Genomic DNA, 245,480 nt, shown 5'->3' with positions numbered 1-245,480 from the left:
AAATTGTACAAAGATGCTGCCAGCCAGTGTGGGAAACACTGAAGCAGTTGGTCCAAAGGTCTGGCTTGGGATAAGGCAGGTTCCTATGTTTCTATTCAGATCAGATCTTTATTCAGATCTGAGAATGAGACTCTGAATCTCAGGGCTGTGGGTTCAAGTCCCGTTTTGGATGAAAGATTCCCGCATTCCCGGGACTTGATGATCCTTGTGGTCCCTTCCAACTATTTGGTTGTTGTTGTTGTTTAGTCGTTTAGTCGTGTCCGACTCTTCGTGACCCCATGGGCCAGAGCACGCCAGGCACTCCTGTCTTCCACTGCCTCCCGCAGTTTGGTCAAACTCATACTGGTAGCTTCGAGAACACTGTCCAACCATCTCGTCCTCTGCCGTCCCCTTCTCCTTGTGCCCTCCATCTTTCTCAACATCAGGGTCTTTTCCAGGGAGTCTTCTCTTCTCATGAGGTGGCCAAAGTATTGGAGCCTCAGCTTCAGGATCTGTCCTTCCAGTGAGCACTCAGGGCTAATTTCCTTCAGAATGGCTACAATTCTATAATTCTATGACCTTATTTTTAGAAGGAAGCAGTATCTCCGCAGCATTTCCAGGAATTTCTGCAAATGTCCCCTGCCTGGGGAGCTGCTGCCAGCCTGTGTAGACAGTATTAGGTTAAATGGACCCTGTCTCAGTACAGGGCATGCTTCTGTGTTCCTATAGTGAAAGGAAAATCTTTCTCGAAGGGCTCAGTCCTGGACATCAGCTTCTGAAGATGTGAACTGTCCAGGAAAAGTTTGCCTCTGAATATAATAAGAGTGCCTTGCCTTTGCCTCTAGGCACAAGAAGACCCGTAAAGGCACCCTGAGGCATTTCCTCTCAGCGGGTTTAATCAGAGACACCTTGGGTTTTAGAAATGAAACCCCAGCAGTCTGATTTTCATGGCCATTAATGGTAATGTGCAGTGCTGCGATGCTGCTTTTTTTAAACTCGCCAGCTGAAGCATGAAGGGGGGGGGGAGGAGAAACTTCCCGGCTTTTGCAGAGATCACTAGTGAAATAGGCAACAGCTGTGAATTAAAATGGCATTTGTGAACCACAGGCTCCTCTTTGGTCTGGACTCTAGGTTATATATGAGCCGCCCCAATCGCCAAGCAGTCTCCAGGAGCTTTCCCAGAGTACAGTTTCCTTGGAATGAAGGTTGGCAGAGATGATGGTGTCTTTAGGATACAGTGGTACCTTGGTTCTCAAACTTAATCCGTTCCGGAAGTCCGCTCCAAAACCAAAGCGTTCAAAAACCAAAGCGTGCTTTCCCATAGAAAGGAATGCAAAACAGATTAATCCATTCCAGACTTTTAAAAACAACCCCCAAAGCAGCCATTTAACATGATTTTTACTATCTAACATAAAATGAAAGCAATCTTCCATAAAAATGAAAGCAATAATCAATGTATTGTACTATAAAATAAATAAGACAGTATTGTAGATGGTAAAAATGAAAAAAAAAAAAATCCTTACCTGCGCTGATGATAGTCATTGTTTGGATGAGGGGCTTTTATCCATTTCCACAGTCACACAATCAATCAATCAATCCATAGCTGAACTGCATTCCACACAGCCACAAAAACAAATGAACCAAAAAAGCCTCAAAAACAAACAAACGCAAAATAAACAGCAAAAACAAAAGCGCCAAACTTAATCTGTTCCGGAAGTCGGTTTGACTTCCGAAATGTTCAAAAACCAAGGTGCAGCTTCTGATTGGTACAGGCGTCCCGGAAACAATAGCCGACAGCCACATCAGACATTCAGCTTCCAAAAAACGTTCAGAAACCGGAACACTTACTTCCGGGTTTTCGGCGTTTGGGAACCAAGGTACCACTGTATCCGGTTTGACTCACACATATGCACAACCTGAGCATGAGATGGAGGGCTCACGATATTGACAGCCCAACACATCTTGCATCTTCATTCATCACTGCTTTGGCTCCAGCACAGAGGAGGCAGGTATCTGGGTCTCTATCTTCCATCCTCAGCTCTCTGGCTCTTGTTCTCCTACCTAGCAGCTAGGAGAGTGGAGTCCATGGGCCTGGAGGGAACAATCCCTCGTAGCCTGGCTCATTCTTTGGGGATGTTGATGAGGACACTTAAGTGGCCAACTAAGGCCATCATCTTACAAATAAACTTGTCGGACCAGTTCAGTGATAGAATCCTCTCTTAGATTCTAACCCTTGCTTTCTCGAAAGATTGGAAAAGACTCAGGGCATCATCCATACTGATATTGTCAGGCTGAATCTCTGATCAATTTTTGGGAGGCAGAGTGGTAATGGAGGACGTTTGGGGCAGTAAGGGTAAGTGAGGGTCTAATTCAGGGTTGGGGAATATCTGTGGCCCTGCAGATGGTTTTTGGACTGGCGTATAAATCCCTGACATAAATAAAGGTGCTCCGATTCCAGCTCCCATCAGCCCTGGCAATTGTGGTCCGACAGTGTCTGCAAGGTCACAGGACCCCTGTCCCTGAACTTGACCGTCACTTGCCGTTAGTGCCCCAGTTTTAGGAGTCAATAAAGATGTCGATGGCGGAGAAGGAACATTTCCCCTTCAACAGGACAGAGGTGAGAGATCAGTAGTCATAGCTGTGCCTTGGAAACCACAATTATTATTATTATTATTATTATTATTATTATTATTATTATTTTATTTATACCCTGCCCATCTGGCTGGGTCTCCCCAGCCACTATGGGTGGCTCCCAAAAGAGCACTAAAAACAGAATAAAACTTCAAACATTAAAAACTTCCCTAATCAGGGCTGCCTTCAGATGTCTTCTAAAAGTCAGATTGTTGTTTATCTCTTTGACATCTGATGGGAGGGTGCTCCACAGGGCAGGTGCCACTACCGAGAAGGCCCTCTGTCTGGTTCCCTGTAACCTCACTTCTTGCAATGAGGGAACCGCCAGAAGGCCCTTGGCGCTGGACCTCAGCATCCGGGCAGAACAATGGGGGTGGAGACGCTCCTTCAGGTATACTGGGCTGAGACTGTTTAGGGCTTTAAAGGTCAGCACCAACACTTTGAATTGTGCTCAGAAACGTACTGGTAGCCAATGTAGATCTTTCAGGACGGGTGTTATACGGTCTCGGCGGCTGCTCCCAGTCACCAGTGTAGCTGCTGCATTCTGGGTTAATTGCAGTTTCTGGGTCCCCTTCAAAGGTAGCCCCACATACAGCGCATTGCAGTAGTCCAAGCGGGAGATAACTAGAGCATGCACCACTCTGGCGAGACAGTCCGCGGACAGGGAGGTTCTCAGCCTGCGTACCAGATGGAGCTGGTAGACAGCTGCCCTGGATACAGAATTGACCTGCGCCTCCATGGACAGCTGTGAGTCCAGAATGACTCCCAGGCTGCGCATCTGGTCCTTCAGGGGCACAGTTACCCCATTCAGGACCAGGGAATCCCCCACACCCGCCCGCCCCCTGTCCCCCCAAAACAGTACTTCCTGTCTTTTCCAGGACTAAAAACATTCTTCCTGTCTCTCCCCCCTCTTCGCCTCCCCTCTTCTAAACCTGCATGGCCTGGGACCCATAGCAGGTGTCAAGGCCACTGGGATGGCAGATCATTAACCAGCAGCCGATCTGGGAAGGTTACGCTGTAGCCAGCTGGGCAAGCAAAGGGGGGACGTGGGGTGGAGAACCATCTCTGTGAAATAGCAGTGGGCTCCCTGAACCCGAGGTGAAGTCAAATGAGGACGCCGGGTATTAGGCGGGGGGGGGGGCAGCTGTGGAGGGGGCAGGCAGCAGCTCCCTCATCATTCCCTTTAAACTAGCCTGCTCTGCGTCTCCAAAGCTACAGACTGGCAAACATCAATTCTTTGCCCTCTGATGCAGCTGCCGCACAAATGTCGCCCGCCTGAAATCCTAGGACTCTGCTGCCGGCCAGTGTAGAAAATACTGAGCTATGTGGAGCAAGGGTCTGACTCAGCCTTCCAGCCCCACATCTGGGGTGATGGGGGCAGCGACTTTGGGTTCCACAAGGTGGAATAGGCTGCAATCTGTGAGCTCTTCTGGCCTGAACCCAGGATGAGTGATTATGTCAATTTCAGTTTCTCCTTTCCCCAATCTTGAATTCAGTTCTCCACATCAGCCTATGTATCATATATCATTGTTACTGTTTTCAATGTGCATGCTTTTATGCCATATTTTTTTTCTGACAGAAACATGTTTTGCAAAACAATTTTCCTTAATCCAGTGGACACTCGGGTTGTGAATGTGATCCATGTGGGAGGCGACCCGCAGCATTCGCAATCCGCAGCACCGCATCTGCACACGCGTGGGAGTTGTGATTCAGCGCTTCTGCACATGCAGAAAGCACAATTTAGTTTTTCTGCACATGCGCGAGCACCGAAACCTGGAAGTAACCCGTTCCAGTACTTCCAGGTTTCGGTGCATCCGTAACCCGAAAATGCGCAACCTGAAGTGTCTGTAACCCAAGGTATGACTGTACAATGCATCTACAGATTCAGTATGCATTTTTATGGACACTTCACCCCAGGTCGCGCTGTGGGTTAAACCACAGAGCCTAGGACTTGCCGATCAGAAGGTTGGCAGTTTGAATTCTTGCGACTGGGTGAGCTCCCGTTGCTCGGTCCCTGCCCACCTAGCAGTTCAAAAGCACGCAGTGCAAGTAGATAAATATGTACCACTCCGGCGGGAAGGTAAACGGCATTTCTGTGCGCTGCTCTGATTCGCCAGAAGCGGCTTAGTCATGCTGGCCACATGACCCGGAAGCTGTACACCGGCTCCCTCAGCCAGTAAAGCGAGATGAGCGCCACAACCCCAGAGTCGGTCACGACTGGACCTAACGGTCAGGGGTCCCTTTACCTTTACCCCAGTGCTTTTTCCCAAAGAAAATGTTTAGGGGGGCTCTCTACTCATATTGAAATACTGCCCCTAAATGAGGCCAAACTTAGATTCACAAAATGTTTAGAGGTATGCGCACCCTTGTGTCACCCCAGAAAAAAAGGACCGCTTTACCCTAGTTATATGTATTTATATATATATATATAAAAGATACACAAATACTTGGCCGTAGAACTGCATTGCAAATTCTGGAGAAGTGCATATTTTTGAAGGATTGCCCTGTTTTGGCTCTCATACTATTTCAGAAAGTGCTAACCAGGTAAATGAGAAGTGAAGTGAATTTCTCCTGAAAGCTTTGGCTGTCTCTCTCTCTCTCTCCCCTAAACCTTCACTCTATTTTCCTTCTTCCACCAGAGGGAGCAGAGTCGTCCCTCTCCCTCTCCTCCAACCTTTTTGTCGCTCCACAAACCCTTGCCCCCCTTCTCTAGGGAGAGGTCTTGAACTCTGCAGACCATCCCTCCAGTTACCTTTGACCCTCCATTTAATCTCCCTGGGAAGGAAGGAACTGGGGGGGGGGGGGACAGTGGCCCAGCTAAGCAGAAAAAAAAAATGTTTTGCAACAAGGCAAAGTGAATTTCTCCTGAAAGCTTTGGCTGTCTCTCCCCCCCCCCCCAAACCTTCACTCTATTTTCCTCCTTCCGCCAGAGGGAAGGACCCGTGGAATCCCTTTCCGACCCAGGCAACCCTCGCCAAAGGTGGCAGTCGGCTCTCCTAGCAACTCTTGTCTATTGAGCATCTTTCCTTTGGACAGTGGCTACAGACAAACCATATATTTAGAGCACATGAATTCCCCCAGAGAGAATCCTGGGAAGTGTAGTTTGTTATGGGTGATGAGAATTGTAGGTCTGCGTGGGCTGAGCTACAGTAAGTCTCTGCGGTCTGCGGGAGAGTTTCTGCTGCAAGTCCCATAGATCTCAGAAGCCGGCTCCACAGTGGCTCGGAGCAGGGCCTTTGGTGTGGCTGCCCCTGTTCTGCGGTGAAATATACTAGGAGTCGAGAGTGGATTTCATGCTCTTTATTCAGCTCATAGTGGTGAGGAGGAATGGAAGTTCCCCCAGAATGTCTGCTTTATATACATTATTTACACAATAGGCCCCACGTGATTGGCTAATTCTGGGATTCTCCTGTAGGCCAATCAGGTTGCGGATTCACTTCCACCTGGAGCTGGATTGGGTGGCTCCTGTGGACCAATCAGACTGCTGCATTCTGAATCCTATTGCTCTAGGACCAATCAGACTGCTGCCTTTTGGATCCTGTTCAACTCAGTACATAACATGCGGAACAAGATATGGCTTCACTTTACAAAGATGTATTTGTTCCAACAGGCTTTCCGGGCTGCATCAGTGGGTCTTTGCCACAAGGGTCTCTCAAATGTATTTGTTGTTTTTTAATGGGCTTTTATGTAAATCACCTTGAGACAGGTGATTTTAGGAGGCTATTAAGAACCTATGAAGAACCTGCTGGTTCAGGTCAATGGCCCATCTAGTCCAACCTCCTGTTCTCACAGGGGCCAACCAGATGTCTATGGCAAGCCTGCAAGCAGGATTCGAACACAAGAGCGTTCTCTCCTCCCCTGAATAGCAACTGCTATTCAGGAGCATTGCTGCCCCCAACCATTACAGCTAATAGCCACATGAATTTGTCTATTCCTCTTTCAAAGCCATCTAGGTGACCATTGCTGCTTCCTGCGGAAGTGAGTTCCATAGTTGAACTATGCATCGTGCGAAGAAGTAAAATAAGTCAGTGCTTAACAATAACTGAGAATAATAATAATAATAATAATAATAATAATAATAATAATAATATATTATTTATACCCCGCACATCTGGCTGGGTTTCCCCAGCCACTCTGGGCGGCTTCCAACAAAGTATTAAAATACAGTGGTCTGTTAAACAGGGCTGCCTCCAGATGTCTTCTACACGTCAGGTAGTTGTTTATTTCCTTGACATCTGGTGGGAGGGCGTTCCACAGGACGGGAGCCACTACCGAGAAGGCCCTCTGCCTGGTTCCTTGTAACTTGGCTTCTCACAGGGAGGGAACCGCCAGAAGGCCCTCGGCGCTGGACCTCAGTGTCCGGGCTGAACGATGGGGGTGGAGACGCTCCTTCAATACCAACGTGACACGTCAGAAAACCACAGCCACCTCTCCAAAGTGAATAGTTTTGTTTTGAATCAGCCAGTTTTCATGACAGATAAATGAATACAGTGGTACCTCGGGTTACATACGCTTCAGGTTACAGACTCCGCTAACCCAGAAATATTGCTTCAGGTTAAGAACTTTGCTTCAGGTTGAGAACAGAAATTGTGCTCTGGCGGCGCAGCGGCAGCAGGAGGCCCCATTAGCTGTATGCAACAATAGCAGCAAGAATACTCATTGTGAAGTACTGGAAGACACAAGATTTATCTATCCGGGAAGAATGGCAGATGAAGTTGATGGACTATATGGAATTGGCGGAAACGACTGGCAGAAATCCGAGACCAGGGAGAAGAGTCGGTGGAAGAAAACTGGAAAAAGTTTAAGACTATGTATAGAAATATTGTAAAAATAATGAATGTTAGAAAAATGTTGGAATGAAGTTATATGGCTTTAGTAGAAATGTTATAAGGAATTAAGTATAAATAGAAATAGAGTATTAAAGGGAAAAATAAGATTAGAATATGTTAAGATAATTATAGGATAGAAAACAGAGGAAGATGGAAAGGAATTGCTGAAACAATTAATAGAAGTGGAATACAGAAAGGGAGGCGTGAGGAGGTCGTGGAAATAAGGGAATGAAAGCTAAGATATTGAAATTGTTTTGTGTTTTAAATGGTTTGCGTCTTGTTTTGTTAATCTTATGTTTTTTCTCTTTTTTTCTTTGCTTTTTCTTTTCTTTTTGGTTTTTTCTGTTTCTGTGTTCAAATGGTTGGAAAATCAATAAATATTATTATTATTATTATTTTAAAAAGGAGGCCCCATTAGCTAAAGTGGTACCTCAGGTTAAGAACAGTTTCAGGTTAAGAACAGACCTCCAGAACGAATTAAGTACTTAACCCGAGGTACCACTGTAATAGAATGGGGTTGTATGGTGTGTACACAGCTCTGGTTATTAAAACTGCCATGCCAGACAGCCTGGATAGCTTGGTTGGTTAGAGCATGCTGCTGATAACGCTACGGTTGGAGGTTCGATCCCTGCGTGGGACAGTTGCATATTCCTGCATTGCAGGGGGTTGGACTGGATGATCCGCAGGGTCCCTTCCAACGCTACAATTCTATGTTACACAAAGGGAGGGCTAATGGGAACTGAGGTGGGGTGCATTACAATATATCACCCCCTCCCCGCAAGAAACATATCAACATGACACGTCAGAAAACCACAGCCACCCCTCCAAAGTGAATAGTTTTGTTTTGAATCAGCCAATTTTCATGACTGATCAGATTTTCCCCAGTTAGGGAAAAGTCACATAAACCAGCAAGGAGTGGGAGGTGGAATTGGGACGTGTTCAACGTTAGCACGGCAGTCAGTGCCTGGAAATGTCACTGTCCTAAAAAATTACCCCCTGGGCTGGAAGGAGGTAGGGTAAGTGAGGGCTGAGTTGCCTCCATTGCCTCTTTTTTTCAGACTGCTGCCTTGGAAAGAGAGTCGATTCTGAGAGAAAGAAGGAGCATGTCCCTTGTCTGCCAGGAGAGGGCAGCCGCGAGAGATCTTTCCTGCAAGCCTGTATTGCACTTTTTAAAAAAAATCCCAGGAAAACATCAGAAAGAGCCAGGGCGAGTGGATCAGACTAAAAGGCCATCCTGTTGTGCCCCATCCTGTTTCACACAGCAGCCAAGCAAGGGAAAGGCCTTAGCTCAGTGGCACTGTGGGTTAAACCACAGAGCCTAGGACTTGCCGATCAGAAGGTCGGCGGTTCAAATCCCCGTGACAGGGTGAGCTCCCGTTGCTCGGTCCCTGCTCCTGCCCACCTAGCAATTCAAAAGCACGTCAAAGTGCAAGTAGATAAATAGGTACCGCTCTAGCGGGAAGGTAAACGGCGTTTCCGTGTGCTGCTCTGGTTCGCGGCTTAGTCATGCTGGCCACATGACCCGGAAGCTGTACGCCGGCTCCCTCGGCCAATAAAACAAGATGAGCGCCACAACCCCAGAGTCGGTCACAACAGGACCTAATGGTCAGGGGTCCCTTTACCTTTCTCTTACATCCCCACCCAGGGATGGATCCTTCCTGCCTGAAACCTTGGAGAGCCATTGCTGCTGCCAGTCAGTGTGCACAATATTGAGGTATATTGTCCAAGGGTCTCATTCTTTGTAGGGCAGATTCCTATGAAGAAAGGTTGTGGTGTTTGGGACTTTTTAATTTAGAGGGGGAAATGAGGCAGAGGCGACGGGTTGGAAGTTTATAAAATTAGGCCTGGCCTGGAGAAAGTGGACGGAGAAAAGGTGTTTTTCCTTTACCACAACACCAGAACTTGTGGACATCCAATGAAGTTGATTCAGGATGGATAAAATGAAGTCTTTCTTCACAGAGCATGTATTTAACCGCCTGCAGGAGGCAAGAGATGGCCACCAGTTTGGATAACTTTAAAATCATAGAACTGTAGAGTTTTATGGGGTTCCAAGGGTTATCTAGTCCCTAACAGCCCAGTTTAGGGAAGTTTTTAATGTTTGATGTTTTATTGCTTTGTAATAAAGGGGACGCGGGTGGCGCTGTGGGTTAAACCATTGAGCCTAGGACTTGCCGATCAGAAGGTCGGCGGTTTGAATCCCCACGACGAGGTGAGCTTCCGTTGCTCGGTCCCTGCTCCTGCCAACCTAGCAGTTCAGAAGCACATCAAAGTGCAAGTAGATAAATAGGTACCGCTCTGGCAGGAAGGTAAATGGCGTTTCCGTGCGCTGCTCTGGTTCGCCAGAAGCGGCTTCGTTATGCTGGCCACATGACCCGGAAGCTGCACGCCGGCTCCCTCGGCCTATAAAGCGAGATGAGCGCGCAACCCCAGAGTCAGTCACGACTGGACATAATGGTCAGGGGTCCCTTTACCTTTTAATAAATGAAAACCTGCCCTTATTCCCTTATGGGGGCACAAGAGCCCTTATAGAGTCCTTTGTAGGTTCTCCATCGGTCGGAGAAAATATCAGAGGCCAACCAGAGAATATTGGGAAGCAAAGCAGCTAGTAAGCCTGATCTTTATTGAACTGTTGCAACAGGGTGCCCCCTTCACAGGCAGGAGAAGGAGGAGGACCCAGAACAAAGCTGTGCCGGCTCTTATATAGACATTTTAAATTGCCCACCCTGGAGTCCAAGCCCACCCCCAGAAACATACCTACATCACAGAAAGGGCGGTCTACAGCAGAAACCTGAGTGTGTTGTTTACCTATTGTCTGGCAGGTTATCTGTTAATGCTTACTTGATTGGATACCCTGGGGAGCCTGGCCAGTCTTTTGTAATGATAAATACAGTGGTGCCTCGCAAGACGAAATTAATCCGTTCCGGCTTAGCGGCTATTAACGGCTTAGCGGCTTAGCGGCTATTAACGGCTTAGCGGCTTAGCGGCTTTAAGAAAAAGGAAACAAACTCGCAAGAACTCACAATACATTTCGTCTTGCGAAGCAAGCCCATAGGGAAATTCGTCTTGCGGAACGACTCAAAAAACGGAAAACTCTTTCGTCTAGCGAGTTTTTCGTCTTGCGAGGTATTCGTCTTGCAGGGCACCACTGTACTGAGTTCCTGAGCCAGGTCACAGGCTCACCCTGTTCATACACAGACATACCCTTAAGACAGTTTGGGAATCAAAATGGTTTTCCTGTGCTGTTTCAGACATGTGGTTTATATATTTATGTATGTGTTTGCTTGGTACATTCATGAACATTTATTTTATATAAATATAAAATACCAGGAAAAAGGGGTTGCATGTGTTTCTCAGCAGAGAGGGGGGACAGGGACCAGGGCAACAGTAACCAGGGAGGAAGAGAGTCTGCAGAAGCTGCGCCCACATCAGGGCAGAAGGCAGAAACAGCACACTGGGGCTACCTGGATAATCTTGGGGTCAACCTTCCACCTGGCTTACCTGCTCGCACAAACAGACAGCTTCTCCCTCACTCAAACAAGATATGGGGAGTGAATCATTAACGGCACTCAGATTGCTGAGGGCTGGGGGCTGATCCGTAGACCCCTAGGGGTGGGGTGGGGAGAATGGGACCAAGCAGAAGGAGATACCTAACAATGTAAGAAGCGTCCCCTGGGTCAGGCCAATGGTCTGCCTGGTCCTGCCCCCTGGAGAATCCCCTCCCCCAGATGTGGGGCACTGAGGAAACAGCTCTGTTTGCTCCCCCAGTCATGATGGAGAGCCATTGGTGGGGCCTGGGTCCTCCCAGGAAGAAGAGAAGTGAAGGAGTACAAACTGGCAGGATATATGTGTGAAATATACTCGGAGTCGAGATTGGATTTCATGCTCTTTATTCAGCTCATAGTGGTGAGGAGGAATGGAAGTTCCCCCAGAATGTCTGCTTTATATACATTATTTACGCAATGGGCCCCACGTGATTGGCTAATTGGTTTTCCTGTAGGCCAATCAGACTGCTGCATTCTGGATCCTATTGTTCTAGGACCAATCAGACTGCTGTATTCTGAATCCTATTGTTCTAGGACCAATCAGACTGCTGCATTCTGGATCCTATTCAACTCAGTACATAACACCATGGTTCCTTCCTTCCTTCCTTCCCAACTGCTTCTGACGGGTGGGAGAAAACGCAGGATCGATTGGATGGGCTCTACTTTCCTGTGCATACGCAAACACACAGGGAAAGGTTGCAGCCCAGCAGGAGAGCACCTGCTTTGCATGCAGAAGGCCCCAGGTTCAGTCCCTGCTGGCAGCATCTCCAGGCAAGGCAGGGAGAAAATCCCTGTCTGAAACCACAGAGAGCCATTCTGCCAGTTAGTGTAGGCAGCATTGAACTAGATGGACTCAGCAACAGGCAGACTCCTATGCTTCCAATTAAACCAGCCCTTTCTTTGTAACTATGAGGACTAGGAACGTGCTTTGTTTTTAATTTTAAAAAGACCACAGCTCAGCCGTGGGTGGGCATCTGCTTTGCATGCAGAAGGTCCAGGGTTCAGTCCCAAAGAAGGCCTAATCCAGTCCAGCCTCCTGTTCTGACAGTGGACACAGTGGTATCACCACCTTAGAGGCAGAGCCGAGCTAGTAGGCATCGGGAATAGTGGATGGAGGCCTGCCCCTTCCCAATGGGTGGGGAAAAGAGGGCTTTACTCCCCAGGCCAGGTCTTTGGGGACGAGGGGAAACGCCCCCTTCCCCTCCCCATCTCATCCCCGTCCCGTCCCGGGAAACTCCAGGCCAGCTTTGCCGGGAGGCTGGTGGAGCTATAGAGATTTGGGGCGGTGCTGCTTGGCAAGGGAGGGGAGGAGGAGGAGGAGAGGCGGCCGGGAAGGAGGGGTCGAGGTGGGGGGAAAGAAAAAGTTTTGCTGGGACCGCCGCGGGCTCGCCCTTTCGCCCGGCGAGCGCTCTTGCAGGAGGAGAGCGCGCGAGAGGAGGCCGATGCGCGGACGGGGCATCTTTGGCGACATCACCCCCCAGCTGCAGCAGCAGCGACCGCGCCGTCGAAGAAGCGAGGAAGGAGGAGAAGGAAGGCTCGGTGCGCGCTCCCGGGCGCAGGAGGACGAGGAGGAGGAGGAGAACGACCCGAATCTCTCGCTGCTCCGCGCGCTGCAAATGGGAGCCGGGAAGAGGGAGCGGAGGAGGTCGCTGGGCTCCCCTTCGAAGGCGCGCCCCTCCGGCGGCTGCTTCTGCTGGGCGCTGCTCCTGGCCGCCGCGCTCCTGGGCGTAAGTGGCGCTGGGTGGTGGTGGTGGGGCGCTTGGCCAAAGCGGATCGGTGCTGGGCGTCGGGGAGATCGGAGGTTGGAGCGGGAGCGGGGGCCGTCCAGAGATGCCTTCTCCTTTCTTCCTGCCCCCTTCCTTGCGCCTGGGTGGCTCCTGCCCCTCCCCGGCCGGCCCTGGGTGGGGTGCCCGCCTGCCTGCTCGCCTCCCGGGCGTCTAATTTTAAACGTGGGGCTGGGGAGGCTATTCATGGCGCGGCTGGCGTCGGCGGGCTGGCCCAGGCCCGGCTCGGCCGGCCACCGGGCTCCGCCACGTCCCCGGTGGAGTTTGGACCATGCCCGGCTGGAGGGCGCACGGCGGCGGCTGCCAGGTGGAGAAAATGCCGGCGTACACGGGGCGCTCTCCATCCTTCTCTTCTCCTGGCCCGGCTCTAAATTTAAATGCTGACGGGCTCCAGAGAGAGAGACAGGGAGACCCGTAAAAATAGCAGTCTTAAAATAAAATGGAAAAGTGTTCGGAGCTGCAGAAACTTGGCCGCGCTCTGCGAGGGGCGAAAATTTCGCCCGGATGGAGAGAGAGGGTGAAATTTGGAGATGTGGGGAAGACCTGCCCACCTGTGGTGCCCCATTAGGGGGGATTTGCCCCCTAATGTGGGGTTCTGAGTGTTTCCACACCACTGGTACCCCCTCCCCAGACCACATTCCTTTAAGGGAGCCACGTCCAGCAAAATGGCGAGATCGCTGGGATCCAGTTTCTGCGCGCCGTGGGCGACTGGGTTTTGCTTCCTGGCGAGCGGAGAGACGAAAGGTGGCAGCCCGCTACGTGGTCTGTGGGCTTTTGAGCTGGGGCAGGGGTTTGAGGGGTCCGGCATTGGCGCCCCCTAGGCAGGTGTCTGATTGGAGGGGGAGTCCTTCAGCGGCAACAGACGGCTCCTGAATTCAGCGCGTGGTTGTGGGAAGATTTGCTTTCTATTACTGAGTCAACGCCTTGATCCAACGCCTGTGTTGTCTGCACAGACTGGCAGAAACGGCTCTGTCCGGGTTTCAAATGTGGGGCATTACCAGCCCTACCTGGAGGATGCTGTGTGGGGATTGAACCTGGAGCCTTATGGTGCTTATGGTGGCATTTAGACACTGACCGGCAGCATTGATCTGTTTAGACACTGACCGGCAGCTGCAGCAGTGGCTCTCCCCAGGGTTTCAGGCAGGGGGAATAGCCCTGCCAGGAGATGGATGAAATGTGCAGCCCAGGGAGATGGTCCGACACTGAGTTGCCTCCCTTCCTCATTTGGGGTTTCCACGTCAGGCACCAAAATATTAATTTGGCTTTCCCAGCCAACCACACACCCCTCTCCTGACTCTGCCCTCTCCACTCGCTGTGCCAGATTCCGCACTGATGCTGCTTTTAGAAGATGCTCCATTCCGAAGCCATGAGCTTTTGCCTCCCATGTTAACCACCCGCCCGTTGGCAGCCAGGCTGCACTGTCCCAGCAGCCTCCATTCCCCCTTACTTCAGCCTCCCAGCAAAAGCCCAGTACATTTCCGAGCACAATTCAAAGTGTTGGTGCTGACCTTTAAATGCGTCGGCCCAGTACACCTGAAGGAGCATCTCCACCCCCATTGTTCAGCCCGGACACTCAGGTCCAGCGCTGAGGGCCTTCTGGTGGTTCCCTCCCTGAGAGAAGCGAGGTTACAGGGAACCAGGCAGAGGGCCTTCTCGGTGGTGGCCCCCACCCTGTGGAACGCCCTCCCGTCAGATGTCAAGGAAATAAACAACTACTTGACATTTAGAAGACATCTGAGGGCAGCCCTGATTAGGAAGTTTTTAATGTTTGAAGTTTTATTCTGTTTTTAGTGTTATGTTGGGAGCTGCCCAGAGTGGCTGGGGAAACCCAGCCAGATGTGCGGTGTACAAATAATAAAATTATTATTATTATTATTATTATTATTATTATTACCTACCCTCTTGACCTGCTGCCTTCACCATCAGGGGAGGGGGTGACTGGCAGGCCAGCCTGATCTCCCCACGCTAGCCAGCCTGCCTTTCCACCCACACAGCCAGACCTCCGCACTATGCGCCGCTAACAATGGCCTGCTTTGTGCATGGCTCTCCGAGGGTTATGAGAAGAAAGAAGGGGGGAGGTCCACCACCAGCCACTCCTCGCCCTGGCTGGGCCCTTTTCCTGGAGGGCACATTCCTTGAGGCCTCCCCGTGGTATGGCCACACCCTTGGCAGAAGGTGCTGCCGCGCCACTATGTGCTATGCACACAGCCTGCTGGTGTGCAAAGGAGGGGGGCCAGCTGGGGACAGAGGTTGGGGTGGGGGAGAATGTGCCATGGGGTTTGGGCCAAGTCAAGGGAAATGGGGGCAGCTTGGCGTGCCGGGCAGGGCCGTGGCATTCGGAAAGCCCCTCGTTGGTTGCTCTGGAGTGATGGAAGGAGGAAGCCGCCTTGCACTGAGACAAGACAGCCGCTCCACCTGGTTCAGTAGTGCCTGCACTGGTTGGCAGCAGCTCTCCTTGGTTTGGGGCTCTCCTGTCTGGAGACACCGGGGACCTTGCACATGTGAAGCAGGTCCTCTGCTGCTGTAAAACGAAACCCAAGTTGCTAGTTCTCATGGTGGGATTTAACAAGAGGCTCAGGAAGCTGCCCTGTAGTGAGCCAAAATGCTCCATCGCTGGCTGGCAGCAGCTCTCCAGGATTTCAGACAAGGGGGCCGTGGAGAGATGCTGCCGGGGATTGAATTTGGGACCTTCTGCATGCCAAGCAGGTGCTCTCATGCTGAGCTGCAGCCCTTTTCTCAAACACAGGAACGGACAAAGCTGCCTTATGCTGAGCCAGACTTTTCATCCTTCAGTATTGCCCACACTCGCCAGGGTTGCAGCGAGATTCCAGCCCACTGTGAAAATTTGAGATTCTAGTCCTCATGGTTCTGCAAAAGGGCTGATTTAAATAAAAGCTGCCTTATTCGGAGCCAGACCATCGGCCCATCCCACTCAGTATTGTCTGCACTGACTGTTTGTGGGGTTTCTCCTCCCAGCACTACATGGACGTGTTGCCAGGGATTGAACCTGGGGCCTTCTGCATGCCAAGCAGTTGTCCTACCACTGAGCTACGTCTGTTCCCCAAAGGCCTGTCTTCTGTCTCCTCTTCTCCCCCCCCCCCCAGTTTTTAGGGGTGCCCGTCTGGGCTGGGGACTCTGGAGAGAAACAGCAGATTGGGGGACACATGTCCTTTCCTTGGGGGGCAGTTTCCTCCTCCTTCCCCCAACCCCACCAGCCTGACCTCTTCCTGCACCCCACCCAACACACACACACATGCCCTGGCTTGCTTTTGGTGGGGAAGCTGGCTGGTTTGATTGTGGAATTTGCATGTGGGATGGGGTGGGGGAGATAGGAATCCCTTATCCCAGGGTGGGATCCTGTTTGCGCTTCTGTGTGAAGTGGGGAAATGAAATATGAGGCATGGCGGAACTGTAAACAAGGCTCTAAATATAACCCATTTTTTGCGCCTGGGTTGGCGAAGCTGGGAACGCCCTCTTTCCCCCCCTCACCCCCCCCGGACTTTATTTGGGCCTTGTCTCACCGGTAGGCAATCTGTCAGAAGTGCTGGGGGAACCCAGAATTTGCAAAGGCGGTGATGGTGTGGTTTGTGGCTGCAGAGGTGGCTGCTTCGGAGGCATGCGCAAAGTGCCTTCTACCCCATAAACGCCAGGAACAACTCTTGTTCTTGAATCTTGCTTGCTGGTTTCCCACAGGCATTTGGTTGTCTGCTGTGAGAACAGGAGGCTGGACTAGGTGGGCCATTTAGAGCCAGGGATCGAAATCAGCTAGGTGCATTTTGCACCTGGCTGTCGGCCACTTGCAACCAGGTGAAGATGCCAGGGCTCCAGGATCGTGCCTGACATCTCTTGTGATCTGCAGCTGTGTGCCTGGGGATCTGTAGATCATGCCTGCTTTTCACATGCTAGCAACACACCCTGTATAATTCTGTCTGTAATTTTCTTTTATCTGCACATCAGAACGAAATTCAGGGACCAAAAATGTATTGGAAAATACAACTGGCCATCCAAAATAGCAAACTAGGCAATTCGTTTTGGCGACTGTAACCCTGGTTTAGGAAGCCATTTGACACCTAGCTTATATATCGTGAGTTTCTAACACTGGGTAGAATGTGAGGGTAGCATAGATTTCAGACTTGATGTATAATAATAATAATAATAATTTATTATTTATACCCCGCCCATCTGGCTGGGTTTCCCCAGCCACTCTGGGCGGCTTCCAAAAGAATATTAAAATACAATGATACATCAAACATTAAAAGCTTCCCTAAACAGGGCTGCCTTCAGATGTCTTCTAAAAGTCTGGTAGTTGTTGTTCTCTTTGACATCTGGTGGGAGGGCGTTCCACAGGGAGGGCGCCACTACCGAGAAGGCCCTCTGCCTGGTTCCCTGTAATTTTTTCGTAGTGAGGGAACTGCCAGAAGGCCCTCGGTGCTGGACCTCAGTGTCCGGGTATCTTTGTGCCAGAGGGGTGACTCCCCAAAGAATGGGGGAGCTAGATTGTTAGTACACTTATTTTTTGGCCGGGTGGGGGAGTTTGGGGTGGGTTAAAGGTAGTCCTGGAAGAAATGTTCCCAGGGCTGGGAAAAAGCTGTTCTCCAGAGAACACAGGAAACCTCTTTATACTGAGTCAGACCTTTGGTCCATCAATCTCAGCATCTCCTACTCTGACTGGCAGCAGCGCCACAACATTTCAGGCAGAGTTCCTCCCACCTTTGCCCAGAGAGATCGCTGGGGATTTATTATTATTATTATTATTATTATTATTATTATTATTTATTTTATATTCTGCTCTCCCCAGCCGAAGCCGGGCTCAGAGCGGCTAGCAACAATAAAAGTAACACAACATTCTAAAATCAATTCATTTTAAAATCAATTCAAAATCAAATTAATGGCAACCATTGGGCTAGAGTTCTGTGAGGATTACCGAAGGAGGGGGTCAAGCTGTGCCTTGGCCAAAGGCCTGGTGGAACAGCTCTGTCTTGCAGGCCCTGCGGAAAGATGTCAAGTCCTGCAGGGCCCTAGTCTCTTGTGACAGAGCGTTCCACCAGATCGGGGCCACAGCCGAAAAAGCCCGGGGCCTTCTGCATGCCCAGCAGGTGCTCTATCCCCAAGCTGTGGCCATTCTTAATAAAGCACACAGGCCAGTGTGAACAGACACTCTTTTCTCATTCTATGACACTTCCTTTCCCGGTTGTTGATTTTATTCATTTTATAAAATGTATACACTGCTTTTACAAAATCGTTTTGCAGAAAATTGAGTCCCTGTGGGCTGGTGAGGCTTCAGTGATGGGGCAATGGCCTCTCTGGAAGCCAGTTCAGCTGAGCTGGTCAGTGGAGAATGGAATGCACTCTGCACAGGTTTTGGTGTGCTGGATTATTTCATATACTGTATCCAGGGAGCGGATTTGGAAACTGCCCCCTCCCTTGCTTTAAAGGAGACTTGTGTATGTCCCACCTTGGTGCAATGTAGCCTGAGCTGCGCCATCCCGCTTTGCTCTGACTTGGCGCGTGTCCCTTGGCAGCCGGCTGCCCTGTTTCCAACCTGCTAGTCCCTGTGTCCTGATGCCGTTCCGTGTCTCAGAGAGATCCGAATGAGATGCCTTGTGGCTGGTTTATTACGGAGGTTGTATGTACATATTTGAATCCTCCCTCGGGCATTTGAAGTTGTGGAAGTTGTGCCTTGAGGAAAAGCAGCTTGTAAAATCACCCAATGTTAGCTAGACTGGTAACTGGGAGTAGCCGCCGGGCCACATAACACCGGTCCTGAGAGATCTACATTGGCTCCCAGTGCATTTCCGAGCACAATTCAAAGTGCTGGTGCTGACCTTTAAAGCCCTAAATGGCCTCGGTCCTGTATACCTGAAGGAGCGTCTCCACCCCCATCGTTCAGCCCGGACACTGAGATCCAGTGCCGAGGGCCTTCTGGCGGTTCCCTCACTGCGAGAAGTGAGGTTACAGGGAACAGGCAGAGGGCCTTCTCGGTAGTGGCGCCCGCCCTGTGGAACGCCCTCCCTTCAGATGTGAAGGAAATAAGCTGCTATCCTATATTTAAAAGACATCTGAAGGCAGCCCTGTTTAGGGAAGTTTTTAATATTTAATGCTGCATTGTTTTTAACACTCGATTGGAAGCCGCCCAGAGTGGCTGGGGAAACTCAGCCAGATGGGTGGGATATAAATAATAAATTATTATTATTGGTTGTATTCATAGCCCTTCCTTCCCTAGGAGCCCAAGGTGGCACACGAATCAAACAGATTACAGTGGTTCCTCAGGTTACAGACCCTTCAGGTTACAGACTCCGCTAATCCAGAAATAGTACCTCGGGTTAAGAATTTTGCTTCAGGATGAGAACAGAAATCATGTGGTGGCGGCGTGGTGGCAGCAGGAGGCCCCATTAGCTAAAGTGGTGCTTCAGGTTAAGAACAGTTTCAGGTTAAGTATGGACCTCCGGAACGAATTAAGTTCTTAACCTGAGGTACCACTGTATAGCATTCAAGAAACTATCACAACTGAAACTTCCAAAAGCAGTTAACAGTTTTTCAAATCCCGAAAGCAATTAAGCTTTTAAGAAGCACCCTTCCATCCAATGATCTCGAGGTTGCCAGGAGACGGATTCTTCAACCGCTGCATGCCTGGATAAGCAGTAGTGTTTTCAGATTCCTCTGGGAAGTGAGCAGTGATGGAGGCAAGTGGGCCATTGGCCAACTTCTGGTGGACCTCTTAGTTCAGGGCTGGGGGAGATCTGAGCCCTTTCGATTCCCTTATACTATGAACTCGCATTGTCCCCGCCCAATGGCTGTGCTGGCTGCTGGGGGTTAGAATCTAGCAACACCTGGAGGCCCGCAAACTTACCATCCCTGAACTAGACCACCCCTTGCCTTCACTGCCCACTAGCTACCACCATCACATCTCTGCCTTCTTTAAATGGTAAAAGGTAAAGGAACCCCTGACCATTAGGTCCAGTCGTGGCCGACTCTGGGATTGTGGTGCTCATCTCGCTTTACTGGCCGAGGGAGCCGGCGTACAGCTTCCGGGTCATGTGGCCAGCATGACTAAGCTGCCTCTGGCGAACCAGAACAACGCACGGAAACGCCATTTACCTTCCCGCCAGAGCGGTACCTATTTATCTGCTTGCACTTTTGACATGCTTTTGAACTGCTAGGTTGGCAGGAGCAGGGACTGAGCAATGGGAGCTCACCCCGTCGTGGGGATTCGAACTGCCGACCTTCTGATTGACAAGTCCTAGGCTCTGTGGTTTAACCCACAGCACCACCCGTGTCCCTTCTTTTAATCGAAGGGCAGGTAAATTCTGGTCATCAGCTGCACCCCATCCTTCCCTTAGAGGTCAAGGTTCCTGCTTCAGTCCCTCTGTCACTGGACCAGTCAGGCCTTGCGTTCTTGAGCAAGAGGGTCAGTTTAGGATTGCTGACCGCTTATGTCTTAATTCTCGAGGGATCCTGGCTTTGCACTCTCGTGTGGCAGATTTAAAGCACATTGTGGACTGTAAGGATTCTTGATTTTAAAAAGAAACCAGCCCTCTCCTTTGTTAGGAGTGACAAACTTTTATCGCGCTAGCCAAAGGCATCCTCCTCCTTTGTTAGAAAGCACTTGTCTCCTTGCTTTCAGACATTCATTTGGTGCCAGCCTTCATGGAATAAAGCCTGATCTGTCACCAGGTCAATTGGGGAGGTCTACGCGGGTGGCGCTGTGGGTTAAACCACTGAGCCTCGGGCTTGCCCATCGGAAGGTCAGCGGTTCGAATCCCCATGACGGGGTGAGCTCCCGTTGCTCGGTCCCTGCTCCTGCCAACCTAGCAGTTCGAAAGCACATCAAAGTGCAAGTAGATAAATAGGTACCACTCCGGTGGGAAGGTAAACGGCGTTTCCGTGCGCTGCTCTGGTTCGCCAGAAGCGGCTTAGTCATGCTGGCCACATGACCCAGAAGCTGTATGCCGGCTCCCTCGGCCAATAAAGCGAGATGAGCGCCGCAACCCCAGAGTCGTCCAAGACTGGACCTAATGGTCAGGGTTCCCTTTACCTTTACCTTACTGCCCATCTAGGATATTTAAGCACTTGTCTGATTGTTTAGCTTTCTTACTTTTCTTTTTTTTAAAAAAGAGAGAGATCTCAACCCATTTTCTTTACGCGTGGAAATACAAAGGGGGGTGGAATATTGAGGTTGTATTGTACACAATTAATTTTAATAGACTATCTGTCCTGGCTGTTGTATTACTATTCCCCCACTCCTTTTGGCCCCCTCCCCTATTTCCAGCTCTAAGCCAACATCTCTCCCCTTCCCTAGGTGAAGCTGATCCACCTGAGTTTCCCTGCAGGGATCCCCAAAGGATCCCCTGGAGAAGGAGGTTCTTGCTTGCTAGATTACTGTTAAAACATGTGTGGTTTTTTAGTCGAGAGAGCAGGATGGAGGCGCAGAAAATGATGGAGAAAGCGGGCGAGGAAAAATGTCTTCTCCCTCTCTCGTAACACACAATAACTCTGGGCTGCCCCACAAAGCTGAATGTTGGGAGATTCAGGACAAAGAAACGCCCTCTTCATGCAGCATATAGGTGGACTATGGAACTCCCTCCCACAGGAGGCAGTGACAGGAACCAACTTGGATGGCTTTAAAAGAGGTTTGGGCAAAGTCACAGAGGAGGAAGGCTCTCCAGGACTACTACCCAGAATGCCTACGATTTGCCTATGCTGCTGCTAATAATAATAATAATAATAATAATAATAATAATAATATATTTATACCCCGCCCATGTGGTTGGGTTTCCCAGCTGCTGTATTGTTTTCAACAGAGCCACTCTGAGCAGGATTTGGAAACCAAATAATAATAATAATAATAATAATAATAATAATTTTATTATTTATATCCCGCCCATCTGGCTGGGTCTCCCCAGCCACTCTGGGTGGCTTCCAATAGAATATTAAAAACAGAATCAAACATTAAAAATTTCCCTGATCAGGGCTGCCTTCAGATGTCTTCTAAAAGTCGGATAGTTGTTTATTTCCTTGACATCTGATGGGAGGGCGTTCCACAGGGAGGCACCACCACCGAGAAGGCCCTCTGCCTGGTTCCCTGTAACCTCACTTCTCGCAGGGAGGGAACCGCCAGAAGGCCCTTGGCGCTGGACCTCAGTGTCTGGGCTGAACGATGGGGGTGGAGATGTTCCTGAATATCAATTGCTGGCAAAGTACAGGAGAGGAGAGGTCTCTTGTGCTCAGGTCCTCCTTGCAGTTTTCCCAGGGGCCTCGGGTTGGGATTCCAGGCTAGCTGGGCCCAGCATTCCCCTGATCCAGCGGCCAGGCTCTTCCAAGGGTGCTGCTTGCGAAGGGAATGGGATGGGCTCACAGTTTAGAGGCAGGATCTTTCAATGTCTGGTATGGCCTCCTTAGCGCATTCTTCAGAGAGGCTCTTTGTGTGTGTGTGTGTGTGTGTGTGTGTCTTCTCTGCCCTCTGCCTTTCCTGGGTGTGTGCCACCCCTTGAAGGGGTTAAACCACACCGCCCTTTCCTTCCCCCCACCCCCCACCGCTGCGGAAGAGGGCAAAGGGCACCAGCAGGAATGTCTGATAAGCCAGGTGGGGGCTGCAGGCAGCAGAACCCATCAAAGGCTCCCAGGCTCCAGTGGGAGGGAAGTGGCAGAGAGCAGATCAGGCTGGGGAGGGCCAGAGGAATGAGAGGCGGGTCTTCCGTCTGCTGGCATGCAGGCAGCTGGCAGGGCTGGCTAGCCAGCATCCACGGCCTTGGAGGTATCAGGGCAATTTGTCCCCTTGACATCAGAAGATTGCTGCTGGGTCACACCAGTGACCTACCTTGTCGGGCAACCCGTTCTCACACTGCCTAACCAGATGCCCATTCAATGGGAAGCCCTTGGAGCGGGACCTAAGCGCTGCAGCCGCTCTCCTCTCCAGCGGTTTCCAAAAACTGGTGTACGGAAGCATCTCATGGGCAGTAGCCACTGACAGCGTTATTGCGGCCTAATCCTTGTGAGGAGAGCAATGACAAACCTAGACAGCATCTTAAAAAGCAGAGACATCACCTTGCCAACAAAGGTCCGTATAGTTAAAGCTATGGTTTTCCCAGTAGTGATGTATGGAAGTGAGAGCTGGACCATCAAGAAGGCTGATCACTGAAGAATTGACGCTTTTGAATTATGGTGCTGGAGGAGACTCTTGAGAGTCCCATGGACTGGAAGAAGATCAAACCTATCCATTCTGAAGGAAATCAGCCCTGAGTGCTCACTGGAAGGACAGATCCTGAAGCTGAGGCTCCAATACTTTGGGCACCTCATGAGAAGAGAAGACTCCCTGATGTTGGGAAAGATGGAGGGCACAAGGAGAAGGGGACGACAGAGGGACGAGGTGGTTGGACAGTGTTCTCGAAGCTACCAGCCTGAGTTTGACCAAACTGTGGGAGGCAGTGGAAGACAGGAGTGCCTGGCGTGCTCTGGTCCATGGGGTCACGAAGAGTCGGACATGACTAAACGACTAAACAACAACAACAACAACAGTCCTCTTTTAAAGCCAGCTTGGTGGGCATCGCTTCCTCCAGTGGGAGGGAGTTCCGTAAGCACACAAGGAGAACCTGCTGGATCAGGCCCACCTAGTCCGGGAGGTGCCCCCTGAGCCTTCTCTGCTCAGGCAATCTCTCTTTTTCCCTCCCTTCCTCCATTCCCGGGGCCCCACCCTGCCACGACTTGCTGGGAGAATCCCTCAATCGTCCACAAGAGTCTGGTCCGAAAGTGGTTGAGGGTATCCTAGCAGCGCCAAGCGTAGGATCTCTCACCCGAACCCTTGTGGCGCAGGCAACATCTCTTGATGTCGACGGTCATGCTTGTGGGCCTTTGTGTCTCCCCCCCATCCCCTCCACCCCCAATCCTCTCCCTGCAGCAGCTGCTATTTTTGAGCCGCCGTGAAGGATAAATTAGGCACTGTTGCTCGGGAGAGGAATGTGCCCATTGCTGGTCCAAGGCCCAAGCAGGGAATAGCCATGGGTATTTAAAAGCTATTCAAAGACGGGCCGAGGGGGTGGGGGGAAAGGAGGTGAAGGCCGGCGGCGGCCTGAGGGAAGTCGGCGAGCCTCTGAGCATGTGCAGAGGGTGCACCGCCTCCTGGGATGAGCTGCCTCTGCACGCTGACCTGATGTTCCTGCGTTTGTGCAGAGTGCAGACCCCGGTGGTTTGCCTTGGACACACCTGCCCCCTGATGCCCCAGAGGAGCCAGCTGCCCCCTGCACGAGTTCATGTGCTCAAGGCGAATCACACATGTGAGGGGAGAATTGCTGTTGCGCTGGGTTCTGCTTTGTTGTTGTTTAGTCGTTTAGTCGTGTCTGACTCTTCGTGACCCCATGGACCAGAGCACGCCAGGCACTCCTGTCTTCCACTGCCTCCCGCAGTTTGGCCAAACTTATGCTGGTAGCTTCGAGAACACTGTCCAACCATCTCGTCCTCTGTCGTCCCCTTCTCCTTGTGCCCTCCATCTTTCCCAACATCAGGGTCTTTTCCAGGGAGTCTTCTCTTTTCATGTGGTGGCCAAAGTATTGGAGCCTCAGCTTCAGGATCTGTCCTTCCAGTGAGCACTCAGGGCTGATTTCCTTCAGAATGGAGCAGTTTGATATTCTTGCAGTCCATGGGACTCTCAAGAGTCTCCTCCAACACCATAATTCAAAAGCATCAATTCTTTGGCGATCAGCCTTCTTTATGGTCCAGCTCTCACTTCCATACATCACTACTGGGAAAACCATAGCTTTAACTATACGGACCTTTGTTGGCAAGGTGAAGTTCTTCAATAATAATAATAATAATAATAATAATAATAATAATAATATATTATTTATACCCCACCCATCTGGCTGGGCTTCCCCAGCCACTCTGGGCGGCTTCCAACAAAATACAATAATGCATCAAACATTCAAAGCTTCCCTAAACAGGGCTGCCTTCAGATGTCTTCTAAAAGTCTGGTAGTTGTTTTCCTCTTTGACATCTGGTGGGAGGGTGTTCCACTGGGCAGGTGCCACTACCGAGAAGGCCCTCTGCCTGGTTCCCTGTAGCTTCTCGCAGTGAGGGAACCGCCATCAGGCCCTCTGCACTGGACCTCAGTGCCCAGGCTGGACAATGGGGGTGGAGATGCTCCCTTCAGATATACTGGACCGAGGCTGAGCTTGTGGGGCTTTCCAAATGGGAGAACGGGATGTTGGACTCAATGGGCCCCCTTTGGCCTCATGCAACTGTAGGGTTCTTAGGATCGAGGTTCTTAGACAGGTCCGCTGGCAGTAAATATGAGCTTCGCGAAAAGGTGGAGCTTCCGTGTCCACAGGCAGTCTACCTCCAAATGCTGGTTGCTCTGCATGTACAGTATGCCTGGGATGTGGGTGGCGCTGTGGGTTAAACCACAGAGCCTGGGACTTGCCGATCAGAAGGTCAGCGGTTCGAATCCCTGCGATGGGGTGAGCTCCTGTTGCTCGGTCCCTGCTCCTGCCAACCTAGCAGTTCGAAAGCACGTCAAAGTGCAAGTAGATAAATAGGTACTGCTCTGGCAGGAAAGTAAACTGCGTTTCCATGCGCTGCTCTGGTTCGCCAGAAGCGGCTTAGTCATGCTGGCCACATGACCCGGAAGCTGTACGCCAGCTCCCTCGGCCAATAAAGCAAGATGAGCGCCGCAACCTCAGAGTCGGCCGTGACTGGACCTAATGGTCAGGGGACCCTTTACCTTTACCACTGTATGCCAAATGCTTAGGTGCTTGGATGGTTGGATAAAACCTCCCTGTCCTGTTGCAGTCTACCTCCAAATGCCAGATACTCAGGTCCTGTTTGCAAGCTAGGGCACCTGGTTGGCCACTGTGGGAAGAGGATGCTGGGCTGGACAGGCCCGGTTTGGCCTGATCCAGCGCCTGAGCTCTCCTTAGGTCTTTGTCCTGGCACTTGTAAGGTTTTGCACTCTCTTTCGCTGGAGGGTTTTATGCAGAGTCTGGATGGCCATCTGTCATGGATGCTTTAGTCGAGATTCCTGCATTATAGGGGGTTGGACTAGATGACTCTTGGGGTCCCTTTCAATTCTGTGAGCTAGGGTGCTTTTCATCCTGGGACAACCCGGCTTCCCTGCCCTAAGCTTTGTGAACATAAGAAGAGCCTGCTGGATCAGACCGACCAGATGTGGGAAACTTGCAAGCAGAATTTGAGCACAAGAGCCCTTTTCCTCTCCTGTGGTCTCCAGCAAGTGACATTCGGAAGCCTCCAACTGTAGAGGCAAACAGAGCATAGTCACCATAGCTAGTAGCCATTGATAGTCCTAACTGTGAATTCGTCTAATCCTCTTTTAAAGCTGTCCCTGTTGGTGACCATCGCTGCCTCCTGTGGCAGGGAGTTCCACAGTTTAACTGCACCACCTGAAGAAGTCCTTCCTTTTATCTGTTCCGAATCTTCAAACATTCAGCTTCGTTGGATGTCCGCCAGTTCTAGTGTTAAGAATTATAACTTTTCTCTATCCACTTTCTCAATGCCATACATAATTTTATAAACTACTTCGTCTCCTTGCCTTTTCTCTGAACTTTCTTTGTCTTCCCTGCCTTTTCTCTGAACTTTCTTTGCCTTCACTGCCTTTTCTCTGAACTTAAAAGTCCCAAACGCCGAAACCGTTTCTCATAGGGGAGTCACCGCTTTCACTGAGATTCCTGCATTGCAGGGGGCTGGACTGGATGACCCTTAGGGGTCCCATTCTGCCATTCTATGATTCCCCACCCCTGATCACTTGGGCTGCCCTTTTCTGAACTTCCTCCAACTCTGCAACACCCTTTGAGAGGAGAGGCGACCAACACAGTCCACAGCATTATAACAAATCCCCATAAACTTGTAGGACAACGTCCTGCTATCGGGAGGTTTGTTCTCAATTCCTTCCCCGTGAACATTCTGGTTGCCCTTCTGCCAACCTGTGGCCCAGCCTGGGTGCTGCTTCCCACCTGCCCCTCTGTCCATCTGTCCCCCCCCCTCCGCCGCCGCTGTGCTCATCTCTCCCTTTTCCCGTTCTGAGCAAACAAGGCAGATTAGGGCTTGTTTTGACTGGGGTCAGTGGGCACGATGCCCGCACGTTGGCATCTGGGTGCCAAGTTATGCACGCTCTGGGCTGGGCTGGCCCTTTGCCCAAGGGAGAGGAGGAGGACACGGCTGGGTTGGCATGGATGGGCCTGATCGCAAACAGAGACACAATCGCCTCTTGGCAGCCGCGGAGCCAAGCGTGTGGCCCCGGTTCTGGGCTGAGGGCATCTCTCTGCCTCACCCCTCTTGAACCTGGGTCGGCAGAGGGATTTGGGGGCCATTCGGGACAGGAAAAGGAAAAGCTCTGAAGGCCCCACTGACGTGGGTCAGCCTCGGTGTGCAGGAAGCAAGGGGGGGTGGGACTCACTATAAATAACCTCCCCTCCCTTTCTCTGAGAGCTGGCAGTTGCTCTGCTCAGATCTCCTGGGCTGTCTGGGCCGTTCCCCAGCCTGGTGCCCACAAAGATGCTTTGGACTTCAACTCCCATCAGCCCCAGCTCTTTTGGACCACAACCCCCAGCCCTCAGGCCCATGGACTGAGTCAGGTGTTGCAGCCCCTGCTCCCTGGATGCTGGGCTCTGGCCCAAGAACATAGGGTGCTGGTCCCGCTAGCTCGCCTACACTGGCTGGCAGCAGCAGCAGCTCTCCAGGGTTCCAGGCAGAGTTTCTTTACCCATCCTTCCCTGGAGGTGCTGCTGAGGATCAAACCTGGGACCTTCTGCGTGCCAAGCAGGTGCTTTACTGCCGATCTGTGTGTTCCTCTAACAGCAAAGAAACATTCTAGTCCTCGTGGTTCTCAAAAAAGGGCTGATCGATTTGGAAGCAACCTTAGGCAGAGGCAGAGCGCTGGACTGATCCTGGCACCTTCTGCATGCCAAGCAAGTGCTTTACTGCTGCATACCCGCCAACATTTCTCTGATGAAAATAGGGATGTTCTGTTCCATAACAACAACAACAACTTTATTGGTTGCCCCAGCCACTCAGAGCGGCTTCCAACATATAAAAATAATAACAAAACATTAAACATGAAAAAAAAACCTTCCATATAGAGGGCTGCCTTCAGATATCTTCTTAAGGAAGTGGTCAGCAAACTTTTTCAGCAGGGGGCCAATCCACTGTCCCTCAGACCTTGTGGGGGGGCCAGACTATATGGGGGGGGGGGAATGAATGAATTCCTATGCCCCACAAATAACGCAGAGGTGCATTTTAAATAAAAGCACACATTCTACTCATGTAAAAACACACTGATTCCCGGATCATCTGTGGGTCAGATTTAGAAGGTGATTGGGCCAGATCCAGCCCCTGGGCCTTAGTTTGCCTACTCATGTTCTAAAGGTTATATAGTTATTTATCTCCTTGGCTCAGTTGTCGTATAGCTCCATACCCTCCAACTTTTCTTTGAAAATAGAGACACCCCCCCCCCAACATTTATCTGATGAAAATCGAGACATCACCCCAACTATTCTCCGATGAAAATAGGGGTGTCCTAAGGAAAAGTGGGGCATTCTGGGATCAATTTGGAAACTGGGATGGCTTCTTTAAATCCAGGACTGTTTCTGGAAAATAGGGACACTTAGAGGGTCTGTTACTGCTGATCTGTTTTGTTCTAACAACAATGAAACATTCTAGTCCTCACGACGGTTCTCTTTTTTATATATAAATTTTTATTAGTTTTTTATCATATCATTTTCAACAATACTTAAACACACTTTAACATCTTATACAGTTTTTTGACTTCCGTCAATAACATCTGAAAATTTTCCAATCTGTTCACTTAATATACATTTCTTACTTTCACTATTACACTTAAATCTCATAACTGACATCTCTATTCTTTTTCTACTTTGCAATATTCCATGTATTTCTCCTTACAAAACTTCTTGTAGTCCCACTAACGTAATTTGTTGATTACAGTTGCTCTTCAAATAGTTTTTATTTTTCTTCCGATCTTCTGTGAATCTCTGGTCCCACAGGTTTCGAATCCTTCCTGTCATTTTATCTAATTCGGCGTAGTCCATTAATTTTGTCTGCCATTCTTCTTTAGTTCTCACGGTTCTCAACAAAAGGCAGATATATTTGGAAGCTACCTTAGGCAGAGCAATGACAAACCTAGACAGCATCTTAAAAAGCAGAGACATCACCTTGCCAACAAAGGTCCGTATAGTTAAAGCTATGGTTTTCCCAGTAGTGATGTATGGAAGTGAGAGCTGGACCATCAAGAAGGCTGATCGCCGAAGAATTGATGCTTTTGAATTCTGGTGCTGGAGGAGACTCTTGAGAGTCCCATGGATTGCAAGAAGATCAAACCGATCCATTCTTAAGGAAATCAGTCCTGAGTGCTTGCTGAAAGGACAGATCGTGAAGCTGAGGCTCCAATACTTTGGCCACCTCATGAGAAGAGAAGACTTCCTGGAAAAGACCCTGATGCTGGAAAAGATGGAGGGCACAAGGAGAAGGGGAGGATAGAGGACGAGATGGTTGGACAGTGTTCTCGAAGCTACCAGCATGAGTTTGACCAAACTGCGGGAGGCAGTGGAAGACAGGAGTGCCTGGCGTGCTCTGGTCCATGGGGTCACGAAGAGTCGGACACGACTAAACGACTAAACAACAAAACAACAACAACCTTATGCAGAGACAGAACGCTGGATTGAAGAGGGCATCTTTTGCACTCAGGGCTCTACCCCCAAATTGTGGCTCGTGCCTGTTTTGCCGAAGCCATTCTGGGACCTTCTGTGAGTATTGTTTGTTCCTCCCAGGCAAGCCCTGGGCTGCCTCCCCCTCCTCATTCACTCTGCCTGATCTGCTACTCCAAGGTTGACATGTAACATTAGCCATGCCTGTCCTAGAGGAAGCAGCGAGGCTGAAGTTACATTCCCACCCCCTTCTTCATAGGAAGCTTTTGCCAAAGCCTCAACTTTCAATAACCTGCAGTTGCAGGTTGACTTTGGTGCTCGTGGAAAACAGAAAATCTTTTGCAAAACAAAAAGAAAAAGTTTTTGTTTTATTAATAAGCAAGAGAAGCCAGAGCTAAATAGCATAAAGAAACTGTGTTGCAGGAGATTGTAAGCAGCATAAAGTTGGACATAATAATTGATCCCGGTGTTGCAAAATGTTATAGCAAAATGCCCATTTTCTCATAAACCTGCAAATTCCTCCCCACTTCCTTCTGGGCAGGTGTTTGTGTGTGTGGACTGAAATCGTCCTATCCGAAATCGAAATGGCAAATATACTCAGCCCAGGTTGAGACAGTGGTGCGTATGTCTACAGTGGTACCTCGGGTTAAGTACTTAATTCGTTCCGGTGGTCCGTTCTTAACCTGAAACTGTTCTTAACCTGAAGCACCACTTTAGCTAATGGGGCCTCCCGCTGCCGCCGCGCTGCCGGAGTAAGATTTCTGTTCTCATCCTGAAGCAAAGTTCTTAACCTGAAGCACTATTTCTGGTTAATGGAGTCTGTAACCTGAAGCGTATGTAACCTGAAGCGTATGTAACCCGAGGTACCACTGTATTTATCTCTTTCCCACTCATGCAGCTCCTGCGAATTAAAATGACCCTGATAAAATAATAAATTGCTAAAAATATTTTGTTGATTCGGAAGAATCTTGCTTGGTTTTAAAATTCAAATGTGAGATTTATTTTGTAAAACCAATAAAAATCATTTATCATTTTTAAAAAACAATATATATATTTACGAACAAATAGATTGAAATGCAGATGGTAAAAACAGCACAACACTATTTAAAAGTTGTTTCCTGAAAAGCAGAGTCAGCCCCCAAAAGCCTGTTGGAGTAGAACAGTCTTGTTGGAAAGGCAGCAAGGAGGGAGCCAATCTGGCTCCTCCAGAGAGTGAGTCCTGAAGCCTGGGAGCAGCCACCACCGAAAAGGACCTGCCTCTACAGTATCTTGAGTGGGGGGCAGAGTTGCCAGGGGCTCAAACCTAGGGAGTGGGTGTGTGGAGAGTCAGGAGCGTGGCCTGGAGAGTTGCCAGGGCCACAGGGAGAGAGAAATGTCCCTGTGGAACATTTTTGACAAAGCAAAGGTCCAGGAAAGACAGAAAAAAACACAACCATGATGAATCTGGCCCTCATCAGGAAGCTACCCCCTTGTAAAATTTCACACTCTTGTGAGGTAGGTTAGTCTGCGGGTAAGTGGTAGATTCAAGGACACCTAGTGAGCTTCAAGGCTGAGGGGGGCAAGAATTGAACCCCCGCCTCTCCCAGGGTTTACCAAACTTGGATCTTCAGCTGTTTCCAGACTGCAACTCTCATCATTTGATTCCCTCCCCCTTTTTCTTTTTCTTTTTCCTTTCTCCTCCTGTGATGAGGCTGCATTTTCATGTTTTAACGTTGTATTTTAATCTTGTTTTTTAAGTTGCATTACAATCAACTTGTTTTTTATTCGTTGTTAGCCGCCCTGAGCCCGGTCTTAGCTGGGGAGGGCAGGGTATAAATAAAATGTATTATTATATTATTATTATTAGTAGTAGTAGTAGTAGTAGTAGTATTAACCCTAGCTAGCAAGACCAATGGTCAGGGATGATGGAAATTGTAGTCCAAAAGCAGCTGGAGACTCAAGTTTGGAAAACACGGGCCTAGTCTAACCACCAGGCCATGCGGACCCCTCTTTCCAGCTCCTGGGTCATCGCTTCTGGGGAATCTGCAAAACTCCCAAGAGGGTCTGCTGCGTTGCCTGCAGCCTTTCTTTGTGGCAGAGCAAACAGCCCCTGTGTTTGTGAGCAGCTCCTCAGAGGAAGTCCAGCAGCAACAACTGCCTCTCCGCTTACGCAGAAAACTCTCCAGCCAGTCTCATCTGGCCTGTGTTATCCATGTGTCTTATGCAATGTGGGAAAACTGTCTGGGAGGGAGGGAGAGTCATAGAGGCTTTTTGGCTTTTTGGACAGCTAGGTGCTGCCTTTGCACATAAGGGAAGTTGGCTGTGAGCCCGTTCCTTCCAAGGAGAGTCTGGGCTTTGTGACGTGCCTCCCGCCATGCCGCTAGTCCTCATTGTCGAAACCCAGTGCATGTGTGTTTGTGCGCAAGCTCGTGCATTGAACCTTGCATTGTCTGTCCGCTGTCCTGGTTTTGGAAATGCCCATTGGGCTCCCCCCCCTACTGCCCCCCCCCACAACTGCTCTGCCTTGAGTGGATAATAACATCCCTTACGTAAAGCTGCTCTGTGGCCACATCTGGAATAGCAAACGCCTTTTGGTCAAAAGAAAATGATATCATTGAGATGGAAAAGGGCAACCCGGATGGTTTGGAGCATGAGCGCAGGGGATGCCTGCCTCCCTGCAGATGTTGTGGGCCCTACCGGCCAGCATGCCAGTAGTCAGAGCTAGCCATCACTCCTAATTTCAGGGTTGTGGGTTCGAGCACTGACTCTGGGCAAAGGATTTCTGCATTGCTCTTCCTCCTGATAAATGAAGGAAAACCAGGGAAGATCAAGTATTTTTAAAAGGCTGAAGTAAATTTTTAAATTTATTTAAAAGACCACTGTAAATGGTTAAAATCATTGGCAGGGATGTAATGACACAAAGCAATGACAAACCTAGACAGCATCTTAAAAAGCAGAGACATCACCTTGCCAACAAAGGTCCGTATAGTTAAAGCTATGGTTTTCCCAGTAGTGATGTATGGAAGTGAGAGCTGGACCATCAAGAAGACTGGTGGCCGAAGAATTGATGCTTTTGAATTATGGTGCTGGAGGAGACTCTTGAGAGTCCCATGGACAGCAAGAAGATCAAACCTCTCCATTCTGAAGGAAATCAGCCCTGAGTGCTCACTGGAAGGACAGATCCTGAAGCTGAGGCTCCAATACTTTGGCCACCTCGTGACAAGAGAAGACTCCCTGGAAAAGACCCTGATGTTGGGAAAGATGGAGGGCACAAGGAGAAGGGACGACAGAGGACGAGATGGTTGGACAGTGTTCTCGAAGCTACCAGCATGAGTTTGACCAAACTGCAGGAGGCAGTGGAAGACAGGAGTGCCTGGCGTTCTCTGGTCCATGGGGTCACGAAGACTCGGACACGACTAAACGACTAAACAACAACAATGTGGAATTAACTACGGTAACTGTGGATAATACAACAGATGGACAATGGTAAAAACTGCAGTAAATTTAATCTTAAGCATGGAACCCAGGGAGGGAAGGAGGCCCGAAGGTTCAAAAGAGCCTTTTATTTTAATGTTTGAAATGGTTAAAGTTAAAATGTATAAAATGATGAAAAACCAATAAAAATAAAGATTCCTGCTTTTGCAGGGGTCAGACTAGATGACCGAGGGGTCCCTGCCAAACTCGATACGATTCCACCCTGAGTCGAGTTGAAATCTGTGGGCCAGTGCAGCTGCCTTGCCGGGCTAAGATCCATCGCTGGCATAGCCTGGTGTTTTGCAAAACTCTTCCCAGATTATCAGCCGCTGGTCCTCGGAGGGATTTGCTGGGCTTTTGCGGACAGGATGTTCTCCGTAAGATTCCAGGGCAGGAGGTGACAGTAAGCAGGCAAAGAAATGTGCAGCTTCCGGTAACCGGAGCCCAGCGGCAGCAGGGGCTCTCTCAACCCCTTCCTCCACACACCCCTCCCAGCCAGCCAGCCGTGGCGGCCAACAGGTGCTGTGCGACTTTTTATACTCCATCCAAAACTTCAGAGCTGCAGCCCTGGAGATGTGTACATGTGCAACTCTCCCGTTGTTCTACTGAGAGCTGCATCCTTTGGCTGGGGCAGTGTTCATGGCGGAGGGGATCTGTGCTCTGCCCCAGGCAGGATACGGCCCCAACAGAAGCCTGCTGCATTGATTTGTTCTTTGTGTTTACAGTCATGCCTCGGGTTACAGATGCTTCAGGTTGCGTTTTTTGGGATTGCGGACCGCCGAAACCCAGAAGTACTGGAACAGGTTACTTCCGGGTTTTGGGGGTCGTGCATGCGCAGAAGTGCTAAATCGCGCTTTGTGCATGAGCAGAGGGCCTTTTCAGTAGTGGCACCTGCCCTGTGGAACTCCCTCCCACCAGATGTCAAAGAGAACAACAACTACCAGACTTAGAAGACATCTGAAGGCAACCCTGTTTAGGGAAGCTTTTAATGTTTGATGTATTATGGTATTTTAATATTTTGTTGGAAGCAACCCAGAGTGGCTGGGGAAGCCCAACCAGATGGTCGGGGTATAAATAATAAATTATTATTATTGTTGTTGTTGTTGTTGTTAGGGCTAGCTGGGACTTGTGCATGGCAGCGGGTTGGGCTAGATGACCCTCGGGAATCCCTTCTGGCCCTACGCTTTTAGGAGGGTGAAAGGAAGGGGTGGGGATCTGCCCCTCCTGGAGAATGGTGGTTGGGGCTCCTATGGTTACCCCTGCCTGTGTTGGAAGTGGCTCTTGAGGCTCCATGAAGAGAAGGCGACCCGGGAGGGGGCTCCTCCTTGCCCTTTCCCAGAAAGGGGACGTTCCTGCGGGCTCCCCTGCGTCGCCACCCTGACTGCCGCCTTGGTGGGCTATTTTCGGGAGACTTCTCTGCTTTCACCCTTGGCCACCGCTGGCTCCTCTCTTCCGTCAGGTCCCGTTTTTGTTTTAAATGTCTGTGGCTCGACTCGACCGAATTCCGTTTATCACCGGGCGACGGCTCCTAAAATTAACGCACTGGGCAACAAACTGGAGAAAGTAAGAGATTGATACAGGGGCCGATTTATGGAAGAGTGGAAGCCTTTTCTGGCCTATTTGGGGGAAGAAAAATAACCAAATGGAATCATGGGCAGAGCTTGACATTTGAGCCACGGGAAGAAAACGATCGGATATGAAATGGAGGAATATGTATTAGATGAAATGTGGGATATGATGCGGTTTGCATAAAAACAGCATGGAAGGGGAGGTGGGAAGTCAAATTAGAAGGAAAACGTATAGCAGATTTGAAATTCGTCAACGTTATGAAAATCTTAATGAAAATCTTAAGTAAAGAAAAAGTTTATCACTGTGAGGACTGCAGATCGGTGGCGGATCCCTTGCTTCGCATGCGAAAGGTCCTTGGTTCAGTTCCCCCATGGCTTCTGCAGGTAGGGCTGGGACCCCCCACAGAGCTGCTGCCAGTCAGTGTTGGTGGGTCAAAGCACTGAGTGCCCAGCAGGCCTGTGTTTTTATCGGCCTTTCTGTTCAGAACCCGCATAGCCTAGAGTCGTATGATCAGTGGTAGAGCGGCTGCTTGGCATGCAGAAGGGCCCGGGTTCACCCCCCATTTCCAGGTGCGGCTGGGAGAGACCTCCTGCCAGGTACCCTGCAGTCAGTGGGGACAATACTGAGTTAGATGAATCAGCAGAAGGTTAACCTATTTAGATCAGAACAATGAGGTCTAGAATCTTGGCTTTGTTTTAAAGGAAAGAGCCATAAATCTGAGCACAGCCCTTGCTTTGCACTCTGAATGTCCTGGGTTCAATCCCCACGGGTGTAATCTCTTGGAGGGGGGGCCCTGCCTGACACTCAGGGAGACGTTGCTCCCAGTCAGTGTCGACAGCCCTGAACTAGATGGGACCCCATGGTCTGACTCTGCATAAGGCAATTTCAAGCCCACACCACTGATTTGCAGAGCGCCTTTAACCGTTATTTGCAGTTTTGTTTTCCGCCTCTTTCCAAACGCTCCACAATATCCTTAAAAAAAGAGGACTGTGCCCAGTCTTCCAGATGTCCTTAAATCTGAGGCTGAGAAGACCTGAGAGGGTCCCTGAGGAAGCAGAGAGCTGGTTGCTTCCCATACAAAGGAAATCTCTTTAAAAGAAAAATCCCCGCAGAACTGGTGATTTTGTCCAGTCCTTAAAAAAGAAAAATACAGCCGAGAGGAAGAAGCCGAACGGATAACAGTATTTCCGAGAGCAGCTGATTCCTGGCTGGGGGATAAGCGGAGGGGGTGCGTGTGTGTGTTTTTTTTTGGGGGGGAAGGCCTCTGTAGTGGGGCAGGACGGGGGTTCCCAGAGGATGGGCGGCTGCCAATCTGTGCGTGCACAAAGGGCTGGAGGTGTCAGGATGTTGCAAGTTCCTCAGCGGAAAGTTCCCTTTGTCCTGATTCTGTTTTTGCAAGCAGAAATGGAAATGGAAAGGGTCGATTTTGGAGGCCAAGGATAATGTTTGCCCTGCGAGGGGGTTGGAAATCTGACTTCCAGGAGGCAGATAATTAGAGAGGAGCCTCTTCTGAGGCGGCAATTGCGGGGGGGGGGGGGGCTTTTTCTCGGTTTGATTTTCGTCTCCCTGCCCAAGGCTTGAGGTGGTGGCGTCTGGCTGGCAGTATGGCCCCGTGTAAAAAAATGCTGGGTGCCTATATAGATTGGGTGGCTGGAAGCAGAAAAGCCCAGTTTGAAACCTCCACCTCTTATCCCATAATTTGCAAGAACAGCTGCAATGTCTTTGCGCAAAAAGGCCTTGATCTGCAGGCCCTTTGGTGACTGAGTGGCGTCATCTGGATTCTCCTTCTCCTTCTTTATCCAATTTTTTTTTGCTTTCTGTGGAGAGACAAGGCATTTGGGAGATTCCTAGGCAAGACCAGAATATTGGAGGCCACGATGGGTGGGAGACTTTAAAGCCCTTGGCCCATTGGACCAAACTCAGGAGTGTCTTGTTTTTTGATTTCACTTTAATTCTTTCTGGGAGCCTTTTTTGGCTGAAAAGCAGGGTGCAAATGCTCAAAATAAATAAATAGAACAAATCATGGAGGAGAGAGCCGTCAAAGGCTGCTAGCCATGATGTCTTTGCTCTGTCTCCTCCTTCTTTGGCGATCCTTCGTAGCCGAGTAAGATTGTCTTCCATAAACACGGTTTTAACAATGAGTCCGTAAGTGACTGTGGAGGCCAATTCTGGATCCACTTGTCCTTCCACAGTGGGGACATTGGTTTCCAGGCGGGAGTTGATCACGGTGTGGATTTGCCAAGTGTGCCTTCCTCTTAGCACTTTTCTCCCTTGTGTCCTGAGTTCGAGTGTCTTCAAAGCCCATGACATCTTTGGTAAAGGCTGTTCTCCAACTGGAGCGCTCGCAGGCCATTGTTTCCCAGTTGTCACTGTTTATACTACATTTTTAAAGATTTGCCTTGAGAGAGTCTTTAAACCTCTTTTGTTGACCACCAGCATTACGCTTTCCATTTTTAAGTTCGGAATAGAGTAGTTGCTTTGGTAGATGATCGTTTCGTCTGGTGGTTGTAAGTTGCCCATGACTCACCTCCATAAAGCAGTGTAAGCCTTGTAGACCTTCATCTTGGTATTGGATGTCAGCATCACATTCTCCCATACCCTTTTGGAGAGGTGGGCCGTTGCCAATACAGTGGTTCCTCAGGTTACATACGTTTCAGGTTACAGATGCTGCAGGTTACAGACTCCGCTAACCCAGAAATAGTACCTCGGGTTAAGAACTTTGCTTCAGGATGAGAACAGAAATCGCGCTGCTGCGGTGCGGTGGCAGCAGGAGGCCCCATTAGCTAAAGTGGTGCTTCAGGTTAAGAACAGTTTCAGGTTAAGAACGGACCTCCAGAACGAATTAAGTTCTTAACCCAAGGTACCACTGTACGCTTGTCCAGCTCAGCATTGATGGAGAAATTGCTGGTTATGGTGGAACTTAGGTAGTCAAAATGGTCTACCACATGTGTGGGTACCAGCGTTGATGTATGGAGTGCTGGCAACATTCCCACCCAGAATGTTGGTCTTCCAGCAGACTCTTCTTATCTTTTTTTGTTTCTGAGACTTAATGTCCAGGAAGCTGTTTTCCAGCGAGCTCTGTCCTGGCTCTGGGAATTGCATTTTGATGTCCTCCTGCAATGCCTGGCTGTATCCAGAGTTCCCCTTCCGGAGACCTGCTTCCTTGTGATGGGCCATCCTTCCTTCCTTTTTCTTTTTTTTTGGTATAATTTTTTAATTTGATTTTAAAAAGCATAAACATACAACCAAAAATAGTTCCGAATCTGAATATCAAGATTGCTCTGAATCTCCTGACTTCCCCCATCCCTTCCTAATGATATTTTTTACATCTGCATCTCAATACTTATACAAAATTTTAATCCTTCTATAGTATCCATACATTCAATTACTTTACAAGTGTGGTTAAAATCCTGCCAATGTTTTAACCTGCTTACAGTGGTCTCGTGAATAAATTATAAACTTCCCCATTCCTTGTTAAAGGTCTTGTCTTCTTGATTTCTGAGCTTCCCAGTTAATGTTGCCATTTCGGCATAGTCCATCAACTTGGTTTGCCATTCTTCTCCGGTCGGGGTCGTTTCTTCCTTTCATCTCTGAGCATCCTTGCGGCTGTTGTCGCAGGTGAGCCATCCTTCCTTGCCAAGGCTCCAGAATCCCCCTTCCTCCTTTAGCTGTGATCCCTTCATTGCAGGGGGCTGGACCACCCTACAATTCTGTGATTCCCCCTTCCTTCTCCTCTGTTTGTCCGTGTTTTATTCCGCCGCCAGAACAAAGCTCAGTGTTTACTCTGGGTCAAGAGGAAGATGGATGGAGTCCCCGAGCCAGTCATTTCCTCGCCTTCCTGTGTGGGGCCTGTGTTAAGTGTCAAAGGAGGAAGCACGTGGTTGTCACCAGCGGCAACCTGGAGTGGTTGTCCTGATGTTTTCTGGAGCGGAGTCAAGTAGCGGAAGAGCTCTGTCTGCCTGTCTCCATCCCTCGCTCTCCGAGGTGGTGCTGAAAGCCTGCAAATGAGTCAACAGGGCTTGGGCATCTTGAGAAGGCAAGGCTGGGCTTCTCTCTTGCAAGGGCAACAGAGAGGTTCTTTGGGTTAATGGGGCTGTGGCTCAGTAGCAGAGCCCCTGCGTGGCATGCAGAAGGCTCCAGGCTCAATCCCTGCTGGCAACCACCTCCAGATCTGCGTTCGAAATTCGCTAGGCATCAGGCACATTTTGCACCTGGCTATTGGAGACTTGCGACCAAGCGAAGGTGCCAGTGTGTCAGGATGGCGCCTGACGTCTCCACCATCTGGAGGTGCGTGCCTGGGGTTGCTTGGATCGGGGCTCTTTTCACAAATTAGCAACGCATCCTGTCGAATTTTGTTAGATTTTTATCTGCACAATCAGAATGAATTTCAGGAACCAAAAGTTAATATTGAAAAATAGGGCTTCCTAGCTGTCTGGCCCCAAAATGGCAACTGGACATTCCCTTTTGGCAACTGTAACCCTGGTTTAAGGAGCCATTTGGCCCCTAGCTGATATATCTGATTTTCTAACACTGACTGGTTCTGGTCCTGCCATCTGGAACATCATTTATTATTTATACCCCGCCCACCCAGCTGGGTTTCCGCAGCCACTCTGGGTGGCTTCCAACAGATTAAAAACAGAATAAAACTTCAAACATTAAAAACTTCCCTAAACAGGGCTGCCTTCAGATGTCTTCTAAATGTCAGGTAGTTGTTTATTTCCTTGACATCTGACGGGAGGGTGTTCCACAGGGCGGGCGCCACCACCGAGAAGGCCCTCTGCCTGGTTCCCTGTAACCTCACTTCTCGCAGGGAGGGAACCACCAGAAGGCCCTTGGCGCTGGACCTCAGTGTCCGGGCTGAACGATGAGGGTGGAGACGCTCCTTCGGGTATACTGAGCCGAGGCCATTTAGGGCTTTAAAGGTCAGTACTGACACTCTGAATTGTGCTTGGAAACGTACTGGGAGCCAATGAAGGTCTTTCAGGACCAGTGTTATATGGTCTTGGCGGCCGCTCCCAGTCACCTGTCTGGCTGCCACATTCTGGATTATTTGGGTTAGCCTGGCTCCCTCAACTCTTCCAACTACGGCTATAACCGTTTCCAGCATTAGTCCTACTCTGAGTAGACCCGTTGAAACTGAACGGGGGGCTGGGCTGGACTTACCCAAAGCTGGGGGGGGGGGAGAGAAGGGAGACAGGAAGGGCGTTGGAGTGCTAAGGGACCCTCGTCTTCGCGAGGGATTTCCCGTGGCTACTGTTTGCCAGTTCAGCAACTTCCGCAAGACAATTTCCGGAAGAGAGTCAAGGCCACCAGACGGCGATTCTCCGGCCTTTAAGTAGCCTGGCAGTTTGGTTCTGGAAATAGCTGCCATTGTTCTGATGGGTGGCTGGACCAGAGAGCAGGATGGAAAGTCGCTTTTCCCAGGCGGCAGGAAAGGAGACAGTGCGGGGAGCGGGGAGGGCAGAGAACATCAGGTTTCCAGAGAAGGACAGAAGCAGAGCAGTTGACTCGTTTCTTTACGTGGTTTGTTAAATTTGTGTCCCCAAAGGAGCCCAGGGTGGCAGGTAGTCTGTAGTCCATGCATTGGTAACGTTGCAGCTAGATTACTGCATTGCACTGTTTGTGGGCCTGGTTGGGAAGCTCCAGCTTGTGAAGAATGCTGAGGCCAAATTGCTGAGGGGAGCTTTTAGTCGAGAACATGGGGCCCGTTGTTAGAACATCTGCCCTGGCTGCCCCTCTACTGCCGAACCATGTTCAAGATCCTTGTGTTTATTTATGGAGTCCTGAACAATTTAGGGTGCCTCGGGGACTGCCTGAACCCGTATACAGTGGTACCTCAGGTTACAGACGCTTCAGGTTACAGATGCTTCAAGTTACAGACTCTGCTAACCCAGAAATAGTACCTCGGGTTAAGAACTTTGCTTCAGGATGAGAACAGAAATCGTGCGGCGGCAGCGGGAGGCTCCATTAGTTAAAATGGTACCTCAGGTTAAGAACAGTTTCAGGTTAAGAACGGACCTCCAGAACGAATTAAGTTATTAACCCAAGGTACCACTGTACCTTGGTTCTCAACCGCCTTGGTACTCAAGCAACTTGGAACCCAAAAACTGCAAACCCGGAAGTAAGTGTTCCGGTTTGCAAACTTTTTTTGGAAGATGAATGCGTTCCGTTTTGAGTGCCACGCTTCCGTTTTGAGTGTTACGCTGAGGTTGGTCTGTTTTTGATATTTATTTTGCGTTTTTGTTTCGGCGGCTCTTTTTCGTTTTGTTTTTGTGACTGTGTGGAACCCAGTTCAGCTCCTGATTGACTGTGTGACATTGTTTTTGCTTTCATTTTATGGATCAGGGGTCAGCAAACTTTTTCAGCCGTGGGCCGGTCCACTGTCCCTCAGACCTTGTCAGGGGGCCGGACTATATTTTGAAAGAAAAAAATATATGAACGAATTCCTATGCCCCACAAAAACCCAGAGATGCATTTTAAATAAAAGCACACATTCTACTCATGTAAAAACATGCTGATTCCCGGACCATCCACCAGCCAGATTTAGAAGGCAATTGAGCCGGATACAGCCCCCGGGCCTTAGTTTGCCTACCCATGTTATGGATCAATGGTCTTGTTAGATAGTAAAATTCATGTTCAATGGCTGTTTTAGGGGTTGCTTTTAAAAGCCTGGAACGGATTAATCCATTTTGCATTACTTTCTATGGGAAAGCGTGCCTTGGTTTTGGAATGCTTTGGTTTTGGAATGGATTAAGTTTGAGAACCAAGGTACCCCTGTAATATCGCAGCTTGACTACAGAAATAATCTGCAGGAGCATATCTGGTCGTTTCCCAAGTTGGCGAGGGCCCTTTGACAATGAGAAACTTTAGTGTCGCTGGCCCAGTCCTGTGGAACTCTCTGCCACTGGAGGTTGAGCAGGCTCCATCTGTGCCAACATTTCAACACCTGCTGAAATCTTTTCTGTTCCACCAGGCTTTTTCAGGCAGTTAGGAGAACATCCCTCGCAACCGCCTGTTGATGTTTGTTTTCAATTCTTTCGCTTGCAACTTGTTTTTAACTTTATGATTTCGCTGTGTGGTTTTATAGTGCAGTAAACCACTGTGATATATTTCTCTGATACTTTGGTATATGATTTTTTAATGAATAAATAAAGAGCAAGTGAGGAAGCAGTAAAAACAAATCTTAAAAACGATCCCGGTGCAGATGGGGACTGGCAGGAAGTTCTCCACTTGCACAAGGCTTGTTGGGTAGGGAAGTAGGATCTCAAAAGATGCCAGAGCCTAATATTTTAAGGGGAGTGCATTCCAAGGGGCAGGTACCCCGACACTAAAAGCCCAATTCCTAACCTGCCTTGCAGGGATGTTGAGAGGATAAAAAAGAACCATGTGCAACAGCTTGAGCCCCATGGAGAGAAAGGTGTGCTATAAATGTGACAGATTAATAACTACGGGGAAAATAATGCTGAGGGGGGGAAATACAGAGAGAAACAACTTTGCAAAACTGAGCCAGCAATTAAACAGCAATGATACCAGTAGAATGCCATCAGAAGATCAAAGCTACTACTTCAAATGCCTGAGGATTTTTTCTTTTATTACTGTAATAATAAAGTTTGCCTGGCACAGAAGTCTTCTTACATCGGAAGGACTCTTTTGCTCAGCTTCTTATCACACTGATAGCCAACTACAAACACAGCAGTGCGGATGTTGGGAGACTGCTGTCGTACCTCTCTTTAATCTTCCCTTTCTGTGTATGCATAAGGAAATCCAGAGTTGATTAACTGGGCGTCAGCCCTGATGAAGGGTTGATTAAGTGCCCAGATACTGGGCTGAGCTGGATAAAAAGAATCTGTCTTCATGTAACCAATTTGGGTGGGTATGGAGGACTCCCTGGTCCTGAATGGGGTAACTGTGCCCCTGAAGAACCAGGGGCGCAGCCTGGGAGTCATTTTGGACTCACAACTGTCCATGGAGGTGCAAGTCAATTCTGTGTCCAGGGCAGCTGTTTACCAGCTCCATCTGGTACGCATGCTGAGACCCTCCCTGTCCGCAGACTGTCTCGCCAGAGTAGTGCATGCTCTGGTTATCTCCCGCTTGGACCATAGCTGTCAACTTTTCCCTTTTCTTGCGAGGAATCCTGTTCGGAATAAGGGAATTTCCCTTAAAAAAAGGGAAATGTTGACAGCTATGCCTTGGACTACTGCAATGTTCTCTACTTGGGGCTACCTTTGAAGGTGATCCGAGAACTACAACTAATCCAGAATGCGGCAGCCAGACAGGTGACTGTGAGTTACTGCCAAGACCATATAACACTGGTCCTGAAAGACCTATATCGGCTCCCAGTACATTTCCGACCACAATTTAAAGTGTTGCTGCTGACCTTTAAAGCCCTAAACAGCCTCGGCCCAGTATACCTGAAGGAGCGTCTCCACCCCCATCGTTCTACCCGGACACTGAGATCCAGCTCCGAGGGCCTTCTGGCAGTTCCATCCCTGTGAGAAGTGAGGTTACAGGGAACTTCTCGGTGGTGGCACCCACCCTGCGGAACGCCCTCCCATCAGATGTCAAGGAAATAAACAATTACCTGACTTTTAGAAGACCTCTGAAGGCAGCCCTGTTTAGAGAGGTTTTTAATGTTTGATGTTTTATTGTACTTGCAATTCTGTTGGGAGCCGCCCAGAGTGGCTGGGGAGACCCAGCCAGATGGGTGGGGTAAAAATAATAATAACAATGATGATGATGATAACTTGGAAAAAGTAAGGTAAAGGGACCCCTGACGTTTAGGTCCAGTCGTGGCCGACTTTGGGGTTGTGGCGCTCATCTCGCTTTATTGGCCGAGGGAGCCGGCGTACAGCTTCCGGGTCATGTGGCCAGCATGACTAAGCCGCTTCTGGTGAACCAGAGCAGCGCATGGAAACGCCGTTTACCTTCCCGCTGGAGTGGTACCTATTTATCTACTTGCACTTTGAGGTTCTTTCAAACTGCTAGGTTGGCAGGAGCTGGGACCAAGCAACGGGAGCTCACTCCGTTGTGGGGATTTGAACTGGCGACCTTCTGATCGGCAAGTCCTAGGCTCTGTGGTTTAACCCACAGCGCTACCCGCGTCCCAACAACTTGGAAAAGAGGAGCAGACAAATTCATGGAGGAGAAGGCTATATGTGGCTACCAGCCACAGTGGCTATGCTCTGCCTCCACAGCTTCTGAATATCAGTTGCCAGAAATGGCGCTCAGGTTGTGCTTGCTAGTTTCCCACAGGCATCATGGTTGGTCAGTGTGAGAACAGGATGCTGGACTCGTTGGGCCACTGCCCAGCAGCCAGACTACTTACGTTCTTATGGAACCTCCAGTTCCAGAGGCAGTCTATCTGTGTTCCTCGGTTCTTAGAAGGTATTTGGCTAGTGTGGTAACAGATGAGATGGGCTACTGTCCTCAATTGGCAGAGCTTGTTCTGATGCTCTTATGTCCCCACCCCCCTGCTCCCCATGGTGTAAATTCTGATTTGAGGTTCCCAGCTCTTTCCAAGTGAGTTGCAGGGTGACCTGTGGCTTCTGTTGATGCAGCGGCTTCTGAATTGGAACACAGATCTCCTGTTTTTGCTCCAGGCTGCTACTCTGAGGCGATTTCCTTCCAAGATTCATGAAGAGACCAGGAATCAGCAGTGAAGTCAGTGTTTCCAGGCTGCAGAGACGACTTGAGCAGGGACGCTTTTGCAGAGCGAGAGAGAGAGAGGGAGGGAGAGAGAGAGAGGACTGTGAGTGCATGCTTCTGGCTTGGCACCCACGCTGTCGACTACGTGAGAATCTGCCCATCAGAGGGGCAGGATCTCCCCATAACCTCTCCCACCACCCTCCACTCCCCGGCAAACCACTCTCTCTCTCTCTCTGCCGGTACCAGACGCCGCCTCTCCCCTCCTCCTCATTCCTTCCTTTGTAGCCAATGCCAAAGAAGTCTTTTCTTCCTGGTTCCCAGCTGGCACCAGTCCCTCCACACCGCAGGGCAGGAATTTCCAACCGTTAGTCAGCAACTTACCTGCCTCCCTCGTGGCTCCAGACCGCAAGCCCGCCCTCAGCAGAGTTGACACACACAAAGAGTGCTGCCTTTCAGGTTATTTACTTTGTGTGCCCGCTGGGAGCTTTGCCACGTGCCAACCAGGGCTGGGAGCCACCCTAGACACAGCTGGAGCATCTTCCCTCACCCCCCCCGCAAAGAAACAGCTTATGAAACAAAAATGAGATTTTGGGAGGTGTTGAAAGAGGAGGGGCATGGCAGAGAGAGGAATCGGGCTCAATGCCCAATTTATGCCTTGGGCAGATCCACAATGAAATGAATGAAACTTGAGTTTCAGGGCAATGAATCCACATTGCTTAAAAAAAAAATCAATGCAATAGTCGACCCGATTTGAATCACATGGCTTAAACAGATTAATTTCTAGTTGCATATATTTCCACAATCCCAATGTTGTACAGGTGCTGCCAAGGCAGCAGTAAGTTGGCCGTTCTGCTGAAGAGCGCTGAAATTCTTTCTGCATCTCGTATCTCGAAAATGAGCTTGCAAGGAAGCTCTCTGGTCTTGAATATGTTGCTCAAAAAACCAGGAAAAGAGTATTTTGCAAAATCCGCTTCGCGTAGTATGTATTCTTACCGGTGTCTAAGACGAAAGATTATATCCTGTGGTCTCTTTTAGGCTTTATTTGAGCTTTTTCAACAGAGGTTGAATGGCCATCTGTCAGAGATTCTTGAGCTGCAATTCCTGCGTTGTAGCGGGTTGGACTAGATGACCCTCGGGGTCCCATCCAACTCGGCCATTATATGATTCTGTGACCTCAGATGGTGGTGGGCTCATCTTCCTTGGAGGTTTTAAAGCAGAGGTTGGGTTTCTTCCTTCTAGTTCTGCGCGTGTAGGATTCTGGCAGCTGTTGCATACACAATTTTTAAAATCGTATTCTTTGGGACACTTGCCCCCAACAACCCTAGAAAGAAAGGTTCAGTTTTCTTGGGAATTGCCAGTTTTATCTTCTTCCAGAATCTTCCAATGTTCAGCTTGCGATCTTGGGAGAGCCAGTGTGGTGTAGTGGTTAAGAGCAGTAGATTCGTAATCTGGGGAACCAGGTTCGCGTCTCCGCTTCTCCACATGCAGCTACTGGGTGACCTTGGGCTAGTCACACTTCTCTGAAGTCTCTCAGCCCCACTCACCTCACAGAGTGTTTGTTGTGAGGGAGGAAGGGAAAGGAGAATGTGAGCGGCTTTGAGACTGCTTCGGGTAGTGATAAAGCGGGATATCAAATCCAAACTCTTGGGAGAGGGGGGAAAACTTTTCTCTGTCCACTCTTTCAACGTTATCAACTTCTATCACATCGCTTCTGACTAGATTGCAATGTTAAAAACCAGCTGTTGCCCAGCCCTGCCAGCGACTTGGAGATGTCATTGCAGATTGCCCATGGGGCCTTCTGCATGCCAAGCAGCTGTTCTGCCACTGAGCTGTGGCCTAGCCAAAAGTATCTGTTCGCATTCTGCCTGCTGTTCCGAATGCATTCCTGGGTTCTGGGCTGAAGCCGTGAGAATTCCTTTGACCACCTCCTTTGCACCCTCTTGGAGTGAACCTCTTGCAGCTAAAGAGAGACTTTGATCAGCTTCTTTTTTTAAAAAAAAAGTTTTTTAAATTCAAAATTAAAACAAAACATATTATCCAAAAACATATCATCCTTGTTTCCCCCACCCCCATTTTTCCTCCCTCCCCCACTCTCCCACACAAACCCGCCCCCACCCCCCCGACTTCCCTCAGTTCCAGTCTTTGGTTTCTCTGAGACCGCTGTTTTCTGCATGTTACAAAGTTATATAGAACCTCAAACTGTTTAGCTGATTATTATCAATAAAAAGTTTGTGAATGTTTATTCAAAATCTGCCAAGGAATCCAGTTCGCTTTGTTGCGTCTTCAAATACTTTGTAAAGGGTTCCCATTCATCTTTAAAGTCACAGTTATCCTTGTCCCGTAGCTTATATGTCAGTTTTGCCAGTCCTGAATAGTCTGTCAATTTTTCTTGCCATGATTCTTTAGTTGGGTTTCTTCAGTCTTCCATCCTTGTGCTACCAGAACTCTCGCAGCCGTTGTCGCATACATGAAGATGTTTTTCAGCTTTTTTGGCGGGTCTTTCCCTACAATCCCCAACAAAAATGCCTCAGGTTTTTAAACAAATGTTAAATGGAACATTTTCTTCAATTCATTGTCTATCATTTCCCAAAATTAATTACATTACAATCCCACCACATATGATAAAATGTCCCTTCCTTTTCCTTACACTTCCAACATATATTTGAACTAGTTTTGTACATTTTCTCTAACTGCACTGGTGTTGTGTACCATCTGTACACCATCTGATCAGCTTCTTCTTAATTCATCTTCAACTGCTGTGCCCAGTGCTTTTCATAGAATCACGGGATGGTTGAGTTGGAGGGGACCCCAAGAGTCATCTAGTCTAACCCCGCTCAGTGCTAAAGACTCCCAGCTAAAGTATCCCAAACAGAGGGCTACTCTGCTTAAAAGCCTCTTGAGTTTGCCCCCCTGAGAAAGTTCTTTCTCCTGGTTAGACAAACTTTTCTTTTTTGCTCCCCGGTTGGCATGCCTTGCCTGTGCCACTAGGACGGATGGGTGGCACCCCTTTGTGACAAGAGCCCTCTGATCGGCGCGGAGGCCACTTTCTGGCCAGCCTTAGCCTGGCACAGGCCACACCAAGCCCACGGAAGAAGCAGGTCTTGCTGCAGAGAGCCCTCTCTGCCTGGCTCATCTCCCGCCGCTGGCATGGTGCCCTGCTGGCATTTGCTGCCGGCACGGCCTGCCAGCTCCTGTTTCCCCTCTTGCCTTTTCACGCCCTTTCAGGCTGCCTGGCCCGGCTAAACCCCCTTTTATGTCTCCGGCCGTAGCCATTGTCCCGGGACCGCCCAGCCTTCAATAATGCGCCCTGCCGTGTTTGTACAGGGGGCAAAATTGCTGCCGTGTTGAATTCCTGGCGCGGTCTGCTGCCCTCGGACGCCTCCGCTGCCAAGGACGGGGCCCAGGCAGGCTTTTTCCCACCTGAGCAGGGAGGGCACTGTTTGCAGGGGGCTGGCGGAAGGGCGAAGGAGAGGTGGGGGGACGACCCCCCACCCCAAGATCATTGCAGAGGATCTTGGGAAACAGAGTGAGATGTTCAGATATCCCCTGCGGTGGAAGCGCTGAGTCAAGATTATTATTGTTAATATTTCAGTATATTAGTAGTTCAACACATAAGGAACCTTCAGGGACCTTCCATTGTGCTCATCATTTATTTATTTTCAATATCTTAGTCATTGGTCCTATAAGGATCTTCTGGCACTTCAGTTTAACGGAAAGTTGAGTCAGAGACGACATGATAGACAGACCCTCCCAAGTGTCACGATTTTCCCAGGACAGCCCCAGATTTACAGAAGCCATCCCAGTTTCTGATTTGACACCAGAATGTCCCACTTTTCCTCAGGATGTCCCTATATTAAAGGAGATAAGTAACTATGCAACCTTTAGAAGACATCTGAAGGCAATCCTGTATAGGGAAGTTTAAAAAATAAATAAATTAATGTTTTATTATGCTTTTATATACAGTGGTACCTTGGGTTACAGATGCTTCAGGTTACAGACGCTTCAGGTTACAGACTCCACCAACCCAGAAATAGTACCTCAGGTTAAAAACTTTACCTCAGGATGAGAACAGAAATCACACGGTGGCAGTGGGAGGCCCTATTAGCTAACGTGGTGCCTCAGGTGGAGGAGAGTTCCACAGTTTAACACTGCGCTGCGTGATGGAGGACTTCCTTTGAACTTCCCTGAACCTCCCTGAGTTCTAGCATGATGAAAGAGGGAGGGAAAAGCTCTTCCCTCGCCACTCTCTCTATGCCTTCATGTTGTTGTTGTTGTTGTTGTTGTTTAGTCGTGTCCGACTCTTCATGACCCCATGGACCAGAACACGCCAGGCACTCCCATCTCCTTCATGGATCACTGCCTTGTCGTGGCAAAGGGGCTTGAATAACTCAGAGAAGCTATAAGTTATGCCGTGCAGGGCCACACAAGACAGACGGGTCATACTGGAGAGTTTTGACTAAACGTGATCTACCTGGAGCAGGAACCGGCAAGCCGCTCCAGTATCCCTGCCAAGGAAACTCCATGGACAAAAACAACAGGCATGCCTTCATACCCGTCAACATTTCTCTGGTGAAAATACAGACACCCTATTCCAGAATAAGAGTAATAGGGGCGCTGTGGGTTAAACCACAGAGCCTATGACTTGCCGATCAGAAGGTCGGCGGTTCGAATCACCGTGACCTCCCGTTGCTCGGTCCCTGCTCCTGCCAACCTAGCCGTTCGAAAGCACCTAAAAGTGCAAGTAGATAAATAGGTACCGCTCCGGCGGGAAGGTAAACGGTGTTTCCATGCGCTGCTCTGGTTCGCCAGAAGCGGCTTAGTCATGCTGGCCACATGACCCGGAAGCTGTACGCCGGCTCCCTCAGCCAATAAAGCGAGATGAGCGCCGCAACCCCAGAGTTGGCCACGACTGGACCTAATGGTCGGGGGTCCCTTTACCTTTATGTGATGCCAATAAAAGGTTTGATGATGATGATTAGATGATGCAGATTTTAATGTTGATATCAAGACCCAGGGACTGGGTGGGGCGAAGTCTTGAGATGCAGAGTCATCTCCATTTACGAATATGTATTTGGATTGTATTTGTAAAATCAATAAAAAGTAAAAGCGGAGGAAATTGGCGCACCAACATCCCTGAGCCTCGGTCCCTAGTCTGCCACATTGCACGAGCTGCTCCGTGTCCCTGCAGGGGTCAGAGGTAGCAGCGGTGGTCAGCTTGCAGCTTCTGGCCCCAGAGGAGGGGGGTGGGAAGAGCAAGCCCCTTCCTTCCTTCCTGGCCTGGAGGTTAGCAAGCCCTCGGACTGCCGTGGGAGGCAAGTGATGGGGAGATGAGCTCACCGCCTCTCCGTCTTCTCCCCCTTCCTCGGAGATGACTCTGCTGCTCAGCAATGTCGGGGAGGTTCTTGCCAGGAGGTTGTTGCAGCTGCAAGGCAGGAGCAACGGGGCTGGGGGGGCTGGCCGGAGGTGGAGGGGGCTCTCCTGTGTGCGCAGTGGACAGGGGCCAGTTGGCCCTCCAGCCGTGTGGCTGCTGCGACGCCGCTTTTGGCCCGCGGTGGACGTGAACTCTCGCCACCTCCCTGAGCTGCTCTGCAGATGCACGGCGTTGCATAACAGACCCAACATGCGTGCGCACATAACAGGGCCGCATGACTACCGCCACAGGGCTGACTCTCTGGGTTTCTGAGATCCAGCAGGGTCAGAACTGGGATGCGAGCGAGCGATGGATGTGGCCCCCGTGGTGCTTTTTTTTGTTTTTCCCCCCAATTTTTTTTATTGGTTTCCAAATTTATAACAAAGAAACAAACAAACAGACAGACATTTATCCTAACTATAATAGTTCCACTTTTGTTAACATTGTTGGGTGACTTCCTCTAATCCCCCCTGGCTGAGTTTCCATATAAATCATTGCAGCAGTTTTCCAAAACTATTTTCACAAAAAAATTACTTAGTCAATTAGCATCTTTCTTTCTTTTCATTTTAACTTTTAACATCGTATTCTACAACACCACATATTTAAATCCTAGGCCTATCTGATACTCGCAAGTAATTCTATTTAAGTTATCTTAACATATTTAGCTAAGTAATCTTTGAATTTCTTCCAATCCTCTTGGTACTCCTCCTCATTCTGGTCGCGGACTCTTCCGGTCAGGTCGACTAGCTTCCAAAAGTCCATCATCTTCATCTGCCATTCCTCCACTGTTGGTGCTTCTTGTAATTTTCAATTTTTGGCCAACAAAATTCTAGCTGCAGTTGTGGCATACAAAAACAATCTGACATCTTTCTTGGGCAATTCCAAACCTAGTACTTTTTTTGGGGGGGGGGTGGAACCATAACAACTCCCGTTTTGTGCCAGACGTGTTCTCAACCGCAGCGCCTTTATTCCCCAAAGGTATCTTTTGTTTTCCGCCCAAAACAAAACACCTCTGGTCCTCAAGTGAAATGCAGCAGTGGCTTTCTTGAATGGTGCAAATTTGCACCTCCCTGTTCTGCATGCTTTTGGCCGTGCTTCTAGTTCTTATGAGGGCGGCGTGGCAGAGCTACGCAGAACTTCTGCCAGAAAGAGCTGGACTCCTTCAGAAGGCAAAAGACTCCCCTTCATTGTAGGTTTTTTAAACAGATTGGCTGGAATTCTTTAGCTGTGACTCCTGCTTTGCAGGGGGTTGGACTAAATGAACCTCAGGAATCCCTTCCAATTCTATGATCTTGTGGTTCCATGACCTGGCTGCTCTGGGTTCCATCGCAGGCCAAAAGTGGCGTCGCAGCAGCCACATGGCTGGAGGGCCAATGCGGCAGCTAGACTGGTGACTGGGAGCGGCCGCCGAGACCACATAACACCAGTCTTGAAAGACCTACACTGGCTCCCAGCACGTTTCCAAGCACAATTCAAAGTGTTGGTGCTGACCTTTAAAGCCCTAAACCGCCTCGATCCAGTATACCTGAAGGAACGTCTCCACCTCCATCGTTCTGCCCGGACACTGAGGTCCAGCTCCGAGGGCCTTCTGGCGGTTCCCTCCCGGCGAGAAGTGAGGTTACAGGGAACCAGGCAGAGGGCCTTCTCGGTAGTGGCACCCGCCTTGTGGAACACCCTCCCACCAGAGTCAAAGAAAACAGCAACTACCAGACTTTTAGAAGACATCTGAAGGCAGCCCTGTTTAGGGAAGCTTTTAATGTTTAATAGCTTATTGTACTTTAATATTCTGTTGGAAGCTGCCCAGAGTGGCTAGGGAGGCCCAGCCAGATGGGCGGGGTATAAAATTTATTATTATTATTATTATTATTACTATTACTATTATTATCATCATTATCATTATCATTACCATCATCATCCAGCCCTTCGGTGGCTCCTGATATTTGATCAGGCAACACTGTGATGCCTTCAAGGTTTATCCCGGTCATAAGGACTAGAAACTTGAGTAGTTCATGAAAACAGAGTCAGAGGGAATCCCCACTTGCACCGTTTGGCTAGCGATATTTCCATCTATTCTGTCCACTTCAGCAGAAAGGTGATGGGAAAACCAGCTTTCAGGAATGTGCCATTTGTAATCCAATAAACAGACTCGTGCTTTTGCTCGGGAGAGGCTTCCCCCTCTTATCTGTGTTTGCTCAACCTGAACAGCCCTCCTTGGAGCAATCTGCTTCCTGGCCTCCCCGGTGACTCAGAAAACTGCCAAGAGAGGCAGCTATGCTAAGCCTGGAGCAGCAAAAACCTAAACCGGGCGCCTTGCAGCGACCTTCGATACAGAGCAGATTTGTTACAGGAAAAGCTTTTGTGCAACGAGAACCACTTCGAGAGATGCATGGAAGGCTATCCTCAGTTGGCCGATATATAAATATATTTAGAGAGAGGGAGAAATGGTAAACAGTGGAGTCAGAAGTCCAGGAAAAGGAGAGCAGCGCAGCCTCTCACATTCCCCTGCGAAGATCCGATGTGTACAGAATAAGCCCTGAGGCGGCACGGAACAGCAGGAAACTAGAAATGCTGTCGTTTCCCTAGCAAAATCTTACACTCGTAGTTGTGGGAGAGGAAGCCCTGGTCTCTGCTGAGCCCTGAACAGGTAGCGTCAAACTTGGGGGCAAATTCTAGTTTCTCCTGGGGCAAATTCTAGTTTCTCCTTGGAGACTTTTTTAGTCAGATCTTTTTTATTAGGCTTTACGTTACGAATTGACATTCAAACATTAAGCACCAACATCATCATTTAGGATTCCCTGAATCCATCAACTCCCCTCTGACCTTCTATCTATCTTTTTTCAACTGCTTCTCTTATTTTCTCTATTTTTCTTAACTAACCCATTTTTACCATGATTTTTGTACACTACAAGCATTACTCAAAACCTGCCAAAGTTTTTTAGCTGTTTACAGTGTTCTCCTAAAAACATTATAAATTTCCCCCACTCCTTCTTAAAATTCTTCTCTTCCTGGTTTCTGATTTTCCCGGTCAGTTTTGCCATTTTGGCATAGTCCATCCTCTTCATCAGCCGTTTGTCTCTGGTCGGGACTTCATCTTCTTTCCATCTCTGGGCCAGTAGTATCCGCGCTAGGAATGGGAAGGCCTGGGGAAAAAGCGGGAAAATTGGGGGGAGGACCTCAGATTTCCCCTCGTTTTCCCCCCCAAAGCCGTTTTTTTCCAGAAATATTGGGGCGAAAGTGTGTGGAATATTCAAACTATATTAAACTGTTGTTTTCCAATTTTTTCAGAAAAAAACAGCATTGGGAAAATCCTGGTTCTCCCCCTCCCCCAATTCCCCCCCCCCCCCCGGTTTTAATCCACGCTGGAGACTTTTGCTGGGAAATGGTGATAAGAACCTAAGAACAGGCTGCTGAATGAGGCCAAAGGAGGCCCATCCAGTCCCTGCATCTTGTTCTCACAGTGGCCAACCTGTAGAAAACCCACAAGCGGGATTAATAACAGTTAATTACAATGCTTTATCCATGGCCTTCTATGTTTACAGGTACAGCTGCTGCCTCTTACCACTCTGATTCCAGCAACGGGTTAAGACTTCCTTTATCTGTCTTGGCACGTTGCAAACCACCCTGTGGTCATGGGATGAAGGGTGTTATATAAATTTATTCATAATACTAATTTGAAGGGCTTTTTGCCAGCTCGATCATTGCATTTTAAGCTACTCCCCCTTCCGGAGTCCAAGCTGCCTTTTCTTTGCCTCATGTCACGTTCCAGCGGGCGCCGAGAGTTTATATTAACGGTTCAACCGGCTGCTTTTATTCTTACGCCCCATAACCGGCCCGCTGCAAATCTTGTACTGGCAAAGAGTGAGGGCGATCAGTCTTTTTAATCAATGAATCCACAAGGAGGAGGATTTGGGAAACGCAGAGTTGTTCTGGGACAACAGCAAACTTCCTGCTCTGGGTCCTTAAGATTACAGTGGTATCTCGGTTTTTGAACGTCTCGGAAGTCGAACGTTTCGGCTTTCGAATGCCGTAAACCCGGAAGGAAATGCTTCGGTTTTCAAACACGCCTTGGAAGGCGAACATGAGACACGCCTTCTGCTGAGTGCAAGATCTGGAGGCCTAGCTGTCAGCTATTGAGTTTTCGGTTTTCAAAAGTTTTGGAACTTGAACAGTCTTCCGGAACGGATTATCTTCCAAAACCGAGGTGCCACTGTATACATATCTTTTTAATTTTTTGCATTCACATTCCACCTTCTTTCCTCTAAGGAGCTCAGGTGCGTGCTTCTTCCCGCTCCTCATTCTATCCCCACAACAACCCTGTGAGGTAGGTTAGGCTGAGAGGCAGCGACTTGCCCAAGGCCACGCCCAACGAGTGTCGTGACCCAAGTGGGTGGGCAATTCGAACCCGGGACTCTCCCAGGTCCTGGTCCGAAAATCTAACCGCTACACCACTCTGCTGTCGTTCAGCGTGAGCTCGCTGTGCATGGGATGTAGCGCACAAACACACCACACACACACACACACACACACACACACACACAAATTGGGCCCTGCATTCCACCTTCCTGCTTGTAGTAGCTCCTTTCTTCTCTTCTCCTTATCAAAGCCTCTCCCAAGTGACTTGGCTGTTTCCCAGTTTGTTCTTCCAGGCGACTCGAGCACCCTCAGCTCAGCTCCTTGACTTCAAGCATCGCCCAAGGAGGATCTTGGCATCCTGGCGTCGCCCGTTTTGTCTCAGTCCCCTTGGTGCTGCGGCCCGGAGATCCTTTTCTCCCCAGACGGGCACCAAAGGGGGTGGGTCTCTTCTGTAGCTTCATTCCCCGCAGCCTGGATCAGAATGGGCCTTTGGCTTGATTTGTCTACGGGGCTCTTCTCATATTCTCATGTCGTACCTCCACTATCCATGGCAGTATACCCTTTAATGTCCATTTTGGGGATTCCCAAGTTGCTGCTCTGCTCAGAGGGTTCCTTTTGAGGTTCCTGGTTGGCTGTTGTGAGACGAGGAGTCTGGACTAGATGGTGCCCCTGGGCCTGATCCAGCAAGCTCATATTATATATATATAATTTTTTTTACCAACCACCAAAACACAAACAGTGAAACCCCCCAGGCGGCTGATACATTGGGTATGCAATATTCAATAATATACATATTCAATAATATTCAATAATAACATATTCAAAGTAACCATATGTACACTTCTATATACCTTAACACTCCTCCTTCCACAAGGTTTATTTAACTTTTAACATTTTAATTGCCCCAAATTGTTCAAACCTACTTAAATAATTCAATATCTTCTCAGACCAATCCTCCTCTTTCTCACTGACCTTAAACCCTTTCATTCTATGTATCTTCACAGTTAGGTATTCTAAAATGATAATATTATTCAGTTTTTCCCTCCATTGGTTCACCCCTAGCTCTTCTGCATTTTTCCAGTTACTCCCAGCAAGCTCTTATTATATCGAACCACTATCAAAAGCAGTATACCTCTAAACACCAGTTGCTGTGATGCATGATAAGAAGCTATATAATTTGATATACCTAAACGTTATCCCATCGCGTCTGCTCTGATTAATTTGAAGTATTATTACTGTATATATACAATTGGCAGATATTGGATGGGAAGCCCACTTTTTTATTGTTTTGTTGTTTTGGGGTTTTCCTGTTTTGTCCTTAACTTAGCTCTTTTTGTTTTTAATTTTTTTCTGAAGTCCTCTACCCTGGACTGATGAGGACATACACAGAGAGGGGACAGGTGGGTGACGAGGGGCTCTGTGTGGGAGACCGGGGAAAGAAACAGGAATTCCCAGGTGAGAGCTGGGAAAGTCAGTTTTTCTGTACAGTGGTACCTCAGTTTTCGAACGTCTCCGTTGACGGAACGTTTCGGAACTCAAACGCCGTAAACCCGGAAGTAAATGCTTCCATTTTCGAAAGTCAAACTGCTTCCGCTGTGTGTATATGTTATTTTTCCTCAATTTTCTCTATTAAATTTGCCGAGTGCCCTTTGCGCCTCGGTTTTTGGAACTCGAACAGTCTTCCAGAACGGATTATGTTCGAAAACTGAGGTACCACTGTATGTGGATAAAGAATATGGCACAATTGTGATGAGAGGATTTTTATATCTTTTTTTCCATTCTCTCTCTTGCCTTTTGGTTTTTTCTCTTACTTTGGGCTTTTCTGTATCTTTCTCTCTCTCTAGATTAGATTGGCTTTTATTGTATCGCATATTGAAACGCCAGTGGCTGGGGATTCACAAGTTCGGAGATATGCTCAGTCCTTGCTTGGGGCATCTTTGAGAACAGGACATTGGGCTATATGGATCACTGGCCGCATCCTGCAGGATCTTCTGAGGTTCTTCGATGTCTCTCGTCTCCCCATTGAGGCATCGAAAGAGAAGGACTCATCCTATCCAGGGGCAGTCTACCTCCCAAGTCCCAGTCCCTGGAAAGTGCAGGAGGGGAGACTTTGCTCTTGTGTTCGAATCCTGCTTGTGGGTTTCCCATTGTGGGCAGAATAATAATAATAATAATAATAATAATAATAATAATTTATTATTTGTACCCTGCCCATCTGGCTGGGTTTCCCCAGCCACTCTGGGCGGCTTCCACAGAGACCAAAAATACACTGAAATGTCACACATTAAAAACTTCCCTGAACAGGGCTGCCTTAAGATGTCTTCTGAATGTCAGGTAGTTGTTTGTCGCTTTGACATCTGATGGGAGGGCATTCCACAGGGCGGGCGCCACTACCGAGAAGGCCCTCTGCCTGGTTCCCTGTAGCTTTGCTTCTCGCAATGAGGGAACCACCAGAAGGCCCTCGGCACTGGACCTCAGCGTCCGGGCAGAACGATGGGGGTGGAGACGCTCCTTCAGGTATACAGGACCAAGGCCATTTAGGGCTTTAAAGGTCAACACCAACACTTTGAATTGTGCTTGGAAACGTACTGGGAGCCAATGTAGGTCTTTCAAGACCGGTGTTATGTGGTCTCGGCGGCCGCCCCCAGTCACCAGTCTAGCTGCCGCATTCTGGATTAGTTGTAGTTTCCGGGTCACCTTCAAAGGTAGCCCCACATAGAGCATGTTGCAGTAGTCCAAGCGGGAGATAACTAGAGCATGCACCACTCTGGCGAGACAGTCTGCAGGCAGGTAGGGTCTCAGCCTGTGGAAAGCTTCCTGAAGCCTGGAGAGCGAGAGGGGTCGGTGCGCACCGATCCCCCTCGCTTTCCAGGCTTCAGCGAAAGCCTGCATTCGCCCCATAGGACGCACACGCATTTCCCCTTCATTTTTGAAGGGGGAAAAGTGCGTCCTATAGGGCGAAAAATACAGTACTTCTTCTTAATTGTATTTCACTATTGATATACTTCTTAATTGTATTTCAGTTCAACAATTACTTTGATAAAATACATATTTTGTTATGTGCAAATGGCTTTAGATATCTATTACGTCCATAAATTACCGTATAGCATATATTCAACACACAAAAAACAGCGTTAATTTATTGTTGACAAAGGACAGCTGGACATACAGTGGTACCTCGGGTTAAGAACTTAATTCGTTCCTGAGGTCCGTTCTTAACCTGAAACTATTCTTAACCTGAGGTACCACTTTAGCTAATGGGGCCTCCCACTGCCACTGTGCCGCCGGAGCACGATTTCTGTTCTCATCCTGAAGCAAATTTCTTAACCCGAGGTACTATTTCTGGGTTAGCGGAGTCTGTAACCGGAAGCGTCTGTAACCTGAAGTACCACTGTATAAAGGGCCCCATTACCTTCAGTAGCTTAGGGCCTCATCAAACCTAAATCCTGCCCTGTTGGGGTGGCAGAGGAGGCCAAGTTGTAGAGGATCTGCAACTTGGCTAGAATGGCAGGTGGCAGCAAACTTTCCTGGGACGGATCCTGGTAGGGGAGAGAGAAGGTGGGTGCTCCATGCTCAAGACGAGAGCAGCATCCTTCTTCCACCTAACCGCTCTGCTTTCCCTGCTCTCAGGTGGCTCACGCGTCCAAGCGGTCGGATGAGTCCTCCTTCCCTGAAGACACAGAATCGGAGGCCGTGCGCCAGCGCTGGAGGAAATACGCGGAGCTTTCTGACGACGAGGATCTGCTAGCGGACGAGGCGTCCGGAGGTGAGGGTTGGGCTGGGGAACTTTCCGCCTCTTCCAAAGCACCACGTTTGGCTATGTGAAGGACGTACGGCAGAGCTTGCCGCAATGTCCGAATCTTGTTTTTGCAAAAGCTGCGTGTCTGAAGATTCAAGCCAGACAAAATAAAGTCCTTCACAGAGTGCAGAGTTCACCTGTGGAACTCCCTCCCACAAGAGGCAATGATAGCCGACACCGTAAACGGCTTTAAAAGAGGATTGGACAAATTCGTGGATTAGGAGAAGGCTCTTTGTGTATTTATATTTCATTTTCAGTGGAGAAATAAATTGAAGGAGATAAAAAACAGAAAAACTGCATTCCAAATATGATTATATATATATCCATTCACAACATGTGTCTAAAAGCAATCTGTTCGTATGTCACAAGAAATATGTTCTATCATATGTTCTATCTATTGATCAAGGGGGGGGGGCATAGTATTATCTTTCCAATGGATCAATATCAGTCTTTTGGCAAAAGTAAGGGTACGAAGAGTCCATCTCTGTTGACCCACTGTCAAACCGCACATCGTTAGAGTGTGGTTTAGGATAATATTATCATCTGACAATTTTAACTCACTCCCACATTGGTATTTATACATCCGAATACTTTTCTCCTTGTTTAATTGCGTTTTTAATAATGATAATCTTGGAGTTGAAGAACCCCATAGGCATTTCTTTAATAATGAGCTTATTTTCTGGGAATATGGACTGTGATTCCTTTTAGAATTAAATATGGGAGTAATATTCGTTTACTCTTCCCCAAAGGGTAAGATTTAATGACTCCCACCTGTCAATGTCTAAGGAAACCTCTTTGATTATTTTGTTCCTATTACCTGGTAGTAACTGGATTATATCTCTTGGAATTAAAATACCTAAGTACTGAACAAATAGTAATAGTAATAATAATAATAATAATAATAATAATAATAATAATATATTTATACCCTGCCCATAATAATATATTTATACCCTGCCACTCTGGATGGCTCCCAACAGAATAATGCAGAACTGATATTTCTTGAATGTGTTAGCACCTTTTCGCCCATTGGCACCAGTTCTGATTTAACCCAGTTTATAATAGAGTAGTCAGAAATTTGACCAAAAGTATTTATTGTTTGCAACAGCCTTTGGATACCAGTGTGACGTTTTGTATCATCTGCAAATGAAACCCACTGATATTCAACTGAGTTGTGAACTGCTCTGTAGATCTCACTATGTTGTCTAATAGCAAAGGCCAAGGGTTCGAAGCAGAACTTAGAGTATTTCCTCGGAAGTGGGTGGACTCTCCATCTCTGAAGACGGTTCAGAGACTTCAGCTAGTGCAGAATTCAGCGGCCAAGTTGCTCACCGGAGCAAGACGGTTTGAGCACATTACACCGATCCTGGCCCGACTGCACTGGCTACCAAATTGCTCCCAGGCCCAATTCAAAGTGCTGGTTTTGACCCACAAAGCCTTAAACAGCTCAGGACCGCAATACTTCAAGGACCGCCTCTTCCCATATAAACCTACCTGGACCCTGAGATCATCCTCTTAGGCCCTCCTTTGTGCGCCTCCTCCTTGACAGGTCCATAGGGTGGCAACATGAGAACGGGGCCTTCTCTGCAGTGGCTCCCTGTCTGTGGAATGCTGTCCCCAGGGAAGTTCACCTGGTGCCTTCATTACACACTTTTAGGCGCCAGGCAAAAATGTACCTTTTTAACCAGGCCTTTGGTTCATCTGTTTGACATCCTATATCGTTTGTTTTTTTTTAAATAATGTTTATTACTTTTATAGATTACAAAAAGAGGGGGGGGGGGGAAGAAAGAAAAAGAACAGAAAAAAATAAAGGAGAAAAGCAAAAAGAAAAAAACAATACAATACAATATATAGACAATACGAAACGCAACCTAAACTCAAAACTAAACACATTAAACTAAACTAAACAGACCCCACTCCCTAACCTTAACCCTAAATGAAATGAAACAAAAACAATTTAAAAACATACATCATCTCTTTTCCATACTCTATCTTTCATTCCCTTGTTTCCTCGACCTCCTCCCGCCTCCCTTTTTGTGTTCCACTTCTATTAATTGTTTCAGCAAATCCTTTCCATCTTTCTCCATTTTCTGTGATATTGTAAATAACGTATTTTTTAACCTTATTTTCCATTAAAACTAAAATACTTATATATGCATAACTCCTTATAACATTTCTGCTAAGCCCATAAAAAAAAAAATCATTCCACCATTTTTCTATCACTCATTAGTTTTACCATAAGTCTATATATAAACTTTAAATTTTCCAATCTTCTTCCACCATCTCCTCTCCCAGGTTTCGGATTCTGCCAGTCCTTTCCGTCAACTCCATAAAGTCCATCAACCTGGTGATCTTACGTCCGAGGCTCTTAACTCTTTTCCAAGTCCCTTCTGCAGGACTTCTTCATTTTCTTTAATGCTAAAGAGCAAATCTCGGGGAAACTCCAACCTGCCAATACTTTTCCTCCTTCTGAACAGATCAGCTAAATTTCCATAGTTAAAGCTACAGTCCATAAAGTATTTCAGGGCATAATTCAAGATTCCTCCAAGTCCAAAGGCCCCCAAAACTTCAATCTCCTCCAGGCCCGAATCCATGTCCCATAAGTCAGTTAATCCCTGCATAAAGGGCTCTTTCCAACTTTCCTTCTTTAATCCAAGCCGGGATCCATTCCTCAGAGTCTGACTTTTCCTAGATTCAATGATAAAAGGCCTCAACTTATAGTCCTCAATTTGCTTCTGTAAAGCCACAGATCTCACTTGTATTATTTTATGTTCAACAACAGCAGCATTCTCCTTCTCCTCCTTCTTCTCCACCATTTGTCCTGCCAAAATGGGTTCCTGTACCAAGTCCTGAATTATTTCTGTGTTGGTGTTCACTTTTTGACTCAAATTGGTCACTTTCTGTTCCATATTATCAACTTTGAAAGTCATGTCATCCATCTTCTTGTGAAGCTGTCCCAGCGAACAGCTTATCTTACATAAAACAGTCACAATGGCCTCTCCTGTCAACATTTTTAAATGGTCCAAGGACACTCTCTGGTTCTCAGAATCCTTATCTGCAGCTGGAAATCCCCCAGTTACACTCCTGTTACAGTTTCAAAAGCTCCCTCTAGAGGGAAACAGTCTCCACTTGTATCAGTTCTTTCAGGCACAACTCAAGCATTAAAGATAAATTTTCAGTTACTTTCCCTCTTTTTTAAACGCAGAAAAGGACAATGGAAACAGTATCTTACTCTTATTTAGCTAGCTGTCAAATCCGTTCTGTCAAATGTACTCTCTCCAAACGTCATCTGGCAGCCCGTTCCCAGGTTCAGAGCAGTGGTAATTTGATTTTTCACTCTCTCCTGCAGGCTCACTAGATCCAAAATTTCCCCCCTCTTCTCCTGCTTCCAAGGGGGGTTTTGTATTTTAAACCGGTGGAAATTTAATCCTTTGCCAAGAGCTTTCAAAGGCTTTAACTTGTAACGTCTTTGCTTCAGTCTATTTACAAAAACGGGAGGCGGACTTCCTGTTTATAACCTTCCCGTTTCAGTGCCGAATTAAAGTATTTAAGAATCCAATTTTCCGTTTTACTCGCGAGTAGTTGTTCAAAATCCAATTGTCCACAGGAAAAAGTCAGCGCTCTCCGGCAACAGCAATGCGGCTTCACTCCGTGAAAAAAGCAGTCGATTCAAAGCACCGCGCCACTCACCCCATGTCGCTCCGGATCCACAAAACAGGGTTTCCCCGCGAGTAGGGGAGGCGCAAAAGGTGCCAGCCGAATCCCAGGTTCACAAGCTTCTCCCGCTTGTAATTTCAGTGGGTCTCCACCTTCGCCGTGGCGGTCAGACCCTGTTTTTCACGGAGCAAGTTCCTCCCGAACGGAGGAGCTCCGCCATTGCCGGAGGCGCCAACCCGGAAGTCCCCGACATCCTATATCGTTTTAAATGGTGGCTCTTTTCTGGGGAAGGTGTTATTGGGTGGTTGTTTTTATTATAGTAGTAGTAGTAGTAGTAGTAATAATAATAATAATAATAATAATAATAATAATAATAATAATAATATATTATTACCATTATTATTTATACCCCGCACTCTGGGCGGCTTTCAAAAGAATATTTAAATACAGTAATCTATTAAACATTAAAAGCTTCCCTAAACAGGGCTGCCTTCAGATGTCTTCTAAAAGTCAGATGGTTGTTTATTTCCTTGACATCTGGTGGGAGGGTGTTCCACAGGGCAGGTGCCACTACCGAGAAGGCCCTCTGCCTGGTTCCCTGTAACTTAGCTTCTCGCAGGGAGGGAACTTCTAGAAGGCCCTCGGAGCTGGACCTCAGCGTCCGGGTAGAATGATGGGGGTGGAGACGCTCCTTCAGGTATACTGAGCTGAGGCCGTTTAGGGCTTTAAAGGTCAGCACCAACACTTTTATTCTGATATATCTTGTGATCTTTTCCGTGAACCGCCCTGAGATCTCCAGGTATAGGATGGTATATAAACTCTAATTATTATTATTATTATTATTATTATTATTATGCGATTCCTGCATTGCCGAGGGTTCGGCTAGATGAACCTCAGGGGTCCCTTCCAATTATACAGTGCTATGACTCTATGCTGGCTCAGATGACACTCACGTCGTGATTCTTGCCTTCCCTTGCAGATGGGTATGGAAGTGGCGAGAACGGCAGTGGAACAGTCTCCCCGGACAAGCTTCTCTCCACCATCGAGCCTCTCTTCCCCACAGGTAAGAGGCCAGCTGGGTCTTGGTCTAGTGGTGGGGTACAAGATGTCTCCAGATTCAATCCCCACAGTCCCCCGTCCCGAGGAAACTCCGGCTGTAGAGCTGGCCTCACCCTGGGGTGCAGCTGCTTGCAGGAAGTCCTGAGCTGGGTGTAACAGGGCTCCCAACACCTTCATACATGGGTGGGCAGGACGGGGGAGAAATTTGCAATGGTCCCTCAACCAAATTGGCTGGTCCTGGACATATCTGTGAGTCAGAGCGCAGATATCAGTTGGATTGCAAATGTCAGAATGCAGGTAAAGGTAAAGGGACCCCTGACCATTAGGTCCAGTCGTGGCCGACTCTGGGGTTGCGGCGCTCATCTCGCTTTATTGGCCAAGGGAGCCGGCGTACAGCTTCCAGGTCATCTGGCCAGCATGACTAAGCTGCTTCTGGCGAACCAGAGCAGCGCACGGAAACCCCGTTTACCTTCCCGCCGGAGCGGTACCTATTTATCTACTTGCACTTTGGCGTGCTTTCGAACTGCTAGGTTGGCAGAAGCAGGGAGCGAGCAACGGGAGCTCACCCCATCATGGGGATTCGAACCGCCGACCTTCTGATCGGCAAGTCCTAGACTCTGTGGTTTAACCCACAGCACCACCCACGTCCCTTTTTAACCAGAATGCGGGTATCAGTCATAAAAAAAAAACCTGGACGGTTAAGCCCAGTCAAAGGCCACTATGGGGTTGCGGCGCTTATATCGCTTTCAGGCCGAGAGAGCCGGCGTTTGGCCACAGACAGCTTTCCGGGTCATGTGACCAGCATGAGTAAACTGCTTCTGGCGCAATGGAACACCGTGACAAGTGCCAGAGCGCACAGAAACACCGTTTACTTTCCCACCACAGTGGTACCTATTTATCTACTTGCACTTTGCTTTCGAACTGCTAGGTTGGCAGGAGCTGGGGCAGAGCAATGGGAGCTCACCCTGTTGTGTGGATTCGAACTGCCGACCTTCTGATCGGCAAGCCCAAGCGGCTCAGTGGTTTAGACCACAGGCCAACCTCAGAAGGTGGTGGACTTGGAGATTTTTAAACGGAGGTTGGGTGACTGTCTATCAGAAATTCTTCCGCTGTGATTCCTGCTGAGCTAGAGGACCCTGTAGTTCTCTGATGGAGATTTTAGCTCCTAAATAATACAAACAAAAGCTCCCATTTTATGGGGGAAATGTAGAATAAAAAGGTTGCGTCTAACGAAGCTCTTAAGTTACCATCGCCTACTGGGGTGTTGCGGCATGGGAGAATGAATATTGCAGGTTGCGGGTGACTTTGTTCAGATTGCACAATCTGTCACGCGCTGAGGTTCTACCGGTGCAACTTGCCTTTGGATTTGGGGCAGTGTTCAAATCCACAGTGAAATTGTGCTCGAATTGTGCTTGCTCGTTTCCCATGGGGGAAATACAAAACATTAAACAAAGCCACAAAAGCTTGCGAACTACCCAGCCTAAAATGAACTTATAATGTCTGGTTTCAATAGATTTTTCAAATGCTTAACTCAGTCTATTAAATAAGTTCATGAAGATACCAACAAAAGGTAAGTTCGATGATATTCACAATACTGAGAGATGCTAGTAGAGTTGTAAGGTAAAGGTAAAGGGACCCCTGACCATTAGGTCCAGTCGTGGCCGACTCTGGGGTTGCAGCGCTCATCTCGCTTTATTGGCCAAGGGAGCCGGTGCACAGCTTCCGGGTCATGTGGCCAGCAGGACTAAGCCGCTTCTGGCGCAACCAGAAGTGCTTTTGAACTGCTAGGTTGGCAGGAGCAGGGACCGAGCAACGGGAGCTCACCCCGTGGTGGGGATTCGAACCGCTGACCTTCTGATCGGCAAGTCCTAGGCTCTGTGGTTTAACCCACAGTGCCACCCACGTCCCATTGTGAATATTGTGAATATTCACAATATTGTATTGTGAATATCATCGAACTTACCTTTTGTTGGTATCTTCATGAACTGACTGAGTTAAGCATTTGAAAAATCTATTGAAACCAGACATTGTAAGATCATTTTAGGCTGGTTCATTCGCAAGTCTTTGTGGTTTGTTTGATGTTTTGTATTTTTCTCGGAAGGTTGCTAATGTATGTATAATTATTGTTCTGAGTACATTAATCGCCAGCGTGTTGCATGAGTCGCACTACTTCTTTCAGTAGCGCAGGTTGCATTTTTCTAGCAGGTTTCCTATAAGGGGCAACTGGGAGCCACTGGGAGAAAGGGATGCTGAACTGGACAGGCCACTGGTCTGATCCACCAGGACTCTTCTTCCTCTGTTCTTCGTCTCCCGATGCCTCTCGCCCACCAGACCTTGCTCCTGAGCTCCCATTTGGGGCATCTGGTCTGTGCTGGCAACCGGCAAGAGCCTGCGGCATGCCTGGTCGTGCCACGGAGGGTGTCTGGTTCCGGATTCCTGCCTGAGCCGTGGGCAGGAGAGGCCTGGGGTGGTTTCCAGAGCCGCTGGCGAGATGAATCCCTGACGGCCCCATCCCATTCCCGACCCAAGAGGCCCATCCAACTGTGGGGGAGGCTTTTTGGAAAGGCAGAGGCCTGTCTTGCCTGGAGCTTACACGGCAGGAGAAGTCGCCTCTGGCCCCTTCGACTATCCAGAGCATCTGTGCTCATTTCCAGCTTCCTGGTTCCTTTATTTATTGCCATTCTATCCTACCTTTTCCTCCAACATGGCCTTTCGCCCCATTCCATCCCCACAACAACCCTGTGAGGTAGGTTAGACTGAGAGGCAGGGATTGGTCGTCAAGGTCATCCAGTGAGCTTCTTGTCTGAGTTGGGGGGGATTTGAACCGTGGTCTCCCAGGTCCCGGTCCGAGACTCTAACCACTATGCCATACTGCCTCTCAGTGCGGGAGTTGGAAACTTGGGAGAGAAGGAACAGAATCCACCTTTATCTGTCCCTGAACCATCTTTTTTTTAAAGGACAACCAACCAGGAATAGACCAGATTCTGCCTTCTAGCTTAGGTCTGCGCAGGGTGTGTGTCAGCTCCTCTACTTAGGAGCAAGGCTGAGAGTGCTGAGATTATTTGCCAAAATACTGCAAGGCCCTGGGTTCAATTTCTGGCAGCATCTGCCCGTAAGGATGCAAATACCTGAAACCCCAGTGTTGCTGCCAGCCAGTGTTGATGTTATTGAGCTCAATGCGGTGTATGTTTGATTTGGCATAAGGCAGCTAAGGTGTGGGGGGGCATGACCTTCCCCTCTTTATTCCCCCTGCAGAGATGTTGGGGTGCAGGGGCCCCCAACACAAATGGTCATGTCCTAATTGATATAGAGGTGTGCATTTGGAGTGACTTTCAGAGGGGAAAACAAACATTGGCTGCATACGCATCATGGATTTAAAGCACACACACACATACCCAAAGAAGAAATCTGGGAACTGTAGTTTCTTGTGGGTGCTGGGAATTGTAGTTTCTTGTGGGTGCTGGGAACTGTAGCTCTCTTGGTGGGCGCCAAACTACATTTCCATGGGGGGAATGTGCTTTAAATTTGTTGAGGCGCATCGAGTCACGTTCTCCTCGAAGCGGACCCACTGAAACGAATGAACCCAAGTCATGCATGCTCATGAGCTTCAGTGGGTCTACTCTGAGTAGGGCTGGCACTGGCGACAACCCTCCCGGGTACACCAGCTACACCACTTGCTGCCAGAGATGTTTTGCGTGCAAGTCGATGGGGCCCTCTTGCAAACAAGGCAGCAGCTGTTGCGTGCATGTTTGTGTTTTTCATCCCGTAAGCAAAGCTTTTAGAAGGGAAAACAAATTACTTTTAAAAAGCCGGGGGGGGGGGGGGAGAGAGGTCTAGATCCCTGCTTGCAAAAGCAGGGAGGGTGTGTAAAGTTTATGTTGGGTGCAGTCCTTCCTCTGCTGCCTGGGCCTGCCGCAGAATTTGGGTCTATGCACATGCATGTATTTTTATTTTAAGCGACTCCACTCCTTTTGACATCTTGGTTGGGGGAAAACCCCAGACCATCTCTGCTCCCCTTGAGGCATTCCAAGGGGAGGTGGGATCTGGTGGGGCGAGTCCCTTGGAAGTTTGGGGCTACGGCCCTCTATCTGGGAGCCAAGGGGGTTGCCAAGATTGGGGGGGAGTTGAAGGTGGGGGGGATACCGTATTTTTTGCTCTATAAGACCCACTTTTTCCTTCCTAAAAAGTAAGGGGAAATGTGTGTGCGTCTTATGGAGCGAATGCAGGCTGCGCAGCTATCCCAGAAGCCAGAATAGCAAGAGGGATTGCTGCTTTCACTGCGCAGCGATCCCTCTTGCTGTTCTGGCTTCTGAGATTCAGAATATTTTTTTTCTTGTTTTCCTCCTCCAAAAACTAGGTGCGTCTTGTGGTCTGGTGCATCTTATAGAGCAAAAAATACGATACATCCAGTGGGTGGGTGGGTGGGGGGCGTTGGAAGCACAGACCTCTGCACACACGCCCATGCTGTTTCATGTTCCCTTCCCCACACAGCCGTCAGACACACCCCACAGACCTGCAAGCCTGCGTCAGAATTCAGAGGAAATTCAAAACAATGCACAGAGCTCATTTCCCCCCCAGATGTACTATGCTGAACCATGCTTATTCTTCGCCTTCAGTTATAAACTCCTCTGGTCTGGTTGGCTTTGGGGAGGTGGGGGCGCAACTGTTTCTGATGTCATCACCCATTTTGGAAGAGCGTCACTCCGGGTGTGGAGGACCACAGCTCTCCTAGCTCTTGGGTAGGCAAACTAAGGCCCGGGGGGCTGGATCCGGCCCAATCACCTTCTAAATCCTGCCCACGGACGGTCCAGGAATCAGCTTGCTTTTACATGAGTAGAATGTGTCCTTTTATTTAAAATGCATCTCTGTGTTATTTGTGGGGCCTGCCTGGTGTTTTTACATGAGTAGAATGTGTGTCCTTTTCTTTAAAATACTGTATTTTTCACCCTATAGGGTGCACTGGCCCACAGGGCGCACCTAGTTTTCAGGGGGGGGGGAATCATGGAAAAAAATATGATTCCCCCCCCCCCACAGCCCTGCAGCCTGTGCGCTACTCCAAGACCTTTTCCCTGCTTTTGCGGGAGGTGGCGGAATTCCCCCACCTCCCGCAAAAGCCCGCAGGAGTCGCGCGCGGCTTTTCGACCAGGAGGGAGAAGGGACTGAAACGGCCAGTCAGTCCCTTCTCCCTCCTCGGGGAAAAGCCAGCAGAAGCCGCGCACCCTTTAAAGAGCGTGCGGCTTCTGCGTGCCTTTGCGGGAGGTGGGGGAATTCCCCCATCTCCCGCAAAAGCCCACAGGAGGGAGAAAGGACTGACTCGGCCAGTCAGTCCCTTCTCCCTCCTTGGGGAAAAGCCCCCAAGAGCGGCACGCTCTTTAAAGGCTGCGCGGCTCCTGCGGGCTTTTCTACGAGGTGGGGGAATTCCCTTTAAAGAGCGCGTGGCTCCTGCGGGCTTTTCGACCCAGCTTGTGGGGCTGGCGGTGGGGGGAAGCGCTGCTTTCCCCCACCACCAGCCTCAAAGAGCAGACTCTCCTGTCTTCAGCGAAAGCAATGCGAAGCCTCCGGAGCGCAGGCTTCACGTTGCTATCGCTGAAGCCAAGGAGCCTGCATACGCACCACAGGACGCACACACATTTCCCCTTCATTTTTGGAGGGGAAAAAGTGCGTCCTATAGGGCGAAAAATACGGTACATCTCTGGGTTATTTGTGGGGCCTGCCTGGTGTTTTGACATGAGTAGAACGTGTGCTTTTATTTAAAAGGTATCTCTGGGTTATTTGTGGGGCATAGGAATTTGTTCATTATTTCCCTCAAAAAAATATAGTCCGGCCCCCCACAAGATCTGAGGGACAGTAGACCAGCCCCCTGCTGAAAAAGTTTGCTGACCCCTGTCCTGGCTGAACAGATGGGGCAATGGAGGCGTTTCAGATGGGTGGGGGGGAGGCAGGTGGGCTGCAGAGAGGGGGTTATGAGGCGTGTGACTGGAAGGACATTGAGGTGAGGGTTGTTGTTGGGGAGCATAGCAGTCTGCGTGCCCATGCTTCGTCCTTTCGTCTTGGCCCCCCTTCCTGCCTCATATGTCTACTTCCTTCCCTCCTATTGATGGTTGACCATTCAGCGCTCAATAGCCAAATTTTCCTGCCCTACTTGCCTTCCTCAGTTGGTTAGAGCAGGGGTCAGCAAACTTTTTCAGCAGGGGACTGGTCCCCGGTCCCTCAGACCATGTGGGGGGCCGGACTATATTTTTGGGGGGAAATGAATGAATTCCTATGCCCCACAAATAACCCAGAGATGCATTTTAAATAAAAGGACACATTCTACTCATGTAAAACCACGCTGATTCCCGGACCATCCGTGGGCCGGATTTAGGAGGCGTTTGGGCCTGATCCGATCCCTGGGCCTTAGTTTGCCTACCCATGGTGCTGATGATGCCAAGGTTGCAGGATCAGTCCCCATCTGGGACAGCTGCATATTTCAGCATTTCAAGGGGTTGGACTAGATGACATTGTTATAAGGGGGGAAACCTGCTCCTTTTCCCTTTTGGGGTATCTAAGAGCCCGTATAGAGTCCTTAAGTGGGTTCCCTAACAGTAGGAGAAAATAACAGAGGCCAACCAGAGAATATTGAGAAGCAAAGCAGCTAGTAAGCCTGATCTTTATTGATCTGTTGCAACAGGGTCCCCACTCACCACATGCAGGAGGGAAGAAGAACCCAGAACAATGGTGCATAAACCCTTATATAGACTTTTGAAATTGCCCACCCTGGAGCCCAAGGTAAAGGTAAAGGGACCCCTGACCATTAGGTCCAGTTGTGACCGACTCTGGGATTGCAGTGCTCATCTCGCTTTATTGGCCGAGGGAGCCGGCGTACAGCTTCCGGGTCATGTGGCCAGCATGACTAAGCTGCTTCTGGCAAACCAGAGCAGCGCACGGGAACGCCGTTTACCTTCCCGTCACAGCGGTACCTATTTATCTACTTGCACTTTGAGGTGCTTTTGAACTGCCAGGTTGGCAGGAGCAGGGACCGAGCAATGGGAGCTCACCCCGTCGCATGGATTCAAACTGCCGACCTTCTGATCGGCAAGCCCTAGGCTCTGTGGTTTAACCCACAGCGCCACCCACGTCTCATTAAACCCTTATATAGACTTTTGAAATTGCCCACCCTGGAGCCCAAGACCACTCCCCCAAAACATCATATATGCATCACAGAAGGGGGTGGTCTACAGCAGAAATACATCACAAGAGGCTGTCTCCAGCAGAAAACCTGTTTGCCAGGATATCTGTTAATGGTCACTGATTGCTTTACCTGAGCAGCCTGGCCTTTCCTTTGCGAAGGTAAATACTTTAAATTCCTGAATCCTGGTCACAGGCTCACCCTATTCACACACAAATACGCCCTTAAGACAGGTAAGCAAAAGACAACAGAGAGGCTTTCCCATTTCCTTCCTCTCTATAGAGAAATATTTGAGGACAATTTGGGAGAGTCAAAATGACTTCAGGATGGGTCTCCTGTACTATTTCAGGCACGTTGTTTATATCCTTATGTGTGTGTTTGCCCTGTAAATCTATGAACATATGATTTATATATTTGAGATTTATAAATTCTTACAACAACCCTCAGGGTCCCTTCCAACTTTACAATTCTATGATTCTATTATTCCTTCGTCAGCTGCCTCAATAATCAAACCTCTCCATCCTTCCTTCCAAATTTCTGTGTCCTTCCTTTTCTGTTACTCTTAGTTGGGCACTAGAATTTTCAATAACAAAACTGGTTTTTCCTCTCCTCTCCTCTCCTCTCCTCTCCTCTTCTCTTCTCTTCAGACCTTCCATCTCCTCCTCCTGTCGGGCTCCCTCCCCCTGCAAGTATGACGGGTGCAGAGACCCCTGAGGACGACTCTCTGCTCAGTAAGTGGCTAGTCCCTAACCCACTGTTATAGAAAAAACTCCTCCTTTTCCCTTATGGGGTATCCAAGAGCCCATATAGAGTCCTTAAGTGGGTTCCCCATCGGTAGGAGAAAATAACAGAGGCCAGCCAGAGAATATTGAGAAACAAAGCGGCTAGTAAGCCTGATCTTTATCCAACTGTTGCAACAGGGTCCCCACTCACCACACGCAGGAGGGAGGAGGAACCCAGAACAATGCTGTGCAAGCCCTTATATAGACTTTTGAAGTTGCCCACCTTGTAGCCAGAGACCACCCCCCAAAACATCATACATACATCACAGAAGGGGGTGGTCTACAGCAGAAATACATCACAAGAGGCAGTCTCCAGCAGAAATCCTGTTTGCTAGGATACTTGATAATGGTCACTGATTGCTTTACCTGGGCAGCCTGGCCATTCGTTTGTGATGGTAAATACCTGAAATCCTGAATTCAGGTCACAGGCTCACCCTCTTCATACACAAATACGCCCTTAAGACAGGTAAGCAAAAGTCAATGCCATTTCCTTCATCCTTTCAGAGAAATATTTGAGGACAATTTGGGAGAGTCAAAATGGTTTGGGAGAGTCAAAATGGCTTTAGGATTGTTCTCCTGTATACTATTTCAGACACATGGTTTATATTCTTATGCATGTGTTTGCCTTGTACATTTATTAAGGTTTATTTAATATTCTTATAACACCACCCAGCATGGGTCATTGCAGTCTGCATGTGAAGAAAGCCAGAGGCTATGCTGCCAGGAGGGGGCTGAGTTGGGGTGCCCCGCTGTGCCCCCCCAAAGCCATTGTTATGGTCAGAAGAAAGCTGTTTTTTTGGTGGTGGGGGCAATGGAATAATTAGCTGTCTGCTGGAAGTTGTCTGGCAGGGAGAGGGGTGTCGTGGAGCGAGGGCAATGGTGCTCAGTGGTTAGAGCGCCTGCTTTGCAGGTTCAGCTCAGGGTGGCGTCACCAGGTAGTGCTGGAAATCTCCCTGCAGAGCTGCTGCCAGTCAGAGTCAACATTATTGAGCTAGGTGGACCGATGGTCCGACTCGGTTGACGAAGACAGCTTCCCGTGATTCTATCCGAGAACAAGTTGGGTGCCTGGGAATTTTTGGGTGGGCGTTTAAGGAGTGCTTTGTGATGATCTCATGGGCGATCTCTCTACCCCTGGACTTTTGCAATGAGGGAAGGGGAGGTTTGGCCAGCCAAACTGACTCAGCCAACAGGAAGAAGCCCGCAGACCTCTCTCTCTCTCTCTCTCTTTTATTGTTCTCCTTTTGCGACTCAAAGCGATTTTCCAGCTCACCCGCCCCAGGGAGCGAGAGGCGAGGCACTGAGCGCAGGGCTCCTTAAAAGGAATCAAAGACTTGGGGCTGATTTTTACACGACTGGAGCAACTGCAGCGCGGGGGGGGGGGGGTGACAGTTGCCAAGGCTGGCCAGGCCTCTACAGGGTGCAGGCGGATAAATCTGCCTGGATATTTGCCTGGGATTCTCTGGTGCTCTGCTCCGCCACCCCCACCCTGCCTCCTTTGCCAGGCCTCTTCCCTCTCTTTAAGAGCCTGGTGACCGGATCAGGCCAAAAAACCTCATCTGGCCTAAGCGTCCGGTTCGCACCGTGGCCAAACAGATACTCCAATGGGCAGCAGCCCCAGGGTGCAGAAGCAGCACCCTCCTCGCTTGTGAGTCACAAGGATTTGGAGGTAGACTGTGCCTGCATCTGGAGGCTCCATCGGTTGAGCGTAGCTGGTCGCTACTGCCAGTGAAGCTAAGGAGGGCCTGTTGGATCAGGCCAGTGTGCCCCATCTAGTCCACAGAGTCATGCTGTCACAGCGGCCAACCAGATGCCTGTTGTGGGAAGCCCGCAAGCAGGACCCGGGTGCGAAAGAAGCTGGAATCCCCGTGATTCCCAGAAACAGGAATTCTGAAGTATTACTGCTTCTGATTGTGGAGCCTTTCCCCTTAAAATCCTTCCTTTGTTTAGAAGGGGCCTGCCACCCCAACCCACCTTCTATGGGTCTGTTTGTAACTCCTTTTGTAATGCCTTTCCTGGAGCTGGGGCCAAGATGGCTTCTCCTCGCAAGCCCACATCTGGCTCCCCAGATGTGCCCCAGGCCATCTCCCAGGCCTTGTCCCAAACGAGTGGGGCTGTGGCAGGAGATTCAGCCTTGACATTGCTCCTGGGGCAGCAGGCTTGCCCCAGGCCGCTGCCTCATCCCTTGCCCTGTTCAGAGGGGGCCACAACCCCCAAAATGCTTTTTGTCTCTGAGAGCCAGTATTTCATAGTGGTTTCAGCTTCGGACTTGGGTTCAAATCCCTCCACTCGGCCACGAAGTTCACTGGGTGTGAACTTGGGGATCAGCCTCCCTGCCTCTCAGCCTGACATACCTCACAGGGCTGTTGTGAAGATTAAATGTAGAAGGGGGAGAATAGCGGGATATGAATGCCATGAAACCAAAAGAGATAAAAGCTGCCTGCCTATTCCCTGACAATGGCTGTGCCCCAGCAGAGAGGGAGCTGCACTCTGCATGCGCTCAGAGGAAGCACCTTTCTCTGCTGTTTTGCTCCCACCTTCCAGAGCTGAGTTTCCAGCACTTAAAATAATAATAACAACAACAACAACAACAACAACAACAATACTACAGTGGTACCTCGGGTTACATATGCTTCAGGTTACAGACTCCACTAACCCGGAAATAGTACCTCGGGTTAAGAACTTTGCTTCAGGATGAGAACAGAAATTGTGCTCCAGCGGCGCGGCGGCAGCGGGAGGCCCCATTAGCTAAAGTGGTGCTTCAGGTTAAGAACAGTTTCAGGTTAAGAACAGACCTCTGGAACGAATTAAGTACGTAACCAGAGGTACCACTATAATAATAATAATAAATTTTATTTATACCCCACCCTCCCCAGCCGAAGCCAGGCTCAGAGCAGCTAACAACAATAAAAGTAACACAGCATTCTAAAATCAATTTATTCTAAAATCAATTCAAAATCGAATTAATGGCAACTGTTGGGCTAGAATTCTGTGAGGATTACCGAAGGAGGGGGTCAGACTGTGCCCTGGCCAAAGGCCAGGCGGAACAGCTCTGTCTTGCAGACCCTGCGGAAAGATGTCAAGTCCCGCAGGGCCCTAGTCTCTTGTGACAGAGCGTTCCACCAGATCAAGGCCACAGCCCCAAAAGCCCTGAGCTTCAAGGGGCTGAATTGATCCTAGGGGTGATACTAACCCCAGAGGCAACAATTTGGGTCACCCCCCCAAAAAGAGTTGCAGAGCCTGGCATGAAAGATTTGCATGTGGCTGTGGCAAGGAAGAGAGTAAGGCAAGGGTTTTCTTTGGGGGGGGGGTGAGAAAACCGCTCCTTACCATTTCCTTCACCCAAACATTCATCCCCCTTAGGAAAAAAAATACTGTTAGGGCATTAGAAAGGGCTGTTTGAATCCATGGGCATGGCACATTCTTTGGGGGTGACTCTGCAAGGCAGGGAGGAGCGGGCAGCTCTTGCCAGGTCATGGGGGCACAGTGGCACATGGGGCATCTGAATGGGGCCTTTGTATGGGTCGGACAACGGGTACCCCTGTTTGCCCGGGCTGCATTGGAGTGGGATACAGGCACCCTGGCATCCCTGCCTTGGGTTGCTGTCCTGGGAGTTGGAGAAGGAGGGCTAATTCAATTCTGGGCTTCATCCACAGAAGTCTAGTGTCCAGACCAAGGGAAGTAATACCGTATTGGCCCGGATATAAGCCGCACCCACAAATAAGCCGAATAAATTCAAAGGGGGGGGGGGAGAGGAAAAAAAAGACAATACAGTGGTACCTCGGGTTAATAACTTAATTCGTTCTGGAGGTCCGTTCTTAACCTGAAGCTGTTCTTAACCTGAGGTACCACTTTAGCTAATGGGGCCTGCCGCTGCCGCCGTGCCACTGCCACACGATTTCTGTTCTCATCCTGAAGCAGAAAGGCAGCATGGCATAAGACCTTGGAGAGACCAGGGTTCAAATCCCCCAACTCAGCCATGAAGCTCCCTGGGTAATGTTGGGCCAGCATCACTTCTCTCTCAGCCTAACCTACCTCACAAGGCTGTTGAGAGAAAAAAAACAGGGAGGGAGAATCATGTAGGCCGCCTTGAGCTCACTGGAGGAAAAAAGAGGGACAGAAATATAATCAATAAATAAACAGTCCTGCTCAGAGTGGATCTGTTGAAAACAATACAGCAGCTAGGAAACCCAGCCAGATGGACGGGGTATAAATATATTATTATTATTATTAGTAGTAGTAGTAGTAGTAGTAGTCTCAGGGTTCCTGTTTTGACTCAGTGCCTAGCCTTGGTCACATCACCTGCCTCTTCCTAGATGGCCACCTGTCATGAATTCTTTAGTAGTGATTCCTGCATTGCAGGGCTTTGGAGTAGATCACCCTTGGTGTCCTCTTGATTCTACAATTCCCTGCTCTTTGTCCTACCCCAGGGCTGCTGTGCAGCCAGACGCAAGACCAGCCGAGCAGTGTAGGGCCCCAGTTAACTGGAGTTAAGATTATCATGTCTCAAGAGCGGGGCCTTTTCTGCAGTGGCTCCATGGCAATGAAACGCACTCTGCTAAGAAACAGGCCTCTGATCTCCCCAGATCTCCTGCTGCAGGCAGTGAAAATGTGTGTTTGGGGACAAGCAGACAACTTTGCCTAGCTTTCAATGCACCGTTTAACACAATTGTAATTTAATTTGCTCTGTGTGTGTGTTTTAAAGGTGGCTTGGAAATATTGCAGATAAGTAAATGATTACATTTTAAAACCAGCCAAAGAGCCTTGTGATGATGAGCTAGCAGGTCTGGGGACCCCTCTCAGTACCAGAAGCAGCAGAATCAACCCTCTTTCTTCTTCCCCCACAAAGTCAGAGCAGCAAACACCTTGAATTCTACAGAGGCTGGAAGCCAAGAGGCCAGTCACTACCCTGGCAGTGATTCCTGCCTTGCAGCGGGTTGGACTAGATGACCCTTGGGTCCCTCTTCTAAATCTGTGAATCTACGATTCCCTGCTCTTTGCTCTTTTTTGCCGTATAACTGTGTCCTGCCTCAGGGCTGCTGTGCAGCCAGACAACAAGACCAGCCGGGCCGTGTCCTAGCTCCCCATTCAAAAAGTGCAGTTAAGGGCCCCAGTTAACTGCCTCGGATGAAAGGTAGCAGCCAAGCAGAGCTGCCTCTTGCCCCCGTTCCGTTTCCCTGCAGGGAAAGCGCCTGATGCAGACGCGGCTCTCGCTGCAGAGGCACCCGGAGCCCTGAAAACGTTGCTGTCGCACACCCTTCCGTCGCTTGGCTCGCCTCGCAGCTGCGCCTGGGAGCTGCCGCTGGCCAGTGCTCTTGGCCGGCAGCCTGTGTGAAATCTGGGGGTGGCGAGGCTGATATCCAGGGCCTTTTTGTCTCTCTTTCCCTCCCCTTCACGCACTTCCACCTCACCTCCCCATCTTGGAAGGAGGGGTCTACTGAGGCCTTGCATGCCTGTGTGGGAGCAGGGAGGCATGTCTCATGAAAGCTATCGCCTGGGTGGGGTGGCATATTTGGTGCCTTTCATTTGAGACACACACATTCTCTGGCAAGAGTTCCCTTGCGCTACAGTTAGGGCTTTGAAATCCTTCGCACTCGCATCTCAGGCAGCTTCCATTTTGCAGGAAGTCGGCGATGTGTTCTTTCCGCGGTTCCGGCAACTAGGCCCTCACTTGCCTTCGTTGCACCTTGCTTGCCTCCATTACCCCACTGCCTTCCTCTGATCCTGAGCAGGGAACAATGTGGCCCTTCAGATGTTCTTGGACTCGAATTGTCTCTTACTGTTGGCCATGCTGGCTAATGGGAGCTGGCGTCCCAACAGTGCCAGAGGTTCCCCCTCTGTGAACTACTTCTTCTTCTTCTTCTTCTTCTTCTTCTTCTTCTTCTTCTTCTCCTCCTCCTCCTCCTCCTCCTCCTCCTTCTTCGGCAATCCCTCGTAGCCAAGTAAGATTGTCTTCCATAAACACGGTTTTAGCAGTGAGTCTGTAAGTGACTGTGGAGGCCAATTCTGGATCCACACATCCTTCCATAGTGGGGACAGAGGTTTCCAGGCTGGAGTTGATCACGGTGAAGGTTTTCCAAGTGTGCCTTCCCCTTCCTCACATTTCTCCCTTGCGTCCTGAGCATAGCTGTCAACCTTCCCTTTTTTGGCGGGAAATTCTCTTATTTCAGCGCCGTTTCCCGCTGCTATCCCGGATTGTTAGATATCCCATAGACTGTCCCCGGGACAGGTGAGGCTGCTGATCCCTTATTTTCAAGGCTGCTGATCCCTTATTTTCAAATCTGAAAGTTGACAGCTATGGTCCTGAGTTCGAGCATCTTCAAAGCCCATGACACTTTTGGTAAACACTGTTCTCCAATTGGAGCGCTCGCAGGCCGGTGTTTCCCAGTTGTCGGCGTTTATACTACATTTTTAAAGATTTGCCTTGAGAGAATCTCTGTGAACTAGGCCATCATTTGCCTTCACTGCCCCTCTCTACCTCCATCATTGGGCTTCACTGTCTCCGATGCTACCTTGCGGATAGGAAACTTTCGACACACACAAGAATTCTCATTAGTATCTGTCGTCATGAGTGTTTAGGCAAGAGAAGGCTATCTTCTGTATTAAGTCACTAACGGGACCAACAATCTCCTAAATATCTCCTTTCCATCATCTCTCCCCTCTAGTCTATTTCCGGGCCCTGGTGAATTTCACAAAGTCCATCGACTACAGCTCCCGCCTGGATGATGTCAACTCAGAGGAGTTCCAGGATGTCTCCAAAGCGGTGGTGGACACGGTAAGGCCTGATTCTGTCCCATTTCCACAAAGGAGCCGTCCCAAGGGGACAGAGATCATGACCCTTTGGACAGTCTTACCCTCCTCTGATTTTTATACCCCTGTGTGTTTGGATCAAAATAAGCACCTACTCCCATAAGATTCCCTTGAACTCAATGTTTTAACATCTGCTAGGGTATCCCTGTTCCACGTTCCACCCTCCCTGGAGTTAAGATGATAATGTATCAGGAGCAGGGCCTTTTCTGCAGTGGCTCCATGGTGATGAAACGCACACGCCTCTGATCTCCCCAGATCTCCTGTTGCAGGCAGTGAAAATGTGTGTTTGGGGACAAGCAGACAGCTTTGCATAGCTTTCAGTGCATCGTTTAACACAGGCTTCCTCAACCTCCTCCCTCCAGATGTTTTGAGACTACAATTCCCATCATCCCACTGGTCCTGCTAGCTAGGGATCTTGGGAGTTGTAGGCTTAAAACAGCGGTTCTTAACCTGTGGGTCCCCAGATGCTGTTGGACTACAACTCCCATCATCCCTGAGCTCTGGCCTTGCTAGCTAGGGGTGATGGGAGTTGTAGTTCAACAACATCTGGGGACCCACAGGTTGAGAAAGGCTGGCTTAAAACATCTGGAGGGCCGAGGTTGAGGAAGCCTGGTTTAACACAATTGTAATTTAATTTGCTTTGTATTTTGTGTGTGTGTGTGTTTTAAAGGTGGCTTAGAAATATTGCAGATAAGTAAATGAGTAGATTTTAAAATTAGCCACAACAGTCTTGCGATGAGCTAGCGGGACTGGGGGGCCCTCTCAGTACCAGATGCAGCAGAATCGGCCCTCTTCCTTATCCCCCGAAAGGTCAGAGCAGCAAACACCTTGAATGCTGCAAAATGGTTCTACCCTGGCAGTGATTCCTGCATTTCAGGGGATTGGACTAAGTGACGATTTGGGCCCCTTCCAACTCTGCAATTCTACGAGGCTGATGCAATTTTCTCTCCGCAGCTGGAGTCTGAATACTACAAGATCCCCGGAGAGCAGGTGGTTAGCGTGGTCTTCATCAAGTGAGTCCAGGGGCTGGTTTCCATGTCCAGGGTGCCACGGAGGCAGGATTTAACCCCCGCTTTTGCTGTTTTCTTTTAAGGAGCTTACATTGCAGGCAGAAACTCTTAACCGGGTGATGTGAGATTGTGGGAGCAAGCAGAGTGTAGGCGAAAGACCAAGAAGCCCGCCAAGAATGGCCTTAGAAAAAGGGGGACACCTGGGCTGGTCCAGAACTACAACTCCCATCTCTACAATGGGCAATGCTAGTGGCCAGGGCTGGATGGAGCTGGAGTCTAGCAACACCCAAAAGGCTGCCATCCCGGAACTAGACTGTCACTTGCCTTCACTGCCCCTAGCTGCCTCCATCACAATCTTGCTTTGTTTTAGAAGAGGGAAAGGGAATGTGTGGCCCTCAAGACGTTGCTGGGCTCCAGATGACGTTGGATTCGAACTCACATCCTTCCTGACCGTTGACCATGCTGGCTAGTGATTGCTGAAGTGCCAACAACAACAACAACAATTTATTATTTGTACCCCGCCCATCTGGCTGGGCTTCCCCAGCCACTCTGGGCGGCTTCCAACAAAGATTAAAAATACATTAAAATGTCACACATTAAAAACTTCCCTGAACAGGGCTGCCTTCAGATGTCTTTTAAAGAGAAGATAGCTGCTTATTTCCTTCACATCTGAAGGGAGGGCGTTCCACAGGGCGGGCGCCTCTACCGAAAAGGCCCTCTACCTGGTTCCCTGTAGCTTTGCTTCCCGCAGTGAGGGAACCGCCAGAAGACCCTCAGAGCTGGACCTCAGCGTTCGGGCAGAACGATGGGGGGTGGAGACGCTCCCTCAGATATACTGGACCGAGGCCGTTTAGGGCTTTAGCACCAACACTTTGAATTGTGCTCGGAAACTGGGAGCCAATGTAGGTCTCTCAGGACCTGTGCTATATGATCTCGGCAGCTGCCCCCGTCACCAGTCTAATTGCCGCATTCTGGATTAGTTGTAGTTTCTGGGTCACCTTCAAAGGTAGCCCCACGCAGAGTGCATTGCAGTAGTCCAAGCGGATAACATTTGAAGGCTACAGGTTTCCCATCACTGAAGTAGACCATAACTTGCATTCAGTGCCTCTGGCTACCTCCAATCAACCTCCTTTAAATGCAGGGACAGGGACCCTGTAGCTGTCCTTGGACTCAGCCTCCCACCCTCAGCCCTGACCACTAGGCATGCTGGCCGGGGCTGGTGAAAGGCAAAGTTTTTCCAGCATCTGAAGGATCACCCCTTTCCCAGCCTTGCTTTAGAGAAGACCTTGTCCCAATGTTGAAGAGATGACGAGATCCAGAAACTTGTTTCCCCTCTCCTGTTTGTTTCTTTTAATCAACAGCTGCAAATTGAGATATTTTAGGAGATGCAAAGAGGTTGAGGGAAGTTCTTTCACATGTGGTGGACTTGTAAAAGGGTAAAAGAGTATTGGGAAATGATCCGTAATGAATTGGAAAAAAATGTTTTAAAAGTACTTTTCCAAAAAAACAAAACAAAAACAAAACAGAGTCCATTTTCTTGGGGATACATTCAGACTGAAATTCCCAGGTGTCAAAAAAGGTTATTTATGTATGCCACTACTGCAGCCCGTGTTTTGTTAGCCCAAAAATGGAAAACGAGCGAGGTCCCAACCGAAGAAGAATGGCAACTTAAGCTGCCGGAATATGTGCAGCTTGCAGACTTAACATATAGAATAAGAGAACAAGAAGAACATATGTTTAGATAAGATTGAAAAAGGTGTATTGAATATATGGGAAATAATTCTGTACAGCTGAAAACGTTGGCAGCATTAAGATTAATTCAGTGTAAATAAGTTTTGGTGGATGTAATAATGGTTTAGTTTTTGTAAAACATGCAGGGATTTATGATATGCAAAATGAACCATGGAAAGAGACGAAGGGAAGTCATTAATATTTTAAGGATGCTTAAATGAGTATTCTAAATTGTAAAATAGAAAATTTAATGAAAAATTATACAAAAAAGAAAGAGAGATATTTTAGGACAGTGGTTCCCAAACTTGGGTCTCCAGCTGGCTTTGGACTACAACTCCCATCATCCCTAAATCAGTCCCCAAAGCAGCTCGAGAGCCAGGTTTGGGAAACACTGTTTTAGGATCTGAACAGCACAATCCCTGGAAAGGAAGAGTCAGGTGGGAGGTGGGAATTGGACCCTGTCTCCAGACTCAGGTTTTACCCCCTTCAGCACATGCTGGGTCCGTGAATCGTGCCCACACACCTCCTTCCCCCCCCCAGAGAGATTGACGGCTACATCTTCGTGGAGCTGGACGTGGGCTCCGAAAGGAACGTGGACGAGGACCAGATCCGCCAGGTGCTTTTCTCGGTCATTGAGAGCGGCTCCATCGCCTCCTACGTCACCTCCACGTGGGGATTCCAGTTCCGCCGCTTGGGAGCAGGTGAACCAGACTGGAACCTATATGTGGGTTAGGATGGGGTGGAGTTTATTGTGGAAATGGACGCCCCCCCCATCCCATTCACCATTAACTGTCCATTTGCTTTCAGCCCAAACCCCGCCTCCCCCCATTACAATGGAGCCCCCAGGTGAGTGTGGCGTTAGAAGGGTGCAATGGGACCTGGAGGCTTCTGTCCCGGGGGCAGAATAGGGTCGGGGAGCCCCTTTCTCGCCAGGCACCTCCCCTCTCGGTTCGAGGGAAGGTGGGTCAACCTGGGGCCCCCAGATGTTGTTGGACTACAATTCCCAGCATCCTCAGCCAGCGTAGACGATTGTCAGGGCTGATGGCTGTCCAAGAACAAATGGGGACCCCTAGTTGAAGTGCACTGGTCTGTGTGGTTGGGGGAGAAATTCGCACTCAGTTCACTTTAGAAGGGAGATCCCTTCAAATTCACACTTCATGAAACACAAACTGAAACATAGCCATCCTTGCAAGCTGGCACTTGTGCAAATTTCAGGACACCGTTTTCCAAACAAGCGATGTGTGCAAAAAAGCATATGTTGTGCGGGGGGGCGATAGCGTGAAATAAGAGCAAAATAACATGTCCCAAATGCATTATACTAGAGAAAATCCCTTGCGGAACGGTGTCAGAAACACTATTCAAAAAATGAGTTTGCCGAGAGAAGTTTGCACTAAAGTGCTGATCGGTTTTCATGAGTGTTGTTTCTCCCTTGCTGCCCCCCCAAATTACAAATTGCTGTGGAAATGTGGAGAAACTGATTAAAAAAATAATAATCTTCAATTAAAGAGAACCATAAAACAAATATAAAACAGATCAGAAACAAAAGCAGCTATCATATCAACAGTCAAAATACAAAAAAGCAGTAGATCTAAAACTTTAAATCCTGAAACTGAATTTAAGATAGGAAAGAAGAGAAACTGGGTTGAAATGGATGAATTTACCCACCCCTAATGATCACCCCCCTCCCGGGAACCGTCACCCCCCCCCTTTGGCTCCTCTCTGCAGCACCTCCTTGGAATCCCGTATGGAAGAAAACATCCGAGATTGTTCTTGCAGCTGCAAGGTTCACATTTCACCATCTGTGAGGTCTGGCCAGAGTGATCTTTGCAGATTGTAAGAGAGCACACACTTCTCTTGCTCTGCTGTATATCAGGAGAGGCCGCCTCGGTAGTGACACATTTCCACCACGGCTGTGCTAGCGGTGCTTCCGAGTGCCGGTCGCTCGAAACTGCCGGAGGGAGGAGCTGCTATTGCACTCTCAAGTCCTGTTTTGCCGTTTCTCATAATCTCATTTCATCCCACTTTTAATTTGCACACCGCCTTTCTATATTACCATTTGCAAGGCGGTTTGCAAGCTTGAGGAATCATCAAAGATTGCACACCTTCTGACAAGCTGCTCCAATACCAAAAACATTTCATAATAAAAACATAACTTTAAAACAAACGATTTGTATCAAATAAAGTGATATTCAACAATCCATTAGAATGTACAGCGGTACCTCAGTTCTCGAACGTTGACCCATTTCGGAACCTGAACGCCGAAAACCCGCAAGTAAATGCTTCTGTTTTCGAACGCGCCTCAGAAGTCAAACGGCTTCCACAGCATGTTGTTCCATTTTCTCAACTGAATTTGCAGATAGCTTTGTTTGCGCCTCGGTTTTCAAACTTTTCGGAACTCAGAATGGTTTTCCGGAATGGATTATGTTCGAGAACCGAGGTACCACTGTAATAGCACACTGTAAAATTAAATATCAGCAAATAAGAATGAAGCAGGCCTCCAGGTCCCTTTGCGCTCACCTGCTTGTGTTGTGCCGTGTGTTTCTCTGCCAGTGTGAGTGATGGACATCCCTGGTCCCTCCCTCGGGATCTGTGAATCATGCCCGAAGGAACACAAGCCTCTCCCTCCAGCTGGGCTGTGGCACGCAAGGGCAGGGACTGGCATGTTGCTTCCTGATGCCTGCCCCGCCGGGCAGAGTGCAGTGCCCAGTTTGCAGCAGCGTGGCGTGGCTGGGAAAGGTGTAGTGGTTAAGAGCTGTAGACTCGTAATCTGGGGAACCGGGTTCGCGTCTCCGCTCCTCCACATGCAGCTGCTGGGTGACCTTGGGCTAGTCACACTTCTCTGAAGTCTCCCAGCCCCACTCACCTCACAGAGTGTTTGCTGTGGGGGAAGAAGGGAAAGGAGATTGTTAGCCGCTTTGAGACTCCTTCAGGTAGTGATAAAGCGGGATATCAAATCCAAACTCTGTATTTTTCTACTCTGTGACTGGCAGCAATGGCTCTGTTGGGGACTGAGCCTGGAGCCTCCATTGCCTCCTTCCTTGACCTCCTGTGCTGGGACGATGGAGAGTCTGTTTGTATTGATGCCGATCTGTGAAGTAACTATCAAAAAAGCAGGAAGGAAGCTTGGACGACTGGGGCGTTTGTGTGGCTGGCTCTTGGTTTGCTTGGCTTGTGCTAGTAGCCCCCTAACTGTGTGCTGTGGGTTTTGGTGTGTGCGAAAGGTGGGGTTCTGCTTTCTGGGTGGGTGGGAGTGGATCCCAGCTTTGAATAGGACAGGTTTGCTTGCCTGGGGGCGGTGCTGGGGTTCATTCCCAGCATGATGAATTGCCCCCACCACCAAGGCTGGGTGAAGCCTTCCCCAGGATGGCCCCAAGAATAGTAGTCTAGCCCCCTGCAATGGAGGAGTCACAGCTAATAGAATCACAGAATTGCAAGGGACCCTGCAGGGTCATCCAGCCCAACCCGCTACAATTCAGGAATTACAGGGGGCAACTCAATTAATTCCAAAGCCAAGCTAGATTCTGTTAGGTTATGTAGGGTATCCTCGGAGACCATGGGAAGGTTCGAATTCATCGGCGCGAACCCTCACTCAACTGCTGTGGGGATAAAGAAGGCAGCCAGGAGGGATAGGATGGGATGAGGGGGTAGAATTCAGCTGGTGCAGAATTCAGCGGTCAGGTTGCTCACTGGAGCAAGACGGTTTGAGCATATTACACCGATCCTGGCCTGAGTGCACTGGCTACTGATTAATTTCTGGGCCCAACTCAAAGTGCTGGTTTCCACCTATAAAGCCTTAAATGGCTCAGGACCACAATACCTTAAGGACCGCCTCTTTCCATATGAACCTACCCAGACCCTGAGATCATCTTCTGAGGCCCTCCTTCATGTACCTCCTTGAGAGGTTCAGAGGGTGGCAACACGAGAACGGGGCCTTCTCTGCAGTGGCTCCCTGTCTGTGGAATGCTCTCCCCAGGGAAGTTCGCCTTGCGCCTTCATTACACACCTTTAGGTGCCAGGCAAAAATGTTCCTTTTTAACCAGGCCCTTGGTTGATCTATTTGACATCCTATACCCTTTTAAAATGTGGCTCTTTTCTGGGAGGTGTGTGTGTTATTAGGTTGTTGTTTTTATTCTGATTATATATGTTGCGATTTGTTCTGTGAACCGCCCTCAGACCTCCGGGTATAGAGCGGTATATAAACTCAATAAATAATAATAATAGAGAAAAAAGGAGTCACTCTTGTCACCATTGTCAGCCCTTAAAGTGAGCGAGAGAGGGGAAGATTGTGCCCGTAGCTGCTAGAGACCTGTGGAAGGCGGCGGGTGACGACAGACTAGTGCAATTTGAAGTGTGGCAAATTTGCACTGTGAGCTGGATTGAGGTTTTGGTGGAGTCGCTCCTTTCCTTGAAGGAGGGCTCCAGAGTGCAGCCAGCTTCTCCCTGCTACACCCCCTAACCTCTCTCTGCAAGAGTGGCCCTGATGCCCCCCATCTGCTTTCAGTGACGCCTGTGGTTCGCGCATGCACGGCCGATGAGTTCAGGTGCCGGAGCGGCGAGTGCATCTCCAAAGAGTTCCTCTGCGACAGCCGATCGGACTGCAGGGACATGTCGGACGAGCTGGACTGCGGTGAGCATGGCTGTGGGCTGGGGGTGATGGTGCGACGGCGCAACAACACTTCCCCCCCCCCCGGTGCCGTTGCGCCTGCCCTCACCTAAATCTAGCGCACCCACCTCACAGAACACCAATTCCACCAATTCCTACAAACTATCCCAGATTAGGGACACGGGTGGCGCTGTGGGTTAAACCACAGAGCCTAGGACTTGCCGATCAGAAGGTCGGCGGTTCGAATCCCCGCGACAGGGTGAGCTCCCATTGCTCGGTCCCTGCTCCTGCCCACCTAGCAGTTTGAAATCACGCCAAAGTGCAAGTAGATAAATAGGTACCGTTCCAGCGGAAAGGTAAACGGCATTTCCGTGCGCTGCTCTGGTTCGCCATAAGTGGCTTAGTCATGCTGGCCACATGACCCGGAAGCTGTACATCGGCTCCCTCGGCCAGTAAAGCGAGATGAGCGCCGCAACCCCAGAGTCATCTGCGACTGGACCTAATGGTCAGGGGTCCCTTTACCTTTACCTATCCCAGATTATCTTGTGGGGGACTTGTGTGAGGGAAAACTTAACAATTTGGAGTCTCAGGCAGGATTTGATCCAACAAACAAGCAATTTTTTTAACAAAATAAGTTTATGACACAAAGTGGGTAAAACATAGGCTACTTCAGATTATAACGCTATTTCACTTCAGTTCTTTCTCAGCTGTTGCACAGCTGTTGCCGCTTAATACTTTGGTTCTTAAAGAAGATGGTATTTTCTGTCAGTTACACACCCTTTTGACAACCCTACTCCTGAGGTACTCCAAGTAACAGACCCAAGGGGTCTCCACACCCCTCTTAACTGGTTTGGGAGTCTTCTCTTTTTGTAGAAGAATCTCTCCCCTCCTGACTGGAATGAGACCTAAGTAGACTGTATCCTCACAGCGTCTGCTTCTCCTGGCTCAGCCTCAGCCTCCCAGTTAATTCTGGCTTATTACTCTTACAGGACACCATACACTGTCCTTCACACTAAGTGCAGAGACTCCTTTCTCTAGCTTGTGATATATTCCTCAGAGTGGATGCTTCTACCCAGAACCAACTCTCTCTCCTCTCACTCCCTAGCTCCCTACCTCAATCCCAACTTACAAACTGTCTTTCAAAATCATGGGTAGTCAAACTAAGGCCTGGGGGCCGGATCCGGCCCAATTGCCTTCTCAATCCGGCCCGTGGACGGTCCAGGAATCAGCGTGTTTTTACATGAGTCAAATGTGTGCTTTTATTTAAAATGCACCTCTGGGTTATTTGTGGGGCCTGCCTGGTGTTTTTACATGGGTCGAACGTGTGCTTTTATTTAAAATGCATCTTTGGGTTATTTGTGGGGCATAGGACTTCGTTCATTTCCTCCCCCAAACATAGTCCGGCCCCCTGCAAGATCTGAGGGACAGTGGATCGGCCCCCTGCTGAAAAAGTTTGCTGACCCCTGCTCAAAATCCTCTCCTTTCCAACTCCCCCTCCTGGAACCCCGGCCAATCAGAGGCTGCCATTCGTTAACTGTTTGCTGGCAGGAAAAAAGAAAAAGAAAACACTCTGGAACCCAACCTGCCCAGCAAAACAAACTTTTCTATCACAGTTGGCAGTGGGTGGGGGGCACAGAGAATTCACGGCCGGCATCCCTTTCACCCCCACGAATCCGTAATGCCTGCATTGCTGGGGGTTGGACTAGATGACTCTTAGTATCCCTTCCAACTCTATAGCTCCCGAGTGCGGCAGCGATGAGTTCGGCTGCGACAACGGCGAATGTGTCCTCCTGGAGGATCGCTGCGATGGCCACGCCGACTGTGACGACGCCTCGGACGAGGACGGCTGCGGTGAGGAACGAGAGGCAGGGGGCGGCCTAGGCAGAAGCTGTTGCTGCCCCCTGCCCCATTTGGAAAAAAGAAAAGCATTTAGCACTTCTTTTATTCTTAATATTTTTTATTCAATTTCACACTGTACATTTTGTATTCAAACAATAATCACAATCATCAACATTTAGGATTCCCTGAATCCTTTGATTCACCCCTCTATGGTTTCCATTATCAAACTTTTTCTACTGCGTGACATACATTTTCTCTATTTTTCTTAAAATAATCCCTTTTTTACCTTAATTTTCAAAACATTACAAGCGTTGCTCAGATCCTGCCAAAGTTTTTAGTTGTTTACAGTGTTCTTTTAGGTAAATTGTAAATGTTTTCCATTCTTATTAAAGTTTCTATCTTCCTGGTTTCTGATGTTTAAATGAGTATTTTAAATTGTAAAACAGAAAATTTAATAAAAATTTTATATACACAGAGTGAGAGAGTGTCAAACCTCGGTTCCCAAATGCCTCCATTATCGTATGTTTCGGCTCCCAAATGCCCCAAACCCGGAAGTAAATGTTCCGGTTTTCGAACGATTTTCAGAAGCTGAAAGTGCTACTGTTTTGAGTTTCCCTATTGTGTTGAGGCTTCCGCTTTCAGTTTTCGGTTGTCGAACGTTTTGGAAGTCGAACGGTCTTCTGGAATGGATTACGTTCGACAACCGAGGTTTGACTGTATATAAAATAAAGATGAGGAGAATTTGAATTCTCCTTATCCTTTTGACTTACCTGCATCCCCCTCTCTATCAAGCCACAGCGAGTATTAAGCGATTCATCCTAGTCTCCCTTGCGTCATCCGGGAGAGGCAAGTGCTGAGTTTGAGACCAGAACGCTGGAAGTCTCGGGACGAGGCACTGATTTCCTCCTTTCTCCTCTCTCTGCAGGCATTACCACCCCTCGGCCGCCGGTCACCTCCGCCCGGCCCGGTACCACTCGGGTGCCCGCTACCACGGCCTCAGTGACCACCCGCCGAGCCCCAGTCACCGCTCCGCCTGGGTTCTTCCCCGCCAAGCCCTCCCTGCCCCCCTTCCCGCGACCTTGCCGGAAGGACGAGGCCGTCTGCTCCAACAAGCAGTGCATCCCCCGGGACTACCTCTGCGACGGGGAGAGGGATTGCAGCGACGGAAGCGATGAGAGCAGATGCGGTGAGCCCCTGTCGGCTAGTCGCTTGAGGAGCTGGACCACGGATCCACCTAGCTCTGTGTTGGCTGCACTGGCTGGCAGCAGCTTTCCAGAGTTTCGGGCAGGGGGACGTTCCCAGCCCTACCTGGAGAATGGAAGCTGGGGCCTTCTGCATGCAAGGCAGATGTCCCATCGTGTGGCTTGAAAGCAAATTTTCTAGTCTTTGTGGTGCTGAAAAATGCGTTGATTGATATAGGGAGCAGTCTTGTACAGAGTCAGACCATTTCGCTCTGGCTACACGGACTGGCGGGACGCGGGTGGCGCTGTGGGTTAAACTACAGAACCTAGGGCTTGCCGATCAGAAGGCCGGCGGTTCGAATCTCCGCGACGGGGTGAGCTCCCGTTGCTCGGTCCCTGCTCCTGCCAACTTAGCAGTTCGAAAGCACGTCAAAGTGCAAGTAGATAAATAGGTACGGCTCCGGCGGGAAGGTAAATGGCGTTTCAGTGCGCTGCTCTAGTTCGCCAGAAGCGGCTTAGTCATGCTGGCCACATGACCCAGAAGCTGTACGCCGGCTTCCTCGGCCAGTAAAGCGAGATGAGCGCTGCAACCCCAGAGTCGGCCATGACTGGACCTAATGGTCAAGGGTCCCTTTACCTTTACCTTTTTACACGGACTGGCAGCAGTGGCCCATCAGGCAGGGGGTATTCCCCACCTGGAGATGCTGCCAGAGATCTAACCTGGGGCCTTCTGCATGCCAAGCAGATGTTCTGCCACTGAGCTACAGCTTACCAGGGCCACAGAGGAATCTAGCATCAGCTTCTGTTTTGTGGGGGAAAGTAGGGCCTTGATTGATCATCGAGTCCTAGAATTGTGATTATAAACTATTTGCTACAATTTTAGCTAACAGATTAAAAAAGACGCTAACTGAGTCAGTCCACAGAGACCAAGCCAAGTTCTTACGAGGCCTACAAATGAAGGACAATAGAAGAAGTGTAATTACTGTATTTTTCGCTCTACAAGATGCACCAGACCACAAGACGCACCTAGTTTTTGGAGGAGGAAAACAAACAAAAAAATATTCTGAATCTCAGAAGCCAGAACAGCAAGAGGGATCACTGCGCAGTGAAAGCAACAATCCCTCTTCCTGTTCTGGCTTCTGGGATAGCTGCGCAGCCTGCATTCGCTCCATAAGACGCAGACACATTTCCCCTTACTTTTTAGGAGGGAAAAAGTGAGTCTTATAGAGCAAAAAATATTGTAACTATTTGGAAGTGAGAAATGAAAAACAGGCCATATTAATATTTTTAGATGCGGAGAAAGCTTTTGATAATATTTCTTGGTCATTTTTGATTAAGGTATTAGAGAAAATGAAAATAGGAAATTCTTTCCTGGCTGGAATTAAAGTGATCTATACTGATCAATCCGCAAAGATTTTAATAAATAATATTCTTTCAGACAAATGCCCAATAGAAAAAGGAACAAGACAAGCTGGTCTCCTATCTCCATTGCTGTTTATTATGACATTAGAAATGATAAGTTGGAAAATATATCAGAAAAAATGTCTGGTTTGAAAATATGTAAAAAAAGTTAGATATTTGGGAATCTGGCTCACAGTAAGAAATCTCAACTTATTTTAACATCGAGTCCTAGATCTTTAGAGTTAGAAGTGACCCCTGAGGTCCATCACTCTGCAGCTCAAAGAACCCCTGAGAGATGGGGAGGGTTTTGTGGGTGATGGCTGGGGACCAGCTCCTGAATTTTCTCTGTCTCCTGGACAGGCACTCCCAGCCCCTGCGAGCCCAACGAGTTCAAGTGCCGGAACGGGCACTGCGCCCTCAAGCTCTGGCGATGCGATGGGGACAACGACTGCACAGATGGCTCGGATGAGCTCAATTGCCGTAAGCGTTTTGGGAGCGCCAGGGGTTTGCTGATTTGCATCCGGGTTTCCGTGTCCCAGGGCTTAACACAAACACTCCGGGGGACTCACCACAGCTGAGGCCCTTTGAATTGAATTTAGCTAAGTTCCCCCTGGAGCAGGCCCCTTGGAATTAATGGGGCCTGAAGGGACGCGGGTGGCGCTGTGGGTTAAACCGCAGAGCCTAGGGTTTGCCGATCAGAAGGTCGGCGGTTCGAATCCCCACCACGGGATGAGCTCCCGTTGCTCGGTCCCTGCTCCTGCCAACCTAGCAGTTCAAAAGCACGTCAAAGTGAAAGTAGATCAATAGGTACCGCTCCGGCGGGAAGGTAAACGGCGTTTCCGTGCGCTGCTCTGGTTTGCCAGAAGCGGCTTAGTCATGCTGGTCACATGATCCGGAAGCTGTATGCCGCCTCCCTCGGCCAGTAAAGCGAGATGAGCGCTGCAACCCCAGAGTCGGTCACGACTGGACCTAATGGTCAGGGGTCCCTTTATCTTTTAAGTTAGTCATGCCTAATGAACATAAGTGGGTCTACTCTGAGTAGGACTAGCACCAGAGGGGGCCCACTGGAATTAATGGGGTGAAGTTAGGCACTTCTGGTAACTTCAACGGGTATATCCCCAGTATTCATAGAATCATAGAATTGTAGGGTTGGGAGGGACCCCTAGTGGTCATTTAGCCCAACCCGCTGCAATGCAAGAATCACTGGCAGGTGGCCATTTGGGCTAGCATTGGATAGAACCATTTCTTTGTTTATTTGTTTATGTATTACCAACTTTACTGAAAATTCTTAAAACAGTTGCCAGGCATATACATGAAGCTTTGTATGCAGTCATCCACATGGCATCAAAACTTTAAACTACAGGTGCCATTCCAATCATTCTAACAATTTTAACTGTTTACAGTGGTCTTTAAGATAAGTTATAAATTCTCCCCATTACTTATTAAATTTTTGGCCTTCCTGGTTTCTGATTCTTCTGGTCACTTTTGCCGTTTCGGCCTAATCCATCAAGTTGATCTGCCATTCTTCTCTGGTCAGGACTTTATATTCTTTGCATCCCTGGGTCAATAACATCTGAACAGCCATGGTCTCGTACATAAATAGTCTTTTCTGCTCCATTGGGAAATGGTTTCAGTAGGTGCTGAGAAGCATACAGTGGTACCTTGGTTCTCAAAATTAATCCGTTCAGGAAATCCTTTCCAAAACCAAAGCATTCCAAAACCAAAGCGTGCTTCTCCATAGAAAGTAATGCAAAACTGATTAATCCGTTCCAGACTTTTAAAAACAACCCCTGAAACAGTCATTTAAAATGAATTTTACTATCTAACAAGATCATTGATCCATAAAATGAATGCAATGAACAATGTACTGCAGTCACACAATAAATCAGTAGCTGAACTGGGTTCCACACAGTAACAAAAACAAAACCAAAACAAAAAGAGCTACAAAAACACAAACACAAAATAAATAGCAAAAACAGACAGACCTCAGCGTAACACTCAAAATGGAAGTGTGGCACTCAAAACGGAGTATGTTCAGCTTCCGAAAAAAGTTCGCAAACCGGAACACACACTTCTGGGTTTTCAGAGTTTGGGTTCCAAGTTGTTTGAGGACCAAGGCGTTTGAGAACCAAGGTACCACTGTACAGTGAAGGCACCTGTCTGACGGTCAATAGGCGGGGAGTTCCGCAGTGTAGGTGCTGCCACACTAAAGCAATATCAAGCTGGTGAGCCTGTTTCTTCACCCCAGGCTGCTCTGCTAATGCTCTTGTCCTCTCCGCAGCTACCAAGGGCCCTGGGGACACCTGCGCTCCAGACCAGTTTGTCTGTGTGTCCACACGCACCTGCATCCCGGCCAGCTACCAGTGCGACGACGAGACGGACTGCGCAGATCGCTCTGACGAGATCGGCTGCAGTGAGTTTGGGGTGGGGGAGTGGAGAAGGCAAGATGGAGTGGGAAACGTTAAGCCCCCTCTCCAAAAGTCAACTTTTAATAAATCACCCTGACACAAAATATTTGGTTTATAGGTTCAAATAGGCCACAACTTCCGTTCCGGAAGTCCGTTCCAAAACCAAAGCATTCCAAAACCAAGGTGCACTTTCCCATAGAAAGTAATGCAAAATGGATTAATCAGTTCCAGACTTTTAAAAACAACCCCTAAAAACAGCAATTGAACATGAATTTTACTATCTAACGAGACCATGGATCCATAAAATGAAAGCAATCAATGTACTGTACTATAAAATAAATAAGACAGTATTGTAGATGATATAAATGAAAATTAATTTTTTTTCTTACCTGCGCTGATGATAGTCATTGTCTGGATGGGGGGCTTTTATCCATTTCCGCAGTCACTCCATCAATCAATCAATCAATCAATCAGTAACTGAACTGGGTTCCACACAGTCACAAAACAAATGAACCTCAAAAACCTCAAAAACAAAAGCACAAAAGAAATAGCAAAAACAAAAGCACCAAACTTAATCCGTCCCAGAAGTCCGTTTGACTTCTGAAATGTTTGAAAACCAAGGCGCAGCTTCTGATTGGTGCTGGCGCCCCAGAAACAATAGCCGACAGCTGCAGCAGACATTCGGCTTCTAAAAAATGTCCCAAAGTAAGTGGGTATGAGCCAGGGACCAAGGGGTGGAGGTTTGCTTATCCGTCAGGGAATCAGTCCAGGATTCTGCTCAGCAACAGTGCTGAATTCTGTGAGCAAAGTGGCTGGGCAAGGATACATGGGAACCCTGACATCCTGTCAGAGAGTCTGCTAGACTCTGCAGATGAAGGAGAGGAAGAGGTTGAACCTGCTACTGACGCTCAGAGTCCAGACCCAGTGCAGGCAGAGGGGAGAACTTCTCCCAAGGCTGTGAAGATTGAGCAACGCAGTGCTCCATCTTCCCCCACAAGTTCGGCTGAGAAGTCCAGAAGGCGCAGTAAGTCAGAGGGGGAGCTCTCTGATGCCAAGGACGTTCTGGCTGGCCCTAGTGGGTCAGAGGTGGTTCCTGAAGTAGTGCTGCGCCATTCACAACACGGGCGACCAAGGGGAAACCTCCTGAAAGGTTTGCCGTCACTAGCGTGTGGGTCGGAATGGCACAGTGTGAACCCGAGAGATTTGAGGATGTCCAGAAACTGCCTCAGGAAGAAGCCAGGAAATGGCATGAGGCGATGCAGAAGGAGATGAACTCAATGGAGTCTCTAGGTGTGTTCTCCCTCCCGAAGTTGCCGGTGGGTGAACAGACAGTGGGTAGCCGCTGGGTTTACCGTCTTAAGCCCACAGCGACAGGAGAACCACAGTATAAGGCCAGATTAGTGGCGAGAGGATTCACGCAGCGCAGGGGGTTGCATTATACGGAAAGTTATGCTCCCACGTGTAGGAGTGAATCTCTACGCTTGGTCTTGGCCATCGCTGCACAAAGAGGTTTACTGGTGCATCACTTTGATGTGGATGTTGCTTACTTGAACTCAGACCTCCAGGAGGATCTGTACATGCTTCCTCCTCCAGGGTTTGAGGGCAATGAGCAAGGTACTGTGTGGATACACTTACTTCCAGGTTTTCGGCGTTTGAGAATCAAGGCGTTTGAGAACCAAGGTACCACTGTATGTGCAAAGTAGCGCTGGGTGAAATCTGGTTCTTAACATCACGATATATTTCCAGCTAAAGTTGTCGCGCCACTCCTTGGTGTGTGGAGTGCCGCAGGGCGCAATCCTCTCCCCAATGCTTTTAAACATCTTTATGCGCCCCCTTGCCCAGATTGTCTGGAGCTTTGGGCTGGGCTGTCACCAATATGCTGATGACACTCAGCTCTATCTGCTGATGGATGGCCACACCGACTCGGCCCCGAACACACTGACCAGATGCTTGGAAGTTGTGGCTGGATGGTTTCCTGGGAGCCGATTGAAACGAAATCCTTCGAAGACAGAGGTCCTACGGCTGGGTCAGGATGGCATGGGGATGAGGGACCAACTCCCTTCTCTTGCGGGGGCCCAAGTAGTGCCATTGCCTTCCGTTAAGAGTTTGGGTGTAATCCTTGACGCCTCCCTTTCCGTGGAGGCGCAGGTTACAGCAACAGCCAAGGCAACATTTTTCCACCTTTGCCGCATCAAGCAGTTGGTCCCTTACCTTTCCTGACCTGGCCACAGTGATCCATGTGACGGTCACCTCCAGGCTTGACTACTGTAATTCGCTCTACGTGGGGCTGTCCTTGAAGCTGACCCAGAAACTCCAGCGGTGCAGAATGCTGCAGCGAGGCTCCTCACGGGGTCTCTGCCATGGGAGCATATTCACCCAGTGCTTTTCCAGCTGCACTGGCTTCCGGGGGAGTACAGGGTCAGATTTAAGGTGTTGGTTTTGACCTTTAAAGCCCTTCACGGCCTAGGACCCTCATACCTACGGGACTGCCTCTCCCGGTATGCCCCACAGAGAGCCTCAAGGTCCATAAATAGCAACACCCTAGAGGTCCCGGGGCCCAAGGAAGTTAGATTAGCCTCAACCAGAGCCAGGGCCTTTTCAACACTGGCTCCGGCCTGGTGGAACGCTCTGCCTCATGAGACCAGGGCCCTGCAGGATCTGATTTCCTTCCGCAGGGCCTTTAAGACAGAGTTGTTCCGCCTGGCCTTTGGCTTGGAGCCAATTTGATTCCGTCCCCCTCTTTCTTTTTTCTTTTTCCTTTCTCCTCCTGTGATGAGGCTGCATTTTAATATTTTAATGTTTCAATATTTTAATGTTGTATTTTAATCTTGTTTTTAAGTTGTATTCATTCAACTTGTTTTTATTATTGCTTGTTAGCCGCCCTGAGCCCGGCCTTGGCTGGGGAGGATGGGGTATAAGTAAAAATTATTTTTATTATTATTAAACATTGTGATATATTGATATCACAATGTCTGAAATAAGGATGGAACTGCATAGAGGCAGACTCCAGAGTGGCTCACAGCCGAATTGCAAAATTGCAGCTCAGTACAGCAATCAAATACTAGAATCCTTTCAGAGCTTAATGCTACAATCCCAGCCAATATTTTATCGCGTTTATATCCCCCCTCCAAGGAGCTCAAGGTGGTGTTGGTGTGCATAATTCTCATTTAATCCACATTACAACACTGTGGGGTAAGATAGAGTTAAGAGGCAGTGACTGTCCCCCTAGGGCACCCAGTGAGCTTTGTGTTCAAGTGGGGATTCGAACCCTGGTCTCCCAGACCCTAGTCCATCATGCTGACCATTAGGCCACTGCTGGGTAGGCATTTCCACTTGCAGATTTCATGGTCGAGGTGGAAGGAGAGCACGAGAGAGATGCTCCCCCCTTTCTTTTGAGATTCCTGCCTTGCAAGAAGCTGGACTAGATGATACTTTGGTCTCCTTCTAACTCTATGATTCTTCTCCCTGTCTAGCCCCTCCCCAGGTGATCACGCCCCCCGAGGAATCCATCCAGGCCGCCCCCGGAGAGACGGTCCGCTTCACCTGTGTGGCCGTGGGTGTCCCCACCCCCATCATCACCTGGAGGCTAAACTGGGGCCACATCCCCAGCAGCCGCAGGTAAGCTGCGGGTGGCTCAGGTGTGTCTGGTCTTCACCCCCCCCCCACCTTTTTCTTCCACCACCTGGGCTTGGGGATGCTGACTCTACCCCTTACGGCCGCAGGGTATCCATCACGAGCAAGAACGGGCGGGGGACACTGGTCATCGAAGACGTCAAGGAGGCCGACCAGGGAGCTTACACCTGCGAGGCCATCAACGCCCGCGGGATGGTTTTTGGCATCCCTGATGGAGTGTTGAGCCTCACACCTGGACGAGGTAAGCCAGAGGGGCGGGAAAGGCGGGGTGGGGACCGTTTGGGCAGGCGCTGATCTGTCCCTCTAATTAGCATATCTGTTGAAGTATTTCTTTAAACAGCGCGTAGTTCTTTTTGTGTGTGTGTGTTTTTAAAAATATTTATTTGGTTTTTCAGATTAAAATTTTACAATCACGTATCCAAAAAACAACATAAAAACAAGATTCCAAGGAATTCAAAGGTTCCAGTGTGGTGTAGGGGTTAAGAGCGGTGGCCTCGTAATCTGGTGAACGAGGTTCGATTCCCCGCTCCTCCACATGCAGCTGCTGGGTGACCTTGGGCCAGTCACACTTCTCTGAAGTCTCTCAGCCCCATTCACCTCACAGAGTGTTTGTTGTGGGGGAGGAAGGGAAAGGAGAATGTTAGCCGCTTTGAGACTCCTGCGGGTAGTGATAAAGCAGGATATCAAATCCAAACTCCTCCTCCTCCTCTTCCTCCTCTTCTTCTTCTTCTTCTTCCTGGACTTCTTTCCTCCCCTGTGTGGGTCCTATTGTTAATCATTTCCTCCTTCATCTTTTATGATAATCCAAATCTTTTACATCTCCATTGTGTCCAAAATTCACCATTAAACTACAAGTGTTGTTCCAATCCTACTAACGATTTTAGCTATTTACAATGGTTTTTAAGATAGATTATAAAATTTCCCGTTCCTTATTACAATTTTGGTCTTCCTGATTTCTGATTCTTCCGGTCATTTTGGCTATTTCGGCATAATCCATCAACTTAATCTGCCATTCTTCTCTGGTCGGGACTTATACACAGCGCGTAGTTAACCTGTGGCTTTAAAAGAGGACTGGAGAAATTCACAGAGGAGAGGGCTCTGTTTACAGATTTGGGCGCAGCACTGCTTCTGAATCTCAGGTGCCGGAAACCGCAGGCATTGCTCTCGCACTCGGGTCCTGTGTGAACAGGAGACTGGGTCATTGGCCTGATCCAGCAAGCTCTTAATGTTCTTGTGAAAGGCTTACACTCTCAGAGGCTCTTGACAGAGATGCTGCTGGCTGCCAGAACCTCAGTCATGAAACTTAATCTCAGGGTTGTGGGTTTGACCCCCACGAATGTTTCCTGCATTGCAGGGGATTAGATTAGATTACCTTTGTGGCCCCTTCCAAGCCTACAGATCTATGAAATACCATAAAATTATATAGCGGTGGGAATGATAATTTAATGATCGGCTCTCTAAACACTCCTTTTTCTGGTTATTTGGTTATAGCTTTTGATAGAATATAGATAATTGAACAAACCTTGTTGCATTACATTCTTCATTAAATTATCTTTCCATTGATGTATAATTTTATGGTATTACTCCAAAAGAAAGTGGTGTTATGAGCCATCAAATCTCGGAAATACACTTTTCCCAAAAGGTTTCCGCAATTTTGGCCAATAGTGTACATGCAATAAACAGATGCACATGACTCTCTCTTGACAGGACATTTTCCTACTGGCCTTCAGTACTGTCCCAACCTAATTTTATGTCTCTCCTGCATATACTGTGCTGCTGTATTGATTTGTTTGATTTACATCAGTGAAATCTTTTTTAAAAACCTGCTGGCATGTCCATCCATCACCTTGGATCCCTGACAGCCTCCTCTTTTGCTCCCCCACCCCAGGACCTTGCCCAGAAGGACACTTCCACAACGAGGAGACCTCCCAGTGTTTCCCCTGCTTTTGTTTTGGCATCACCAAGTCTTGCCGTGGCACTAGCCGGCACCGCAACCAGATCCGCCTTCGCTTTGACACACCCGACAACTTCAAAGGTAAATGGGTTGGGGGTGTTATAAGAAAAAACTTCTCCTTTTCCCTTATGGGGTATCCAAGAGCCCAGATAGATTCCTTAAGTGGGTTCCCTATCGGTAGGAGAAAATAACAGAGGCCAACCAGAGAATATTGAGAAGCAAAGCAGCTAGTAAGCCTGATCTTTATTGATCTGTTGCAACAGGGTCCTCCCCTCACACAGAAGGGGTGTAGCTCCAGACCACTACCCTAGATACGTCATACCTACATCACAGAAAGGACGGTCTACAGCAGAAATCTGAGTGCTTTGTTTACCTCCTGTCTGCCAGGTTACCTGTTTAATGGTCACTTGATTGGATACCCTGGGGAGCCTGGCCAGTCTTTTGTTATGATAAATACTTAGTTCCTGAGCAAGGTCACAGGCTCACACCCTATTCATATCTTAAGTGTGCCCTTAAGACAGGGTTTGTGAAGGAAAAGGCAATGGGGAGGCTTTTCCATTTTCCTTTGACCTTGCAGAGAAAAGGTTTGGTCAGTTTGGGAATCAAAATGGTTTCAGGTCAGTCTTCCTGTGCTGATCTGTTATGAACATTTATGAACATTTAATATATATCTAAGACCTTAAAATTTTTCTCACACCATTCCTGTGTCACTTTCCCCAGGGGTGAATGTGACGACCCCCTCTCAGCCCGGAACGCCGCCCCTCTCCTCGACCCAGCTGCAGATTGACCCCGGATTGCAGGAGTTCCAGCTGGTCGATCTCTCCCGCCGTTTCCTGATACACGACTCTTTCTGGATGCTCCCTGGGCAGTTCCTGGGGAACAAGGTGAGGGAAGCGAGTTCGAGTCCTCATGGCGCTGAATGATAGGCCAGTTTTAAAAACAGGATTAGCTGCCTTTTCTTATCTTTTTTGTATTTGTTTTTTTGTTGTTGTTTTATTTTGACAAAGTAATAATCATACATAAATAAGAATAAAAATGTGCACCTCACCCCCAAGACCATTCCATTGTAACTATCTAACCATGTAACTAAGCCAAACCACAGGGTGGGGGAGAGGGGCTCAGAGCTTATGTCTTATTCCTTTTTCTAGGGATTCTGTCCTTTTTTAATATTTATTTATGTATTTATATGTATGTATATTTATTTATGTATTTATATATGACTAAACGACTAAACAACAACAACAATGTATTCATTTATTCATTTGACAAGGTAATAATCGTAAATAAATAAGAATAAAAATTTGCACCCCACCACCGAGACCATGCCATTGTAACTATCCAACCTCCCAAAATTTCAGCACCTCTTGCAATGGTTTGATCCCTTTCCGTTTTAACAGTACAGTGGTACCTCGGGTTACATACGCTTCAGGTTACATACGCTTCAGGTTACAGACTCCGCTAATCCAGAAGTATTACCTCGGGTTAAGAATTTTGCTTCAGGATGAGAACAGAAATCATGCGGCGGTGGCGCAGTGGCAGTGAGAGGCCCCATTAGCTAAAGTGGTGCTTCAGGTAAAGAACAGTTTCAGGCTAAGAACGGACCTCCGGAATGAATTAAGTATTTAACCCGAGGTACCACTGTACAGTTATACCTTGTGATAAATACACTTCAGGTTGAGTGCTTTCGGGTTGTGCTCCGTGGCGACCTGGAAGTAACGGAGTGTGTTACTTCCGCGTTTCGCCGCTTGCACATGCACAGACGGTCAAAATGACGTCACGTGCATGCGTGGAAGCGGCGAAACGCGACCTGCGCACACGCAGATGCACTGTCGCGTCTTACATTCTGTTTGGGATGCGAACGGGGCTCTGGAACAGATCCCGTTTGCATCCCGAGGTACCACTGTACAGATTCTACAAACACCCTCTATATCTCCTCAAAATCATTTCTCCTGCCTATTCCCCGTCTTACCTTAATGGCACTTGTCAATTTATCATTAATAGCTACATCCCACACCTCTTTATACCGTTCTTCCACTTTATATTCCACCAGATGTCAAAGAGAAAAACAGCTACCAGACTTTTAGAAGACATTTGAAGGCAGCCCTGTTTAGGGAAGCTTTTAATGTTTGACGGACTATTGCATTTTAATATTTTGTTGGAAGCCACCCAGAGTGGCTGGGGAAGCCCAGCCAAATGGCCGGGGTGTAAATAACAACAACAACAACAACAACAACAACAACAACAATATTCTGCTTGCTCCTTCCACTTCCTAGCTATCATAATTTGTGCAGCTGCCATTTGTGCGCAAGTCCTTCATAGCCTATGAACCTTCCACCCCGTCATAAATTGATAATAATCCTCCTTCTGGACTTTCGGCTAGCCTTAAGCTTAGCTGCCTTTTCTCAAGTCGGAAAAATGACCCTTCTCACACTGACTGTCAGCAGTGGCCCTTCAGGGTTTCAGAAAAGGGAGCATTCCCAACCCCTAGCTGAAGATGCTTCCAGGCATTGAACCTGGAACCTTCTGCATGCCAAGCAGGTGTCCTTCTGCTGAACTGGGGCGGGTTGGGGTGGGAGGCTGGGAAGGTACGATGGGTGTCTGCAGAGAGTGGGAATAATAATAATCAAATAATAAAATTTGGTTTATATTCCGCCCTCCCCAGCCGAAGCCGGGCTCAGAGCGGCTAACAACAGTAAAAGTAAAAGGGAGGTGTGATGAACCATAATCTGCAGATTAGGAATGTAAGGAGAGCGTGCTGGATCCGACCACTGGCCCATCCAATCCGTCCTCCTTTTCTCACGGTGGCCAAACAATTGCCTGTGGGAAACCAGCAAGTAGCTTCATGGGATGTCCTCTTACGAGGGAGAGAATCGTTTCTCTAGCCTCGCTCTTTCTTTCTTTTTACAATTTTCATTAAATTTTCTTTTACAATTGAAAATACTTGTTTAAACATTCCTAAAATATCAATGACTACCTTTCTTCTCTTTTCATGGTTCATTTTGCCTTTTCATAAATCCCTTACTCCATAAGTTTTTGTAATTTTTTTAATAATTTTTTTTATTAGGAATTACAACAGAACATTTTATCAATAAAACATATCATTCTCATTCCTCTCCTCCATTTTCCCCTCCCCCACCCCAAAATAGAAAACCCCCCCTCCCAATCCCCCTCCCAGACTTCTCTCAGCTCCTCCCTTTGGTTTTTCCATACTTATAATTCTCTGCATATTATAAAATTGTAAAAATCCTTAACCTATCTGTCTATATGTTATTAATAATAAATTTCTGAATGTTTATTCGAAACCTGCCAAGGAGTCCAGTTCATTTTGTTGTTTCTTTAAATACTTTGCAAAAGGTTCCCATTCTTCTTTGAAGTCACAGTTGTCCTTATCACGTAGTTTATATGTCAATTTTGCCAATTCCGCATAGTTCATCAGTTTCTCTTGCCATAGTTCTTTAGTCAGGGTTTCTTCATTCTTCCAACCTTGTGCTTTTAAGACTCTTGCCGTCGTCGTCGCATACATGAAGATATTCTTAAATTTCCTTGGCACGTCTTTCCCTAAAATCCCTAACAAAAATCCTTTAGGTTTTTAAACAAATGTTAATTGGAACATTTTCTTCAGATAAGTTTTTGTATCCATTCTTCCTTTGCTGGGACTTCTATTCTTTCCCATTTTGGCGCGAGTAACATTCTTGCTGCTGTGTAAGCATACATGAATCAATTTCTATACGATTTAGGTAGTTCTGTCCCTATAATTAGGGCTCCCTCCTTTCAGGGTTTAACTTTCTCTCGCTCCCCAGCCCTCCAAGACATCCCTGCAGTCATCCAAGGAAGGTTCCCAGCTCACATTTCTGCTGAATGGGCACATGGATTAATGGGGGTGGGTTGGAGGGCCAGGGTCTACATTTGGGGTGTCCCCTGCTGACCTCCCTCCCTCTCGGCTCTGCCTGCAGGTGGACTCCTATGGAGGTTTCCTGCGCTTCAAGGTGCGCTACGGCCTGGCCAGGGGCCAATCGGAGCCTGTGCAGAAACCCAACGTCGTGATTGTGGGGAATGGGCAGAAGCTGATCTACCGCGTGCAGGTGCCCACCCAGCCCTCGGTGGTGAACCAGCGACAGGTCCAGTTCACCGAGGTGAGTGCGGCTGGAACTGGGAGGGCTTGTTGTGCTAAGGCTGAACGCTCCTCTCAACACCTCTGCGAAGTAGGCTGGGTTGGGGTGGGGTGGAGAGCGGGCTTTGCCCAGCCCAAGATTCATCCCTGAGCAAGGATTTGAATCCAGATCTCTCCCTGCCCCTCAGAGGCAAATACTCATAACTGCCACGTCACACTGAACTTTAAGGTGACTCAAACAAGTGAGCCAAGCTGGGTTGGGTGGGTAGAAGCAACATTACCCTTATTTACTTTATACTTTTATTGTTTTTTTCCTTTCGTATAGACATATTTTTTTATTGATTTTCACAGGTTTTGCAAGTTTGCTTCTTTGCTTTTCTTTGAATTTTGAGTTCCCACCTTGACTTCCATGACGTTTTTATTCCCACCTTATACCTACCGCGTTACATGATGGTACTTCATTCCGCTGCTCGTAATTCATAATTCAGTTTTCATTTGACCATAGCCGTTCTTCAGATACAGTAGACCCTCAGGTTACATTACTCTTGAGTAATCGGGTTGCGAAAGCAGCAAACCCAGAAGTATCCAGAAGCGGTACCTCTGGATGTGGATTTTTCAGGGTGCACACGGACCCCCGGAATGAATTAAATTTGTCTCCAGATGGTCCACTGTAGTCTAAAAAGGGTCTCTCCCCTCTTGTTTTCCATATAGATTTTTATGATGTGAAGTGGTATGTGTTGAGTTTTTTTAGTAAACCATTTCTTTAAAACATTAACAGTCATACGATTTGTGGCCTTCTTCGCAAGCGCTCTCGGGGCAGCCCATGCAATAAGTGGATTTCTCCTGCAGCTTTTGCTTAGCCATTTCTTCACCTGCCGGGTGTTCCCCTCTGTAGGAACACTGGGAGAAGGAGTCGGGAGCCTCTGTCAGCCGTGAGGAACTGCTGCTCACCCTCCAGAACCTGGAGGCGGTTATGATCCAGACCGTCTATGATAACCGGATGGCCAGTGTGGGGCTGAGCGACATCGTCATGGACACAACCACCACGGAGGTCACCGGATTGGGCCTGGCACATGGCGTGGAGGAATGCAGGTGTGCCAGCGATGGGGGCACCTGCTGACATCCAGGGTGGTTCTGGGCAGGGAAGTTGGGGGGCTCGAGCCAGCTTGCTGCGACCCTGCGCCTGTGGATTGTGTCCAAATTAGTCCTGCTCAGAGGAGGCTAATAATAATAATAACAATTTATTTATACCCCGCCCATCTGGCTGGGTTTCCCCAACCACTCTGGGCTGCTCCCAACAGAATACAGTAGTACCTCAGGTTACATATGCTTCAGATTACATACGCTTCAGGTTACATACTCCGCTAACTCAGAACTATTACCTCGGGTTAAGAACGTTGCTTCAGGATAAGAACAGAAATCGGGCTCCGGCGGTGCGGCGGCAGTGGGAGGCAGTGGCGTAGCGTGGGGGGTGCAGGGGGGGCCGGCCGCACCGGGAGCAACATCTGGGGGGTGCGCGCTCGCACTCGCAGCTCTCTGCCCCTACCTGGCTCACTCACTCTCTCTCACTGCAGTGCTGGCTGTGCAAATCCGATCCGAGCCGCTGGGTCGCCGCCCACTGTGGAGAGGGTGGGTGCCAGGCGTGCGGTGCCGAGAGAGAGCGAGGGACTATCTGGGGGAGGGACAGTGCAGCGGCCACCCAGCGCAGCGCTGAGCACGGGAGAGAACCACACCAGACCAGACCAGGCAGCAGCAAGAAGAAGCTGGCAGCGGCAGCAGGTTAGGGGTTAGGGGGCGCAAATTACTTGCCTTGCCCCGGGTTAGGGGGCGCAAATTACTTGCCTTGCCCCGGGTTAGGGGGCGCAAATTACTTGCCTTGCCCCGGGTGCTGACAACCCATGCTACGCCGCTGGTGGGAGGCCCCATTAGCTAAAGTGGTGCTTCAGGTTATGAACAGTTTCAGGTTAAGAACGGACCTCCAGAGCGAATTAAGTTCTTAACCCGAGGTACCACTGTATTAGGTAAAGGGATTCCTGACCGTTAGGTCCAGTCGTGGACAACTCTGGGGTTGCGGCGCTCATCTTGCTTTACTGGCCAAGGGAGCCAGCGTACAGCTTCCGGGTCATGTGGCCAGCATGACTAAGCTGCTTCTGGCGAACCAGAGCAGCGCAGGGAAACGCTGTATACCTTCCCGCCAGAGCGGTACCTGTTTATCTACTTGCACTGCGTGCTTTTGAACTGCTAAGTTGGCAGGAGCAGGGACCGAGCAACGGGAGCTTAGCCTGTCGCGGGGATTCGAACCACCAACCTTCTCACTGGCAAGTCCTAGGCTCTGTGGTTTAACTCACAGCGCCACCCGCGTCCCCAATTAAAAGCACAATAAAATATCAAACATTAAAAACGTCCCTAAGCAGGGCTGTCTTCAGATGTCTTCTAAAAGTCAGGTAGTTGTTTATTTCCTTGACATCTGATGAGAGGGCGTTCCACAGGGTGGGTGCCACTACCGAGAAGGCCCTCTGCCTAATTCCCTGTAACCTCACTTCCTGCATTGAGAGAACCACTAAAAGGCCCTCAGAGCTGAACATCAGTGTCTGGGCTGAACGATGGGGGTGAAGGCACTCCTTCAGGTATACTGGGCCGAGGCCATTTAGGGCTTTCAAGATCAGCAGCGACACTTTGAATTGTGTCTGGAAACGTACTGGGAGCCAATGTAGGTCTTTCAGGACCGGTATTATATGCTCTCGGTGGCCACTCTCAGTCACCACTTGCTGCCACATTCTGGATTAGTTGTAGTTTCCGGGTCACCTTCAAAGGTAGCTCCACTGAAATTAACCTGCTGACATTAGTGTCTGAGTTGCAAGTCAGATCCTCGCTCCATCCATAGCTCAGTATTGTCCACACTTTTTTATTTTATTTTATTATTTTATTAACATATAAAACACATACATTTACACAATACACGTACACAACACACTACCTAATTTTCATAACATAAAACATACCTACATTACTCTGTATAATACCTACCTATACTATACATATCAATATACCTACACACCTACCCCATACGGACACCCAGCAAGTGACTTGACTTCCAGCTGTTCTCATTAGCTACTTTATTTTTCCAACTAGCTTAAACGCATTTCATTCTTTCTTTAATCTCTTCTTTTATCTTAACTTTACTCTCCTTTCACTCTAATCATTTTCTTTTTTATATATATAATTTTTTATTGATTTTAACATATAAATTATAAAGTGTACCACAAAACTTATCACTTATACAATCTTTTTAGACATCCATCAGCACCTCTGATGATCCACCGTTTTAACCACTTCTTATGCATTTCTTAACTTTATATTGCCTTTATATCTCTTAACAAATCATCCTTTCCCCTATCCATTTTTGCAATACTTCCAATAATACTCCTCACAAAACTTCTTGCAAACCTACAAACGTCGTCTGATCATCACAAATAATTTTTAAATAGTCCATAAATTTACTCCAGTCTTCCGTGAATTTCTGGTCCTGCCGGTTTCGAATCCTTCCTGTTAGTTTATCTAGTTCTGCATAGTCCATTAACTTCATCCACCATTCTTCAATCATCGGTAATTCTTCTTGCTTCCATTTTTGGGCCAATAATATTCTTGCTGCTGTCACTCTAATCATTTTCTGGATTCATTCAGTATAAGTATTGTCCACACTGATTGGCAGCAGCTCCTGCTCTGCAGGGTTTTCGGCAAGGGTCTCCTCCTATCTCTGCCTGGAGATGCTGCCGTTGGGGCCTTCAGCATGCCAAGCAGCTGCTCTAGCACTGAGCCATGCTTCTTCAGCACATGCGACCTGCAGGCTGAGTTCGTCGCCTCTGCGACCTGCCTTACAGAGAGTTGGCAGTGTCCTTCCCGGCAGCCCATAAACCTGCTGTGGCGATCACACAGGGTCCCCGGACGTTTGATGGTCTATTGATCCCTGTGCCACCACTGTGATTGCTTCCCCTCTGCCACCAACCCGTTTCTCTCGGGTACACACGGAGTCCAGACAGTTGTTAACATTAAACCAAAAAAGTTTATTTTATAAGCCTTAACAAGTTTATGATTTCAGATCATTTTTCTTGTCAGTTTCTTAATCTTAGGTTCTTTCCGGCCTATACCTTCCTAATAACTTCTAACTAACGTATTTTTCGCTCTATAAGATGCACCGGACCACAAGACGCACCTAGTTTTTGGAGGAGGAAAAGAAAAAAAATATTCTGAATCTCAGAAGCCAGAACAGCAAGAGGGATCGCTGCGCAGTGAAAGCAGCAATCCCTCTTGCTGTTCTGGCTTCTGTGATAGCTGCACAGCCTGCATTTGCTCCATAAGACACACACACATTACCCCTTACTTTTTAGAAGGGGAAAAGTGAGTCTTATAGAGCAAAAAATACGGTAATTATCCCAACTGTCTATCTGAATCCTCGTAACAGATTCTCTCACTCTCTCACATCAAACTATCCCAACCCACAGACGTATCCTCACTCTCCCTTCTCTAACACCCAACTGACTCCTTAACAACACTAACTCTAACTCTGACTCCTCCCCTTGGGTTCCCACTTGCCAATCACTTCACACTCATTTAACCCTTTCCTTATGACCCAGCATGATGTCACTTAGGAGGGCTGTCTTCACCTTCTGTTCATCTCTCTGCAGGTGCCCCTCTGGGTACGCCGGCCTCTCCTGCGAACGCTGCGAGGCCCATTTCAAGCGAGTGCCCGGCGGGCCGTACCTTGGCATGTGCTCTGGCTGCAACTGCAACGGGCACTCCAGCACCTGCGACCCGTTCTCTGGCTACTGCCTGGTAAGCTTGCCAGCGGGTGGCAGGGGTGGCGACGGCCACTGGAGGAGGGGCGCGAAGTGGGTTGTCTGGCGGGGGGAGGGATTTGGGGAAAACTGCGCCCTGCCCTTCACCTCCCTCTTCCTTTTGTCTTTTCCGCTTCTCCCCCTGCCCCACAGAACTGTCAGCACCACACCGAAGGGCCCCAGTGCAACAAATGTAAGCCGGGTTTCTTTGGAGACGCCACCAAGGGCACCCCCACCGCCTGTCGCCCCTGCCCCTGCCCGTACACCGAAGCCCCCCGCAGGTGAGTGAGCCGAGTGTCTTTGCGTCGCGGGTTATCGTCGTCGGGGTCTGTCCTGGAGGATGTTGGCAGCCACCTGCCCTCTGCGGACTTGGCAGGCTTTGCAGGAAGGAGATAAGGAAAGGACCAAGATGCACAGCTTCCGGGGGTGGGTGGGTGTGCCTGCAATTTTCCTGTTGCCCTGAAAGCAAACGTTGAGCCTGCAGGGAAGGACAGTGGCCCGGTGAGTCCATATCCATGAATTTACCTCTGGGAACACCTTGCCTTGTATAGGGGTACCTTAGTTCTCAAACTTAATCCGTTCCAAAACCAAGGCGTGCTTTTCCATAGAAAGTAATGGAAAACGGATTCATCCGTTCCAGACTTTTAAAAACAACCCCTAAAACGGCAATTTAAGTTGAATTTCACTCTCTAACCATTGATCCATAAAATGAAAGCAATAATCAATGTACTGTACTATAAAATAAGTAAGACAGCATTGTAAATTAAAATTATTATTTTTTCCTTACCTGCACTGATGATAGTCATTGTTTGGGTGGGGGGCTTTTATCCATTTCCGCAGTCACACAATCAATCAATCAATCAGTTCAATAGCTGAACTGGGTTCCACACAGTCACAAAAACAAATGAACCGAAAAAGCCTCAAAAACAAAAACGCAAAATAAATAGCAAGTACAAAAGTGCCAAACTTAATCCGTTCCGGAAGTCGGTTTGACTTCTGAAATGTTCGAAAACCAAGGAGCAGCTTCTGATTGGTGCAGGTGCCCCGGAAACAACAGCAGACAGCCGCTTCAGATGTTCGGCTTCCGAAAAACATTTGAAAACCAGAACAGGTTTTCTTTTTTTTTATAAATGATATTTATTAAAATTTCAGAAAAAAGAGTTACATAAAAAACCAGAAAAGTAAAAGCAAAAGACAGAAATAAAAATAGAAGAAAAATACAGACTACAAAATACAGAATACAAAATACAGAATAAAAGAATAAAAAAACACTTAAAAAAAATATAGATCAATCTTTCCATGCCTTACGTTCATATCCTTGTTTCCCTGACCTCCTCATACCTCCCTCTTTTGTATTCCAATTCAATTTGTTAATCCAACAATTCCTTTCCCTCCTTTTTAATCCTAATCCTCAATCTTGATATATTGTAACATTAGATTTTTACAAATTACCAGAACAGGTTTTCGGCGTTTAGGAAACAAGGTGTTTGAGTACCAAGGCGTTTGAGAACCAAGGTACCATTGTATGCCTTTTTCTGGGTAATTCAATCCGCCTGAAAGGAAAGAGCCCTCCCCCTCTCTTTAGTTGTGCCATGCACTTGCAGGTCCGTCTTGCATCCGCACAGACCAGGGCTTTTAGTGTTGTGGCACTGGCCCACTGGAATGTGTTCCTGGTGAACCACCTGCAGTGCTGGCATTCAGGTGCCTTGCTTAAAACACACCTGGCTTTTCCTGAAATTGAGCTGTGTGGGCGTATCGGTCTGATCTACCCTTTTGTTACACATTTTGTGCTTGTTTTACGAACGTATTTTTACTGTGGGTTTTATGCTCTTTACCATCATGAGGTAGGTAAACAGGGTGAGTAGGTAAGTAGCAGGTAGGTAGGCAGATTGATAGATAGATGATCAATTGTTTAGGAAGGCAAATAAGAGTAGGTAGGTAGATTAGACAGGCAGGCAGATAGACAGACAGACAGATGTTAATCTTATTTATAGAAATACTGTAAAAATAATGAATGTTAGAAAAATGTTGGAATGAAGTTATATGGCTTTAGTAGAAATGTTATAAGGAGTCAAGTATAAATAGATTAATAGTGTATTAAAGGGAAAAATAAGGTTAGAATATGTTAAGATAATTATAGGATAGAAAACAGAGGAAGATGGAAAGGAATTGCTGAAATAATTAACAGAAGTGGAAAATAAAAAGGGAGGTGTGAGGAGGTCGTGGAAATAAGGGAATGAAAAATAAGACATTGAAATTGTTTTGTGTTTGAAATGGTTTGTGTCTTGCTTTGTTAGTTTTATGTTTCTCTTTTTTCCCCTTCTTTTTTTGTCTTTCTGTTTTGTTGTATTTAAACGGTTGAAAATTAATAAACATTATTTAAAAAAAAAATAGACAGGCAGGCAGATAGACAGACAGACAGATAGATAATAGTATATTTTAATGATGGTGGCATTGAAATTTGTGCAAATAAATAGATAAGCAAGTCAGCTATGAATGGGCTGCTGATGTGTGCCACTCAGTCTGCAACTGGGAAGCTGCCCTCGCCCACGATCAAGGGCGAAATGGGCCTTGCCAGCCATTCACCCAGAGGCCTGCATTCCCAGCATTGTGGGGCAGAGGGTTGGTGGCGCCCATGGTGACACTGCCCTCTTCTCCTTTCAGGTTTTCAGAGTCCTGCTTCCTGGACACAGACGGGCAGGCCACCTGCGATGCCTGTGCCCCAGGCTACACTGGACGTCGCTGCGAAAAGTGAGTAGGCTCCTTGTTGTAGTTTCAAACTGTATGTTGGAGCTGCTGGGAGCTGGAGTCCAGCAGTTTCTTGAGAACCACAAGCTCTCCATCCCTGAATTGGACCATCATCCCTGAACATAGGCCAGGCTGGCTGGTGCTGTTGGGAGTTGGGGTCTAGCATTTTCTGGAGAACCACAAGCTCTCCATCCCTGAACTGGACCGTCACTTGCCTTCGCTGCCCCTAGTTGCCATCATGCTAGTCATCATCCCTGAATATTCGCCAGGCTGGCTGGTGCTGTTGGGAGTTGGGGTCTAGCAATTTCTGGAGAACCACAAGCTCTCCATCCCTGAATTGGACCGTCACTTGCCTTCGCTGCCCCTGGCCACCTCCATCACCACTTTGCCATTTTTAAACACAGGGATCAGGTATCAGTTGGGGAGTCTTAACAACATCTGGAGGGCTACAAGTTCCCCATCCCTGAACTGGACCATCTCTTGCCTTCACTGCCCCCAGCCGCCATCATGCTAGTCATCATCCCTGAATGCAGTGGTACCTCAGGCTACATACGCTTCAGGTTACAGATGCTTCAGGTTACAGACTCCGCTAACCCAGAAATAGTGCTTCAGGTTAAGAACTTTGCTTCAGGATGAGAACAGAAATCGTGCTCCGGCGGCAGCAGGAGGCCCCATTAGCTAAAGTGGTGCTTCAGGTTAAGAACAGTTTCAGGTTAAAAATGGACCTCCAGAACGAATTAAGTACTTAACCTGAGGTACCACTGTATACGATGCTAGTCATCATCCCTGAATGTGCTGTTGGGAGTTGGGGTCTAGCAATTTCTGGAGAACCACAAGCTCTCCATCCCTGAATTGGACCGTCACTTGCATTCACTGCCCCTGACTACCTCCATCACCACTTTGCCATTTTTAAACACAGGGATCAGTTGGGGAGTCTTAACAACATCTGGAGGGCTACAGGTTCCCCATCCCTGAACTAGACCGTCACTTGCCTTCCCTGCCCACTCCATTGCCAGTCTGCCTTCTTTTAATGCTTGAATGAGAGAGGTGTGTCCCTCCAGATGTTATGGGACTCCAACTCCCATTATCACCCCTCACTTTTGGCCTTGTTGGCTGCTATGGGTGATGGGAGTTGGGAGTCCCATAACATCTGGAGGGACACAGATGTTCCCCATCCCTGAACTAGACCATCACTTGCCTTCCCTGCCCACTCCATTGCCAGTCTGCCTTCTTTTAATGCTTGAATGAGAGAGGTGTGTCCCTCCAGATGTTATGGGACTCCAACTCCCATTATCACCCCTCACTTTTGGCCTTGTTGGCTGCTGTGGGTGATGGGAGTTGGGAGTCCCATAACATCTGGAGGGACACAGATGTTCCCCATCCCTGAACTAGGCCATCACTTGCCTTTACTGCTCCTGGCTACCTCCATCATAACTTTACCTTGTATTTAAACTACAGGACCTCACGTCTTCCATATGCTAGTAAGCTACAACTACCGCCATCATCCCTGACCATTGGGCATGCTGTCTGTTGGGGCTGATGGGAGTTAGAGTCCAGCAACGTTGGGGAGGGGGAGCAGAGATGTTTCCTACCCTTGGCCACAAAGTGATTTCAGGGGGACACTGATAAAGTTGCAACTTAACATATTCCCCCCCCCCCAGATGTGCTCCTGGCTTCAAAGGAGACCCCATCCAGCCACGAGGAAAATGTGTGAGGATTGGTGAGTAAAACCTTTGAACACACGCAATTCAGGTTTGACTCCAGAGTCACCCTGTTAGGGCAAAAGCTGCGAAAACTCAGCATTGAATAACTGCCGGCTGTCTCTAGTAGTAGACCCATTGAAATGAAGGGACATGGCTAACTTAGGCCCATTCATTTCGGTGGGTCTACTCTTGAGTAGGACTCTGTTGAGAACAACCTGCTGAAACTTCCTGCTGAGTAAGCCTGAATAGGATTGTGCCATGGAGCACAGAGGGAGAAATTGGGCAAAGGAGATTGCAGACTGGCCCTCCCCACCAAGGAGAAGAGCAATGCGCCTGTTGTTTTCCATTCACAATCTGTCCTAGAATCATAGAAATTGTAGAGTTGGAAGGGACCCATGGGTCATCTAGTCCAACCCCCTGCAATGCAGGAATCTCAGCTCAAGCACCCATGTCCTGATGAAGTTTCTTCTGCCAATGAGGGCGCAGGCTGGTCAGGATGAGCTTTCAGGCCTTCTCAGGGGAACCTCGTCCAGAGTCAGACCCTTGGTCCATCCTGCTCAGTACTCCCAACTCTGACTGGCAGCAGCAGCAGCAGCAGCTCTCCAGGGTTTGTGGCAGGGAGTCTTTTTCAACCCTACCGGGAGATGAAACCTCGGACCTTCTGCATGCAAAGCAGATGCAATGCCACCGAGTTGTGGTCTTTTTAAAAATTGAAAACAAAGCAAGTTTCTAGTCCTCATTGTTCCGAATCAAGGGCTGGTTTAAGGAGGAACAAAGGAAGCAGCTTTATGCCCTTGGCTCCTGGCTTATGAGCTGGCTTAACAATAGGCATTATGTGCATTTATGTGTATTTTAATGAACTGTTTAATGAACTGAACAGAGTGAAAGGTTATGAGTCATGGGGGTGCAGAGATCGTTTGAATGAACTTAGTGCCTTAGATTATATTTTTAGTTGCTATTTTGCTAATGCTTTTAATATCGTTTTGTAGATTCTAAATGATTTGTTAATCACACGACTTGCCGTAATAGTGAGGTTTGGCCTATTTTTTTAGTTGCTGATTTGTTCGGTTTCTTAAAGATAGAAACTGTCTCGCTGATAATTTGTGATTTGTTTCATATGACGCGTGTTGTATTCGCGATGCGCTAGTATGTTTTGTTATGTTATGGTTATTTATTGGTTGTAAGCCTCTTTGAGATTCATTTGAATCAATCAATCAATCAGTCAACCTTCAGCTAGGTTTGAGGCCAACGTCTGACTTCCAAACACGATTGTGGGAACCACATTGTCACGTTCAATCAAAGTTTAATAGCGCTACCATCTTGCTGCGTCTCACAACTCTGAAGCGTTGGCCTGCTTCGCTCTCCCCACCTGGTACACATAAGCCAATATTTCATGTATTGCTGGCCAAACATTTGAACCCTTTTGACAATTTCTTTCTCTCTCTGATTTCCAGGGTTCCCTCCTACTCCTGAAACTGATACTCTACTAGAGGGCAAGTCGTCATCGCTGTCACATTTGCGTTTTCTTATCACCCCCCCAAACCCCCCCCCTCACTGTCTTTTTCTTTTTATAAAAAGAGTTTTTATTTGATTTTACAGCTTCATTCACAATTGTAATCACAAATAATAAGAATTACACAAGATTCTTCTGAAACTCAAGACTTCTCCCCTCTGTGGGTTCTTTGAGTAACTTTTTTAAACTGCATATTATAAGTCCATCTAATTTACAATCCTCCATTGTATCCAAAATCTATGTAGCGTTGCAAGAGTTATTTAAAACCTGCCAAAGAGTTCAAGTGTTTACAGTGGTCTTTCAAATATAATATAAATTTGTCCCATTCTTTATTGAAGTTTTGACCTTCCTGGTTTCTGATTTTCCCAGTTAAACTTGCCACTTCTGCATAGTCCAATAATTTCATCAGCCAGTCCACCCTGATAGGAATTTTGTCGTCTTTCGAACCCTGGGCTAGAAGCATCCTTGCAGCTGTTGTAGCATACATCAACCATATTTTCAGTTCCTTTGGTAGCTCTGCACCTACAATTCCTAACAAAAAGGCTTCTGGTCTTTTAACAAAAGTTATTTTAAACATTTGTTTTCAATTCGTTGTATATCGTTTCCTGGAATTCCTTTATTACTTTACAGTTCTACCACATACAATAAAAGGTGCCTTCCTTTTCCTTACATTTCCAACAAACATTTGAACTTGTCCTGTACATTTTTGCTAATTTACTCGGAGTTAAATACTAGCGATACATCATTTCCATATAATTTTCTTTTAATGTATAACACGCCGTGAATTTCAAATCCTCTCTCCATAATTTTTCCCATGCTGCAAACTGTACGTTGTACCCAAAGTCTCCTGCCCATTGAATCATAACCGATTTAACTTCTTCATCTTTAGTAAACCATTCCAACACTTTCTCATTTCCTATAACTGTCACCACCTCCTTTCTTTCGCACGGAATTGCAGAGTTGGAAAGGGACCTTCAAGAGTCATCTAGTCTGACCTGCTTCAAGGAGAGCTCAGCCCCTCTGTCACTCACCTGCTTGCTCTTTGCACCCTCTCTCTCTGCCTTCCTCCTTGTACTTCTTCAGCTCTTCCAAATTCTCTTCTCAGATGTTTCTACCCCTTTTCTCACCTTGTTTTGCTTCCTTTCACCTGCTGGTTGCAGCTTTCTGAGGTTTTGGACTTGGGAAGGTCTTTGCGCAGTCCTGCCTAGAGACACTCAGGATTGAACCTGTGGCCTTTTGCATGCAAAGCTCTGCTGCACGAAAATTCTAGTCCTCCTGGTTTTGCGCGTCGGGACGATTTAAGTAGAAATACAAGGAAGCTCCTCTGGACTGACTTAGACCTTACGCTGGGTTTTAGCTAGGCCATGGTGGAAAAAATACATTTTCCTGCCTGGGTTTGTCTCTCTCAACCTCTCTTTACTCCTTGTGTAGGGCAGAGCACCATCGAGTGCGACAAGAGAGGGAGCAGCGAAGTGTCAGATGGTGCTTGCCAGTGCAAGGTAAGCCGGGCCATAGTTTGGAGGTTCAGACTCCCCTGGGTTAGTCGTGGCAAGATGAGACAAAACGGTGAAACTTGAAAGCCTCGTTATCCGCTCATTCGCCTTTTGCGAATGGGAAGGCCCCAGATCTGTGGGGTCCACGGTTGGGTTTTTGCCATGATAAATGAATTCCTAAATTAAATTTCAAGAGGAGCTCTGAGAACATCTGCCCAGCTGCTGAGCTTCTGTTCTCAGCATGAGATTATTTCAGAAGTACAGTGGAACCTTGGTTCTCAACCTTAATCTGTTCCGGGAGTCCGTTTGACTCCTGAAACTTTTTGAAAACCAAAGCGCGGCTTCCGATTGGTTGCAGGAGCTTCCTGCACTCAATCGGAAGCTGCGTCAGACGTTCGGCTTCCGAAAAAGTTTGCAAACCGGAACACTTACTTCCGGGTTTGTGGCGTTTGGGAGCCGATTTGTTTGGGAGTCAAGCCATTCTGGAAGCAAGGTACAGCAGGAATCAAGCTCCCAGACTCCTTTTTTTTTCCCTGAGAAGAAGCATTGATGTCACCTGCCAGACCGCCTGGTCATTGCCCTTTGCTTTGGCGGGCAAATCAGGCAATGACAAGGCTTTTAAGTTGTACTCTTTTGTAACATATTAGCATGGCCTAGAATGTGACCCTCAGCTGAGCTGAACAGATTTATTATGCTATGGACTGCTGACTTTTGGTGAGTCTATGAGATCTATCTCCTTTTCTCGTCCTTCTGCAAAGTCCTTGTAGCGTTCCCAAAGCAAGGAAGGATTGGACTCTGATTAATAAAATACACAAGAGGCTTGACCAGCAGGACTCTGGGAGGAGTGCCAATAATAATAATCCTGTCCAACCCTTGGCCCAGGACGTTTTATTCACAAAAGAACTTTTCACACAGTGTTCGTAAGAACCAATCAGATTTCCTCTGAGCATTTCAAAAAACCCCATGGGGGACAAAGTCAGATCAGAAGAAATCCTCTTAACTACAAAGAAACTATTTCCTACTTGAGCATGCATACGTAGTTCAGAGTATATAAAATAGGAAACAAGGAGGAATGCTTTTAGGAAACCCCGGAGATCATAAACAGCAGTAAACAGGAGAGGAAGACAGGTAGTATTTACCATCTCCTTGTCAAATCTCTTCCTGGCCCTAAGATTAACAAAACCAAGGAAAGGTACATCAGAGAAGCTGCCTACTATCTTTATGACCCAGGATGCCTGGTGAACAACTGGCCTGTGTTTAGAATGCTGATAAGTGCCTGTCAGGCATAGAGAAAGAAAATGGACAGTAGAGAAAATGGGCAGAGATGCAGAGGCTTGTGGGATTTGATCAGAAATTATTGTCAATGAATCAAACCCAGTCAACACAATGCATTCATCGCGGACACAATGGCTTGCTCCATATTTCATAATTCCTCATAGTAATCACATCTGATCATTACAGCCCTCTCCTCCTTCTCCTTCTCTTTCTCCCTAGCCCAACGTCATGGGACAGTCATGCAACGAATGTGCTACGGGCTCGTTCCACCTGAGCCACGCAAACCCCGAAGGCTGCCTGCGCTGCTTCTGCATGGGGGTCTCGCGCCAGTGCACCAGCTCGTCGTGGAACAGGGACCAGGTGAGGCATTCCCAAAGTAAAGGAAGGATTGAACTCTGATTAATAAGAATACACACAGAGGCTTGAACCAGCAAGACTCTGGGAAGGGTGCGTATAATAATCTCTCTCTCTCCACCCCTCGGCCCAGGTTGTTTTATTCACGAAAGATCTTTTTACAGAGTGTTCATAAGAACCAATCAGATTTATTCTGAGCATTTCAATAAACCCCACGTGGGGACAAAGTTAAACTACCAAAACTAATTAAGCAGGCATACTTCTGGGGTAAATAAAAGAGAATATAATGAGTATGGGTTGCTTGTGCGTAAGTTGCCGCCTCTCCAGGCTTTGTTGCCTTGGTAAACCTTTCAGTCTGGGCAGCCCTTCACTTCGTGGCTGCCTCAGTCGCTAGCAGAATCCGTCAGTGGGCGTTTCTTAAATCTTTTCCAACATAAAAGTTGTTTGACACCCAGTCTCCTCCTACTCTCTCTGCGCGGAAGTCTTCTGCGCAGGGTGGGCGTGGGTAGCGGGGGACCAGTGCTCTCCCCGCTGGTGTCCGGTGAAGAGTCCTGGAGCCCTCTCGTCGATTCCCCCATCAGCCCCTCCTTATCCCTGGTGTAGCGCTGATTTGCTTCCCCTTCTGCGGAGCTGCCTCTCTCCCTGCTGGGCCCTTCTCCAGCATCATTTGAGAGCCTTCCCTCCGCCTCTAGCTCTGATGTCAGTTCCCTGACAGAGAACTACAAAGGAGTACATTTGGCAACCCCGGGAGGTGATAAACAAGCAATACACATGGTAAGAAGGATGGCCAGGAGGACACCTTCATGTGAAAATCTGTTTCCTGGCCCTAAGATTAACATCCTGAGATTAACATATCAGAAAGGCTACTTCAAAGAAGCTGCCCATTATCTTTCACAGCCCAGGATGCCTGTCTGGTGAAGCAACTGGGCTGTGTACGTGACTTGTCAAGAAAGAGAAATGGAACAAGGATGCAGAGGTGTGGATTGATCAGAAATCATATCATAATGGCTTAAACCCAGTCAACGCAATGCTTTCATTGCTGACACAGATGGCTTGCTCTATATTTGTTATAATTCCTCATAGCAATCCCACCTGATCACTACAACCAGGTATTGCTCCCTGGGGCCGAGAAGGCGAGTCCTTCTTTTTCTTTTTTTAAGTAAATTTTTATTGTTTTCCTTACATATTCTTTTCCAACAAATTATAATAACACCATACATTCCCTTTGACTCTGCCAAGTCGTGGCTCCCCTCCCTCCCCACAATGGTATATTTAACCCCTTTCTGTCGCACACATCATTCTCATAATAGTACTATTATACATTGGAGGTATTATGTCAATCCTGCTAGTGTCTTAACCTCTTTACAATTCTTCTTTAAATATTTGATAAATTTACTCCAGTTATTTTGGTATCTTTGATCTTCCTGGTCCCGGATCCTCCCAGACAGTTTGGCAAGTTCTGCATATTCTGTCAATTTCACCTGCCACTCCTGGATAGTTGGTATGTCTTGTACTTTCCATCTTTGGGCCAGAAGGGTTCTCGCGGCAGCTGTAGCATACATGAACAGATTTTGGTCTCCCATTTTTATTTCTGTTCCTATTAAACCTAATAGACACGCTTCCGGTCTTTTGGGGAAAGTATATCTAAATATTTTTTTGAGTTCATTATAAATTAATTCCCAAAATCTTTTTACCTTATTGCAGGTCCACCACATATGGAAATAGTCCCCATCTGCCTTTTTACATTTCCAACATTTTCTTTCTTTTTTTCTGTACATTTTAGCTAATTTTACTGGCGTCAAATGCCATCTATACATCATTTTTAGTAAGTTTTCCTTTAAAGCCATGCATCCTGTAAATCTCCAACCCTCCTTCCATAGTCTTTTCCACGCATCCAATTCGATGTTATGCCCAATATCGATTGCTCATTTTATCTTTGATTCCTTTACTTCTTCGTCTTTCGTATACCATTCTAGCAGTAAACTATACATTCTTGATAAAGTTTTATCTTTACAGTCTATTAACTCAATTTGGAATTTCGATTTTTTATCTTCGAACCCATTTCTCTTTTTATCTTCCTTTAATAAGTCACTAATCTGGTGGTATTGCAACCACCCTGTTAACATCTTTTCAGTTTGGTCATATGGTTTGAGCTTTATCCCTTGGTCTGTTTTCTTAGTAATATCCTCATATGTTACTCTTTCCCCTTCCATGTTCACTTTTTTTGTTGTCAGCACCTCAATTGGTGATATCCACCACGGTGTCTTTCTTTTCAGGAGGTTTTCATTCCGATCCCATACTTCATATAAAGATTTCCTAACCACATGGTTCAGGAAACCTTTATGTACCTTTACTTTGTTATACCATAGGTACGAATGCCAACCGTATCTATTGTCGTGGCCCTCTAAATCTAATAGGTCAGTGTTTTCTAAAGTCAGCCAGTCTTTTAACCATACCAAGCACGAAGCTTCACAGTATAAAGTCAAATCTGGTAAATCAAAACCTCCTCTCTCTTTCTTATCTACTAGTATCTTCATTTTTATCCTTGGCTTTTTCCCCTGCCAGACAAATTTCGCTAATTTTTTTTGCCAGTCCTTAAATTGTCTTGTCCCTTTTACCACTGGTATTGCTTGAAATAGAAATAGCAATCTAGGTAATATATTCATTTTTATCACAGAGATTCTGCCTAATAGTGACAATTTTAGTCTGCTCCATATATCCATATCTTTCTTAATTTCTTTCCATACAGCCTCATAGTTGTCCTTATACAGGTTTATATTTTTTATTGTCATCCAAATTCCTAAATATTTTATTTTTTTAACTATCGCAATCCCTGAGACTACTTGTAATTCTTCCATCTCTTCTTTCTTCAAATTTTTTGCTAGCATTTTCGTATTGTTTTTGTTAAGTTTAAATCCTGATACCTTCCCAAACTCTTCCATTCTTTTTATTGCCTCTTTTACACTTTGTCTTGGTTCTTCCAGCGTTAAGACTAAATTATCTGCGAAAGCTCTTAATTTAAACTCTTTTCGTCCCACCTTAATGCCTCTGACCTCTGATGATTCTCTTAGCTTCTTATTCAAGACCTCAAGAACTGTAATAAATAACAAGGGAGACAAAGGACATCCCTGCCTAGTACCTTTGGTTATCTTGAAGTTATCTGATATATTGTTATTAATTATTAACTTTGCTTTTTGGTCCGAGTAAATCGTGTCAATACCTCTCAAAAAATTTCTCCAATTCCTAATACTTTTAAGTTTTTTTTCATAAAATGCCAAAATACATTATCAAACGCTTTTTCCGCGTCTATAAACATTAGTACTGCCTGTTTCTCATTTCTGACTTCAAGATATTCAATTATATTTATCAGATTTCTTACATTGTCCCCAGCGGCGTAGCGTGGGTTGTCAGCACCCGGGGCAAGGCAAGTAATTTGCGCCCCCTAACCTGCCGCCGCTGCCAGCTTCTTCTTGCTGGTCTGGTCTGGTGTGGTTCTCTCCCGTGCTCAGCGCTGCGCTGGGCGGCCGCTGCACTGTCCCTCCCCCAGATAGTCCCTCGCTCTCTCTCCGCTCCGCACGCCTGGCACCCACCCCCTCCACAGTGGGCGGCGACCCAGCGGCTCGGATCGGATTCGCACAGCCAGCACTGCAGTGAGAGAGAGTGAGTGAGCCAGGTAGGGGCAGAGAGCTGCGAGTGCGAGCGCGCCCCCCCCAGATGTTGCGCCCGATGCGGCTGGCCCCCCCTGCACCCCCCACGCTACGCCACTGATTGTCCCTTAGTTGGAGAAGGCGAGTCCTTCTATGTGTGAGGCCAGAAGCATCCTTCCCTATGCAAACTCGGTCCACAGATCCTGCGGGAGGGTCCTCCCCCCCCCCGTACATACCCATTACAAAGTATATTTTTATAATATACAGTCGTACCTTGGATCCCGAACGTCTTGTGAGTCGAACGTTTTGGCTCCTGAACGCCGCAAACCCGGAAGTGAGTGTTCTGATTTGTGAACGTTCTTTGGAACCTGAACGTCCGGCACGGCTTCCGATTGGCCGCAGGAGCTTCCTGCAGCCAATTGGAAGCAGCGCCTTGGTTATGGAAGTCAAACGGACTTCCGGAACGGATTCCGTTCGACTTCCGAGGTATGACTGTACTGAGATAAAACAGCTACTTAATCCAAAAAAAGGACAAAGTCAGAAAGAAGGAAATACAAGAAAAGGAGAAATCTAGAGGAGGAGAAAGTGAGAGAGAAGGAAAGCAAAAGAAAAAACTAAAGAAATATATTATATTCATTCTCCAAAATCCAACCATTCTGTCTTCTATAAGCCAGCATTTTTTTCCAATCATCAAATCCAGATATTACAAGTTCATTTTCTCTTTCACGCAAAAAGTCCCTAAGAAATTTCCAATCCTTAACAGACGTTAGTAATGATTTTTCTCGAATTAAATGTATTAGCTTAAGCCATCAGCCAAATCCAATAATTTAATCAACCGTTCTTCTGTCGTGGGTAAGGCTGTGTCTTCCTATCTTCGTACATGTTACAGTCTCACTGAAGTAATCATATTGGAGTAGTCTTCCACAATCCTTTTCTAATTGTATGTCCATTAATCCTTTAAAAAATATATCTATTTATTTGGTTTTTCGGTTTTACAGTCACATATCCAACATACAACATAAAAACAAGATTCCAAGGAATCTCTTAGGACTTCCCTCCTCCCCTTTGTGGGTCCTATTGTTAGTCATTTCCTCCTGCATCTTTTATGATAATCCATAACTTTTACCTCTCCATTGTGTCCAAAATTCACCATTAAACTACAAGTGATGCTCCAATCCTGCTAACAATTTTAACTGTTTACAATGGTCTTTAAGATAAGTTATAAAATTCCTTATTTTGGTCTTCCTGATTTCTGATTCGTCCGGTCATTGTAGCCATTTTGGCATAATCCATCAACTGGATCTGCCATTCTTCTCTGGTAGGGACTTTATCTTCTTTCTATCTCTGAGCCAATAACATCCCCACAGCCGTGGTTGCATACATAAAAAGTTTTCTATGGGATTTCGGCGCATAGGTCCATTAATCCTAAAATAAAGAGTTCTGGCTTCAATTTGATACAGTGGACGCTCGGGTTGTGAACGTGATCCGTGCGGGAGGCAAGTTCGCAACCCGCAGCGGCGTTTCTGTTCATGCACGGGTTGTGATTCGGTGCTTCTGCGCATGCACAAAGTGCGATTTAGCGCTTCTGCGCATGCGCAACCCCTGAAACCCGGAAGTAACCCATTCCAGTAATTCCGGGTTTCGGCGGGTCCATAACCCGAAAAAACGCAACCTGAAGTGTCTGTAACCCGAGGTATGACTGTATTAGCCTTTAAAATCTGTTGTATCAATAAATGTCCCATCAATATATGCATCTGACAACTTCTCTCCTTGTGCTCTAGGTGCAAGTGGGGTCTGAGGACGCTGAGAGAGCACAGTTCAGCCTCTCCAATTCGGCTGGCTCCCGGACGATCAGCGAGGGCATCCGCTTCACCGGCGCCTCAGAGCTCACTTTCTCCTCCTTCCACACTCTGCCGCGTGACATTTACTACTGGGTGCTGCCGGAGCGCTTCAGGGGAGACAAGGTACCACTGTCAGGGGTGCTTCTGCTGTAATTCCTGCATCGCAGAGGCTTGGACTATAGAGGACCCTTGGGGGGAATCTCAGGACAAAGAAAGGTTTGATTTGAGGTTGAAGGAGGCACTCATGGGGCAGAGAATGGGACATCCCAAGTCAGGCATTTGGTCCACCTGGCACAGAACCATCCTGGACCCTAAGGAAATCAGATTATCCTCCACCAGGGCCAGGGCCTTCTCAGTGATGGCTCCGACCTGGTGGAATGCTCTGTCCCATGAGACCAGGGCCCTGCAGGATTTAACTTCCTTCTGCAGGGCCTGTAAGACAGAGCTACTCTGCCTGGCTTTCATTTGAACTTAGCCTGATCTTTTATTCCCCTTCCTTCCTTCCCCTTCCCCTTTTTATGAAGATTATCCGCTCTGGGATCCCACAGCTAATTCTCCCCTGGTCTCCTCGCTGGCCCAAATAGGACTAATTTAGCCAGCTAGCCCTGGTGATCATCTAATGTTTATTGGATGGATTTCCCCCCAAAATTGATTTTTGAATTCTGAATTTATTGTTATTCACATTTTATACTGTATTTTATGCTGTTTTTTGTTGCATCAATTAAGTGTTTTAAATTTGTTGCTAGCCACCCTGAGCCCGGTTTTCTGAACCAGGAAGTGCGGGGTATAAATAAAAAGTTTTTATTTATTATTATTACTGTGATCTCAACCACTGAGCCTCTTGGGCTTTACGATCGGAAGGTCGGCGGTTCAAATCCCCACGACGGGGTGAGCTCCCGCTGCTCTGTCCCAGCTCCTTCCCACCTAGCAGTTCGAAAGCACGCCACTGCAAGTAGATAAATAGGTACTGCTTCGGCGGGAAGGTAAACGGCGTTTCCATGCGCTCTGGCTTCTGTCACGGTGTCCCATTGCGCCAGAAGTGGTTTAATCCTGCTGGCCGCATGACCCAGTAAGCTGTCTGTGGACAAACACAGCTGCCTCAGCCTGAAAGTGAGATGAGTGCCATGTTATAAGAAAAAAAACAGCTCTTTTTTCCCTTATGGGGTACCCAAGAGCCCATATACAGTCCTCTTTTTAGGTTCTCTATTGGTAGGAGAAAATAACAGAGGCCAACCAGAGAATATTGAGAAGCAAGGCAGCTAGGTAAGCCTGATCTTTATTAAAGTTGTTGCAACAGGGTCCTTCCCCCCCACACACAGGAGGGGGGGGGGAGAAGACCTCGAGTACAGGTACGCAAGCCCTTATATAGACTTTTTAAATGGCCCACCTTCAAACTCCAGACCAACCCCAGAAACATCATACATACATCACAGAAGGAATGTAGCCCAGGACCAACCCCCCCCATACATCATACATACATCACAAAAGGGGTGGTCTAAAACAGAATCCTATGTTGTTTATCTCTTGTCTGGCAAGTTAAAGGTAAAGGGACCCCTGGCAGTTAAGTCCAGTCTTGGACGACTCTGGGGTTGTGGTGCTTATCTCGCTTTACTGGCCGAGGGAGCTTCCGGGTCATGTGGCCAGCATGACTAAGCCGCTTCTGGCGAACCAGAGCCGCATACCGAAATGCCATTTACTTTCCCGCCGGAGCGGTACCTATTTATTTACTTGCACTTTGACGTGCTTTTGAACTGCTAGGTTGGCAGGAGCAGGGACCGAGCAACAGGAGCTCACCTTGTCGTGGGGATTCGAACCGCCAACCGTCTGATTGGCAAGCCCTAGGCTCTGTGGTTTATCCCACAGCGCCACCCGCGTCCCAATAATCAATGTACTGTACTATAAAATAAATAAGACAGTATTGTCTGCGGTTCTTCGGAATGGCTCTGACGCTGCCCCTCTGTGCCTCTCTCTCCAGGTGACCTCCTACGGCGGAGAACTGCGCTACACGATCACCCATGATGCGTTCCCCGGCTCCCCGGCGCTGCGTGGCCAACCCGACATTCTGCTGCAGGGGAACGAGATCTTCCTGGAGCATGTTGCTGAAACGAACCCCCTGCCTGGCTCGCCCACTACGTTCACAGTGCCCTTCCGGGAGGTGAGGCATACAGAGCTTCGGGCTCCTCGGTCGGCGGGTGGATGTGCAGCCCTAGAGGGAGCCAGGCCTTTGGTCCATCTTTCTCAGTATTGCCTGCACTGACTGGCAACAGCTCTCCAGGATTTCAGGCAGTGGGTCTCTGAGCTTTAAAGCCCTAAAGGACCTTGGCCCAGTATACCCGAAGGAGCATCTCCAGCTCCATCTTTCTGCCCAGACACTGAGGTCCAGCTCTGAGGGCCTTCTGGCAGTTCCCTCCCTGTGAGAAGCGAGGCTACAGGGAACCAGGCAGAGGGCCTTCTCGGTCGAGGCACCCGCCCTGTGGAACGCCCTCCCACCAGATGTGAAGGAAATACAGTGGTGCCTTGCAAGACGAAATTAATCCGTTCCGCGAGTATCTTCCTCTAGCGGTTTTTTCTTCTTGCGAAGCAACCCTATTAGCGGCTTAGTGGATTAGCGCTATTAGCGGTTTAGCGGCTATTAAAGGCTTATCGGCTTAGCGGATTAGCTGCTAAAAGGCTATTAAAGGCTTAGCGGCTTAGAAAAGGGGGGGGGGAGCGAAAAAAAAATCTCAAGACTCGCAAGACATTTTCGTCTTGCGAAGCAAGCCCATAGGGAAATTCGTCCTGCGAAGCGCATTGAAAACGGAAAACCCTTTCGTCTAGCGGGTTTTCCGTCTTGCGAGGCATTCGTCTTGCGGGGCACCACTGTAAGCAACTATCTGACTTTTAGAAGACATCTGAAGGCAGACCTGTTTAGGGAAGTTTTTAATGTTTGATGTTTTATCGTGTTTTTATTACAGTGGTACCTTGGGTTACATATGCTTCAGGTTACATACGCTTCAGGTTACAGACTCCACTAACCCAGAAATAGTACCTTGGGTTAAGAACTTTGCTTCAGGATGAGAACAGAAATCGTGCAGCTGTGGCACGGCAGCAGCGGGAGGCCCCATTAGCTAAAGTGGTGCTTCAGGTTAAGAACAGTTTCAGGTTAAGAATGTACCTCCAGAACGAATTAAGTACGTAATCAGAGGTACCACTGTATTCTGATGGGAGCCGCCCAGAGACCCAGCCAGATGGGCCGGGTATAAATTATCATCATCATCATCCCTACTTGGAGATGCTGCCACCAGGGATTGCACCTGGAACCTTCTGAACGCAAAGCAGGTGGTCTACCACCCTAGTCTAAGTCTAAGTAGTCTAAGTCTAAGTCTAAGTAAGGGTCTAGTCCTCATGGCCCTTCCCCATCATTTTGTCACGAGAATTCCTGGCCAGTCTGGAATGAGTGTTTTAGTTCGTAGGGAAAGCTATAGAACCTTCTGACAGCTGTCCCTGGTTCCTCAGAGGACCCTATTTTTCCTGCACCCATGAAAGGACCTCGCTGACTTAGTGAGGTGGCGGCTTTGCAAATACAGTGGTACCTTGGTTCTCAAACTTAATCTGTTCCAAAACCAAAGCGTTCCAAAACCAAGGCGCACTTTCCCATAGAAAGTGATGCAAAATGGATTAATCCATTTCAGACTTTTAAAAACAACCCCTGAAGCAGCCACTTAACATGAATTTTACTATCTAACGAGACCATTGAGCCATAAAATGAAAGCAAGAATGTACTGTACTATAAAATAAATAAGACAGTATTGTAGATGATAAAAATGAAAAAAAAAAAAATCTTACCTGCATTGATTATAGTCATTGTTTGGATGGGGGGCTTTTATCCATTTCCGCAGTCACACAATCAATCAATCAATCAGTTCAATAGCTGAACTGCATTCCACACAGTCACAAAAACAAATGAACCGAAAAAGCCGCAAAAAAAATAAATGCAAAACAAATAGCAAGAACAAAAGCGCCAAACCTAATCTGCTCCAGAAGTCGGGTTGACTTCCAAAATGTTTGAAAACCAAGGCGCAGCTTCTGATTGGTGCAGGCGCCCCAGAAACAATAGCTGACAGCCACATCAGATGTCCGGCTTCTGAAAAACATTTGGAAACCGGAACACTTCTGGGTTTTTGGCGTTTGGGAGCCAAGGCGTTTGAGAACCAAGGTACCACTGTATGAGAAAGCACAAACCTCACCCTCCTGCCGCCATTCCTTTCAGCAAGCCTGGCGCCGCGCAGACGGCCAGAAAGCCACCCGTGAGCACCTTCTGATGGCCCTGGCTGACATTGACGTGTTCATGATCCGAGCCTCCTACTCTGACCGGCAGGCGGAGAGCAGGTAAAAAGGGGTCTGTGTCCCTGACCAGCAAATGGGACCAATGGGGAATGGTGCTGGTCTGCGCCAGATAGGAGCTGGGAGCCCAGGGGATTCTGGGAAGGCCAGCTTCTGGGGACTAGGTAGGGTTTAAGGATCCATGGGTGGTAGAAGGTTGGTGAGTGAGAAAGATATATTTTGAATCATAGAATCATAGAGTTGGAAGAGACCACAAGGGCCATCGAGTCCAACCCCCTGCCAAGCAGGAAACACCATCAGAGCACTCCTGACATATGGTTGTCAAGCCTCTGCTTAAAGACCTCCAAAGAAGGAGACTCCACCACACTCCTTGGCAGCAAATTCCACTGTCAAACAGCTCTTACTGTCAGGAAGTTCTTCCTAATGTTTAGGTGGAATCTTCTTTCTTGTAGTTTGGATCCATTGCTCCATGTCCGCTTCTCTGCAGCAGAAAACAACCTTTCTCCCTCCTCTATATGACATCCTTTTATATATTTGAACATGGCTATCATATCACCCCTTAACCTCCTCTTCTCCAGGCTAAACATGCCCAGCTCCCTTAGCCGTTCCTCATAAGGCATCGTTTCCAGGCCTTTGACCATTTTGGTTGCCCTCCTCTGGACACGTTCCAGTTTGTCAGTGTCCTTCTTGAACTGTGGTGCCCAGAACTGGACACAGTACTCCAGGTGAGGTCTGACCAGAGCAGAATACAGTGGCACTATTACTTCCCTTGATCTAGATGCTATACTCCTATTGATGCAGCCCAGAATTGCATTGGCTTTTTTAGCTGCCGCGTCACACTGTTGGCTCATGTCAAGTTTGTGGTCAACCAAGACTCCTAGATCCTTTTCACATGTACTGCTCTCAAGCCAGGTGTCACCCATCTTGTATTTGTGCCTCTCCTTTTTTTTGCCCAAGTGCAATACTTTACATTTCTCCCTGTTAAAATTCATCTTGTTTGTTTTGGCCCAGTTCTCTAATCTGTCAAGGTTGTTTTGAAGTGTGATCCTGTCCTCTGGGGTGTTAGCCACCCCTCCCAGTTTGGTGTCATCTGCAAATTTGATCAGGATGCCCTTGAGTCCATCATCCAAGTCGTTGATAAAGATGTTGAATAAGACCGGGCCCAAGACAGAACCCTGTGGCACCCCACTAGTCACTCTTCTCCAGGATGAAGAGGAACCATTGATGAGCACCCTTTGGGTTCGGTCAGTCAGCCAGTTACAAATCCACTGAGTGGTAGCATAGTCAAGACCGCATTTTACCAGCTTCTTTACAAGAATATCATGGGGCACCTTGTCAAATGCCTTGCTGAAATCAAGGTAGGCTACATCCACTGCGTGGATTGGAACACAGAAGATTGGAACAAATATACGAACTATTTGAAGAGCAATTGTAATCAACAAATTACACTAGTAGGACTACAAGAGGCTTTGTAAGGAGGAATATATGAAATATTGCAAAGAAGATAAAGATGAAAGATATTAGTTATGATACTTAAATGTAATAGTGAAAGTAAGAAATGTAAACCAAGTGGAAAAGATGGGGAAATTTTCAGATGTGATTGACGGAAGTCTAAAAAACTGTTTAAGATATAAAAGTATGTTTTATAATTGTTGAAAATGATATGTTAATATATAGATCTAAATAGAGAGAGAAAGATATATTTTGGGGTCACTTAGCAGGTGGCGGTGTGGTTTTTTTTTGCGGTTAAAGTGTCTTAGTATTTTAGTATAAACTTACATTTCTAACCCAATGGGGATCACGGAATTAGAAGGGACCCCCCAAAGTCATCTGGTCCATTTTAGTATTAAGTGCTATATAAATGTACCAAATAGAAAGGGTGGCAAGGAATAAAGAGGCTTAAAAAGAGAATTCCCTGGATGCCAAGATCGAAGTTTGGGGCAAGTACTCTGGTGAGAGAACCCCAGCAGAGATTTAAAATCACAAAACATGCAGCAGAGCATGGAAATGTATGGTGGCAAATGGATTATTGTAACCAGAACGTCCGACACAGCTTCCACTTGAGTGCAAGAATCTCTTGCAACCAATTGGAATCCACGCCTTGGTTGTTGAACGTTTCGGAAGTTGAATGGTCGTCCAGAATGGATTACGTTCGACAACCGAGGTTTGACTGTATTCAATAAACATTTTCAAATCTTCTTTAAACGTACATTCATCTTGTTCTCATTCTGTATGTTAGGTATGCAAGCTGCGCATATTCTGTCAGCTTAAGTTGCCATTCTTCTTTGCTTGGGACCTTGCTCATTTTCCATTTGGGGACTAACGAAACACGGGCCGCAGTACAGTCGTACGTTGGAAGTCAAACGGAATCCATTCGACTTCCTTTTTTTAAAAAAAATAATAATATTTATTAGTAGTTTCAGAATTATAAGGGGAAAAAAGAAACATTAAAAAACAACACTATAATGCATAAAAAGAAAAGAAAAACACAAAAAATTCTTAAAAAATTTATCCTAACCTAGTTTAACCTAATAATTAGCTCAACAAATCCTTTCCATCTTTCCCCATATTCTATTATTCAAATTACCTTAATTTATTTAACCTTATCTTACCCTAAAATACCTTAAAGCTTGAATCTTAGTTGTCAAATATACATTACTCCTGATATCATTTCTGCTAAAGTCATATAGTTTCATTCCAACATTTTCCCTAATATTCATTAATTTTTAGCCAATTCCCTAAATAGAAAGTTTTCTTTATAAATTTTCTTCCAATCTTCATCCAACCATTCTTCCTGGTCTCGGATCGTGTCAGTCCTTACTGTCCATTCCATCTAGTCCATCAACCTGGAAGCCTTATGTCCGAGGCCCTTAAGTCTCTTCCATGTCCCTTCTGCAATTCTTCTTCTTCTTGTTTATACTTGCCCTTTTCCTTGTCTTTTGTTGGTCTCTTTCTTAGTTTCTTTCCTTTCTCATTGAGGAGTAGGCCTCTGGGGGATTCCAAGCCAAAATTGTCTCCCTCTCCCTTCATCAAGCCCGCCCATTCCCCACAGTCCCACTCCCCACAGTCCTCGATATAGTCCGGAATCCATTCGACTTCCAAAGCGTATTGAAGCCAAAGAGCAGCTTCTGATTGGCTGCAGGAAGTTCCTGCAGCCAATCGGAAGCCGTGCCGAATGTTTGGCTTCTGAAAATCGTTCGAAAACTGGAACACTCACTTCTGGGTTTCAATCATTTGGGAGCCGTTTTGTTTGGGAGCCAAGGCGTTTGAGATCCAAGGTACGACTGTGCAGTCATACCTTGGGTTACAGACGCTTCAGGCTGGCGTTTTGCAGGTTGTGCACCGCGCCAAACCCCGAAATACTGGAACGGGTTACTTCCGGGTTTGCGCAGAAACGCTAAATCGTGCTTTGCACATGCGCAGAGGCGCCGAATCGCAACCCGCACGTGCGCAGACATGGCGCTGTGGGTTGTGAACCCCGCATGGATCATGTTCGCAACCCAAGCGTCCACTGTAGTAGCATACATAAACAACCTATTTTGACACCTGGGAATTTCAGTCTGAATTATCCCCAACAGAATTATCCCCAACTGGTTTAGGGGGAGGGGGGAGTACTATTAAACATTTTTCTCAATTCGTTATGGATCATTTCCCAATACTTTTTACCCTTTTACAAGTCCGCCACATGTGAAGGAATGTTCCCTCCGCCTCTTTGCATCTCCAGCACTTATCTGATTCTGTCTTACACCTCTTGGCAAGCCCACTCGGCGTTAAATACCATCTGTGAATCATTTCCATGTCGTTCTCCTTCAAAGAATAACATGGGGCAGAGTCTTTTCGCTCACTGTGGCCTCTTCCTCCTTGCAGGATCTTTGGCATCCACATGGACGTGGCAGTGCCACACACCACAGGCCTGAGCCCAGCCCTGGAAGTCGAGGACTGCACTTGCCCGCCAGGATATCGCGGCCCCTCCTGCCAGGCGAGTGGTGCGCTGAGTCACATCCAAGTCCGACTCAGAGTAGACCCTGGGGGTTCTCAAGTCAACGGGCACAGTGGGGTTGGGGGCTGATTCCCACACCACACCCTACTGCTGAGCCGAGCCCTGCCCCCTCTCTCTCCCCCAGGATTGTGACGTCGGCTACACACGCACCACCAGTGGCCTCTACTTGGGGACCTGCGAACGCTGCGACTGCAACCAGCACACAGCAGAGTGTGACGCCGAGACCGGGGACTGCCAGGTGAGACTTCCTGGGGTGGGTTGGCGCGGAGGGAAGGGGAGGAGAGGGGAGGGGAGGGGAGGAGAGCAGTTCCTCACCAGCTACACCTATGTGGGCTCCTGTAGTAGCAGGGTGGTTTGGGGAGGTCCTGGGTGAGGTGGGAAAGGTGCTTGGGGAAACCCAGCCATCTGGGTGGGGTATAAATAAATTATCATCATCATCATCAATTTTATTTTACAGTGGTACCTCGGGTTAAGAACTTAATTTGTTCTGAAGGTCCGTTCTTAACCTGAAACTGTTCTTAACCTGAGGTACCACTTTAGCTAATGGGGCCTCCCGCTGCCGAGCAATTTCTGTTCTCATCCTGAAGCAAAGTTCTTAACCCGAGGTACTATTTCTGGGTTAGCGGAGTCTGTAACCTGAAGCGTCTGTAACCCAAGGTACCACTGTATTTATTACAGTCATACCTCAGGTTGAAGTAGGTTCGGGTTGAGCATTTTCAGGTTACGCTCCGCGGCGACCCAGAAGTAACGGAACGCGTTATTTCCGGGTTTTGCGGATTGTGCATGCACAGATTCTCAAAATGATGTCAGTCACATGCGCGGAAGCAGCGAATCACGACTCACAGACATGGGTTGCTTTCACTTAAGGATGCGAATGGGGCTCTGTTCGCAGCCAGAGGTACCACTGTATTATTATTATTATTATTATTATTATTATTATTATTATTATTATCCACAGGCCTGCCAGCACAACACAGAAGGACAACGGTGTGAGCGCTGCCAGCCAGGTTTCTTTGGCGATGCCAGGCGTGGGACCCCCGGAGACTGCCAACCGTGCCCATGCTACGGACCCTATTCTGCTAGCCAGTAGGTACCGCCTGCCAGCCATTCTGCAGTCCTCCTCCCCCCTTTTGAGCGAGGGGTGGTTTCTCTCGGCTGCTAACTTGCCGCCCTTCTCTTCTCCCAGGCCCGCCAAGACCTGCTTTGTGGACACAGACGGGCAGCCCACATGCGACTCCTGCGCCCCGGGCTACATTGGGCGCCAGTGCGAAAGGTAGGACAGCCGTGATGACTCTGCCAGGGAGGGGTATAAGAATGAGTCCTCAGGCTGGGGGGGGGAAGAAATTGCCCACTCCTGCTGTGATTGGATGGCTGGTGCCTTCTTCCTTTCGAAAATCCAACTGTAGCTCATTAGGCAGGGAACTACAGGGCCAGGGTAGGGGGGACTCTCCTCCCACCAGGTCACTGGATGACCATGGGCTGCTTCACTCTCTTTCTCATCCTACCTTGCAAGGCTGTTGTGAGGATCAAATGGGTGGTTGTTGCCCCAAGATCCAGCAGAGATGTGGCTGGCAGCCTCGCTTCTGACTTTCAGAGAAATTGTTATGCCAACACACCATTGCTTAAAACTTTTGTTTAATGATTAGTTTAAATTTGTTTATTTGGTTTTTCAAATTAAGATTTTACAGACATGTATCAAACATAAATCACAAAAACAAGATGCCAAGGAATCTCCTAGACTTCCCTCCTCCCCTTTGTGGGTCCTACTGTTAATCATTTCCTCCTCCATCTTTTATGATAATCCAAATCTTTTACCTCTCCATTGTGTCCAAAATTCACCATTAAGCTACAAGTGATACTCCAATCCTACTAACAATTTTAACCACTTACAATGGTCTTTAAGATAAAATTTCCCCCTTCCTTATTACATTTTTGGCCTTCCTGATTTCTGATCCTTCCAGTCATTTTGGCCGTCTCAGCATAATCCATCAACTTGATCTGTTATCCTTCTCTGGTAGGAACTTTATCTTCTTTCCATCTCTGGGCCAATAACATCCATACCGAGCAAAAATGGAAGCAGAAATCTTAAAATATCAGAGATTAGGAAACTCATAGAGACAGAAGAAAGTCATTAAATAAATCATGGGAATAAAATCAGAGACTAGGCATAGATAAGAAAGTGAGAGTTGCGAGGAGAAAAAGATAAGGTGAAGAGAAAAGAAATCCTTACTGGAAAGATGTATTTATAACAATGGCATTGACGGTTTGTATTTCTTAAATTACTGTATGTTTTTGACAATATATGTTGTTTAATGTTCTTCCTATTCTCTTTTTCTTTGCTTTGCTTTTTTCTTTTCTTACTTTATAACAGAATATTGTGTCTCACTATGTGTAACTCTTAATGTGCAAATAAAAATTATTTTTAGAAAAAGGGGGGGGGGGGAGAACATACTCTCTTGCTCCTGGCAGCCAGAGAGGTGAATCGGGTTCTTCCGAGCCTGGAAGGTGGGGGGGACGATGGGGTGAAGCAGACCCTCAGATTTTGGCCCTGCTCCTTTCGTCTCCTTAACTTAGCCCTCTTCTCTTGGGCCAGGTGTGCGCCGGGCTACTTGGGCAACCCCAGCCGGGGGCAACCGTGCACAGGTGAGTCTGGCTTCTGGGGCAAAGGGAGCCGTCCGCCAACAGAGAAACCAGGTTTCCGCAGCCAAGTGGACGTCAATCATTTCTGGCATACCGTGAGAAGCCTCCCTGGAGGATTTGATTGTTGCGGCCTCCAGTGTTCTGGACTTCCGACTCCCAAGCCGGGAGGCTGAGAAGCGTTGTAGCTCAAAATATATGGGCTGGCGAAGGCGGAATCATAGCCTTGGGGCGGGTGGAAGGGGAAATAGTCTCACTCTTTCACCTGCCAAGTACCCACTGTCCTCAGCAGTTCCCTTCCACTTCTCCCCCCCCCCTCCAGCTACAGATCATGGCACCCGATGCCACTGCGATCCACACGGAAGCATCAGCAGCCATTGTGATGCCAGCGGGCAGTGCCAGTGTAAGGTAAGGCAAGAGGGGGGCAGTGCTGGGGGGAAGCACCCATCGGTGTACATTCCCTCCCCAGCTCAGAAACCCATTTCTTTCTTTTAAATTTTTTTTTTAAAAAAATTCAGGTTTTCATCATTAACGTCATTCAGACTTAAATTCAACAATATTTATACAATTGTGCGGTTCCCTGAACCCCCGGACTTCCCTCCTCCCCCTTCTGGTTTTCCACAGATACATTTAAAAAAAAAAAAAAATAACCACATCTAATTCATATATCCAACTTTGATTAAATCATTATTTATTCCTCTGCCTAATAAAACATTACAAGTGCTGCTAACGTCTTTAAATCTTTACATTGTTCCTTAATGTACTCTATAAAATATACACCATTCTTTTTAAAATTTACTGTCATCTTGGTGTCTGATCTTCTCAGTCATTTTCTCCATTCTGTCATAGTCCCTCATTTTCACTATCCACTCTTCCTTGGCTGCTGTTTCCTCTTCCTTCCATCTCTGGGCAAACAGTATTCTTGCAGCTGTCGTTGCATACATAAACAGTCTTTTTAAGTCCTTTGGTGTTTCTTCTCCTGTGATGCCTGTCAAAAAAGCTTCTGGTTGTTGTTGTTGTTTTACAAAAGTTATCTTAAACATTTTTTTCATTTCCCAGCATGCTCTGGCCTTTTTGCACATCCACCACACGTGCCTTCATTCTCTTTGCATTTCCAACATACGTTGGTGGCGTTTTTGTACATTTTCGCTAATCTTGTGGGAGTCAAATGCCATCGGTACATCCTTTTCATATAATTTTCTTTCAACGAACAGCATGCGGTGAACTTCAAATAAATCATGAGAAACTTTGTCAAAAATGTTGTTGGAATGGGAAACAAAAGATGAAGAGCAAAAAAGCAGTAATGAATCACTGGGCAAGAGGTGTAGGGTATAATATAGATTACAAGGGACGCGGGTGGCGCTGTGGGTTAAACCACAGAGCCTAGGACTAGCTGATCAGAAGGTTGGCGGTTCGAATCCCCGCGATGGGGTGAGCTCCCGTTGCTCGGTCCCAGCTCCTGCCAACCTAGCAGTTCAAAAGCATGTAAAAGTGCAAGTGGATAAATAGGTACCGCTCCAGCAGGAAGGTAAATGGCGTTTCCGTGCGCTGCTCTGGTTCGCCAGAAGCGGCTTGGTCATGCTGGCCACATGACCCAGAAGCTGTACGCAGACTCCCTCGGCCAGGACCCTCCTCCTTTTTGCACCTGGTTTGTGGGTTCTTTGATCCTTCCACACCAGCGGTTTGTGGATCCCACAAGCCTAAGTTTCCCAGCCGCTGTGAACCTTGGCTCAGTCAGCAGTGGGGTTCTGCCTGCCTACTGCCCTCTTTACTTTGTGCTCCAGCTTTTCTCCATTCCCTTTGCAGGCGCACACGGAGGGGCCTTCCTGCGGCAGCTGTCGGCCGCACCACTTCCACCTGAGCGCGGAGAACAAGGAAGGCTGTTTGCCCTGTTTCTGCATGGGCGTCACCCAGCAATGCACCAGTTCCTCCTACCACCGGGACCTGGTAAGAGCAACACAGCATCTTTTCTTTCCTGGACTTCCAGGAATTTCCTTTCTGCTGGTCTTGGGAAATGTACCAAGCTCACAGAGCCTAGGGCTTGCTGATCAGAAGGTTGGCGGTTCGAATCCCCGCGACGGGGTGAGCTCCCGTTGCTCGGTCCCTGCTCCTGCCAACCTAGCAGTTCAAAAGCACGTCCAAGTGCAAGTAGATAAATAGGTACCACTCCGGCGGGAAGGTAAACGGCGTTTCCGTGCGCTGCTGTGGTTCGCCAGAAGCGGCTTAGTCATGCTGGCCACATGACCCAGAAGCTGTATGCCGGCTCCCTCGGCCAATAAAGCGAGATGAGCGCCGCAGCCCCAGACTCGGTCATGACTGGACCTAATGGTCAGGGGCCCTTTACCTTTTATATTTCACACACACTGTTCCCGGTGCCACATAATACTCTTCCCACATTTGTAAGAAAACAATCTTTTACCAAGGCACACTTTGGAACTCCCTGCCTATTGACCTTCGCTCTTCTCTTTTCTAAGCTTGCTAAATGCGTTTTTGTGTAGGTGAAGCCTATCTGGATAAGCAGAATGTTGACAGGCGCTTTTTTAATGTATTTTTAAAAAATATTTTCTTGGTTTACAAAAGTATGTGCAATCTCTCTCTTTTTTTCCAAGTAACATTTTTTACAGATCAGTTTCATTTGTTGACAGGCTTTTTCATCTTGATTTTGGCTTACTGTTGATTTCTTTTAAAAAGTAAATGCTTTAATGATGGTTTTTTTATTATTTTATGTATGATTTTCAATTTTACGCATTTCACTAATTTTACAATCCTTTTAACATTTCCAAACTTGACTTCCTTCCCCCTCTTTCTGCAGTTCCTTAAATATATTTTTAATTTTTTCTACATATACGAACTTAATTTGCTCATTTATTCATCTACCGTATATACTCGAGTATAAGCTGACTTTTTCACCACATTTTTTATGCTGAAAAAGCCTTCTCGGCTTATACTCGAGTGAGGGTCCCACTTACCTGTTCTCCAGTGCAGTGCGGATGACTTGCAAGCGGCAGAGGCTGTTGTTGGCGGAGGAGGAGGAACGAGCAGCCTGAAAGCAGCCCTTTCTTTTCAAATTTTTAAATTAATTTTCCAACTTTATAACAAACAAATAGAAAGAAAACATCAAAAAACAAACAAACAAACATTTATCCTAGCTGTAATAATTCCACTTTTGTTAATAATAATAATAATAATAATAATAATAATAATTTATTATTTGTACCCCGCCCATCTGGCTGGGTTTCCCCAGCCACTCTGGGCGGCTTCCATAGACACAAAAAATACAGTAAAATATCACAGATTAAAAGCTTCCCTGAAGAGGGCTGCCTTAAGATGCCTTCTAAATGTCAGGTAGTTATTTATCGCTTTGAAATCTGATGGGAGGGCGTTCCACAGGGCGGGCGCCACTACCGAGAAGGCCCTCTGCCTGGTTCCCTGTAGCTTTGCTTCTCACAATGAGGGAACCGCCAGAAGGCCCTCGGCGCTGGACCTCAGCGTTAACATTGTTGGATGACTTCCTCAAGTCTCCCTAGCTGAGTTTCCATATAAATCATTGTGGCAGTTTTCCAAAACTATTTTCACATAAAATTTACTTGGTCGATTAACATTTTTCTTTTCATTTTTTTTTTTACCATAATATTCTACAACATCACTTATTTAAATCCTAGGCCAATCTGATACTGACAAGTAATTCTATTTAAGTTATCTTAACATATTTAGCTAAATAGTCTTTAAATTTCTTCCATTCCTCTTGGTATGCCTCCTCCTTCTGGTCGCGGACTCTTCCGGTCAGGTCGGCTAGCTCCCAAAAGTCCATCATCTTCATCGGCCATTCCTCCACTGTTGGTACTTCTTGTAATTTTCAATTTTTGGCCAACAAAATTCTAGCTGCAGTTGTGGCATACAAAAACAATCTAACATCTTTCTTGGGCAATTCCAAACCTGGTTTCTGGTTTCTTAATAAATGTATATTTCAACATTTTTTCCAATTCGTTATAAATCTTTTCCCAGAAGTCTTTCACCTTGGGACAAGCCCACCACATATGGTAAAAAGTACCTTCTTTTTCTTCACATTTCGAACATAGGTTATCACTCTTGTAGTAGATCTTTGTTAATTTTACTGGGGTTAAGTACCATCTACAGTGGTACCTCAGGTTACATACGCTTCAGGTTACATACGCTTCAGGTTACAGACTCTGCTAACCCAGAAATAGTGCTTTCGGTTAAGAACTTTGCTTCAGGATGAGAACAGAAATCGTGCTCCGGCAGTGCGGCAGCAGCGGGAGGCCCCATTAGCTAAAGTGGTGCTTCAGGTTAAGAACAGTTTCAGGTTTACGAACGGACCTCTGGAACGAATTAAGTACTTAACCAGAGGTACCACTGTATACATCATTTTCATAACATTTTCCTTTAACACCGTACATGCAGTGAAGTTGACCCCTTCCTCCTTTCGGGCTGCTCCTTCCTCCTCCTCCACCACCAACAGCGGCAAAGTTGCTCATGTGCAAGCAGCCCCACAGTTGCGCGTGTGCAAATGCTTAAAGAAGCCCCGGCATTCCGACGCATGCGCGGCAGTGCTCCTTTAAAAAACAAAACCAAACCAGACAAAGCGGTGGCGACGGTTGTCGTGGCAACTGTTGTTATGGTTCTAGAAGGCGCTCACAAAGGGAAGCTGCCTCTCCTCATGTCCTACTCCACCAGCCCGAGGTGCGCGGGGCTGCCCCGGATGGTGCTGCGCTGGCTGCAGAGCCTCGACCTTAGCTTCTCGCCTATGCATTTCCCTAGGTGAGGCCCCCCCCCCCGCTTCCCACACCTTGGCCATCTTGCGAGTTCTTGCGAGTTTGTTTCCTTTTTCTTAAAGCCGCTAAGCCGTTAATAGCCGCTAAGCCGCTAATAGCCGTGCTTCGCAAGACGAAAATACCGCAAGACGGAGAGACTCGTGGAACGGATTAATTTCGTCTTGCGAGGCACCACTGTAATATAATATAATATAATATAATATAATATAATATAATATAATAACTATATTTCATAAAATTGAAAGACTTTGTAAACTGTTTTGACCACAAACTTGACATGAGCCAACAGTGTGACGCGGCAGCTAAAAAAGCCAATGCAATTCTGGGCTGCATCAATAGGAGTATAGCAAAACAGTTTACAAAGAGAACAAAAGTATGAAATCAGCCAAATCACACCTTTAAAACATTCAAATGCTAAAACCAATAAACTAAAAGCAGATTAAGACATACTTCCACATTCTACATGTCTGGGGAGGTTTGCCTAAAGAAAAATGCTTTATACAGCTGCCAGAAATGTTTTAAGCGAAGGCACCTTGCCTGATGTCAATAGGCAGGGAGTTCCAGAGTATAGATGCTGCCACACTTAAAGATTAGTTTCTTACCGATACAGAACGAGTCTTACGTGGCACCTGTAAGAGTCCCAGTTCAGCAGATCGAACCTGCAGTTGGTTGCGACCCTCTGCCATCCATCTGGTTATCTCCCGCTTGGACTACTGCAATGCGCTCTATGTGGGGCTACCTTTGAAGGAGATCTGGAAACTACAACTAATCCAGAATGCGGTGGCTAGACTGGTGACTGGGAGCGGCCGCCAAGACCACATAACACCGGTCTTGAAAGACCTACATTAGCTCCCAGTACGTTTCCGAGCACAATTCAAAGTGTTGGCACTGACCTTTAAAGCCCTAAACAGCCTTGGTCCAGTATACCTGAAGGAGCGTCTCCACCCCCATCGTTCTGCCCGGACACTGAGGTCCAGCGCCGAGGGCCTTCTGACAGTTCCCTCACTGAGAGAAGCCAAGTTACAGGGAACCAGGCAGAGGGCCTTCTCGGTAGTGGCGCCCTCCCTGTGGAACGCCCTCCAACCAGAGATCAAAGAGAACAGCAACTACCAGACTTTTAGAAGACACCTGAAGGCAGCCCTGTTTAGGGAAGCTTTTAATGTTTGATGTATTACAGTATTTTAATATTTTGTTGGAAGCCGCCCAGAGTAGCTGGGAAAGCCCAGCCAGATGGGCGGGGGTATAAATAAATTATTATTATTATTAGCGCCATCTCTGCTCTTTCCCCGCAGATCACCACGCCTTTCCTTCCCAGAAATTTCCAGGGATTCTCACTGGTCAACCGCCAACACACCACCCGGATCGAGACCGGCTTCACGGTGGAGATGTCCCCCGAGGGTCCGCAGCTCTCCTATGCCCGCTTTGGGCAGCTGGGGGAGGAAACCTACCACTGGCAGTTGCCGGAGACCTACCTGGGCGACAAGGTGAGAGCCCTGCTCTGTGGGATGCAGGGAGTAGCGCTAGCAACTCTTTAACCCATTCCTGTGGCCTCTGGTCATCCTCCCCGGACAGTCTCTTCGAATCGTGTTCCTCATGGTCCGTTGTGAACCAAGGCCATAGCTGTCAACTTTCAGATTTGAAATTAAGGGATCGGCAGCCTCGAAAATAAGGGATCAGCAGCCTCACCTGTCCCGGGGACAGTCTACAGGATATCTAACAATCCGGGATAGCAGCAGGAAATAAGGGAATTTCCCGCCAAAAAAGGGAAGGTTGACAGCTATGACCAAGGCAATGATTTGGGGGGCGGGGGGCGGGATGGGAATTCATAGGTTGTTTCCAGAGAGAGGTGAGAGCAGAACCTGGCTTTGAAGGTAAGTCCATGGGTACCAACTTAAAGAAGGAGACAAAAGAGAAAGGAAGGATGCTAGGAGGCCGATGAGGATTCAGACGGACCATTGGGTCCATCTAGCTCAGTATTGTCTACACTGACTGGCAGCAGTGGCTCTCCAGGACTTCAGGCAGAGGTCTCCCCAGCCTTACCTAAGATGCTGCCAGCGGGGGTTGAACCCGGAGCCTTCTGCGTGCAAGGCAAGTGTTCTGTCACGGCGCAACGGCCTGTTTTCAAGCAAGGAGGGTGCACAGATCAGAGTGCACATTGGGTGCCAGACTAGGACCTGGGCGACTAAGGTGCAAATCTTCCTGGGTGCTGCTTCACGGTTTCTCTCTCGTCCTCCCAGCCATCTCCCAGGAAAGAAGCCTCACTTTTCTGGCGCACGAAGCTCGCGGGAGTGACCTTGGGCCTTGGGACTCGGTCAGCCTAGCTTGCCTCGCAGGGCTCTTGTGAAGATTAAATGAGAACAGAGTAGCTCTTTGGAAGGCAGGTGGAACACAAATGTGGTGGTGGTGATTTTGGTGGGAAAGAAGGGAGGAATTCCACCCCCTCCCTATTATTATTATTATTATTGTTGTTGTTGTTGTTGTTACCTTTAAAGCCCTAAACGGCCTCGTCCTGTATACCTGAATGAGTGTCTCCACCCCATCATAGAATCATAGAGTTGGAAGAGACCACAAGGGCCATCGAGTCCAACCCCCTGCCAAGCAGGAAACACCATCAGAGCACTCCTGACATATGGTTGTCAAGCCTCTGCTTAAAGACCTCCAAAGAAGGAGACTCCACCACACTCCTTGGCAGCAAATTCCACTGTCGAACAGCTCTTACTGTCAGGAAGTTCTTCCTAATGTTTAGGTGGAATCTTCTTTCTTGTAGTTTGGATCCATTGCTCCGTGTCCGCTTCTCTGGAGCAGCAGAAAACAACCTTTCTCCCTCCGCTATGTGACATCCTTTTATATATTTGAAGATGGTTATCATATCACCCCTTAACCTCCTCTTCTCCAGGCTAAACATGCCCAGCTCCCTTAGCCGTTCCTCATAAGGCATCGTTTCCAGGCCTTTGACCATTTTGGTTGCCCTCCTCTGGACACGTTCCAGTTTGTCAGTGTCCTTCTTGAACTGTGGTGCCCAGAACTGGACACAGTACTCCAGGTGAGGTCTGACCAGAGCAGAATACAGTGGCACTATTACTTCCCTTGATCTAGATGCTATACTCCTATTGATGCAGCCCAGAATTGCATTGGCTTTTTTAGCTGCCGCGTCACACTGTTGGCTCATGTCAAGTTTGTGGTCAACCAAGACTCCTAGATCCTTTTCACATGTACTGCTCTCAAGCCAGGTGTCACCCATCTTGTATTTGTGCCTCTCATTTTTTTTTGCCCAAGTGCAATACTTTACATTTCTCCCTGTTAAAATTCATCTTGTTTGTTTTGGCCCAGTTCTCTAATCTGTCAAGGTTGTTTTGAAGTGTGATCCTGTCCTCTGGGTTGTTAGCCACCCCTCCCAGTTTGGTGTCATCTGCAAATTTGATCAGGATGCCCTTGAGTCCATCATCCAAGTCGTTGATAATGATGTTGAATAAGACCGGGCCCAAGATAGAACCCTGTGGCACCCCACTAGTCACTCTTCTCCAGGATGAAGAGGAACCATTGATGAGCACCCTTTGGGTTCGGTCAGTCAGCCAGTTACAAATCCACTGAGTGGTAGCATAGTCAAGACCGCATTTTATTTTTATTTTTTTATTATTTTTTTAAATAATATTTATTAAAGTTTCAAAAGAAGAAAAATCACATTAATAAGTTACAAATCCACTGAGTGGTAGCATAGTCAAGACCGCATTTTACCAGCTTCTTTACAAGAATATCATGGGGCACCTTGTCAAATGCCTTGCTGAAATCAAGGTAGGCTACATCCACTGCGTTCCCTTCATTTACCAGGCTTGTAATTCTGTCAAAAAACGAGATCAGGTTGGTCTGACATGACTTATTTTTCAGAAATCCATGCTGACTATTGGTGATCACAGCATTCCTTTCTAGGTGCTCACAGACTGTTTGCTTAATGATCTGCTCCAGAATCTTCCCTGGTATTGATGTCAGACTGACTGGGCGGTAATTATTTGGGTCCTCTCTTTTCCCCTTTTTGAAAATAGGGACAACATTTGCCCTCCTCCAGTCCGCCGGGACTTCGCCTGTTCTCCAGGAATTCTCAAAGATGACTGCCAGTGGTTCTGAGATCACATCTGCCAGTTCTTTTAATACTCTTGGATGCAGTTCATCTGGCCCTGGAGACTTGAATACATCTAAACTAGCCAAGTATTCTTGTACTATCTCCTTAGTTATTCTGGGCTGTGTTTCCTTTGCTGAATCATTTGCTCCAAATTCTTCAGGTCGGGCATTGTTTTCTTTATCGGAGAAGACTGAGGCAAAGAAGGCATTGAGGAGTTCAGCTCTTTCTTTGTCCCCTGTTTGCATTTCACCATCTTCTCCTCTGAGTGACCCCACTGTTTCTTTGTTCTTCCTTTTGCTACGGACATACCCATAAAAGCCTTTTTTGTTGCTTTTAACCTCTCTAGCAAGCCTGAGTTCATTCTGTGCTTTAGCTTTTCTGACTTTGTGTCTACACGTGCTGGCTATTTGTTTGAATTCCTCTTTGGTGGTTTCCCCCCTTTTCCATTTTTTGTACACATCCTTTTTTAATCTTAACTCAGTTAAAAGTTCTTTAGATAGCCACCCTGGCTTCTTTAGGCACCTTCCATGTTTCTGTCTCATTGGTATTGCCTGACGTTGTGCTTTTAGTATCTCCCTCTTAACAAACTCCCAGCCATCATGAACTCCCTTTCCTTTTAGTATTACTGTCCATGGGATCTCACCCAGCACTTCCCTAAGTTTTATGAAGTCAGCTTTCTTAAAGTCAAGAAATTGAGTCCTAGTATGCTTGGCTGCTCCTTTCCGCTGTATAGTAAACTTCAGAAGAGCATGATCACTCGCGCCTAATGATCCTTCCACTTCTACCCCACTAACCAGGTCATCAACATTGGTTAGGACCAGATCTAAAATGGCTGTTCCTCTTGTTGCTTCTCCCACTTTCTGGACAATGAAGTTGTCTGCAAGGCCAGTGAGGAATCTGTTTGACCTTATGCTCTTGGCTGAGTTTGACATCCAACAAATATCCGGGTAATTGAAGTCCCCCATTACTACTATCTCCCTTCCTTTTGCATGCTTGGCCATCTGTTCCAGGAAGGCATCATCTATGTCCTCCGTTTGGCTTGGGAATCTATAGTAAACTCCCACAATGAGGTCACTGTTATTCTTCTCTCCCTTAATTTTGACCCAAATGCTCTCACTTTGGCTTTGAGGTTCTAAATCTTGGATCTCTTCACAGGTATACACATCCCTGACATATAACGCCACTCCTCCTCCTTTCTTGTCTGGTCTGTTTCTCTGAAATAGATTGTATCCCCCCATTATTGCATTCCAATCATGGGACTTATCCCACCAGGTTTCAGTGATGCCTATTATGTCATATTTAGTTTGCTGTACCAAGAGCTCAAGCTCATCTTGTTTATTTCCCATGCTTTGCGCATTAGTGTACAGACATTGAAGTCCATTAATCATTCCCCCGTGTCTCTTATTTAAGGATTTTTTCCTCCCACCACTAGGTCTGCGTGCTGTTTGCTCCATTTGGTCTATGACATTTGGATGATCATCTTCATCAATTGATAGACTCCTACCTTCAGGAGCACTGTCTCCCTCCCCCACATTAGTCAGTTTAAAGCCCTCCTGATGAGGTTTCTGAGATTTTTGGCAAAAACATTTCTCCCAACCGTTGTGAGGTGCAGCCCATCGCTTGCCAGAAGTCCATCTTCAAGAAACTGCAGTCCGTGATCTAAGAATCCAAACCATTCCTGTTTACACCATTTGCGAAGCCAGCTGTTCACTTCCACTATTTTTCCCTCTCTCCCTGGGCCACATCGTTCAACTGGGAGGACAGATGAGATGACAATTTGTGCATTTAATTGCTTCAATTTCCTGCCCAGAGCCTCGTAGTCTCTTTTGATCTTCTGGAGGCTATTGCTTGCAGTGTCATTGGTTCCCACATGAACCAAGAGGAAGGGGTATTTGTCAGTGGGTTTTATGATTCCTTGCAGTCGTTCAGTTACATCTTGGATCTTAGCCCCGGGGAGACAGCACACTGCCCGAGACATCTTGTCAGGCCCACAGATCACTGCTTCTGTTCCCCTCAGTAGGGAATCCCCTATCACCACTACACGCCTCCTCTTAGGTTTGGTCGGGGTTCTTCCGTGAGCTGTCCGTTCCAAGGTCGCCTGCACATTCCCTGAGGACTGACTTTGCTGCTCGTCTTCATATACCTGACCGTTCAGCCCGGACACTGAGATCCAGCGCCGAGGGCCTTCTGGCGGTTCCCTCCCTGTGAGAATTTTGGTTAAAGGGAATCAGGCAGAGGGCCTTCTTGGTAGTGGCACCCGCCCTGTGGAACACCCTCCCTTCAGATGTGAAGGAAATAAGCAGCTATCCTATCTTTAACTGACATCTGAAGGCAGCCCTGTTTAGGAAAGTTTTTAATATTTAACGCTGTACCTGTTTTTAACAATTGATTGGGAGCCGCCCAGAGTGGCTGGGGAAACTCAGCCAGATGGGCGGGGTATAAATTATTATTATTATTATTATTATTATTACTATTATTATTTCCCTATTCCCAGGGTTTTTCTAGCAGAAAACCACACAGATAGACTCAGGGGTTCCCCTGTGGATGTCCTCTTACAGTCAGCATGTGAGGAGATTCAGGTGATTCAGCAGAAGGTGGCACGAGGCTGGGCGCCTCCAGAGCTCCCCACACCCGTGCCAACCTTCCCCCAAAGAAAGCTGTTCCACGGGGCTGGAAGTGGGTGGGGACTGTTATCAGGGCACTCCTAACGGACAGCAGGAAAGTGAGGCTTCCTTCTTGGGAGATGGTTGTTGTTGCTTATTGAATTTACATACCGCCTATACCCAGAGGTCTCAGGGTGGTTCACGTAAAAACATCACAGTATATAAAATAAAAATAAAAGCAGAGAAGGCCCGTTCTTGTGTTGCCACCCTCTGGACCTCTCAAGATGGCTGGGAGCCAGAGAGAGAAACCACGAAGCAACACCCAGGAAGGTAGGCGGTTAGGATTCTGGAGGCAGACCTCCTTTGTTGCTTTAGCCTCTGACAATCCTGCCTTCGAATAGGCATTGCAGGGGGTGGACTCGATGACCCTCAGGGGTCCCTTCCAACTCTAGAATTATATAATTGTGAATAATGGGGTGGGCATCCCTAGTTTTGACAGATCACAAGCCGCCGGCAAGGCTTGCCATTTGTCTATAAGCGCATCGCCTGCCCCCCAAACCCGTCTTGAATTAGCAACCGTCGCAACTTCCTATGGCAGGGAGTTCCACAGGCTTACGTGAGTTGCGCAAAGGCGTGCTTTATTTTGTGAGGGGGTGACACTTCGAACTCGGAGGGGGCAAGGTTCAATGAGAAAGTCCTGCTGGTTGAGGGAAAATATTTTATCCAGCCCCCCAATCTGCTCAGAGCTCCTGCTTTCCTGTGCCACTTCAGAGCTGGCTAGAATACTGGGGGGCAAGCTGGACAGGAGGGAGAGTCTTGCTCCCAGGAGGGGCACAATGATGGGACTGAATGTATTTGGGGGTCTGGCATGGGCTATGAACTCTCCACCTTTACCTTCTCTCTCTCTGTCTGTTTCTTTCTCTTTCTCTCATTTCTTTCCTGCCCAGACTGTCGGGCAGAAGGAAACCTACTTTGCCCGGATGCGCCGTGCCCACAAGGTACGCAGGCAGAGATGCCCGTAACGAAGCATGGGCTTGTCGGGTTCTGGGGCATGCTATTGTATTGTGTGCTTTTAAACCGGGGTACGGTGAGGCCTGGTTGTCGAAGGCAGGAGGCCCCAAGAGGATGACTCGCTAAGAAGAAAGGTGGTTTGCAGCGTTTGGGGCTTTTCAGTTTGGAGGAAAGGCGAGTCGAGAGGTGACGTGATAGAACTGTGTGAAGTTATTATGCATGGCATTGAGGAAGCTGAATGCTGGAAGATTTAGGACAGATAAAAGTAGCCCTTTCTTATGTTCTCTGCCTGGCATCTGTGCCAAAGTGGCTGCCATTCTTTGTTCAGAAGCCACAGAGCTTGCTCAGCCTTTTACAGAGTCAGATTTCCCTGGGCTACCTAGCTTTTAAAAACGTTTTTACAACCCACCCTATATTGAGATGGCCATTTCTTTTAAACCCTTTTTAATCTTGCATTTTAAATTGTTGTAACCTGCCCTGACGAACCTTAGGATGAAGGGCGGGTCATGAATCAAAATAATCGCGGCAATAACAACAGCTCAGTGCTGTCAACAGTGACTGGCAACAGCTCTCCGGTCTTTTTTTTTTCTTTTTTCAAATATTTTTATCAGTTTTTACACAAACAAATTTAAAATAGTGGAAAAAAGAAGAACTTTTAACATATCCACACATGAGATTCTCTGAAGCTCGTGACTCCCCCCCCCCCCATCTCCTACATGGGGTCCTTAAAATATTTTTTCTAAAACTACATATCATTACATTCTCCACAGTTTTCATTTCTCTAAATTGTCCGTGTCTTTAGTTTCTTTACAAGCTATTTTTTAAGTCCAACTGACATTTTTATTTGTTTGCAATTGACTCCTCAGTAAGTTATGAATTTTCCCCATTCTTCTTTAAAGTCTTTATCTTCTTGATTCCTGAGTCTCCTGGTCGGTTTTGACATTTCAGCATAGTCCAGCAGTTCGGCTTGCTATTCTTCCCTAGTCGGGACTGTTGCTTCCTTCCATCTTTGGGCTAGTAGCATCCTTGCAGCTGTTGTCACGTACATAAACAGTCTTTTCTGGTCTTTTGGAATGTCGGTACCTGTAATTCCTAAGAGAAAAGCTTCTGTTTTTTTTGACAAATGTTATTTTAAACATTTCCCTCCCCCAGTTCATTATACAGTGGTACCTCGGGTTACAAACACCTCAGGTTACAAACACTTTGGGTTACAGACTGCTATCCCAGAAGTAATACCTCAGGTTAAGAACTTTACCTCAGGATGAGAACAGAAATCGTGCGGCGGCTAAAGTGGTACCTCAGGTTAAGAACGGTTTCAGATTAAGAACGGACCTCCGGAACAAATTACCATATTTTTTGCTCCGTAAGACGTACCTGACCATAAGACACACCTAATTTTAGAGGGGGAATGCAAGAAAAAAATATTCTTTAAAAGGAGCACTGAGCAGAGCCTTTACGCATCCTAGGCTCTGCTCAGTGCTCCCTTTCACGAGCCGCGTGGAGCAAGTGTGCAGCGCTTGCAGGCTTTTCCCTGAGGAGGGAGAAGGAAGAGGGGCAGTGACTGGCTGCCCTTCTCCTTCCTTGGGCAAAAGCCCCCAAGAGCCGCACACACGCTCCGTACGGCTCTTTAAAGGGAGCGCAGCTCTTGGGGGCTTTCCCGGGAGGTGGGGGGAGGGACAGAGGGGCTAAGCCAGAAGCTAGAACAGCAAGAGGGAGCGCTGCGCAGCAATCCCTCTCGCTGTTCTGGCTTCTGGGATAGCTGCGCAGCCTGCATTCATTCCATAAGACGCACACACATCTCCCCTTACTTTTTAGGAGGGAAAAAGTGTGTCTTATAGAGCGAAAAATACGGTAAGTAACCAGAGGTAACACTGTATATCAATTCCCAAAATGACTTTGTTATCTTACATGACCACCACATATGAACTACAGCCCTTCTAATTTTGAGTGTCTCCTTGTGTGGCATGGCTGTCAGTGTATGCCCCAAATCTGTGGTGTGCTGCCTCCTAAGATAAACTGACCCCTACCCTTCGTGCAAATTGGGGGGAGTGCCATTTGTCCCCCTAATGTGTTCCTGTCTGCCTTTCCCTCCCTTCCCTGCATGGGCACCCCAAACAGGAGAGCCGCTGCATGGGGGGGCAACAGTTAATGTTCAAGGGAGTCGGGTGTGGGGAGGCTGTCAGCTTTGCATGGCCAGGTGAGAGGCCGGCCGGCTTTCAACATGCCCACCGCCCATGTCCCGCCCCAGCAGAACTCCACATCCCTCACAGAGGAGCAGCTGAGGAAGGACGTGGCAGCTGGCAGGATCCCCAGCTCTGGCGGCCGGGTCCGGCGAGCCACCCAGGTAACGAGTGCGAAAGGCAGCTCCACGGGGATCTGTCTAGCTGGGGATAGCAGTGTTCGTTCTGGGTTGGGCAGCCATTCCGAGCTCTGTCCTTTTCAAGGACACCCAACCGTTTTCAGGCCTACCAGCACGAATAGATAAATAGGTACCACTGCGGCGGGAAGGTAAACGGCATTTCCATGTGCTCTGGCGCTCATCACAGTGTCCCATTGGGCCAGAAATGCTGGCCACATGACCCAGAAAAGCTGTCTGTGGACAAACGCAGGCTCCCTTGGCCTGAAAGTGGAGATGAGTGCCGCACCCCATAGTCGAATTTGACTAGACTTAACCGTCCAGGAGTCCTTTACCTCTCTGTACTGGGCCTGCAGATCCTCTTTTGCTCTGCCTGTCTGCCCCTCTCTCTCTCTCTCTCTCTCTCTCTCTCTCTCTCTCTCCCCTCCTCTTTCTTCCTTCCCTGACTCCCTCGCCTCCATCCTTCAGGTGCAGGAAGCCCAGTTGAGACGCGATGCTGAAATCTGGGAGATGCTGTCCCGCTGGCAGGCCTCCTCCCGCAGGGCACCCCCTCCTCCCAAGGAGAGGGAGGAGGGCGCCCCCAAACCCCCTCCAGCCAGACTGCGGACCCCCTCAGCTGCCCAGGCAGCCCACCTTGGCCCTCCTCGCTCCTTTGCCTCCTTGGCCAGGGCTCCTCTGCTCCCCGCTTCTCTTGCTGCTGCTCCCGGCTCCCAGGTACATCCCTGCCCTTCTTTGGCCTCATAGGGGAGCCCTGGGTCTCCCTGGTTGGCCCTGTCCTGGGGCACATCTGCTTGCTGCCAGCGCACTGGCTGAAATCATACTCATCTGGGCCATATTGGCTTTGGAGGCCAAACCACAGGGTGGGGGAGAGGGGCTCAGAGCATATGTCTTATTCCCTTTTCCAGGGATTCTGTCCTTCCTTCCCTCTGCCCTTCCTTCCATCCTTTTGTCTTCCCCAACCTTCCTTTTCTTTCCTTTTAAAAAAATAATTATGTATTCATTCATGCATTCATTTGACAAAGTAATAATCAGAAATAAATAAGAATAAAAATGTACACCCCACCCCTGAGACCGTTCCATTGTAACTAGCCAACCTCCCAAAATTTCAACACCTCTTGCGATGGTTTGACCCCTTTCTGTTTTGACAGTACAAATTCTACAAACACCCTCCATATCTCCTCAAAGTCATTTCTCCTTCCTATTCCCCGTCTTACCTTAATGGCACATGTCAATTTATCATTAATAGCACTTTCCCACACCTCTTTATACCGTTCTTCCATTTTATATTCTGCTTGCCCCTTCCACTTCCTAGCTATAATAATTCGTGCACCTGTCAATAAATTTGTGAGCAAGCCCTTCCTATCCTGCGAACCTTCCACTCCATCGTAAATTGGTAATAATGCTGCCTCTGGACTTTCGGCCAGGTTTAACATAGTGATTTCTGTTATCTCCTTAAACACCCTTTGCCAAAAAAATATTTACATCCCCACCATATGTGAATATAATTCCTGGATTCCTGGCATCCCCTCCAACGTAACACCGAATATTCCTTGTTTATTTAATTTAATCTGACTGGTGTTAGATACCACCTCCAAACTAATTTATAATATTCTTATGGACAACATTTTGAACGTATGTTTCTCCCATATTTACTCCCAGCTTTGACTATCTGCCCTGTGTGGGAAAAGGAGACAATCTTCCTTTTCTTCCTGCTTCCATCTTTCCTTCTGTTCTTCCCTCCTTCCTTTTCTCTCTCCTTCCCTCCACCCTGCCATCTTCCCCTTCAACTTTCTGTCTTTCTGTCTGCCTTTCCCTCCTCCTCCCCTCCTTCCTGCCCTCCTTTCTCCTATCCTTCCATCCTCCCTTTGCTCCCCACTACCTTCCTGTCTTCTCTCTACCTCTCTCACTGAACATCTTCTCTTGGCCTCAAGCCCCAGGGACAAGGAATCCCCGGCGGAAGGTCTTCAGATTCCTCCAGCAACCTGCTCTCTTCCTCCCAGTACCGCCTCAGGGTGTCTGAGGCTAAAAAGGTACCCACAAGCAGGGCAGAGTGGGCAGCGAATGGAGCTTTGGCATCGAGAGGTGTGTGAGAAGAGGAGAGCTCTGCCACACAGCAAACACACAGCTGTCCAGAACAGAGGCAGAAAAAGGCGCCCCCCCCAAAAAAAATCTAGAAGGCATTTTTGAAAAAAGCAAAATCTGTGTGGAATTTGGGGGGCCATTGGTACCAAAGCTAGCTCCTCTTTTCTCCCTCTTGCCTTGGACTTCACCCTGCTTTTGGCATTGCTCATCTGGAAGATGCAAACCAAGCATTGGCAGGGGTTGGACTGGATGATTGGGGAACATTCCAGATCTATGATTCTGGGCTCATGTTTGGCAGCACAGAAAGCACAGCGTAGAAAGGTGGCAGCGCAGAAAGGTGGCAGCGCAGAAAGCACAGCGGTTGCTAGATCAGGTTACAAGTTGTGGAAATGAAGTGGGTGACCAGGGAGGAAGTGGGTGGAGCCCTTAATTGGGAGCACCGCCGTTCCTAGGAAATGGATTCTTTGTTCTCTCTCTGTGATCATTAAAATTTCTAACTGGTAAGAGACTCCTTTCGTTTTGTTCTGCTTATCTGCTGCCAAAGCGGGGGAGGAAGCTAAGTTCCAGAAGCCTGACACTGGGTTTGCAATTCACAACTCGGGGCTGATGGGAGTTGTGGTCCAAAGCAGCCAGAGAGAACGAGGCAGATGGAGAATGTGGTTGCGACAGCGCTTTGGGAGAGTGGGTGGCTGAGTGATAGAGTCAGTGGGTGGTTGTGGAACCCCACCCACCCCATGGGCTTGGAGTTTGGGGCACGTTCTGGGCAGTGGGTGGTTCTCTCTCTCTCTCTGAGCTGTGGTGTCTGCCTGGCTGTGGCACATGTTGTGGAGCTGTGCACTTTGAGATTTGTCTCGTCCGTCAGCTGGTCCCCTCACTTTCCTCTGAATCTTCCTCTTCTGTCTCAGTACTGGTTAATCTACAAGGGCTTCTCTCTCCTTCCTGAACTCGCTTTCTACTGGAAGCTGCCAGACCCCTTCCTGGGGGACAAGGTAATCTTAACTGCATGGACTGCGGGGGGGGGGGGAGTGAGGGGCAGGGATGAGAGCCATTTCGGGGGCTCTGTGCGTGTGCCTGTTTGCATGACGGTGGCATCAAAACAAAAGAAAGTCCTACGCACAGCGCATAGGCACATGGCCACTGTCTTTGCTGGCTTTGGAAGAGGATGAGACAAAATCAAGGAGGGAAGGGGCTTCTGGCCACAAGGGCTCTGCCCCCACAGCCAGAGGCAGCAATGGTTTGGAATATCAACTGCTGGAAACCACAGGAAGGGGAGCGCTGCTCTTGAGCCCCAGTCTGGCTTGCTGGTTTTCCATGGGGACATCAGTTTGGCCCCTGTGCGAACAGGGTGCCATTGGCTTCATCCAGCAGGCTGTTCCTCATGTTCTTCTGAAAGAGGACAGAGAGCACGGTGTCGATAGATAGATAGATAGATAGATAGATAGATAGATAATTTATTATGGTCGGAGACCAGCTTATAAAACGCACTTGGGGGTACAATCCCAGAAGGAAAACAAACTTTTTAGCCACCTAAATGTGATAAGCATACACTTAAAACTTTAAGCAATGTCGATAATGCCAAGGTTGCAGGTTCGATCTCTGTATGGGGCGGTTTCATATTCCTGCATTGCAGGGGGCTGGGCTAGACCACTGGTTCCCAACCTTATTTTGGTCATGCCCCACCTAAGCATCTCTAAAATCCTGAACCCACCCCCATGACATATAATTCTTATTATTCAAAAAGTGAAGTCCTATTCACGTGGAGGAAGCCTAAAAGGCCATGAACTGTTAATAATTCATTCTCAAATTGCCCCCCTTAAAAATCAAATTGTCCCCCAGTGGGGCGTGTGCCCCACGTTGGGAACCACGGGGCTAGACGATCCTCAAGGTCCCTTCCAGCTCCACGATTCTATGAAATGGATGGTGACACTGCAGTTTTGTGCCCCCTGTGCCAACTTTAAAGAGAAGGTCATAAAGCAAGATATGTTAATATTTAAATCTTAGAATAGCTTTGGAAGTGGATATAGGCTGTATGTAGAAGATAGTGTATTTTAAAATAGTATTACTTGTAAGGATAAAATGTGGAGATTTTTATGGTAAAAGTAAGTGTGATTAAAAAAATGGTTAAAAATTATGATATATGTAAACTGCTAAGATGAGGTAAAATGAAAATCAGATGCGGGGACCTGGGGAAGCTCACCTAACAATGTTTAGAAAAAACAAGAATAAGACAAGAATTTGTTTGTATTGTTTGTTTTTCTGTTTGTGTTGTTTAGTTGTGTTATAAAATGAATAAAAAATTTGGGGGGAAATAAAAAGAAAGGGAAGGTCGTGCCTTGGGGGATCACAAAGAGAACGCTCTGTGTGGGGGTTTTTTTGGGGGGGAGTGAAGCTTTTCATCTCTCGCATAGACACACTTGCAGAAGCAGCAATGCCTCTGAATAAACTAGCTGTGGGGAATCACAAGTAAGGAGAAGGCTGCTGTTTTTATCAGGCCCTGTTTGCAGGCTTGCCATAATTGGTCTCTGGTTGACCACTGGGAAAACAAGGTGCTGGACTAGGGGGCCTGATCCAGCAGCTTCATTGCTCCTCTGAAGTCCTTGCACATGCACAGAACCCTCTTCGTTTTCTGCGCCAAGAAGCTGCAAATCTTTGGAGCAGGGTTGCAGGTTACTTCCAGCCTTGGGAGCCCAACCCGGCCCTCTAAGCTTCTCTTTCCAGCCCTTGAGACTCTCTGTGCCCCCCCCCCCGAGTGCTTTTGCCTGGCCAGGATGTGCCCTTGAATTGTGACACCTCTCGCTTGCCAAGATGGAGAGAGGTCACACATCGATATGTGTATTTACTTGATTTCTGCATAGTTGGAATGTAGCCTGCGGCACCAGTCGGTTGCATTGATGGCCCCACCCACTTATGACTTTAGCCCCTCCCACTTTAGCCCCTCCCACCACCAAAGGGCAGAAGAAGGTGCTCTACTGCTTGTGGCAGACACCCTCCTGATGACGTCTGTGTTTTAGAATAACTTAAAATGTGGGGGTGGAGTGGGCGAGTGAACGGCATCATAAAGGGGGTCACGTTGCTTTTGGGGGTGCCATGCTAGCCCCAGAAGCCGTTCGCCACCATGCACAGGGTGCAATTTCTTTTAAAGACTCCCTAAAGTCTTTTTTTTTTTAATTATGATTTGACTCTATGAAATGTGATGATATTGTATCTAGTTTTGTATAAACTGGGTCTGGTTAGAGAAGTCTTACTCGTTTGCGTTTCAGTTCAGTCATCTTCCTATTTACTTGATTTAAATTTAATTAAAAATTCCCCAGTCTGTCCTACCTTGCAAGGTTGTTGTGGGGATGAAATAGGCAGCAGGGGGAAGAGGAGAACCATGCACTCAACCATTTTGGGGGAAATGCAACAGTGGAGGGAAATTCACTTTGTATGAAGTTGAAAATTTCAAAACATGGGCCTTACGATGGGTGCATGACACTTATGCGGGGGTGAGGCCCATGAGCTGCGCCAAGATGGAATGACCTGACCCCTCTCGCCCCACATTTGCAGGTTGGATCCTACGGGGGACGCCTTCGCTACACCCTTTCCTACAATGCCGGAGGACGAGGCACCCCACTGCCGGACGCTGATGTGCAGATCACTGTAAGGAAGAGTCCCTGCTTGCTCAGGAGAGGGCTGGGTTTGTCCAGGTTTAGCTAGATAGGTGGGGGGGGGACATCCCCTGGAATTTGCTGGGCATCGGGACCTCTATAGCAGCAGAGGCCCTCATTTCTGGGATTGGAGGAAGCTCTGGGCCCCACATATACCACTCGCATAAATGCTTATTTATGCCTCTGATTTGGAGGCAACTAGATAAAGGTTTTTTGGGGGGGGGTATTTAGTGTCCACTAGCAGAAATATCATGTGAGTAAGAAAAGCGACGCGGGTGGCGCTGTGATCTAAACCACTGAGCCTCTTGGGGTAGCCAGTCGGAAGATCAGCAGTTCGAATCCCCACGGCGGAGTGAGCTCCCATTGCTCTGTCCCAGCTCCTGCCAACCTAGCAGTTCAAAAGCACACCAGTGCAAGTAGATAAATAGGTACCACTGCGGCGGGAAGGTAAACGGTGTTTCCGTGCGCTCTGGTTTCCATCATGGTGTCCAGTTGCCCCAGGAACAGTTTAGTCCTGCTGGCCACATGACCCGAAAAGCTGCCTGTGGCCAAACGCTGGCTCCGTCGGCCTGAAAGTGAGATGAGCACCACAACCCCATAGTCGCCTTTGGCTGGACTTAACCATCCAGGGGTCCTTTACCTTTACCTTCTGAATAAGGTTACTAGCCATTGCGGCTACTAGCCATTGTGGCTACTAGCCACAAGGGCCATGCTCTGATTTCATGGGAGGAGGCAGCGATGCTTCTGAATCCCAGTTGCTGGAAACCACAGGAGGGAAGGGTTGCTCCCATGCTTGAATCCTCCTCGAGGGCTTCCCTTAGGGGCTGTTAGAATTCCTGCTCCATGACTGCAGTCATGGGATTGTTGTCTTTCACATGACGAGCTCTGGACAGGGGCATCACAGTGAACAGGATACTGGACTGATCCAACCAGCTCTTCTTATGTTCTTACATTCTCTTTTGGTGTCTCTCCCCCCGCCCCCAGGGTAACGACATCACCTTGGTGGCCTACCTGTCGGAGCTGCGGCCTCGGGAACGCAAGAGCTTTGAGATCATCTTCCAGGAGGTGAGGCCTCCCTGCGCCTTTTGCACCTGAGCGCAATGTGTCTCTTGGTGGCAATGAAGCCGCCCCACATACCTGGGAAGGGGAGAGAGGTGGGGATGCAAGCAGCACTGACGCTGCTTTGGTAGAGAACATTGGCCACTCTGGCTTAAATAAAGCAACTGGAGGAGGAGGAGCAATGGATCTAAGCTTACGGACCCTGCAGTTTGTTTCTGTTGTCCATTGCCACTTGTCCTGTCCCTCTGCTGTGCCCGCAAAATGAGCATATCTGGCTCTGCAAGAACAGCTTCTTCATGGTCAGAGGCTGCAATACTTCTGAATACTAGTTGCAGGAAACCTCAGGAGGGGAGAGTTGCAGTGAAGCCACTTCCATTACTGCCCCTTCACCGCTTTCTTTTCTTTTTACAGTTCTTTTTACACACCCTCCTTTGGCAATCCTCACAGAACTCTAGCCCAATGGTTGCCATTAATCTGATTTGAACTGATTTTATAATGAAATGATCTTAGAATGTTCTATAATTTTACTGTTGTTAGCTGCTCTGAGCCCGGCTTCAGCTAGGGAGGGCAGGGTATAAATATATTATTATTATTATTATTATTATTATTATTATTATTATTACAAAGTAATAATCATAAATAAATAAGAATAAAAATGTGCACCCCACCACCAAGACCATTCCATTATAACTATCCAACCTCCCAAAATTTCCACACCACTTGCGATGATTTGACCCCTTCCTGTTTTAACAGTACAAATTCCACAAACATCTCTTCCGTATCTCATCGAAATCATTTCTCCTGCGTATTCCCCGTCTTACCTTAATGGCACATGCTAATTTATCATTCATAGCTATATCCCACACACCTCTTTATACTGTTCTTCCATTTTTATATTCTGCTTGCCCCTTCCACTTCCTAGCTATCATAATTCATGCAGCTGTCAATAAATTTGTGAGCAAGTCTGCTTTGTGAGCATAGCCTGCGAACCTTCCACCCCATCGTAAATGGATAATAATGCTACCTCTGGACTTTTGGTCAGCTTTAACCGCTTCTCTGCTTTCTGCTGGTACCTGTGGAAATGTTAAGGATAATAGGAAAGGATATATTGAATAAGTATTATTCTTCCTTTACTCATGCTAGTAAGTGATGTAGCAGAGCAGGTTCCCCTCAATATAGCTGGAAGCTAGTTTGCAGATTCATATGAATCTCTTAGTTAAGTCTATTCCTGGTGTCCCCTTTTGATCCCTCTTGAAAGAATAAAGACACGAGAGTCTTTCTTAGTAAAGTAACAAGTTTACTCACATTTCAGTTCACGATTTGATCCCTGAAAGGCAGGCTTCACTTGGTAGTTACATAAAGAAACTGTGAGTTTGTCTTATATGGAGACTGAACTCCTGTGCTGCTGGCTGAGAGCCGGCAAACAGCAAAATTTACATTAATATAACAAAATGGCTGCAGGAGAGCAGCATGCCAGCGAAAGAACAGCAAGACAATAGAAAGACAAAACGACTGAGAAAATGACTGCGTGAATCAGCACTTTTATGGAGTCAGAGCCACGTCCATCTCCACCCCCATCATTCTGCCTGGACACGGAAGTCCAGCACCGAGGGCCTTCTGGCGGTTCCCTCACTATGAGAAGCAAAGTTACAGGGACCCAGGCAGAGGGCCTTCTCAGTAGTGACGCCCACCCTGTGGAACACCCTCCCATCAGATGTCAAGATAATAAACAACTATCTGACTTTCAGAAGACATCTGAAGGCAGCCCAGTTTAGGGAAGCTTTTAATATTTGATGAATAATTGTGTTTTCATATTTTGCTGGAAGCTGCCCAGAGTGGCTGGGGAAACCCAGCCAGATGGGCGGGGTATAAATAATAAATTATTATTATTATTATTATTATTATTATTATTATTATCATCATCATCATCAACTCCTAGGTCCCATGCAGGGGGAGGAAGCTCCAGACCAGTTGGGTTACATTGACTGGATACCCCCCCTGCTTGTGCCCAATCTAGGGAAATAAGGAATGTTGCATTTGACTGCGCCAATGGATTCCATCCCGCGGTATCAACCTTCCCCCCTTTTTCTCCCCAGCAATACTGGAAGCGCCCAGATGGCCAGCCAGCCACCCGGGAGCACCTCATGATGGTCCTGGCTGACCTGGACGAGATTCTCATCCGCGCCACTCACTCCACCGAGATGCTGTCGGCTGGCATCACCGGTGTCAGCATGGAGACCGCGGTGCCCACCTACACCAGCCTGCCCCGGGCTCTGGAGGTGGAGGAATGCCGCTGCCCACCAGGCTACCAGGGTCTTTCCTGCCAGGTGAGCCTCTTCGCTGGGCCAGGCTGGGCACGTGGGCTCATGGGGCACTGTTTGCTGATGCCACCCTGTCCCTCTTGCAGGATTGTGCAGCTGGCTACACCCGGACAGGCGGAGGGCTCTACCTGGGGCACTGTGCGCTGTGCGAATGCAACGGGCATTCAGATTCCTGCCACCCTGAGACCGGCGCCTGTTCGGTGAGCAACCTCCATAGGCACATAAACTCGTGTGTAAAAGTGTATTGGGAAATGATCCATAATGAATTGGAGGGAAACGTTTAAAAGTGCTTTTCAAAAAACAACAAGAGAATCCTTTCTCTTGGGGGTAATTCAGACTGAAATTCCCAGGTGTCAAAAAAGGTTATTTATGTATGCCACTACTGCGGCCAAATGGGATGTGGGAAGCAAAGTTCTTAACCCGAGGTACTATTTCTGGGCTAGCGGAGTCTGTAACTTGAAGTGTCTGTAACATGAAGCGTCTGTAACCTGAGGTACCACTATACTAATACCAATTATTCAAGTACCAAATCATTCAAGTACCAAATCATTCATATAATTTAGGTGGCTAGAATTGATGGCTTGATGACTTACTTTATTTCTGCGTTCCAAAATCTTATGGATTTCAATCACATTCCGGTCAAAATAATAATCCCTTATACAACTACTGCAATATTAATAACTTCTTTTTAACTTTTATTAAACAAACATTACATACAAAAAAACCACAAACTAATCTTACAATCGATATTTCTAAAGATAGTTATTGCAGTATACATAATCAAATTGTCAAACATCTAGAATAAGTGTGTATTATATAAAAGAAATGAAAAGAGAGAGAGAAAAGAAAAAAAGAAAAATGCACAACGATAAAACAAAAAAATTAACAAAACTAAAACTGCCTATCAAACAAAAAGCAGTATTTAGTTGATTCAAACCAGTATCAGGGTGTTCTGCTCACAAAGTCCCTCGTACTGGGTTGAATCCCATTTTTAATTTGTTGGTTTGTTGATCTTCTGTCCACTCTTTGCGGTTTCAATTCAGCCATTTCTATCTTTGATCTGTATTTAATTATTTGTCTCCATCTTGGGATACCTCTGTCTGCAAAATCAGTCTAAACACAGCCAAGTGTTATTGTTGGAACCATGTTTCTTCAAGTAATTTTAATAACTTTTACTCGTGTTGACACATTAAATGATTTGCCCTTCCCAGAGCTGCCTTCATCATGCTGCTGGGGAGTTCTGTGAGAAGTGTGCACCCGGATTCTATGGAGACGCTACTGCTGGCACCCCAGAGGACTGCCAGCCCTGCGCCTGTCCGCTGACGGATCCGGAAAACCAGTACGATTTTGGCTCATTGAGAGAGAGAGAGACTGAGTAGATGGGTGTTAGATTGCGTTTCAGGATGGGCTGGCAGTGGATGTGGATTTGTGGGCAGGGGGAGCGAATCTGCTTTAGCTAGCCACTCCGGGTGGATAAAGCTGTCAAGGGTTACAAAAGAGTATTGGGAAGGGGTCCGTAATGAATTGAAAAAAAAGTTTAAAAGTACTTTCCCCAAAAAACCCAGAGTCCTTTCTGTTGGAGATAATTCAGACTGACATTCCCAGGTGTCAAAAAAGGTTATTTATGTATGCCACTACTGTGGCCTGGGTTTTGTTAGCCCAAAAATGGAAAAAGAGCGAGGTCCCAGCCAAAGAAGAATGGCAACTTAAGGTGACGGAATATGCGCAGCTTGCAGACCTGAAATATAGTATAAGAGAACAAGAAGAACATACGTTTAGAGGTGATTGGGAAACGTTTATTGAATATATGGGAAATCATTGTGTACAGCTGAAAACGCTGGCAGCATTAAGAGAAATTCAACAGTGTAAATAAGCTGTGATGGATGCAATAATGGCATTCAGAATGGTGCAGTTTCTGTAAAATATGCAGGGATTTATGATATGTAAAATGAACCGTGGAAAGAGAAAAAAAGGAAGTCACGGATATTTCAAGGATGTAAAAATGAGTACTTTGAATTGTAAAACAGAAAATTGAAAAAAATATATATATACCCCAAAAAGCTATCAAGGGTTAGTAGCCACAATGACTATGCTCTGTTTTTTGGGCTTCCTATTGAGGCAGCTGGTTGGCCCCCGTGAGAGCAGGATGCTGGACTAAGATGGGTCTGATTCAACAGGGCTTTTCTTATTTTCTCTTCCCATGGGGGCACCTAGATAGATGGTCTCTCCCTATCCAGGGGCAGTCTACCTTCAAATTCTAGTCCCTGGAAATCTCAAATGGGGAGAGCATTACTGCTTGGGTCCTGCTTGAGGGTGTTATAAGAAAACCTGCTCCCTTTCCCTTACAAGCTATTCCAGAGCCCTTAAGTGGGTTCCCTATCAGTAGGAGAAAATAACAGAGGCCCACGAGAGAATGTTGAGAAGCTAAGCAGTTAGTAAGCCTGATCTTTATTCAACTGTTGCAACAGGCTCCCCACTCACCACATGCAGGAGGGAGGAGGGACCCAGGGTGCTTATATAGACTGTCAGGGAACTGCCATCGGCTCAGGGGGGAGAGGGGAGAAGCCGGATGGATTACAGAGAGCCCCCAAAGATCGTGGGAAGCAGCTCCTCCTCAGCGGAGGAGAGTAACCACACCTCCAGTGGAGAGGAGCTTCAGGGCTCGGAGGAGGCGAGGCAGTGCCAGGACACCTTGCCTGGGCAAAGCAGGGAGGAGAGAGGTCCTCCATTACCCACGCCCTCCTTGCCTAGTAAGCTTTCGTGCTGAGAGGGGAGGCGCAGACTGGGCATCAAGAAACTACTCTGCTGGGGAAGGTTTAAGGTTTAAGGACCGCCCACTCACGGATTCGGCCAGTGAATGATCCAGCCACGGGAGAGTGGCACTCTGGACAGATAAAGTTTATTTTGGCATCAAAAGCAAGGCTTCACAGCCGAGCAGAGAGGCATTTGCTTGCTTGCTCTCGAGCAACCCCTTGGAACCCTAACAGCGACTTTTGAAATTGCCTACCCTATAGCCAGAGACCACCCCCCAAAAAACATAACATACATCACAGAAGGAGACAGTCTTCAGCAGAAATCCTGTTTGCCTGGATACCTGACAGTGGTCACTGATTGCTTTACCTGGGCAGCCCGGCCATTCTTTTATGATTCTTAATATTTTAGTTCCTGAATCCAGGTCACAGGTTCACCCTATTCATACACAAATACACCCTTAAGACAGTATTTGCAAGCAAAAAGACAATGGGAAGGCTTTCCCCATTTGCCTCTCTTACTGCAGAGGAATATTTGAGGTCATTGGGAGAGTCAAAATGGCTTCAGGATTGCCCTCTCGTACTATTTGAGACACATGGTTCATATATTTAGATATGTGTGCATTTATGAATATTCTATATTTGGGACCTTAAAATTCTTATAACAGGGGCTTCCCTGCTGAGGGGCATCTGTTTGGCCGGGTTAGATGGACTCTTCTGATATCCTTTAAACCTCCTGACTGTTCTTCCTTACTTTATTTATTTTTTCCAGGTTCTCAAGGACGTGTGAGAGCCTGGGGGGTGGAGGCTACCGCTGCACAGCCTGTGAGCCGGGCTACACCGGCCAATACTGTGAGCAGTGAGTATCCAACTGCCCGGCAGACGGGCAGGGATGTAGCTCAGTAGCCCTTTTGGTTGTGGATCTGCCCTAATGTTAGAATTTTTATCTATCCGAGCTGCTACAGTGAGTGGTACTATGATTTGTATACATCATATGAGTGTCTGAGAGAGCGTGAGAAAGGAAGTCTGTATTATCTCTTCTTTCTGAGTACTATTGGAAGTTGGTTTCGCTTCTGTGTGTGTTGAGGTTCTGTACTGGTGTTCAGAGAGCACAGGCGTACTGATGGAGTCTCTGTATATAAGACTGTAAATAAAGTAGTTTTTGAGGGAATGTTCAGGGATGCAGGAGAGGATATGTTGTCTGCTAATAGCCTTTCCAACTTGTGTTAACAAGTTCACAATTTAGCAGAGTAACATTCCCCTTTTTAAACTTGCAGCGGATACATTTGCTCAGGCTCGCTAAAGCCTCTACAATAACTATTCTGGTAAAAGGTAAAGGGACCCCTGACCATTAGGTCCGGTCGTGGCCGACTCTGGGGTTGCGGCGCTCATCTCGCTTCATTGGCCGAGGGAGCCGGCGTATAGTCATGTGGCCAGCATGACTAAGCCGCTTCTGGCGAACCAGAGCAGCGCATCGAAACACCGTTTACCTTCCCGCCCGAGCGGTACCTATTTATCTACTTGCACTTTGATGTGCTTTTGAATTGCTAGGTTGGCAGGAGCAGGGACGGAGCAATGGGAGCTCACCCCGTCGTGGGGATTCGAACCGCCAGCCTTCTGATTGGCAAGTCCTAGGCTCTGTGGTTTAACCCACAGCACCACCCGCATCCCAATACCAACTACCAACCAAAATACCAACTGTTCTGGTATTTCCCCCTTACTCCCTCATAAAAGATAAGACACAACACAGTCTTCTACAAAAGTATAAAAAGAGTTTACTCACATATCATTCTATTCACAATAGGATCCCAGAATCCCAGACTTAGCTTAGAAAAGTAACATTTACCGTATTTTTCGTCCTATAGGGCGCACCGGCCCATAGGACGCACCTCGTTTTTTTTTGGGGGGGGGAAATGAATAAAAAAAAATTATTCCCCCCCCCCGCCGCGGCTGCCGCCCCAAGCCTTGTGCACACCTGCCCGAAGCACGGGGCACCCTCTGGAGGGCTCTGCGTGCTTCGGGCTGCTGGCTGCCGCCCCAAGCCTCGCGCACCCAGCGGGACCTCCTGCCGGGCGTGCAAGGCTTGCGGACACTCGCCCGAAGCACGGGGAGCCCTCCGGAGGGCTCCCCGTGCTTTGGGCGACAGGCTGCCGCCCCAAGCCTCGTGCGCTCGGCGGGACCTGCTGGGCGCGCAAGGCTTGCGGACACTCGCCCGAAGCACGGGGAGCCCTCTGGAGGGCTCCCCGTGCTTCGGGTGACAGGCTGCCGCCCCAAGCCTCGTGCGCTCGGCGGGACCTTCTGCTGGGCGCGCAAGGCTTGCGGACACTCGCCAGGGCTGCAGGCTGCTGCCCGCAAGCCTTGTGAGCCCGCGGGAACTCCCACCGGGCTTGCAAGGCTTGCGGATAGCTTCCTGAAACCTGGAGAGCGAGAGGGGTCGGTGCGCACCGATGCCTCTCGCTCTCCAGGCTTCAGCGAAAGCCTGCATTCGCCCCATAGGACGCACACACATTTCCCCTTCATTTTTGGAGAGGAAAAAGTGCGTCCTATGGGGCGAAAAATACGGTACCTGGAAACCATCTCATAAGAAGACAGTCCCTTTGTCCTTTCTTGGCTGGAAGCCAAGAGGGCATCTTTGGCTAAGCAGATGTTGCTTCTTCGATGCCTGTAGTCAAAAAGAGAGAGATGGCTGCCCTGCCCTGTGCTTTTGTCATTACCTGCACAGGTGAGGCCACACCCACCTCTAGTCACATGCAGAGGAAGCCTGTCCCAGAAGGAAACAGGAAGTTTACCTGCTGGCTGGACAAACTTTCCTCTCCATGTGTAAACAAGTTCACTCTAGGAATGTTGTACTTGACTGCTCTTGTGTTTCACATCCCACAGTTTTAGAACTACGATTGAGTCTTTCTTCTGCTATGATATACCAGAAGGCTGGCGTGCTCTTTTCAGGCGAGAAGGGTCGCTTATTACTGGCTTCTCTGGACTGAAGAAGATTTACAGCCAGAGAGGGCCACTGGGGAACGCTCCGGAGACTTTGCAGCCTTCCCAGGGCGTTTTTCCAACACCTAACTCTCAATAACTCTTCTGTCACCGCTGTTAGGGCTGTTAGGGCCACTGACTGGTCTCTTTCCCAGAGGTGTGACTCTCACCTGTCTCTCTCTCTCTTGCTTCCTTCTCAGGTGTGCTCCAGGTTACACAGGAAACCCCAATATCCGTGGGCAGAAGTGTGTGTCCCTGGGTGAGTACGAAGTCCGCCAGCTGGCCTCTGCCTTAATACACAGACACACACACACACACACACACACACACACTGCACACACCACACTGCCAGCAGCGAAGGGTTGCTGTGTATAGATAGAGGAGCCCGCCAGGTCAGGCCAGTAGCATATGTGGCCCAGCTTCCTGTTCTCATAATGGCCAACCAGAAGCCTGTGAGAAACCCACAAGCAGGGATGCTTTAGCTGAGATTCCTGCATTGCAGCGGGTTGGACCAGATGACCCTCAGGACCCCTTCCAGCGCTCCGATTCCATTATCCTTTGATTCTGCACTGCAGTTTCGAGCAGCCAAGAGTCGGAAGCACTGCTTGTTTCAACCGTGGATAGCCATCATGGTTCATAGCCATTGGTAACCTTTTTCTCCATGAATTTGCCCCATGCTCTTTTAGAGTCATGTAAGCTGGTGGTCCTCCCTGGTTCCTGTGTAGGCAAGTTCCGTAGTTTAACTCTGCACTGCAGGAGGAAGGACTTCCCTGTATCCTCCTCGAACCTTCCAAAACTCAGCTTCATCAGATGTCTGCAAGTTCTTGTGTTCTGTTTGTTTGTTTTTTATAATAATTTTTATTAGATTTACATATACAGTCATACCTCGGGTTACAGACGCTTCAGGTTGCCTTTTTTCAGGTTACGGACCTGCCGAAACCTGGATGTACCAGAACTGGTTACTTCCTGGTTTTGGCTGTCGCTCATGCGCAGAAGCGCTAAATCACACTTTGCGCATGTGCAGAAGCACCGAATTGCAACCCGCGCAGATGCAGGTTGCGAATGCTGTGGGTTGCGTACATTCATCCCGCACGGATCACGTTCGCAACCCGAGCGTCCACTGTAATCACATTACGTAGCATCATATCTTCTTATTTAACCTTTTTGGCTCAACTCAAGTTCTTATATTCTGAGAGAGAGGGGTGGGGTGAGAAACCTTTTCTTTCTCTTTAAAAAAATATATATTTATGCTTCTCAGGTTTATACATTTCACTAATTTTACAATCATTTCAGCATTTCAAAACTTGACTTCCTTCTCCCTCTTTCTGTGGTTCCTTGATTTTATTTTTAATACCTTCTGCATATCCAAATTAACTCAATTTGCTCATTTATTCATCTACTTTAAATATATACTCTTACGAAAATGCAGGTTATTACAATAATCCTGCCAATGTTCTTATCTGTTTGCAGTTTATCTGTAAATATTCCATAAACCATTTCCATTATTTTATAAAAAGTTTGTTATCTTGATTTCTTATTTTTCCAGTAAGTTTTGCCATTTCTGCATATGCCATAAGTTTTTGTATCCATTCTTCCTTTGCTGTGACTTCCTTCCATTTTTGGGGGGAGTAACATTCTTGCTGCTGTACAGTAGTAGTATACATGAATAAGTTTCTATAAAGTTTAGGTAGTTCTCTCCCTATAATTCCCAATAGAAAAGCTTCTGGTTTTTTTAAACAAAGGTTATTTTAAACATCCTTTTCATTTCATTATATATCATTTCCCAGTAAGCTTTAACCTTACTACAAGACCACCACATATGATCGAAAGAACCTTTTTTCTCTTTACGTTTCTGTCCCTATAATTCCCAAAAGAATTAGAATTACAGTTTTTCTTTTGGGAAAAATCTTTTCTTTCTCCACTTTCCCCTGGGCATGCATCTTTGCATACCTTTCTATCCCTAAACCTTTCTTCCTAGAATGGTCGCCCTTGTCAGGAGTTCAGCGTACACTTGAGTAGGACCCTGGCAGAGACACATGCCCGACTGGCATGTTCCCTCCCTCCTGGTCATTCGTTCGGGAGCTTCAAAAGCTTTCTTCTGCCCGAACATCACAGCGACCAATGCCAACAGACATCGGCACACTTAGGGATCCGCAGAGTTTGTGCGTGACAGACCTCAGCAACTCAGCATTTTGGCTAATCTACTTTATTTACATATAAACACACACGGAGCACTGCAACATGGCTCCCTCTCTCTCTAGCATCAGACAGCAAAGAGAAAAAGAACAAAGGACAATAGTCCCACTTCATGGAACACGGTAACACAAACATCCTGTCTCCGTCGCTTCCCGCTTTGTGGAGTCAAAACATATACCGTCATGTGAAAGACAACAATCCCATGACTGCAATCATGGAGCAGGAATTCTGACAGCCCCATCCCTTCCATCATTTCGTCTGCCCTAATCTGAGCCTTTCTCAACTCCGCAGGTACTCCAGACCAGCCAGGCCTCGTCGTGCAAGTCCACCCTCCGCGGACCACCGTCTCGCAAGGCAGCGAGGTGACCCTGCGTTGCCACGTCAGCGGGGCTCCACCGCACTATTTCTACTGGTCCCGTGAAGACGGGCGCCCCGTGCCCAGCACCACCCAACGCAGGCAGCAAGGTGGGTTACTGTCAGGGACTGGGCAGAGGAGGAATGGTTGAAACAGCATCCCCAGTTTGACTCTTCCAGAGTGGAGGAAGAGGGCGACAGTTTAGATTCACAACAGGAGTATGAGGGAGGTTGCCACTCAGAGGCAGATGAGGGGGAAAGTTGGGAAATAATGTGAGGGGAGGAGGTGGAAGAGGAAACGCCAGGGGGGCGACAGCTAATGGAAACAGTATTCCAGACTTCCCCTCCCAGAACCCGGCGAACCTTGAAAGTAGGGGAGCAAAGAGCTCAAAGGCTGAGGTCACATAGCAGCACCCATAGAAGTGACGAATGAGGAAGTGGGAGAGATGGGGGGTGGAGATTCACTCAGGACAACGCCATTATCCAAGAGGCTAGGTTCTATAGCCTCTCTCTGTAGATACGGAATAAAAAGTGGACGGCAAGAAACATTCCCTTGTCTTTGTACGTTCCCGGGCAACCAGCCGGGAGTCACTGGCAGCAGCCTGACAGTTACCATCAGGATTTCAGGGGGAGGGTGGAAACTTTCTCCTGGCTTGGTAAATGAATAAATTCTGAGCTGCTCGGTCTTGCTTAAAAGGAAGATGGCTACCTTCATTCATACGCTGCCTCAGTGGAGAATTGTAGTGTGTGTCCCCTCCTTACCACCGTAACACTTACGCACAGACTCCCTCCCAAAGACAGCCTTCTGTAAATTATGTACAATTTTTCTGGGAAAGGATGTTTAAGGAGATAACAGAAATCACTGGGTTAAAGCTGACTGAAAGTCCAGAGGTAGCATTTTTATCCATTTACAATGGGGTGGAAGGTTTGCAGGCTAGGAAGGACTTACTCACAAATTAATTTATTGACAGCTGCACGCATTATGATAGCTAGGAAGTGGAAGGGGCAAGCAGAATATAAAATGGAAGAATGGTATAAAGAGGTGTGGGATATAGCTTTGAATGATAAATTGACATGTGACATTAAGGTAAGACGGGGAATATGCAGGAGAAATGATTTCAAGAAGATGTGGAAGGTGCTTGTAGAATTTGTACTGTTAAAACGGAAAGGGGTCTAACCATCGCAGGAGGTGTTGAAATTTTGGGAGGTTAGATAGTTACAATGGAACGGTCTCAGTGGTGGGGTGCACATTTTTATTCTTATTTATGTATAATTATAATAATAATTTGTTTATACCCTGCCCATCTGGTTGGGTTTTCCTAGCCACTCTGAGCTGCTCACAACAGAATATTAAAAACATGATAAGTCGTCAAACATTAAAAACTTCCCTAAACAGGGCGCCTTCAGATATGATTACTACTACTACGACGACGACTACTACTACTAATAATAATAGAAAAAAGGAGGGCCTGCAGGGGGGTTGGACTAGATGACCCTTGGGAAACCTTCCAAGCTCGTCTCCATCTCCCTTCATTTCCTCCCCAGGGCTGGAGCTCCACTTCCCCAACATCCAGCCCTCCGAAGCCGGCGTCTACATCTGCACATGCCGGAACCCGCAGTTCAGCAATGCCAGCCGTGCTGAGGTGGTCGTCACAGGTGAGACACACCTTCTTGCTAGGAGTGAACTTCCTTTGCCGGGAGGAGCTTGCAAAGGTGCAGAGCTTGAGATTGGGGCAGGAAGGGGTGGGTGCCAATTGATGGGAGCCGCAGGAGTTGAGAGGGCATAACTCCTCCCCTCCCACCCCACTAAACGGACCACGTCCGAGGCTCCCTTTGCTGCCAAAGGCTGGGGAAAATAGGCAAGTTGCCAGCGATGGCACCTGGCACATTTCCTTGGGGAGAGGATTCTGGAAACAGGGCTGGGGAGAGGAAGCAGGACAGCATCCAAGGAAGGCCACGGATCTTGGCAAGGAGAAGGCCACGAGGGAGTCTTTGGCACATCTCTCTCTGCTTCTGCAGAAGGCCCCAGCAAGCCCATCACAGTGACCGTGGAGGAGCAGAAGGTACAGAGCGTGAAGCCAGGGGGAGACGTCACCTTTGTCTGCACAGCCAAGAGCAAGGTGAGCTCCTTCGGCCTTTGTGTGCTCATTTGCTTCCTTGCGTTCCTGTACATCCCACCTTTTGCTTCAAAGAGCTCCAGGTGGCATACACGGTTCTCACCCTTCCTCATTTAACCACTCAATCCTCATTCCGCACTTGTAAGAATTGTCAGGAGCTCGTCCTACACTCGAGTAGGATCCTGGTAGAGACACATGCACGACTGGCATGTTCTCTCCCTCCTGGTCGTTCGTTCGGGAGCTTAAAAATCTTTCTTCTGCCCGAACATCACAGCAACCGATGCCAACAGACATCGGCACACTTAGGGATCTGCGGAGTCTTTGCAGCTTGCGTAACAGACCTCAGCAACTCAGCATTTTGGCTAATCTACTTTATTTACATATAAACACACACGGAGCACTGCAACATGGCTCCCTCTCTCTCTAGCATCAGATGACAAAGAGAAATAGGACAAAGGACAGAAGTCCCACTTCACGGAACACAGTAACACAAACATCCTGTCTCTGTCACTTCCCACTCTGTGGAGTCAAAACATATACTGTCATGTGATAGACAGCAATCCCATGACTGCAATCATAGATCAGGAATTCTAACAAGAAATCAGCTTTTTAATGTGATAGCACTTTGCAATTCCCTGCCTATTGACATCAGGCAGATGCCTTTGCTGTGCCCTTTTTGGCACCTGCTAAAAGCATTTTTTTTCAGGCAAACCTCTCCAGACACGTCAAACTTTATGTGTGTTTTAGTTCTTATTAGCTACCATTGATTTGGCTCTGTGGTCTAAACCACTGAGCCTCTTGGGCTTGCCGATCGGAAGGTTGGCAGTTCGAATCCCCGTGACGGGGTGAGCTCCCGTTGCCCTGCCCCAGCTCCTGCCAGCCTAGCACTTCAAAAGCACGCCTGTGCAAATAGATAAATATGTAGCTCTGCAGCAGGAAGTTAAATGGTGTTTTCATGCGCTCTGGTTTCCGTCACGATGTCCCGTTGTGCCAGAAGCGGTTTAGTCCTGCTGGCCACATGATCCAGAAAGCTGTCTGTGGACAAACGCCCGCTCCCTCAGCCTGAAAGTGAGATGAGCTCCACAACCCCATAATTGCCTTTGACTGGGCTTAATCGTCCAGGGGTCCTTTACCTTTTTAAAGAAAAATATATTGAATATTCTTACATACCTGTTTATGTTTCCAATGGAGAGTTCTAATATTTCCTTCCATATTTTTCTTAAACCACTTGTAGAGGTTTTCTTATAATCAAGCGACATACAAATTTCATACAACATATTGAAAGAAATGTCTGTATACATGTTGCATGTTGAAAAAACAAATTTTTGTATGAAAGTGCACATTAAAAACAAATGTGCATTGTTATTCTTTTTATCGTCATCATTACTATTATTCTCATTATCATCGTTTAATTTATTACTCACATCTCTGGTGTCAAAAGCTGGGGTGGGGGGGAGGAGGCTGGTAGAGAGGTAACACAACCTGCTGAAAAGCTGCCTGTCTTTGGAGTCCCAACTCTCTCCTCCCCTGGCTGCCCACCCCCAGTCTCCTGCCTACACCCTGGTATGGACACGCCAGAACAATGGGAAGCTGCCCAGCCGGGCCATGGACTTCAACGGGATCCTCACCATACGCAACGTCCAACCAGAGGATGCCGGGATCTATGTCTGCACAGGGTCCAACATGTTCGACATGGACGAAGGGGTCGCCACCCTCTACGTGCAAGGTAGGGACGGAGAAAGGGGGCCGCATGCTCAGGGTGCTCCAAGGCTGCAGGCACAGCCGGATCGTAGCTTAACACCGACACCCAACGCTTGCCCACCTGGCCACAGGCTGCTCTCGTAGCCCTGGGCACACGGCAACTGAGCACGCTCGTCTCTGCCAAAATGTCACGAAAGATGGCTCCCACCTGTTGCTTCTTGGGGGTAATGGGAGTTGGGGGTTCAGGCGGTGGGATCAGAGAGGTCCATTCACCTCCTTTCTCCTGCTCGGAAGCCAGGAGAGCCTCTGCCAGTCAGTGCAGACGATACTGAGCTGGAGGGGCTCCGTAGAAGACCGCTCCCTGCGGTCCCGGGTCTGAAGGGAAGGGATTATGGCTCAGTTCTAGAGCAGTTGCTTGGCATGCAGAAGGTCCCACGTTCAGTCCTGGGCTGCTTCTCCAGGTTGGGGGAAAGGATCCCCATCTGAAAACCTGGAGAGCTGCTGCCAACCAGTGTAGACAATACTGAGCTAGGTGGACCTTAACTTAGATCCTGTTCCTGACTTTCTCAGTACCACGGGGACCAGAGGCTTTCTTTAGTTTTAGTGTGAGGCAGTAGCTCTGTGGCAGAGCTGCTGCTTTGCATGCAGAGGGTCCCTTGTTCTGCCCCCAACATACCATATTGGCCCGAATACAAGCCGCACCCGCAAATAAGCCGCACCTTTAAAATTCAAGAAGGGGGAGGAGAAAAGAAAGACAATATCCGAATATAAGCATCTCCCTTAAAATTCCGCAGGCATTCACACCAATAAATGGCAAATGTAGAAGGAAACCCTACAGCGTGACCGTAAAAGCCAGTTTTTGTAAGGTCATGAATTTAAGCCGCACTTTAACTTTTCACGGTCGGAATTTGGGGGGGAAAAGGTGTGGCTTATATTCAGGACAATATGGTACATCTCCAGGGACAATCCATTTCTGATCCACTGGGCAAGGATCTCCAGCTCTGGAAAACGGTGCCTTGGGTGCCCGGGGGTCCTTGCCATTGGCTAGGCCCTCATCCTCCCTGGGCCTGGTTTTCACGTCCCTCTCCCTCGCCCGCAGCTCCGTCTAAGACCCAGATGTTCTACGGACCTGTAGAAGTGGTGGAAGGCCACAGGCCCTGTAAGTCGGTTTTGGGCCCCACTTGCATGCCCCATTGTCCATCGCTGCAAGGTTTCGGTTTCATACCCTCACGCTGGAGTCCTTTCCACCTCTTTCTCCTCCTCTTCTGCATGGGTTTTGATGGCATGGGTGACGGGATGTTGACTCTCCTGTTTTATACACCCTGCGCTACAGTCATCAGTGGGGCAGGTGCCCCTAATGCATGCTTCATGTCTAGGGTGACATCCATTTGCTCCTGCATGGCTCGGTTCCTTTCCTGATTCTGCGGGGTCTTGAGGGCACATGAGCCTTTCTCAATTCGTGTTCTGAAATTGCCACTGGCATGGACTCCCCACCCCGGCTTCCCAGAGCCACCTTGAACTTTCTTCTCCCCAATTTAGCTGGACCCGCGGTGCACCCCATGGCCACCATTGAGCCCTCGCAGCTGAGCGTCCAGCCAGGACAAGCGGCCGAGTTCCGCTGCATCGCTACCGGGAGCCCAGAGCCCACGGTGGAGTGGATTGGTAAGCTTCCTGCTAGGTGACGCCGTGGCCCCTGTCTCCGAAAAGTCACCTTCCCTCGGGCATCCCCAGGAATTTTCCAGGGGACTTGGACTTGTAAAAGGGTATAAGAGTATTGGGAATTGATCTACACGGGGCTGCCCTTGAAGCTGTCCCAGAAACTCCAGCGGGTGCAGAATGCTGCAGCGAGGCTCCTCATGGGGTCTCTGCCATGGGAGCATATTCACCCAGTGCTTTTCCAGCTGCACTGGCTCCCGGGGGAGTACAGGGTCAGATTTAAGGTGCTGGTTTTGACCTTTAAAGCCCTTCACAGCCTAGGACCCTCGTACCTACGGGACTGCCTCTCCCGGTATGCCCCACGGAGAGCCTCAAGGTCCATATATAGCAACACCCTAGAGGTCCCGGGCCCTAAGGAAGTTAGATTAGCCTCAACCAGAGCCAGGGCCTTCTCAACACTGGCTCCGGCCTGGTAGAACGTTCTGTCTCTTCAGACCAGGGCCCTGCAGGATCTGATATCTCTTTCCGCAGGGCCTGTAAGACAGAGTTGTTCCACCTGGCCTTTGGCTTAGAATCACTTTGATTCCCTCCCCCTCTTTCTTTTCCTTTCTCCTCCTATGAAGAGATTGCTCCCTAATTGTTTTAATGTTGTATCTTAATTCTTTTAAATTGTATTTTAATCAACTTGTTTTTATTATTGGTTGTTAGCTGCCCTGACCCCGGTCTTGGCTGGGAAGGGCAGGGTATAAATAAAAATTTATTATTATTAATTATTAATTATTATTATTATTATTATTATTATTATTATAACAAATTGAAAAAAATAATAACTCCTCTCTCTCCTCTGAGAGCCAGCATGGTGTGGTGGTTACGAATGGTGGTGTGCTGGTCCCATGGGTTACCCGAGAGGCGAGGTCCAAGTCCGGTCCATGGTCAAAGCTGCAACGTGGAGGCAGTCCATAATCGCTGAAGCTGGGTGCAGGGCAGGGAGCCGGGTGAAGTCATGAACTCTGGCAGAAAAGCAGGACAGGGTTCAGGCAGGAACTAGCAACCAACAATGTTGCTCCTGCAACTTGGGTCTGGGGCTGGTCGGCTTTTATCTGCCCCGAGGCATAGGGTGGCCCCGATCCTCTGGTGACTCGCCTCTCCTGGCCTGGAGGCGAGCACTCCTCCTGCGGGAACTTAGTTCCCTCCGCCTCTCTGCCCTGAGCCTCTGCAGCTCAGGAGAGGCTGGAGGGTTACCGGACCCAGAGGCAACCTCAGCTTCCCCTGACGGAGCTGAGAGTGGAGCACCTGCAGGCAATGGGTCCTCCATCACCTCAGAGCAGACTCAGCTGATGCCTGCACCTGAGGATCCAGCACAGGTGAGGACCCTTCAGGCTCATGCCCCAGCCCCGGCTCAGCTGGTTCTGGAGGCGGGGAATCCTGTGCAGGCTGGGATCCCTCAGGTTCAGCCTCCGAGTCCGAATCCCAGGCCATCACAGGTGGAGTCGTAATCTGGTGAACTGGGTTTGATTCCCCGCTCCTCCACATGCAGCTGCTGGGTGACCTTGGGGTAGTCACACTTCTCTGAAGTCTCTCAGCCTCACTCACCTCACAGAGTGTTTGTTGTGGGGGAGGAAGGGAAAAGGAGATTGTTAGCTGCTTGCAGGCATGGCCAAACTCTGCCCTCCAGATGTTTCAGGACTACAATTCCCATCATCCCTGACCACTGGTCCTATTAGCTAGGGATGATGGGAGCTGTAGTCCCAAAACATCTGGAGGGCCGAGTTTGGCCTTGCCTGCCTTAAGGGGAGTGAAAAGCGGGATATCAAGTCCAAACTCCTCCTCCTCCTCTTCTTCTTCTTCTTCTTCTTCTTCTTCTTCTTCTTCTCTCTATCAGGTGGACAAGGGGGCGTCATCTCCTCCAAAGCCATCATCCAGGGTGGGATCCTGCGCTTCCCTGCAGCGGAGCCTTCCGACGAAGCCCAGTATTTGTGCCGTGTGCGGAATAGCGCCGGACAACATATGGCCCGTGCCTTCTTACAAGTACACAGTACGTTGTGCCCAGGCGTGAAGTGGGTGGCGCGCCATCCATTTGACCCGTCTCTGGGGTTGCCGAATGTGCCCCTGAAGAAGGAGAGAGCCCGCCTGCTCCCGGGTCAGGCCAAAGGGAACCCACCTGATTCAGCCACTGATAACGTTATCTTCCTCCATGTGTCTAATCTTCTTTTAAAGTCACCCAAGTTGGTGGGGAGTCTGGAGCCAGCACTGCTGATAATATTATCTAGTGGTGGGCAGAGAAAGGAAGCCCTTTTTCTCTCGCCGCTCTGGCTTCATTGACAGAAAGGGCAGCCATCAGGGTGGTTAAAAATAAATGATTAAAAATAAATAAATTGGTTTTTTTAAAAAAATCAAAAAAATCTGATTTTTTTTATTTAAATCAGATTTTTAAAATAAAATACTTTTGGAGGAAAAACCTTTCTAAAGATAGTTTTCCAAAGGCTATTCATCAGGAAGTAAGGATTTGTATTAAGTTTTTCATGTGTGCTAAAAAATTTTTTTTAATTGTTTAACCACATCAGTTAACAACCATGGATGCATCTGCTATAATGTTATTATTTTAGTTAAATAAATTGTTTAAATTGTTATTAAGGAAATGATTATTTTTCTCCTTCTGATAAAGTACAGCAGAAAAGTTGTCCAAATATAAACAGTTAACTTATTAAACCTCACAATAATTTCATCGTTATCAGTCTATGTATTTCTAATAACAGTGCTTTCCCCCCCTAAAAATATGTTTATGGGGTAATCTCATTTTGACTCAAGAAAATCACCATATTATAGTTCAAATCGTGGAAAATAAATACAGTAAATGGACAAGATTCACAAAATGTTTAGGGGTATGCGTACCCCTAAAAAAAAACCACTGTCTAATAGTATAACCAAATCAGTAATTTTTGATATAACTGTAAAAACTACTCTGAAAATTTATTATTCCAAAAATGAAACCTTCATTTGGTTCTCAATATTAAGATGATGCCAACAAGAATGGGTCTTTCTATTTTTTAAAAAAAAAAGATTTAAATTGGGCATAGGCGAACTCGGCCCTTCAGATGTTTTGGGACTACAACACCCATTATCCCTGACCACTGGTCCTGTTAGCTAGGGATGATGGGAGTTGTAGTCCCAAAACATTTGGAGGGCCGAGTTTGCCTATGCCTGATTTAAATCAAATCTTACTGACTAGTGATTTACATCGTGATTTTAAATCAATTTGATTTAAATTAAATCCACCCTGGCAGCCATCTCTGTCAGTTATCTTGGGGGGCCGCTCCCTTCCCTAGGCCAGGTCAAGAGGAGCTGGGGGGACAATTGGAGGGGAAGAGGTGGGCTCACCTGCCGCTCTGCTCTTCCTCAGGTGCCAGCATCCCACAAGTGCAGGTGAGCCCAGAACGGACAGAGGTCCACGAAGGGAGCACCGTGAGGCTCTATTGCCGAGCAGGAGGCTCCCCTGCTGCCACCATCACCTGGGAAAAAGAAGGAGGCCGCTTGCCCCCACAGGTGAGTCTCAGAAGAATAGTTGGAGGATTGGCGGTTGGAGGATGGATGGCAGCTAACAGATTGAGGTTGAATCCTGACAAGACAGAAGTACTGTTTTTGGGGGACAGGAGGCGGGCAAGTGTGGAGGACTCCCTGGTCCTGAATGGGGTAACTGTGCCCCTGAAGGACCAGGTGCGCAGCCTAGGAGTCATTTTGGACTCACAGCTGTCCATGGAGGCACAGGTCAAATCTGTGTCCAGGGCAGCTGTTTACCAGCTCCATCTGGTACGTAGGCTGAGACCCTACCTGCCTGCGGACCGCCTCACCAGAGTGGTGCATGCTCTGGTTATCTCCCGCTTGGACTACTGCAATGCGCTCTACGTGGGGCTACCTTTGAAGGTGACTCGGAAACTACAACTAATCCAGAATGCGGCAGCTAGACTGGTGACTGGGGGCGGCCGCCAAGACCATATAACACCGGTCTTGAAAGACCTACATTGGCTCCCAGTACGTTTCCGAGCACAATTCAAAGTGTTGGTGCTGACCTTTAAAGCCCTAAATGGCCTCGGTCCAGTATACCTGAAGGAGCGTCTCCACCCCCATCGTTCTGCCCGGACGCTGAGGTCCAGCACCGAGGGCCTTCTGGCGGTTCCCTCATTGCGAGAAGCAAAGCTACAGGGAACCAGGCAGAGGGCCTTCTCGGTAGTGGCGCCCGCCCTGTGGAACGCCCTCCCACGAGATGTCAAAGCGACAAACAACTACCTGACATTTAAGAACATTCAGTTTATATTTGACACCTTAGAATTCTTATAACTGTGTTCACAAATACTTGAGCTGTACAGCCTGCCCAGCATCCCATCCTTCGCTGACTTTGTCGCTGTTTGACTTTTGTCTCCTGGAATTTGTGGGGGCTTGTTCCTGGCAGGGACCCAGGCCAGGGCCGCGAGATCCTTCCTTCCTTCCTTCCTCTCTTCACTCTCTTCCTCTTCCTTCTGTCTCCTCCGGGCTCCCCCCTTCTGCTCCCTTCCTCTCTTTCTTTCTTCCTCCTCCCCTGGATAGGCTCTCTCCGTCTTTGGCTTCTTCCACTTCCAAGGTGACAGCCTGGAGGTTCTCCAGCGCCGGATCCAGGAGCTCCAACAGGTAGCCCTCTGCACAAGCCTCTCCGTGGCCTCTTTCGCTTCCCCCTCCATTTCCTAGCTGATGTCTGTCTCTTTGTTGCTTCCAACTAAGCATACTCAGAGTAGAGCCGTTGGAACCAATAAACCTAAGTTGGTTATGTCCTTTAACTTCAGTAGGTCTATTCTGAGTAGGGCTAGCACTGGACACAATCCCCGCCTCTCCATTTTACACTTCCCGTCCTTCTGGTTCTCCGGCAAGGATGGGCAGTTTTGTCAGTTTCAATTGGTTATTTTTCCAGTTTTTAAGTTCAGTTCTCTACATCAGTTTGTAATTTATTTTTTAAAGTCCACATTAAAATTCTTCAGTATTTTAGTGCAGATTTCTCCCAATACAGTCGTACCTTAGAAGTCAAACAGTATCCGTTCCGGCGGTCCGTTCAACTTCCAAAAATGTTGAAAACCAAAGCTCGGCTTCTGATTGGCTGCAGGAAGCTCCTTCAGCCAAACAGAAGCCGTGGAAGCCCCATAGGACATCCGGGAGCCAAAACGTTCGAGAACTAAGCTGTTCGAAAACCAAGGTACGACTGTACACACTTTTTTTGTTTTTTAAAAGCAGTTTTAAAAAACATTTTTGCAAAGCAATAATTTCCCTAATGCAGTGCATTTTTGTACATTGTTTTCAATCATACATGCAGTCGTAGCCTCAATTTAGGCAAGCGTGCGTGTTTTTATATATACTGCTTAGCTGGACAGCTGCTCTGCAAAATTCGGAGGCGTGCGAACTTTGATGGGTGGTTGCATGTTGGGGTTTGTCCAACTTAAGTTCTCCTCAGAGCAGACCCTTTGAAATTGACGTACCTGAGTTAGCCCTATCCATTCACTGGGTCTGCTCAGAGTGGCACCAGTATTGGGTACAACCCAACATTTAAGAATATGCCAATTAAGTTCACCTTTTAAATGTGAACGGGATTGAATTCTGCTACACATTTATTCTCCAGTGGGGAGGAAAGAGGTCCATTCTCATCCTGCCATCTGCCCCAGGCCTCCCTCACCCATCTACCCCTCCTGAACATGCCTCAGAAACCACAAGCCACAGGGTTTATGTGGGATGCCTGCGTTCTCCACCAGTTGCAACTTCAAGAGGAAACTGGGGAGGAAAATGTTTCCCTTCCCCCCGACCCGTCTAACATTAATCTATTCGTTTGCTTGCTTATTTGGATAGAGAGGTTTGTATCAGCCTGCTTTCTCTCTCCAAAACGGAGCTGTCCGAAGCAGCTGTTTGCTAAGCTTTGGACTCCAACTCAGCCCCATGCTCCCATCAGCCCCAGTGCCATACAGCTGCGCTGGATGGGGCCGACTGGGTGTTGGAGTGTAAAGTGTCTGGAAGGCAGTATGCTGGGGCCGATTGAGCAAACACCACAATCGGCCGATAGCGTCACTTCAAGGAAAAGCAAACTGAATCCTTCAAATGCATTTGTGGAGACGGCCCTTTGCTTAGTCACCATCAGATGCTCGCTGTGGATTAAAGGTAAAGGGACCCCTGATCATTAGGTCCAGTCTTGGACGACTCTGGGGTTGCGGCACTCATCTCGCTTTATTGGCCAAGGGAGCCGGCATACAGCTTCTGGGTCATGTGGCCAGCATGACTAAGCCGCTTCTGGCGAACCAGAGCAGTGCACGGAATCGCCATTTACCTTCCCACCAGAGCAGTACCTATTTATCTACTTGCACTTTGACGTGCTTTTGAACTGCTAAGTTGGCAGGAGCAGGGACTGAGCAACGGGAGCTCACCCCGTCGCGGGGATTCGAACCGCCGACCTTCTGATCGGCAAGTCCTAGGCTCTGTGGTTTAATCTACAGCGTCACCCACAGCGTCCCTTGCTGTGGTTTACATGGCTTCATTTTAGGCAATCTGGCAGGGGCACTTTTTTGCCTAGCATCCAGCATGGCCTGTGGGGCATTGGAGCTCAGCCGCAGCTCCAGAAACACTCCAGTGACTCTCCTCTTCCTCCTTGCCCACAGTCCCGTGCTGAGAGGACAGACATTGCCACCTTGGTCATCCCCTCTATCACGGTGGCTGACGGCGGGGTGTACCACTGTGTGGGGAGCAGCGCGTCAGGAGTCGGTCGGGCAAGAATCGAGGTGATGGTCATCCGAGGTAAGTAGAGGGTTTTCTTCAGACTGGGCCTTCGTGGCCATCAGCCCCATGCAGAGACTCCACCATCGGGGTCCTGGCAGGGTTTTTTGAAAGGACACATTCACACCGTACATCCAAAGCACTATGACACTACTTTATACAGTCATCATGGCTTCCCCCAAAGAATTCTGGGAGCTGTAGTTTGGTAAGGATGCTTCGAGGTCTTAGAAGGTACCCCTCTCCGAGCTACAGTTCCCAGAGTTCTCTGGGAAGAGGGATCGATTGTTGAAATTATCTCTGAGGAACAGGGGTTCACTTCCAACACTCTAAAAGGGCTGCTTTCGATTATTTACAGAAATATTGCAAAATTAATGAATGTTAGAGTGATGTTGGATTGAAGTTAAGTGGCTTCTAGCTGTACAGGCTTTAAAGTTATAAATATATCAAGATTAAGGATTAGGATTAAAAAGGTTAAAAGAATGGAAAAATTGGTTTTTAATAGGTAAAAACTTAATGTTATAATATATTAAGATTAAGGATTGGGATTAAAAAGGAGGGAAAGAAATTGCTGGACTAACAAACTGAATTGGAATACAAAAGAGGGAGGTAGGAGGAGGTCTGGGAAACAAGTAAATGGAAAAGAAGTTATGAAAAGACGGAATTGTTTTTAACTGCTTTTTCTTTTATCTTTTTGTATATTGTATATTGTATTGTGTATTTTTCTTTTTTATTCTTAAATTTTTCTTTCTTATTAATGTGATTCTTTTTTTGTGAAACTTTAATAAATATTATTTTTAAAAAAAAAAACTAAAAGGGCTGCTTTCTTGCCAAGGGACTGAGAAACCTTAAATGTTCAGAAAAAGTCAGAAGCCCAAGGCAGTATAAGTTCCTCAACTACGTTTATTCAAGATTGTCAGTGACAATGGCTCACTCATAGGAAAACAAAGCCCGAATTCGAGAACTACACAATGAAAACTCCAACAAGAACTGACCGTTGACAGTTGAAAGTGCATGCGCTTACATGCCATTAGAACGTTCGTCTACCAACGCTTATACAGTTGGTTAGAACACACCTTGTAACATAAAAAGTGTTAAACCCAATACATAACAACTTACTTCCGGGTTTTCGGCGTTTGGGAACCAAGACGTTTGAGAACCAAGGTACCACTGTAGTGATTAGTGGTAGCCAGGCTATAACTCTCGGTTATCAAATTATCTCTGAGGAACAGAGATAACGGGGATTCACTTCCAACGCTCTGAAAGGGCTGCTTTCTTGCCAAGGGACTGAGAAACGGACCCAGGCAGGGTGTGTAACCTAGAGTGAAAGAACTGTAATTATGCCAAAACAACCGCGTAATAGCCCTAGGGCAAAGATCCGCTAAACCTCCCTTTCCTTAATTATTTCTGAAACTCGTATAAATTGTGACTGAAGCTATCTATCTGCCAGTTAAAACATTCATCTGAAATACGAGCCACCTACTGGCTTAAGAGGTGACGCCACTAAGGGGCTCAAAACAAAACAAAAAGCATGCTTTAATCATACGTACCAAAGAGAGATTTTAAACAGCTTAGAGATTCTCCAACACTGCGAAACTTTCATTTTATTTCGTTCTGTTCTTAATCCTCCGCTTCACTGCTGAATGTGCTGATTGTAATGTGAGGTGCGTTTTGTGGAAAACCCTGGGGTGGGCTACAGAGTTTCGGAGGGACACGTTCGCTGCCTTAGTGAGATTATATATAAACCCACACGCTTGGGACAAACTCACCAGGAAAAATATTCTGGAGTTTTGAGCAAGTTTCTGCCGAGAAGGAAAAAGAATCACTCAGCCATCAGTTCTTGGCCAGTATGGCTGGTGGAAACTCTACATCCAGAGGCACTCTACCTCTGAATGCCAGTTGTGGCAGGGAGACATGGTCACAAGGCGGGCTTGTTGTGGGGAGACTGCTGTTTTGTACTCCGGCACTGTTTGTGGTCTTCCCGTCCGGTTTTAAATTAGGATGCCAGACTGCATGGGCTCGCCTGGGCCTGACCCAGCTTGCTTATCGTTGTAGCTGCAGGCCTTTCCCCGACGGTGAAGATTGAATCGTCGTCCTCTTCGGTCATAGAAGGGCAGACCTTGGATCTGAACTGCATCGTGGCCGGCCAGCCAGCTGCATCCGTCACATGGTACCGGAGAGGAGGCGCCTTGCCTTCCAATCACCAGGTAGGTACAGGTGGTGAAGACCATCAATTTTTGATGGAATTGGCAGAAATGACTGGCAGAATCCGAGACCAGGGAGAAGAGTCGGTGAAAGAAGACTGGAAGAAATTTAAAGACTATTTACAGAAATATTGTAAAATTAAGGAATTTTAGAAGGATGTTGGATAGAAACTAAGTGGTTTCCAGCTGTAATGCTTTAAGAGATACGAAAAAAGGTTTACAAATGGGTAAAAGCTTAATGGTAAGGACTTGCTGAACTAACAAACTGAACTGGAATACAAAAAAGGGAGGTACGAGGAGGTCCAGGGAAATAAGTGTAAGGAAGATATGTTACGGAAAATTAACGTGTTTTTAACTGTTTTTATTTTGTATGTTTCTTTTTATTCTTTTTTTGTTATATCTTAAAAACTTTATTCTTTTTTCTGTATTTTGTATTGTCTTGTATTTTTATTTTTTGTTTTTGTATTCTTTGAAACTTTAATAAATATCATTTAAAAAAAAAAAAAAGACCATCAATTTTTGGAAGCCTGCAGGTTCTCCGTCCCCAAGGCAGAGTTGTGAACAAGATAGGCAGGGGCAGTGAAGGCAAGTGATGGAGGTAGCCAGGAGCAGTGAAAGCAAATGACTGCCTGCTTTAGGGATAGGGAACCTGTCTCTCTAGATCAGCCTTTCTCAACCTGTGGGTCCCCAGATGTTGAACTACAACTCCCATCACCCCTAGCTAGCAAGGCCAGAGCTCAGGGGTGATGGGAGTTGTACAACATCTGGGGACCCACAGGTTGAGAAAGGCTGACCTAGATGTTGATGGACGCTGAAATTTCATCATTCCTGGCCAGCGTGGCTAGAGCTCATGGGTGGTGATGGGAGTTGTAGTCTAATAACATCTGGAGGGCCATAACTTCCTTGGACCTGAATTAAAAGGAGGAGGTGGTTAGAGAAAATCAAGGCCTGTGACGGTTTAGTTCAGTCATGTGCAGAACCTGCGTGGTTCTCTTTCAATTAATGAATTGAAAAAAAATGTTTAAAAGTACTTTTCAAAACAACAACAACAGAGTCCTTTTTGTTTGGGATAATTCAGACTGAAATTCCCAGGTGCCAAAAAAAGGCTGTTTATGTATGCCACTACTGTGGCCCGTGTTTCGTTAGCCCCAAAATGGAAAACGAGCAAGGTCCCACCCAAAGAAAAATGGCAACTCAAGCTGACAGAATATGCGCAGCTTGCAGACTTAACATATTGAATAAGAGAACAAGAACCCACGTTTAGAGAAGATTGGAAAACGTTTATTGAATATATGGGAAATAATTGTGCACAGCTGAAAACGCTGGCAGCATTAAGATAAATTCAACAGTGTAATTAAGCTTTGATGGATGCAATAATGGAATACTGAATGGCCTAATTTTTGTAAAATATGCAGGGATTTATGATGTGTAAAATGAAGCGTGGAAAGAGAAGAAGGGAAATCATTGATATTTTAAGGATGTAAAAATGAGTATTTTAAATTGTAAAACAGAAAATTTAATAGAAATTATATACAAAAAATAATATGAATGGCTTCCTGTGTCCTCAGGTCTACGGGTCCGTCCTGCGCATCCTGCAAGTATCTGCGGCGGACTCAGGCGAGTACGTCTGCCGCGTCAGCAATGGGGCAGGCCCTAAGGAAGCCTCCATCATGGTGACCGTACAACAGCAAGGACACGCACATGGTTCTGCACATGGTAACGCTTCTAGGACCTTTCAGGTCATAGGCGGGGAGAGGGCTCTTTTGCGCGCGCGCGCCACACACACACACACATATATCGTTGATTATAGGCACCTAACGATAGACAGGTGGCAGGGAGGACATAATGCTTGGAGCTGGACTCTTTGGGTCTCTTCCAACTCTACAATTCTGTGATTCTATGACCTGCCCCCCAGGGCCAAAAACATTTCCCACATTTGACTCAAAGTATTTGATGACTATAGAGGAATGTAGGTTTTTTTTTGGGAGGGGAAGCTGCCCCATAGCAGTTAGTCCCTTACCTTTCCCACCCCAACCTGGCCACAATGATCCATGCAACGGTCACTTCTAGGCTTGACTACTGTAATTCGCTCTACGTGGGGCTGCCCTTAAAGCTGTTCCAGAAACTCCAGCAGGTGCAGAATGCAGCAGCGAGGCTCCTCACGGGGTCTCTGCCATGGGAGCATATTCACCCAGTGCTTTTCCAGCTGCACTGGCTCCCGGTGGAGTACAGGGTCAGATTTAAGGTGCTGCTTTTGACCTTTAAAGCCCTTCACGGCCTAGGACCCTCGTACCTACGGGACCGCCTCTCCCGGTATGCCCCACGGAGAGCCTCAAGGTCCATATATAGCAACACTCTAGAGGTCCCGGGCCCTAAGGAAGTTAGATTAGCCTCAACCAGAGCCAGGGCCTTCTCAACACTGGCTCCGGCCTGGTGGAACGCTCTGCCTCATGAGACCAGGGTCCTGCAGGATCTGATTTCTTTCCCCAGGGCCTCTAAGACAGAGTTGTTCTGCCTGGCCTTTGGCTTGGAGCCAGTCTAATTCCTTCCCCCTCTTTCTTTTTTCTTTTTCCTTTCTCCTCCTGTGATGAGGCTACATTTTAATATTTTAATGTTTCAATATTTTAATGTTGTATTTTAATCTTGTTTTTAAGTTGTATTCATTCAACTTGTTTTTATTATTGCTTGTTAGCCGCCCTGTGCCCGGCCTTGGCTGGGGAGGGCGGGGTATAAATAAAAAGTATTATTATTATTATTATTATTATTATTATTATTATAGCAGCCCGCTTTACCCGATTGCCTCCCAACTTGTTACAAATTGTTTTTAATGTTGTTTTAGCGTTATATCTCACCCTGTATCTTAGGGTGAAGAACGGGCAAGAAAGAAAGAAATTAATGCAGTGGGCTGGGGGCCCTGCCTTTCCCCGCCCATGCTATGGGTCTCCCTTGGGACTCTTGTCCCATTTTCCCAGCCTCTCCGGAGGGAGTGCAATGCTCCCCCCTGCAAGAGGGCAGGTCTTCCCAGAAGCTCCTGGCTGTCCCTGGTTGGGAGCAGGACGCTGGACCTCTCGAGTCTGATCTAGGCTCTTCTTGTCTCCGTAGACACCCCACCAATCAGGATCGAATCTTCATCGCCGTCCATCACCGAGGGGCAAGACTTGGAGCTGAGCTGCCTCGTCACAGGCCAGTCACGGGCCAGGGTCACGTGGTACAAGCGAGGCGGGTCACTCCCGGCGAATCACAAGGTATGGAGTTGGTCTGTGTGCCTGGCCAACAATGCCCACTAACCCAGCTCTAGGGTGACTCAGACTGTCCCTTTGCCCCCTCCACCCTGCAGATATCTGGCTACCATTTGAGGATCCTGGCGGCCACAGCAGCAGACTCCGGAGAATACGTGTGCCGGGTGAGCGACGCCAGCAGTGGGGCGGTGCAAGAAGCCTCCATTGTGGTCACCGTCTACGGCACCTCCCAGAGTGAGTCAAACAATGCTCTGGCCATGCGCCGCCTCACCAGTCGGAGGCAGTGAATACCAACTGCTGGAAACCGCAACTGGGGAGAGAGTTGCTCTTTCGCTTAGGTCATGCTTGTGGGCTTCCCTTGGGGCATGTGCTGGGCAGTGGTGTAGCAGGGGTTGCCAGCTCCCAGGGCAAGTATCCTCAGAACTGCCCACTGATAGGCTGGAACAAAGGGGCAATAGCTCGGTGACCTACCTGAGTGGCAGCCGTGGCAGTCCATGAGCGTCAAGCATGGCGGAGAGGGGGGCAGGGGATTGGTTGGGAGTCCATGCAGAAGGAGCCCTAGCAGGTGTCCGTCACCCAAATTTGTTCCTCATTCTGCCCATGCGAACATTGGGAGATTTTCTGTGTGCCCTTGGCCTGCCCTAGTAGCCAGACACTTCTTAGGTTTATAGGCTAAGCCAGGCACCCCCAAACTCGGCCCTCCAGCTGTTTTGGAACTACAATTCCCATCATCGCTGACCACTTGTTAGCTAGGGATAATGGGAGTTGTAGTCCCAAAACAGCTGGAGGGCCGAGTTTGGGGATGCCTGGGCTAAGCGTCTAATTTCTCCTGTTGTGGTTATCATCCTTGGCTGCCAGTCTCCGGAGCACCCTCGGAAAAGGTACCCTCCACCCTTCAACCAAGGATGCCACCTTGCTGTATCAGGTCCTGGGAGGTTGGGGGCAATGGGCCACCTGCCAGTGCGGAGGTCCATGTACCAGACCATGCCATCCCTTGATGCCGGTCCTGTCCTGGTCTTTAGCGTTTTGGAGAGGACTGCATCTCCATGGCAGAGCAACTGCTTGGCATGCAGAAGGCTCCAGGTTAAGTTCTCTGGCAGGTGGGGCAACGAAGAGACTCCCTGCCTGCCTGAATCCCCGGAGAAGCATTGCTGCCAACCAGTGCATGCAGCACTGAGCTAAAGGGAACAAAGGTCTTCCTGCGATCCTTTTAAAAGCAACCCTTCATTCACAATCCTGAGGACTAGAATCTTGCTGGGGGTTTTATGGGAAGGGCCTTAGCTCCGTGGAGCTTTGCATGGAGAAGGTCCCAAATCAGTCGCTGGCAGCATCTCCAGGTAGGGTTTGAGAAAACTCCCTGAGACTGTGGAAAGGCTCCACCGGTCAGTGCAGACAGTCCCCAGCCAGATGGACCAAGGAGCTTATACAAAGGCGGCTTCTTCTCTTCCTCCCGCTGAACTCCCAGCCTCAGGAATCACCCCTCCACTGAGGATCGAGTCTCCATCGCCCTCCATTGTGGAAGGACAGACCTTGGACTTGAACTGTGTCGTGGCAGGACAGGCAGGTGCCACAATCACATGGTACAAGCGTGGCGGGACCCTGCCGGCCAATCACCAGGTATGTAGGCAGTGCGGTCTGGGGGCTCGAGTTGGTGATTCTTCCTTGCCCTTCTCTTTCCTGGCCTTGCTGGCTGGCCAGCAGTAAACCTTGGCATGCAGAAGAACCCGGGTTCAGTCGCCAGGTAAGGATGGTAGGAAGCAATTTCCGATGCCTCTTAGACAGGCACTTTCTGCTGATATAGGAAAGCCCTCCATCTCTATTGGCCTTCTGCTGGTTTTGAAGGCACATCTGTTTAGACAGCCATTCCCTATTGACCCAAGTCTGCTGTTTTAATGGAATTGCTTTGCGTGGCGAGTTCCCAACCCCCCCAGGTGGAAATAATGACACAATTATTAAGGTTAATGGGCTAAAAAAGGCCACAACTTTCTCGGTTACAAGTGATGAGTGGTATTGGCTTAGGCATTGGTCCTAACCAACTATATTCGACTCCAGCCCATCTACTTGAAGTCCAGGAAGGGTTAACTACCAGTAGGGGGAGTCCTGCTGATGCACATCAACTAGGAACTCCCCCGGGGTCAGCGATAGGGGGCGTGCCTTAGGCCCTCACCTCCCTAGACTTCGGACAGGGCCACGCCCCCCCTGAATCCTTTAACGGACTACCCTTCGATATGCGGGGCAGGTGATGGCGCTACCTCCTCTCTTCCATCTACAGAACTATACCAATGCCTAACTGCCAATACCCAGAAAGTTGTTACAATTTTCTACGAGGTAGGCGAAAACCAAGTGGCTGGTGCCAATTTGCCAAGTGGAAAAAATTCCTACCAGGCCCCTCAATGGCGACCAACCAAGGTCCATAGCAAGGTCAAAGGACGAAAACCTTAAAGGGCGGGAGGATGGGAAAAACAGGAACAGCTGGCGGGCGGCAAAGAGGGAAGGCCTCATCCTGCCTATATAGGGCATGCCACACCCCCGAACCAGCCGATTGGCCAGCTAGGGGGTGATGTGGCCAGGAATCCCCCAATCGCATGGAGGGGCCATGAAGCCCGCAACCCCACCTCCTCCTTAAGGCGGAAGTGGCTTTATTGCACAGTGTAACCACGCCGTTAATTTTTCAATGATTAAGGCGATTGATTGCACATTTTAACTGCGGTGTATTTTTTAAAGGTTGTTTTGCATTTTAACAATGTTGCACAATTGGTTTTTATGTTCTGCAAACCACTTAGAAGCCATCCGATAGTTATGCAGTCTTGAGCCAGTGTTGCGTAGTGTTTAGAGTGTCAGACTAGGACCTGGGAGAGACCAGGGTTCGAATCCCCACTCAGCCATAAAGCTCCCTGCGTGTGACCTTGGGCCACAGTCACTCACTCTCAGCCTAACCCACCTCACAGGGTTGTTGTGGCGATTAAATGAGAAAGGGGAGATCCATGTACATCGCCCTGACCTCTTTGGAGAAAACAGTGATATATAAATTCTGCGCATGCAACCAGCAAACGAACTAGTGTTTGGAGGAACCAGAGAGGGCCTTTGCCTCTGGGCACGTAAGCCCAGAAACCCCTTGCCCCAGCAGACTCAGGCAGCCACTTCCCAGAGAGCATTTAGACTCCAGGCAGCTTTATTCTGGTAGAATAAATGGCCTGCTCATTTCTCAAGCCTTCTCTGAAGGCAGTGTGGTACAGTGGTTAGAGTGCAGGTGTGGGTGGAGCCTCAAGTCCATGGCCTGAATCTTAACACAGTTTTGGAAGAAGCCGGGGAAATCACTGTAGAAATGAAGAGGGCGCAAGAGTCCTTCTGGTTCGCAGGCTGAGACCCTCCCTGCCCGCAGACTGTCTCGCCAGAGTGGTGCATGCTCTGCTTATCTCCCACTTGGACTACTGCAATGCGCTCTATGTGGGGCTACCTTTGAAGGTGACCCAGAAACTACAACTAATCCAGAATGCGGCAGCTAGACTGGTGACTGGGAGTGGCCGCCGAGACCATATAACACCGGTCCTGAAAGACCTACATTGGCTCCCAGTATGTTTCCGAGCACAATTCAAAGTGTTGGTGCTTACCTTTAAAGCCCTAAACGGCCTCAGCCCAGTATACCTGAAGGAGCATCTCCACCCCCATTGTTCAGCCTGGACACTGAGGTCCAGCTCCGAGGGCCTTCTGGTGGTTCCCTCCCTGCGAGAAGCGAGGCTACAGGGAACCAGGCAGAGGGCCTTCTCAGTAGTGGCTCCCTCTCTGTGGAACGCCCTCCCGTCAGATGTCAAGGAAATAAACAACTACCTGTCTTTTAGAAAACATCTGAAGGCAGTCCTGTTTAGGGAAGTTTTTAATGTTTAATGTTTTGTTGTGTTTTTAATATTCTGTTGGGAGCTGCCCAGAGTGGCTGGGGAAAACCCAGCCAGATGGTTGGGGTATAAATTATTATTATTATTATTATTATTATTATTATTATTGTTGTTGTTGTTGTTGTTAAATTATCATGTAAATGAATGAATAAATACTATTGAGAGAGATGATGATGATCCTGCTTCTCCCACCATTCCCAGATCTCCGGCTCTCACCTGCGCATCCCACAAGCCTCCACAGCTGACTCTGGCGAATACATCTGCCACGTCAACCTGGACTCCATCGTCAGAGAAGCCTCTGTCATCGTCTCTGGCACCAGATCTTCCTCCAGTAAGCATCGCCCCCTGCAGGAAGGGAGGGGAAACATAAACAGGGTGGGCTGGGGTGATGGGAGCAAACCTGCCATTCTTTGACGCCTGCTGGCCGGCTTGGCCTTCCTTCACCTCTCTCTCTCTCCACCTGGCTCTCCCAGCTTTAGACATCACCCCCTCCATGAGGATCGAGGCCTCGTCCCCCCATGTTGCCGAGGGACAAACCTTAGAGCTGGACTGCATCATCGCCCACCAGGATCAGGCCACAGTCACGTGGTACAGGCGTGGAGGAGCCCTCCCTGCCAGCCACCAGGTATGGGGCGCCTGCCCAGTTTTCCCCTGGCATTTGCCCCGAGTGCCAAGTCTTGAGCATTCCCAGTTCAATATCTCCAAGCAGGGCTGGGAATGTCCCCTGGAGAGTTGATTCCACCCAGTGTAGTCTGTACTGAGCTAGATGCAACAAGGGGCCCAACTTGGCGTAAGGCAGCTTTTGATTTTGCTATTTAAGACAGCCCTACTTTTGCGACACTTTGGAACTCCCTGCCTATTGAGATCATGCAGTTCCCTTTTGGCGCCTGCCAAAAACATTATCATTTGCTTCATTTTTTCATTTCACCATTATTATTATTATTTTTATATAAATTTATTTATTTGGTTTTTCAGATTAAAGTTTTACAATCACCTATCCAACATACCTCATAAAAACAAGATTCCAAGGAATCTCCTGGACTTCCCTCCTCCCCTTTGTGGGTCCTATTGTTAGTCCTTTCCTCCTGCATCTTTTATAGTAATCCAAACCTTTTACATCTCCATTGTATCCAAAATTCACCATTAAACTACAAGTGTCATTCCAATTCTACTTACTTACGATTTTAAATGTTTACAATGATTTTTAAGATAAATTATACATTTTCCCCATTCCTTATTAAAATTCTGGTCTTCCTGATTTCTAGTTCTTCTGGTCATTTTTGCCATTTTGGCATAATCCATCAACTTAATGCTGATTTTTTTCATTTCACTTTTCACTTGTATACTGCCTTTCTGTATTACTATGCACAAGGCGGCTTACAAGATGAAGAAACAACAAAATAGACCACAAAGGTCGCACATGTAATAATCTGATCCAATATGTTCTAGTTTCAATAAGCCTGTCTGAATTTTAACCTGTTTCAGTATTTTAATATTTTGTCTGTTTTAAACTGTTGCCGTAAATGTTCTCGACCTTATTGTTTTATCTTTTTGTGACCCGCTTCCAGGTTTATTTCTTAGAATCAAATAAACAAAGGACGAGATGCATGCCTTTTTTTTTTTTAAAGGACGTACACCATTGCAGTTAGGGCATGTGCTTCAGAACCTGGCTGCATCTCCTGGTAACAACAACAACAACAACAACAACAACAACAACAACAACTAATAATAATTTTATTTATACCCCAGCCAAGACCGGGCTCAGGGCGGCTAACACCAGATATAAAACAATTGATTGAAATACAACTTAAAAAACAAGATTAAAATACAACATTAGAATGCAGTCTCCTTTCAGTAGAAACTCAAATCAAAAACTTTTGGTAGGACTGGGAGAAACTCCCCAGTGAGCTGCTGGTGGTCAGTGTAGTCGGTACAGAGCTAGATGGACCCAGGTGTTGGGGTCTGATGGGAGTTGTAGTCCAAAACACCTGGAAGGGCCTGGGTTGAGGGATGCCAGATTAGCTTAGCCAGACTAAAAACTCACATCGTTAACGAATATGCCTTTAATTTGGAAACAACTTCCAGGCCTTCAGATCCCGCTTGCGGCTGGTGAAAGTCTCTCCGGCGGATTCTGGCGAGTACGTCTGCCGCGTCAGCCGCGATCCTGCCACCCAGGAGGCCTCGGTCTTTGTCACCATCCAGCAGGGCGGCGCAGGCTCCTTCCGTAAGTCTAACAAAGGCTCAGCGGCAGAGCACCTGCTTGGCATGCAGACGGTCCCAGGTTCCCCATTGGCAACATCTCCGGGTGGGGTTGGGAAAAGGCTCCCTGCTGGAGGGCCACTGCCGGTCAGTGTAGACATTATTGAGCTAGTTTGATCACTAAAAGGTAAAGGGGGTGTGTGGGTGGCACTGTGGTCTAAACCACTGAGCCTCTTGGGCTTGCCGATCAGAAGGTTGGCAGTTCGAAATCCTGCGACAGGGTGAGCTCCCGTTGCTCGGTCCCAGCTCCTGCCAAGCTAGCAGTTTGAAAGCATGGCAGTGCAAGCAGATAAATAGGTACCACTGTGGCGGGAAGGTAAACAGCGTTTCCATGCGCTCTGGTTTCCGTCACAACATTCCGTTGCACCAGAAGTGGTTTAGTCCTGCTGGCCACATGACCTGGAAAGTTGTCTGTGGACAAACGCCGGCTCCCTCGGCCTGAAAGCGAGATGAGCACCACAACCCCATAGTCGCCTTTGACTGGACTTAACCATCCAGGGGTCCTTTATCTATTTAACTTTTAGTTTGATCAGTGAGCCTCTGGCCTGATCCAACAGGCTCATCTTACACACTGAGCCTCCTCAGATTAGACCCACTGAAGTTAACAGACACAACTACCTTAGGGTCATCAATTTCAGCTGCTTGACTCTGAAATTGCACAATTTCTCTCTCCCTTCCCTCTTTTCTTTGGCAAAGCAGCCGCTGGTGTGATTCCCCCAGTACGGATTGAGTCTTCTTCCACCTCCCCCACTGAGGGCCACACGCTGGACCTGAAGTGCATCGTGGCAGGACCTGCTTCGCATGCCAGAGTCACGTGGCACAGACGAGGAGGTGCCCTCCCTGCCGGCCACCAGGTATGGGTTCAAGAGGCCTTGGAACCAAGACATGGTACTCCAATGTTGTCAGGGGCTGGACTGAGGAGGAATGGTGGGAGCCCCGCCGCCCTTCTCCTGAACCTTCCCAAGAACAGGAGGACAGTATAGATTTAGGTCAGTGGTTTGCAGAAGGGCATAGTTCAGAGGCTGCAGAGGGCAGAAGCTGGGAATTACTGGAAGAGGAACAGCAGAAAGAATCAGCAGCACCAAGGGAGGGACAGCTGACAGACTCAGTGTCCTTAGAAAGCATTCCTGACCCCCTTCCGAGGACTAGGCGTGCATTGAGAGTAGGAGAACAGAAAACTCAGAGGCAGAAATCCCCGATTAGCCCATGCAGGGGTGATGTAGAATAGGAGAGATGTAGAGGTGTGGGACTTTACTTGGAGCAACGCCATTTCTAGAGAGACGCCGCCTTCCTTTGTCTCTCGCTGTGATTATTGAATAAATTAATTGGTAAGAACTCTTCTTTTCTTTTCTTTTTACGGGACGCGGGTGGCGCTGTGGGTTAAACCACAGAGCCTAGGACTTGCCAATCAGAAGGTCGGCGGTTCGAATCCCCATGGCGGGGTGAGCTCCCGTTGCTCAGCCCTTGCTCCTGCCAACCTAGCAGTTCAAAAGCACCTCAAAGTGCAAGTAGATAAATAGGTACCACTCCAGCAGGAAGGTAAACAGCATTTCCGTGCGCTGCCAGAAGCGGCTTAGTCATGCTGGCCACATGACCTGGAAGACCTGGAAGCTCCCTCGGCCAATAAAGCGAGATGAGCGCCGCAACCCCAGAGTGGGCCACGACTGGATCTAATGGTCAGGGGTCCCTTTTCCTTTTCCTTTACTTCTTTTTTTATCTGCTTCTTTGCTGCCACGGGGGAGGTATCTGCTTCCCCGAAGCCTGACAAATGTGCAAGATCCCCCCCAAACACACACACCCTCTCATCCAAACTTGTTCCTCTCTTTCTCTCCTCCAAGGTCTCTGGCTCCATCCTGCGTATCCCACAGGCTTCAGCTGCGGACTCCGGGGAATATGTTTGCCGCGTCACCAACAGGACAGCCGTCCACGAAGCCTCCCTCATCATCACCATTCAGGGCGGCCCAGACTCCTACTGTAAGTCTCCATTCTTTTTTAAAAAAATCTATTTATGCTTTTCACTAGTTTTAGAATCATTTTAACATTTCAAAACTTGACTTCCTTCCCCATCTTTCTGCAGTTCCTTAAATTTATTTTTAATACCTTCTGCATATCCAAATTAACTCAATTTGCTCATTTATTCATCTAGTTAAATATATACTCTTACAAAACTGCAGGTTATTACAATAATCCTGCCAATGTTCTTATCTGTTTGTGATTCATCTGTAAATATTCCATAAACCATTTCCATTATTTTATAAAAAGCTTGTTATCTTGATTTCTTATTTTTCCGGTAAGTTTCACAATTTCTGCATATTCCATAAGTTTTTTTATCCATTCTTGCTTTTCTGGGATTTCTGCTTCTTTCCATTTTGGGGCGAGTAACATTCTTGCCTCTGTAGTCGCATACATTAATACGTTTCTGTACAGTTTAGGTAGTTCCGTCCCTATAATTCCCGACCTCTGTTCGAAAACCTCCCAACGAAAGAAAGCTGAACGGCTCTTACCTTCAGAAAGATGTTTTGAATTGCTAAAACAGAAAGAAATTTTGAATGTTTAGTCAGGGTCTCCTTTCTTGTTTGAGTTTGGGAGGGCTGAGGAGAACGTGTGGTTTCCATCAGGTGAGTAGGCAACTTGGCAAAAGCTTTCTCTGCAGGAAACTAACAAATTCTCTCCCTTTCCCCACCTCTCTCCGACTCCTCTGGCTTCTCCAGCTGTGGGCGTCACCCCTCCAATACGGATCGAGACCTCCTCTGCGTCCATTGTGGAGGGGCAGTCAGTGGACCTGAACTGCCTGGTGGCGGGTCAGTCGCAGCCAAGGGTCATGTGGTACAAGCGAGGTGGCGCCTTGCCCCTCAACAGCCAGGTAAGGGGGGGACAGACTTGGAGCTCTCTTGGGTCAGGATGAATAATGGGGCAGAGGAAGGAGGGTGAATTGCATTGGACTGGAGGGTTCCTCCCATACTCCGCCAAGAAGCCAGGAGTGCAGCTTAACCCGGAGAGAGCATTTGGAGTAAGGAACCCAAGACCAAGGGATGGGAACGTTGTGGTTCTCCAGTTATTGCTGGACTCGAACTCACATCATCACTGACCACACTGGCTGGGGCTAATGGGAGTTGGAGTCCAACAACACCCAGAGGGCCACAGTTTCTCCACCTTCCGCCTCCTGATCATTTTCTCTCTCCCTTTGAGCAGATCCTTGGATCTCGCCTCAGGATCCTGCAGGCCTCAGCGGCCGACTCGGGTGAATACATCTGCTATGTGAACGACGGCGACAGTCCACTGGAGGCCTCCGTTATTGTCTCCATCCCCGGGAGCTCCGGTTCTGCTTTTTGTACGTAGCCTGGAAGCAGAACCCTGCCACGGGGCATAGGTCCTGCAGGGAGTGGCGCTTGGGCTCCCAAATTGCAAATCACCCCTTCAGATTTGGGAAAAACCACCTCACCGCTCTCCAGACTTTGAGGGTTGGTGACAGGTTGTGTGTTTCTGCAAAACGCCCTCTGCGCATGTCCAAGCCACTCTTGCTCTTCGCTTGAGAACTGATGGTGGAAATAGGGACCTTATTATTATTATTAATAATTTTCAAAATTATTACAAATCAAACCAAATTACTTCAATTTAATTTAATTTCTTAAAATCACGTTTCCCACTCCTGTTGCAAACATATGTCAATCATTTCCACCCGTAGCCTCATCATCTCTTATTTCATATCCAATTGATCCTTCTCTTGTCCTTAGTCTATTCTTGCAGCTGCCCACATTCTTCCCCTCCTTGCAAACAGTGCCTCTGTTACATATTATAAATATAAAATCCATTTCATGTGCGCAGTCCTTCATTTACATTGCTGTTTCAGACCTGGTGTGCTGGGAGAATTAATTACTGTCTTCCATTATTCAGTTCTTTGCAGTGTTTACTTTGATGGGACAAGGTCACATTCCATTCCTTCCACTGTTGACCAACTAGCGTACGAGCTGCGGCCATAAATAACATGTACAATCTCCGCCATTAAAATCCCGCTCTGGAGTTCTTCCTCAACACACAGTTAAAACAAAGTCTTTTCTCAATTTCTGCCTCTTGCCAGATCTATTCCGCAGCCGTTCCTTCTTCGTGCTCTGCCTTGCTCCCTCGCACTCCTGGTCCAAGTGGAAATAGGGACCCCACACTCCATGACACACAAACGGTTAAGCCAACCTTAGCTTGGAGGGGACGGGGATCTTTGGGGTGGAGCAGCACAGCTCGCCCAGAATACCTGTTGAGCAGAGATACACATACACACCAGAGAGCCAGTGTGGTGTAGTGGTTAAGAGCGATGGACTCGTAATCTGGTGAACCGGGTTTGCGTCTCCACTCCTCCACATGCAGCTGCTGGGTGACCTTGGTCTAGTCACACTTCTCTGAAGTCTCTCAGCCCCACTCACCTCACAGAGTGTTTGTTGTGGGGGAGGAAGGGAAAGGAGAATGTTAGCTGCTTTGAGACTCTTTTGGGTAGTGATAAAGCGGGATATCAAATCCAAATTCTTCTCTTCTTCTTCTTCTTCTTCTTTCCCTCCCACAGCCTCTGGCATCGTTCCACCCGTGAGGATCGAGTCTTCATCCTCATCCCTGGCAGAGGGACAGACCTTGGAGCTCAACTGCCTTGTTGCTGGTCAGGTGCAGCCCAAAGTCACCTGGTACAAAAGAGGGGGGCCCCTCCCAGCCAACCACCAGGTACATGCGCTCCCCCCTGGTCCTTTCTGTTGGGATAATTCAGACTGGAAAAAGGCTGTTTATGTATGCCACAACTGTGGCCTGTGTTTTGTTAGCCCAAAAATGGAAAACGAGCGAGGTCCCAGCCAAAGAGGAATGGCAACTTAAGCTGACAGAGTATGCACAACTTGCAGACTTAACGTATTGAATAAGAGAACAAGAATACAGTGGTACCTCGGGTTACATACGCTTCAGGTTACACACTCCGCTAACCCAGAAATAGTGCTTCAGGTTAAGAACTTTGCTTCAGGATAAGAACAGAAATCGGGCTCTGGCGGCGCAGCGGCAGCAGGAGGCCCCATTAGCTAAAGTGGCGCTTCAGGTTAAGAACAGTTTCAGGTTAAGAACGGACCTCAGGAACGAATTAAGTACTTAAGCCGAGGTACCACTGTATACGTTTGAAGAAGATAGGAAAACGTTTATTGAATATATTAGAAATAATTGGGTACGGCTGAAAACGCTGGCAGCATTAAGATAAATTCAACAGTGTAAAAGAGTTTTGATGGATGCAATACAGTGGTACCTCGGGTTATAGACGCTTCAGGTTACAGACTCCGCTAACCCAGAAATAGTACTTCGGGTTAAGAATTTTGCTTCAGAATGAGAACAGAAATCATGCGGCGGCAGCGGAAGGCCTCATTAGCTAAAGTGGTACCTCAATTTAAGAACAGTTTCAGGTTAAAAATGGACCTCCAGAACGAATTAAGTTTGTAACCCGAGGTACCACTGTAATGGAATACTGAATGGTATAGTTTATGTAAAATATGCAGGGATTTATGTTATGCAAAGTGAAGCATGGAAAGAGAAGAAGGGAAGTCATTGATATTTTTTAAGGATATAAAATGAGTATTTTAAATCGTAAAACAGAAAATTTAATAAAAATTATATACAAAGAAAAAGAAAGAAGCTAGCATTTCCCTGCATTGCAGGGGTTTGGACTTGATAACCCTTTGGGTGCCTTCCAATGCCACGATTCTGCGGTCTTCCAATTCCTCTTTCTCCCCCAGGTCTCCGGCACCCGCCTCCGCATCCCACAAGTCTCCTCTGCCAATTCCGGAGAGTATGTCTGCCGCGTCAGCAGTGCCGCTGTCACTCAAGAGGCTGCGCTGGTGGTCACCATCCAAGACGGCGAGAGCCCTTCCCATCGTGAGTCCCCTCCAGCGGAGGCTGAGACCCCCCTCCCCCTCCTAGCCCCTAAATTTGTGCTGATCTAGGCAGCCTTGAGAATATTCGCTGGGGACCCTCATTGCTTTAAGGGAATGGCTCCCAAAGTGGGTGGTATCTCCCGGGGGGAGGGAATGGGATTACCTAGGGGGCAGGTGCTAAGAGGCAAGCAGGTGGGGGCAGGGTCTCCAATCACTTATGTATGATTGACCAATCCGGAACCTCAAGTGAAACACCTTTCTTCCTTCATATTTAAAACTTCAAAAGAGGTGTGGGAAAATGAGACATCAGGGCAGATAGATCACTGGTCAACAGCAAATTTGTTGTCTGCGTTTTTTCAGTTGATTTAGGACGAATCTGATGCGCTGAATCCAAAAATCACATTGGTTTTGCTCAAGGTCAAGTTTTTGAGCTATGGCCACATGTCTTTTTTTACGTTTTTTTCACATGTACGCTTGTGTGGAACATTTTAGAAGAAGTTGGTGGGGGTAAAATGCCATGTCGAATAATTGTTTTGATTGGAAACGATTATTTTAATGAGAAGAAGTATTCAGGTCCGATAGTTCTGAGTGATTATGTCGATCAGTTTGAAGTCATAAAACCTCGAAATCTTCCATAAATTGGTGTGGCAAAGCATAAAGTTGGGGGATCAAAACTAAGTTAATGGGGCAGCCGCCCCACAAAGTATCCTGATCTTCAATCAGCACGTCGTCCTGTAGCTCATTGTGATGAAATTCCAGTGCCTACCTTCGGAGAATTTCCTGACATTAGTGACGAAGATGCCTCCATGAAGAAGAAGAAGTGGTTCTTGAAGATGATCCTCCACATCCATTTTCCCAAAAGGAGTTGAATGATCTAGTTCACGACCTCAGCTTGTCAAAGGACTCTGCTGAACTGTTGGCATCCAGATTGAAGGAAAAAAACCTCCTCTCTAACAGTGCTCGCATTAGCTTCTTGCGCAACAGGCATCAAGAGTACCTCCGTATTTTCTCGGAAGAGAAGGACTTGGTGTACTGTGCAGATATTGCGCAGCTTCTCCTCAAGCTTGGAGTGCCACAGTACGAACCCAAAGATTGGAGACTGTTCAGTGACAGCAGCAAGCGATCACTGAAATGTGTTCTGCCACACAACGGCAACCAGTTTGCCTCTATACCCCTGGCTCACTCGAGTACACTGAAGGAGAACTGTGAAGCGGTGAAGTATGTGCTGGAGAAAATTGGTTATAATCAGCATAAGTGGTTTATTTGTGTTGACCTGAAGATGGTGAGCTTTTTGTTGGGACAACAGTCTGGCTTCACCAAGTACCCATGTTTTCTGTGCATGTGGGATAGTAGGGACCGTGCTCAGCATTACACGAAGAACACCTGTGCGGGAGGAATTGGTGCCTTTCAAAAAAAGGAATGTCATCAACGACCCTTTGGTGGACAGAGACAGAAGACTCTTCCCACCGCTGCACATCAAGCGTGGCTTAATCAAGCAGTTCACCAAGGCTCTGGACAAGGATGGTGACTGCTTCACTTACTTGTGCCAGGCTTTTCCAGGATTGACCATGGAGAAGTTGAAAGCTGGCATCTTTGACGGTCCTCAGATCCGTCAGCTCATCAGAGATCTAGAGTTCGGAAACTCAATGAACGAAGTGGAACTGGAAGCGTGGAAGGCATTTGTTCTGGTAGTGAAGAACTTTCTTGGCAACAATAAGGCCAGAAACTACGCAGAACTTGTCAACAACATGCTGACTGCTTTCAGAAACCTGGGCTGCAACATGAGCGTCAAGATGCACTACCTATTTTCACATATGGACTGGTTTCCTGAGAACCTGGGTTCAATGAGTGACGAGGAGGGGGAGAGATTCCATCAGGACATGAAAGAGATGGAGACCAGGTATCAGGGTCGCTGACTACTGTTAGACTCTGAAGAGAGACCTCCCTGCCGCTGAGCATTCCTGGAGTTCCAAGAAACGGAAGTTCAAGCCCTGAAGTTTGAAAAATGGTGAAGCAACATGCAGTTTATGTGTACTTACCTTTATCGATGCCCACCATTCAGTTTACAGTAAACCTGACCTGATGGAGAGAAACGGATGCCGTTTCCTGATTCAGCAGTGCAAAAATACCCTAAATCAGTTGTAGAAATCTAGACAACATTCAAAAAGTAAAAAATTGTTGCCCAGTGAAAGCGGGGGGGGGGGGGGAATATGGGAGAAACGTATGTTGAAAAATTTGTCTGTAAGAATAAAAGAAAATTATTAAGAATGAGTTTAGAGATGGTGTTTAACACCAGGCAGATTAAATCAAATAAACAAGGAATATTCGGTGTTATGTTGGAGGGAATGCCAGGAATCCAGGAATTACGTTCACATGTGGTGGGGGTGTAAATATGTAAAAAAAAATTTAAAAATGGCAAAGGTTGTTTAAGGAGATAACAGAAATCACTGGGTTAAAGCTAACTGAAAGTCCAGAGGTAGCATTATTATTCATTTACGATGGGGTGGAAGGTTCGCAGGCTAGGAAGGACTTGCTCACAAATTTATTGACAGCCGCACGAAGGAGCAAGCAGAATATAAAATGGAAGAACAGTATAAAGATGTGTGTGGGATATAGCTATTGATGATAAATTAACGTGTGCTGTTAAGGTAAGATGGGGACTATGCAGGAGATATGATTTTGAGGAGATATGGAAGGTGTTTGTAGAATTTGTACTGTTAAAATGGAAAGGGGTCAAACCATCGCAAGAGGTGTTGAAATTTTGGGAAGTTGGATAGTTACAATGGAATGGTCTCGGTGGTGGGACACATTTTTATTCTGATTTATTTATTATTATTACTTTGTCCCAAATAAAATTTTTTTAATTAAAGCATTACTACTCTTATCACATTCAAAGCTGTTTCCTTTGGCCTCTTTTGCTTATGTCTACCATTCGGAGTGGTCAGAAGATAGCCAGGTACTGGTAACAGCTGTTGATTTTATGGCAAGGTAGCTGCCTCTCATCTGTGGTCAGCGAAGGCTTGTCCATGTTTGTTAAGGAGCCACGTAGAAGTAATTATATCCTATGAATTTCTTTCACTATTTTGTTTTGCTTGGTAAGAACGTGCAAAAATTATTTTTCATGCACTATCTGGCATCACAGTTAATCATCTGTCTCGGATTAATTACATTCAATAGTTGGATTTTGAATGCTTGTGCAATTAATCGCTACTGCATTGAATTTTATTGTGCTGTTATTTTTCTTAGCACAGTGGTGTCTAAACTTTTTTCAAAGAGGGCCAGATTTGATGAAGTGACCAAAGTTGTTGAGCTTTTTATAGGGTTGAAGTTTTTGAGCTTCTTTTAGGATTGGAGTTGCTGAGGTTTTTTTTTAGGATTTTACCCCAGGAAATAAACTGTCACAGGGGCCGGATTAAACCGACTGGTGGGCCGGAAATGCCCCCGAAACAGACTTTGAACATGTCTACCTTAGCGGGTCGTGCAAACCACTCTTCTGAATGATGCTTTTTAGCGGGTAGGGTAGAGGGTACAAAGGGGTGAGTTTATGGAACCAAGGGAACAAAAAAAACAAAAAAAAAAAGTTTGGGAACTGTTGATCTTAGACTCCTGCTTTATCCCCACATTCTTGCAGCTTCAGACACGGTTTCCCCTCTGAAGATCGAGTCTTCGTCACCCTCCGCTGTTGAAGGGCAGACCTTGGATCTCACCTGCACTGCCCCAGGCCAGCCCCAGGCCATATTCACGTGGTACCGGCGAGAGGGACCCCTGCCTGTCGGCCACCGGGTAGGGAGACAGCCTGGCCCAGAAGGCCTCTTTGGGCAGTGGGGGGACGGCAGTGTCCAGGTTCACGTGGGGCACAAGCACTGAGGGTAACAGGGAGTGTTGGCACCTTTCTTGGGCACGAGACGCCAGGAAGATGCTCGCAAAGAGAGAACTTGCCTTTAGCTGTGACTGCAGGAGGGTTGGACTCAATGACCTCCTCCAAATCTACGATTCCATGCAAAACAACGAAGCACTGGGTGGAGGAATGGAGAAATTTCTAGAACAATAGTGGGATATCAGCTCCGCCCAAGGCATGATGGAGAACAGCAACAACCGGAAAAAGATAGATACAGTGGTACCTCGGGTTACATACGCTTCACGTTACAGACTCTGCTAACCCAGAAATAGTACCTCGGGTTAAGAACTTTGCTTCAGGATGAGAACAGAAATCGTGCTCCGGCGGCGCAGCGGCAGTGGGAAGCCCCATTAACTAAAGTGGTGCTTCAGGTTAAGAACAGTTTCAGGTTAAGTATGGACCTCTGGAATGAATTAAGTACTTAACCTGAGGTACCACTGTATAACATTTTATAAGGACAGGAAGAAACCCCACCGACAGAATAATTGGCACATACAGGGAGAGCAAGGATATAGTTTTGAGTGCCTCGCTTGTAAATTTATAAGTCATTTTCATTTAATGCGACAACACAAATACAAGTTATTAATATTGCAGTTGTTGTATAAGGGGTTGTTATTCTGACTGGAATGTAGTTGAAATTAATAAGATTTTGGAACGCTGAAATAAAGAAAACCATCCATTCTAGCACACAGGGGGCCACCTAAATGATATAATTTGGCATTTGAATGATTGGTATTAGTAAATTGGTATTGTTATAATGAGGCTACAATTGGAATGTAATTGAAAATTAATAAAAAATATTATTATTTTTTAAATGGCGGGAGAGGAGGTAGGTCAAGGAGACATCAGGAGCCCCCTGTGATGTGTAGCTCTCTCTCTTGGCACACACAGGTTGTCGGTGGTCGCCTTCGCCTGGTCCAGCTCACCCCAGCCGACTCCGGCGAGTACGTCTGCCGTGCGAGCGGTGGAGCTGTCCCGCAAGAGGCTTCCTTGGTGGTCTCTGTCCTCGCCAGCGCCAGTGCCGCCTCCCGTATGTCTTAAGGTTCTGGGCTGAATGGAGGGCGGATAGGAGAGATGGGCGGTGTCTCCAGTGGGTCAGCCTCATCCTCGCTGCATCCCCGCAGGTCTCCAGAGTCCGGTCATCTCCATCGACCCCCACAGCACCGCTGTGCGCAAGGGAGCGGACATCTCCTTCAAGTGCCGGCTCCACGATGGCGCTCAGCCCGTCGAGATCTCTTGGAAGCTGCCCAACAACCAGCTGCCAGGTAGGCGGGCTCGCGATGGCCACCTGGCCCTAGCCTCGGGCTGTAAGAAAGGAAGGAAGTGAAGGGGTGCGGGAAGCTCCTGTCAGCTCAGCTGACAGGCCAGCAACTTTTAGAACGGGTCAGTCGAGCAGCTTGCAGTCACTAAGAACTTGAACCTGAGCTTGCTTATTTCCTCCTCCCTCCTGGTGCATTTTCCTTTTGCGCAACACACACATACATCCCCATGATCTCCCGACTTGAACCTCCTTTTTCTTTTTTGTAAAGTTTATTTATTTGGTTTTTCAAATTAAGATGTTACAATCGTATAGCAACATACAGTATAAAAAACAAGATTCCACAGAATCTCTTGGACTTCCCTCCTCCCCTTTGTGAGTCCTTTTATTAGTCCTTTCCTCCTGCATCTTTTATAATAATCCAGATGTTTTGCATCTCCATTATATCCAAAATTCACCATTAAACTACAAGTGTTATTCCAAACCCACTAACGCTTTTAGCTGTTTACAATGGCTTTTCAGATAGATTATAAGTTTCCCCCTTCCTAATTAGAATTTTGGTCTTCCTGATTTCTGATTCTTCCGGTCATTTTTGCCATTTTTGCACAATCTGCCATTCTTCTCTGGTAGGGACTTTTATCTTCTTTCCATCTCTGGGCTAATAGATATGGCAGCTGTGGTCACATACATAAATAGTCTTTTCTGCTCCTTTGGGATTTTGGCACCTAGAATTCTCAATTGATATATAAATCAATAACTAAAAACTCTCTCTCCCACTTCCCCACTACAGATAATGTGAAGATCAGCCCCAACGGGTCTGTGGTCACCATCTCCAACGCCCAGCCCCAGAACCAGGGGACTTACCGCTGCCTCGCCTCCAACCGATTTGGGATAGCCAACAGTGTGGTCAACCTGATGGTGCATGGTAAGTGGGCATTGTGGAGTGGAGAAAACCCCTTGGTTCCTGGAAAATATCAGGGTACTATTACAATGACTTTATTTGTAGTGTCTCCTTAAGCCCGAAGGCGGTAACTTACACAGCACACAGAGCTAGAATAGTTATAGCTAAAAGTGTTCACACTATAAGGTAAAGGTAAAGGGACCCCTGACCATTAGGTCCAGTCGTGACCAACTCTGGGGTTGCGGTGCTCATCTCGCTTTACTGGCCGAGGGAGCCGGCGTACAGCTTCCGGGTCATGCGGCTAGCAGGGCCAAGCCACTTCTGGCCAACCAGAGCAGCACACGGAAACGCCATTTACCTTCCCGCCGGAGTGGTACCTATTTATCTACTTGCACTTTGACATGCTTTCGAACTGCTAGGTTGGCAGGAGCAGGGACCGAGCCACGGGAGCTCACCCAGTCGCTGGGATTCGAACCGCCGACCTTCTGATCGGCAAGCCCTAGGCTTAACCCACAGTGCCACGCCCGCCCCAGAGCTAGAATAGTTATAGCTAAAAGTGCTCACACTATAAGCATCCTCAAAAAGGACACATTTTCCTCCAGGGGTGGCGGCTGGTAACCAGTGGAACTGCTGGTGTAAAAGGCAGGGATGCCCCAAAGTAGGCGGAGCCAGAGCCAGTCATTGGCTGAGCCACAGCCAATGAGAGGCAGAGCTGGCTCATTCATGTTTTTGCCCCCCAACCTCCTCCCAGCAAAGTTTTGCAAGGGCAGCACAGAGGCCAATTCAAGTTGCTAGAAGCTACAGGAAGGGAGAGTTGCTCTTGAAGTCAGGTCCTGCTTGTGGGTTTCTCTGCCCCTCCCACCCCTGCCTGGCTGCCTATTTAGAACCATTCCAGGGGGAGGCCCTGCCATTGGGCATAGAATCATAGCCTCGTATTGTTGGAAGGGACCCCCATGGTCATCTAGTCCTGCATTGCAGGAATCTCAGCTAAAGCAACTGTTACAGGAAAATCCATGGGCTCACTTGGATTCCCAAACAAAGACACCAGCCAAAAATAGAAGAGCAAAACAGCAGCCTATAGGCCTGATCTTTATTCAAAAGACGGTTGCAGCAGGACCTCCACCACCACATGGAAGAAGTAGGAAGAAGCCCAGGACACAAAGGATGGCTCCTTTTTCTTATAGGTTTCCCTTTTTTACACACAACACCCTTACTGAAGCATTACACACACATCATGTATACATCACAGCTAAGTCATAATCTGAAGGAAAGAGCCATCCTTTGTTCTGGGCTTCATCCTGCTTCTTTCATGTGGTAGGTGGAAGTCTTGTTGCAATAGTCTTTTGACTCGGCTGGTGTCTTTGTTTGGCAATCCGAGTGAGCCCAAGGATTTTCCTATGACACATCCATGACAGACGGCCAGCCAACCTCTACTTAAAAACCTCCCAAGGAAGGAGAGTCCACCACCTCCCCAGGGAGCCTGTGCCACTGTCGATCACCTCTTACTAATTAACCCCTGTGTTGCAAACAATAGTAATATCCAAGGCAACATGATGACCAAATACAATACCAGTATACACTCTTTATATAATATGAAATATATGAAATCACATAAACAGAATCTCTGAAAGTCACCAACTATGCACTCTTAATGGATTCTCTTGAAGACATAAAACCAAATAAACATAAGTCTTATAAGTCTCTGAAAGTCTTTAAAGACTATGCAAGTCTCTGAAAGAAGCAATGTATCAGATTCTTATCTGGTGAAAATAGGCTGTAAACCTTTGTTTATGGCGTCCAACGCTGCCAAAGTAGTTCACAAACAGACGTAGTGAACAGTGATTCTGGATATACCTACTGTTTCGTGGAATTCTTCTTCAGCACAGCAGGATACAGAAATGCTTCATAAACCCATTTACCATATAGATGGGGTATGTACCTTTGGTTTTATTTCACATTATTTTGACATTATAGTTTATGTGCATAGTTCATAATATTTCAAGTTTATTGTAGTTACTGTGCATATGCAGGTCATTGTTTTAATATTCTTTTATAGTTTATGAAGCATTTCTGTTATTATTATTTGGTTTTGTGTTTTCAAGAGAATCCATTAAGAGTGCATATTTGGTGACTTTCAGAGATTCATAAGTTTTCTGTTTATGGATTTCATATATTTCATATTATATAAAGAGTGTCTGTTGATATCGTATCATTGTATTTGGTCATCGTGTTGCCTTGGATATTACTGATCAGCTCTTACTGTCAGAAAGTTCTTCCTGGTGTTTCGTCAGAATCTCCTTTCTCGTAACTTGAAGCCTTTGGTTTGAGTCCTACCCTCCAGAGCAGGAGGAAGCAGCCTGGCTTCCCCAAAACAGCCTGCCCTTCTTAGCCTGACCTCTGGGAGATATTAGATTTAGAAGCAGGAGCACCTCCGTGGAGAGAATGGTGCCGTTCCTGGGTGCCCAACTGGCATGGATGCCGGTGGAGACATTGCACACAGCTAGATGTCAGTTTGCGCTGCTCTCCTCTGCTCTGCTGTGGGGCAGCTGCTCAAGGCTCTCCTCTCCCCACTCGCAGGGCCGCCGACCGTCTCGGTGGTGCCAAAGGGCCCCGTGCAGTTGAAGGTGGGCAAGTCCATCAGCCTGGACTGCCTGGGGGCAGGTGAGCCCCGGGCCCTGGTGCGCTGGAGCAAGGTGGGCGTCCGGCAGAAGGTGGAGCACCAGACAGTGATGCCGCTGGACAGCCGGGCTGTGCTGCAGGTGAGTCGCAGGGGACACATTGTCCGCAGGGCAAGGGAGCAGGAGGAGGGGCCTAGTATATATGCACTGGGGATATATGCGGAGCCTCCAGGATCAGGAACAACGTACCTTAGAGTGTCGGTTTCTGGGGGCTGGGAGCAAGCAGTGGGGAGGGTTCTGTTGCTGGCGGGCTTCCCAGAGGCATCTTGGTGGACCAGATGAGATGGCGATGGCTGCTAGCCACAATGGCTGTGCTCTGTGTCCACAGTTAGCAATACTTCTGAATCCTGGTTGCTAGAAACTGCAGGAGCAGAGAGTTGTTCTTGTGCTCGAATCCTGCTTGCGGGCACTGTGAGAATAGGGGGCCTGGCAAAATGGGCCCTTGGCCGGATCCAGCAGGTCTCTTGTGTTCTTACGGGCCAAAAAAGGGGCTTGTTTTTGGTCCAAAGGTAGATGTGGCCCCATTCCCAGATTTGAAACGCGCCCCCCTACTGTTTCCGTTCCAGATCTCATCCGCGAAGCTTGAAGATGCTGGCACCTACGTCTGCATGGCGCAGAACCCCCTGGGGACGGCGGAAGCGCAGGTGGAATTGCTTGTGGAGGCCATGCATGGGAGACCGGGCGCACCTGAGATCCATGCGAACCCGACACAGACCGTAGTTGCCGGGCAGACGGCTCGGCTCCATTGTTCCGCCACAGGTAGGTGGGGGGGCTTTTTCAACTCAAGGTCTGCATTCCCTTGGAGGAATCTCTCTGCGCACCTTGGGGAGGCTGTGGTCAGTGGCTGTGGTCAGAGACAACCAGTGGTCAGAGCAGCAGGTGGGACTCTGAGCCTTCACATAGTCAGTGGGCTTATTTCCTTGTAATTAACGTATTTTTCGTTCCATAGGACGCTCCATCCCATAGGACGCTCCGTCCCATAGGACGCACCTACTTTTTGGGGGGGGAAATAAAGGAAAAAATTTTTTCCTTTATTTCCCCCCCAAAACCAGGTCGGGGAACAGTGGGATGGCGGCGCTGCGCCTCCCTGTTGTCCCCCGAGCTTGTGGGGCTGGCCGATGTCTGCCGGGCGTGAGGGGCGCTCTGCTTCAGGGCGCCCCACGCGCCGGGCAGCAGGCTGCAGACACCTGCGCGAAGATCCCCCGGGTGCGCAAGGCTTGCCGACACCTGCGCGAAGCACGGGGCGTCCTCCGGAGGGCGCCCCGTGCTCCGCGCTGCAGGCTGCCACCCACAAGCCTTGCGCTCCCGTGGGAGATCCCCCGGGTGCGCAAGGCTTGCCGACACCTGCCCGAAGCACGGGGCGTCCTCCGGAGGGCGCCCCGTGCTCCGTACTGCAGGCTGCCGCCCGCAAGCCATGCGCGCCCGGGGGAACTCCCCCCGGGTGCGCAAGGCTTGCAGATAGCTTCCTGGAGCCTGGAGAGCGAGAGGTGTCGGTGCGCACCGACGCCTCTCGCTCTCCAGGCTTCAGCGAAAGCCTGCATTCGCCCCATAGGATGCACACACATTTCCCCTTCATTTTTGGAGGGGAAAAAGTGCGTCCTATAGGGCGAAAAATACGGTAAATGAGATTTGTATGTCGCTTAACTGTGAATGAAGCCTCTGAGCAGTTTGCGAGGGACGCAGAGCAGCGCACAGAAACATTTGGTAAAAAATCTGCCTTAGGAGCAAGTGTATGTGGCAAGGAGACACAGAAGAGTCTTGATAAATAAAAGATTGGGATTGGACTTCGTAACTTTAGACAAAACAAAAGAGAGAGGGGTTGTATTATATATAAAAGCCAAGTTTAACCCAAAGCAATTATTTAAGGACAGGGGAAGAATAATTGCAGCACAGATAACAGTCCAAGGTGGTAAAATAATAATAGACGGAATATATGCACCAAATGAGAGAAAATTGGAATTTTATTAAATGTTAAAAGAAAAACTATTTGAATACATGGACCAGAAGATAATACTAATGGGAGATACAAATAGGGTAGTCTCCCAAGATAGGAATAGGACTATAAGAAAAACTGACTCAAAGGAAGGGAGACTACCCACAACTTTCTTCACAATAGTGGAAAATGTTGACCTGATAGATATACAGTGTTACCTTGGTTTACAAACTTAATCCGTTCCGGAAGTCTGTTCTTAATCCAAAGTATTCTTAAACCAAGGTGTGTTTTCCCATAACAGCGGGGGACTCAATTTACAAATGGAACACACTCAACAGGAAGCAAAACATGTTCTTATTCCAAGGCAAAGTTCACAAACCAAAACACCTACTTCCGGGTTTGCAGCGTTCTTAATCCAAGTTGTTCATAAACTAAGCTGTTCTTAAACCAAGGTACCACTGTGTGGAGATTTAAACACCCACTGGACAGAGAATTCACATTCTTCCCTGAAGCACATCAGTCCAGTGGAAAAATTGACCCGAGATGGAAGTCTGGAGAATTATCAATATACCTCAAAAGATATATTCCCAAGGACACTTTCGGATCATAACCCAGTTTTACTTGAACTAAGAGGAGAAAAAAGCACTCCATTTAGATGGAGAATAAATGAAGGAATTTTAGATAATCAAATTATTTTTCAAAAATCAGAAAAAGCCCTGTTATAATTTTATACTAGTAAAATCAAATAAATCTATCTGTGGACAAACGCTGGCTCCCTCAGCCTGAAAGGCGAGATGAGTGCCGCAATCCCATAGTCACCTTTGACTGGGCTTAACAATCCAGAAATCCTTTACCTATTTTTTAACCCTTACACACTGCCTACTGTTAGCCACATTCTGCGTTTCAGGTTAGCCACATTCTGCGTTTCCTGGTTCTGGGTTTTTTGTCCTGTTCATGGAAGCACAAAATTTCAGAGTTGGGACCCAAAGGTAATCTCGTCCGACGTCCTGCGGTGCAGGAATCGCAGCTGACCCTAACCCGCAGCTAACCATTGCTCTCTCCTTCCCAGGCGACCCCTCTCCGACCATCCACTGGTCCAAGCTGAGGGCCCCCTTGCCCTGGCAGCATCAGATCGTGAACGACACCCTCGTCATCCCCCGGGCAGCCCAGCAGGACTCTGGGCAATACATCTGCAACGCCACCAACACCGCCGGCTTCACAGAGGCCTTCATCATGCTGGATGTGGAAGGTGAGGAAGGGAGCGGGTGGAGTTAGGGCATCCTGCTAAGGAACTGGCCCTGTTCTGAGCGCTGCATAATGCTCATCCCACGTGGGTGAGAAGCCATTCTTGTAGCGTGGCAGCAGCCCCCGAACTCTGGAACTCCCTGCCTGTTGACACCTATAAGAGTACTCCTTTTGGTGCCTGCTAAAAACACGTACGTTTAGGAAATTGCCTCTGTGGATAAGTAGAACACTGCAGGTATTTTCACCTGGGTTTTAAGATTACCATTGATTTTCATCCTTGTGTGTGTGAGTATTCTTTTAAAAACGTTTTGAACTGTATATAACTGACAATTTGATTGTTTTATCCTTTTGAATTTTTTAAAATGTATATAAATTAATTAATAACCCCCCAAAAAAGAAAAGAATCCTGGGAACTGGGGGTGATTTATTTTTTTGAAGGGGTGCAGAGAATTGTAACTGTGGGGGTGAGGATAAACTGCTGCTCCCAGGCTTCTTCACAGGGGTCGATGTGCTTTAAACGTGTGGTTGTTTTGTCAAAGACGACCCATTTGAATTAATAAACCTAAGTTTATCATTATTCATGTTTATTAACTTCAGTGGTTCTGGTGTTGAGTATAATGGGCGTTATTATTATTAGTAATATTTTAATAGTTGTTTATACCCGTTTTTAACTGACAATTTCATTTTTCATTGTGTCATTCTTTTCTAAAGCACTTTGAGGTTTTCTTCTTGCAATCAAGCGGCATATACATTTTTTGAAATGCAGCGCATAGGGTACCCAAGAGCCCATATAGAGTCCTTATGTAGGTTCCCTATCAGTAGGATAAAATAACAGAGGCCAACCAGAGAATATTGAGAAGCAAAGCAGCTAGTAAGCCTGATCTTTATTAAACTGTTGCAACAGGGTTCCCACTCACCACACGCAGGAGGGAGGAGGAACTCAGAATATTGGTGTGCAAGCTCTTATATAGACTTTTGAAAATGCCCACCCTGTAGTTCAAGACCACCCCCCTGAAACAGCATACATACATCACAGAAGGAGGCAGTCTACAGCAGAAATTCTTTCTGCCAGATACCTGATAATGGTCACTGATTGCATTTTCTGGGCAGTCTGGCCATTCTCTTGTATGTAAATACTCAGTTCCTGAATCTCTTACGCATATTGATAGTGTGCTCAGCTTAACAGATACTTGCCAGACTGTATTTGAAAAGGGAGGTGTAAGCCCCTACAGGCCAAAGACAATTAGAAAGATTTTTCCATTTCCTTCCTCCTTGCAGAGAAATATTTGAGGTCACTGAAAGAGTCAAAATGGCTTTAGGACTGTTTTTCTGTACTGTTTTAGACATGTGGTTTATATATTTATGTATGTGTTTGCCTGGTTCATTTATGAACATTTATTTTATATCTGAGACCTTATAATTCTCCTAACACTGGTAAGGGACTCTTAATTGCTTTGTTCTGCTGATTCACTGCCAAAGCAAGGGAGGAAGCCGTTCCTCCGAAGCCTGACGAAACCTCTTTGATCAAGCAATGTATAAATTATATGAAATGAAAATAAAGTTAGTGCTGGAGCCTGTCTGCGGAGAGGCGCCTGGAAACAATACCCTAAAAAAGAGCAGGGGGCTGTTTAACCCGGAGAACTTTATTCTCTTCTCTCCCCCTTCCCAGCACCGCCATACGCCACCACCCTTCCGGACTCTGTGTCGGTGCAGGCGGGCGAGGGGGTGCAGCTGCAGTGTCTGGCTCACGGCACGCCCCCTCTGCGCTATGAGTGGACCAAGGCCAACAGCAGCCTCCCTGGGCACGCCACGGTGCGCGAGAGCGTCCTCCACATCAGCCCGGCCGCCCCCCACGATTCGGGTTCCTACCTCTGCCGCGTGAGCAACCGGGTGGGATCAGCCGAGGCCGTCGCCCACGTCCGAGTGCAAGGTGAGGACACGGGGAAGGTTCAACGGTGGTGCAGCCGGGAGGGAAAGGGTAGAGGCTGTGGACAAGGTGCTTGTCTGAAGGAAATCCTTTTTCGCTCCGATCCGTGTCGGGCAGATCCACGCCATACATTCAACGCACACTCAAATGCACATGGATTGTCCCAGAGAATCATGGGAGCTGTAGTTTTTTAAGGGTGCTACAAATAACTGTTTGGTGGGGGGGGAGAGAATCCCCATGGCACCCAAGAGGCCTACACATGTGTAATGGCACTCTTCCCCAAATAAGTGCTGAGCAAGTCCTGCTGTGATGAAAACAGTTGTAAGCTTGCTATCAAGCCCGAAACGCAGGACCGCAATACCTCAAGGACTGCCTCTTTCCATATGAGCCTACCTGGACCCTAAGATCATCTTCTGAGGCCCTCGTTCGTGTGCCTCCTTCTCGAGAAATCCGAAGAGTGGCAAAACGAGAACAGGGCCTTCTCTGCAGTGGCTCCCCATTTGTGGAATACTCTCCCCAGGGAAGTTCACTTGATGCCTTCATTATACACCTTTAGGCACCAGGCAAAAATATTCCTTTTTAACCAGGCCTTTTATTGATCTTGATTGACATCATATACTCTTTTAAAATGTGGCTGATGAGAGAAGCTGATTCCAGACTTGCGGGGCCACCACGGACAAGGCCCCTCTCTAGGCTCCTCTCGGTATCTCTGGCAAGAGTCGGGAGCTTCATCCTGTCTTCTTCTCCCCACACAGGTGCAGCTGGAGGACCTCTTTCCATCCAGGTCACCCCACGAAGAGACACAAAGGCTGTGGGTGGCACAGCAGAGTTTGCGTGTTCTGTTGTTTCCGGAGACCCCCGGGCACGGCTGGAGTGGTCCAGGGAGGATGGAGAGCTGCCTCCTCAACACACCATCCGCAATGGCGTGCTTCGGTAAGGAGAGCAGATGGTACTGAGCCCAATGGGCCAACGGTCCAATTCTGTACGAGGCAGAGTGCATCTGAGGGATGGCGTGGGAAGGATGGAGGGTGTACAGGACCGAGGGGTGTGTCACTGTTGATGGACAGCTGAGCTAAACCAGAGTCCTTTTGGGAATTATAGGGACAGAACTACCCAAACTGTACAGAAAATTATTCATGTATGCTACTACAGCAGCAAAAATGTTACTTGCCCCAAAATGGAAAGAAGCAGAAGTCCTAGCAAAGGAAGAATGGATAAAAAACTTATGCAATATGCAGAAATGGCAAAACATTTTTTTTAATAATAATTTTTATTGGTTTTACAAAATAAATCACACACTTATCACAATTAAATTTTGAAATAGAACAAGATTCTTCCAAATCTTAGGACTTCCCTTCTCCATGGGTCCTTTAAATATCTTAATCAGCTGCATATTATATTTCATTCAAATTATAGTCCTGCAATATATCCAAAGTCTTTGTAACATTTCAGGAGTTACTCAAAGCCTGCCAAAGAGTTCAAGTGTTTACAGTGTTCTTTCAAATACATTTAATATTTATCCCATTCTCTGTTGAAGTTTTGGTCCTCCTGATTCCCCCAGTCAATCAAAATTTACCAAAAAAATAAGAAATCAAGACAACAAACTTTTTATAAAAGAATGGAAATGGTTTCTTGAATATTTACAGATAAATTGTAAACAGATGAGAACACCGGCAGGATTATTGTAATAACCTGCAGTTTTTATAAGATTATATATTTAAAGAAGATGAATAAATGAACAAATTAAGTTAATTTGGATATGCAGGAGATATCAAAAATAAATTTAAGGAACCACAGAGAGAGGGGGAAGGAAGTCAAGTTTTGAAATGTCAAAGTGATATAAAATTAATGAAGTGTATAAACGCGGGTGGCGCTGTGGGTTAAACCACAGAGCCTAGGGCTTGCCAATCAAAGGTCGGTGGTTCAAATCCCTGTGATGGGGTGAGCTCCTGTTGCTCAGTCCCAGCTCCTGCCAACCTAGCAGTTTGAAAGCACGTCAAAGTGCAATTAGATAAATAGGTACCACTCTGGCAGGAAGGTAAACGGTGTTTCCGTGTGCTGCTCTGGTTCGCCAGAAGCGGCTTAGTCATGCTGGCCACATGACCCGGAAGCTGTACGCTGGCTCCCTTGGCCTATAGAGCGAGATGAGCGCCGCAACCCCAGAGTCATCCGCGACTGGACCTAATGGTCAGGGGTCCCTTTATCTTTACCTTTTATAAATCTGAAATGCATGAATAAAATTTTTAAAAAGAGCTAGACCAGAGTCTAGTGATTCTTGCTGCTTCCCTGCAGAATTGAGAAGCTGGATCGGGGGTGCCAAGGTGTCTACGTTTGCCGAGCCACCAGCTACTCCGAGGTGGCCGAGGACAGGACGACGCTGACCGTCCAGGGTAAGTCAGAGTGGGCAGCCACCAACTGAAAGGCCTCTACTACTCTCTTGGAGGCAATGGCTCCCTTGAGTGCAGTCAATCTCCCCCTAACCCCACATGCAAAGGGGGGGGTGGAGCAGTCAGCCACTAAGCTGCAGAAAAATCCCAGTTAGTAGACTGCTGTTGTGCATTTTAACTACAGTCGTACCTTGGATCCCAAACGCCTTGCAACTCGAACGTTTTGGCTCCCAAACGCCGCAAACCCGAAAGTGAGTGTTCCAGTTTGTGAACATTCTTTGGAACCTGAACATCCAATGCAGCTTCCGATTGGCTGCAGTAGCTTCCTGCAGCCAATCAGAAGCTGCACCTTGGTTTCCGGACGTTTTGGAAGTTGAACGGACTTCCAGAATGGATTCCTTTTGACTTCCATGGTACCAGTGTACAGTATATGCTGACTGAGCAACAGTGGTTCTGCTGGAAAAGGGGGGGGGGGCGCAAATCTTCCCCCTCCAGCTGTCCATCAGAGAGAAGCTGGTCTTCCATAGAATGCATTCCCCAGTCCTCGTCTTCAGACCATCCCGACTTCAGGCCATATTCCAGCTTATCTCCAAAGAAGGGGAAGGGAAGAGGTTTGGCAATGGGTCCCTCCCCACAGTTGCCAACCTGGTGTGGATTATAAGGGGGGGTCTTATAATCACAGATTTATAGAATTGTGAAGTTGGAAGGGACCCTGAGAGTCATCTAATTCAACTCCCCTGCAATGCAGGAATCTGGACCACCTCCTGCCCACTAATAATAATAATAATAATTTATTATTTATACCCCACTCATCTGGCTGGGTTTTCCCAGCCACTCTGGGCAGCTCCCAACAGAATATTAAAAACACAATAAAATATCAAACATTAAAAATTTCACCAAACAGGGCTGCCTTCAGATGTCTTCTAAAGGTTGTATAGTTGTTTATTTCCTTGACATCTGATGGGAGGGCGTTCCACAGGACGGGCGCCACCACCGAGAAGGCCCCTGCCTGGTTCCCTGTAACCTCTCTTCTCGCAAGGAGAGAACCGCCAGAAGGCCCTCAGAGCTGGACCTCTGTGTCCGGACTGGATGATGAGGGTGGAGACGCTCCTTCAGGTATACTGGGCCGAGACCTCAAGGATCCGCTGACCTCTCCCTGTCTGTCTGCCTCCCTCTCCTCAGCGCTGCCCAAGGTGATGATCAACATCCGGACGTCGGTGCAGACCGTGCTGGTGGGCAACGCCGTGGAGTTTGAGTGCCTGGCCTTTGGGGACCCAAAGCCCCAGGTCACCTGGAGCAAGGTGGGCGGGCGGCTGCGCCCAGGGGTGCTGGCCAGCGGCAGCATGGTGAAGATTGAGCGCGTGGAGCAGGCGGACGCCGGGCAGTACCGCTGCACGGCCACCAATGACGTTGGCACGGTGCAGTCCCACGTCATCCTACATGTCCAATGTAAGTACCAGCAGGGCGGATTCACCCCTCATTTCTCTCTCCTCCCTCCAGGTTATCAAACCTGCTTTTTCTCTCTCCTACAGCTGTGCCCCAGATTGCTGCAGCCCAGCCAGAAGTGAAAGAGGTCTCCGCTGGGTCTAAGGTGGTCTTCCCTTGCTCGGCTTCCGGTTTCCCTGTGCCAGATATCACCTGGACCAAGGTAACTCTCCAGAGGGGCAGGGAGCCCTTCTGTGGGCTCTGCCTACCAAGAAGGGCCCTGCGGCTGACAACGTGTGACGCCATTGCCTATTTTATTTGTTGCGTTTATTTCCTGCCATTTCTCCTCCCAGGAGCTTGAAGGTGTCATGGTTCCCTCCCCATTTTATTCTCAAAACAAGGTTGGTTTAGGCTGCAAGGCAGTGACTGGCCCCCAAGGTCTCCCAGTTGTGTTTTGTGGCCGAGGGGAGGATATGAACCTTTCCTAGTCCCCCAACAACCCTGTGAGGTTAGGCTAAAAGAAGGTTGAAACCAAGTGAGAGTCATGGCAGAGTGGGGGATATGGACCCTAGTCTCCCAGGTCCTAATCCAGAAATATCCACTACACCACACTCTCTTAATGTGCTTTCTGTAATAGCTGGAGATCTGTTGTTGTTTTTAAAGTTTTATGTAGCATAGTATCGGTTTGATCATATAACACTAATCCTGGCACAACTACACTGGCTTCCAATTAATTTCCGGGCCCCAATTCAAAGTGCTGGTTTTTGCCTATATGCGCTTCATGGCTCAAGACCTCAATACCTCAAGGGTCACCTTTTCCTATAGGAACCAACCTACATCCTACGATTATCATTCTTTCTGTGCCTCCTCCCTGAGAGGTTTGGACAGTGGCAACAAAGAGAACAGGCCTTTTCTGTGGTGGCTCCCTGACTGTGGAATGCTCTCCCCAGGGAGTCCTGCCTGGAGCCTTCATTACATGTCTTTAATATGCCTTTAATAGGTTATGTTACATTCTGGAGTATGATATGTTTTTATAGATTATGTCTGAATAGGATGAGAGTGTTGGAGATACGTGCAAATGTGTATGTGAACCCGGTCTTTGGGTGGGTGTTTGATTTTCGTTGTTGTGTATACTGTGTATATACGGACAATGACAATAAATTTATCTATCTATTATCTATCTATCTATCTATCTATCTATTTAGGTGCCAGGCAGAAATAGTCTTCTTTACCCAGGCCTATGGCCTGTTAAAGCTCAGGGGAGGGGCAGTTGTTAATATGATTATTTTGTTATGATGTCTGTCATTATGCTTTTCATTATGATTTTATTATTGGTGCTCTATAATGTGTTTTTAATGTTGTACACTGCCGTGGGATCTATTGATAAAGGGCTGTATAGTATTACAGTGGAACCTCTGTTGTCGAACATAATCCATTCCAGAAGGCCATTTGACTTCTGAAATGTTTGACAACCGAGGCACAATTGCCTGTCGGCAAAATCCATTGAAAAAGATGGAGAAATGTGTCTCGGAAGCCATTCAACTTCTGAGGCACATTCAAAAACGGAAGCATTCACTTCCAGGTTGTCTGCATTCAAAAGCCAGAACGTTCAACAATCAAGGTTCCACTGTATTAATAATAATAATAATACTTGTTGTATTCAAACCATTTTGGGATTTTTTTTTTAATTCTTTGTAAGTATGTTTATAAGCAAAATGAGATAAATAATGATAAGGCAGAAAAGGGAAAAGGCAGAGAGCCCCCTGGGTTTGTGGGGAAGAGCGGAATCATCCTCTGGGGAGAGCGGCAAGTTGGCACACACGGCAAAGGAAAGACAAAGGGTTGCTGGGCTGCCTTGCAAGGCAGGCTGTGCCCTGCGGGAAGAGCCTGCTGAGGGTTTTGGGGGCCGCTTCTGTGTTCCAGCTGGAGGGAGACCTCCCCAAGGACGTCCGCGTGGAGAGCAACGTCCTGACCATCCCGTCCGCTCGCCCCGAGGACACCGGCATTTACGTCTGCACGGCATCTAACCGGCAAGGGAAGGTGACGGCTTTCTCCATGCTCAAAGTGCGCGGTGAGTTCAGCAGGCGGGTCTCTTCTCCCTCCGAAATCAGTTTCTCTGCCGCCGCCACCCAAACCATGAGAGGAATGTTCAGAAAGGGGACAGGCAGTTGCTGGTCTCCAGAGTTTGACCTGGAGAAATCTCCCTCTGGGGCTCTCCAGATTTGAGAGGGGAATCTCCTCTCTTTCCCCTTCCCCTTCTGGCTGTGGGGACTGTGCCTTTGAATAGCCACAGTCAGGGTAGAACCAGGCAGTGCTATCTTTTCTAGAAAAAGAGGTGTCGGAGCTCACCATGAATGGCTCTCTTATCATGACAACGGTGCCCATCTGAAAGGCACCAGAACTTAGTTCTGGCGAGTTCCAGGTGCAAAAAAAAAAGCCTTGCTTGGGCTGTTGCTTCCTGCCTCCTAGCCTGGTGGTGGCTGCTGGTTCGAATCCTGCTGGGACTTCTGAGCAGGGATGATGTGTGGGGAAAGGGCCCCCACTCAGCTGCATTAAGAAAGCCGTGGGTTCAACCCCTGAACACCTCCAGTTTAAAGGAGCATGAGTGTCTGGGCAGGGGGGAAGCACCCCAGAAGGCTGCTGCCAGTCAGAGAAGGCAGCATTGGGCAATATTGGGCAATGATGCAACCTGGTGTGGTGGCAGTAGTGGGATTTCCTGTGACTAAAGTGGACCAAACAGGTAGCCGGCCATTCCTCAACTAGAAAGGATGAGGGAGCTGGGAAATGGCTGTAGCTGCCCAGTCCCCTGACCCCCTGCCCTTCCTCTGCTTGTAGAGCGGGTGGTGCCATATTTCACCCAGAATCCTCAGTCCTTCCTTGTTCTGCCGACCATGAAAGACGCCTACAAGACGTTCGCGATCGAGATCACCTTCCGACCGGACACACCTGACGGTAAGCGGAGGTGCTGGGGCAGGTGGGGAGGCCCTTGGGGGCAGGACTGCTGTGTGTCGCCCCCCCCCCTCAAATGTAGGCACTCCAGAGCTTCCCCACGAGTACAGTATACGATAGGGCTGCCATATTGGGATTTCAAAGGCGGAATTGACATCCGGGAGGGATTTCCGAAATGCAGCGTTTTTTCCTGGATCAATCGAAAAGTGGTGTTTTTTGAAACAATTTTGGGGTGCCCTGGTTTTTACCTAGTATATGAGCTCCTTGGTCCTTTTTTGGGGTACGACCAGCCACCTTTCTCCTCGCTGGCAGAGGCCCGAGTGCTCTCTTTCCTGGGAATCTCTCTCTCAACACTCTCGTTTTCCCACTTGCCTTTCCTCCCAACTCGTCTTACCTTTCTCTCCGTCTCTCTTCCTCTCTCTCTCCTCCGTACCTCTTCCTCCCCCTTCATCTCTACTCCCTCCTTTCCCCTACCTATCCAGCTCTCATGCTTTACTCAGGTAAGTCTCGTTTCTGCTGGGCTGCCGCTTCCTTTCTAGCCAGTCCTAGGCGCCTCCCTTAACCCTTGCGGCGATGGAGCCTCGTGCCCGCGTGTGTGTTGTGAAAAGTGTGCCCCTTGGCAAACTAACCAGTCCACTGGCGGAGCCACTGTGTCTTCACCCCGGGACTCAGCAGCCCTCCCGGTCCCTATCCACCTGCTCACCGATCCGCCTAACGCCTTGCCAGCCAGGCTGCTTCTTTTGAGGCCATATCTAACCCCGGTTCCTTGCCCAAGCAGGTGGAACATTCTCCCTTCCTTACCAGGAAGTGGCGCCGTGTTGCATCCCAGGGACAGGAAGCCCAGGTGGATCTTGGCATCCTCTTGTTGCACCGTGGGGCCCGCCTGCCATGCTGCGGGTTTGGGTGCCAAAGGGAGCATAGCACAATGTCGTGGTCTCGCAGGCTGGTGGGCGCCACCTTTTGTGGCTCGTCCACAAATAGGCCACTTGCGTGGGTGGCAATGGAGGGCTCTGAGCACTGCATGGAGCTGGGGACCCCAGCCAGGCTGCCTTTTCCAGGCGTCGGAGGATGGCTCGGCTGCAAGTAGCTCCCTGGTGCTGAAGCTGTGAGCTGAGCAAACCCATGCCCCGCAGAAACCGCTCACCTTCCTTTGTGCTTTTGGCAGGGATGCTGGTGTACAACGGGCAGAAGAAGAACACAGGGACGGACTTTGTGTCCTTTGGACTGGTTGGGGGCCGGCCGGAGCTCAGGTGAGAGGCTGTGGGTCCTTATCTCAGCACCCACTTTCTTTTTCTTTTCTTTTTTTAAATAATATTTATTGCTTTTAAAAGTTACAAAAAAGTAGAAAAAAGAGAGAAGAGACCAAAAAGAAAAGAGAAAAAAAACAAGAAAAAAGAAAAACAAAAACAATACAATATATAAACAATACAAACCCACCCTAAACCCATTAAACTAAGCACATAAACAAAGCAAAACAAAAACAATTTAAAAACATCTCTCCTTTTCCATACTCTGTCCTTCATTCCCTTGTTTCCTCGACTTCCTCACACCTCCCTTCTTGTATCCCACTTCTAGTACTTGTTTCAGCAAATCCTTTCCATCTTTCTCTATTTTCTGTCATATTATAAATAACATATTCTTTAACCTTTTTTCCCATTAAAGGTAAATTACTTATATACACCCAACTTCTTATAGCATTTCTGCTAAATCCATAAAATATCATTCCACCATTTTTCTAACAGTCATTACTTTAACAAAATTTCTAAATAAACACTTTAAATTTTCCAGTAATCTTCCACTATCTCCTCTCCCTGGCTTCGGATTCTGCCAGTCCTTTCCGTCAGTTCCATATAATCCATCAACCTGGTGTCCTTATATCCGAGGCTCTTAAATCTCTTCCAAGTCCCTTCTGCAGGTCTTCTTCATATTCTTTGATGCTCAGGAGCAGATCTCGGGAAAACTCCAGCCTAGCAATACTTTTGTTCCTTCTGGACAGTTCAGCCAAATTTCCAAAGTTAAAAATAAAGTCCATAGAGTGTTTCAGAACGTATTTCAAGATTCCTCCAATTCTAGCGACCCCCCAAAACGTCAAGCTCCTCCAAACCCAAGTCCATGTCCCAAAAGTCAGTCAATCCCTGGATAGAGGGTTCTTTCCAATTTTCCTTCTTCAATCCAAGCCGGGATCCTAGCCTCAAAATTTGACTTTTGCTAGATTCAGTCATGAAACACCTCAATTTATAATCCTCAATTTGCTTCTGAGAAATTAAGGATCCCGCTTGTATTACTTTTGGTTTCACATCATCAGCTTTCTCCTTTTTCTCCATCATTTTCACATCATCCTGGATTGTTTCTGTATTGACACTCACTTTTTGACTCAAATTAATCACGTTCTGTTCCAAGTTGTCAATTTTAGAGATCGTATCATCTGTCTTTTTATGGAGCTGTTCCAGCGAGTAGTTTATCTTGTATAATACAGTCACAATAGCTTCTATCAACATTTTGAATAATCCAAGGTCAGACTCTAGTTTTCAGAATCTTATCTTGCAGCTGGAGATCTCCCTGTTGCACTCCTGTAACAGTTTCACATGCTCCCTCTAGAGGGAAACAGTCTCCGTTTGTATCAATTCTTTCAAGCACAACTCAAGCAAATAACAATAGTTTCAATTTTCAGTTACTTTTTCCTCCATTTTTAAACGCAGAAGAGGACAATGGAAACAGTGCCTTTCTTATTTTAGCTAGCTGTCAAATCCGTTCTGTCAATAAACATTCCCCGAACGTCATCTGGCAGCCCTTTTCCAGGTTCACAGCAGTGGCAGTTTGATTTTCACTCTCTTCTGCAGGCACACTAGATCCAAAACTTCCCCCCTCTTCTCCTGCTTCCAAGAGGGGTTATATATTTTTGTCCGGTGGGAATTTAATCCTTTATCAAAAGCTTTCAAAGACTTTAGCTTGTAACATCTTTGCTTCAATCTATTTACAAAACGGGAGGCGGACTTCCTGTTTAGAGCCTTCCCGCTTCGGCGCCAAATTAAAGTGTTTCAAGATCCAGTTTTCCGTTCTACTCACGGGCAGTCGTTTAAAATCCAATTGTCCACAGGAAAAAGTCAGCGCTCTCCGACAACAGCAATGTGGCTTCACTCCGTGAAAGAAGCAGTCGATTCAAAGCACCGCGCCGCTCACCCCACTTCGCTCCGGATCCCCAAAACAGGGTTTCCCCGCGAGTAGGGGAGGCGCAAAGGGTGCCAGCCGAATCCCAGGTTCACAGGCTTCTCCGCCTGTGATTTCTATGGGTCTCCGCCTTCACCGTGGCGGTCAGACCCTGCTTTTCACGGAGCAAGTTCCTCCCGATCGGAGGATCTCCGCCATTGCCGGAGGCGCCAACCCGGAAGTCCTCAGCACCCACTTTCTGGCTGGGTGTCAGTTCTAGCCTCAACCCATCCTTTCCTGCTCTGAACCCAGAGCTGTGAGATGTGGGCCTCCGAAGTGGCCTGCGCCAAAATGGTCTAGCTTGCCAAAGGGGTCTTGCAAGGCATGCCAGGGTCTAATGGAGTGGGCGGGAGCTGAAGCAGTTTTGACACTCCTGAGCTGTCTTGGCATTGCAGGTTCGATGCTGGCTCTGGCATGGCCACCATCCGGCACCCTTCCATCATCAAGCTGGGCGAATTCCACACCGTCCGGCTGTACCGCAACCTCACCCAGGGCTCTCTCGTTTTGGACAACCACCCTCCCGTCAACGGCACATCCCAGGTGAGTGGCAGGCTCAAGGTGGAGAGGGTAGGGGCGGTTTCTCCCACCTGTGGGAAATCTCTCTGGCATGTGGCTGCTGAAAGGGGCAGCGTTATAAGCCAGGGCAAGTGCTCTATCCAGGGTGTCAACATGCTGCTGGGCATCTGCACCCCATCTGTGGGTCTGAGCGCTGCATTCTGTACTTGCCAGTGGCTACCGGACCAGGCCCAAAGGCATTGGGTACCGGGAGCAGGATGGCGAGCAGGGCCAAGATGGAGCAGCCCCCTGCAAACTGGTGTTTCCTGTTGGAGACCTACTTTTGCTAGGTTTACATTTCTGTGTGATGGACTGGATGAGAGCCAACAAACTGAAGCTAAATCCAGATAAGACAGAGGCAATCTTAGTGGGTGGTTCTCTAGACCGAATAGATGGGAGGTTGCCTGCTCTTGATGGGGGTACACTTCCTCTGAAGGAGCAGGTTCACAGCTTGGGGTCCTCCTGGATCCTTTGCTGTTGCTCAAGGCTCAGGTGGCCTCAGTGGCACAGAGTGCCTTCTATCAGCTTTGGCTGGTGGCCCAGCTATGCCTAACTACTATTGTCTATGTTCTGGTAAACTCAAGGTTAGATTAGTGCAATGCGTAGGGCTGCCTCTGAAGACAGTCCGGAAACTTCAGCTGGTGCAGAAATCATCGGCCAGATTGCTCACCGGAGCAAGACGATTTGAGCATAATACCCCGATCCTGGTCCAACTGCACTGGCTACCAATTAGTTTCATGGCCCAATTCAAAGTGCTGGTTCTGACCTATAAAGCCTTAAACGGCTCAGGACTGCAATACCTCAAGGACCGCCTCTTCCCATATGAACCTACCCGGACCCTGAGATCATCTTCTGAGACCCGTATTCGTGTGCTGCCTCCTCGAGAGGTCCAGAGGTTGGCAACACGAGAACGGGGCCTTCATTGCACACCTTTAAATGCAAGGCAAAAACGTTCCTTTTTTAACCAGGCCCTTGGTTGATCTGTTTGACATCCTATACCCTTTTAAATAGATGTTCTTTTTTGGGGGAGGGGGTGTTATTGGGTTGTTGTTTTTATTATATGTTTTGTGATTTTATATCTTGATTTTATTCTGTGAACTGCCCTGAGACCCCTGGATATAGGGTGGAATAATAATAATAATAATAATAATAATAATAATAATAATAATGTATCTTCCCCAGGGCAAATTCCAAGGTCTGGACCTCAATGAGGGGCTGTACCTTGGCGGGTATCCCAACTACGCTGCTACTGCAAAGACAGGCCTGACCAGCGGTTTCATTGGTGAGAGCTTCACAGTCATAGAATTGTAAGGTTGGAAGGCAGCCTCCCAAGGGTCATCTAGTGCAGCCCCCCTGAAGTGCATGAATCGCAGCTGAAGAATCCCTGACAAACATTCATCCAGCCTCTGGCTGAAAACCTCCAATGAAGGAGAGACCACCACCTTCTGAGGACAAAGCAGCCAATATATGCACGGGGGTTTCTCTGATCACTGGCGGGTGGCCGGGCTGGGTTTTGAGTGCACCCGGGCAGGATGTCCCAAGAACGACAGTGTCAGGGACCGCACTGAGGAGGAATGGTGGGAGCCACCCCCTCTCCCTGCTTCTGCTCTTGAATCTTCCCAGGAGCAGGAGGAAAGTATAGATTTGGAACAGATTCACAGTCTCTGGACAGCATTCCTCCGCTCAGCCCAAGGTCAAGAAGAGCTCAGAAAGTCTCAGAACAGAAAGCACAGAGGGTACAAGCTTAGATTACAAGACGTACAAGTGATGTAGATTAATAGTGATGGAAGGGGGTGCGGTTCTTAATTGGAAGCACCACCATTTCTAGGAGTTGTGTTCTTTGTTCTCTCGCTGTGCAAGTTTCTAACTGGTAAGGCATTCCTTTCTTTGATCTTCTTATCTGCTGCCACGGGGGGGGGGGAGGAAGTTGATTCCCTGAACCCTGACAGACAGTTGTGTTTGTCCTAAAGAAAGCTGCTCCACCAGCCCCCAGGTAGCCAGCACCTTTGGGGAGTGGCTGGCTTCCCTTTCCCCCTAGAGGTTGTCAATCTAAATAACAGATGCGGGCAGTGGTAGAAAAGGGTGCTTGCTAAACGGTTGCATTTGAACCTTTTGGAGGGATAAAACAAACGCAAGTTTTTCAACCCTCCCGTTTCTTCCAAGCAAGCAACAACCCTGTGAGGTGGGTGGGTTAGGCACAGGGCCACAGCCAGTGAGATGCAGGAATCAGGGTTGCCCCATTCTTAGCCCCCACCACCACCACCAACCACAGCATCACCACTGTCTCTCCTCATTTATATGAGCAGTGGGTATTTACGGGGTGGGTGGTGTCCCAAGATGTACAGCTACCTCACACAGAGGCCTTGCCAGCTCGCCCCTGCTTCGTTGGCACACCTTTTCGCTCCCACTGATTCCTCCCTTGCCCCTACCGCCAATCTCTCCCGCAACTTCCCATCCGCTCTCTCTCCTTCCCCTCTTAGGGTGCGTTCGGCAGCTGATCATCCAAGGGAAGGAAGTTATCTTCAAAGACTTTGACCTGCAAGCTCACGGCGTCTCCAACTGCCCCACCTGCCAGGACCGTCCGTGCCAGGTAAGCTCGCTGCATGTGTGCGGCCTCTGCATTTTATAGAGGGGAGCAGAATTCGGCCTCGTTGCTCGCTGCATTCCCCGTGGCCAGCCCTGGTTGGACATAGCAGGTGATTGGAATAATTATGGAGTGTTTGTTGTGGGGGAGGAGATGAAATGAGATTGTTAGCCACTTTGAGACTCCTTCAGGTAGTGATAAAGCGGGATATCAAATCCAAACTCTTCTCTTCTTTTCCTTCCTTCCTTCCTTCCTTCCTTCCTTCCTTCCTTTCTTTCTACTCTGCCCATCTGGCTGGGTTTCCCCAGCCGCTCTGGGCGGCTCCCAACAGAACATTAAAAACAGAATAAAACTTCAAACATTAAAAACTTCCCTAAACAGGGCTGCCTTCAGATGTCTTCTAAAAGTCAGATAGTTGTGTATTTCCTTGACATCTGATGGAAGGGCGTTCCACAGGGCAGGTGCCACTACCGAGAAGGCCCTCTGCCTGGTTCCCTGTGACTTGGCTTCTTGCAGCGAGGGAACCACCAGAAGGCCCTCGGAGCTGGACCTCAGTGTCCGGGCTGAACGATGGAGGTGGAGACGCTCCTTCAGGTATACTGGTCCGAGACCGTTTAGGGCTTTTGAGGTCAGCACCGACACTTTGAATTGTGCTTGGAAACGTACTGGGAGCCAATGAAGGTCTTTCAGGACCAGTGTTATGTGGTCTCGGCTGCCAGTCCACCAGATTTTCCCTTCCCTCCCCTTGGCAGAATGGAGGCGTCTGCAGGGACTCGGAGAGCAGCAGCTATGTGTGCGAGTGCCCACAGGGATTTGCTGGAAGCAACTGCGAACACCCCCAGGCCCTACGCTGCCATCCAGGTAAGATGCGGCTGCCCCTGTTTCCATGTGGCACATCACGTGGCAGGGACAAGACTGGGCATCCTTTAGGAGGAAGGGCCGTGGCTCAGGGCACATCATTTGCTTGGCATGCAGAAGGCCCCAGGTTTGGTCCTCAGCAGTATCTCCTGGTAGGGCTGAAACCTTGGAGAGCCACTGCCGAGCAATGCTGACACTTTTATTTATTCGGAAATTGGTTTTAAATTGTTTTAATGATGTACTTTTTATAATTTTATTTTTTATTTTGTCAAAGTAATAATCAAAAATAAATAAGAATAAAAATGTGCAGCCCACCCCCAAGACCATTCCATCATAACTCCCCAACCTCCCAAAATTTCAATATCTCTTGCAATGTTCCATTTCCATTTTAACAGTACAAATTCTACACACCTGCCATATCTCCTCAAAATCATTCTTCCTGCATATTCCCCGTCTTACCTTAATAGCATGTGTTAATTTATCATTAATGATGTACATTAGGGTTAGGTTAACCTCTAACCCTATCCACTTTATGGCGGTAAGGCCAGATATTAACAATAATTAATGTACAATACTGAGCTAGATTTGGGGTTTGATTCTGGGGGTGGGTCCTGAAGATTTGCACCTCCCACCCTTTTCTGACATGGACCCACTTTGGATGCTGACGTAGAAGGACCAGTGGCCTGACTCTGTATAAGGCAGCTTTCTAAGTTCAGGGGGCAGACAGAGAACTCCCGGCCCTCTGCCTGTCAGGATGCTGTCCGCGGCTCCCGGCTGCTTGCCCAGGAAAGTATAAAGACAAGGAAAAGTTTCTTAACATCCTTTTTCATTTCAAACTTTACAGAGAGAGGCTATAGAACCCAGCCTCTTGTATAATGGTGTTGTCTTGAGTGAATCTCCACCTGCCCATCTCTCCAACAGCTTCCTCATTTGTCGTCATCATCACCTCTTCTATGGGTGTTGCTATGTGCCCTCTGTCTTTGAGCTCTTTGCTCCCCTACTTTTAAGGCTTGCTGGGTTCTGGGAGATGGAGGGTCTGGAATGCTTTCTAATGACAACATGTCAGCCGGGTGTTGTTCCGTCTCTCCCATTATTTCCCAGCTTTCCCCCTCATCTGCCTCTGAGCTGCAACCTTCCATCAACCCCCCATTGTAAATCTATACTGTCTTCCTCTTCCTCCTCCCTGGAAGGGTCAGGATTTGAGGCGGTCTCCTCTATTCCTTCTCTGCCCAGTCCCTGACACTGCCCCCCAGAGTCTTACCAAATGACTCTCCCTTCCCTCACAGAGGCCTGCGGTCCCGACGCCACCTGTGTTAACCGAGCCACTGGGCAAGGCTACACTTGCCGCTGCCTCCTTGGGAAATACGGAGAGAAGTGCATGGACGGTGAGTAAGGAAGACACGCTGGGCCCCCACCCCCCAGTGGCCAGGGCAAAGCCTGAGCAAAGTCCCAGGCTGACCCCACCACCCTCCTCTTTGCTGCAGGCACCACGGTAACCGTGCCCTATTTCCACGGGGGCGACGCCTTCATCTCCTATCCTCCCCTCACCAACATCCACTACGAGCTGCGCATGGACCTTGAGATCAAGCCGCTGTCCCCTGATGGCCTCATCCTCTTCAGCGGCGGGGATGGCTCCCCTGTGGCAGATTTTGTCTCGCTCAGCATGGTCAACGGGCACTTGGAGTTCCGCTACGAGCTGGGCTCAGGTAATAAATCCCTCCCCGTTGCTAAAACAGATACCCGAAAGGCTGAATCTTCCCCAGCAGCGCCTCTCAGGTGCTGGGATCTGCCCTCTTGGTGGTCGTCCTCAGAGGCTCAAGGGGGGCGGTGGTACAGGACAGGGCCTTCTCTGCAGCAGCCCCTGAGCAGTGGGAACTCCCTCCTGGCACCTTCATTGTGCAGCTTCCAGCAAATGCTGATGACGCCAGCCTGTTTTTGACCCTTAAGGTGTATGTTTTGAGGACCCAGCTTATTTTTATGGCTGTTAATTTGTTTTAAACTGTTTTTTTAGTATTGGTTTAAATTTGCCCTGAGGCCTTAGGGCATAGGGTGGATAATAAAATAACGATGATAACTGGTAATAGTAAAAAAAAAATGGGGGGTTCCCAGGCTCTCTAAGGATGTGTCTGCTATCTGTTCTCCAACTCCTACTCCTCCTCTCATTACAGTGGTACCTCTGGTTACGAACCTAAATCGTTCTAGAGGTCTGTTCTTAACTGGAGGTACCACTTTAGCTAATTGGGCCGCCTGCTGCCGCCGCCGCGCCACCACTGTGCAATTTCTGTTCTCATCCTGAGGTAAAGTTCTTGACCTGAGGTACTACTTCTGGGTCAGCGGAGTCTGTAACCCAAAGTGTTTGTAACCCGAGGTACCACTGTACCTCAAAACTTGGTAGTTTTCTGTCCTGTCATAAATTAGTCCTGTCTCAGTCTCTTCTTGCAGCTATTGGAGAAGGGGGGGGGTTGATTCTTCTCACTCCCCCTCCTTTTCCGAAAGAGGCAGAGGAGAAGGAGGGGTCGTATCCCAGCCCTCTTCCACAGACCAGTCCCAGACACTTACCATATTTTTCCGTGTATAAGACTTTGCGGGTATAAGATTTTGGGGGTCTCTAAATTAAGTAAATGGGGGGGGGAGATTGCCCAGAGTTGCTGAGCTTTTTTGGGGGGGGGGGATTGCCAAAAATCACTCACCCGCCAGACCAACCATGACAATCGTGCGCATCATAAAACACACCAGTCGCCTGCCTGCTAACCAACAGCTACCGCCAATCGCCCACCCAATTGCCACAGCACCGGCAAATCAACAGCAGCCCTTGCCACAGCCACCAACAAATTCGCCGCTGACAATCTCCTGCTTGCGGCAGAAACAAATCCCCCGTCCAAACACTGCACTATCCGTGTACAAGACAAGCCCCAATTTTTGACATTATTTTCTCAGGAAAATACCTTGTCTTATACATGGAAAAGTACGGCACGTTCTTAACTTTGGGGGTACGTGAGACGGGCCAGTTGTTGCAAGGAGAATCTTCCCCCGCTCCAGAATCCAAACTCCTGTTCCCTCCCTCTTTTAGGAACGGCCGTCCTTCGGAGCGCAAAGCCCCTAGAGCTGGAACAGTGGCACAGGATCACGGCCGAGCGGCTGAACAAAGACGGCACTCTGCAGGTGAACGATGAGCGGCCCGTCAAGAGGTCCTCGCCGGGCAAAAGCCAGGGCCTGAACCTCCGCACTTCCATGTACCTGGGGGGCGTCGACGACACCGTCAGGCTGCCGGCGGCTGCCAACGTCTCCAGCCACTTCTACGGGTGCATCGGGGAGGTGAGCAACTGGGGGGCACGACGGTGGTGGGGAGAGGAGCTGCCAGTTCCCCTTCCCTGCATTGTGGTGGACAGTCCACACTTCCTCCTTGGAAGAGAAGGGGGCAGGAAGAAGGGAAGGGGCTGGCCAGCAAGATCCATGCGCTCTGACTGGAAGCTTAAGCTGTTTGCGTCTTCCCACCCCAGGTCTCGATCAATGGGAAGAAGGTGGACATTTCATACAGCTTTCTGGAGAGCCGCAGCATCTCACAGTGCTTTGACAGCTCCCCTTGTGACCGCAGGCCCTGCCTGCACGGTGGCAAATGCTTGCTGACCGGCGAGTACGAGTTCCAGTGCTTGTGTCTGGATGGCTACAAAGGTGAGAGCGCCACAGAGGGATTCAGGAGGGCATGACGGCCAGTAAAAAGTCTCTTGCGGTTTTTCCAGAGCTTCCTGGGGTTCCCCCCACACATACCTTTTTCTCCGTGCTTCCCAGCAAGAGGTCCACACTTTAAAGCTCTGTTTTAGCCCTCTCTTTATTGCTCTGGAGCTTTCCCTGCGAAAACCCGCTCTTTAAAGCTGATTCGGAGCCAAGTGCAATCCATGAAAAGCCAAATACAGTGGTACCTTGGTTCTCAAACACCTTGGTACTCGAGCAACTTGGAACCCAAACACTGCAAACCTGGAAGTGTGTGTTCCGGTTTGCAAACATTTTTCGGAAGCCGAACGTGCTCCGTTTTGAGTGTTACGCTTCTAATTTGAGTGCCGTGCTTCCGTTTTGAGTGTTACGCTGAGGTCAGTCTGTTTTTGCTATTTATTTTGCGTTTTTGTTTTTGCAGCTCTTTTGTTTTGTTTTTGTGACTGTGTGGAACCCAGTTCAGCTACTGATTGATTGACTGATTGATTGATTGTGTGACTGCAGTACATTGTTTATTGCTTTCATTTTATGGATCCATGGTCTCGTTACATAGTAAAATTCATGTTAAATAGCTGTTTTAGGGGTTGTTGTTTTTAAAAGTCTGGAACGGATGAATCCATTTTGCATTACTTTCTGTGGAAAAGCACGCCATGCTTTTGGAACGCTATGGTTTTGGAACGGATTTCTGGAACAGATTAAGTTTGAGAACGAAGGTAGCTGTTTGCTCCAGATCAGCTTTAAAGAGTGAGTTTTCGCAGGAAAAGCTCTGGAGCAAAAAAGAAAGGAAAAAAAGGCGCTCAGACATGGAGCTTTAAAGTGCAAACCTGTTGCTTGGAAAGAGTGGGGCTAAAGAGAAGTGTGGATAAGCCCTTAGCCTTGCGCATCATGCAAGTCCGCCCTCGCCCATCTCTCCCTCTCCATGCTCTTTACGACGGTGTGTTTCTCTCTCGCTCTCTTCAGGGGAGCGCTGCGAGGTGTCTGAGGTCCAGTGCCAGCTCCAGCAGCCCTGCCTCAACGGGGGCATCTGCAAAGACACAGCTTGTGTCTGCCCTCCTGGCTTCCTGGGATTATACTGTGAACACGGTAAGTCTGAGGATGATGGCTGGCCAGAGCGTGGAGCTGCAGAGGCAAACTGTCTCCTCCGCCGCTGTCACCCTGGAAGAAAGTTGTCTTCTGCTGTGTAAAGCGAGTGCCTGTTTCTCTGCCACGCAGATGCATCGCAGCACCAGTCAAATACCGAGTGGACTCCCGAGGGCAGCGGAGGAAATGGTACGTCTCAGGCCCCCTCTTTGAGCCTCCTGCTTCTGCTTCTTCTGGGGTGAAGATGCTTCTTTGCAGACAAAGTCCTGACTGGGAGCTAAGGAGGATATCTCTTGTAGTGAAGCCACTTCAGATAACCATGTCATCCGGGCAGAAGATGCTTTGATGATTCAAAGCCATTTGACACTTCCAGAAAGCCGGTTCAGCTTCTCTTTTTTTCCTTTTTAAATTTGTTTATTTGGTTTTCAGATCAAAGTTTTGCAATCACATATCCAATGAATATATAACATAAAAACAAGATTCCAAGGAATCTCCTGGACTTCCCTCCTCCCCTTTGTAGGTCCTATTGTTAGTCCTTTCCAGTGCTTCTTTTCCCCCTGGGGGGACGCATACCCCTAAACATTTTGCGAATCTAAGTTTGGCCTCATTGAGGGGCAGTATTTCAATATGAGTAGGAAAACCAGAGTACCCCTATTTATTTATTTTTAGGGAAAAAGCACTGGTCCTTTCCTCCTGCATCTTTTATAATAATCCAAATCTTTTACGTCTCCATTATGTCCAAAATTCACCATTAAACTACAAGTGTTCTTCCAGTCCTGCTAACAATTTTAACTGCTTACAATGGTTTTTAAGATAAATTATACATTTTCCCCATTCCTTGTTGAAATTTTGGTCTTCCCAGTTTCTGATTCTTCCGGTCATTTTTGCCATTTCTGCATAATCCATCAACTTAGTCTGTCATTCATCTCTGGTAGGGACTTTTATCTTCTTTCCATCTCTGGGCCAATAGCACCCAGCAGTTCAGCTTCTCCCTCGGTCTGTGCTGGAGTCCCTGAAGTAGGCGCTGAGACTAATTCTCCTTTTTCCCCATTTACCAGATGCCCCCGGACAGTACGGTGCCTATTTCCACGATGGCGGCTATGTGGCCCTGGGGCGGCACGCTTTCCCCAGGAGGTGAGTTATCTCTGATGCCACTACGGTGGACGCTTCCCCATGAACGGCGACCAACCAGCCTCAAGTGGCACTGGGAGAACACTGCCAAGCTCCATTTACGGTGGAGGGAACAGGCCAAGGCCAGGGCAGAAGGGAGTTCAGGGGAGGGACTTTGACCGTATGGGTTTGCAGGTGAAACTCGGAAAATTAGAATATCGTGAAAAGTTCATTTATTTCAGTAATTCAACTTAAAAGGTGATACTAATATATGAGATAGACTCATGACATGCAAAGCGAGATATCTCAAGCCTTTATTTGTTATCATTGTGATGAAAACCCCAAATTAACAATCTCAGAAAATTAGAATGTTAAATGAAATCAGCAAAACAAGGACTGCAAATAGACCAATATCGGACCTCTGAGAAGTAGAAGCATGCATATGTACTCAGTACTTGGTTTGGGCCCCTTTTGCATCAGTTACTGCCTCAAAACAACAGTGTGCCATGGATGCTATCAGCCTGTGGCACTGCTGAGGTGTTATGGAAGACCAGGATGCTTCAGTTGCAGCCTTCACCTCTTCTGCATTGCTCGGTCTCATGTCTCTCATCTGTCTCTTGGCAATGCCCATAGATTCTCTATGGGGTTCAGGTCAAGCGAGTTTGCTGTCCAGTCAAGCACAGTAATCCCATGTACCAGGTTTTGGTACTTTCGGCAGTGTGGGCAGGTGCCAAAGTCCTGCTGGAAAATGAAGTCAGCATCCCCATAAAGCTCGTCTGTGGAAGGAAGCATGAAGTGCTCCAAAATCTCTTGGTAGACGGCTGCATTGACCCTTGGCTTAATGAAGCACAGTGGACCAACACCAGCTGATGACATGGCTCCCCAAATCTCAAATTCTGATGAGAGCAGCTTTTGCATCTCATTTGGAAACCAAGGACCCAGAGTCTGGAGGAAGAATGGGGAGGCACACAATGTCAGATGCTTGAAGTCCAGTGTGAAGTTTCCATGGTCTGTGTTGATTTGGGGAGCCATGTCATAGCTCTGATCTATTTCTGTGATACAGCGACATATAATTTATTTTTTTAAATAAATGCATAAAAACATACCGTATTGGCCTGAATATAAGCCGCACCTGAATATAAGCCGTACCTTTAAAACTGGGGGGGGGGGGAGAAAAAATACCCGAATATAAGCTGCTCCCTTCCTCACTGTTCCTGGGTGCATACTGGACAGGGGGGCACACTGCGTTGCCAGCGGCCTTCCCCTTTCCTCACTCTCTCCGTTGGGGGAGAGGACGGGGGACTGCTTTGCTGATCTCCTGGTACTATTTGCCCCGCGCTCCTAGCTGCAAACTGTGAGGTTGCGCGTATAAACTGCGCTTCAACTTTTCACGGTCGGAATTTGGGGGGAAAGTGTGGCTTATATTCAGGCCAATACGGAGAAAACAGCAAAGACCTGATGAAGAGAGCACAGGAGAGGTTATATTTTCTGAGAATCCTCCAGAAAAACAATCTCTCAAAGGACCTGTTGATGGCATTTTACCATTGTACTGTGGAGAGTGTATTATGGTCTATGTGTGTGGTTTGGGAGCTGCACGGTCAGGGAAAAAACAATGCTGTCCAGGGTTGTAAAGACTGCGGAGAGAATAACTGGGTGCACTCTTCCCACCTTGGATCAAATCTATGCTTCCAGGTGCCATAAGAAAGCTGCAGAGATAGCGCAGGATAGTGCACACTCCGGAAATGATTTCTTTCAGCTTCTGCCTTCTGGAAGAAGGTACAGGGTTATAAAGACTAGGACTAGCCTCCTGAGAAACAGTTTCTACCCAATTGCGATTTTGGTTTTAAACGCATTGTAAGGAGTCTGTATGGGAGTATATTGTATTTAAAAATGGGGTATCAGAGTTTTTAGGGGGCTTACCAGTTTGGGATAGCTGGGATAGCAGGCTTGTTGGGTTTTGAATGTCTTATGTGGATTTTTCAATTTTGTTGTTCTGTATGGGACAATGACAACAAAGATTATCATATTGTATCGTAATGAGTGCCTTCAGCTTGATCTGACCAGTGGCTCATCGAATCCAGCGCCCTGTGCTTGCGGGAGGGTTGCAGGCAGGGCACAAGTGCAACTCTACAGTTGCTGTTCGCCATCACCCAGTATTCAGAGGTAGACTTCTCCTGGACAAGGAGGTTCTGCTATTGCAGCAGGTGTCCCTAAGGAGAGCCCTGCTGGATTGGACCGAAGGGCCATCTCATCCAGCATTCTGTTCTCCCAGTGACCAACCAGATGGCTGTGGGGGAACTGGCTAATGCAACAGAGATGGGCACAGTCTCTCATTGCTTGGTCTCTTTTTTCCCCTCTTGGTTGCAGCCTCCCGGACTCACCGGAGACAATCGAGCTGGAAGTGCGCACCAACTCAGCAAATGGGCTTCTCCTCTGGCAGGGCGTGGTGAGTGAATGCGACAGAGCAGGGGTCCGTCAGCTCAGTGTTGCCTACACTGGCTGGCTGTGGACCCTCCAGGGTTTCACACTGGTTTTGGGGGGGAGGGGATCCTTACTTGGGATGCTATGGGGAAATTGAACGTGGGGCCTTCTCTCTGCCTCTCACAGAGACTGGAAACAGGAGATGTAAAGCTTTGGGTGAGGGGTGGAGGGCAAGGGGCAGTTGGATCCTGGCAAAACTGAGCAGGGGGATGAAAATGCCAGCAGCCCGTGACTCCAAAGTGTTGGTGAGGCCTCTTCACTGATCACAAGTAAATAAAGGGCAGTCTTTGTGCCAGGCCTCACAAGCCAGTGCCATCTTGATCATTACCGCTGCAAAGATCAGCAGGAGTGCAGGGACAGCCTCTGCTTCACCTGGGACGCGGGTGGCGCTGTGGTCTAAACCACTGAGCCTCTTGAGCTTGCTGATCGGAAGGTCGGTGGTTCGAATCCCCACGACGGGGTGAGCTCCCGTTGCTCTGTCCCAGCTCCTGCCAACCTAGCAGTTCAAAAGCACGCTGGCGCAAGTAGATAAATAGGTACCACTGCGGTGGGAAGGCAAACGGCGTTTCTGTGCACTCTGGTTTCCATCATGGTGTCCTGTTGCGCCAGAAGCAGTTTATGTTGGTTTCTGCTTTCCTTCACTGTGCAGCGAAAGGGCTTGTCACGAGACAGGTGTTTACATTCCACAGTCTGTACTGTTGGAGTTTCTCACGGGAAAGGGAGACTGGATGTGACGTACACTGGTTTCCTGTTTTTCACTGTGTGAATCTCTCCGAGCTGTTGAGGAGAGAGGATGCATTTCCTGCTCCGGCAGAGGCAAGATGTCTTTCTGTAATATACCAGCTTTGAACTGTAAATAAAGCAATATAGAGTATGCAGCATGTACTCCTCATCCTTCCGCTGGGCACGAGACTCTGCTTTAAATCAACACGTGGTTATGGGCTCCAGAAGTCGAATCGGAGTGCCGGCAAAGGATCGGAATGCAGAGGGACAGATCGGAACGGAATCTGCTCTGCGCATAAAAGTGATTGATGAGGTATGTGCTACTGCTCCGGGCAGCCTGCCAGCTTCTAGTTAATGGCTTTATGGCTTTATGGCTGGACTTTGATCTTTCAAAGCCGTTTTGCCGGGAATAGGCAAAAGGCTCCCAGGCACAAGTTACTATGCTGGGGAAATCGAAAGTAACTTTTAAGTGCGCTTTTGGAATAAGGCAGCTGCAGCAGTGACGCAGCAAGATTTAAAGCAGCATATATGACGCTGAAGGCTAATGCCAGAGTCATGATGGCCCTTCAGGATGCTTGTGGGATTCCTAAACTCAACAAGAAAAATTATGCCGACTGGGTTCTGTATGCAGAGGCAATTCTGCGGAAAGAGGGTTTGTTTGAGGTGATTACAGAAACCCCCCCAGTTCCAGTTACAGATGCATGGGAAGCTAAGGATTCCAAAGCAAGGGGAACTCTTACATTGATAGTATCCCCAGAAGAGCTCTGTCTATTGCGTGATAAGACCTCAGCCAGAGAAATTTGGGACGCTTTGAGAGAAGCTCACTTAAGGACAGAAGCTGGGTCCACTATGTTTTACTTTAACAAGCTGCATAATATGGCTCTTGCTGAAGGTGGAGATGTGCGTTTACATCTGATGGAGATGCAAAATCTGAGACATGAGCTGCAACAGAGAGGACTCAACTTTCCAGAGGCTGTGTATTCTTTCATGATACTACAATCTTTGGGTTCAGGTTGGGAGTCTGTTGCAACCCAGATTGCTGTGCAACCAACCGCTCAGCTAACAGTGGACTATGTAACTGCCGTGATTTTAAATGAAGCAGATCGCCGGGGTGCTAGCTGCATGGGCAAGGGGGAGTCTTCACAGACGTCATCCCATAGTGCAGTGGAACCACCAGATGGCGCCAAAGCTTTGAAGGCAGTGAAATGCTACTCGTGTGGACGTCTAGGCCATATGAAGAGGGAATGCAGATATCCCAGGGCCAAGACAGAGCAGCGCAGCGAAAGCTCATCGCGCGGAAAAGGCCGAGGCAAAGGCAAAGGTCCGGTGTCTAGGACAACGCAGCACAAGGCTATGGTTTCACGCTTCACTCCAAAGGTTGCAGAGGTCCAGAAGACGTCTAGATCTTTCTTCGTTGTTGATTCAGCGGCAACCCACCACATGTGCAATGATAAGAGACTGTTTGTGTCTTTTACACCGCAGGAAGGTGCGATTCACCAGGCGGATGACCACACTATTCCCAGTAAAGGCTACGGAACTGTTGTTCTTCACAGTTTGGACTTATCGATACAGAATGTGCTTTACGTGCCAGACGCCAAACATAATCTGCTCAGCGTTGGACAGCTGAATGAGCGGAACATTGACGTTTCCTTCAAGAACAAGAAGTGCATCATCACAAAGAAAAATGATTATGTATTGCATGCAGAATATGTTGATCGTTTGTTTGTTTTGTATTATGATGATGTTGTGCAAGGTGACACTTGTTGCATTGCAGGTTCTAACAAAAGTTTGCATGCAGAATGTATTCACGATTTTCATAGAAAATTTGGTCATTTGCATTTTGAGGCAGTATCTAAAATGCCTGCCTTGGTTGAAGGTATGACTATTAAACCCTGCAGGTACCACATGAAGTGCAAAGCATGCGCAGCAAACAAGGTGAAAATGGCTGCGAAAGGTAAGGTGTCTAGTAGGCAAGCTACGGAACCATACCAGGTTGTTCATGCTGATTTGGTTGGACCACTAGCGCCCTCTTTGGGTGGAAATAGGTACTTCATGGTTCTCATTGATGCATTTTCTAGATATATTTTTGTGCACAATCTCAAGCAGAAATCAGAGGCTTTTCCTAGGTTCAAGGAATTCTGTGCTTGGTTGGAAAATGTGCATGGTAAGAAGATAAAGACTCTTTTCACTGATCGCGGGGGGGAATTCACTTCTCAGCAGTTTGAAGCTTTTCTGACTGAGAAAGGAATTCAACACGATTTGTCTAGTCCTCGCTCGCCATGGCAGAATGGACTTGCGGAACGGGCAAATCAGACATTGCTTCAAGGGTTAAAAACCTTGCTGCATGATGCCAATCTTCCAGAGAGTTATTGGGCCGAATCTCTCTCGTGTTTTGTTTACAGTTACAATCGCAGGTTATCTTCAGCGATTGGTTGTACCCCCTATGAGAAGATGTTTGGCAAGAAGCCATACATCAAACACATGAAGATTTTTGGTTCTGACATGTGGGTTCGCTCACCACAAAACTCCAAGTTAGACAAGCGTGGATTGCATGGTATCTTTCTAGGTTATCAGAAAGGGTCTTACAGAATAATGATGACTGACTCTAAGACAATTAAGCTCACGAGAAGTGTTGAGTACAATGCAAAGTGGGGGGAGAATGTGGGAATTTTCCAATGTTATCCTGATGACGGTGATGAGACTGAGGATAGTCAAAAGCAACCACAACAACCCACTGATGAAGGTTCTGAGTCTGAATCTGAAACTGAATCGGGTGATTCAGAGGATTTCAAGAGTGCGAAAGCCTCTATGCGACCCTCTGAAAGCTCTGATCAAGAATTGGAGGAACCATTGTTCACAGTAGGTCGCTTTTCTCCTAAGAAGGAAGAGGAGAGTGTTGAAGACTTAAGGCTAATTCGTAGGTCACAGAGAGCCACAAAAGGCAGACCTCCAAAGAGATTTGCTGATGAGTTTGCTACGATAGCAGTAACAGCTGTTAAAAGCTCCAAGAAGGTATTTGAACCTTCAAGTTTCCAAGAAATCCAGGGTTTGGATTCAAAGGAAGCTGAGCCATGGTTAAATGCCATGAAGGCTGAGCTTGATTCCTTAGAAAGGAACAAAACATGGGAGCTAGTTCCAGTAGTTCCAGGAATGAAACTGCTTGGAAGCAAATGGGTCTTCAAAGCGAAGACAGATCAAAATGGCAAGATAGTCAGACACAAAGCCAGATTGGTAGCCAGAGGTTTTGCACAGGTACCAGGTGAAGACTATCACGAGACCTATTCACCCACAGTGAGATATGAAAGCATTAGGCTTATGCTCAAGCTAGCTGCAGAGGAAAATCTACACATTAGTCACCATGATATTAATACAGCTTTTCTGTACGGATCTCTAGATGAATCACTTTATATGCTTCCACCTGATGGCGTACAGGTAAAACAGGGATTTGTTTGTGCTCTGAAGAAATCCCTTTATGGTCTCAAACAAAGTGCACGGTGTTGGCACACAAAACTCACTGAAGTATTGTTTTCTCTAGGTTTTCAGCAAGGAAAAGCTGATCCATGTGTATTTGTCAAAGAGGAGGGGCAAAAGAAACTGTACTGTTTGTTTTATGTTGATGATTTATTATTCTTTTGGAAAGATGTCGCAATGTACAATAACGCCCTAGCTCAACTGAAAGAGCACTTTGACATGAAAGATCTTGGTGAGGTAAACAACTACCTATCTCTGGAAATAGAGAGAGATCAAGATGGTAACATTCTAGTACACCAGTCACGGAAAATTGCTGATGTGTTAAGCAAACTAAATCTGATGGATGCTAACCCTGTAGACACACCGATGACAACAGGTTATCAGGTAGATGACACTGAAGAAGCATTTTCTGACACTACACTGTACAGAAGTGTGCTAGGCAAGCTAAACTTCATTGCCAGATGTTCAAGACCAGACATTGCTGTTAGCTGTAATTTGCTAAGCAGACAAGTCAACAATCCTAGTGTCAAGGATTGGAAAGCTCTGAAACGCATAGCGCGGTATTTGAAAGGCACTATGCATTACAGACTGAGATTTAACAATCAGAAGTCTGGTGGTCTTGAGATATTTGCAGATGCAAGTTTTGGAAGTGACACTACAGACAGGAAAAGTACGTCTGGAGTTTGCTACATGTACAATCAAGGTCTGTTTGATTGGTCATGCAAGAAGCAAACAACAGTTAGCTTAAGTACTTGTGAAGCCGAACTGAATGCACTATCGTATTCACTTAAGGATTGTGAATGGTTAATACAATTGTGCAAAGATATGAAAATTCCTGTCAAATGTCCAATCCAGGTTTACCAGGACAACAAAGCATGTTTGGCTTTGCTGAAGTCTGAAGGTTGTAAGCAAAGCACGAAGCACTTGCAATTAAAGTTGCAGCATGCTAGGGAATGTATTCAGAAGGGACTCGTAACGGTGTCCTATATGCCAGGTAATGAAATTCCTGCTGATGTATTGTCCAAGATTGTATCAAGGGATCAACACTGTACCTATGTGCAGAAGTTGGGTTTGTACTGATATTGTGCGAACACGCTGCCCAGTGATGTTCACAGAAAGGGGGAGGATGTTGGTTTCTGCTTTCCTTCACTGTGCAGCGAAAGGGCTTGTCACGAGACAGGTGTTTACATTCCACAGTCTGTACTGTTGGAGTTTCTCACGGGAAAGGGAGACTGGATGTGACGTACACTGGTTTCCTGTTTTTCACTGTGTGAATCTCTCCGAGCTGTTGAGGAGAGAGGATGCATTTCCTGCTCCGGCAGAGGCAAGATGTCTTTCTGTAATATACCAGCTTTGAACTGTAAATAAAGCAATATAGAGTATGCAGCATGTACTCCTCATCCTTCCGCTGGGCACGAGACTCTGCTTTAAATCAACAGTTTAGTCATGCTGGCTGTATGACCTGGAACGCTGTCTGTGGACAAATGCCAGCTCCCTCGGCCTGAAAAGCAAGATGAGCGCCGCAACCCCATAGTTTCCTTTGACTGGACTTAACCATCCAGGGGTCCTTTACCTTTTTTTAAAAAAAAAATCTGCTTGATCTGCAACGTGGCAGAGAGAGAGGTTTGCAGCACTGGGGAGGGACGGCTATCTTTTTAGTCTGGATGTCTATAACATCCAGACTAAAAAGATTTGACGGGAGTATGCTTTGACGGCATGCAAGTTGCTGCGAGTTCCCGCAGGCTCCTCTGCTGTTGCCTGCGCATGATGTGCTTCTTTTGAGAAAGGCTGCTTTCTCCCAGCACCAGCATGTCTCATGCACACACCCTGCCCCATTGCATGGATGTTGTTGCTGTTCACCTCTGCTGCTTCTCCCCTGCTTTCCAGGCATGCTGTGTTCAGCTGCCTGCTTTGCACACCCCCATCCCCACCCCCAGTGTGGCTTGTGCTCCTCTTTTTCTCTCTCTCTCTTCCCAGGCAACCAGGGAGGTGGGCCTTGAGCCGCATGCTGCTAACGAGGTATTTACTGGCTTGGTTTTTGTGGCATGGCAAAGGGAAGGCCAAAATGCACGACTCGAAGGGGTCAGAGAGAACGGAGCACGGGGAGGGGGGGCTGACTAACCCAAGCGCAGATGTGCTGGTTGAATGGAAGAATTTGTTGCTGCGATGCTGGACAGGCCTGCAAAAGCGCCAGGTAAAGCTCCACCACTGATCAGAATTAGCTTCAGGTAGGTAGCCGTGTTGGTCTGCCATAGTCAAAACAAAACAAAACAAAATAAAACATTTCCTTCCAGTAGCACCTTAGAGACCAACTAAATTAGTTATTGGTATGAGCTTTCATGTGCATGCACACTTCTTCAGATACACCAGCTTGGCAAAGGTAGCAGGGAGGTTTGCAGGAAAGTGATGTGGGAGCTAGTCTTAAGAGGAGCTGCCTGCTCCAAAGCCTGCAGGCCATCCTCTCTGCTAACCTTTCTGTCTGACAAGCGATCATAGAATCACTGGGAGTGGCTGCCGAGACCACATAACACCGGTCTTGAAAGACCTACATTGGCTCCCAGTACGTTTCCGAGCACAATTCAAAGTGTTGGTGCTGACCTTGAAAGCCCTAAACGGCCTCAGCCCAGTATACCTGAAGGAGCGTCTCCACCCCATTGTTCAGCCCGGACACTGAGGTCCAGCTGTGTCTGAGGACCTTCTGGCGGTTCCCTCCCTGTGAGAAGGAGGTTACAAGGAACCAGGCAGAGGTCCTTCTTAGTAGTGGTGCCTGCCCTGTGGAATGCCCTCCCGTCAGATGTCAAGGAAATAAACAACTATATTTTATAAGACATCTGAAGGCAGCCCTGTTTAGGGAAGTTTTTAATGTTTGATGTTTTATTGTGTTTTTAATAATTTGTTGGGAGCCGCCCACAGTGGCTGGGGAAACCCAGCCAGATGGGCAAGGTATAAATAAATTAGTAGTAGTAGTAGTAGTAGTAGGCAAGAGACTGGCCCCCATGGGTGTGAGAGCATTCTGTCCCAGCAGGAGGTGGTCCAGATTCCTGCATTGCCGGGGGGGGGGGGTTGAATTAGATGACTCTTGGGGTCCCTTCCTACTTCACAGTTCTATGAATCTGTGATTATAAGACCCCCTCGCTATGCAGCGCAGAGACTTATCATCATCATCATCATTGAATTGTAGAGTTGTAAAGGATCCCAAAGGGTCATCCAGCCTGACCCCCTACAAGACAGGAATCCCCGAAAGATGGCCATCCAACATCAGTTTAAAAACCTCTGATGAAGGAGAGTCCGCCACCTACCAAGGGACTGTTCCACTGTTGAATTGCTCTTATTTAAGCCTAACTAAAATCAATCATAAGCTAAAAACACCTGTCAACATTTTTACACGTCTGGATAAGCAATTGCTTTTAAAAAGATGTTTTTAGCAGGCACCAAATAGAGTACAATGAAGGTACCCAACCGATGTCAGTAGGTAGGGGGTTGCTAAGTGTCGGTGCTGCCACACTCAAAGACGAATTTCTTACAAAGTAAAATGTGGCACCTGAAGCTGTGCCAGTTCCATAGCAGTTCATGGGCTTCTCTCCCTCTATGGGATGACCCCCCACTGATGCCTAGGGGTGCCATCTCCTAAGGAAAGGAGAAGGTGAGAAACAATGTTTGTTTTCTGTCACAGGAGGAAGGAGAGAGCGCCAAAGCGAAGGACTTCATCAGCCTTGGGCTGAAGGACGGGCACCTGGTGTTCAGGTGAGGGAAGGCCGCATAAGAGCTCACGCTATTGGCCGCTCTGCGTTGGGGCTCCGGGGTGGCCAGTGTGGTGTAGTGGTTAAGAGCGGTAGTCTCGTAATCTGGGGAACCGGGTTCGCTTCCCCACTCCTCCACATGCAGCTGCTGGGTGACCTTGGGCCAGTCACACTTCTCTGAAGTCTCTCAGCCCCACTCACCTCACAGAGTGTTTGTTGTGGGGGAGGAAGGCAAAGGAGAATGTTAGCCGCTTTGAGACTCCTTTGGGTAGTGATAAAGCGGGATATCAAATCCAGACTCTTCTTCTTCTTCTCTGACACTGACCGTGTGTTTCCTGCAGTTACCAGCTAGGAAGCGGAGAAGTGAACATCCTGTCCGAAGACCCAGTTGATGATGGAGAATGGCATAGAGTGACAGCTATCCGGTGAGACAAGTGTGGAGACATGTGGCTTGGGACACCCCTAGTTTGACAAGCCCAAGCGTTAGGGGGTGGAGAAAGGCATAGGCTCTGTTCCCTGAACAAGCCGGGTTGAGGAGCAATTTGTGTGCTTCTGGGGCTGGGGATGCTGTCCCAGCCCTTGAAGCTGACCCAGAAACTCCAGCGGGTGCAGAATGCCGCGGTGAGGCTCCTTACGGGGTCCTTGCCGGGGGATCACATTCATCCAGTGCTTTACCAACTGCACTGGCTCCCGGTGGAGTACAGGGTCAGGTTTAAGGTGCTGGTTTTGACCTTTAAAGCCCTATGCGGCCTAGGACCCACGTACCTACGGGACCGCCTCTCCTGGTATGCCCCGCAGAGGACCTTAAGGTCCACAAATGACAACATTTTGGAGGTCCCAGGTCGCAAGGTGGTTAGATAGGTCTCAACTAGGGTCAGGGCCTTTTCAGTACTGGCCCCGACTTGGTGGGACGCTCTGTCACAAGAGACTAGGGCCCTGCGGGACTTGACATCTTTCCGCAGGGCCTGCAAGACAGAGCTGTTCCACCTGGCCTTGGTTTGGTCTCGGTCTGACCCTTATGTTTCCCTCCCCTTACGGTTTTGATCCATGGGCTACTTTTAAAATGAGGCTGCATTTTAAATTGCATTTTAACCTGTATTTTAAATTGTCTCTCCCCCCCCCCCCCATTATGTTTTTATTGTAATTTTACTGGTGTTAGCCGCCCTGAGCCCGGCTCTGGCCGGGGAGGGCAGGGTATAAATAAAATTTATTATTATTATTATTATTATTATTATTATTATTATTTTGATCCGTGTGAGGATTCCCCTGTGGAATATCCTTGGACCACATTTCCAGTTCTGTTCCCACGGGCAGACGACAAGCACTTCCTTATCCGTGCTCATCCTCTCCAATCCAGCCAACCTCACTCAAAACCACCTTAGTCCTTCTGACACACTCTCCCGTTCCTCCTCCAGGGAAGGGAAAAGAGGTTTCCTTCAAGTCGACGGCGAGGAGATGGTAGCTGGGGAATCTCCTGGCAAGAACGTCATGGTGAATACCAAAGGTCTAATCTATATAGGTAAGCGCCTTCATCTCAACAAAGCCGGACCACTTTCAGGCCACTTTGGGTGTATGGGCTTCACACTTCCCCTTTTCATTTAGTTTTCGGCAGGCCTCATCAACTGAGTAGGTTTTCTTCTTCTTCTTCTGTTATGTTTCACTCGGGGGTACAGCCATGAGGTGGGAACAGGCCAGAGAATCATAGAATTGTAGAGTTGGAAGGGACCACAAGGAACAGCTAGTCCAGCGGTTCTCAACCTGTGGGTCCCCAGATATTGTTGAACTACAACTCCCATCCTCCCTGAGCTCCGGCCTTGCTAGCTAGGGGTGATGGGAGTTGTAGTTCAACAACATCTGGGGACCCACAGGTTGAGAAAGGCTGATCTAGTCCAACCCCATACAATGCAGAACCCTTTTGCCTCAAGGTAGGACTCGAACTCGTGACTCTCATGCGCTACTGAGTGGTGATGGCCGCGGCAGCAGCTTCTGGCAAGAACTTGCCAGGATCTCACAAGATCTTTCTGGAATCCACTGTCGGCAGCACCACTTTGCAGGTGCTGCCGCAGAACCCAGGTCAGGGTGCCAGCAGTGTGGAAGCACCTTCCCATTTTGCCTAAGGCAACAGAACAGGATGTTCCCTCCATGCAGGAGGGCATTGCTTTTCATGTTTCCTTTCAATGTTAATTGCCACACTGGTTGCTGCCTGACTTCTATAGCCTTTCCATGCAAATAGTGTAAAATTCACAGGTGCAACATGACAACTTTGTGGCATCAGCCCTCCTGAATTTTGGAAGGACGGTCAAAGGACCCTCACCCTCAAAGCTTTACACTTCAGTCTGGACCGTGTCAATGTCTTGTCACTTTCAGAGCACTCTCAGGGCCACCCCTCCCTACAGGATGTTCCCGGGTGGACATTATCGATTTGCTAAGCAATGCTTCTTCAGGAGCGCCTCCTACAAATGGTTTATTGAATATTTATAGATAAATCGTAAACAAATAAGAACATTGACAGAATTATTGTAATAACCTGCAGTTTCATAAGAGTATATATTTAAAGGAGAGGAATAAATGTGCAAATTAAGTTACCGTATTGGCCCAAATATAAGCCGCACCCAAGTATAAGCCGCACCTTTAAAATTCAAAGAGGGGAAAGAAAAAAAGACAATACCCAAATATAGGCCACTCCCATAAAATTCTGCAGGCACTCACGCCTGTTCCGTTTTACCATATGTCTGTTTCAGCAGCGTTATCGTAAAAGCCAATTTTTGTAAGGTCGCAAATTTAAGCCACACTTTAACTTTTCACAGTCGGAATTTGGAAAAAAAATGAGGCTTATATTCAGGCCAATATAGTAATTTGGATATGCAGAAGATGTTAAAAATAAATTCAAGGAACTGCAGAAGTCAAGTTTTGAAATGTTAAAATGATTGCAAAATCAGTGGAATATCTGGAAAGTATAAAATATTTTTTTAAAAAAAGGAACACCTACCAAAAAAAACCAGGAGAAACACAACAAAAGGGTTTTAATGTATTTCCCTAATCATGTTTCTACATTTTCCTGTAAGAAAACATAGAAAGCAGCTTGCATGAATTTCATTTTAAAAACGTTGTCCACATGGCAGCGACAGTAGCAAGTGACTTGTGGGCCCGAGATGTGAACGAAGGGATAGCAATATGAGAACCTTGAAAAGTCTACACGCCTCTCTGAAGGATGCTGTGCAATTAAATCCCATGGCCCAAATGAGGCAGCGTCGGTGATGATGCTGAAAATCAAAGTGTTGGGATGGAGGCTGTGGTCCTTGCCAGCCTCCCGAATCCTCCCAGTGACTTGAGGAGGAGAAAGAGGACAACAGCCTCTTCCCTTCAGGGAACACACTTGCTGACGGACGGCTCTTCCTTCCCCCCTGTGCAGGCGGAGCACCTGACATCCAAACCCTGACCGCGGGAAAGTACATCTCAGGGATCACGGGCTGCATCAAGAACGTGGTGCTGATCAACGACCGGCCCGGCCAGCAGCCTCAGCAGCCCATTGACCTGCACCATCACTCGGAAGCCGGCCTCAATATCCAGGAGTGCTCCTCATAGGCCGGGCTTGCCTCTTAACCACACTCTTCGCTGTTTTATTTTTTTGTCATCAGGCCAATTGAGAGACATCTATTGTTATTATTATTATTATTATTTTATTATTATTATGATGATTTTTTTAAAAAAAGAGAAACACACACACACACTCACAATGGTGCTTTGCTGCTACCAAAAGAAAATAGGGGTGGGGTGGGGAGACGTGGGAGGGAGTTGGTTTAAGGGTGGTTTTTTTTGTGGAAGTGACAGACCGATGGGAGCCACGCAGGGCCTGTCATCGTCCCACCACCTTCCCCAGCCCTCACGTGGAAGGACAGAGAGAGAGAGGGCACGGTGGACACTTAAAGGACTGGAGAGCGGCATTCGTGAGAGGCCCTTGGACAGAGCTGTGCCCGAGGTTTTCCAGGGATGAGCATCTCAGACAGGGCCCAACGGCACGTTGAAGAGGCTGCTCTGAGGCCGAGGGGTGGGCAACGGGGTGACCGCGTGACTTCTCTTGCTTCTGGTGTTGGGCTGGGCTGGGCCAGGCAGGTTGTGACCAAAGATACTGTCCTGTCTTGCCCTTCCCCTCCTGTCTTGCTTGTGGGTGGGCGTGGGGTGGGTGGGTCTCTGTATCGTGGTGCCCCATGCCCAATGCCATAGCAGCATCCAGCACTCCAGCCAGGGCAGGGTTCACAGGAGCACCATGGAGGGAGGGAGGTCGTTTGCCCTCGTCCTCCAGCATGCGCCAAGCTTTTCAACTTGGACAAGTTTGAGCTTCCTGCATTTTGTCGCGGTGCCCCACATGGCACTGCCCGCCTGGCACAATCGAGTTTGCTCCCGCCCCTCACTCATCCGGCTAGGCTGTGGTCAGTGTTATTTTTCTAGAAAAAGAGGTGCTGGAACTCACCATGAATGCCTCGCTGGTTCTCTTTTAGTGGCAATGGTGCCCGCCCGAGAGGTGCTGGAACTGAGTTCTGGCAAGTTCCAGCCGGTAACGGCTGCGGCGCCTCAGAGCGTCCTCTCCACCTGGTCCTCAGTGACACATGCAAAGCCATACGGAGTTCCCCTGTGCTCTGGCTGGCGCGGAAAGCAGCCAAGAGCCCAACACCAAAAAGCGGGCAATGGTTCCCATGCCTTAAGCGCCGCAGGGCAGAAATGGGATTTGCCCCTCCCAAGCCATCAGTGCCTTATTAGTCTGCGTGGGGTCTCCCATAGAGCCACACCTTCTATTGCAGTGTGCAGTTCCCCAGAGCTGCAGACATCCCGGGGCCTGGCAGGGCCAGGTAAGGAGCTGTTGCAGCCTCATCTGCTGCCTGGGAAGCAGGCAGGTCTCTCATCAGCATTTCAGAGGACCAGGCTGCCCCCTTTCCGTGGGCAGGGGTGGGGGCAAGAGTGTTGCAACGTGTGCAGGAGAGCTGCGATGGGCACCCCACACAGCAGCTCCTGCCAGCCTCCCAGTGCCACAAGCACTGGAGGGCAGGAGTTTCCCGTCCAGCTTTCCCAGGAGGGCGGCAAGATGCTTTGCTGGGGGGTGAGAGGCAAAAGGAGCCCATTGCAGCTGGGGAAAGGGGGTTTCAACTGCTGCCTTCTCCTCTCAGCTGGCCCCAAGACACTGAAAAGGGCAGACTTTGGAGCTGATCTTCAGCTAACTACACTGCCTTTCCTTCCCTCTTCAGACAGCCCTGGGTGTTGCCCCCGCAGACAGTTATGTTGCCAAGCAGGCACTAGAGGGCTTATCTTTTGAGCTTGGGCCTCACAGGATTGTGCTCCAGCCAGCCTCCCACATTCCCTTAATGGTGTGGCTGGCTCTGGCTTGCCCCATGTGAGCCTTTGCCGCCAGTGTTCACTCTGCCTTGCCTGCTTCCTTCCAGAACCAGAATTATACTGCCTGGGAGGCACCATGATGCTTGTGTCACTCCAGAACTTGTTCCTGCCTTTTGCTTCCCCTGCCTGCCTCCCCCATTTGTTCTTTTTCTTTCTTTCTTAAATAAATGGTGCTGAACCCCAAAGTCCGTGTGTCAAGTCTGTGGCTCCCTGTCTTAGCTGAGGTTGTGTGCATGCCGTACATTTAAGCACACATGCGCACACAAATCTTGGGAACTAGCTTGCTAAGGGTGCTGGGGACTAGCTCTGGGAGGGGCAAACAACAGTTCTTGGGATTCTTTGTGGGACAGTTGTGTGCTTCAACAGGTGGCGCTATGGGCAAAATCACTGAACCTCTTGGGCTTGACAATTAGAAGGTCAGCGGTTCAAATCCCCATAACAGGGTGAGCTCCTGTTGCTCGGTCTCAGCTCCTCCCAACCTAGCAGTTCGAAAGCACGCCAGTGCAAGTAGATAAATAGGTACCGCTGCGGCGGGAAGGTAAACGGTATTTCCGTGCACTCTGGTTTCTGTCATGGTATCCAATTGCACCAGAAGCGGTTTAGTCATGCTGCCCACATGACCTGGAAAGCTGTCTGTGTTCAAACGCCGGCTTCCTTGCCGCAACCCCATAGTTGCCTTTGACTGGACTTAATCATCCAGGGGTCTTTTACCTTTTTTACCTTTTGCCTTGGACAGCATTGCAACAGCTTGGCCAATGGGAACTGAAAACAACACAGGAGGGCAGAGAAATTCCATACTGGTCTCTGGGTTGATTTTGTACATACCAAGCCTGGTAAATCAGGTGCACATCCCAAAATAAGTAAAAAATCCCTTCCATGTCAGTACTTTCCTTTTCCCAGTGTGTTCTGCCTTCCCTTATGACTATGCTGGGAACAGATGAAGAACAGTCCTGTGTTTTAAAACAGTGGGTTTCAACCAGTGTGCCATGGCACCCTGGGGTGCCTTGAATGATGGTCAGGGGTGCCAGGGCAACACTGGCCTCTGTCCCTCTTTCCTTCCCTTCCTCCTCTGATGCCCTCTTGTGTCTCTGCCTCCCAAAGGCTTGTGCGGCAGTTTATTGCAGCAGCCCTGGCTATAAGCTCCACAGGCGAACGGTGCCTCTGGGAAGCACCTCTCTTTGGGGCAGGGGGGCAGCTCAAAGACCAGGGGTGGCAGCAGCTGCTGCCCAGAGGACTCCCAAGGAAATGGGAGAGGAGACAGCGGCTGAGGGAACACTCCACAATGAAGGGTGTTTGAAAAAGGGTGAGAGGCTGCCAGCTCTGCAAGCAAGGGGTGACATAACTGGGCTCCTGAGCCCCACCGTGGTGCCACAGAAAGAATGTAGTTGCGTCAAGAGAGCCATGGACTCAAAAAGGTTGAAAACCTTTGATCTAAAATACCCACATTTCAAAGCTTGTCATTCCCAGTCTCCTATACCATCCCTGGAACAGGTGCCCGACTTGGTGCCTCAATATAAAACAAGAGAACATCTGTGGGTCTCCTTTGACTTGATCCCACAACTTGGGTTTTTTTCTTTTCGTATAGTGGGAAGTCAGCTAGATGAACACAGGCTTTCCTTCCCCTGTCATAAGCTGACTGCTTGCTTAAGAGGAAAGATCTCAGGCCCAGAGCAAAAGAGAAACCCCATCCACACACCAAACCTTTAAAGTGTTTTTGGGCCACTTTAATGGTCATGACTTTCCCCCAAAAATCCTCTTGTAAGGGGGGTGGGTCTCCTAAGCACCCTTAAAAGTTCAGTTCCAAGAGCTGTTCAACAGAGGAAGGTGGTGGACTCTCCTTCCTTGGAAGATTTCAAGCAGTGGTTGGATTGCCATCTGTCAAGGATGCTGTAGCAGAGATTCCTGCATTGCAATTGGTTGATTCCATGAAACCAAAGTGGTATATGACACAAGAACTCTTGCACATCCTGAATACTGGGAGATTTGGCCCCTATCTGGACAGGGATAGCTTAACTACTGTTGTCTGTGCTCTGGTAACTTCAAGGTTAGATTACTGCAACGCGTTATAGGTAGGGCTGCCTCTGAAGATGGTTTGGAAACTTCAGCTGGGTCAGAATTCAGTGGCCAGGTTGCTCACCGGAGGAAGATGGTTTGAGCATATTACACCGATCCTGGCCCAACTGCACTGGCTACCAATTAGTTTCCGAGCCCAATTCAAAGTGCTAGTTTTGACCTATAAAGCCTTAAACGGCTCAGGATCACAATACCTCAAGAACTTCCTCTTTCCATATGAACCTACCTGGACCCTGAGGTCATCTTCTGAGGCCCTCCTTCCTGTGCCTCCTCCTCGAAAGGTCCGGAGGGTGGCAACATGAGAACGGGGCCTTCTCTTCAGTGGCTCCCCATCTGTGGAATGCTCTCCCCAGGGAAGTTTGTCTGGCACCTTCATTATACACCTTTAGGTGCCAGGCAAAAACGTTCCTCTTTTACCAGGCCTTTGGTTGACCTGTTTGACATCCTATACCCTTTTAAAATGCGGCTCCTTGGGGGGGGGGCTGTTATTGGGTTGTGTGGGGTTTGCCTGTTCGTTTAGAAACTGTA

General features: G+C 48.0%; 1 protein-coding gene across 18 annotated transcripts; it reads left to right on the top strand.

The window, feature by feature from the left end:
* Positions 1–12,315: 12,315 nt before the first annotated feature.
* HSPG2 (heparan sulfate proteoglycan 2) lies at positions 12,316–243,064 on the top strand. Of its 18 annotated transcripts, none has more exons than XM_081017908.1 (106): positions 12,316–12,708; positions 57,493–57,628; positions 62,298–62,381; positions 70,193–70,276; positions 76,990–77,099; positions 78,089–78,147; positions 80,416–80,576; positions 80,683–80,721; positions 84,377–84,502; positions 86,216–86,329; positions 87,243–87,503; positions 89,260–89,379; positions 91,181–91,312; positions 94,781–94,925; positions 95,030–95,181; positions 96,829–96,975; positions 97,615–97,778; positions 100,848–101,027; positions 101,901–102,097; positions 105,691–105,838; positions 105,994–106,121; positions 108,505–108,591; positions 110,250–110,308; positions 111,746–111,784; positions 113,236–113,303; positions 114,792–114,932; positions 120,355–120,537; positions 122,390–122,569; positions 124,664–124,782; positions 128,605–128,716; positions 128,862–128,975; positions 129,696–129,823; positions 129,924–130,010; positions 131,331–131,380; positions 131,697–131,782; positions 133,181–133,321; positions 137,460–137,651; positions 143,835–143,885; positions 146,150–146,242; positions 146,723–146,968; positions 148,186–148,284; positions 149,242–149,325; positions 151,883–151,975; positions 152,968–153,048; positions 155,139–155,369; positions 155,450–155,563; positions 156,575–156,702; positions 158,886–158,972; positions 161,290–161,348; positions 163,577–163,750; positions 165,185–165,295; positions 165,659–165,759; positions 167,302–167,482; positions 168,557–168,616; positions 168,997–169,119; positions 170,996–171,148; positions 172,514–172,656; positions 173,695–173,775; positions 175,776–175,911; positions 177,943–178,094; positions 179,660–179,807; positions 181,194–181,336; positions 181,429–181,564; positions 182,796–182,947; positions 185,425–185,554; positions 185,697–185,848; positions 187,309–187,447; positions 188,182–188,336; positions 189,321–189,456; positions 190,194–190,345; positions 190,675–190,813; positions 192,035–192,186; positions 193,233–193,371; positions 197,002–197,153; positions 198,160–198,298; positions 198,393–198,533; positions 199,317–199,451; positions 202,005–202,186; positions 202,672–202,864; positions 205,108–205,287; positions 206,953–207,213; positions 207,966–208,143; positions 209,503–209,600; positions 210,780–211,046; positions 211,130–211,245; positions 212,946–213,093; positions 213,858–213,974; positions 214,454–214,471; positions 215,137–215,221; positions 217,574–217,718; positions 218,916–219,015; positions 220,214–220,323; positions 221,070–221,178; positions 222,462–222,560; positions 222,660–222,881; positions 224,246–224,490; positions 224,676–224,847; positions 225,847–225,969; positions 226,099–226,155; positions 227,025–227,100; positions 229,444–229,522; positions 235,729–235,770; positions 237,425–237,495; positions 237,833–237,916; positions 238,907–239,010; positions 240,904–243,064. In XM_081017908.1, exons 1-106 carry the CDS (start codon positions 12,424–12,426, stop codon positions 241,074–241,076), a joined length of 13,833 nt encoding a protein of 4,610 aa, XP_080874034.1. In that variant the 5' UTR covers positions 12,316–12,423; the 3' UTR covers positions 241,077–243,064. The 18 variants fall into 18 exon arrangements, with proteins under 18 accessions (XP_080874034.1, XP_080874024.1, XP_080874041.1 ...); XM_081017898.1 differs by having other exon boundaries at positions 146,147–146,242; XM_081017915.1 differs by lacking the exon at positions 70,193–70,276 and having other exon boundaries at positions 146,147–146,242.
* Positions 243,065–245,480: the final 2,416 nt, after the last annotated feature.

Source organism: Podarcis pityusensis (genome assembly GCF_964106645.2).
Source record: "Podarcis pityusensis genome assembly, chromosome: 8".
Lineage (NCBI taxonomy): Eukaryota > Metazoa > Chordata > Lepidosauria > Squamata > Lacertidae > Podarcis > Podarcis pityusensis.
Note: the sequence above shows the minus strand (reverse complement) of the source record. Positions and strands in the feature narration are given on the sequence as shown.

What these genes read in the sequence shown, in the direction of transcription:
- HSPG2 (XM_081017898.1), top strand. Translation starts at nt 12,424, where the DNA reads ATGCGCGGACGGGGCATCTTTGGCGACATCACCCCCCAGCTGCAGCAG. An exon ending in GACAGGTCCAGTTCACCGAG is followed by an intron (nt 101,028 to 101,900) that starts GTGAGTGCGGCT and finishes TCCCCTCTGTAG; the next exon opens with GAACACTGGGAGAAGGAGTC. An exon ending in TCTACGGGTGCATCGGGGAG is followed by an intron (nt 224,491 to 224,675) that starts GTGAGCAACTGG and finishes TTCCCACCCCAG; the next exon opens with GTCTCGATCAATGGGAAGAA.